The 224,321-nt window shown below is 39.6% G+C and overlaps 10 protein-coding genes and 1 pseudogene across 22 annotated transcripts; 8 read left to right on the top strand and 3 right to left on the bottom strand.

The window, feature by feature from the left end:
* Positions 1 to 7,637: 7,637 nt before the first annotated feature.
* LOC140309022 (solute carrier family 28 member 3-like) lies at positions 7,638 to 17,938 on the top strand (annotated as a pseudogene).
* A 17,471-nt stretch (positions 17,939 to 35,409) lies between these two features.
* rmi1 (RMI1, RecQ mediated genome instability 1, homolog (S. cerevisiae)) lies at positions 35,410 to 43,151 on the bottom strand. The gene is made up of 9 exons (XM_072387811.1): positions 42,863 to 43,151; positions 42,323 to 42,740; positions 40,367 to 40,477; positions 39,248 to 39,397; positions 38,222 to 38,292; positions 37,827 to 37,950; positions 37,617 to 37,701; positions 37,249 to 37,429; positions 35,410 to 36,758 (listed from the first exon to the last, which is right to left on the bottom strand). Exons 2-9 carry the CDS (start codon positions 42,482 to 42,484, stop codon positions 35,522 to 35,524), a joined length of 2,121 nt encoding a protein of 706 aa, XP_072243912.1. The 5' UTR covers positions 42,485 to 42,740; positions 42,863 to 43,151; the 3' UTR covers positions 35,410 to 35,521.
* A 98-nt stretch (positions 43,152 to 43,249) lies between these two features.
* hnrnpk (heterogeneous nuclear ribonucleoprotein K) lies at positions 43,250 to 55,022 on the top strand. Of its 7 annotated transcripts, none has more exons than XM_072387803.1 (17): positions 43,250 to 43,319; positions 44,191 to 44,264; positions 44,504 to 44,567; positions 44,915 to 45,012; positions 45,343 to 45,399; positions 46,335 to 46,378; positions 47,953 to 48,025; positions 48,291 to 48,419; positions 48,732 to 48,860; positions 49,151 to 49,482; positions 50,035 to 50,082; positions 50,965 to 51,004; positions 51,789 to 51,804; positions 52,215 to 52,247; positions 52,427 to 52,494; positions 52,688 to 52,857; positions 54,100 to 55,022. In XM_072387803.1, the coding sequence occupies exons 3-17, from the start codon at positions 44,510 to 44,512 to the stop codon at positions 54,128 to 54,130; spliced, it is 1,326 nt and encodes a 441-aa protein (XP_072243904.1). In that variant the 5' UTR covers positions 43,250 to 43,319; positions 44,191 to 44,264; positions 44,504 to 44,509; the 3' UTR covers positions 54,131 to 55,022. The 7 variants fall into 7 exon arrangements, with proteins under 7 accessions (XP_072243904.1, XP_072243905.1, XP_072243901.1 ...); XM_072387804.1 differs by having other exon boundaries at positions 44,401 to 44,567; positions 48,306 to 48,419; XM_072387800.1 differs by having other exon boundaries at positions 44,401 to 44,567.
* Positions 55,023 to 55,466: 444 nt separating this feature from the next.
* On the top strand, positions 55,467 to 61,288 carry qng1 (Q-nucleotide N-glycosylase 1). 2 transcript variants are annotated; one of them, XM_072387796.1, is made up of 7 exons: positions 55,467 to 55,577; positions 56,984 to 57,215; positions 57,939 to 58,086; positions 59,330 to 59,442; positions 59,641 to 59,784; positions 60,393 to 60,588; positions 60,675 to 61,288. In XM_072387796.1, the coding sequence occupies exons 2-7, from the start codon at positions 57,006 to 57,008 to the stop codon at positions 60,902 to 60,904; spliced, it is 1,041 nt and encodes a 346-aa protein (XP_072243897.1). In that variant the 5' UTR covers positions 55,467 to 55,577; positions 56,984 to 57,005; the 3' UTR covers positions 60,905 to 61,288. The 2 variants fall into 2 exon arrangements, with proteins under 2 accessions (XP_072243897.1, XP_072243896.1); XM_072387795.1 differs by lacking the exon at positions 56,984 to 57,215.
* Positions 61,289 to 61,759: 471 nt separating this feature from the next.
* On the top strand, positions 61,760 to 70,425 carry LOC140309795 (kinesin-like protein KIF27). Its single transcript, XM_072387794.1, has 15 exons — positions 61,760 to 62,265; positions 62,830 to 63,030; positions 63,390 to 64,390; positions 64,551 to 64,694; positions 64,815 to 64,991; positions 65,115 to 65,314; positions 65,610 to 65,722; positions 65,874 to 65,993; positions 66,300 to 66,514; positions 66,882 to 66,935; positions 67,135 to 67,305; positions 67,628 to 67,819; positions 67,974 to 68,198; positions 68,761 to 68,959; positions 69,076 to 70,425. Exons 1-15 carry the CDS (start codon positions 61,968 to 61,970, stop codon positions 69,702 to 69,704), a joined length of 3,939 nt encoding a protein of 1,312 aa, XP_072243895.1. The 5' UTR covers positions 61,760 to 61,967; the 3' UTR covers positions 69,705 to 70,425.
* Positions 70,426 to 71,151: 726 nt separating this feature from the next.
* gkap1 (G kinase anchoring protein 1) lies at positions 71,152 to 77,536 on the top strand. 3 transcript variants are annotated; one of them, XM_072387807.1, is made up of 12 exons: positions 71,152 to 71,219; positions 71,628 to 71,893; positions 72,879 to 73,037; positions 73,268 to 73,345; positions 73,704 to 73,839; positions 74,010 to 74,038; positions 74,547 to 74,708; positions 74,938 to 75,024; positions 76,375 to 76,438; positions 76,519 to 76,589; positions 76,677 to 76,754; positions 77,111 to 77,536. In XM_072387807.1, exons 2-12 carry the CDS (start codon positions 71,642 to 71,644, stop codon positions 77,150 to 77,152), a joined length of 1,158 nt encoding a protein of 385 aa, XP_072243908.1. In that variant the 5' UTR covers positions 71,152 to 71,219; positions 71,628 to 71,641; the 3' UTR covers positions 77,153 to 77,536. The 3 variants fall into 3 exon arrangements, with proteins under 3 accessions (XP_072243908.1, XP_072243909.1, XP_072243910.1); XM_072387808.1 differs by lacking the exon at positions 72,879 to 73,037; XM_072387809.1 differs by lacking the exons at positions 72,879 to 73,037; positions 73,268 to 73,345.
* Positions 77,537 to 78,147: 611 nt separating this feature from the next.
* LOC140309799 (ubiquilin-1-like) lies at positions 78,148 to 82,747 on the top strand. The gene is made up of 11 exons (XM_072387799.1): positions 78,148 to 78,437; positions 78,603 to 78,745; positions 78,965 to 79,089; positions 79,194 to 79,453; positions 79,696 to 79,848; positions 80,015 to 80,132; positions 80,369 to 80,490; positions 81,010 to 81,093; positions 81,333 to 81,448; positions 81,563 to 81,731; positions 82,277 to 82,747. The coding sequence occupies exons 1-11, from the start codon at positions 78,282 to 78,284 to the stop codon at positions 82,418 to 82,420; spliced, it is 1,590 nt and encodes a 529-aa protein (XP_072243900.1). The 5' UTR covers positions 78,148 to 78,281; the 3' UTR covers positions 82,421 to 82,747.
* A 2,024-nt stretch (positions 82,748 to 84,771) lies between these two features.
* Positions 84,772 to 91,272, bottom strand: LOC140309803 (probable gluconokinase). The gene is made up of 6 exons (XM_072387810.1): positions 91,062 to 91,272; positions 90,091 to 90,169; positions 89,392 to 89,422; positions 89,201 to 89,287; positions 86,797 to 86,840; positions 84,772 to 86,003 (listed from the first exon to the last, which is right to left on the bottom strand). The coding sequence occupies exons 2-6, from the start codon at positions 90,126 to 90,128 to the stop codon at positions 85,646 to 85,648; spliced, it is 558 nt and encodes a 185-aa protein (XP_072243911.1). The 5' UTR covers positions 90,129 to 90,169; positions 91,062 to 91,272; the 3' UTR covers positions 84,772 to 85,645.
* Positions 91,273 to 91,840: 568 nt separating this feature from the next.
* frmd3 (FERM domain containing 3) lies at positions 91,841 to 146,893 on the top strand. 2 transcript variants are annotated; one of them, XM_072387793.1, is made up of 15 exons: positions 91,841 to 92,168; positions 108,729 to 108,833; positions 110,966 to 111,008; positions 115,099 to 115,177; positions 118,647 to 118,744; positions 120,777 to 120,900; positions 122,219 to 122,306; positions 123,692 to 123,780; positions 124,532 to 124,595; positions 127,968 to 128,056; positions 131,432 to 131,506; positions 132,379 to 132,447; positions 132,649 to 132,773; positions 141,020 to 141,254; positions 141,823 to 146,893. In XM_072387793.1, exons 1-15 carry the CDS (start codon positions 92,064 to 92,066, stop codon positions 142,301 to 142,303), a joined length of 1,869 nt encoding a protein of 622 aa, XP_072243894.1. In that variant the 5' UTR covers positions 91,841 to 92,063; the 3' UTR covers positions 142,304 to 146,893. The 2 variants fall into 2 exon arrangements, with proteins under 2 accessions (XP_072243894.1, XP_072243893.1); XM_072387792.1 differs by having other exon boundaries at positions 115,096 to 115,177.
* Positions 146,894 to 157,223: 10,330 nt separating this feature from the next.
* Positions 157,224 to 174,192, top strand: rasef (RAS and EF-hand domain containing). Of its 2 annotated transcripts, none has more exons than XM_072386962.1 (17): positions 157,224 to 157,533; positions 162,194 to 162,340; positions 163,019 to 163,109; positions 165,366 to 165,461; positions 166,228 to 166,305; positions 166,403 to 166,518; positions 168,486 to 168,554; positions 168,670 to 168,736; positions 168,889 to 168,977; positions 169,205 to 169,502; positions 169,923 to 170,063; positions 171,024 to 171,174; positions 171,477 to 171,558; positions 171,744 to 171,858; positions 172,285 to 172,392; positions 172,489 to 172,565; positions 173,897 to 174,192. In XM_072386962.1, exons 1-17 carry the CDS (start codon positions 157,229 to 157,231, stop codon positions 173,997 to 173,999), a joined length of 2,133 nt encoding a protein of 710 aa, XP_072243063.1. In that variant the 5' UTR covers positions 157,224 to 157,228; the 3' UTR covers positions 174,000 to 174,192. The 2 variants fall into 2 exon arrangements, with proteins under 2 accessions (XP_072243063.1, XP_072243062.1); XM_072386961.1 differs by having other exon boundaries at positions 172,282 to 172,392.
* Positions 174,193 to 199,341: 25,149 nt separating this feature from the next.
* LOC140309797 (transducin-like enhancer protein 1) lies at positions 199,342 to 221,461 on the bottom strand. 2 transcript variants are annotated; one of them, XM_072387797.1, is made up of 20 exons: positions 220,711 to 221,461; positions 220,308 to 220,408; positions 219,525 to 219,588; positions 218,344 to 218,388; positions 214,510 to 214,572; positions 214,292 to 214,396; positions 209,217 to 209,433; positions 208,964 to 208,980; positions 206,667 to 206,780; positions 206,498 to 206,551; positions 206,135 to 206,284; positions 205,906 to 206,044; positions 205,406 to 205,605; positions 204,123 to 204,199; positions 203,714 to 203,963; positions 203,253 to 203,500; positions 202,844 to 202,991; positions 202,575 to 202,725; positions 201,707 to 201,783; positions 199,342 to 201,241 (listed from the first exon to the last, which is right to left on the bottom strand). In XM_072387797.1, the coding sequence occupies exons 1-20, from the start codon at positions 220,732 to 220,734 to the stop codon at positions 201,134 to 201,136; spliced, it is 2,352 nt and encodes a 783-aa protein (XP_072243898.1). In that variant the 5' UTR covers positions 220,735 to 221,461; the 3' UTR covers positions 199,342 to 201,133. The 2 variants fall into 2 exon arrangements, with proteins under 2 accessions (XP_072243898.1, XP_072243899.1); XM_072387798.1 differs by having other exon boundaries at positions 209,217 to 209,430.
* Positions 221,462 to 224,321: the final 2,860 nt, after the last annotated feature.

Here is a 224,321-nt window from a genome sequence, read left to right as displayed (position 1 = left end):
TCCAGCCAAACTAAACCTGAATCAATAATATGTCATCTAGAGGTATAGCTATACTGCTGGATGCCAGGCACTCCGCACTCTGCTGGCTGCATTTCTAACAAGAGTGGATCTCTCTTTAACACTACTCAGCCACTATTGGACCAATATACCTCTCCTCAATATTTCACCTTTCAACTGAGAGACAGGGGATGACAGCACATCTGCCTGTGGGCAGTAAAAACCCCAACACACCACTCTGGGAAGAGTGCTCTCCGCCCCCAATCTCCTGTCCCCATGTGTAGCTCAAATATGACGTTTGTGCTGACGCACAGGCAGTGCTGCTGAATAGAGGAACGTAATTATGGAGCCCTGTCTGTGTTTTAGCCAATCTAGTGGAAGAAACTGGGTCTACGTTTTCTGCACAAAAAAAAAAGTGTGGGTGTACTGATTAAGTCACTGTGTCACTAGCAGAATATTCCAATTACACTCCGTTCCTTTTGAGATTTGACACGTTACCGGTTTTAAATATCACCCCATTTAGAAGTATCTTCTTGACCAGAAAAAAAATGTATCAATCTGTGTTTTATCCAGCATTGTGTAACATGTACTTCCAATACCTTGGAAAGATGTTCTGTTTTATTTAGCAGCTGAATCCTCTCTTATTGTATCTGGAGTTAAACAAGGTTTTGATGAGTACCAAATGAGTATCAGCAAACAAATGAACAAATAAGCACAGCCTGTCAGATGTCAATGCATAAGTCATCATATCAGTCAAATTTTAATATGAAAATGAGTAATACTTATATCCTCTGTTGTTGTCGTGGTTGAGTCCCATTGACCTCATTTCATAACAATAACTTGTATAACCTGCATGACAACTACCTGTCTTTCTTACATCATGGGGATCTTTTCTTGTTGCATGACAGTCACAATTTGAGTTGTTTAGCATAAAATTGAATGATCTTATTGCATCACAATCAACCAGTTGAATCGCTGCAATACCATATTTTTCTTTAAGAAAACAGAGTAAGACGTGTGAGTCATGAGAGATGTAGGTAAGGAGAATTTGTCAAAAGATATCAAAGCAAACAAGTTAGTCATGAGAGGTCAAAGCACAATGAGTAATTAAGAAGCAAAAAAAGCGAGTCACGAGAGATCGACATGAACAGAGTCGATAATAAGAGATGAAAGCTAATAAAGCGAGTCGTGAGAGACGTAAACAAATAAAATTAGCAATTTTCATGCAGCAAGAGAGAGATCATTAAAATGTAAAAAGGTCATTGTGATGCAGTAAAATCGGGTCATTGTGATGGAACATCAGGTGGTTGGGATGCACCTGACAGGTCATTGTGATGCAAAAACATGCAATTGTGCCAGGTCACTAGGATTTAACTTGGTGCATAAAGGTAACTATGAGGCAACAGCATATTTGGTAGAGAATGTGATGTAAAAAAAACCACAGATGGATTGTTAGGCAACAAAAACAAGTGTGATGCACCAACACAGGTCTTTGTGACAGTACAATTGCTTTTCCCCCACATTGTTGACCTGACTGTTTGCTTTGATCTCTCAAGATTCATTTAGATAGCTTAAATATCTCATGACTTACACATTTTATTTAGGTCAGATCTCCCATCATTCACTGTTTATTTAGATCTCTCGAGATTCAATCATTGTGCCTAGATCTCTAATGAGTCAATCTGTTTGCCTTGATCTCTCATGGCTCACTCTGTAATTGATATCTTCTGAGTGAAACTATCTGCGTAGATCGCTCAAATCTGGCATGACTTGGCTTTTTGACCTAGATCTCTCATGACTCATGCTTGCTTTGATCTCTAATAACAAACCCTGTTTCCTTAGATCTCTCAGATCTCCCAAGACTCACTCTCTCATGACTTACTGTTTGTTTGCATAGATTTGTAATGAAACACTGTTTGCTCAGAGATCTTCCAGGACTCATACTATTCCGTAGATCTCTCATGACAGACCCCATTTGCTGAGATTTCTCTTTATTCAATCTGTTTGCTTTGAGACCTTATGACTCAATCTGTTTTCTTATATTTCTCATGAGTAACTCTGTTTAGATCTCTCATATCTGGCTCACTCTGTTTTCCTTAAAACTCTCCAGACTAACTCTTTTTGCTTAGATCTCTGTTGAATTACTGACTTGTTATGTTTGCTCATTGATGTCTCATGGCAAACCCTTTTTGCTCTGGTCTTTCATAACACGATCAAGGTCTGAGATGTAACAAAAATGATTGTGATTCAATAGTTCACTGTGATGAAATAACAGATGACTATCATGTTGTAAAAAGATGGGCATGCAGCAAGAAAAGTAATACAAAAGTCATACATACAATACAATTTCACAGATGATTGTGATATTGCAAAAACAGGTGATATAACAACACAGGTAGATTGTGAAGCAGCAGGAAAAAACATTGTGATGTAACAACAGGTCAATTAGATGCAACAGCAAAGGTGACTCTAATGTAAAATACAAGTCAATGTCATGCCTCAAAGCAGATCATTGTTCTGCAACAAAATCTCTTTTCTCAGATCTTTAATCAGACATGTTGCTTTGATATGCTATGACTGAGTTTGTTTGTCTTGTTCTATAATGACTGAGATCTATCGGGACTGACAATGTCTGCTGATGTCTCCCATAACTTGGTCATTGTGACGCAACAACAAGTTGTCATGCCAAAAAAAAACTGTGCTTAGGTCTCTAAAGACTTACTTTGTTCACTGAATTCCCGCGCGACTCACTCATTCTTTTATCTTAAATCTGTCACGACTCACTTCAATTGCTTGGATCTCTATTGAGTCCCATCTTTCATTTGACTCTGTCACAAGCCAACCTGATTGCTTTTATTTGTCATGACTAACTCGGCTTGATTTGCACTCTTAGATCCCCCATGGCTTACCCTGTTTGCTTAGATCTTTCATTCACTAACTCTCTTTGCTTCGATCTCTGATGATTGCCTGTGTTTGATAAGATCTCTCAGATTTATCATGAGTCAGTCTGTTTGCTCTGATCTTTTATGCCTTGATCATTTTAATTCAACAAAGGGTCAGTGTGATGCAACAACAGTTCATTGTTTTGGAAAAATCTTTTTTTTAAGACTTCTAAAGCATGAAATCCCTCATGAATAGTTTTTGCTTGATCCCTCATGACTCATTTCATTTGCTTGCATTTCTATTGACTCACTGCTGTCTCTTGGATTTGTCGTGACTCAATCTGATTGCTGTTATTTGTCGTGACTAACTCTATTTGTCCAGTTCTCTCAGATCCCTCATGACTAATTTTATTTGCTTAGATCTCTCATGACTAGCTCAATTTCCTTTGATCTGTGATGACTGTCTGGTCAGGTCTTCTAAGTCTTTTTTTATCATCTATCATAAACACTGTAGTTATTTTAATCTTATAACTAATTGTTTGCTTTGACCTCTCATATCTTTCACATTTATCAGTTTTCATATCCCTCACATGGCTTATCTATTAACTTAGATCTCTCATAATTCACATGGTTTGTTTATATCTCTTGTGACTCTCTATTTCTCCTTAGATCCAACAAAGCAGGTCATTGTTGTTTTGAAAACTATGTTTTATGTTTATGTTTATGTATTTAGCAGACGCTTTTATCCAAAGCGACTTACAAATGAATATATAACAAGCTATATAAAAAGCTAACAATAAACTGTTATGTTTAAAGGAAGGAAACAATCTAAGGAAACGGTCTAATCTACGGAAACGGAATGAGTTATTAGAGATCTCAGGAAACATACTGTTTCCTGAGATCTCTTATAACTCATTCATTTTGCTTAGGCCTAGAAACAAATCTGTCTCGTTTCAATTTTTTTATAGATCACTGAGTTCTTTGCCGCAGCAAAGCGATGTCCGGCAGAATAACAGAAGAATAGAGGTTGCAATGATATGTGTTTTAAATAAAGCATTTATCGTAAGTTGGACAACACAATGATAAAGGACATCAAGTTTCTGGAGAGTTATTTGGTTTCCTAATCAATACATAACATCACCATAGTCTGTCTTGGAAAGATGGTCATTCATACAAGAGCCAATCTGACAGAGCAAGTGAAGGTGGCTTAGGTGACTGAAAAATCCCTTAGTTAATCTGCTATAGGCCTAGATTGCTGTGGTTGCTTGGTCATGTAGAAACATACATCATGGGAGGTCCCAAGCAGTCTAGGCCCATAGCAATATAATTAAGAGATGTTTCAGGGTCACTTGAACAATCCCTAACCACCAGTTTTATCAAAAAGAAAAGTTTTAAACCTAATCTTAATAGTAGAGAGGCTTCCTGAACCCATACCGGCATCTGGTTCAACAAGGGAGGGGCCTGATAACTGAAGGCTCTGCCTCCCATTCTACTTTTAGAAACTGTAGGAACCAAAAGTAAACCTGCAGTGTAAGAAATGCTCTGTTTGGAAAATATCAAACTATGAGATCTTTAAGATATCATGGAGATTGATCATTAAGAGCTTTATATGTGAGGAGGATGCGCAGAATTTTCTATTCTGAATTCAACAGGGAGCCAAAGAAGAGAAGCTAAAAGTGGATAAATATGATCGCTCTGCAGCATTTTTGGATCAGCTGGAGGCATTTCAGAGAATTTGTGGGACAGTCCAACAATAAAGAATTAAAGTTGTCCAATCTTGAAGTAACAAATGCATGGACCAGTTGTTTCTGCATCTCTCTGAGACAGGATGTTCCTAATTTTGGCGATATTACAAAGGTGAAAGAAGGCGGTCCTAGAAACCTGATTTATATGTGTGTCAAAGAAGAGACTCTGGTCAAAAATAACTCCAAGGCCCTCACTGTGGTACTAGAATCCAAGGTAATGATATCTAGAGAAACTATATGACTAGACAGCCTCCCTTAAGTGTTCAGGTCCAAAGACAGAAGATTCAAATTGATTTGATTTTAGAAGCAGAAAATTCAGAGTCTTCCAGGTCTTTTTGTCTTGCTGGGTATCATCAACATTGTAATCGAAATTTATGCCATGTTGTCTAATAAGATTACCTAATGGAAGCATGTATAGAGTGAAAAGAACTGGTCCAATCACAGAACCCAGCGAAACTCCATGACTTACTCTGCTTTATAAGGAAGATTGTTCGTACACCTGAACAAACCGGTAACCTTCAGATCAATATGATCTAAACCAACCTAATGTATTTAATTTAATCCCGATAATATGTTCAAGCCTCTGCAATAGAATGTTGTGATTGATCGTATCAAATACCAAATAACACTTCTGTTGCCTCACTATCACTTGTATTTGTTTCATCAGAATTATATGTTATTCATCACAATTACCTGAATTTTTGCATCACAAAAAACTTTATTTTTTAAAATAACAAATACCTCTCTTGATGCACCACAATCACAAATCTTTTGTTAATTCCAATTCACCTGTGGCTGCGTGACAGTAATCTGTTGGATCAACACAATGGCCTTAATTGTGTTGCAACAGAAGTTTGTGATGAAGCAAAGCAGATAGTTGCATTGCAATATCACATGATTTTGATGAACATATGATCCTACTATTTGCATGATTGGGATGGTAGGACACTTGAATATGATGAATACATGACCCTTCGACTTAAGCAGCTGTGATGCAACAACACAAGTGATCTTTGCAAATGTAGAGATGATTAGTACACAGCAGGTTGATGCATCAAGTGTTACTGTCATAGAAGAAAGTCTTTGTCATGCAGAGACATTTGTCATTACACTTCTCTTTATTGCTGTATCACTCTCACCTGTCTCGTTAGCTGATTACAATCATCTATGTTGCTGCCTAACAACAACCAGTCTTTTTGAATCACAGTCACCTGTGCTGTTTCCTCACAATTACCTGTTTTCATCACCATCATCATCAAAATGCCATCAAAATCACATGTTGTTGAATCACCATCAGCTATTTTGTTGCATTATAGTACCACAGGATTGTGATGCAACAAGACAGGTCACCATGGGCCACCGACAAGTGACTGACAACAGAGATGTTCGCATAATACCTGCGATTGTGACGCAGCAACACTTGATTCTGAATGCACACGTGTTTTTGTACCACAATCACCATATTTGCTGCATCACATCCAACTCGCGTTTATCTGTTACGATCTATTGTCAGTTACGTGTTCCTCTATCATAATCACCTACAGTGTGTCACTGCATCACAATTGCCTTTAGAATTTAACTCATGTACCCATGCGACTCATTATTGCAACATACAGAGTATCAGAGAGGCGAGGCGAAAGTAGCGTGTAGATGCTAATACTTTTAGCAATCATCACACAGTGTATTGAATGTTGTTCTTCCTGTGCTACCTGTGAGGGTTTTGGGCACACAATCTATGGATAAACAAACCTTAGTCTGTCAGAGCTATTTCCCAGCTATGACCTTGCTTCACTGAACTTCTTAGCTTGGCTTGATTAATGGTTTTAACATATGAAAAGACTCCAGTAGGAAGCATCTTTTTTTTCAATTAAAAAAATGATTGAATGACCCTTTCTGAACTGAACAGTGACCAATACAATACAATGGAACAGAGAAAATCACATGCAACAGAAACAGAACAGAAGATGAGCTAATGTTAATAGGGGATAACATTTAAAATGTTCAAGCATTTACTTCTGCATGCAAAAAGTTACCATTAAATTCTACTTCAGATATTTGTGATGTGATATATAACTTGTGCTTCAGAACAGAGTAGAATTTGAATAAGTACTCTCTCTCTCTGTCATCCATATTGTCGCCTGGACTCATCTGAGTCTTCTCCATCTCTTTGGATCCGGTCTAATAGTTTTCCTTTTTCTTTTTGCTTAGGAACCTTCTCAACTGAATGAAATGGCCCAGATGTGTCTAAGTGGCAGCCATGATTAGAGCTGTTCAAATTCTCCAAATGCTAAGCAAAGGCCCTCCAATGCTTCTTTGATATCTACTTTAGCAGAGGATAAACAGGACTATCCTTTAGGAAAGGTGCAAGATAATCATCTGCTACTTTCATAGCATCATTATCATGCTATCATGCTCAATTATTTTAATTCAGTCGTTTTTACTGTGATTTATGTGGATTAATATGAGGACAGGAGGTGTGAGTGTGAGCAGTCTGTTACAACACTATACTGAACCTTTTCAATTTTCTGTCCTCTTTTTAATTACAAACCTAATTAACTAATGTTTCATATCATCTCTAATATTAGATCCATCCATCCGTTTTCTATACCGTCAGTCCTCTAATATTAGATATTAGAGAAAACCTTTGTGTAACAATGTGACAAAATTGCATAAGGCAAAGTTTCTGAAGCACTATTTGTATAATATTCATTGAACAACTGTAGTTTCAGTGCTGCAAGACCCGCATTGCAGTTAAGTGTATGTGTGGATGTATTTTCATTGCTGCATGATCGTCTTTTCCCAAGTCCTCAAGAATTTTACCCACCATCTTTTATCAACCCAATGACATTTTCCCACAAGGTTGAGAAAGAAAGCTTGAGTAAAGACAATGTAAGGTCTGTTTTTCTTGTTATTTGACTGGCTCTTGTGTATTGTGGTGCAAACAAATTATACACTACTGCTCTCTAGTGGCTGAAATATTTTAGCAGATTAATTTATTTGTATACAATACAACATGATTGAGTGAGTCTATGAATGTAACAAATGCACTGTCTCCCATTGCAAACAATTTCCATCATGCATGTTTTCAAAATGATTGTGTCAACACTATATTTGTGTTTGCAGTGTTTGCTGAAAAAAGAGAAACTAGAAGGAAGAATAGGAAATACAGGGACACACAGAGTCAAAGGGGACTGCTAATAAACAGGAAAGATGTAATGGAAAATTTTATTTAGCATTATGCTTGTGTGTCATCATGTTTAAAGCTCTTGTAAGACTTGATCTTCTTTCCCAGAAACTAGAGACATAAGATGTTTCCAATCAAACATTTCTGTATTTCATCGTTCATTCTGTTTTGCGCACTCCACAAGGCCGTCCGGCTCATCAAGAGATAAGAAGAAGCTAGCTTGCGTAGTCTGATACATAGACATTTTTTCCTTCTCCTGTGTTCGGGTATAATATGTCATGCACTGAAACTGTAAGTCACAGCTACACTCTGACACAGGTGCTCTGTGTTGAATGTGTTGAATGTAATGATTATCCAAGCACTGGTGCTTGGATAATCATTACATTTGACCGGTTTTTGGATATTAATCAACAGAGAGAGAGAAAGAATGGAGCTGAATGCAACAGAAAAGCATGATCAAAAACAAGGAGCAGACAACAGGACTTTTGAATTAGAGGTAAGCTTAATTTTTTTAAATTGTTTCTAAATATTTTCTTGAAAAAAAAAATAAGTAAATAAATAAATTCTAAAAAAATGGACACAGTTTGGCAAGAGACCCAAAATACTGAAATAATTTTGGGCAATGAAGTACAACACAGTTGTTTTGAGATGGAAACCTGATATCATGGGTTCATTGCCTTCTTTGAAGTTTGAATGCTGCTTCAGACCTTCTGTCGAGCATTTACCTGTATAAGCAAAGACACATGTGCCCAGAGTACAAAAAAGGTTAAATTCAGGTTCTCAGCAAATAAGTGTCATTGTCCAAGAACCATTGTGTAAATCAGTTTTCATAAGCTGAATTATCCTCAGCGTGCCTGTGTGTGTTACAGGAACAGGTTCAGATAATATCCACTGATGTGGAATGTTCTTCTGAGGTTGGAGACAATGCACAAGAAAAGACAGATGACCATGACAAAAGATTTGTGATTTTCTTTTGTCGTAATATGTTTTCATGTGTCCTAAATTGCCAGTCTGTCTTTTGTCCATTTCTTAAAAATGTATGTACTTTCTCTATGTCTAACCCGCTGTTTTTCTTCCTTTTGTGATCCCAGCGTGCTGGAAAAGAAAATGGAGGCTTTCTGGGGCTGTTTCGTTGATCATAAAGACCAGATATGCCTGATTATATACCTGCTTTTAGCAGCAGGTAAATTGTCTAGCATCTGTTAAAGTATAACTCAGGATTCTAAGTAGGTTGTTTATCTCCCTGTGGCCCTCTGCATGCTAACTGTGTTTGCATGTGCCTGTGTATCAGGAACTTTTTCATTGAGTTTGAGGTGTTTCTGCACAGATTTTCTTCTATTTCTTTATTTTTCTGTGTACGTGTAGTCAGACTGGATTCATTTGCTAAATCTGAAAACATTAGAAACTATACAAGGGATGACTTTTAAAGAAAATTGCAACAAATACAAACACTGTATTTTTAAAGGAATTTGGTTCATGGGCCAATAACCTCAAAAAGTCAACTTCTGCTGACATGTGTTATATTACTATTATGTATTATAAGGTCTGCAAACTCACAAAACCTAAACTTCACTCCGAAGGAAGTTACAGTGGTGTTTGAAAGTTTGTAAACTATTTAGAATTGTCTGAATTTCAACATGAACAAGCTCTTAAACGCCACAAGAATTGCTCACACATCAAAACATCAGATGAGGAGAACCCAGTTTAACAAATCAGTAAGTCAAAAACAGTACACTTCATTTCACCTCCAAAATAATTACTTATCCTAGAGAGTCAAACGTTTTCCAACATTTTCTGATTATGTCTTTGGGCGTATTTATGTAAAAAGAAAGAATATTTCACAAACTTTTAAGCACCGCTGTATTGTATCTCACAGAAAACTCAACTAAGACAAATACCACACTGACTTTCCAGTATCATTCCTTTTGGTCTTCATCTATTAATCTCAGCAGTCATAATAATTGTTCAAAACCAGCAAAGGGAAGGCTCATATGGTTGTCCATTTAGCCTGGCTCAGACTTGTGTTTGTTCATTTGTTCAGTGCCCAGGTGAGATTAGATTTTTGATGAGGCCAGATCAGTGTTCGCTCGGATTTAAAGTACATTTCAAACACTGAGTGACAATTTGACGAGAAGGTTGGGAAGAGCGCAGAGGATAGAGAGAGAAAAAAAGTGTGAGTTTTCAAAAAACAGTTTCCAGAGGACTTTGTTAGAGGTGCCAACCCTACTTGGATGTGCACCATGACTTCAGAGTAGAAGGGTGCTCTGCTGTTCTGACTCTGAGTCTTTATTCTCATTTTCTGCACATAAATAACTATAATGAGTGCAACAAAAACCTGAAAAAAGTGCAAACACATTTGTTAAAAAGAGCAAACAAAATGTGTGAAATGACAAAAGGAATTGTGACTTGCGTTTTTAAATCGTAGCCTTGAAATCTATTTTTCCTTCCCTGGCTAGTTCGGGGCTTCGTAGTCAAAACATAGTCACTGATAAGTCGGACTTGCTTTTCGGACTTGCTTTCTGAGCCCTCCACTGACACTTTCAGTCAGTGGAGGGCTCTTTGTGGCTCTTCATGTAATTTTCATATTACTCTCCTTCTTGTCTATTTATCTGGGAGATGTAAAGCAGAAAATTAATGAAAAGATTAAGTTAATTTGATTAGAATTATCAAAGAACATGTTTACAGTTTTTAAAAAACTATGGGATATGATTATTATTAGTAACTAGTTGTGTATTTCTTTCAGGCTTTGTTGCCGTGGTGATAGCAGCATGTGTTCTGAACTTCCACCGGCTGTGGGGCTGCTGGTCATCTCCTTGGTAACCATATTCTTCCTGGTTTGGGATTGGATGATGGAATGCTATGGTGACTGGTTATAGAGGGCTCTCACTCCTATCAGAGACCTTTTCAGCAAAAACTGGTTTGGGGTCAGATGGTGAGAAATGAGACTAATCTTTTTTTGATCAGCTGTCTTTCCACCACAATGACCCAAAAATAATCTGATGCCTCTTAAAATCCCTCTTAGCTGATGTGATGTAAATGGTGCTTTATTACAGTTCAGATAAGTTGAGTGATTTTCTATCTCCTAGCAACAACAATGTCCTCAGATGGAGGAAATCCATTGTTTGTGAAATTGGCATGAGCTCAGAGCTCAAACGGCGCAGGATAGAGGAAACAAGAGCAGGTGATGGAGAAGTTTGAGAAGAACTGCTGTGTGCTGCAGTTATGCACAGAAAGTGCAGTAATTGGGCCATAGCTCATGGGCACTTTATTGGCAGTTACATTGAGGTGAAGCAAAGGCACAATACAGGCTACAACAATATATCAAGAATATAACAAAGGTGTGTTAAACAAAAAACTGGTGGTCAGTCAGATTCTCAACATTTCTGATAACTGAAGGAGTTTGATCTCATACTTTACCTCAACAACTGTTGCTTCGAACAAAATTGTTCATAGCAATTAAAAGAGGGCACGTGGACAACTGTTTCTTATGTTTATGGCTTTTATCTTCATCTAATAGTCTGAAATTATGTGTGACATACTTGTTTGCATTGATGTAGGCTTAAAATATGTTAATAATCATCTGACCTTCATATTCAATAAATTATTTAAATTGTCTTATTGGTACTGCATAAGCAAGAACAAAAAAAATTTAATTCAATATAGTCTTATATCAGCAATTAACCAATATCTCTACGTGAAACAAAGTCTTGCCAGTGATAATCTACTGGCAAAGTTAGTCACTGGTGGATTAACTCATCAGCCATATGCATGTGATTATAAGTAGGACCTGTTTGGCAACTTGTATCTGCTAAAACAGTTTACTTCTGTTTAAGTGTAGAGAACACAAATACAAGTGTTGAAAAGGGTTCAGACCAGATCAGATCAGATCTTGTAGCTCAAAGTGAAATAGAAGCTCTTGCAAAAATTACTTACTTGGATTTACATTGAATCCAGGTGAACAAACCTTTTCCACTAATTACAATTATTTAAACACCATTTCATTCTTATCAATGGCCCAATCTCCTTTGTTAGCACAGAAAATCACAGATAGAGGCTGCGTCCATCTACACAATATAATTCTCTTACAAGCAACACATTGGCTGAAAAAACTTAATAAGAGCGAGACTGGGCCGTTTTTCATAGATAATGTAATTTTATTAAATAAACTTGTTGTTAAACGTTTTAAACACACTGTGTATGTACAGTCTCTTCCTTCATCTCTCTGCTTTCTGTATTTCTCTGCCTGCTACCTCTCCCTCTGTTAAGGATAATGTATGTGCTGGTTCTGGTGGCTGTGGTCTGCTGGATTGCTCTGGACACAGCCCAGCGGGGGACCAGACAGCTTGTGTCTGTCACTGGTTTGCTGCTGCTGCTAATCTTTTTAATGCCGCTGTTCTCCAAACACCCATTCAGGGTAAGAGATGCACACGTGTACTTCTACATGAACACAAATCAATTTTTTGACACAAACCGTGCATGTTTGTTGCATTGGTCTGGGCAAACTTTGCTTCATGGGACTGGACTGCAGTTTATATTTGGTCTGCTGATCCTCAGGACCTCGTTTGGCTTAAGAGCGCTGGAATGGCTTGGAAACCAGGCAGATGTATACATATACAAACATACACATAAATGGTTTGTTTCAGTGGCCTGTCAATTCCCCTCCACCCCTGCAGCATATAATTCTACAGGATGCAACACACAAAAAAAAAACCTTGACAATTTCCCAGTCACTGAAACTCTGACAACCATCCATGCATTTTCTATACCCACTTAATCTGTCAGTCATGTCACAGGGGGCCTGGAGTCAATCCCAGCAGTCATCAGGCAAGACTCCACACAGAAAGGCCCCAGCTGGGAGTTGAAACTGGAACCGTCTCACTGTGAGGCAACAGTGCTAATCACCACACAAGACTGAGATACTCAGACTTATATACTGTGTGAATAAGTTTTGTGACATTGGCATTAAGATTAAAACTGGGATAAAATAGATAAATTGGGATGTTTGAATTGATGTACAAATAATCAGTCATACTAAGACGGCTATGGTGCTGACTGTGGACTCTGTGCAGGTGATGCCCATATTGTTTTTTTTTAGCTCAATCATCTGCATCCTTTACTACATTGGCTTCATGCCATGGCTCATTTGCAAGGTGAGAAAGGCAGAGAAAAGCTAGAAATATTCCAAAACATTTCTCAAGAAACAAGAATACAACTAAACAAAAACATTTAAGTAAAAAGAACTGGGCTATTTTTCCCCACATCATTTTCAACATTTTTTTCTCATTGATTAACTTGTGCTAGTCTGATTTTTGATTTTTTAATTTTTTTTTATTCCCAGATTGGATTCATAATGCAGGTTACCATGGGAACATCTCCAGCAGAGTCAGTGGCCGCTGCTGGAAATATATTCCTGGGAAACATTAGGATCTGTCATTTTGAACAACAGTTGCTAATATTGCTGCAATTATATTCCACTGTTATCAATCAACCAAAACCTTGTTCTTGGCTGTTTTTCAGACAGAATCACCTCTCCTGATTCGTCCATACATCAGTGAACTAACCATCCATGCTGTGATGACTGGGGGCTTTGCCAGCATCTCTGGTACCATTTTGGAAGCTTTTATCTCCTTTGGGGTAAAAACTTATTGTTGAAGGATGAGGTTGGGTACTTGAAGAAGAAGAGTTTTCATTAGAATCAGTGAATGATAAACACTGATTTCAGTTTTATAGAATTATTTCAACACTTATCTCAATCTTATATCCATTAACACAATCTTATTTTTACCTCCACAATATCAGTAGACTATGTCAGCTAAACTGTGTATAATTTTGCAATGCTTTTTACCCAGAATGCATTCAGTCACCACTTCCTCCTGATTGTCTTAATCAATGTAAACAAATATTCTACACAACTACAATGTTTTGTTACCATCAATGCATAAGAGGTCACATGTATTTGAACACACACTGTGTTAAGTGGGCATTGTCCTGAAAAAAGTGACTGGTATTGTTAAAGACTGTGACATGGTGTGCTGTCAAATGCAGACTTGAGCAGATCAATTAAACTTCGGAGCAAAATGCACCACAGCCACCAAAACGCTTCATAATTCCCTCTAAGGAGATTCGTGCAGTCAGAGCAATGACAGATAATGTCACCAAGCAATACTTCTGGGGCACCGAATGTTCAATGAGCTACAAAAGATACTCTACCAACTCATTGTAAACTGCATGTCCAAATCGTGCTTGTATCATCCACTTTGAGACAAATTTCTCTGGTGTTACACTATATGAAGGAAAGAGTCATTTCCTGTAAAATCACAAATCATAATTATTTGTGTCAGTTCAAGTGTATAATTCCACTGACCTATCAAAAAGCTGCAAATTTCATCATGCGTCACACTTGGGCAATTTCACTAGATTCTGACCTAAAAGCTAGTTTTATTTAACTTTTAAATTTTTTATCTTTGGTTTATGTTGACCTCTAAAGGTTTTGACTAATTTTGGATGAAGTGCAGATTAAATACATTTTGTGTCAAATCAATGCAAAAGTGAATACAGTTTAGTCTTCAGATATATGGTGAAAGGGTTGAGGGTTTTGCAATCAATTGTATTGACAGTGAACTGTAACTTTGAATGTGTGGTCTTAAAGTAATCAGAATGATCTGTGTTTGTAAAACAAACCCGTTGGTAATTACTGAGGAATGAGGAAAAGAACTGAGTTGCCATGAGACTGAATTTTACCCCAATTTGACAGTTTACAAGTTATCTTAAAAGCTCTTTTAGAAGGTAAATGATTAACCACTGAATTTATGTTTTTCTGTTCTTCTCCTTTGAGGTTGACCCAACACACTTGCTGACAGCATCATTAATGTCCGCTCCAGCCTCTCTGGCTATCGCCAAAATGTTTTGGCCCGAAAAGGAGGCCTCTGTCTTAATTTCCAGTCATGACTTCAAACTGATCAAAGGGTAGGAGAGTTATATACGTTGCAGCAAATTTCACAGGTTAACTACAGTCTCAACTATTAGATCTTTTTGCTTTGTCATTGTATCCTGTGTGTATACATATGACTGATGTGAGGTCTGGTCGCTTTTGCTCAGCTCACCGATTATTGCTGCTTAAAGCAACACAAGAGAATTAGGCAGATATTTTGCTCTGTGGCTCCCCCTACAGATGTGAGATGTAACACAAACGTGATCAAAACAAATCTCCCTGTGAGCTCTGCCAATGTACAGCCAGACATGTAATTAATTTTAGTCCTGCTGAAGAGGTAAAGAAGATTCCATCAAAAGCCCACAAAAAGCGACTTCAAAGCAAAACGCTGTTGTGCAGGGCTGGCAACACAAGTCGTTAACTGTATATATACATATATATGTATATATATATATGCCAACATCATTGCCTTCTTAGCACAGCTGTGTTTTTTCGACTCTGTCCTCTCCTGGTTTGGTGGGATGTTTGATTGTCCGAACCTCAGCTTCTCAGTGAGGGCTGATGACCATACACACAAACACACATGCCAGCTTTTTCAAGACAAGACAATCCTCAATGAGTTTGTGGCCTATCAAAAGTTGTCCGAGTTAATAAAGAGGAGGAAGGCAGGCGGGCCGGAATATGTGAACAATGTAAAGCAATACATTTCTGAAAGTCTAATTTGCATTCACGTTGTTTCTTGTTGAAGGTGTTGATCTTTCTCAGTTGTCTTGTTTTGCCAGGATAGTTATCTTTGAAATCATGTTAAGAAAAAATGATCAGAAAACCAGATGACGGTCAATTATTTGAGCCCAGACAATTAGTTAGCTGGGAATTAAAACCCATTTCATGTACATATCTATTTTGAAAAATTCTGAGTTAGCCATGCAATTATTGCGTATTACAAAGCAATGCTTTGGGCTTTAAAAACTACATATGTTACAAAAAGTAATAGAGATAATAAAGTGCAAAGTATATATTTCTACCATTTAAAAGTCTTACACAGTTTCTTTGTGTCCTTCAAGGTACACTCTGAAATTATTGCAACCTATGATTTGTGTGGATTTTCCAACTTTGTTTCCCTAGGAATGTGTGTTGGAGCACTGTGTGACTGCTATCTTCATTTTGTAAAGACGGTTGAACAAACAAAGAGAAAACTCAACTCTCGATGCTGCAAAGTTCAGAATTTTATTATTCCAAGACCAAAAAAATGTAGTTGGAAGTATCGGATGCTGTCTCCACCACATGTGAAAATGTAGAGGAGTGAAAATATCAGATTCATTAATCAACTTTTTTTTTTTAAGTGTAAGAGGGTGTAAAATCAACGATGTGTGGTTCGGACGATAAACCTGAATCTGGTTTGTTCATCTTATATCTGCTTAAAATACCCAGAACAAACTTGGAAATTTTACCTATTAACCCTCAGCCGTAGTGAATGTCAGCAAATTTCCAAAACCTAATGAGTGAACTCACAACAACATGCTGACATTTGTGACAGAGGGCACGTTAATGTGTGTGTGCCAGCGCAGATGCCAATAATAAGAAGGAACCGAAAAAGAACTTCATGCTCATCAAAAATGCAACAAAATTTAGAAAGAACTACAAAATTTCCCTTGTGTGAAGAAACAACATGCCAGATTGGACTGTTTAGTTACAAGTTAAAGCCTCATAAACTCCCAAGGACATGGTGCCCCTGATAAATGCAATTTGAAATAGAATTTTCACATAACACTCCAAAAATCTTTAAGTATTGTATTAAGTATTACATGTTAGCATAAAATCATGGGAAAGCATCAACTAAAAATATGCAAATGCTAACAAAAATTTTGTGACAACAGAGCGTAATTTATTATCCATAAAACCATAAAACTACCATTTTCCTGTGCAACCCATGCAGGCGAATAGAAGCTTTCGTGTTGTTCTGCCCTGTTATCTGGCATATGAATGGATTTTTCTTTTTTGTTATATAATTGGTGTTGGAAAGGTTTTGTATCAATTCCCTTTGTTCTTAATGTGTAATTGTTGTTCTTCCAGCAGCCATGGCTCCAAATGGACAATCTGACATCTCTAGTTGTGGCCTCAGAGCTCTGATTGCAGGCAGCGTTGCCTGTTTCATGACAGCCTGTGTTGCAGGTGAGTATTTTTTTTACCTCTTTTTGATTTTCATACACATACTGTGAACTGTTCAGGGTGGCTTAGGTTAACAAGATGTATTTCTCTTCAACACTGGATGGTGTTACTAACACCTAAATGTCTATTTGTCAATAAGATGATAAGTCCTCAAGTGTTAATATACCTAATTAATCAGTAGACAGCTAAATAACAACTTGTCTTTACTGACTGCAAACATGTTCTGCCATGAAGAGTTAATCAGCGTCTATGTGTACCTGTATTCGGTTCTGATTTGCTTCCTCGTTCACTCATTTGTTGATGATTTTTCAAAAGTGTGGGAGCTGATTGTTGAGTATCATATTGAAATAGTTCAAAACACTTCACGCATTTCATAAAGCACGTAATGTATTGTCATTTCATTTTTCATTAGTACAAATTTAAACATTTACTGACAATGCACAGACATGACCAATAATGTTTTCTTCTTATTAAAGATGTAAATACGCACTAAACAGAAAGCAGATATTTTTCAAATGCTTTTTTTTAACTATAAACACAGTATCTTAACTGTGACTTTATTTTCATTGATGTGTTTGTTTCTAGGTGTATTGTACATTCCTGATTGCCCAAATTTCCTGAGCACAGAGTTCAAACCAGCAGTACATAACTGCTTACCTGCTGCACACAACTCTATAACAGGTTTGCGTATGAGTCCACTATGTTTGTCTTTTATATTTTAGATAACTTTTCCAAGTTAGCATTCACTTTATTTGTCTTGATGTGTACTTATCAAGCATCATTCATTCATCTGTGCAGATATTTGCTGCAGATATGAATACTAAATGCTTTGTAGGATGAGAGAAGCCGAAGGAAAAAAAAGACTGTGATTCTGTGTGTGTGTGTGTGAGAATGTGTGCCTTTTAATTGCAGTGTGACGATGTATGAGCCATCGAACGTGACGTCCGGGGGAGGATTCACTCAGAGCAGTTTGCGAGGCTACTGCACTCTCGCACCCCCTAAACATTTCAACTGCAGCCTGCTGTTGTGAATCACTGCCAACAAAGACACACACATCAGTGTGGGCAGCTTCCTCACAAGCAATGTGCATTTTCAAATGTATTTGTATGTAAAGTTTGAATGTCTAATGAATGCAAAATGTTTTGGGTTTTTTCTTTTATTTCGCTGCATGTACTAGGCATTTTGTAAGTTTGCATATTTTCTGAATTAAGCAACCACAACATTAAAGTTGCATCAGTGGTCCTAATCTGATAATCTAAAATGCAGATTTAAAAAAAAAATGTAAATCCATGTAATGGGTACTGATTTTGATTAGCATACTTTGATAATGAGATTTTGTACTTTAGAAGTAGAATCTTTAATGGTTGTGAAAGTAAACATGTCCAGTGTTCTTTAATGCAGGCCTTTATTTATCTAAAGGCATGAAATTACCATGCAAAACAATCATTAGGGTAGCTTACATCTGATTCCTCTGTGTGTTGTGTGTAGTATAAATGTACAGTATTCATTTCTGTCTAATTTTCACGCCATTTAAATAAGAAGTGATGGTTTAAAAAAAGTTATTTTAGATGCATTTCTTAAAAGAAAAATATAAAACTGTCAGACATGCTTGTTTAACATGAGTATTACAGTACATCGTTTTACCACTAGATGTCACTGTTGACTTTTTGTGCCCACCCAACAGCACACGTGTTGGTTTTTTCGTGCCATCAAAGACCAGTCGGGGTCACTGGTTTAACTGGCATTCCAGTATCTGTCTCATTACTACTGACCAAGGTGGCAAACTGTGGTCACAGGACAAAGAGGAGGGTTTTAGGTCTGCGCACTTGCAGCATTTGCTTGTGTGCAACAAGCATGCAGTCATAGAAACTGCAAATGACAGTCTGTTCATTAAAATCCGCACAAGCAAAAGGTCAGATGGCTCCCTTCTTGGTGGGCAGGAGGTGTGTTCACATGTGTGAATTTCACACACCCACAAAAAGGGGAAAATTAAAATCAGCCATCACAGAATGACACATAGGGCATTTTTAGGCTCTGTGTGCCCCCTATATAGAAAACTAATGTTCTTTCATGTTTACACTTGTCTGATCGAAAGAATGAAAAACTGTGTGCGTTAACATGTTATCTCCGGCGATATTAATTTGGTGGTTTTGAGTGTCTCCGTGGACTGATAAGAGATATAAACTTTGGAAAGCTGAAACAAAGTGCCGAAGATAATATTCGTAACATTTATTTGGTCTCAGTGTTTCACCGTGTTCTTCATTATGGTGATAATCAAGAAACAGTTTGTTTTCAATCTCTTCAGCCACCATATAGAAATATTTATAGTAACAACATTGTCACATTTAAAGAAAATGTGTGCAAGAGGCTGTATGTTATGTGACAATATGCAACCTGTCCACACACATTATGCTTAACAAATCTGGGCTGTTTACTGTAAAAAAAAAAAAAAAAAAAAAAAAATGGTGCAAATGTTCCATTAGTTATTTGTGTTGAGATGATTAATAAAAATTAGATGTGTTTCAAACAAAATACATATTTACAGTCAGGTTTTGTTTATCATGCCCCTTATTAATTTGAATATCCATTCAAACATGAATAATGCATCAGAGAGTTTGGCTTTTGATGGCGTTTAAGTTGAACTGAATGTGCCTTTCTGTTTAAAGAAAAGGGGCACGTAGGCAAATATCTATTGTGAAGCCATTAAAAAAAAGCCTAAAATCTTATCAAAACAGAAAAAAATATTCGCGTTAATCTTTGTAAAAATGTCTTTTGCGTTTTTCACCTGAGAGCAAGACAAACTTATTTGTACAGCACAGTTCAACAGGTAGGTGCTTTACATTGAACATAAAAACATTAGAGCAAGATGCACAGCAAAATAAAAATAAAAAGTAAAATAGTGTGCAGTAAAAGTTATTATTCAAAGTCCTTTAATTCAGTTAAAACAGTTAATGAGATACAGAATGGGAAATATTTGAAGGAATTGATTTAAAAGAAGCAAGAGTTGACAAAGACCCACAGCTATCTGGGAGTTCCACATAAATGAAGCATAAAAGCTGAAAGCAGCTTCGCCATGTTCATTAATAACTCTGGGGAAAGAAAACTAACCTCCATCTGACTACTTGAGATGTCTTGAAGGTTTACAAGGACCCAGACGATCTGAAATGTATATTTTGGCCCTAAATCACTTAAAGCTTTATAAACCACCAGCAGTCAAAATATACTCTTATGCAGACAAGAAGTCAGTGTAGAGACCTCCAGATTGAAGAGATATGATCCATTTCTCAGGTGTTAGTGAGCAGCAGCATTCTGAATCGTCTGCAGGGAGATCAGGACATTTTACCATAAAATTGTGAAAGAATAAATCGAAATTAGTCTTGTATAAGCTCTGTAAAGCACCTATGTGAACTACACTCATTGAGTGTACCTTCATGGACACACACTCGCCCAAGGTCAGACTGTTAAAAGCAAGGCAGAACACTACACACTGTCAAACAATTGTTATCTAATCTGCAGAATGACAGCTGTAAACCTGTCAAGGCTTTTGGTAAACTGTGCTCTGTGAATGTACCATTTCACCCCACTGACTTTAAGGATCTTTTTTGTTTTAGTTACTAATAATCCTGTTGTTGGACTCAATGAAGACTAAAATCACCATGAAAGTTCAAAATATATCAGTGCATGATTAGTGAAAGTGCAGTCATGCATACCTTTTGCTAGCAAAGTATAGTTGATCCAAAGATACTGATATCATTTATGCAACAAAAATAGTACTTTGATCTTGAAGCAGTCACATTTTGTACTCTTGTAACATATAATATTCATTGTGTATTTGAATTAAAGCAAGGTATAATAACTTTAATAAACTATATATAATTATTATTTTAAAACTAGGCATATATCTGAGGCATAATCAAACACATATTCATTGTACACCTTTTTTAGGGTATAGAATAAGTACATGTCTCCCATCACAAGAAAAAAATAAAGGGGATTTATTTATAATCAATTGCATGATTTAGCAAAGGCATACTTCCCAGAATTATGTAAATCAATATTTTATAGATTAATATTTTGAGAGAAAATATTCTAAAAGGCCTTTGTTTTGTCTCAGTTCCTCAAATAAAACATATTTCCTATTATTCCGACATTCGAGATGTACATTCAAACAGCATGGTTAGGCACACACAAGTGTGTCTCCTTCTAAACTGCAATCTATACGGTTGTCTCTTACAGTTGCATAGAGGAGATTCAAGAATAAATGGAAAGAGGGGAGTGGGTCGGTGCAACAACAGTAAAAAAACACAGAGGAGGTGGGTGAGTATAAAGAAGGCTGAGACTGTATATTGGATTGTCATATAGCACCACTCCAGCAGAAGGATGAAGAGGACAGAGAAGCCAAATAATGGAGATGAAGTCATCATCCACCAGCACTCCAATGAGCACACAAAGGAAGAGAAATAGAGGGTGGGAGGAAGGGAGGACGCTGAGATAGAGAAATGATACTGAGGAACGGCAGAAAACAGATTGATCGAAACTTGAATTTGGGAGGACAGAGACATTGAGTTTTCTTTTTATTCTTAGTGAAGACAGCGATAGATAGATAGATAGATAGATAGATAGATAGATAGATAGATAGATAGATAGATAGATAGATAGATAGATAGATAGATAGATAGATAGATAGATAGATAGATAGATAGATAGATAGATAGATAGATAGATAGATAGATAGATAGATAGATAGATAGATAGATAGATAGATAGAACACACACATTTCTGACTATTGTGCCTAATCACAGATCTCCATAATAGCCTCTCTGCTTAACAAACCTTAACTGATGTTTTAATTGCTCGTTGACACATAATTATGTGGACGTGTCTTTGTGCAGTGTGAGAAATTAAACAGGAGAATCCCTGACAAATGTGTGCAGACAAACAGACGATCTGATATCTTAATTGTGTTGAGTAGTGGCGAGACATGTTTCTCATCAGAGTATTATTAACAAAACCAGTGATTATATTAGTTGGATTTGCATGATTTGCACAGAAACACACTCATAAGTTTTATGAGTTAAAATTTAAAGAATAAAACTGAGTTCTGTTGATCATCCCTGCTGGTTTAGTGTATCAGTGTATTGTTATGTATATATATAAAGATATATATAAACTTGCTGATTTTCAGAAAAATAGCAAAGGTTTTAACATGATTCTATTTGATGATATATCAAATTCTGTTCTACGTTGTTCCCACATCTGAACACCAGCATTCAAGAATGTATCCATCATAGGTCAGATATATAACAAACTGAATCAAATTCCAGATGGAAAAACTGAAATCACTTTATAACAGAATTTTTTCAAAGGGTTTTCCTCACTGAACTGGACCACCATAAGTTTTGTGGTGTATCTGGATCCTTTCCTTTATGTTAACCACCTGATAGAACAATGTCAAGTGAGTAAGTCCAGCTTTCAAGATGTTGTCACGAGAACCAAACGTACCTGATGAGGATGAATGTTCCTTACAATCAGGTACTATTCAGTTGGACTTGTGGATGTGAGGGCAGCACATTTTGCTAATTGTGTTTTTGCCATTAAGTGATTTGGTCAGAAATGAACACGAACTTCCCATGTCTGTATTCAGAGAAACCAAAGACAAACCTTTAATGATACTTGTTTTGTTCAAAAAGCGATTCATACAAATGATTAGAGAATGAAAGACATTAAATCCAAGCTAAAACAAATACAGTTTGACATTTTTTGAGAAGGAAGGTCACATGGTTGAACCCATCCAGGTCAGAACCATTAATCTATAAGTCACCAAAGAAATGCAAATTGTCTTTTTTTGTTTGTTTGTTTTCTTGTGTTATTCATTTATTTTTTAGCTTTTTTGTTAAGCTCTGTTTTAGATATATGACTAGCTCATTAGTCAGCTGTAAAAATGTTTTTGTCACATTTTTATGTTATTTTTATTCTTTTTAAACAATCATCAGAAGCTTTCAGCAGCAATCACTTTTCATAATGGAAGCTTCCATTTGATTTCATTTCATTACCATTGTTTAAAGCGGTAGGTTTGTTGCTCTCTATTCCTACTCTTTAGTCTTAAGTTAACAGGCTGATTAACTGACGTCAAGCTTCTTTCAAATCCCAAAAAGTTTCTCTAAAATGAGTTATTTCCTTTTGGCAATGCAAAGTAAATGTGTCTGGATGATGTGAGTGAGTGTATTTGTCTAAACCACAGGGTAAATTCATATGATCGTTATTCCTCTTTTTGCAGAGCATTTTGAGTGGAAATAAGTTCTATCTATAAATTATTGTTTGTTAGGTTGAAACCAAGATATTTTTGTCATTAATGTGTAATCAGTGTGGATATTATTGGAATACTGGTAGTCTGTTTAAGTAATTTCACATTGAAAATGAAACGGTGCCCCTTAAATCGTTTAGATCAAGTTGCATTGAGATCTTCAGAGTGCTTCTTGTTTGCTGTTTGTTCTAAGAAATACTGCAACCTCGCACATATCTGAAACAGGTTCTGGGAAAAACCTCTGCTGAGAGTCGGTTTTGTGACTAAATGTGTGTTTAGCTGTATGTGCCCTTCATCCCATGTGCTTTCCCTCCTGCTGGGAGAGCTCGCACAGACACACAAGAGTGCACTGAAACACACGAGCGTGGGCTTTCTGACCAAAGCACACGCTTGTCAGTCACACACAGACACATACACACTCCCTGGAGGCCAGGCGGGTGGTCCGGCTGGGATAGAGATGGACACATGCTGGGATCATAGCAGCCGTGTGTGATTCAAATTTCTCCTCTCTTTCTTTCCGTCTTTCTTTCAATCTCTTGCTTCCGCCTTTCTCTTATCACTGACACCCCTCTCCCATCTCTCCCCACTCTGTTTACCCCCCTGTGTCTTTGGAAACCTGACTGTGTCAAATGTATTCTGCACACAAACTCATCAGTCAACTGTTCCTGAACCTATAGAGGCAATTAGATACTTGTGATTTAAATCTGGGGATTTTTGCCCTCTCTTGCTCTCTACCCCTCAAAGAATCTTGTGTTTCTTGTCTTGATCCCAAACTCCTCTCCTTCCTTCTGTCCTTTTTTATGTAGCTGGGTACCAAACTCCTCATTACTCTAATTTGGAGTGAACACTGCTCCCCTAATGGGCTCAGGGACCCGAAGAATATCAAGTACTGCTTAATTCTTTAACTCTATTCAGCCTTTAGATTCATGCAATCCCTCCACCAACTCCTCTGTCCCTTTTCCATCAATTCATATCCCATTTGTGTCCCTCCACAAACAGCTATTAGAAGATGGCTCCAACCTCCTTTTTTAAATGGAGTAGGGGGGACATGTGAGTTTTAAAAGCATATCAAAGCACCAAAATAAGAGTCCCTCTTCATGCCGGCTGTTGTTCCAGGCAGCCAACAAGTGTTTACATGTTGTTGCTGCTGCTCATGCTCTGCTGAATGTGTACTTATTTAACCCTATCGTTTGCTGGAATAGACAGATCTCCATGGTGACCGCAGCAGTGGAGGGCCCTTGAGGATGCATTAAGATTTTCTTGCAACGAGGAGATGCATCTTTGCTGTAAGCTGAGCTGTGCATCAGGCCTGTTTTAAGGGTCTAAATGAGGTTCATTGTGTCCGCCTGGAATTGTTGTCAGCCCACTGTGCAGCTAAGACTTAACTCAGAGCAATCTAAGTAAGATATAGAAATGTAAATGCAAAACTTTGAAATTAAGATGGACATCCTGGAGAGCTACTTTGAAAGCTGAGGTTGTATTCTTGGGACAATAATGGAAAAAAACATTAGGTTTGATTATTTCAATTTAAGTATTTTTTAAAAACCAAATCAGAGAACACAAAAATGCCTAATGTACATAATGATGAGCTACCAGAGAAAAAGAGGAAGAACTTTGGAAAACATGGTATTATATAGAAATGATAAAAGCACAAACACAAACCAAATTTGAATTTTTTTATGTACATTTTTTTTACATATATTTTTATGAAAAATAGCTGTTCAAACCATCAATGATTAAATGCATGTTTGTGAATGTTAGGAAGCAGAATTAGTCATTTTTCTCATTTAAACATTACATTTTGTACACAATTTGGGAAATTTTGATTTTTTTGTTTTGAATTAAAGTTAAAGCCTATTTTTGATTAAATGTTCATTGTTCTCTGGACAGTTGAAGTTAACTACACCCATAATCAGGCCTGTCAGCCTTTCAGTGTATACTGTAGCGCCATACTGGATTAGTCTTAATAACACACTTTCCTTCTCAAAAATAAGATTGACTTCTTTTATGTTTCAAAAAGTTAACCTCTTCCATATTTCCATGGCAGCACTCAGTTTTACCTGCTGAACAATGGCACCACATCACATAATGACAGGCTTTTTTTTTTGTGGTTTATGATAATGCAGCTGAGTTGGTGTTGTGTATGTGTTGAGGGGGAAACATTTATGAGCTCATTGTCAGTCATTTAACTTTAATCAAGGAAACAGTTTCGAGCCTGACTGACCAGAAAACAGAAGTACTGAAAGCTGCCACACATGAGGCCTGTCCACACATACAAACCACATTTGTAAAGCTCCACTGTGCTGAAACTATTAACAGAAACACATTAACATTTGTGTTTCAGCAGCAGAATCATGTGACACAAAGGATTAATGTGTTTTTGTCACCTTAGACTAGGCTGTGTATATTAATAGATGATGTATGTTCTCTCTCTCTTGCAAGCAATTTTGCAGCATACAGAACAAACCACGTGGCTACAGAAAAAATCTGTCATGAAGGTGCTGGTATCTTTAACTGCTTCTCGTCTTTTTATTTAGAGAGAGTTTGAGTCTCTTATGTGGAATGTGTCTCGGTATCGGGCATTGCTCGCTGAATTCATCTGTTGCAAAAGGTTTGTTGTAAAAGGTAGATACATTTCCTTCAATGGACGAACACACAGCTCTCCGGTGTCTCCACTGAAGTGTGGTACAACTTAAACTTCCTCTCTTTGCCCTCTTTTTTCTTCCCCACAAACCTTCATTCTGTCGGCATCCACTCTCATGTCAACAAACGCCACTCCCCTTTCTTTAGTTTCTTCACAACTTTGCATTAAGGCTTCTCAAATTGTTTCCCCTCGGCTCCTCATTCTCCCCTGCAGTCCCTCTTGGCTCGGCACGTTGGAATTCAGACTGGGAAGTATCTCAGTTTTCATCAGTAACAGATTAGTGCAAAAGCAAAAGGTTTGAAAATGAAAATGAGAACAGAAAGTGGATCAGAGTATTTATAGTCAGTAGTGACCTTTACTCAGCTGTGAGTAGACAGGAAAGGGTTAGACATGTAGCATCGAACCAACAAGTTGACCTATATGATGCCCCGTGATGCATGCTTTTTGGCTTTTTTGTTTTGGACTTGTGAACATTGAGAAGGAGGTCTCGCTCTGCTGACAATCGCTCACTGACCAACAAGCAGGAACCATCAAGCAAATATTTTTTACTTACATCCGCCTTGACGTCTGTTGTTTTAAAGGACACAGAAGCAGAAAATAGTAGGTTATGATTACCACTAATGTCAAAATTGAATTCATTATTCGGTAGACGCAAGAGAAAACTCAGAGGTGAGCTCAGTGAAATACAATTAGGCATTACTGGTGTCAGTAGAAAAACAAACATGGTTAGGAGGCAAGACATTTGCAAGAGTGTGATTATGCATTCTAATAGATGAGCATGAGTTAACAGCCAGCTGGACCATTTCTGATTGAGTCCGTTAATAAGACTTGATTATGACATCCAAGACTTATGCGCGTCTTATGTGTGTAAATGTGCATAAATTAATTACTGTTTTTGACTGTTTATAATGTATTCCTTGTTCAAACATTCCTGCTCTAGTCCACATGCAATTGTTGGTTTAGTTTTACACACGTCTTTAAATATCTGTGGATGTTAAAACCCAAACAGAAGCTTCACAACTCATTTCTAAACTCTTTTTACATCCATGGCAGCTTTCACAAATGTATATGAAAAAAAGAGAGAGACTTCAGACAAGATAATTCCTCTTGGTATATCAAACTGACTGCAACACAACTATAATGTCAATTTCTACTGAAAACTTGGTCCATGATCACAACTTGTTCATCACAACTTGCTCATAGTGATCACGGGCATGAACACAAGATGAATTCATCAAAAGAGAATTTCCAAAGTTAAAAGGAAATAAATTAGGTAGAAGTCAGAACTTTCAGTTAAGTTATTATTACATGTGCGTTACTGTAGATATCTTCACCTCTCTGTTACTGATAAGGCGTCCAAGTCTGTTTACCTTTCCAGCAACTGGCTTTAATGAAACTCTGAGAAAATATGTGAGAAACAACTTCATGGAAATACGAGAAAATAAATCAGAAAACGGTCTTTATTCATTTATTATTATTAAGGAACATCAGAAATGAATCAGTGAATACAGACAGACAAACAGACCTCAGTTAGCATGTGAGATGATAACGCTCAAAAGCATGTCATTTAAAAAAATAAAATACTTTTCAACCTAATTGAAATGCTGTGATGAGACTTTAAGAGAGCTGTGCATAAACAAAAGCCCTTAAAACCTCAGTGAGCTGAATCAACACTGTAAAAAAGAGGCTGCTAAAATTCCTCCAAAACAATTAGAGAGACAGGTAATAGCATACAGAAAGCCATGGCATCAAGTTAATGCTGCTAAATTTGTGTTAAATAATGGTTTAATGTGGCATGTGTTGTTGTTCATCTAAGGTTGTGACTGGATAACTTATTGATGTGTATTAAAATGAAAGGATGTACTTTCCTTTTCACAAGGCTATATTTACTTTTTGAGTGGGTTCTTTGGGGCGTTCTTTGTGAGGACCAGTTAGTGTTTGAGACATGGAGCGAGGCTGATTCACTTCTTAGATATATTCAAAGATTTGTTTTGACTTAAACATCCCTTTATTAAGCCCAAAACTGAAATTGTGGTGTTGCAGAATAAGTCTTTTTTTTTATTGCAGAATTAATTTTTCATTAATAATTGATAAAATAGGGATTATTTGACTGCAAGAAAGTTTGATTTGTTGCAGTGAGGAAGTGGTATAATTGTCCAGAGACTGCCATGAATGCACTGGTGTGTTGTGATTGTAGCCTGGCAACAGCTATGCTGATGACATCACACACTATGTCATCGGTGGCAGTGGGTGATATCTATGTAGCTACCAAAATGTTTTTGTTTAGTTTCAGGGGTAAGTCATGGTTTTAAGGATTTAGGTTAGAATAAGTCATAGGGGTGATGTAAGTGGATGTAGAGCCTTTTGAAATAATTATAATTATGATAATGATTTAAACAAGACATCTTAGGGTGTGTTTGTATTTTGGATTCACATTGATGGGACTTTTGTCGCTTCTACCATTGCTTCTGTCCAATTTTGAATAAAACATGTTGAGATATTCTCTCAGACACAAACCACCACATTAACTTGTTGTGTAAAGAAGCTCTTTGTTAAGTATTCAATATTTTCTCTCTTTGTTTCTGCCCGTCATATCCCCTTATTCCATCTGGTCCCAGCGGTTTCCTGACTGTGACCTTTCATTTCATATCCTGCCTCATGAATTAAAGTCATTTACTCTGCCAATAAACATTCACATAAATTAACATCCTAATAACAAATATGACTGCAAAGCCTTCACCTTAAAATCTGAGTGATAAAGAGAGAAAAAAAGGAGAAAAACAAGTTGACAAAAGCAATCTCCTGAGTGAATAAATCATAAGAGGAGTTGGGTGACAATCTACAAACCCTGAACAGCTGGCGACTGACTGATCAAAAAGCCATGCTGACCAGAGCAGAACATAGACTTGATACACTGCTGTCATCTGTTGTCTTTTCAAGGCTGTGTATTTTCCTGATATGAACTAAGGCCAAAGAACAGGGCTCCATGATGTTCAAGAGGTTTAAGGGCACAGGAAAAGCACTCAGCAGAGCTTGTCAAATTGCTCCCCTAATGGCAAGCTTGTCAGGCCGCCTCCTCTTTGTGGATAAAGAAAGGACAAGTGGGGGGAGCGAACAATTCTCTTTCTTGTCACAGCAAAATCATTCATTCATCTCTTTATATGGTACCTTTGCTTCTTTTCTTTTAAGCCCTGCATCTCAAGTACATCCTGCTCATATTCAAATGGTAGTAATGACTTGGAGATATGAGAGCAGGGGGTAGAGAAAGAAGGCAGCTGTATTGTGAGCCTGTCAATCGTTTGTCTGCACTCTTTCAGGGCTGCCTCATTAATGGGCTTTCCCATTAAGTCTAGTTAACCATCTTTCACCTGACTCATCAGGAAGAGGTCAAATACGGGATTAATTGTTTCTCTGTGATTGCAAGATGACAACCTCAAAAATCACTGATGTTTTCCATATCTTTTTATAAATTCACTGTAAGACAATTTGTAAAGTTGGTGGAATCAGCTAATCTTTCCTCACCAGCTTAAAAGAAATATCTATATTTCTATTCCTTAATATCAAGTTCAAATGTCAAGCTTTTAATCAAAGATCAACACAAAATCCTACAAACATGAATTCTTCCTGGACTTTTTAGGGCATTTATAGTTATCGTAGAGTCACTGTAAAGCCATTGACTTTAACCTTTTTTGTACATTTTCTGCAGCAACAGTTCCCTTACTCTGCATCATAACCTTAAAAGTATCCTTCCACGCAATAAAATTGACTCATAATAGTGCCGGGCAAAAGTGTAACAATAATGACTGCCTCTAAAGTGCAGACATCAAACTGTTGGTTTAATGAGTGTTCAAAGAAAAACTAGAGAGAAGGAAGCCAAATGCTACACCAGATAATAAAACAACGTCTATAAAGGCAAATTATTTGGGCATTTAAAATGACAAAGCTAGTGAACAGGAATAAGATGAAATAATTGCTATTACTCTGAAATTAAAAAAACAGTGAAGAGTAGTGAAGAGGCCACCCTCAGATGAACAGGTCATACAACTGATGACCATGTTAAATCCTGTGTTTGGATTAGAAATGTCAAAGGCACCTCAGGTATGTTTTATATGTGGAGTTAAAACATGTTTGATGTCCCCTAATAAGGAAAATGACAATCAATCCAATATGTCCTACTTGTAATGAAACTGTCAATGGGAGCTGTCTTCTGTGTTGCCTTTGTTCTGACTCTGGTTCAAAGTGGCTCCAGCTGACAGTTTTTCCACATTAAACGAAGTCTCACTTCAAACTAAAACATGTAAATGAGGAATAATCTGCTCCACTTCATTTAAGAGCATCAAACTTATTATGTGCAGGTCAGATAACTTTTACTAATGTGATTTGAACTAAATATCAGCCTGAGCTCACGTTCCTCTCATTTTTACGGCAGCAAGGAAGCATCTGCTTGATATGAATATTTTGTATCTCAGAGAAAGTATGACTCATTCAACAAAAGGCCAAAGTTTATCCAACAGTATGTCTCACTTGTATGTTTGCTATATGTGTGATTAATTTGCTGTCTTGGAGCACGTGGAATTTGGCACTCTGCAAAAGCGTACTGCATCTATTTGAGACACTTCATGCAGTTCCTCATCAATTTGCATCATATGGCTGCAGCAGATCGGAGTATTTCAAAGGTTCCATCTGGTCAGCAGTAAATTGGCAAAAATTGCTGGTTTCTTCCTATTTTTTCGGGGAAATCAAGTGTGTTGACAGTAATTTTCGATTTAAAAAAATCTTTACAAGGAATTCTGTATCCAAAAGTCTGCAGCCTCATGTCATTTCAGTTTGTTTGTTTGGGTTTTTTGAGATGTTGTGGATTTAGTTTTTTCTCTCACCACTTGCATTGAAAACACCTCAGGAAAGAAAAATAATTCAATTAACAATATGAACGGGGGAAAAAGTTTGGAAAAGTTAAAAAAAAAATCTTTTTTTGCAAACTAGTCCTTTAACATGCAGAACTCGCAGCTCCATACGTCTTGGTCGTATCCACAGCCGTCGCTGACTGACCGGAGAATAATCAGAGAAATAAAGCAGCTCCTGTTCTAAAGCATATGGGTGGAAAGAAGGAAAGTATTTTTCGAGCGAGGAGTACTAAAGTACAAATTTGAAGAATTTCTATTTTATGCTACGTTGTTGTTCCACTCAATTCCACCCATTCATCCACTTCCTGAACCCACTCAATCCAGTTCAGGGTTGCAGGGGGGCTGGAACCTTTTTCCGGCTGCCATGGGGTGAGAGGCAGGGTATGCAGTGAACAGCTCGCCAGTCTCCACTCAGTTCCTTCAGTAAAATATGTTTCACATGCTTTTCAATGTCAGAATTTTCAATTTAAAACTAAATATAAAATAAAGTCATGGATCAATAAGTAGATAAAGCAGTTACACCACTAACATGAACATGCTGCCTACACACTGAGGTCTAATGTGCACGCTTAAGTCAAGTATTTTTCCTGCCTCAGAAAATATGTCATCTCTTTCTGATGTGTTTGCAAAACTGCATCCAAACTGCACACATTCAGAATTTGTATCTGAATAATTACAATGAAATGCAATTATTATGTCTTATTTGCTGTTACATATACATTTTGACAGCTTCCTTTACTGAACTTTATGTTCTGTTACATACTACTAAAAGTATTATTTTATACTGTGCCCACAGTTCCTGTGTATTCAGAAACTTTTTATAAATGAAGCTAAAATTAAGGTATTGGCACAAATTCGATTTTCTGTTAACTCCTTTTCAAACTATAATAATTAAGCCCTGCCTCCATCCATCCGTCCATCTATCCAGCAAAACAAAGTGGAAAGGTACTTAATGATGTTTCCTAAGTCCAATTTCCTCTTAATTTTCAATTCCTTTAATGATTCACATACTCAAAGTAAAAGTAGCACACACACACTAACACACATATACACACAAAAGCACACATAAAGAGGCATGTTTTTGCCCTGTCGTGGAACCATTTGCTCATTTTGATGGAGGCCTAAAAGAGAAGTTGAGCTGTCTAAGTGGATTTTTCATTACTGAATGTAATAGGGCAAAGAAAATTACGGCTGCGAAAGCAAGAGGGGCATTAGGATTGCTCATGTACTTTTTCCATGGATATTTGTAATGACCACCGAGGTTCAGTGCAGATGAACATTAGAAAGATTATTACGGTGCTTTGTATTTCATGCAAGTGCTCGGTCCATCCTGTCTCAGTCCGGTCCACTTGTCTGCTTACAGGAATTGGGAAAGGTACATCCAAACTGACAGGCGAGTGAAAAAGCTTATTTTATCTCTGGCTGCTGCTCCAAACTGAGACAGAAGTGGGAAACTAACATAATATAGGAACTAATGTTGAAAATGGAGGGCTATTAGGGCAGGCAAGCGCTTTCTCATCCAGTCTCTGAAATATATCATTTCTATGCATGAAGAAGGCTCAAAAATTGTGATTTCCTTGTAAGGCTATGCTGTCCTGCTGTCCCCAGTAAACTCTCCCACTCACCATGCGCTTGCTTTACATTTATAAATTCCAGCAATGAATTTATGGGTTGCGCCTTGTTCCTTAATTATACATTTAGATATGTATATTTGTTCAAATATAATGAGATTCTACAGACCAAATATAAGAATTTGAATGAGTAAATGAATAAACAGATGACTGCAAAAAAAGCATTTTAATGTGGAAATATTGCCTCGGTATGTATCCTCCGTCAGAGGAGAAGAAGGAAGGCATCCATAACACACCTGTTTATTTTTCAGCTTTTTCTATCAGACATTTATTCAAGTAAGTGCATGTTTCATTTGACGGGGGCAAATTTGCTTATTCAAACACGGCATTACGAAAACTTGTATGACAAAAAAAAAGAAAAGAAATCCATCCATCCATCCATTTCCTATACCTGCTTAATCTGTCGGTGAAAAAAAATCAATTATTTACTTGAGTACTATCAATTTATTAATATTAAAAATGCTGTCCTCACATACACAACTAACTAGGAAGGTTTCATGGTGATATACTGTATGTTAGCTGTGCGTAGAAGTTTCCAATAGAAAAACTAAATCTGTGGAACATTACAATCCATGTCAGTAAAAGTGTCAAATTCATTTTTTCTCATGAGCCAGAAGCACAGACACACACACACACACACACACACACACATTTCCGACCTGCATTCTGAAGGTTTTCAGAAATAGTTTTGCTCTGCTCTGTTTTGTCAGGTTTTTCTTCATATATAACAGCCTTAAAGCACATTTTATATCCCCAAAAACACTGCAGACTGTCATAGTTTTTTCACTTCGTCATAGTCTGTTCACTGAGTTTTTCTAATTGACGAAGTGATAGAAAATAAAGAGAGAAATCTTACATTTTCCTGCAGCAAACCTTTGACTCTAGCACACAGACAAAATGAAACAGGGTTTCTGAATAGGACTTCTACTGGAAAAAGTATTTGCTTTAATATATATCTATATACATATATATCACTGGGGAGTTTTTATGCTGTATATGCTTTAACATGTATATTTTCAATCTAAAATCTCAATCTATTACTACTAATGTTGCCGGTCGAGTTCAGAAATAAAACTTCCGAGCAAACAAAGAAACAGCCACAGATTTCCTTGTGTGCTGAAGGTCTTTGATCACTGCCGGCACAGTTCATTTTAAATCGTGTACACACTTACTTTCACAGGAGGTCATACAGAGAGCAAGGTTGCTATCAACATCTGCATTGAGAGACATAATGAAACGTGTTGATGCTGGAGTGACCGTGCTCATTTCAGATATTTCACATTGTGGTCAAACTGCTCCTGTTTGATTTCAACCTATATGTTAGAGGATAAACAGGTTTGAATTGAGCTATTTCATTGGAGTTTCTTACAGTTCTCGGGTTATACTGAGAAATGATACAATGATACCAGTAACGTGATAACAAATTTGGGCCTTTGTGTTCACATCCTTGTTCCCTCTTTCCTCCACTGCAACCTGATGAAATTAAAAGAAACAACAAAGTAGGACCGTGTTTAGGCGATGTATTGCATTGTGTAATTTTGCTGTGCTTTCAACATCGAGCCATCTGAGATTCTGAGAAACTGTTCTGTACTGTACAAAGGGACGTCTGACTTCAGCGTCTCTACCACTGAGACAGAACTCTCTTGTTTAATATACTATATCCTGCAGTATTTATTCCACTTGTATCTCCCTATGAGTTGTTTCTTTCCCACCTTCTCGCCCACCCATCCACCGTACCCAGCTTCATTAGCACATAACAGGCTATCAACATGCATAGCAGGGTCCTGATTTAGATGTTCAACCTGATTAGCTGTTAATGAATTGAGAGCAGCTACCTGAATGGAAGTGCACACTGTGCCACAAGGCGATGCCATACATGTATAGACACAAAGACACACAAATGTAAACAGTAACACAGTATGTTCTAACGTACATTCCCATTAATTTAAGTAGACAGTTTTCACTCATCATCACATCCCAGCAGCCACGTAACTTTTTTATTTTGCGTTTGAACCTTTGAGATTTTTCAACTGAACAGCCTACAAAGCTAAAATATGGTTTACCACATGAATACTTTCAGTGACTGCCATGTGAGCATGTCCTAAAAGAGCATTTAGCAGAACTGTTACAAACCACATGAAGCACCAGGACAGAGGTCTGTTTCCTCAGGTTATTTGCGTAATCGTGAGGTATACAATGCCCATTTGACGAGGAAGAATAAAGGCAAGGTGTGGCAGATTGAGAAACAAGCTCACCGATGCTTCTTTAGTCGAAGAGCATGAATGACAATTATGAAACCTTCAAAGGAATTTTATTTCAATATACAGAAAATACAAACAAAGAATTAGATTCAAAGACAAAAGCATGAGTGAGGCTCTGTAATGAAGAGAAATAATCAAGCTCATGGCCTCTCCTTTATCTTCCTTTCCTCTGATTCTCCTCAGGGGAAGTTTATTAAAGACCCATGCTGCCCTTGGCTATTCAATCACTTTTCAGTCAGAAGTAATGGTTGTGCTGAATGAATGCAAAGGCTGGCAATTCATTACTGCAATCAGAATATGAAGGCCCCCATTTCCCGATGTCTCATCTCCACTCTTCCCTTCATGCAGTTTTCAATGTTGGACAGAATTTGTTTTATTCAACTCTGGGTTGTAGGAACTTATGTGCTCATAGCCAATAATGAATTTACATCAATACTTCAAATAGTAGCATTTTTGTTTCTTCAGTGTGTCTACAGAAAGTAAGGCGGTGGATTTAAAGCCTATAACAGCGCAATGAATAGATGAATGAAATCCTCTGATGACGAATGGCAGAATATCACATTCACATATAGCAGATGGGATGCATTGCAACACCGGTTTACTGATCATCAGACATCCAGTTCACACCTTCTGCTCTCTAAATCTGAAGCAGAAGGGCAGGTTGATCACCAATCCTAAAAAAAATGTTTTTAAAATACCGTTTTTTTTTTTTGTTGTTTTTTTTTACACCAAAGAAACATTTTTCTTTCTGAACCATTTGCCTCCGTTTTATTGGCAATTTTTTCGCCTCTGCTTAAGGGCAATACACTTTTCCGTTGCAGGTAATTTTCTCATTATCGCCTACTTACACTCAAACCCTCTACTGCGTTTATCTTCTCCTCTCCCTCACCCGCCGCTCCAGCTCCTGGAGCACTCTCTCATTGACAGCTTCGGCCTTCGCCACCACAGCTCTCCTGCCCTCTGGTTCGACCACAATTTTCATGATACAGCACATGTCCACCAGCTCCTCTTGACATCTCCTCATCCCAGCATCCAGCTCACTTCTCCTGGATGGGTCACGCTTCAGAGCCCCCTTTTCAGAAACCGAGAAGCCCAGGAGGCTCGTCAAAACCTCATCGGATAGCTCCACGTCCAGGTAACCGCTTCCGTCAGATATTGTAGCGCAGACACTCCAAACGCCGTTAGAGCTGCTCAATTTCCCCAAAAGAGTCACAATAAAAGCTTTGACATGGATCTCAGTGGTGTGGGGGTACGGATTAGACAACAATTCTTCTAGCAAGCATAAGTAGGTAAAAGGCGGAGAGGTCAGAGTGACATCAGGGACTGTCCTGTCACTCTGAGCATCTCGGTCTGAAATTACTCGGTTCAGTTCCGCAGTGCTAGGGTTGAACTTTTTTGCTTGAGGTGTGCCAGTTTCTGTTTTTATTAATTTGCTGACAAGTCCACAACCGGAGCCTGTGGCATCTGTTTTGCTCTCTCTGTCCCTATTAGGTCCCTCTTTGACGTGGAGCTGAGCCTTTCCGCCAGTCCTCTCAGTTTGAACCTTACTGGCATCATCCTCTTTAAACAGACAGTCCATGTCCTCATCCATAAAATTGCTCTCATCATTGGTAACAAATTCTAATTCATGTGACGGCTCTAAAGCTGTTGAGGAAAGAAAGGGGTTGGAAGATGCTGTGGTTAACGACCCCGAAGCTTCTCTTGTGCATCCTTGGTGGTCTCTTCTCTGCGAGGTGGATCTGGAGTTGGAAGGTCCGAAGTGTGAACCAAAGCCACTTATGGTGCGCATTTCAAACTGAGGGGTGTTGGGTTTTGTTGCTCTGTCCATACTGCTAGGATTTCTAATAGCTCTGTTGTCATTCTGAGGTGTGCTTCTGTGAGAGTGAGCAGAAACATTCTCGCTTTCCAGAAGAATCACACTGTCCAACTCATCCAGGGGGAGATCGTCAAAGTCTTCGTCAGGAAAGTCTTCGTCTGCCAAGTTGCCCTGTTGGGTGTGCTGATGAATCGCGTAGCTTTGTTGTTCACTGTGATGGGCTCGGACCGAACCACCTCTGTTGCTCTGGGTCAAACCTCTTCTCTGAGAGTGGCTGGAGGTTTCACTTCTGAAAGGCAAAACCAACAGGATTAATGGGATCAGTGTTCCAAGGGCAATCACAGACAAGGAGATTCAAATGCAGATTTAAAGCTCGTTGTAATCCAGAGAATCCTTTGAAACAGAGGAAATGTAGCAAGTTTTAACCATGATTTCAGATTTAGTGTGTACATTTGCAATAATCTGACCCCACTCTGCTTACTTTGCCTTGTAGATCATTATTTAGGAACAGTCTCACTCTTCCAAATCAGAGTGATCAGTTTATGCTTTACTTTATTTCTCTGCCATTTGTCTCTATGATCAGAAACACTAAGAACGATAAAAGCAGTTTATTAGGTAAGTTTGTCAATATGCTGTGGAATAAAAATGATTCACGATTCCTTTAAAACTTTCTGAAGAAAGACTAAAACGCCAATGTTGAGATACTATTCGTTTGTCTGATAATGGGAAGAGGAATCCCAGCATCAAGTCATGAAGATATCACATTGTTAGCCGCCCACCTGGATGAGACATGGCTTCTGAAAGAGGAGCTTGTTGAAGACATGGTGACGGTCTCCTGCAGCGTCCTGTAGCCACTGTCCTGGGAAGCTCCAGCATGAAGTATGTCAGCCTCCCCTTGCCCCTCCAGACTGGCCAACAGCTCTGCATCATCCACCTCCAGGTCCTCTATTTCCCGGTTATCTTAAGAGGAAAACAGCATCGTAATTACAACTAATCATATAATGGGTGTGTTTGTTAATGTGAAGCCAACATTTCCAAACACACTTGCCATGGTCTTGTGGTGTCATACTGTACAAATTTCATTTACTCTTTGAATTTTAGAGGACACAATCTAACCACAAAGATCCACAAACTCTGGTCAATGTACCTTGTTGTGGTGCTTGTGGGGCCTCCTCTTCCTGCTGCTGCTGCTGCTCTTCCGGAAGACCCAGTGTGCGACACAGCACCCTTCCCTGTCAGGGTAGCATGGGAAACAACCACTTAATCTGTAAACAATCTTATTCACACCTTTGTTTAAAACACTGAGTGACCCACAATTATTCAGATGAACAAGAAAACATGAATTGCTATAGGTTACCTGATTATTCCTGTCCACCAAGTCCTCCACCTCGCCACCCAGAATCTTGACATTGGATGGTCCCAGCAGCAGCACACCAAGCCTGCAAACCATCCGTCCTTGCAGCTGCAGCTTTGCACCAGGCCTGGAAAGTCGACATCATTTCAGAATATCATTCCGCTTTACAAAAAAAAATTGTTGTTTACTTATCTATTTATTCTGTTAGGGAGAAAATGAGAGACCAACCCATCTGTTTGTCAAAAGTACGTTTGGATGCATGTGTCACTACAAAGCTTGAACCGTTTGACACATTTTTGTAATATTTTAGGCAGGTGTGGAGATTTTTATTAACAAAAACAGCAGCCAAAACACATAAAAGTGCATTAACATCAATGCACTACAGATCAATCCTTCACCTGATCGCTGCACTGAGTGCAGGGACTGACTGATACTCCATGGCCTCCAAGCTCTGGACACCATCTGTTACCTGAACAATAAAGGGAACGTGTTTGACCAGGTAACAATGCAACGATCAAATGAGGATGACACAATTATTAAGATCGACGTTCTGGAAATGTTGTAATAACAGTATAAACTGCTAGCCTATGTATTTTTCTCTTAACTGTGCAAGGGATTCTGAAAATTAAAAATGATATATTGACTTAATGAGCAAGACAAACAAACAACATTTTACAGTTTTTCATCATTTCATTCGTCGTGACTCTTAATATCTGTGGATTAGTTCACTGCCTTTTTCAGCGCTACTGCAGCAGAGATTTCAACCCCAAAAATAGCGGAACTTGCTCAAGATGGTCGGAGAAACTACAAAGTTTGACAAGCCGCAGCTACGTTTCTAAGCAACACCAGCCATGTGACGAGTGCATTATTCCAGGTGAAAATTACAGTGTTCGTAATGTATTGCTGCAATTTATTCCATCATGTGCTCTCACTGATTGTCTTCTTTCACTCTGATTCAATTGAGAAGAGCAGCAGATGTCTTCACAACTCTACTTCACAAAATTACACAAAGATAAAGCCTGATCATAAGTGATTTGCGTTTAACAAGAAGAACATATGCAGCCTTCTGCTTGTAGCACAGAAGTGCTAAAAACTACTTAATTGTTCGTCGTAGTGAGCCTCGAACTTTTGTGAAAACACACATAATGGCTCTTAATGCTGAAGGCAGTGCTTCAAAACGCAAAACCATACTAATTAAATATAATTTCTTTTGATCTCTTAATCTTTTCCTGACTTTGTGTAAAAAGGGGGAACTATCTTTTGTCACAACAATTAGGCTGTCTCAGTTGAGAGGCAGAGGACTTATTCATCTCCAACTCGGCAGCAGCCTTCAAAGGTTAATGAAATTCTAAGTTCCGTGAACATGCTCGTTTCTACAGACCAACACTGAAATTCAGAAATCCTACAGTTCAGAAATTCCTGACCTGCAGCAGCAACATACGGGTTGATTTGGCTTCCCAGGGCCTCTGAGTGGCCTGTGTGACAGCAGACACTTCGTCATTGGTGCAGTCTGTGCCCCTCCACTTCTGCAGCTGACCATATGCAGGCTGACTGATGTCCAACAATGAGTCAACCTAAAACAGAGAGAGACCTTCAGTTATGTTTCCTTTAGATTCCTTTCGAAGTCATTTCTTAAACGTCTTCTGAGAGGTTTGATAGAGTACAGCCCCATCATGGTGATACTTATACATCGTGAATTGCTATGCTTAACTAACTATTTGTCACAAAGGTTTCCAGCTGGATTTCCAATTAGCATCTAGGAGAACTGGAACCCAGTGGTGCTTCATTATAACAGAGGACTTCAGAGTCTGCACCAATCACCTCTTTTTCTTGAATTTCACAACAGCCACATTTTTTTTTTGCTTCACCAGCTGGAAGTGTGACTTTTTGCACTGCACAAAGGAGCGCAATTATCACGAAAAATGAATGTGAAGAATCAATCAGCCATGACATTAATTAAAAATTGACTCAACGTTTAAATGCTCTAAAAATTTTTTTAAAAATGTAAAAATGACTAAATTCAACAGCACAAACAGTTTTTTTTTTGTTCAAAGTGTCAATGATACGCGAGTTATCTTTCCACGAGTTTGCGTGTTGTGGTTGATAATACATGCGGGACCGTCTTTCTCCTCCCACTTTTTCTACGTTCTGCTGCAGGTCCCAGCATACTGTTTGCTGTTGAGAGCACAGACCGTATACAAAAGATGGAAGTAGCAACCACAAAGTCAACCTTTGGTGTGCAGACCGCCGTTTTGTGTCCGCCAGTTCAACTGCTGGGTGGATTAGAGCCAGAACCTCACATCTGGTGACTTGTGTCTCGGCCACTTAAAGCAGCCCAGACCATAAAAACATATAATACGTTATAACACGTTAAAAAACGTAAATAATGACTTTGCTGACATGAAGGGTCAAATTAAGTATAGGGTTGTAAACATGTTTATTTATATATCTACTTTTTAATGAATGTGTCTTTTAATATCTGGCCAAAGTGTTCCTCGTGGAAGTCTTTCCTAACATTAGATAAATGATCAGCAAGCCAGCACCTGAACACAGAAGGTGCCCCTTAGTTCGGTCTTCTGGGCCTGAGCGAGCCCTTCAGGGAGAACAGGGTAGTCCAGGTCTCTCAGGTCCGTCAACAGCCACTGATCCAGCACCTAAATGTCACATCATTCAGAGAGATGTAGAAGTTATTAGGCTGTTGGTAATTTTGTCTCCATTTTTTGAGTCCATTTTTAGTTACTTTGATTTCACTGATATGAACGTCCATCTCATTATAATGCACCTCATTAGATTAGCAGTAGCACACTCAACCCCAACACAGGTCCAATGACGCGATTATCAAAGTCTGAATAAGTCAAAGAAATGATTCAACAAAAAGAGAGAATCATCACAGGGCATACCGACTCTTTAGTGCCAGCAAGACCCCGCAGACTCAGTGACGTGTACATGCTTATTCACATCATTGAAAAAGTACTCTGTATGACTGAGAGCTGGGGACCATGTGGCCCACTGTAATAAACTCATATCACGGTCATCTTGATATCACCAGGAGATGATATGTCCCTTGAAAAATTAAGCAATATCTCCCTCGGGTATCTGTTCGAAGAAACAGACAGACTTTGGCCACGAAAGGACACAGCTGTTCAGCAACAATATTTCGGTACACTGTGGCGTACAAAAGATGCGTCAGCGCAGGAAAACATACCCCACATGACGCCACCACCAGCTGGTACAGATGACACCAAGCATGATGGATACATGCTGTTTACTCTAGGATCCTTCCATGCTATAAACATATTGGGACAGAAACCAGGGTTTTTCAGAACAGGGGGTGTTCTTTCACTCTTCAGCCGCCCACTTTTACCGATCACTAGCTACTACGGCATGATCGTGTTGTTCTCAGCAGTACATCGTTGTTCTCTTGGCCTTTTGTTGTTGGTCTAGACAGAGGTTTGATGAGTTTTGCTTTTAGTGTGCAACAAATTTGTGAAGAACTCAACAAAGAGATGGAAATCTCCTTCCCCACCAGAGAAAAAGACATAACCACCTGCTGTATAGCAGAGACCATTCAGTTATTTCTAAGTATTTAAAGTTTTTATATTTTGGTGGAAAGAAAAAAATCTAAACCGTTGATCTAAAAATTCTTAAACATCTTGGAGTTTCTGCCAAGGGTTGATATACCTCAGATTGGATAACAAGGTAGCTCTGCCCGAAACATACCCCGATTTACTGTCTATCTGTCTGTCACTATGAATGAGAACATAATCTGCTTAATGAACAATGTGCTGGATTGAAAAACATTTGTGACAAAGGGGTCAGACCAAAAAAAAAACTCACAAGAGAAATGTTTACTTAAGCATCCTGTCAAATGATAAAGGCCATTTTCTCAGGCTTTTATACAACCAGACTCCTTTTTGAAACAGAATTGCCAACTTCTTGTCATTAGTAAGAATGTACATAAACGTCACTTCCACACTGGCTTCCTTTATCAGACCCAAAGACCACAGTGACTTTTTATGTCTTCGTTTAAAACAAAGAAAAATAGTACATGAAACCAGCAACTTACATTACTGCTAGTTTAAATGGCTTAGTTATCAAAATTCTTGGGGTTTTCCAGCTTTTCTACTTTTTTTTTTTTGACTGATCCAGCTCCAGATATTCAACAGCTGATTGTAGCTCTATACAAGCATGGACAATAAAATCATGTGCACTGTAGGTCATAATGGAAAAAAAGCTTAGACAAGAGGCTGACACATCACTGGAGACTGATGCTCACATCCAAAGCCAGACACAGAAACAAGACTAACCATAAATATCTTATGTATACGACCACCTTTGGCCACCACGCACCTAGTCATGAGAAAGAATGAACTCCAATAGCCATAGAAACATTATCAAAAACCATGACCCAACTCAGAAACAGCTCAGAAATGGATGTTAACAATGTTGTCAATGCAGTGTGATTGACTCACACTCAGCTAGACACACAGTCTGCCTACCTGTTGATTGATTTGCTGCTGCACCAGACGACCCTCTCCCCCTGCCTCTCCTTGAAGCCACTCCACGCAAGCTTCCAGCCAGGCAAAAGGCACCTGGACATGCCAGGTCGACAGCAGCCAGGCTTGGGTTGCACGTACCACTGACTGAGTATCTGGGGCCATCCTTGTCTTCTATATGTATTGGAACCTGTCTATCACTTTGAGCTATACAGGAAAACAACTCTTATTAGCTATTGAACGAAAATTCCCATGATACCTCTGCAAGGTACCCTCAATGTTTCACTGAGTTGTAAATGTCACATAGAAGTTATAATACTAAGTTTTACTGTAAATAGGGTCTCCGCTTTAAGCTGCTATTATTTTTTTCTTTTTAATATCAACATGGATAAGTATAACAGTACATGATCGCGCATGGATACTGTAGAAAAGAGAGAAATGGGATAGTGGGTGAGAAAAGCAAGCAGTGATAGAATACAGTTTGTGCAAATTTGAGAATAAAAAGGTCTTTATGATTAAGTAAATGTTTGTCGTAAACGTTACCGGAGCCACACGGGCAGCCGCTTGGATCAGGATGTAGTCTGGAAAGCAGCAAAGGCGCCAAAGTTGACAGACCCAACCTACCCAATTAGCAACAGAGATGCTATGGCATCTATGATTAATAAGACCACAGAAAGTCCTGAATACAGCCGAAGGTCTTAAACGTAACAATTGCGTCTTACATTGTTTTCTAAAAACATTTACATTTATCGTGCAGCTCACACTTTGTTCAAACGAATTACTCAAACTGCCACTGAAGTACGGATCCGCATCCGGAAACAGGGCGTATTGTGTCACCTTAGAAACGCCTCATTCCTGTGATTGACATTCACTTTAGCCAATTGTGAGTGAGATCCATTTGATTTGCCTTCAGTTCAACCAATGAGTACAGAGTCATTGGGCTTGTACATTGCTAGGTTCGGTAGAGAAGGAAGGGAACAAGCGAAGTGTTGCACTGCAGGTTTGTGTTTTGACGATATTTTCCTATTTTCTTTACCACAATTAAGCTAAGGTAGATAAAGTGAACCAGTATCATCAAAATAATAATGAATGCCTCTTTTATTGAAGTTAATGATTAATTTAAATGTTTTTTTGTCCGCTGGCACGTTACCAATGTGGCTGGCCTGGCTAGCACCATTTGTGTTCAGCCACAATTATAGCAACATGGCGAAAGGAGCTAGCTGCTAGCTGAAATAGCTCGGTCTTGTCTTTGTATTGGTCGAATTATTATTTTTTTCTCAAGCAGATCGCACTATATAAGCAATCTGTCACTAAACATCATATTGTATGCCATTGGTAAAGCGTTTAGGATAAGTATGACTGACTCAAATTATCGAAGAAACTCGAAGCTAATGCATCGCCCTCTAGGCTAATTAGCTGCGCCGGTTGCTAACGTTAACCACGATTGAGATAATGGTGGTTCGCGTCATCTGAACAATTCTGCTTTCAATTTGGTCATTGTAATAATTTAACCACTTCATTACTGGTGTTGTTTTAATTGTGTTTTTGTCGTTAAAGTGGCCTTGCTTTTTGACTAAAACGTAATGTTAATGGCATCTCACGGCAGTATTATTAATCACTGACTGATTAATCTCTTGATTTCCGGACTGTGGCAGTCGCACTTTGACCAAACAGCCCTTCAGACATTCTGTTGTGGAAGCCCATTAGAATAGTCTTCGCCTGTTGTTCATAAACTTCATTGTTCAGCACTGATAAAGACGGGTTATATCAGCACTGTGAGCACACCAATGTTTGTTTGAAGCTTTAATGCCACCGAACCTTTTCCTATGGCTTCGTTTCAGCATTCAAAGTAGCCTCTCCCTCCCCGACAGGTCGCTTGAGTTGTTTGGTCCTTCTACTTTTGGATCCGCCTATTAACACGCCCTCATCCCTGTAATAAATATCGGTGAGTCCAGGGTGCCTGGCAGTTTCTTCAATTTCGTCGCTGATTCCCTCGTAGACAGCTTGAGTTTTTTTGTTGTTGTTGTTGTTCTTCTTCTTCTTCTTCTTTATATTTTTTTTTGTTATTCTTAATATGGCAGTAGAAGACTACACGTTAAAGGGACCGCTTCTCTGTTTCGTTCCCCCTGCTCCTGCCACCTGTATCTCGGATCAAGGTGCTCACATCTTCTCGTCCTCTGTCAGAAGACCATGGACACAGAAATCGATCAGCAGGAAGATTCTTCTTTCAGCAACTCTGAGACTAACGGTATAAATGTTGCCTCCTTTAAAGTATGTGCTTTTTGAAATGCTGAGTGTTTATATGTAAAGACCAATGCAACAGCAAATACTATTACAGATCTAATTTAAATTCTTTAACTTGCTTATTTTTTAAACATCCTCCAAAAAATATGTAAGCATAACAGAAAGAATCTGTCTTTGCAAGTTTTGGAAAGGGAGAGCGATTTGCATATGGTATTATATTTAAAAAGAGTTCTGAAATATGAGACTACTTGTGACTGCAATTCACCCCCCCCCCCTCCTATTTAATTCAGTCTGTCTTCTTGATGGCTCTTTGCGCTGAGTTGTCAGTGTGTTTTTATCTCTTCTTGCCAGGTAAGCGCCCTGCTGAGGATGCAGATGAGCAGAAATCATTCAAGCGCTCCAGGAATTCGGATGAGATGGTTGAGCTTCGCATTCTCCTGCAGAGCAAAGTAAATCAGCTCCCTTTTCATGTCACATTTCATGTTCAACCCTGATGTCATTAGTTGTATTTTTGTCTCACTCTCTTTGGCTCTCTCACAGTAAGGCTGCCAAATTCTTGTCTCCTTTATTTGATAAATGGTTTTCTTTTTGTTACCCTGATCACGTTCCTGCCTTCTGAATGATTATTATCTTGACATAGTTACAGCCATTGTGCTTTGCTTTTCTTCACATTCCTCGTATTATTATCATGAAGCTTGTATATTGTCTGTTTACTGTCAGGGCTCACATGTTCTTATTACTTGTGTGTTCAGTTTTTGTAAGTGTTCTTTCTATCCTAGAATGCGGGAGCTGTAATTGGGAAGGGTGGCAAAAACATCAAAGCCCTTCGTACAGACGTGAGTAGATCCATTTTTATATATCCTGAATTTTTACTTTGTTCAGAGTTTTTCTATATTCTTCTCTTCGCTGACCTCTCAGACTCAGCCTCTTTCATAGGGCAGCAGCAGCATTTTTTTTTTTCATTTACCCTCTAGCTGAATAAAACCTACTATAGTATTTGCCGTTCTTAATTCCATTAGTGTTAACAAAGGGTGTGGTCATGGGCTCTTCTTACGGACCCACTGGGGTTGGTTTTATTTATTTATTTTTTCGCATGAACATTATGTTTTTGTATCAACTCGGCTGGCCTGAGGCACAAAAGCCCAGTAACGAGTCCATTTGTTTCTCCATAATGATTATTTATTGTAACTCTGCTGTTGTGGCAACACTGATGCTCTTGTTAGTTAAGATTTATTGGCTCAGTTCAGAGTTCATGAGGTCACCTGCAGCCCAAGCTAACTTTTATTTTATTTTTAATGTTCTGGCAAAGTGGCCAATTATTAATCCATTCAATATCATTGCCTTTTTTTTTTGTTATAGTCCTCCACAGTTTGTTCTCCCCCTCTTTTTCACTTTCTCTGGTTTGTTCCTCAACATTGAGCTCTTCATGTTCTTGATATGCCATTACCCATTTTTCCAGTGTCACGTTTCTCCTCTTCTCTCTTTGACAAGCCAATCTCTGAGAGAATCAAAGTAAAGTCACATTTCAACAGTGTAGAGCCTGTATATTAAAAATGTATTCCTCTTCCCTCTCCCTTGTTTATTATTTTACTCTTTACTTTTTTGCCCACTTCCTCCTCTGTTGCCCATGTTCTGGATGGCCCCTCCTGCGCCCGCCCACCTGACACCCTGGTTGGCCCTGCCCATAATCGTGCCCTGTCCCTAAATGGGCGCCTTACTTGATTGACATCTGTGCTCGAATGGCCCTGGCCCCTGCCCATGCCGTGCCCAGTACAATGCCAGTGTGTCAGTCCCAGACAGCAGTGGGCCTGAGCGGTATGTCCCTAAGCTCCTCCCTCTCACTGCCTGACTACAGGTCAAACAAACAAGAAGAAATGAATATTAAATAGTAATCCTGCCTCTGTCAAGTCACTGTATTTAAACTACCTGTTGAAAAAGTAAATTAACTTGAGTCAAAATGCCTAAATGCGGTTATGTCCAAATCTGCCTGTTGATCCTGTAAAAGCCATGTGAACATCCTTTCCATGCCATTTTGAAGTAACGTCAGCATTAAAACTTAAGGTGGTGTTATCAGGTTTTTCCGCAATCTGCTACTGTCTTTAAGAGTCTTTGCTATAATCTTTGCAATATGTCCATGTGTTGTTTTTTTATTTTTTATTATTCATTTACTGTTTTTTGTTTAATTGGTGGTCATCTGTCCTTCTGTCTTCCACATTTTCACCCCCCCCCCCCCACCCCTCAGAGTAGCTGTACTGTTTTTTTCTTGTTTTATGCTTTTAGTTCGTTTCATAATCCCTTTTGCTTCTCACTTCATCCCATTCTTTCCTTGTGATGCCTTTCTTACACTTTTAGAGTCAGTTTATCCATCCATTCTCAAACTTAAAAGGAAAGCTAAGATTCGAGTGTGTCTGTGTGTGCGTCCTTGTTTGTCTTGTGCTTCTCCTGAACTTGATTGACTGCTAGAGTATTTAAAAGTAAATGATACCTCTTTCTGTCCCAGTCATCTCTGCATTCTTTGTTTTGTGTTTATAAATTTTCGTCCCCGTCCCCTAAAAAAAAAAGCATCAACTTAGATGGTGGCAGACAGATGATTTGTCTGGATAGAATCTGCTTTGTGACTTTTCCTCAGCTGCCTACCACGCTGCTTCCATGTACAAACTGCCTAAATTCTTCTTAACAGTATATTCATTGTGTTCTCTTAATAGGTGGGTGCAGACAACAACATTAGAATTATTATTATTGTAAGCTTTAAAATCACTGTCCAAGGTGACATTTTAAGGCAGAACAACTTGGAGGTGATTGGGGAAAAATAAAAGAGTGATTCTATTATTTTTTTCCCATCTTTCCTCATGTTTTTGCCCCCTATTTTTGGGGTTGCAGTCAGTTTTTGTGGTATGCATCCACCAAGCTACGCTTTAGGATCTTAAGATTCTCTCTGGCACTGCTGGTGCTGATTTCTGCTAGATTCTCCTCAAACTTTACCCTCCCCGTCTTGCTCCCTCAGTGGTTGCAGTTTCTTTTCTCTTGGGTCTTTTTTTTGTCTCTTACTTCCTTTTTCTGAATCGAGTGTTTTCTTTTCATTGTACTGTTTCAGTGCCTGCTTTATTTTTTTCTTTTTTCTTTATTATTATTATTTTTTTTGCCAATTTCCATGTAAAATTATCACCAACCTAGCATGACCAGTTTACAAAACAACCTTACCATTTAATTTAGCTCAAGAATCTAAGTTTGTTACAGGGTTAATTGTTTTCTGTTTTAAAAAAGGGCTGTAATGAATTCTTTAATCTGAAATGTTGTTCCCTTCCCTTTGGGATGCCTTCTTGGCGCCCCAACCCCGTCCTCTCTATGTCGCTGTGCTCCGTTTCATCATTGGTGGATAAAATATGAAGAATCCTGAGCATCAGTGCAGACATTGAGACTGTTGGAGAAATCCTACTCAAGATCATCCCGACATTAGAGGAGGTGAGGCTTTGCTGTGTACTCTCATTATGGGCGCTTGTTGTTTTCCTCATTACTTGTGTTGTCTGTTTAGAGGCTGAGGGCAAAATCAGTTTGTACATTTTCTGTAACCATTTGGATGCGTAGCGATCATTATGTGTGAAAGTATTGCTGCTTCCTTCTGCTGCTTTAACTCTGATACTTATACGAATTTGAGGGATTGTAATGCTTAGGCAGTGTTGAGTCTTTTTGTGTGTGAATAATATAGTTCGTATCATGGTATGAATAGTTATGTGCCCAACAGTACCAGCAATACAATGGTATGGATTTTGACTGTGAGCTGCGACTGCTGATCCACCAGAGCCTGGCTGGCTCAATCATCGGGGTGAAGGGAGCAAAGATCAAGGAGCTCCGGGAGGTGTGTCATTTTGTAGTTTTTCTTTTTGCAGTTGAATACATTTTGCTGCCTTCTCTGTTGCTGTAAGTTTTTCACTTGCCAACGTAGGCTATAACATTTTTTTGTTTTTAGTTGTTGCTGTTTTATAGTTGGCTTACATTTTTAAGATAAATGTTATTTGCGCTCTTCTGTGTGATGCGTGTGGTGTCATAAATGTGATTTTTATGAGTTAGTTTTTCTACGAGTAAAGCCCCCCCGTGTCCTGTAGGATTTATTTATTTCTTCTTTTTTCTTTTTTACTGCCCACCCATGTGTGCCTTTATCTGTCTCCAGAACACAAAGACCAGCATCAAGCTGTTTCAGGAGTGTTGTCCCCAGTCGACAGACCGTGTGGTGCTGGTTGGTGGTAAAACAGAGAGGGTGGTGGAGTGCATCAAGACTATGCTGGAGCTCATTGCTGAAGTAAGAAGGTTTTATAGTATTTTTGAGGCCTTTTTGTGTTTCCCTGGGTTTGTAGCTTGAGGATTTGCCATGTTTGAAAGGTTTTACTTGAATCCTGTTCTGAATCTGTTTTTTTTTTTTTTGGGAGGTTTATGTCTGAATGTCAACATTTATTTCTCTTGAGTATTTAAAATCATATTTAGCAATAGGAATATTGGTGATACTCGTACATAACCTGCCTTCTTTTAGTAGAATGCTTTCCATCTTTTCCTGAGCAGGTGAAAACATCTTTCGCTGCCCTCATTTTTCAGGCACCCATAAAAGGTCGTACACAGCCCTATGACCCCAACTTCTATGATGAAACGTATGAATATGGTGGTTTTACCATGATGTTTGAGGAGAGGGGTAGTGGCCGAAGACTCATGGGAGGCTTCCCCATGCGAGGAGGCAGGTCCAGCGGCGGCGATCGTGGGTATGACCGAATGCCCTCTAGCAGAGGAGGGCGAGGACCACCGCCTCCGTCCCGCCGCGACTATGATGAAATGAGCCCCCGCCGAGGTCCTCCTCCACCCCATCCAAGTAGGGTCCCAAGGGGCAGTGGCCGGGCTCGCAACATGCCCATGGGACACCCACACAGAGGAGGGTAAGGGATGAGCACACACAATGTACAGTCCTTGCCTCTGTTCTGTCACTCTTTTTCTATTTTTAATGTTGAAAATGTGAGTCTTCTCAGAAGGAGTGCTCCCTTAATGGAAATCATCACAATGGGGAATATTGTTTATGCCTGTTACAGATGAAATATTGTAAATGGATGTGGTGTAACTCCACAGAACCAGATTAGCTGCATGAACCTACTTATCAGATTGAAGTTGAGCCCCTTGTATTTCTTTTTAACTGGACTTTTAAGAGTTATATTTAAGACCTCTCATTTGTAGCACAATTTTTTTTTTTTTTTTTTTTTTTTTTACTTTGCTCATCAGTTTATACAAAACTTAAGCTTCTCCATTTGCTTTCTTTCCATTCAGATAGTTTTTTTGCATTATTTTGCAATGGATAGACTGAGATCAGTATTCTGCTCATAGGCCAGAAAAGTAGTATACATGGTTATCACTTCATTAAGTGTATGTGCTCATCGGTATATGTCTGGTTGTATTTGTGTGTGTGTGTCTTCTTCCCATCTCCACCTCGCCCACAGAGATGATCGTTACTATGACTCGTACCGTGGCTCAGATGACAGGTCAAAGTAAGTTTCTGTTACTAAACCTCTAAGCTAATCTTAACAGGGATACTTTGACATTAGGATGCTGTTAACTGGCACTTATCCTTTGGTCCTCGTAAGGAATAATTTATTTTTGCTGACAGACATTCAGCATAATTTCTGGTCGTGAGGGTGACAAAATATTTAGCTGTTGTATAAAAATTTGAAGTGTTGAGGTATCCCTGAACATTCCTGACTTTCTTCCCTCACAACTCCCTTGTTTTGGTTTTCAATGTCTGGTATCTTTTTATTTTTTTTAACTTCATATCACACTATTAAAACTTTTGTCTCATCAGTAACTATCCAGACTTTGATCTTGTGGTGCATTTTCTTTTTTTTTTAATTATTATTTTGTGTTTTAAGAAATACCATTAAACATTGTATAAAGATGCTAAGACGCCCGTCTGTGGGCAATAACGGAGTGAGTCATACTGAGTTAAGCTGAGACTTTAGTTTGACATGACATTAACACCTGTGCATGATGATCCTCAGAAACAAAAAGATTAAAAAGTAAATCCATATGCATTTCTTCAGCTAATTCCATGATTTGAGCTCATTCGTTTGGGGGTGAGCCAGCAGCCCTTGGCTCTGATCAGCATCACCACCACCTGTCACTCCTCTCACCATAACACTGTCAGAGCTGTTCCTGTTACTGTGTGGGAAGATGGTTGAGAGGAAATGTGTTTATACTGTAATCTTGCTCAGCGTGTGTGCAGTTTGACCTAGACCAGAAATTTTCTGTGGAATGTTGTCAAGCATTTTTTTTCTTCTTTCTCTAAACATTTTCTATTTCTTTCCACTCCAACCCACATCTCTCTCTCTCTCTTTCTTTCTCTGCACGTCTGTGTTTCCTCTCCCCATCAACAGTGACAGAAGAGGCAGACCGGATCGCTACAGCGATAACATGGTTAGTGACCCTTTGCTAAATGCATGCATCTCTGGTAGTGGCATCTAATTTGGTGCAAGCATCCTCAGGCTAGCATGCTGGTTGGTCGTAGCACTAGACAATATGCAATAATTGTCCATTGTCCTGTGGTGACAATAGTGGTTTACTGACAGTGCAACCATGGTCACTGGAGCCCATCCTGTGCATACTCTTATCAGAGACCTGGCCATGGATCCAAGCCAGATTTTGCATGGTGTAGGCCATCTCACCAAATGACCATAATCACCACCGCCAGAGACACCCCATAATAATCGGCTATAATTGCCCTCTTACTGTGTACTTTTCATGGCCAGCCTGTTTTTCCTGCAGAGTGAGAGGATGAGAGAGAGGATGGTGGGGGTGGCCATGGTTGGTTGCTAAGCACTAATAATGCTTTGTTGACAGACTGGAAGGTCTCTTTCTCTCTCCCTCTCTGAGACCTGGCAGGCAGGATACTGCCTGCTGTTGCTCAGCAACAGCTTTTTGAATCGCTTGTTGCCCTGGTGACAGCAGCAGCTGAAAATGGAGGCTGATGGAGATGCAAGGAGAGATGGAAAAGGGGGGATGGAGGGAGGAGAGAAGGAGGAGTCAGTCTTATGGATGAAAACTGGGTGGCTTTTAGTTGAGTCTACTCCATGAACGAGGCTGCTGCATTACTTATAGGTTTATGCTTACAGTCCTGTATCCATATTGGTGGGATCTTTAAAATGAAAGGAATGGGTTGTTCTGCCTTTAACACTGCTGTGTTTTTATTTGTTTATTGCAGAGTGGCGGTGGATATGGTAAGTGCTTTTTCCCTGTTTTCCTCTGACATTGTAAGGATGTGGTCATAAGGTTCCTAAGCGTGCAGGCCTTTTTTCTAACATAGCATAGAGGCAGATAAAAAATAAAACAACAACTCTGTATTAACTGGCTGAACAGACAGTGCAGCTAACACTGTTTTTATTCTTTTTTTTTTTTATTCAAACTGCCAGGGTTGTGTTTTACTTGTTATTGATGATTACAACAAATGCTGCGTGTGGTCTGCAGAGTTAATTATTGTTACTTTTTTAACATGTATAACAAGCAATGTGTCTGTGTTTAGTCTTGAGGTGGGAGATTTGAACAGTTTTTGCTTACAAATGTGACAGGAGTAAGTTGTCTTGGTATTTACAATTGAGTCAGTGTTTTCCGTGTCTTCCCCCCCGCTTAGACAACAGTTCCTCATGGGATAGCTACCAGTCAGGTAAGTCTCCACACTCTGCCTCCAATCAATACAATTATAGGTAATTTACTGACTCGTGTGAAATGTTGTTTGACAGCAATTTGTTGATCCTGAGTGCTGCTTTTATTTTCCGACCATTTCTACACATGTTCCTGGTATGTCTACTTTGATTTTGACCAGTCCCTTCCTTCTGCCATCAGGTGGACGTGGTTCCTATAATGACATGGGTGGCCCCGTTATCACCACACAAGTAACGATTCCTAAAGATGTGAGTAAATGACAGTAACATCGATGGAGAGCTTGGTTCTCTTCAGCCACTATAAGCTCTTAATTTGAAGACATCTTAGATTTAGATAAATCTGACACCTGTAATTTCTTGAGCCCGTCCGTCATAGTGCATTTCAAGTCTCTAAAATCTCTTCTTTTTATATTTTTCTCTTCAACCTCCTCCCCTCCAACAGCTGGCTGGCTCTATCATTGGTAAGGGAGGCCAGAGAATTAAACAGATCCGCCATGAGTCTGGGGCCTCCATCAAGATCGATGAGCCCCTGGAAGGCTCTGAAGACCGAATCATTACCATTACTGGCACCCAGGATCAGATCCAGAACGCCCAGTACCTTCTACAGAATAGGCAAGTCCTTGCATCATGTTTTTCTGTTCACACTGATTTCCATCTCATGGGACATAGAGTTTCTCAAATCAACATCCTAGTTGCACTTGAACCTCCCATGTTTGCCAGTCAAACTCATTACATTGTAGTCTTAGTTTTTAACGCTACGCAGACCTTCATGAGATTGTTCTGGAGGCTCAGAATGTGGTCTGAGCTCGCATGAATATTGCTTCATTAAAAGTACTCTCATTGATGAAAGCCTCCTCCAGATTGTAGTGTAAAGTGGATCCAAATGAAACAGAACTCAAAATGCTTAAAGATTGTTATCATTGTTCAGTCTGTTGAAACGGATGATAAATTTGTTTGAGTTTGTAAATCTTTGATTATTTTCTGAAATTGCCTCCTTGTACTGAGAAGCCCACTTATTGTTGGGTTTAGTTCTATTGCCTGCTGTCTCTTCTTCACTAACCCCCTTCCTTTCCCATGCAACCTGCAACTAATTCAAACCTTCCTCTTACATGAAATGGCTGTGAAGGAGTAGGCAAATATAAATTGGATTTCTTCCTTTTTTTCTTTTTTTTTTCCTTAAGGGTTAATGTCAGCGACATGACACTCCCTTTCGTCTAATGAATATAATTTTCAAAAAGAAAAGAATGTCTATTTGCCATCAAAGCCGTTTCACTGTGAAGCAGGGAGTGGATTGATTCTTCCCCTGGCTGCTGCTGTGTGGAAGACTAGTGATTTTGTTGTTTTTAGTTAGATTAACCGACAACAAATCACAGTCTGCCAAATAGCACAGGCTCCTCCTCTTCTGTCTCCCTTGGCAACCAGTAGGCACGTATAATACACACTACTTCCTTGTTGATGCCATCTAAGCTTTGCCCGAATGCTAATACAGCTGTAGACCTGTTGCCCTGTCACATGAGTAGTGTAGTGTTGCCATGGTAACTAACCCTGCCTCCCTCTTTCTTCCTCTCCTCCTCCAGTGAACTGCACCTGCTTGGACACAAGGACTAACCACACCTCTTTTCATTCTCTTTCATGCTCTTCCTCAGCCACTTGTCAGATCCTCACCTCCCCCCTCTCTGCCCGTCTTTCTTACTCGCACTCTCTCTCTCTTCCTCCCGCTATGCATCCTTTTCTGCTCAAGTCCTCATCCTCCCACAGTTGCATAGCTATATATTTACACTGTCATTTGCTTGTGAATTGTATTTTTTTTTTGTCCTGTGTGTGTTATTCATTTTTCCACTCTTTGTATTTCAGTGTGAAGCAGTACTCGGGTCATTTGCTGTAGATCCAGGAGGTGCAGATTGAAGCAGTGTCAGATTGACACATTTCCCCTCCCTTCCTCATCCTTTCTCAACCTTTCTGCCCCTTCCCCAAAACATCCCCTTCAGACAATTACTCTGGATTGTGGGTGTTTTGTTTTTTTTCTTTATTTTGAATTTTATTTTTGTATTTTTTAATGAAATAAATGTCCAACATTCCTGTGCATCAAAGAAAATGTAGATGATCTGCATTTTAAAGTTTAGTCCAATAGTTTATCAGATATTGCTTTTTCTAACACTCGTATATCAAAATATCTCGGACTTCAACAGAATAAACAAAACAAGAATAAACATAACCTTTATTTTTTTGAGGGTTTTGTTTTTTGTTTTTTTTATAACTAAACGTGTGTTTGTGTCTCTGTGAATCTGTCCCGTATGCGCATGTCAGTGTGTGTGTGGGTTGGCATGTTTTTTGTTGTCAGTCCTTTCACACACTTGTACCCAGCTACCACTCAACATGCAGAATGTAATTTTTTTCTTTTATTATTATTATTATAATTATTTTAAAGAGCTCTAGGGGAACTTCATCTTGTAAAATGGATTTTGCTATGTTTATGTTGGGACTTGTGTACACACCATATACAGGACAGTCTAATTTGTATGAATGTTGTAGTTGTGCGATTTAAATAAACCAAAATCATTTGAATAACACCACAAATCTAAACATTTGTGTTTGTAGCTAGCAGTTGGTTATGGCATTTGTTGGAGATTTGACGAATTATACACAAAAATTTTCGATTTAAATTTTTTTTTTTGTCCTTGCATATCCCTGTGCTCTACACCCGTTTGCTCTCCATGCTATGGATTTCACATTGTCAAGTTGTAAAACAAATAAAGAGAATGCCACTTTTTACTGAACTTGGATTTTTTATTTTTTTTTTATTTTAGTGCTCTTCCTAGTTGCATTTTCAGTTTTACAAATTGATGTGCTTTCTGTCCACCTACAGGATTAGGATTAAAAGTAGTAAATGAGTCTCCTTACTTAATCACTTAAAAGTTTATAGTTATACAATAGTTTTTTGTAGTAAACAAGTTTGACTACAGAAATGTATGAAGCTCAAGGAGATATCACTGAAACAAAGAAGCTGATTTTTTTTTTTTTTTTTTTTTTTTTTTTACGCGATGCAAGTTGGACAATTTACAATGTTATTGATTAAATTTTAGTCTTTCTATTTTATTTATTTACTCGTTAATTTTTCGTTTACGACTGGTGACGGACATTCTTCCTGTTTCCTCTCCGGAGTTACAACGATTGGTTAATCAGCTGATGATGATGAACCCACGAGCGAGGATCTGATAGGTCAATTGCTGAAAACCAGGTAGTGGAAAGCATGAGCTTGTTGTCCTTGTTCTCGCCGTTGAGGGAAGCACAACGTTCATTTGTGTGGGAATAAACCACGTTGCAGCTGAAAAGTAAGTTTATATCCAGAAGCTCGAACTCATGATTTGTCTTGGTAACTGTGCAAGCTCAGAAATGTCCACACAGGAGTAACGTTAACAACAACAAAAAAAAGACATGACGCCAACGTGATTGTTCACCCAGTTCATGTGACTTGTCCGTCATTTCAGTCTCACGTTATGACGTGACATAACTGACGTGCTGACTTGGTAGAATAAATAGGTAAGTCTCAAAAACACGAAAACAAGTGCACGTATTAGAAAATTAATTTTCTCTCGAAAGGGCGCTGTGCATCACTGCTCACATTCACGCACTGCAAGGATGCAGTTATCTTACCTGATGGAGTTGGTCTAAAATGCTCCGTTCCACACAAACTTTCTTGTTCTGAATAAGGTATACGCAAAAATAAGACTAGCCCAACCCTTGAAGCCCTTTAGAGAGATTTTGTAAACCAGCTCATAACCTACATTATAACGCCTCATAAAGCTTCAATACTATTGTTGAAATGTATGTAAGCTCTGAGAGTTTCCTTATTAACTTACACGAGCTTTTCAACTTAAAAAGAGACTTATGTCTGCTCATATTGTCTGTCTTTATACACAAAATATGAATAGCTTAAAAAAAGAGCTTTGTTGTAACCTTGAACTTAAAAAGATCATTTGTGGAAAATAATTAACTGTTTCTAAAGACTTTTTGCCAGTTCAACTATGTCCAAAATCAATGACTTCTCAGTGATTTATTCCAGGCCATAAATGTTGTCAGTTTTGGGGCAAACGTAATAAAACCAGGACACATCAGATAAATAATGGACACTGCTATTAGTTGATGTTCTTCTATTGGCTTATAGGTCAGTTGCAGTCAACATGCTGAATACTGATGTTAGGCCGATTATATATTTGTGTATCCCTGTTCATCTTTTGTCAGATTTATGTCCTCTTTTGCTTGTGTTTTGTCACATTATGGTCACTTACATGTTTTCAGTTATGTCTCATTGTGTCTATGGAACTATAATTTCAGACTCGTTGTCCTCTCACAAAGACCTGGTCAGTAATCTGTGGCTTTTCACTAAGAGTTGTTTAATAAAGCAGGCAGATGATCTTTAAAATGGTGCTTCCTCAGAGACTGTAGGTTACAACAGGTTATTGGTGTTTCCCTATGAAAAGGGCACAGCCATTCATATCACTGAGCACCCACCCAGGCGTGATCATACTCGCTGCTCCGGATGTGCGTATGTTTTTGACTAACAGTGCTCTGATGCTTTATTAAACCAACAGTAATCACTTTGCAAATACCAGAAGACATATTTATTTTCACACTAAACCTCTTGGACTTACCTACACTTTAGATATTACTGGAGAATGTATTCATGATATTAAGTGCTTGTTACCCGCATGAGTTTTCTTTTGTTTTTTTTATTTAGTTGTTCCTCTTCTTCACCCATCATGGAAAAAGCCGTGTTACCGAGAGAGTCTGGGCAGTTCATAGCGGCGCGTAGTCGAGATGTGTTTGTGGAGGAAGCAGGAGTGCAGAAGGTGGCAGAGATGCTCTTCAGTCTCCGACACAGCGACGCCTTGACAGCCAGTGGCTGGAAGAAGGCAAATCCATTAGCCCCAGAACCCACCTCTGACCAGGGGAGTATCTCAACACCAGGAGTCCCACAGAGTGATAAAATATTATTTTATTATTAAATAGTGAAATGAGTGCTACATAGACTTCTTTGTTCATTGCAGTTCAACAAGGCAACGGGAGTAGTGCATTAATAAGTAGAAGCAGGGTGACCGGTGATAATCTATGGGAGATGACAACAGAACGAAATTTAAGAGGATTTAAAATTAGTTGTAGATCTTTTTTTTGTACATTTTGCACAGATGATTATGTTCAGATACTTAAAAACAGAAATAGTTTCTATCTTTATTTTGCTGAAATAATTGTGTAGGAGATGATTTGATGTAAGAATTGTCTGCTTTTCTCTGGTTTCTGATGTTATAAGCTGGAAATCTTTTCTTTTAACTACCCTGTAAGCTGGGCAGAATTGGGATAATTCAAGAGATTGTTTTAGTAATGCTCTCTTAATGAGCATTTTAGCCTCTTTTCTGACATACAGATCAGTTTTCAGAAATAAATCCTCTTTGATGAGTTATTCCTGAAAATTCACCAGGAGTTATTTAGAATATAGTGAAGGGTGATAATTTAGTAAATAATTTGTTGTAGCATTAGTTTTCAATTGTATTTTGTAGTAACTATGTTGAAGATCGGTCATTCTCAGTATTTGGTGCCACTCATTTACTATTACTGACCCAAAATAATTTTAAAAAAAGCACCAGGTAGGAAAAATAATATTTGATCACGTTTATTTGTGTATTCTAACACAGCAGGCGTTGAACTGGGTGTTTGTGGTAGACACCCTGAACTTCTCCTTTTGGCCAGAGAAAGAAAATCAACAGTGTGAGGTGACCTATAAAGGCACAACCTACACGGGCTACATGACCCTGTGTGCTTCCATCACCCGGGCCATGGAAGAAGGTGAGAGCACGTACAGTATGTCGCTAAAAAAAAAACTAGGTGTCCGCACCATAATCCAGTTTTTCCGCTGTATCAAACGGGCATAAGAGCAACGTTGTATGTTACTGCATTGAGCTCTGATGTGGCCTGAGCACTTCTGACATAATTTTCCCAGGTGCATAGTTGCATAGATAAATCAACAACAAAAAAACAACAACAATTGGATTCATTAATGAAATCTTGAATTCAATTAATTAATAAAATGACATTATGAAATTATTCTAGCTGTCATTTTCCAATCCACTGTCAGAGAAAGCCCTGCTGTTTCCCAGACTTGTATGATACCATGTGGCTAACACTCGATGACTGTTGACTGCTCTGTTCAGGTCTTTAGGAATACGATTTGACAGCTTTTTCTTCCTTCTCCTGTTAGCATGCTTAATTTAAAAGTGTATATTGATTTTATACCCTTTGAGCATTGCGATGATCTTCCATATCAAACATTCTGCCTTTTCGTTGACACTTGTGATAAATTATGAAGGTGCCTGCTCTTCACTGAAAATAAAACATTCGGAATCAACTTCACAGCTGGTGACCTTTCTAACCTGTGGATTGTGGACCTGCCAATATTATAGGCGGCAGTTTTGTTAGAATCAAGTGAAATGGTGGCATATTCTGTTTTCAATCTTAAGGTTCATCAAAGTGCTGGCTTTTATTTAGTTATTATCATGTATTTTTTCATTTAAGTACATCGGAGGCCAGATTCAGATGTCAACAGGTTGCTTCAGGCCATCAGGATGTATTTTACCCATGTGTGCTCTGTTCTGTGTGGTTTCATAATAGCCAGTTATTGTGTGTGTGCCCTTTACTTGAGCTTAGGCTGCTGGAAAATTGCTTGTAGCTCTGCATGAGCCAGAGCATAATTTATAATTACCGCGAATGACTCCGGATATTAATCAATTATGTCTCATATGGAATAGTGCTCTCAATATGTGGTCGCTCTGGCCTTTATAATTACAAGAGATTCTCTCTGAAAGGCACAGGTAGTCTTGTTCCAGAGTGTGAATCTCAAGGATTGACAGCATGACATCAGAACAAATTATCTTTTGAGTCTCTTGTGAAAAATGGCTACTGTAGCGATGTAGTCTTATCATTACAGCACATTATAACTCTATCTTTGTATTACCGAGATTCGTTCTCGTCTATATTAGTTCCTTACTAAAGATAAATCCCTCCAGCTGCTTCCCCTCTCCTCTCTCCACAGGTATACCAATTACTGACCCCAAGTACTTCTCTCAGATGAGTGTGGAGGAGTTGGGACATGTCCTTCGATCAGACAATGAAACACCCATGCCGATGCTTCAGGAGCGCCACCAGGTTCTAAGATTATCATGATGATATGCAACAGCCAGTGTGTTTGTGTGTGTGAGAAAACTTACATTGCTCAAAAAGCAATGTAAAAAGCTGTTCATCAGTCCTACATATGACACGGTCTTTTCGAGTATGAATTAAAAGTGTGCAGCTATTCACCTCTTCAGTTTATAAACGCATCACTATCTGAATATATCGAACAAGGTGCTGACTGAAGGTGGCCGCGTGCTGCTGGAACACGGTGGAAGTTTCAGAAGTTTTCTCAGCCAAGCAGGAAGCGACGCCCAAAAGATGGTGGAGCTCATTGTGGAGAAGATCCCATCCTACAGAGACGAAGCTACGTATGAGGTAAGGATTCAGCGGGCCCGCTCTAAAAATAGTTGAATAAATTGTCTGGAAATGTGCAAAAAGACATTGTCTTACAGATGTGCACTGTAATTAGTGCACTTGTTCATGCTGTCAGAAATGCTGTCTGGCTGTTGAGCTGCTGCTGCCACGACACAGGCTGAGTTATGTGTTCATTTCTTATCAAGTACTTTGTACCCGTGTACAAATTGCAATGGGCAAATATTTCAATTCCAAAAGTGGAGATGAGCTTTATATTTTCTTCCAGAATGACTGCATGCACCATGAACGCAAGTGTGTAGACATTTTGAAACATTGCCAAGTGAAAAGCCATCAAACATCTTGAAGGCGCGTGAGAAGTTTTCTGGGATCTGAAATAAGTGTTTGCATTTGGAGAATTTTAGGTGAATTTTGACACGAGAGTTCCACCTCCTGGCCAAAGTCAGTGTGGCAAATTTTCAATGCTGTTTCCATTGTGTTTAATAAGCGATGGCGTAAATTGCACTCTTTGTACTCATGTTGTTATTATTCTTATCTCAAGTTAGAAATAGACGACTCAAGAACAAATAAACATCCTTCTAAATTTGTGTTGCTCTCTTAATTCGTTTCAGGGCAAAAGGATCTCATTCTACAAGCGAGCCCAGATCCTAGTGGCAGATTTCTGGGGTGTCATGGAGGACAGAGGACAGGGAGACTCCATTAACATAGACTGGCTCACCATGTTTGCAGACTACAGGGTTCCTCAGGCGCTTGTCTACTTAGGAGCACTGCGATACTCGGACACACTGATGCAAGCACTGACGAACGGTGAGACAGGAGTGTGTGCATGCGTTTGTCTGGTCTTGACAAATAAACTACGGTACTTAAAAATCCTTGTATGCGATCTCTCTCAGGGGAGCTGTTATGTTCAGGCGACCAGAGGGAGGTTGAGATCCGAGGTTGTTCGATTTGGTCTGTGGAACTGATCAAAGAACATCTTTGCAAGCTGGTGAAGGAGAGAGATGGGCAGGCCTGCGACATCAACTCTGCGATCATTGACTTCTACCTGTGGCCATTTGCCAAGCAGCATCACAGAGAGATGGCCCACATTCCCATACACCACACACGCTGCATTTACTACTGACGAGATGGCTGGCAGCCATACATTCTGTGGCGTGCACTTCGCAGCTTGCTGCCTTGCTAGTGTCACCTGGGGTGAAGCCAAGCATATCTGTGCCATATATACTGTCTGTTCAGACAGGCTTCTTTCTGTTTGTAATGGAAACAGGTGGGATGGTATAGCACTGTTGTCAGATTACAGTCATTTAAAATGTTTACAATGTATGGTGGAACATAATCTTAAGAACCTCTAACTGTTTACAACGTATGCCGTGTGAATATATAATTTAGCAGGCAGTTGAGCTTGTGAATTCACACTCATGAACAGCAGCAAGAATGTTATATTTTTGTTAGATGCTGCTCATCTTGACTTTTAAGTGAATCTTGCTGTTTGATAATAAAGATATTTCCTCACCATCTACACTTTAATCATCTCAGGATGTTTCCAGAGCAGTTCATAAAGAGGTCATCTGTGTTATTCTGGTATAACACCTTTGAGTCCAGTATTTTTTTTATTTGTACTCAAATGGTCAGCAATGGGTTGAATTTGGTGTTAAGCAAAATCTACATGAAGCACCTTCCAAATCCCTTCACATTGTAATTTATAATTAATTTTACTTATCTTGAAATGGAGACCCACATTATTTTGTTGGGTCAAGATGTGTGCTAGAACAGTGTTAACTTATGAGGGATCAAATTACAAGTGATGGCACGAATATAAGGTTCCACTGCTGATATAGTAGTTGCAGAAACGTGGCTAATATCCCAGAATGCGTTCGCATTATACTCGGAGGATGGTGCTGTTGCCTTCAGGACACCGCTCGGAGGCGCTCTTGAACGCGTCTTCCTGCTTTCGTCGACTGCTGCGCCACAACGGGCAGCGGTTTCCCGGGAAACCGAAAAGCCAAAACAAACGTAATATGGAGAACTTCACAAACGTGACAAAGGCCGCAGATGAACGCAGACTGCCGGTGTAAGTTGTAGAGTGTTGGCTTTTCGGCACTTTTAAACACCACACCACCACAGTCGTAAGGTGTTTGGAACGAAGTCCTATTCCATTACAAGTCCGTCGGTATATTTCACCCCTCATGAGCGAGGAGTGTGTCCGGGTGGCGGTCCGCGTCCGTCCCCTTCTTCCCAAAGAAGTCCTCCACCACCACCAGGTATGTGTGCGAGTGGTGCCGGACTCCGCGCAGCTGATGCTCGGCTCGGACCGCCTCTTCTCCTTTGACCACGCGTTTGGACCGACAGCCACCCAGGACGAGGTATACCTGCCCTGCGTCCAGCCCCTGGTGGAGTCACTGGTCGACGGCTACCACGCAACCGTGTTTTGTTACGGACAAACGGGGTCAGGCAAAACGTACACACTGGGAGGGAAGAACCAAGGTAAGTTGGCACATGTGACAGTTAACCGTAACAGAAATAATAAGAGTGGGAAGATCTGAAATGAGGAGATTTAGGAGAACAGACTGAATGATGGGGAGTGTTATTTATGTGTGGAGGCTCAGGGGATTGTATGTGTCTATATGATTAAATGCTGGTGCAAAGGGGTATCTTCACCAGTATATGTGTTACATATTTCTGCTCTTTGGTGCATGTACGGTACTTAATAACTGCATCCAGACTTCTCTCAGTCGCCTTCAACTTGTGCAAAATGCTGCTGCCCTTTTAACCAACACTGACAGACGTATGCATATCACTCCTGTTCTTAACTCCCTTCATTGGCTTCCTGTCCTTTATAGAATTGATTTTAAACTTTTAATGTTTGTTTTTTAACGCCCCCCCCCCCCCCCCCAGTAGCATGGTGACACTTTTATATAATCCTATTCAATTTTGCTGTATTTTATTGCATTTACTGTTATTTTATTGTTTTGTACTTTGGTACACCGAAATGGATTGTTGTAAAGGGCTGTATAAATAAATTACATTTACATTTACATCCTTTCTCAGAAGAAGAAGGAGGAATAATTGATCGTGTCGCCCAGGATTTGTTCTTGTTGCTTGAGGAGAAGAGGAAGAACAGCGATGGTGTGGAGGCAATGGTGCGAGTCTCCTATATGGAGCTGTACAGGGAGGAACTTCGAGACCTGCTGGAGCTGCACACCATCCACAAAGAGCTTCATATCAGAGAGGATGAGAGGGGAAACACAGGTAATGCTGGTGAATGTAAGGGAGGGTGTTTATTTTTTTCAAACAAGCTATGTCCTTATTTTCAACTCAACCTAGTTCTACTTACATGAAAAAGCTTACATTCATTATGTCAAAGCTGTCCTTTCATTCCTCTCTCATGTGTGGCTTTCTCATTTGTGTGAGTTTTGAAAATGAACTGTGCTTCCACTTTTTGTTGTGTATCACAGCAAAATATTTTTATTGGACCTATTATCAATACCACTGTCTTCCAAGTCGTATTTTATACCCCAGGCTGTCTCTGATGGAAAGGCAACAGCACATTGAACATTCTTGATTTTTTTTTTTTTGCATTATTGTGTATGTTTTGTGTGTGTTTTCAGTGGTGGTGGGAGTCAAAGAGACGGTTGTCACTACAGCAGAGGAGCTGCTCAGTGTTGTAGAGATGGGAAATGCCCTGCGCCACACTGGTGCTACAGGAATGAACGAGCATTCCAGTCGTTCTCACACCATCCTCACCATTCATGTCAATATCTGTTGCCACGGAGACAACAACTCCTCGTTAAAGTCTTCTAAACTATGTCTGGTTGACCTAGCCGGTTCGGAACGTGCTGGAAAGACTGCAAACCCGGGAACACAGCTCAAAGAGTCTGCTTATATCAACACAGGCCTACTTGCCCTCGGGAATGTTATCCGTGCCCTCTCTGAACACGGCCGAAATCGTCGTGGTAACAGCAGCAACAGTGCACATATACCGTATCGAGATGCCAAGATCACCCGTCTCCTTCGAGATTCCCTTGGAGGCACCGCCCATACGCTGATGGTGGCATGTGTAAGCCCCTCTCACCACTTTGTTGCTGAAACACTGAATGTGCTACAGTTTGCATCCAAGGCTCGTCATATCCGCAACTGTCCAGGAGCAGCAGCCACTCAAACAGACGTCAAATCACGCCCTACAACCTGGCACCCCAGTGAGGCTCGATTAGAGGAGCTGGAATATGAAGTGCAGACACTCAGAGAGCTTCTGAAAGGGAAGGAGAAAGACATAGAGATGGAAAGACAGAAGACAGCAGGAGGAGGTGGAGAGGGGGACGGCTTCAAACAGTCCAGTCAGATCAGGATATCTGAACCAGAGAAGCAAGTGAGCAAAGAGGAAGCAAGGCAGTACTGCCTCCTGGCACAGGAAGCTGCAGCTCTGCTCTCAGATGTCTCCGGTCCATCTACAAGTCTTTCTTTCAGGCGGCGACTGCGAGATTGGCAGGAGAGACTGACAGCTGTGTGTCAGTCACATCAAGCTTATGATAAAGACTGTTCAGGAGGTCATAAAAACCAAACTCACCATGTAAACATTTTGAAACTTGAAGAGGAACTCTGCACATGCCAGGTAATTATTAAAAGTGAGGGTGGGGGGAAAGCAATATTTCTCTTCCAGGTTTGCAATGACTGGAAATTGGTTATACCTGAAGAGGACTCCTCTCAGATATTTTCATCCAAACTATAAAAAAAACAGTTCATATGCTTCCTGTCTGCTTCTTTAACATTAGGAGACTCTCCACATAAAAGAACAATTACTGAAGCAGAAAGATGCAGAACTGAGACAGGCCCAAGAAGAAGTTGAGAAACTCCTCCAAGAGAGAAGAAGCCACCTTGTAGCTTTAGAGGAAGAAAAGGAGCGCACTCAAAGACAGGTGGGAAGAAGATTGTTCCAAATGCTAAATCTTTAAAACTCTCCTTAAATCTGATGCAGTCCCAGCGGTGTTTTGATTTGTTGTTTACTTCTGTTTGCATCTTTGTGTGGGACTGGTCAGACAGAAGAGCTGGTGAATCAGCAGATTCTGATTGACCGCCTTCGTAGCGACCTCTTGGCCTTTCATGGGACAACCTCAGGGGCAACTGAGGAAGCAAGGGCCTCTGGGTACTTGGGTAAAAGACCCAACAGTGTCCCTCTGATCAGATACAGCTCCATGCACAGGCCTCCGAGGACGGTAGGCAGCTGCACTGTTTTCCTGTGTGTGTGTAATTGTTTCTGTGTCGATCTGTTCTACCACCCGTGCTTGACCTTTGCTTCTAACTTCTAAATTTTTATCCAAATGCGTGTGTGTTTGTAGATTCATTCCAGCCCACCAGCGTATTCACTGGAGAGGGTGATGGCTGCTTTTAAGATGCGTGGCCATCTCCTGCTGGCTGAGATTGAGGAAAAGGATGACGTTTACTGTCCATTCATTAAACAACAGGCTGAGAGCAAAGACAGGGGTCAAGAGAAGAAAGAGGGGGAGGAGGACAGTTTTATGGACGGAAATGGATTTAGGTGAGAGTGTGTATAAAACAACTCCCGGTTGCTTCTTTGAACAGGCATCAATAGTTAGCTACTGCAAGACCTCAGGCACTAGATTTTTGGAGCTTTTGTAACAAGATGCAACAAATACAAAATGAAGTCACTGAATTATTATATAATAAGATTGTAAATGTAAACCTCTATCAAAATTTTCCATGCAAGAACTAAATTGCAATCCAGTTCTTTCCAGTTGTGAAAACCCTTGCTTAGAGTTAATCAAGTGAATCTGATAATATCTTCCTAATTAAACATGGTAATCTGACCTCAGGAGGTCTTTAAACCGAACATGGACCTGCCGGCAGAAGAAAATGGAGAAGAGCAGCGGACAAGATAAAAAATATAATGGAGGCCCATTAGTACAGCAGCCTCAGCAGGCCACAGGTATGCTTTTCATGTGCTTTAGCTCCCATTCTGTCATTTTCTTCCCCTCTCATGTTGATAGGGCACGCTTTTATGTCTTAGATTTCTTCTGTGGTATAATGTATCCAGAAGCTGTTTGATTTTAAAGTCGTCAGTGGCTATTTCTTCTTAGACACCATGGAAAACCGCACGAGGACGGCAAGAAAAGTCAGTGCTACTGTGAGAAAGATCCGCGATCTGTCCGTCAACATGCGCATGAAGGAGGACCTCATCAAAGAACTGGACAAAACTGGTATGGCTACATGGTTGTGTGTTCCTACAGAGCATTGGAAATCTTTGGCTGAATTGTGTGACTATATATTGGTCAAGATATTTCTACTGACATGGAGTTACTGCAGCTTCTAAAAGCTTCATTAGGAAATTCAAGACTTGCACTGACAAGATATGTTAGCAATATACTCATTCAATTAACTTATAGTCATGTTATTATACATTTTTACACAGATGAGCTGCTTTTGAACAGTTTCTGACTATATTTTTATGATATCTCTTACACTGAGGAATATTTGCATGTCTGAATGTATTTTTTGTCTGACAGAAAAGGAATCTCAAGCAGCGGACAGACATGTCAGGCACAGCAGTGATGGCGGAGAAGCGGGTGCGCTCTCAAGGCTTTCCATGCAGAGCCAGCAGCTCCGAGCAGAAGCGTACCGCAGCCTGCAGCACATGAAGCAGCAGACAGCACAGCTTCAGAGCAGCCTCAGGCAGCTGAGAGACACCGGCGAGGGCCGCAAAGAGCTTCACCACAGTGGGGTCAGTCGTGCTGATTTTTGACAATAAACTGTATTAAACACAGCTGATCATGTCAACTTACTATAGTTTCAGTCTTGCTTAGATGTGCCATCCCAGCTGATATAAACATTTAAAACATTTCCTCAGAGTTGATGGAGAAAATTCCCCAAGAAAATAGGCGGGAGAGTTTGTTTGTTAATAGCTCCACTAGGTTCCTATCTTTAGCCAGTATTTTCTTTGTTATATTGCTTAACCTGGTTTTATCACTAGTTTGACTATCACAAATAAATCCTCAAATCTGGAATAGCCAAGAAACAAATCTTATTCTCAGTAGGAGTAGATTATCAACTGCTTTTTGAGTGAACATGAGTTATATTTGTGTTTACAGGGGCAAAGTGCAGGCAATTCAACTGTGCCTCCCCAGGAAGAGTCACACAGAATGGTAACATATTAAATACACCATCAATTCTTCATAGGTTTGATTTTCATTTCCTCTTCTCCAAAATAGCAATTTTGACAGTGTTTCCATTGTATACAGCATCTCCTTTTTCTTCTACTGCATTTTGATTTGTCTTCCCTTCTCTTGTCTTTACTCCCTTTTCCCCCTTTCACACGTTTTCTCCTGCGTGTCCTCCCCGTAGATGCAAGAATGTAGTTGGCTGGAGGACGAGGAGGAGCAGGTTCTTAAGAAGAGAGCAGAGCTGCAGGAGCTAGAGGAGGAGCTGAAGAGGAGAGAAGAGGTGCTCCTGCGCAGAGAGGCCTGTCTCCAACAGAAAAACAAACTCGAGACCAAGATGCTACGTTACAGTCAGGTTGGCCTATTTTCAGTTTAATTCAAATGCTCTCGTGGACACTTCTGTAGTCGACTAATGGGTTGGAATTTGGCATTTTCTTTAGTGAGTTTGAATAGTGGAAGAACAACTAACTTTTTAACTAACTAAATTTATGAATTTATGTCTTGCAAGAAAAGTCCATCAGTCATACAGAAAGCACGACAGTCTGCAGAGTGAGAGACATGTCTACAAAGTGTTTAATGTTAACCAGAAATAACAACTGAAGGTCACAAATAGGAGCAAAAAAAAACTTTCATAAGATGCATATATAATATTTCCATCACCATTACTAACTTTCCAGGCCAGGAGTCGGGACCTGCTGCATGTGTCGATGCAGTTGGATTCTGTGGAAGAGCAGCTTGAGAGAAGTAGAACTGTAAGAGAGACCGGAGGAGCTACCATAGTGGAGCTGGAAAAAGAGAGAGATATGCTTCTGCTGAAAAGAGACACTCTGGACGCCCAGCTCAGGGACAAAAGAGTCCTCACTGTGGAGGTCAGGAAAAAACACAACATTGTGTGTTCTGTGCACTTGTCATTTCTCTTTCAAATATTTAGATAGACTATAAAACCCTGTGTCATCATGCATTTTATTGTTCATCAACTGGATTTCTATGTGGATAGATATTTACACACGTGCCCTTGTCTAGGAGGAGCATTCCCTTCTTCAGATTCAGGAAGCTATAGAAGCTCTAGATGCAGCTCTCGAGTTTAAAAACTCCGCCATCCAGGACAAGCAGGAGCAGTTAGTCACAGGCTCATCTTTGCATCAGTCACAAAGCTCTGAGCCCGCTCAGCTCTGTGATGTCATCAGGAAGCTGAAGGAGCTCTCACCGCCTGAGACTGTAGAGCTGCTTGTCAAATATTTCAACAAGGTAGATAAAATGAATTCACACGTACTGATGTCCAAATCATTAAGCTTTACATGTAAAGGAAGCAGAGCTTCTGTTGTAATTTCTTTAGCAGTGGCTGCATGCAGGCTTTGTATCTTAACTACCTATACAGTTATACCGTATACCGTACACCTATACCGTATTATTTCAAATTCCCAAGTCAAAAATACAAGTACAATCTTATCTTTGTGTTGATTTAATTACACCTTCTGTTTATTGACCCACACAACATATATATGCTTATTTAAGCCCGATGCAAAGTGTGCCTTACAGTGTCTTTAGAGGCTGAGAAATGTATTGTTTAAGCGGACAGTTTTAAGTTCAATTTCTAAAACAAAACCTTAGGTTATAATATGGTAAAAGTCCCTTCTGTGCCTGTTTGCGCCACGTTATCCTCTTACACAACACTAAACGTCCACACTTGTTTGGTGTTTTTTTCCTCTCGAACAGCACAAAAAGAATCCGACAATGTATTTTTGTAATGATATGTCAGTGTTTTTTGTGTTTAGTCACGCTCTTGTCACGCCTTTTTCATCATCTGCAGGTTGTTTGTCTCCGAGAGTCAGAGCGCCATTTACGTTTGCGTTGTGAAGAGCTGGAGCTTCATGCCGGCGAGCAAGAGGCGGTACTAAGGGAGATGGAGGCCGCCATGCAGCGCCTGGCCCTGGATGTAGACCGCAGGCTCACACAGCAACACAGAGATCACCAGAATAACATTCAGCTACTATTAAAGGAACTTAAAGGTGAGAACCCTGGACAAGATGATGTAGTCCTGTTCTTATTAATGATATTTCAAGTAAATATTACTGTTTGACTTACGTTTGTCCACCCCGTGTGCTTGTTTATGTGTGTGTGTTAGAGGGTGTTTCAGGAGAGACACAACAGGCAATACAAGAAAGACTGCAGCATCTGGAGAAAGAGCTGTATTTCTACAAAAGCACCTGCCGGCAGCTCAAAAAGAAACTCCGAGAGCTTCTCAGCGATGCACTACACCCTGACAATCAGCCCTCTCACACGCAGGAGCACAGACAAAAGCTATGCAGCAATATGGAGACACGCACATGTGCAAAAATTTCCCAAACTAATTCTGAGGAAGTGCCCACAGGGACACACATTACAACAACTTACACAAAGATGTGCACGGAGCAAACGGAAACAAAGACACACAGAGATTCTTCTACAAACAGACTTTCACACCAAATGCAATGTCCTTCTTCTCCTGACTGCCAAACACTGCAAAAGACAAGGCTGTCTGAATGGAATCAGAAACTCAGACAGGCCCACGGAAGGAGTGCGAGAGGTGGTCAGTCTGGGGAGACTTTAGAGAGGTCACCTGTCCGACTGTGTCGCCAAGAGCTGGTACAGATTTCTGCCGCTGACCTTCAGGTCTTTGGTTCTGCCACAAGTAGGCAACAGTCTATTGTTGATACCAGCACGGAGTCAACGTTAGAAGACTCCATAGAAGTCTCCAGAAAAAAGGACACATGATGTTGTATCATTTGTAGACTCGTGTATCGGTTTTACACAGATCTCGCACTTATGTGTCACTTGGTAGCATCAGCAGGAGATTCCAGCAGGGTGACAGTAAACAAAGGAAATTGAGAGTAAATGACTGCTGGAGAAAAAAAGCACTGAACATGTTTCCTCTTATTTTAAGTGTGGTGTGAAAATTCCCACTTTTTTTTTTCGTGGGACATCATCACTTAAGAATGTGAACAGCTTAGCAATTTACCGCTGTCATTTGTTGAAGGGCCAAGGTTTATGGCAGATTTTGCCATTCATTAAGAAGGGAATCCACTGCTGGCTTGACCTGAAAAAACATGGACAAGTTTCATATCTTGACTTTATTTTTACGTTTATAATAGAAGAGAGAGATGTGATGATTGATCAGGCTGAGCAGTACTGTTCAGCACCACATATTTATTCTATTTTGTTACCCGACAATATTATCCTTGAAAAAGATTTTTAAACTATTTATATAATTCTTGAATCATTCGGATATATGTTAATATGTTATATGCTAAACTTACAATGTTATGTATGTTTTGGGTGAATGATTCAAAATTTTGCTCTTTTCTGCTGTTTTTTTTTTTGTCGTTGTTGTCTCGATACACTTCCTCATCGTACAGCAGTACCTGAGTTTATTATTCCCCTTTTTACAGCACTATTCACTAAGATTAACTCTGTGTGAAAGTATACTGTGAACTATTCTTTGACTTGGTTTAAATGTAATTTAGATATTTTTTAATATATAATTTTGAATAAACTTTTGAGTGTCTAATATATTAAAATTCCTGATAAATATATCCAAATTTTTGTCCTCATTATGCGGCTTAATTCCCTTTCCTCGTGCCACCAACCCATAGGCATCATAATCTCATGATTTAGGGGCTTTCAGTGTTTTCCGAGCTATGAAACTGCATTGCATGCTATCTATTTTCAAAATAGGAAATTACTTAACATTTTGGACACATTTTTCAGCCACATAAATTAACTAAAATCTATGCAAATTAGTTTGTGGTTATATGAGTTTACAGGACTTTAAGCTACTGGTTTGGCGATATTCAAGTATGACACGATTATAACGATAGAATATTTGTCGGGCCACTATTGTTTTCATGATTGTTTAACGGGAAACTACTTGTCCCATCGGAGTTTGCCCGGTTGTCATGGTGATAAGACAGGCAAGAGCATGTCAAGAGAATAATCATCGTAATAATCATGTTACCATGACAACTGAACAAACGCTAAAATGAGTGAATAATGTTAAATATTATGTTTTTAATCGGAAAAAACACATAATACAAACTATATGACATGCCTACAACGGATGGGATAACCTGTGAACAAATTATTTACATAAAATCGCGCATTTCAAACTAAAAGGACAAACACCAGCTGGAATCGCAGTTTCATACTATTTTTGCACCACTGAGCTTCCGTATTCAGTTAGACAATCGCTGGTAGCAAATCAACGGCAACCGACAGTTCCTTTACGAACAGGTGAAAGTATTCTTTATTACGTTTTCTTCATGATAATGTCTCACTTACAGGAGTCAGTGAGTGCATTAAAGACAAGAGAACACCCTGAACCCACGAAGGTGTTTTCGACCTGCACCTATCGCAACTTTTGCACTTGTTAAAAAGCTAACAAAACCGACTAGCTAGGTTATCTCGCTGCTATGCAATGCTAACTCCTAGCCGTGTCCACCAGCAGAGTTTTGGCAATGGCATAATTCAAATAACTTGACAATTAATTGTATTACTGTCTGTGTTTGTTAAAATAAATGAACTGCACACACTGTTAATGTGAATGAATCGGCTGACTAATAAATCTTTCAAAAAGGATTGAGACTGTGAGCTAACTTGTTGAAGTTATTCTGACAATACTGTCTGTTTTTTGTTACTTAGTTTTCCGTTTCGCTATGGCATCGTCTGCAATGATCACCGTCCCTACTACTGCCTCCCGTTTTGCCCTGCTCCAGATAGACTCAGACACGGATTCCGACGTCTCTGAGCCGGGAAAGCCGGGCAACACCAAAAGTGGACGTGACTCCTCAGGGAAGTCACGACAAGGAAAAGCAGGGGCAGCCGGGGGGAAAGCAGCTCAAGGCAATGACAAGAAGAAAGACAAGAAAAAGAAGAAGAAGGAGCAGCAGCAGAGTGAGGCAAATGAGGTGAGCGATTGAGGACATTTGCAACCAGTGACCCCCCCCCCCCCGTTTTCCCTGCATGTCTTTGTGTGATTGAGCTGTGCACCTGACTGTCTTTCTGTGACATCAGCGGTGATGGTTCTCTTTGTTTTTCATTTCACTGGAACTGAAACTGCAGACTGTGCTGCCAAGTGTTTGCCTAGCTTTTCTTGAAGCCGAAACAGAAAGAAACTTTTCAATGCTTTTGTCAAATATAGGAAATGTTCAGCTTATGGTTATTGAGATTTCTGTCAAATTATTATCGCACAAGAAAAAGACACAGCAATGGAAAGAGACACCGTCCTAAAAAAAAAAGTTCAAGCTTTACAGTCTTGCAGAGCAATTTAAACTGTAACTCCTTCCAGAAGTAAAGGTATTAGTAAAAATCAATTGGTCTTCTTAATTTCAGACTCCCATCATATTGCGTTGTGTCTCTGAGTTCAAACTAAACACGTATATTGGAAGCTTAGATCGTCCTTACAGGGAAAGACGCAAGGTATGGTAAATTCCTTTTAGATGGTGATGGATGTGATAGCTGTCTGCTGTAATGAATCACTGGTACAGTCAAAAACGATATCCTGTGGTTTAAGGGCTGTCAACAGGCAGATAAAGGATATCCATCTTTACACTTGTGAAATATAGAAAAGTAAAAAAAAAAAAAAGAGGAAAAAGCAACTGCTGAGTAGGCTACCCAAAAGGCTCCTTATTGCTTTTCTAGTTCACAGGACACCAAATTGTGTTTCTGAATGAAATGTGATTGGTCTTGTGTGGTTTTCCTGACCATGGCTGATATGCAGGGGTCTCAGCGAGGTTAAACCTTTTCTGCAGGTGCCTGTTGTGATTGACTTTCATATATTGCCGATGTTTTTTCTACCAAGATTCAAGCAGACCGGTATCTTTGTTACCACGTGGTCTTCTTGAAGTAGATTAATCCAAAGATTTTATTTCTTTTTTTTTTTTCTTCTATCAGTTGCGTAATTTGGCCTTTAAGAAGATTCCTCAAAAGTCTAGTGGCCCGCCGCCTTGTATGACCCTGTCAGGAATAGCCAGTGAACTTCTTAATCCCGAATCAGGGGACCACAACATACCCTCAGAGGGGTGGAAACAGTGGAAGCAAAGAGATGAACAGGTAAGAGAACAACCTGCCCACAGGATAGGTGTGTTTGATAATCGTGGTGTGATCTGAGTACTCTTTTAGAAGCCAGGTTACTTCCTGCGGTCTCGAGTCAAGCTGTTCAGATGTCAGCAGTATAGAGGAGTGGCTGCACTTGAAATTCTTACAAGATATTCTTACAAGGCTTGACAGCAGTGTTTCTTAAGTGTTGATCTTCCTCGTATGTTTCCGTCCTCTCTTCTTAGATAACCACTGAACTGTATGAAGCAGATTTGGAAAAGGCCTTGATTCTTAGTAAACTGGAGTATGAACAACATAAACAGGTACATCATGCACACACACACACACACACAAAAATAAAGCGAATACTCCACTCTGTCCTGTCACTGCTGCCATGTTCTGTCACACACTTGTGACACATTTACATGTGTAGGTGTTGTTAACATCTTCTTTTTCACAACAAATAGACATGCGCTTCCATTGATTCAGGCTTTGAATGCAGGATTTTTTTTCTCCTTTTTCTGACCTTCCCCTGAGTCCCCCATTAACAGTTTCTGTGAATTGAAATGAAACAGAGCGACTAAATGAATTTCTTGCACGGGATTGGAAATTTAAATCCTACCAAAAGTTCACAACCTTAATTCTAAGTTTCAGTGAAATGATCCGCTGTCCTCCCAACAGAGCCACACAAACACATCTTCGCCGAAGTCACGAGGAGGAAAAGAGGGTGGAGGGAAGAAGGAAAAAAAGAAGAATCAGCAAGCAAAAGACAAAAAGACGGTTTCTCTGCAGGACTTCCAGGCTGAAGGCAGCGCAGGTGAGGAGAAAAATGTTAAATCTGTTACATTTCTGTGCTGAGGTCCAAACAGGTGCCCCCTCAAAACACAACATCTACCTGGATTCCTTTGACTAAAGAATTTTTGTAAAGTTTTTCTTTTAAAAGTTTGTTTCAACAATTTTAATAAAAATGTCTTCTTCTCTTTGTAGAGCAATTGAATAGGAAGCAAGACAAAGAGGTGAGCAAGAAGTTATAATGCGACTCATAGAACTACTTCATACTGTAACACTCGACGCTTATGTAATCTTCACTTTTCCTGCTTAGTTGTGACATCATCATACAAAACTAATCAGTTGATACAGTTTGTAAGAATTTAAAGCGAGTTATTTTATAAGAATCATAAGAATGTGATTAAATAATGATAGAGCCTTTAATAAGAAACAACTTAAGAAAGCAGTATGCTGCCAGTTTCACAGATTTTAAGAATGAATGAATCAATGTATGTAATACCTTATTAATGCTGTCTCTCTGTCCATTACTCATAATCTGCTGTACAGTCCTTGACTCAGCTCGATTGCTTCTGAGTTGTTCTTCTCTCATTCTGTCAGTATCTGCTGTTTTTTGCTGTGCAGTGTGTTGTAAAATGAATGCTATTTAACTGCAGACATATGCTGTATAATCTGTCACTGATGAACACGTTTGATGACGCACGCCTCAGCTTCAATTCAGACCATTTTCCCCACCAGGACACCAGAGTGGCAAACCTAGCATTAGGAATCGGGCAAGAGGAACGGTTTTTTAATAAACTGGAAGATGATGTCAGTCGCATTGTCCAAAGGGAGAAAAGACGTGAACAATACACTAACAGCCAGGGACAAGAAGTCAACACCTCCACAGAGCATGAACCGGTGAGTGGACGCACACACATGCAAACAAAATACCCATCCTGCCGTCTGTAGTCTGCCTCGAGTTCTAATAGGATGGAAACTCGCACCTGCTGCTTTCATGTCTCGATCTTAAAGTAGTCCGTGTGCTCATTTTTAAGCGATTAAACCAAATATCACAAGATTTTCTTCTTTTAGCTCAATCAGGAGGAGGTGTCCTAACTTGCTCTTTTCTGCCCATTATTGCTGCTAGGACCCCCGAGCAGAACAGCTGAAGTACGAGCTGGAGAAGAAGGACCAGGAGATCGATAAGCTAAAGAAGACCATCTCACAGTGGGAGGTAAGCAGTTAGAGGAACTGACCCAATCTTTCTGTAATTAGATTTCATGCATTTTGCCTGTTGTGGAAAGGCTACAGACCAGCACACGTATCCGTTTATAGCTAATTATACACCAATCAGCCACATATGGAGGACTGAAACTTCCATTATCAGAAATGAATACAAAAATGTATAAATGGCTCAGTAAATGAATTGATATGCCAATAAATGCGATTGAAATTGATGCGATTGATTCAGCTAGACTGTGAAATATTGATTCATATATCTGCTTTAATTTTCTCCTCTATTGATTTAAGTTTAAGATAATGATCCTAACTATTTGCTCTGCCTTTTAATTTTCAATTTGATTTCTTTTTCTCATTCTCTTGTTTAATTTCTGTCTTTGTTTATTTATTTTTTATCCCTTTTATGTACATATTATTTTCTTTTCACCTTTCTTCTCTTCCCACAAATGATTTATTACATTTCGTTTTGGTTTCTATTTTTCCCCTAATGTTCTCTAAATGTTTTTTTTTTTCACCTTCATGCCTATTAGGATTTTCTCCCTCTTTATTTTCACATTCATTTCCATGTTTCCTTTTGACTTTTCTCTCTCACCATTTTTACATCCCTGCGTGCATTTTGTCATTAAAAATCAGAGGGACCGTGTGTCATGGACTCAGTGTCTCACCCGTCCAACAGGAAGTGGCGAAAACGGGACTTTTTGTCAGATGGTTACGATACATATAGCTTGCTAATTCAGTGAACTGCGACTGTCTGTGTTCTTTCAGTCAGCAACTGATCTGCTTAAAATATAGTTGTTCTTAATAGAGTTGGTACACGGCGACACGGCTGATTGCTTTCAGGTCATTCATCTTACTGCAAAGGAAGCTAGCTGCTGGGGCTGTTAGCCTTCCCTACTTCCAGTCTCTGACTATGCTGTGAGGCGGGTCTCCCATTACACACAAGGGCCGCTCCTTGTCCCTTCACTGGACCTGGTGTGAGTGCATGTAGAAGTGATGCCAAGCAGTGAGGGTGGAGCCTGTTTTAAGTGGAGGGTTATACAGATGCAAGGAGGGTTCGACGTGACCGTATTATTGTGTCATTACAATGCAGTGTGCTGCTGGGAAGCCTCGGGTCCCACATTCCTGTGACCTTTACCACTCACCTTAGCTTTTGTAGAGACCATTCAAACCCCACATTCCTACAAAGATTGCAGAGGCTGTGATTGAACGTGTAACAGTAGGTTATGGTGGACTCCATGTCATGCAGTTTCCAGCGTGTGAAACCACACATGTAGCACGATATGCTTCCCATGTGGGAAACGCGCTGTACTCCACAAATAATCCCTCTCACTTGTTAATTCTGCAGGTGAAATACAAAGAGGTGAAAGCAAGAAATGCCCAGCTGCTTAAAATGCTCCAACAGGGAGAGAGTGAGTTGAGCACTAAATTGATTTTCCTTCTGATGCTTTCACACGTTCTTTTCTGACGTTTTTTCGTCTCTTTCTTTCAGTGAAGGACAAAGCAGAAATCCTTCTACAGGTAGAAGAATTAGTGCATATTAAGGAAGAACTGTCATCACAGGTGTGTAACACTGAAAGAGGAATATGGAGCTGTTGGATAGCACAGCATGTTTGTGCATATGAGTAATGTATTTATACTTTTATTCAGGTAACATTATTACATGCTGCCCTTGAACAAGAAAGATCTAAAGTTAAAGGGCTGCAGTCGGAACAACCAAAACATCAGGTGAGAGTACAAATAATCACTCATTTTCATGCACGTCTGTGTTGTATCTTGTCAGCTTAAAAAGACAGATCTTTGGTCCGATTGTATGATTGTATTAACTAATACTTGTATATTGTTTGGTATTTTTGTGTGGACTTGTATGCATGCTGCTTTTTTTTTCCATTAATGAGACAAACGGTGGGCTGGTTTGCACCTCACGACGTGAGGGTTGTTGTTGCAAATCACTGTCACCTTGTGTGGCTAAATTAAGACATATAACCCCTAAAAATGTATATTAGGTGGTTAATGTACGTCTCAGTAAAATGCTTCCACTTATATGAATACTTGTGTTCTCTGTGTACTTTTCTCATATGCAGGGCAACAAGAAAGGGAAGAAAGGCTCCGAGATGGATTTATGAAGGTTTCAGGGGGAGGGGGGCCAGGGTGGGTGTCTGAAAAGAAAAAATTAAATAAACAAATTAACAAGCTGTAAAACACTACTGACCATAATCAGGGTTCTCTTTTCTTTTTTTCAACTTGCATGCACCCCTTAACACACACAGACACACAGGACACTCCAGACATGGCATGCAGTGTTACACAACTAAGATTTGCAAAGCCTCTAAAATGTAAATGAGTTTAAAGTCTGTTTTAAAATGGTTGCTGGCCACACTATGCTGCCCTCTGCAGGCATCAAAGTGCCACTGCATCATAAGTACTGTCAAAGACTGTGGACCTGTCTTTTCATGGGTTTTGATGCCAAAATGACTGATTTTAAAAAATGTATGTTTGTTCATTTTTTTTTTCTCACTGTGAAGTAAATAAAACAACCTTTCAGTGAAAAGAACTTCTCGCATCATTTCAACAATTTACAGAATGGTTTGTTTCTGAAATGCAGCGTGCTGCAGTGCGGGCTAAAGTATAGATAATGCCCAAACATTATCTATAATTTATATCCTCATTTTTAATGAGGATATTTCAAAACCCAGGTTACAATGCGCTTTTACACAAACAACACATTCAAACATATTTTGTTCAGAGACAATGGTAGTGATTATTAAAACTGAGAAGATAAAAGTTTGAACTCAAATGAAAACTGTCCTCGGGAGTAAAAATCTAACAGTAGTTTCAAGATCTTCTGATGTTTGCTACATGCGTGTCAAAGATTAGCGCTAAACATTTTACTTTGGATCCACTGTGCAAACTATCTCTAATAAATGTTTACTTTTTAAGGTGGAAAGGATTTAAAGTGGTAAAACTTCCAGATGTTATCTTTGAAATGCTGATAAAAATGAAGGGTGTTGTACATCTTTAAGTTGGCTCTAAGTTAAGAAAATCTAGCCCAGTGATTGCAAAGTCATTTTGTGCTGCATCGGGGTGCAATGTTCACTCAGTAATGTCATGAAGATGCAGGTTTTGGGTGTGCGCGTCACTGCGCAGTTGAGTTACAGCCGGCCCACATTTACACAACTTTCTGCAGAGTCATCCGGACACACACACACACACACCTCCGCCCAAGGACTGCGCGCTCCAGGTCTGCTCATCCTCATGATCACTCCGGACAGGACTGAGATGTCGGCCACGGTAAAAGGTGAACCGAAAGCAGCTGATGGCCGTAACAGGTCGGGAAAGATTCAGGTTGCCATCAGATGCGGCGCGAGGAGCAGAGACCTCGCTGTCAGAGGAGACTGCACCGTCAGACAGGTCAGGGGGTCCGAACTCGTCAACGGACGCTTTGAGCGTACTCGGGCTTGATTTGATGTTCCCGCATCGTATGATGTTATGGTTAAAATACCCAGACGACGATCAGTGCCGTTTCTGCTGTGTTTTTGGTTGGCAAAGTGCTGTTGTTTGTGTCTTTGTGTACAGCTGAAATGGGCTCTGTCAGAGCGACTGGGAGCCTCAGCAGAGCAGCTCGTGCTGATCCACTCAGGCCGGACCCTCAGAGAGTCAGAACTCATTAGTCACATTAAACGACAAAATGGGTCAGTCAAGCTCTGTATGATCCAAAGGTACGCAATCACACAGGATGGAGAGAAAGGTCAGATGAATATCTTTTGTTTTGTTTGTTGCTAAATCTAAGAACTGTGGTTCTTTGGTGTAGTAAACTGCTTTTTAAGTAACTAAGTAACTATGTATAAATAGGATTTGAACCATAAAACTCTACATGTATGCAGAGCTTTGAATAGAGATCTGAAACCTTGACTTTAAACTCAGTCTATCTTGCCCAGGCCTCAGCCTATATCTGCTCAGCCCCCTGATGATTCGTCATCAGAAAAAGTCAAATCAGAGGTTACAGCTGCTCTTGACCCTGATCCCACCCTAACAACGACTCCAACTTCACCACTATGCCTGGGTAAGAACAGCAATGATCCCGCACCTTCAGCTGATTTCTGCCACTCGACTCTCCGTTGCATTTCCTGTTCAAGCACCCGTTCTTTTGAACCCATCTCGTTTCAGTCGAGGGTTTAGAAAGCCTCGGCTTGGAAAACAGTGAGCCGGGATTCTTCCCTGCAATCCAACGGCAGACGGAGAGCCAACTGCTGGGTGACTGTGGCATGATGCGCCGTGTCCTGGGCAGCCCCTTGGTGCAGAGCCCCCTCTCCACCTCCGGCCCTCAACTAGCAAGACAGCTCATTCTGTCTAATCCCCAGATTCAGGAGGTCCTGCAAACAAACCCTGATGCAGAACGGATGCTGAACACAGACGTCATAAATCAGGTCTGTGAGTGTGTTTTTAAAGGATGGAATGTTGCTTAAGTGTTAAATTTAGTGGGTTATGCACATGTAGAAATGTAGTGCATTGTGCAAGTTCATCATTGTTAAGATGCCTGTGATATTTGATGGTTTACATGGGAAAAATAAACTTAATTTAGTTGTTTGTGGTGAATTGTTGTGCTCTCCTTGACTGATTTTGCCCACCAGTTCATTTGACATCTTATCCCACCTGCTTACCTCTCCAGGTGCTGGAGCTCATCAGAAACCCTGAAACGATAGAGGGAGTGATGCAGAATGAAGACAGAGCATTAAACGACCCTGAAACCATCCCAGGTTCTTCTGATATCTTTGAGAAGATGGAGGCAAAAACACACCAGCATAGTGGCAAACTATCGCAGGTATGTGCTCTGAAGGGGACATTCCATTGGGTCAAATGAATCCTGTGTGTTAAACCTGTCATTTGAGATGTCTGTATCTGTTGTGTATTTTAGAGAAAGATAAAACCAGTTGTCATTTAAACGTGCTGTAGAAATCAAATTGACATTGACATTTGGAAATACTCAGTCATCGGAGGTACACAGCAAGTCAACGCCACCCCCCTCCAGTGACTCCTCAGATCCTCTCAGAGAACTGACTGCCACTCCCACAGCTGATCCAAGATCTCAGAACACTATTACTGCAGGCAAGATGATACAGTCCACACACTTCAACTCTACAAGTTTCTAACGCCCTCATCACGCAGAAAAACTTATGTCAACAAATAAACACAGCCAGTTCATAGAAGAAGCACATTTATGTCCTTATAAATCTAAAGCGGTCCTAACTTAATGTGAGAGGCTTTAGTTTGTTTTAGAAATAACAAGGCACAGTTTTTTTTTTGGTCATTTTGTACCTGTGTCCTGCTTCCTTCTGCTCCAGGTATGCAGTCACTGCTGGAGGAGATCACAGCGAGTCCAGATCTGATGGAGAGTCTGCTGTGTGGGCCATATGTCAGCAGTCTTCTGAACTGCCTCAGCCACAACCCTGACCTGGCTGCACAGGTGAGTACACACACACACACACACACACACACACACACACACACACACACACAGACACACAGACACACACACACACACACACACACACACACACACTGTATCTGTGTATGCTAGCTTAGAAACATGGGACATTGGGTCATGTGTTTGCAGAAATAGAATACTCTGTTCTTACCTATGTTTTCATTGGTGTGTAATAGCCTTTAGCTATAAATTGTTGTGTTTTTACAGTCTTTCGGTAGCGGTAGAGTCTAACATGTTTGTAAGTCCAGGATGGGAAGAGCAAAAATTGTCTTTAGAGACAGTCTTCTACATGTTTAGGTTTCCCCACAAAGTTAAGAGGTATTCAGCTGATTGCAATTACCTGCCTCACCACTAGATGTCAGTAAAACCACAGGCTACCCATTTAAGTGTGATAGCCAACAAGACCACAAATTTTCACCAGGTGGATGCAGAATCTTTCCTTCCACTAAAGTAACAGAGATGTTTATTGCTGGTTCTTTAATTCTCATATTGTTTCAGATGCTGCTGAGCCATCCATTGTTCTCAGGAAACCCTCAGCTTCAACAACAAATGAGACAGGAAATCCCTCTGTTTTTGCAACAGGTCTGTTTCTTCACTTCAGTGTTACTCTTCAGTGTCGATAGAATATTTCTATATATCTCTTTAACAGATACCAGTGTTGACCTTTCAAATAGATGTATTTTCAGTACATTGAGAGTTGTTAGGATGATCACATAGCATCAATCTTCTCTTACTAAAATCTTGTAAGTAATTTGTTGTAATGACAGCACCCTTGTGTTTTTATTATTAAAATCTGATTATTAATTGTCAATAATGTATAGATGCAGAGTCCAGAGCTGCTGTCGGCCATGTTCAACCCCAGAGCAATGGACGCTCTGCTACAGATCCAACAGGGCCTGCAGACTCTGGCTGCAGAGGCTCCCTCCCTCCTGCCAACGTGAGAACAAGCAGACATTACACTTTAACTTTAATCTACTCTCGCTTAGTTCCTTGTGGAAATAATTGCATTTTAAAGATGTAATGAAAATACCACCACCTATCTATCCTGCAGAGCTGGACCTGGAACCAATGGTGCCAGTGTTAATGACGCTCCTGAGCTGGCATCTGACTGTGCTCTGAACAGTCAGTCAGACAGCGGGCTGCAGGTTGCCACAGTGACAGAGCAGCAGCAGAAGTTTGTACAACAGATGCTACAGGCTCTGGCTAACACCAACAATGGGGTACGTCGGTGTTTCTTTATTACCCTGCTAATGATGATCTGAAATGTTGGTGAATTTAAAATATCAGCATAGGAAGTACTGTACCTTTGCAGTACTGTTTTATCATTATTATCATCATTATTAGTAGTAGTTGTATTACTTCTAAATGTACATAAGTAAGTTTTCCACACTCTAATGTTGAGTTACTTGCCAGAGAAGAAGTCAGTGCTCCTGTTTACACTTTTTATCCCGCAGTTCTCCATTTGTCCAGTGTGATCGAAAAAGAAAACTCAGCAGGGATGATGTTGAGTAGGGCACATTTCTTGTTATGATTCAGTCTGACAGCGCAGACTGTACGGAAGGTCTCTGTACAGATGGTCTCTGAAAATGTATCCATCTGTTCGATTTTTTTTTTTTTGTATTTGTTTTCAGGGATTGAAGGACAACAGCTGAAGGATGACTTACGTGTTGCGTTTTCACTTCTAGAGGCACAAGACCTTCAAATTATTTGCCGTGCTATTGGGATAAGAAAGACTTAAAATAACTCCTGCGTCATGTCGCTTCAGGTCCGTCATGAGGAGGATGAGTTCAGAAAGGAGCTAGAGCAGCTGAGCTCAATTGGGTTCAGAGACAGACAGGCAAACCTTCAGGCTCTCATCAGCTCAGGAGGAGACCTCTCCACTGCTATCCACCACCTACTCAGTCTCTAAAACAAACACATATACAGTGTCGTCTGTCCACTAATGACTGTATGTGTACAGACATCTACATGTGAGACTCTGCACATTGTAATAAATTAATCATTATCAATGATTTATGTGATTCAGGACAAAAAAACTAAACATAATGGAGTTGCAAGCCATATTTATCTTGCTGTACTTTCAGTCACAGAACTCATACTCAATCCATAACTTCTTATATTCATTTCTATCTGTAGTGGTATATTAGCATAGTCATCCTTGGTTTGCTTTACAACCAAACTATACAAACAGCCTGAAATGCAGACATAAAAAAATACAGCTATGAATAAAAGCGTAATGAAGTGTTTAAAAAGTTGACTGCTTGCTGACATCCTGAGTCGCACTATAGAACAGAGGGAGGGAATTTTAATGACGCAAAAGCAGAGAAAACAACGAAATAGTAGTGGAAAAACTAAAAACAGAATTGCTTTCACTCTGTTTGCTCCACTCAGACATGAATAAGAAATAAATCCATCCTATATACTGTAGACTTGTAGTAGTTGCATAAATTTTCGAAAGCAGCACATGTATTATTAATTTCTACGCTGCTACACTATGACACTCGGGCCTCATTTCATGTTGCCACCTGGACATGTTTTAACACCCGGAGAGAGTCGGATGTCCCGAAAGCACTCGCAGGGCTCACGCTCCTCCGCTCAGACTGAAACCAGGTGCACAATATGTTGTAAGATGTACCCACACTCATGCTGCTCCCGTCTCAGCCACTTCAAGCTGTAAAGAAGGCAGACACACCAAACACTGATCAGGTTTCTCTGCATCAGTTCCAAATGGAGAGGTTGTTGAGTAAAAACGTGCTTGAATGTTGTCATTTGTCTTGATGCTACAGGGATTAGAAACTCATCATCACACTCTCACAGGAGAATATTCTGTCTGTCTTGGGGAAAATGCACTGAAATATGATGATAAAAGCATTACTTTGCCTTGGTGATGCCTTGTGTGTCTGACTGTACTGACCAGTGATGCCAGAAATTTGACGTTCTTCCCAAAATGTACATGCTACAAAGTCTTTGTGTCACAATGTTTGAATGGATTTGACATCCTCCTGGAAGTGACAGTCAACTCACTCTCACTTCTGACTGACCTCTGGTTCTAATTAAAAACAATTATGTTTGTTCTGTTATTTGTGTATTTTCTTCCTTTGACTTTGTACACCATGTTTAAGTATTCACTGTTCTGCGTAAGGGTTATTGTTAGTTCATCTAATGGGCTTTTAGGGCTGCTTTTTCATGACTATTTTTGACTTTTTAATTACAGAAATGGAACATTATTTATCAGAATTGAAAAAAACCCAAACACATGAATACATATTTATAAAGTGCTCCCAATGTCCAAAGAAAATGCATGTTAGGTTATTTGGTGACTCTAAATTGTCTCTAGGAGTGAGTGTGTGTCTCACTTGTCTTTGTGTGGCCCTGTGATGGACTGGTGACCCATCCAGGGCGTAACCTGCCACTCACCCAATGACAGCTGTGATTTTAGGCTCCAGCCCCCTCCCCCACGGCCCTGAACTGGATCAAGTGGGTATAGAAAATGGATGGATATATATATATATATATATATAAAGCTTGTCTCTCTAATACTAATACCTACTTGCATACTATGGTCTTTTAAACAATAGGGGGCAGTTACTTTTTTGGTGCCGTCATTTAGCTTGCCTTGTTGTTCTCATAATATTTGCATTTACTGTAAAATACCAGTCAGTATCTTCAAATTAATCTTTTCTGTGTCCCTGAGCGTCATTGAGATGGAAAACTGGAAAATACGACGTGTCACTTTTTTAAACTGACATGAATACAAATAGCGGGACTTATCATTAACTGAAGGGTAGTATGTGGGTAAGATGCTGTCCTGCAAACCTGCTTTTAGGTCCTCGCTCAGAGATCTACAACTACCTACCAAACAAGACACGTCCTCAGTCATAAAATGTATGCATATGAACTGCTGGATAACTGGTGCACATTTGTCTGTTGGTGCCAGACTGAAGGGGTTGTAATCCCCAGCTGTGTGTGTGTGTGCGTGCGACTGGATGTGTGAGATATGGGAGTAGCTGAGGGGGTTTTCTGGATTAGAGGCTCCAAAAATATTCAGGTTGAGGTTTGAAGATGAGTCACACCAGTGAAACAGATCCTCAATATGGAGTGGATGCGCATGTGTCCTCTGAAGAGGCCAAAGGATCAGGAGACATGGATCGCAAAGCTTTGACTTGTTGAATTTCTAATCATTCGACCTTATCGTATTTAGTGTGAAGACGACAGCTTTTATGTCAACACATGAAAGATGTTTAACAGATTGTATATAAATTTTCAGCTGCTTGATATTTATTGCACATGTTTTCCAATGCAGTTTGATCCAGTTTGTTCATTTAGATTATTTATTGCTTGTCTAATGCAAATGCTATCTGGAGAGGAAGCTCCAATGCATATATTCAGACTATTAAAGATCAAAGCTTGATGATCAGTTATCAGACCAGTGAATAAAACCATTAAATGTTCACAGTGCAAACTTTTAAAAGACAATTAACAAGTTCACAAAGAGCACGTATGACGTCTATATTTGCTTTTTGCTTCATACAGCTTCACGTTAATATTGCTTTCAAAGCAATCCTTATTAGGGCATGAACTTGAGCTCTAATCCAAACTCCTAAACCTACCATCAACCACTATGGGCTCATGTACTCTATTCTATTATATGTATCCTATAGTCTGCCTCATTAGGACCAGATTTTGGTCCCTATAAGAATAACTGGTCCCAGTAAGGTCAGCGATTATAATAACTACAATCTATTCTTTAGCAAGTCTCGACAGTCAGCAATCCAGCAACAGTTAAACTTTTTTTTTGTTATTAACTATTTGTGCAACAAGTATTTTTTTAGTAGCTGGTTTAAAAGTGTAAAATACAGTGAATGACAGAAAATCATTAGAATTTATTCTCTGTAAGGCCTTGAATATCTGTGGGGAATCTTATGACCATCACTGACTGAATATACAGCAGTTGTTAACGACACTTCGCCCTGGAGCAAGATGTCATTCTCTTTAAGGCACTACAGCAAAAACCAGGACCTGTTTGGACATCTGACAACTGGCATGGCTAAACATCAAAAAACACTTAAACACTGGGGAATGATAGTCTCTGTGTCAGTCTGCTGCGTCACTTTGGTTACGACTTCACGACCGATTAGGATTTCAGGCTGATAATGTGCTTTTCGACCTCCACGGCCATGTCAGCGATGCTCCTCCTGATGTCCAGGGACAGCACGTTCTCATCATCTGATGGAGGCTCTAAAACATCAAACTGGGAACGTAGCAAATCTGCTGTCATGTAATGTCCCTTTCGAGCCACCATCCTCTGGTGAATGATATTATAGTCACCATGCAGGTAGAGGAAAAAGACATCGGGAGCAGCTGAAGGCAGGAGCTCCTGTTGGGAACCAGTAGAAGAACAAAGGGCTGCGGCGCCATAGAGGAGGATCTGCCTATACTGGCGCTTCAGGGCAGAACACACCACGAGAGCATTAGAGCCTGAACTCCTCTCTCTGTGATGGGAAGACACAAACATTTGCACATATATAGGGATGCCATGAAAGAACCAGACTGACTGCTCAACTGCACCCAGATCTGTTGTGTGGATATCAAGAACATTTTTGAAAAGAATGAGGAAGAAACTAAAACTTGAAGCTAACTTTGGTCTCAAGTAGCTAAAGATATAAAGGTGAAGAGACAAAGAGTAATGCAAAAATAAGCAGACAGTAAAAAATGTACATATATATATATATATATATATATATATATATATAAGTGTATATGTGTGTGTGTGTGTGTGTGTGTGTGAGTGAGTGTGGAGGAGTTAAGGACAAGCAGCCTTTGATGTTGCCACAGACGTCTTAAGAAAAAGATGGCACACTCGTTCACATCCCCACCTCGTCTCCACATTCTCACTCACTAAATCTGCCTTTCCTCTGTACACCTCCTTTTCCCGTCTCTTCGGTTTTCGTCTCAATTTTCAAAAACTTCTTTGATATACATTTCTTTAACATCTTCAACAATTTTACGCCTGCATATTCCTCTGTCACAGCTCTGCTCCAGTTCACTCTGAACTTTCTACCATTAAAAACACTGTTGTTTTTTTTCCTGATGGTGTCTACATGTATGTGTAGTATGGAAGCAGAGGGGACAGGAAACTGTGCGGGCTATAAATCAGTATCGAGACTTGGTTTAAGTCAGGGTGACAGATTAGGTCTGCAGGACATTATTCTGTCTGGTGTCCTCTGAGGTGACAGAAACATAACAGCATGCGTGTGGTTATGTATGATGTTAGTTGATTCTCACCTCTCAATGACTTCGTGTAGTTTGAGAAGCCATGGCCATCTGTCCTGAAAAGGCAAAAAACAAAATAATAATTCTTTTAGACATATTATGGCTTTATTTGATATTTGAACAAACTGCTCAGGGTATTTGCACCTAAATGACAACAATAGATTTACAAACCCCACATACAGTTGGGACATTTTCAAAAAGAAAAACTGTCATAAGTTAAGAGAACAGATAGGACTGTGGATACGACAGAAACCACTGTTGGATGCGCAAGACCTTCAAGCGAGAAACTGCCAAGACACCATGATCTATATAGCCACATGGACTCGGGTGAACTGGAACAGCTTTTTCACTCGGATGGCTCTCATATATGTAAGGGCAACGTTGATGATGAAGAAGTGTATACTGGAATACTGGAGAGACATATTCTACCATCAAGGGGACGTCTTTGCCCAGGAAGTCTGTTTTTTTTTCAGTAGAACAATGAAAAGACCTCAAGTGTGAAGTACAGATTAAAGTTTTCAGTGCATTTTAGAAACTTTCCCAACGTGTTTGAAAAATGGGATTGTACTTTCAAAGACGTATCAGGTGACATTTTAAGCAGTGATTTGTTCAACTGCGCATTGGACTATTGTACTTTCCAGCGACTAAGTTACTCGTTTCCACTTGAACTTACTGTCGTCTAGATAATCTGTTCTTAACCTTTTTTTTAAATGTGCAGGGCGTGCCCTGGTAGCCTCAGGATCAAAGAGCCGACTGTGAACATATCTTCTCCAGTCTGCGTCAACCATTGACCTTCGCTGCACGTCATTCCTCATCTCGTTCTTTTCCTTTAACGTACCACAGTTTCTCCATATTCTCTCTACCATATTTCTCCATAAAGAGCAATATTTGTCAATTTGACAGAGATATACTTAAGATTATATAAAGGTTTAAGGTTAATCAAAGCCGAAGGAAAATAAACCACATTTACTTAGTTTGAATGGTGACAACTTTGAGCCTGCTGTCGTGATGCAGCTATGACAAAAAAGAAGAAAAAGCATGATGTTGGGGTTTTTTTTGGCTAATCAATGACAGGCGAAGGCAGTAATGAAAACATACAGTGACCCCCACCCTAAAAAAAACAAGATTACCTAACATTATAAGATGTGTCAATCAGTAGAAAATGTTATAAAGAGTACAACAACACACTGAAAAGTCCAATGTCAAGCAAATAAAACCAAGGTGGCAGAGGAGTGATGTGGGACCCGACAGCTAATAAAAGATGCTTTCATTACATTAACGTGCCTCTTCATTTCCTTCACTAGTTTGTCTTTCACGCGTCTTTAGCTCCTTGCTGTGAGGACGGAAAGATGAGGAAAAGATGAGAGGAAAGATAATCTCATCCAGAGTCCTCCTCTCTTTAAAGTCCTCATCTCCTTGAGGTGCATTTATGATCGAATGTTCAGTGGGGACCAGTTTTTGGGTACAGGAGGAGAGAATACTTCTGTTATTCTTTTATGCCGTTATTTCTTTTTAGTTACTATTTACCCTGTGCAGTGTGCCATCTTTTATTCTCTTGCTGCTGTAACATTTGGAATTTCCCTTGTGGGACTAATAACGGTCCAACCCTGACCTCACACTAATAGTGCAAGTGAGCGTAAAACGTGTGTATGTGGGTTCATATTGCCAGAATTCTCTCTTTAATGTTCTACACTCTACAACTCTGGATATCAAATAGATCCTTTAACTTTAAACTATTGTAGTCAGAGACAGAATTTATTTCAGTTCACACATTTTTGGAGAGGAGTCACTCTCTAGCATCCAGTCTGAGCACTCTCCTGTCATCTTTGGTCACACCTACCCAAACTTGCCCACTAATGCCAGCACGGCAGACACATTTTAGCCACAGTCTAATCATGAGGAGAAGACCTCTGAGTGGGAGGTTTATCATCAGCTACCAAACACAGCTACCAGCAAACTGCTGCCAAATGTTGGCAGGCGCTCCTCTGCCTGCAGGCTTGTACACTCGACTTTGGCAGGTAGCCATGCAATTGTTTGGAGGTCTCACTTCATTTAGAAAAGTCACTTAGGACAGGAAAAGAAGATAAATATTGAACAACCAGAAAAATAAATGGCTCAGCTGAACTGAAGAACTGTGGGCTGGGATCAAAAGCTAAGTATCCAGCCTTGGTGGGCTCTGGTGAAGTCTCCTCCAGCTACATATTGAGTGTTGTGCAGCTGCAAGTCTGAGAGAATAATTTACTCATGGCAGAGGAGAAATGGTGAGCTCTGTAAATGACTGACATGCAGCTGGAGCTGACAAGACAACTCTAGGAGAGTATTCACATTATGATCTTTGACATAATGCTCAATCCTCAAACCGGCGTGGTTTGACCTTAAAACTTTAATGAAACATGACACACACTCCTGGGCTGACCTGGTCTGTGAGTGGTTCACCACGAGTCATCTTCTCAATGTTCTCCAGAGGGTGGAAGTTATCGCCTTCGTGCAAAGGCCAGTCCAGCTGATGGATTACAGACACCGACAGGTGAGTATCAAGTGTAACAGTGTGCGGAGACTTAGTGGTGAGTGTGTGTGTGTAGTTAGGTTCTGCCTGTGTGGCTTTACCTTTTCAGATAGGAACTCCCCTAAACTGCTTCTGGATTTAAAAAAAAGAGCAAGACAAACCAACAGGATTAACAGATTAAAACCCTTAGGCAAAAACACACAAAAATCCACGCAAACGATTAGACTCCACGTGAAATTATTGTTTTGTAAATGGATAAAAAATTTAAACATTACATTCAAAAACCTTTCAGTTACCTTTCAAGACAAAAATGCCAAACATCAAAGCTTCCATCTCTTAGATTTGAGAAGTCACAGCTTATTTAGTTGGATGTAGAAACAAGTGGACGAGTAAACATACAGAGGAATTGTTAAGATTTTTTTTCCGAGATTTTAAAACAGGAAGAGTTGGAGTTGAAGTCCATAAATTGGGGCTATAAGAGGCCCAGCCTCCTCTGGTGTAAGAGGTCAGAATAAAACATTTTTTTAAAAACAGGAGAAAGCCCCAAAAAAAAGCCTTGTAAGACAAAAATATGACCTTACAAACTAGTCCTAAAACATTCAGGGAGCCAGATAAGAACCAAGCACCACTTTCTAGCTCGAGTTAAAAGACCTGCTGAAGCCTTCTGGACCAGCTGTAGCTGTGAGAGGGAGGCCAGGCTAATACCAACATACAAAGACATCACAATAGTCCAGTTGGAGCGTGATGAAAGCATGCATTACCAAAAGTCAATGACTCTCATAAACAGAGAGCGTACATACTTTCCAGTACCCGATACTCCCATTATGATGTAGATCATCCCGTCTGTGGGTATTCACACACCTCAAGGCTGATCCTCGGCTGAAATAAATCAAAAAAGAAAATTAAATCTGCTGAAACAGAGACGAAGGAAGTTTTCAGTAAAAATAGTAACTAATACCATACCATGAAAGTACTCCATCACAAGCAAAAGGGCATTAAAAATGTTCCACAAGTCAATGCATATAGTTATAATATTCAATGAACAAAAAAAACATTCTCTGATTGCAACGGGATGCACCGCACAAGAAGACTTGACCTGTCTGAGGTATCAGCTTCAAAATCAAACACCAGCATCAAGTCAAATATGACCTGGTTGAGTCTACAGTCAGGACAGTCTCAATGCATTCCTCATCTAAGTCTGTCACGTTTATAGAGTGCTTTGGAAATGTTAAAGCAAAAAATAGACATTTGATTTTTCTACATGTAGATTTTCCTCTTTTTTTCGTTTGGTGCCACCACAATGCAAATAGGTATGATAACACTAGACTTACTGTAAAAGCAGGTGAGTGAAGGAAAGACGCATTTAAACTGTTTGTAATGACTGCTAGTACCAATGGTTTGACCCATAAATTGACTCTATTGTCCAAATCCCAGATTTATGATTAAAACATTGTTTTTTTCATTGCGCCAATCCACAGACTAAAACCTTAGATCATTTTGTCAATAAAATCAACACTTGCTAAACCAGTTTAAGCTGAAGAGTTAGTCATTTCAGTTAGTTTTTCTCTGATTCGATTTAGAGTTATTTACAGTCAACATTAAAAAGCTCTTCAAAAGCGCGTGTGTGCCACTAAATAAAGTGCTATTTGCTAAGAGTGTCAAAGTGACAAAGTGAATGCGGTGGCATTAAAAAGTGAAATCAGTTTGTCCATTTAGCCAAATTTATATGTGCACAGTCGTTGAATACTGTTCTCCATTGGATGCAACCTACCGTTCCAGTGAACAGGTGGTGCTTCCGTGTCAGCTGTCACACCACAGCTGCAGTACATTAAAGGAAAAAAATGTTTTGCTAAAAAGCATATTCTATGAGTTACAACATGTATAAACCTCACATAACACGCAATGAGTCCGCATGGTTTGACAGTGACGCTCAAGAAAAGCACAACATCCTGCTTCCAAGACTTGGACCATGGCCGCGGGTTGTTTTTTTTTCTACGTAATGACGCACGCCGCTTACGCTCACAATTAAAGGGCCAGCGTTGTGTTTGTGTGCGTTACATCAGAGCAGTCTCTGGTCGCGTCTAAACTGTCTTTGACGTCATTATTGATGACAATTGAATAATCCCAGTCGAAATTAGTCTCAAGCAGAGCTGTTTGGTGGGTTTTCGGTTGCTCCGACAAAAAATGTGTATTTTGTTTGACAAGTTAATCAGAATCTATATCTCTTTCCAAACACATTTGATGAACATGTAAAGGCATTGTATCCAGGGCTGGTTTTCTTTATAATTGAATTAAGACTCCATTATAATAAGACAATTGAACGTTTTTACACAAAAGTTTGAAGAACATTGCTGAATTTAAAAAACGTGAACTTGTTGTCAAAGGGAAGAGCACTCCACATGTCAAGTAATTCACTTTCACTCGAATCAGCAAACACTAGAAACACTCTGAAGGGGTTGAAATTTGAGATGGAGTGGTTGAGACAAAAAGAGAGAGAGATAGGGGAGAAAGCCATCCTCCCTCCTGTACCCATCAGTGGCCAGGCAGCACACGGATGCAAGCCCTCCTCCCTCTGTCGCATCCATCCATTCTCTCATTCTTCCATCTACCTCTCAATCCACCCATTCAATTCCAAGGGCGTCTCAAGGGGTGAAAAGACCCGACGGACACCTGCTATGAGTGCGTATGCGTGACTCTCCGGTGTTTTTACGTCAACGACTCGTCTGTGTTTGCGGCCGCTGACATGAGGAGCTGAAACAGAAACGACACAAGGATGAAAATGCTCCGGTTTCGCAGCCCCAGCATCCGCTCCTTGGACCAGGAGATCCTCTGCACGATCCGGTTACTGGACGACTCTGAGATCTCCTGCAGCATTCAGGTAGAAGAAAGCCATATAAAATGTGCTTTATGATTTTTGCTCACGTGGATGCACAAGGTGGATTCCCTTCATTTTCCATAGAGGCACCGAGGATGAATTAAAACTGTTTTCGATTTAAGGCTGTTACAACCCCACTTTATTTATTGTTTATTGACCATAACGTCTTGTCTGCAGATGACAGACCATTTTAATGTATTGTTCTTCCAGTTTCCCTGGTGTTCTTATTTACTATACATGCCTCTGCTTTCCTCCATTCATGCAATGAGTTATGTAGTGAAGGGGGGAACGCATTTGTGCTGGCTGATCTAAATGTGACTGATACTGAGAGAAGTTAGGATGAACTTTGATTTATCATAACAAAGAGAATGATGAAGCTCCATGGGCGTGGTGGTGATGATAGTGATAACGAAAGGGACAGAGATACTGCTGTTTGGGCTATTGATTGCAATCACTTATATGAAGCTGGTTGAGTGGAGCAGTGAGAGGTTGGTCTTACTTGTGTGTTTTCACTGCAGTTGCCTGCCCATAAATGTGATGATGCATTTTGTTTCCACTCAGCCAGCTGCAAGTCGCCCTTACACAACCAAGAAAGTGACAGTTCCCAGATTTTAGAAGACTGCACTATTGAACATGTTCTGGGAGTTTGAAAATGCATGAATTAAACCGGAAGAGAATGATTTTTATCTTGATGCTCTCCACTGTACTGAAAAACACATTAGCCTCACAAGCTTTTAACTCCACTTGTCAGGTTCAGATATATCATCTTTTGGAGACTTAGACAATGCAGGTGTAGAGAGGGTGCAGTTGATTTATAACAGGCTCAGTCTATTTTTTGTCAGTCACAGATCCACATCTCCATCAATTTATCAGGTACACCTCAGACATCACTTCTTACCACTACTGTTTACATCAAAATCTTGATTGTGAGTAATGAAATCAGTATGATGTAACTTGTATATCAAAATACTATCAAGAAGATGATTGTTGGGTTTTTTTCCAGCATAAAAACAGACTGATGTAGATGTGGCCAATGGCAGTGTTCAGTTTTAAGGGGCTCATGTATTACACTGCAAAAAACTACTGCTTGCTTTGAACTTATCTGCTCATTAAGCCTGATTAGTAACTGGCAGCCAAGACCAATATTAAGAACAAAGATAAAACCTTGCATTTTCATTTAGGCATTAACTTAACTAAAGCAGATTAGCGACTGATGCACAAACTGCAACACAAACTGAAATACAGTTGGGAAAAAAAACAAAAAAACAAATCGGTCCTCATTTCAGATCTAACGTCAGACCTTTTTGTGTCTGATCAAAATAAAATATATTTATATCTTCATAAGCAAGTCAAACCCTGTGGCTTTTCAATCCCTTCAGAGACACACTATAAGTGAAATCCTGTCAATCTGCTTATATATGACTCTGTTCAATTATATAATTGTAGAGCACATGTCTCAAAAATAATGACAGTGTTTGACTGCTAAACAGCATTTGAACTCCAGGTCACAACATTGCAAATCTCGGTTCTCTTTAATTCTGCTGTGTTAACTCAGCATTAAATCAAAACCAGCGAGCTTGAACAGAGTTGAGAGCACAGCAACTGAACGCTGCTCTGAGCAGCACCTCATCTCATCCCCACCCACCTTCAGAAGAAGTTGTCGGCTGCCTCGGCTTCATGTTTAACCCTGAAAGACTGAGAATACTCACTGCATGTCAAACTAACTGTCTCACTGGTATTCTTCATGTACCCAATTAATGATTTACAAAATGCCATTATGTCCACAGAGAGAGAAGGACGGGGTACAGAGAGAGGAAGAGGTTGTTTCTGTTTCGTGGTGTTCGGTGCTCAAATGTGTGCTTGTGTATTTGAAAGCACAAAAGTGTGTTAAACTGTGTGCGCACGCCAGAAAACATAAAAGTGTGACTTTTCAGCCAGAGTTGCCTGAATGCAAGAGTCCACGACAGTGAAAGTGTGTTGGTGCTTTTAGCTGTGTGTCCATACTTCTCTGAACGATAAGGAAAATGGACATTTACGTTTCTAGCTGACTGCGTTTTCCCGGGCTTTCTTTAATGGCTTTGTGTTCCGGTGCTGAGATGCTCCTTCCTACATATTTCATGACATCCTGTGCTCCTCGTGCTACACTTCTGCTGCTCAACAACAGCTCATTTCCTTGTTCCATCTTTCTCCAACTCTTCCTCTACAGTTTCTGCTCATTTTTCTTCTTATTGTGTTTGTTCTGCTCTCCATTGTGCTGAATATGAAGGTCAGGATACGTTAGAACGGCAAAATATGCCTATGAGTACAAGTCATGATTGATTAATTCATTTGCCAAATGTGCGTCTATGGCACCCTTATTTCCTTTAACTTCCCTCTGAGGCACCAGATCCTGTCATGTCCCCTTGGGGTACAGTGTTTGGCACTACTCAGATAATTCTGAAGACAAAAAAATTGTGAAAAGCTACATAAGGATGGATAGAGTATGAATAGCAGTAGACAGTTCAATTCAGCATCAAACATGACAATGTATTTGACTGTAAGAGTCACTACAAATGCAAATCTTGAAAAATAATGGAAAGTGTGTTTTTTTAAGCACCTTTCAATTTTATTTAAAATGCTTCGAAGGAGACATAGCAGACATTAAGACAAAGTGTAAAGACAGAGAAGATGATGTAGACCAAGGATGTCCAAAGTTGTTCCACAAGGGCCACTCTCCTGCAGGTTTTAGATGTTTCCCTGCATCAACACACCTGATTCAGATGAAATGGATCTCTTCAAAAGATTGTTAAGTTCTGCACAAGCCTGCTGGTGATGCATTGATCTGAATCAGTTGTGCTGAAACAGGGAAACATCTAAAACCTGCAGGACAGTGTCATCAGATGTGGACATCCCTGATGTAGACAAACACATGTTAATATAATATTTGGAGGAAAATTCAACAGATGTTGAAACTAGCTAAATTCAGTAAAACAGAATATAAGAGGGCGTCAGTAGTTTAGGTGGAAGAGCAGTTGTCGGTTTGATCCCTGGCTTCCACAGACCACATGTTGAAGGGTCCTTGGGCAAAACACTGAACCCACGTTGTCTCTGATGCAACCATCAGTGCGTAAATGTGTATGCACCGCCTGTTATACTATATAGACCAAGAAGTTCCATATGGGTGTTTGTGTAAATGGGGTATTGTGGCTTGTAACGTAAAAGTGCTTTTAGTGGTCAACTCGATTAGAAAAATGCCATAAACACAGTCCATTTACCAAACGCTGTCCATTTAGTTTCATAGCAGTGTAAGTTCTAAATGGTCTCAAATGTAATCTAAAAAAAGGAATCAGATCACAAGTTTGTTTCTGTGGATTACATTTTGAAAAAAAGTGTTATGTAAATGTTTTAATCTATCAGTGTTTTGATGTCTTAATGTATATAATGTGTCTTTAGAATACACACGTTGAGGTACAGACTGGCTTGAGCTTTTGTCTTTTTACATACACAGAGAAATAACTACATAAAGGAGTGCATCATACGGTTTTCTTATGCGATACTTTAATTATCATCAGTCTTCATTCTTGCTCTCACTTATGTGTGAAAAAGGAGAAAATATCATCCATATAAACTATATTTACTGAAACTATCAGCACTCATAGATAAGTTTTGTCACAACTCTTTTTAGCTCAGCAACAACAAAATGACTCTGAGGAAAGCCAAGGGCTGAAATGTGTCCCTTCTTGTTGATGTGCGAATTAAAGCTGTTACAAAAACTCTTTTGTTGGTGCCAGTGGTTTCAACGATTGTATTGGATTTTTGAGTCGACAACCCACAACATTCCCAGAATTTTTCTATTTTAGATGAACAAGTTCATTTTCTTATTGTTGCTTAATTCCCTTAAAAAATTCCAACAGAATGTTTTTAGGTGTCTTGACACAATCAAGTTGAACAGTACTTGAGGCTGGGTTACTGATCAGTCTTGGACAACCAACTGACATTACCATTTGTCTTTTACAGTAATACTTGAAATAATAGGATAACTCTTAGCTGAAAAACAGTTACAAGAGAATTTCAGAACAAATCATATAACAGTCATTAATTTCTTCTCTTTACGCCCCTTTACCCTGTTCAGACTGTAACCTATCCCAGCTGTATTATAGGCAGAGCAAATCCTAGACTCACTCCACAGTCCCCATCCTACTGTGCGTGTTGTGGACTCTGGCTTTACACAAAACAACTGTACCCAGTGTTTGAACTGGGGATCTTATTGTTTTTAGGCAACAGTGCTAACCCCCACATTGCTGTGCCACCTAGCCATCCTTTCAAAATAATCTTCATCCCCCGTCCAGAGGTATAGAAATATTGCATTCACTGAGAAACGGTAGTCACATCGCATCAAGTTATGTGAACCAACATCTGAACCTTTTGAACGAGAGCCTGCTAACAATCATGTCGCAACAAAACTGGTCAGTTGCATGAATAGTAAGCACCCTTGTGTATTCATCACATCAACTTTATATGATTAGAATTACAATCAGGTTTTTCCATATTAGGTGTAGAGTCATCGTTTTATCGTCTTAATAGCCCACTTAGTGTTTCAGAAAAGAAATTTATGGATGTGTATGGGTCTTGTAAGGGATTCAAGAAGAACTCATAGTTATTTTAACTAATAACACTGTCATCAACATAATCAGGAAGTGGTGTAGATTTCAAACAATTCCCAGATTAATCCCCAAAGGCAAACGCTGCCAGTTAAAACAGCTACTGTATTGCAAATATTTGGGGCTGACCACTTTGCAGACTGATGAGAAATGAACTCTCGGAAGACTTCACAATTACATCACAGGATCTGCGGGTTATCCTTACAACTGTCTGTGTTAAAGTTTACAATATGGAAGATATTGGTGACCTTCACAGGAGGCTCTCAGGCAAAAACATTTTCTCTGCTAAAGAACATCAGAGTAAAACTATGTTGCCATTGAACATACAGGCAAATAGCCCACGCCTTTTGGAATAATGTGCTATGGGCAAATGATTAAGAGATAGATTTAAAGCCATGGCAACGGTATGTTTGTGCAGACCAAGACATCTTAGAAGTAGAAGAGCCAAATGTGAAGCACAGTAGTGGAAATTTTATGGTTTGGGGTTGTGTCTCTGTCTGAAGGACCAGATTGATTAAACACTGAACCCTGCATCATATAAAAAATGCTTGAAGATAATATGGGACCATCTGCCTAAAAGTTTCAATTCAAACTTAAAATGTGTCCTTTTGCATGATAATAATGCTCATGACACAAGCAAACCCTATAAGGAACGGCTTGAAAAAAAGACAAAATGAAGTCAAGGACCAGATTTAAATCACACTGAAATTATTTGAGGTGTCTGAAATTGGCAGTGCATGCAAAAAACAACTGTGTATGGAAGAGTGATGAAAGACCGTGAGAGAGACTGATGGAAAATAACCACGAGAAGTTATTTCTAAGGGGCTTAAGTTCTGAATCCACTGAGACAACCTTGAAAAAAACTAAATCTATCTTTTGGATTTTTGTTATTTTCAGTAAAAGGTTGAAAAGCCTAATTTTCCATATGGCTGAGTATCAAATGTTTGTTTCTGTACTGAAAACATATTTCAAACAAAGTCTGTACTCTGTTTTCCTTATTTCTTTAGTATATTTCTTCCAAAGGCTTAATAAGCGATAAGGAATCGAATGACGTTTCTTCTACATGGGAACAGATTTACTTCGCATTGTCAGAAGGCAGTGGGGAAGAAATTCTGCTCTCATCAGATTATGGTGTCGGAGACAAATGTGTGTGTTACGTTCAAACAGGGCTGTTTTCTTTTCACTCTTGCAGAATGTACACATTAACATGGAGATCGCCTATCTTTGAAAATATTTTGACTCTGGTTCATGAGGCATGACGGCAGCCTTCAGCTATTATTTCCACTTTTTTTTATTTTATTTTAACTCTGACACTAATAATAGCTCAACAACAGGGTGTAAGGCAGGTAGAAGAGAGGATATGTGTGCAGTGTGTTTTTGTTGGTGCACAGCCCTGCAGCGATGAATGTGTCCAGCCTGCTTCTCCTATGTTCAGTGGATATGTTAAGTTAGATCCGCTGCAAGAAACACATGTCAGGATCAATATGCTTTGACCTCCTCTGCTTTCAGATCTTCTCCAGTCATCACTTCCTCCTTCTCTTCTCATCATCCCGTCTGTCCCTCTCTCTACCACTGTCAGCTCCTTCAGCATCTTCCTCTCCTCACTCCTCCATGTTCAACCCACTTGTCCTTTGCCCCATTTTCAGCACATTTAAGCCTCTGACCACCTTTTCCCGCTCCCTATTTTAACATCACTTATCTTCATCTTCCTCTTCCTGCGCTCCCTCCCTCTTCTCTGTGACACATCATGTATAATTAAAGGAGATCACTGTTCTTCATGAGGCCAACATCAGTCAGCTGTCAGTGATGCTCAGTGTGTGAGTGCCCATGTAGATGTGTGTTTGGAGGGTGCATGAAAGATTTAAAAGCAGCCACTGGGCCAGACTTCTGCAATTAAAGTCATTAACGTACCATATCTTGTAAGAAAGTTGTTGAGTTGCTCTGTTTTATTCTGGAGTGAGTCATCTTATCAATACATTACAAGTGCCTTCTGTTTAAAGTAGCATACTGATGAAGGTATTGATTTGCACTGTATGTCCCTGCTGTTTGATCAAGGAGAGGTGTGTGTGGCTGAGGCTGTAGTGTGCCTGGTGTTTGTGTGTGTGTGTTTGTGAGAAAGGTACGACTGTGCTCTTGTTTCAGCTGGTAGGCATTCATTGATGCAAGTTATAAATAGCACCAATTTTCTATTCTTATCCTGCTTGCTGGCGCCTCTTTGATGCTCTGCCGAAGAGGACTAAAGAGAAATAATCCTTTATTTGACTTGTGCAACTAGAGATGAGACAGCAAAGAAGGAAGGATACATCAACAGAAATGCGAAGGGGACAAAAGTTTGATAGTTGATAAGAGAAGATATGGGATGTCATGGTCGGTTGACAGCGAAAATCAACAGGGTACAGGAGGGAATCTGAGAGGAAATGAGATGAGTGGCTGTGGAAAAAAGATTAAGCAGATTAAAACATGAAACAGATTTTAAATGAGACTGGCAGAGCAAGCAGATTTTTCATTAGGAAAACAGGGTGGAGAAAAGAGCGAATGATAAACAAGGAAAGGGGGAATTAGGCAAACGATAAAAAGAAAAAAATCTACAGGATGAAATGAGGATAAATTTACAAGAGGAAAGAGTGCCACAACAAAAAGCAGAAGGGGGGAATATTTAGGTAAAGGTTAGAGGTTATTCAAAGAGCAGGTCAACATGTTTCTATTCAGAATCTACATTTTGACGCCTTACTTATTCAGAACAACTGCAGGCACATTCAAACATTTTCAAGTGATGTCTTCCCAAATTTATGCAGAAAACGGTCGGTCATGTGAAAACTCTACTCTACTTTAAGAGCATATACCAGGCACAGTTATGATGAAGAAAAGATTAAGGGGTGTGAATGCAAACCTCTGATGTTTAAATGATCAAACAGAAAACTAGTTATTTTTAGAACTGAATTTTAAATAATTTCACTGTCAATTGAGAGGTTTTACAGTTCAACCTCTTCATTATTTCAGAGATTTCAGAGAGTAATTCAACAATGTGTGCCTGAAACCATGATCTTTGAGGTTAGTGTAGAGTGTTACTGCATGCAAAAGACAAGTTGTCAACTTCACATTCTCTATCGTGGCTACATATCTGATCCATATTCCATACACACTCCATGGTTCAAAACAACCAAGCCAGTTATTTATAGTAAAATGTTTGACATAATTCCATTTATTTTACATTAATTGAGTTAATGAAGATAATCCACTGAATATTGTTACCTCTGTTCATGTAGCCGTGGTAGATGAATAACAACAACAACAAAAACAGTTAAAACCCACAATGCACCAATAAACTGCATGCTTGTATTTAGGGTTCAACAGAAATGGTAAGTGTCTAGATTAATTACACTTTATTTGTAGGCACACCCTCATATTTGCAAAAGCTGATTGAAACAAACAGCAGGCTTCTGCATTTATAACATCCTCACAAGCATCAGTGCAACCTCATCTGAATTTACATAGTTAATCATGCCTTTAGAATATAAACTTTTAGAAAGAAAAAGGTAAGTATGCAACACTATCTGTGAACTGACCATCATATCTATTCTTAGTGTTTATGTGATTACATCAGCATCCTTATCATGTGAGTATACATTCTCTGTAGTGTATTAACCCTTATCCCTGAGGGAAACACACACACTTACTTATTACATGAGGAATACAGACGCATGTTTCCGCCAATTTGTGCCTAAAAAGAGAAATAGTAATAAAAAAATAACAATAACCAACAACAAACCAGTCATGTAAGTATGCATCGTTAAAAGTTTTGTCGTTTTCTATGCACAGTTTCTCCCTCCTTTTCCTTGGGGTTCTTTCTTTGACCTGTTGTGTGCAAGAGCTGCCTCACGCATCCACTCGTAACAGCAGTGCTGCTCCTGCGGTCACGCTGTTATCGTTTCACTTCTTTTAATCTCCTGCCATCCTGAGTTAGTGTCCAGCTATACAGACAGGTGAGAATGATGATGATCTATTATCACAGAAACTGCTCCTGCTCCATACGTCATCATTTATAGCTCTACTACAAAGTGAGTGAGGCTGTTTGCCCAGCCATGAAACTCAATGTGTGCAGGTGCACAAAACATGCTTTATATCAAGTGCGTTCATGTGTGCATGCCTTTGTGCTCATGTAGTGTGCGTATGTGAGCATCTCTGGAGCCTGACAGATAATGGTAAGGAAATTGGCTTCTCTCCCTCCACAAGGACAAGGTCACAGTCACCACGTTTCCACTCACACGTATGTGGAGGATTATCAAACCTCTCAGTGTTTTAGTGCTAAAAGCAGAGACGAAAGACATTAACTGAGAAAATCAGCAGTGATCACTTGTCACTAACAAACAATACAGAGTATAAGTTCAGCTGGTAAATGAGAAGTGTGTTTCTGCATTATTAAAACTGAACTAAGACTTTGTCCCGGCACTCATCTGTTGGACCATCTGCATTGCTCTCCCCCACATCCAACACATTGATTTGGCTCCGTTATATCCTCATCAAGGCTCTGAATTGATTAATTTACTGGCTCAGGCCCTGGAGTTTTGGGTGGCTATAGACAAATTGATACACAAAATAATAGGATGAGAATGTTGCTACACGTGCACACATGCTTGTTTACTCACTTTATTACTGAATAGGCAGGTATAAAATGGAAAATTGGTTCACTTACAACGTAAATTTCCATTTTCCCCAAAGAGCAGCAGTAGTGACAACAACCACAGAAAAGCCGTGATTCAGTGTTGCATTTGTCCTTTAAAGCCACTAAGAGCTGTAAACTTCTTTGTGTGGAGGTAGAGGGGGCATATCATTGTCTTTAAATCCACACTTCTGTCCTTTTTGTCTCATGTGGTTTACTTCCTTCAAGAGTGTGCAGATAGGAGTGAGTGTTGGTTTCTCCACAGGGGGATTGCAGAAATGTAGCACTTCTTCTCTTACAGCGTGTCAGTTCAGTTCAGCCAATTAGCTATGGTGTATCATGAAATAAACTGTGTAGCAGTCGATAAGGGCTTCTCATAATTGAGCTGGCATGCATAATGATTAAATAACAAGTGGTGTTTAACTGGGCCAGGGCATCCAGGGTCCTAATGCACGAATCACTGTGGCAAAAAAAATTTTAAATAAAAAATCACCTGTGACAGATTGCAACTAAAGTGTGTTACAGAAATATTAATTAATGACATAATCTATCTAAAATCTCCACAAGATAAATCTTCAAATCTTTATTTGAAGATTTTTTCCTGGATTCCCCTCAGCTCACCATGAAAAATTGTGCTGAGCACATATATAGAGCATTGTGCTCCCAGAGATAGTGGCTTATAGCTTGACCAGTAACTATATAGTTATAGTTAACTTACTTATAGTTAGCTCCCATTCAGTCAGAAGAAAGCAAGCAAGTTTTTTGTCTGGTCCCATGGCTTGCCAAGTGCTTTGGCTGCTTGCTCTTCACTGGGTCTGTTGTGTTCTCCACCTATCCTATCTTACTTCTCCTCAGCCCTCTAGCTGATATGTCTTGTGACACCTAAAATCATCTCATAGACACGTTAAAAAGATTAAAAACCTTAGTTATAAAGCCGACCCATGTCCACTTTGACTTCTGTTTTTTCCACTACAGAGTAAAGCTAAAAGACCAACAACAGCACCAACATGCCGTGCATGGCTCAGATTGCTCCACATATTTCTGCAGCAGCCCTGAAATGGCAGCAAAACGCAATAACATGTAGACATGTGTTTGCACAGCCCCAACACAACAGGCCTGCGGAAATATGTTCAGACCCTTAGCTGCTTGGATTTCTGAGAGGAGCTTCCATGTTGTGGAGACTCAAGTTATTGGCAAGTAATCTGAAGGTGTTACCCATGATCAGGCCCTTCTTAACCAGTCTGGGTGAAAACCGCTCACTCATTTGTGCAGCCATATGATCTTTGAGGACTGGATCATGCTATGTGTTTGTTGCTTTTCCTGTCCGGACATGTTAATGGATATCTGCTCTGGAGATGGTGATTGTTTCTTGTTCTGGGAGGTTGCTGTGGTTTGTTCCCAGGTCCACCGGACACTTGGAATTGGCATAGTATGATGCTTCCAGTATTGTTCAGTCTCAGGTTTTAATTGATCTCCTCATTTATTCAGTGGCTCACAACAAAAATACTTCATTACAGGTGCAAATTAGATTTGTCCATAATAATTCTAAACCAAACAGCTGTGGCGTTCAAAGCTTACTTCATTTGCAGATGTTTGTTTTTTTTGTGAATTCACCATAGATGTACAAATAAATTATTCATTGCATGTGGCTTTTTATACTCAGCTGGATGATGGTATTCTATTTTTCCTGCCTCAGATTTGATGCTTGGCCAGCTTCTGGACTGAGCCAGCTGTAAGGATGTTGGCTTATAGAGAAAAAAATGGTAGTGAATGGATATACACATGCTCAAGCACACATGTCCAAGTGCACTTTGCCTCTGTTAAACTGAAAACATTCCTTGCTGCAGTTCTATTTAAAGTGTGTGTACGCTTCTGTGTGTTCAAGCGATGCTGAGAGAGGAGCACTTTGCTGTCATTAGGTGAGATCATGTAGTGACATGATGACAGGGTTAATTTTTAATGTCCAGCCTTTGGAAATATGAAATATGTATTCAGTCCTTGTTGGACAAGACATAGACTCTTCATATCTGTCTTCCTTACTGTGCCTCTCCCTCTTTCCTGTGCTAGTCAGTCTTCCAGTTTCTCATTTATTCACTCATTTATTTTTTTTTTTGCTTGGTCTTTGCCTGTTCTCTCTTCCAGCCTCTCAGCATGCCTGGCCCTGTTTCTCTCTCTGTCTGGGCTTTTTCTTCTTGCTTGGCATCAGTCCACCTCTCTTCTCTCCATCAGCGTCTGCCCAGAGAACCAGACAGAGGAAAGGTGTCCTTTGATGATCTGGATAGAAACAGCTCAGCGTAGCTTTTTTCACTCAGTTTCTTTTATTTTTTCTTCTCTCTCCATGTCTCTATGTCTGTTTGTTCTCAGATTTAACGGCTTAGTAACACTTTTGTCGCAGATCAGCTGAAAATCTCAAAGAGATAGAGACAGATACACACCAACACACAAATGCTGGAGATATGCAGCTTTCCCAAACATAAGGCTGCCTTTTTATTGGATTTATACAAACACACACATTATTTCTCAATTTGTGAGAACACACCATTGACATGCTTGCTGATGCCTAACCATGTCAAACCAAAACAATAAAAACAAGTTTTAACACCCAAACAGTTCCACTCAAGTGTAGTAGGATCACAGATTTTGGACCAGAGGAATACAAAAGATACAAGTACACACACACAGACACTCACACCCTAAAGGCAGGTCAACATTGAGATACATGCAATCAAAGCTGCATTCTGACTGACACACACTTGGTTTACTTAGTTATGTCACTCGGATATAAGGATCAATATGAATCAGCCGATGGGGACATGTTGTCTCTGATATCACTGGCAGCTGATTGCTGCAGCAGTGATATAACAAAGATCACAGGGGACACCAGCCCAACTGCACTGTGGAGGTTTTGAATCCAATGTTCGGGAGGTTATTTATAAAAAGCCTGAAGAATATGAATGAGTCATTTCATTACTTTACATATCACAGAAATGCTTTATGTGGATATCAATTATGAACTTGAATAATGCTGAAATAATGTAGTTTTAATTAAATTGCAAATCAGGGGTTGCTAAAGGCCCAAATCAGAATTAACTTAACAAGTCAGTCGTCTTGGGCCAGATGCACACACACAAAAACTACCTTTGTGTCTTTTCCCCCCGTATAAGCCTTTATAAAGAAAGAATCTGCAGTGAAAATATTTCCACTTTACGCATTCTCAAACTTTGCACATATTTGTCTCAGTATGAGGTGGAAACGGAAAAAGATCCGATAAAATTTACCATAAAACACTGTCACGAATATTACTCAGTACGATAGTGATTGTGGTTGCTGTACATAACTGCTGTCATGTGCCGTGCATAATGGCTGTGGAAGACCTCCCTAATGAGACTTCAAAAAGATAACAAAAAATACGAGATTGTTCTGATTTTCTGGCACAAAAATGTCTCAAAGGCTTCCAGGGAGTTTTTTCTAAGTAAACAGCAGACATACCATGATACATCTGCACATCTATGTCTCCCTCCTGACCATCTCCACAGCAGGCTGTATATACAGGCTGTGCGTTCATCCGCTGCAGATAAAACAGGAGTTATCGGTCCTCTGCCGTAGCCGCAATGTGCCCGGCGAGCCTATGCAGGTTTTGGCTGCTGGTTTTATATCTGACCATTTCTTTATACCTCAGCATGGTCTTACAACTTCAGCTGGTTGCTTATAACCGTTTTAATTCAGCAGATTCTGCTCTGTTCATGATTACAGAATGGAGATCACCAATTAAAACGGATTTCCTTTTTCAGAAACTGGGCTTCTTTTCTACTTTTGCTTTCATTATGCTTATTTAGTTGTGACGCAAAGAAAGTCTTGATATGCAAATAACAAATTAGGGGAGAAATTGCATCCATTCGTGGTTAAAAATGGGAGTGGAAATTAGTGTTGTACCCATGCGAGTAGTTCCTTGCTTTATAAATCTGGCAAAAAGAATGTTTATGCACATATCTACCTTTATGCATACTCACAGCTTTATTTAGAAATCGACACTTTTATGTATCTCACCCTGGTGTCCAGAAATACAGACAAATCCAAGTGATTAACAATGTTGCTCTGCTGTCTGTTGCTTAAGAGGTGATGACAAAATGTCAGCGATGTGTTCAAAGCTTCAACAAAGGTGGCTGGTCCATCTGGCTGGTCCATCTCAGAGCTACAGAGCAGCAGTGATAGGCTTGTATGTGTGCCCACACTCATGGACAAAAATGGACCATTTTTTGTAAACAAAATTAAAAATTGTTTCTGAAAAAAAGTAATCACATGACTTCCCAGCACGAAAAGGTCCCATAAATACATCTTGCTGTTGTGTTATATGTAAATGGTTTGTGCCTGAGAGTAACTGGGAGTGGGGGTCAATTCAATATTGAAGTTGAATATGCTCCGTGCAGCATGTTTGTAGGATTATTCTACACTGTGTGAACTCTTCTGTGTGCCTTACATAATTAATCAATTCAAAATTGTTCCTTATTGTTGGAGGCAATGACCTGAAATTGTTGGCAACCTCACAGCTGTGTGCGTCTTTTATGAATATCCCAAACCTGTGTTTTGATTATTTTTCGACTTCGATTAACCTGAGTTAATCAGATGTGGTAATCTGATTAACACATACAGCCATAATTACTTCTCACTCAGCAGCTTCTGTTTCTACTCGTTATAAGGGTGCCTTACCTAATTTATCATATCACAGGAATCTATAAAACAAGATGAAAGTGAACTGTTCCGCCGCGTATGCACAACAAGATTGTGTGACTGTTCTGCCGGGAAATGAGAGCCAGTTGGGGTCAAGAGTTGAAGGAGATTAGAAAGACAGGCCCAACCTCAGATCACATTTCAATGAGGATAAGTCTACAGTGAGAAAATTATATTTATTGGCCATATTGTTTATAAGCATTTTCCCTTCTAACTGAGGGAATTGGTCTTTTAAATGCTTAAATATGTTCTTGTTGTGGCCGAGCACGTTGGACCTTTGACTATTTAACAATGTCAGCTGATGTCAGTGAATTACAATGTGATGCATTTTAGATGCAAATGTCTGCCTTTAGAGATAGGATGTAAAGCTAATGACTCACGCTAATGTTATCAGCTTGTTTGCTGACAAGGAACTGAATTTATCAAGGGCTACTGATGTGGCAGGCACCAGATAGAAAGGAAAGCAATGGATGCTTTTATGGTTGAATCACATCGTTCTCAATGATCTTCAACTCAGAGTAAATTAGAAGAAAGAGAAGTGCTGTTGGCAGAAAACATAAAGTACCTTGAGGACAAGAGCAATGTGTGAAATGTTTCAGTCGTTAAAGACAGCAAGGTTAGATGCTGATGCTGATTTTTTTGTGCAGCTCAATACATAAGAGAAGCAGTTAGTAATCAGCTACAGCCCAGTTGAAAAAAATGTGTTGCAGGTATATCCAGTTCAATTGAATTAAATAATACTTTATCAAACACCAAAGGAATATTATATAGCTACAGTATATAGTGTTATTATATTATGCTGTTGATATAGATGGATAACAAAATGAAAAAAAATATAAACAAGTTGAATGTGTGGTTGAAATCTTCAGAGATGGCCTTGAATGGATTGGGGTGTTGTTTTGGGATGCAGCTTGGCAACAACTTGCTGATGATGTCACACACTGCGTCAATAGGTAACATCGGTGAACAGAAATTCACAGCCAACACAGTTCAACATCAGGGTGTAGAAACGCTCAAACTTAGTGACATATCCAGCATTACATTATCTGTTTTAACAAGCACCTCTATGTCTGCAGTCTCTGTCTGTCCATGCAGTCTGAACGCTGAGTGGACAGGTATTAGAGTTGCTCCTGCAGCCATGTCTCAATGAAGAAAGATAATGCTGCCTTTCTGAGCTCATCCATTTTATCTGCCAGTGATTTTGCACTTTTCAAGATTATCAAAGGAAGAAATTATTTAAATTTCCTCGTCCTTTCTCTCCATTTTTAAAAGTATAAAAATGTCAAACCCAAAGATCTGTTGCATGAGGGTCTGTGAATTAGCATCTTCAGCCATTGCTGGGCCAGAGGAACAGTATCAAAACATGGAAAATGGGCATCTTCAACCTATATGAAGATGTATAATGCTTACTTGTTGAAGCGTGAAAAACTCAAGCCGCATCTGTTGAGAGCGGAGCAGTAAAACCAGTAATAGTACAATTATTTAGCCTTTATAGAAAAACTGCAACGTTTTGCTCTTTACACCAACACAGCTGTTTCACATTCTGTCAAACCAAGGGGTGCCAAGGAGACATCTTCCAGTTTCATGATATGTTGATATTGCTATTGGCGTTTTTACTCTTTTTAATGACATCCATAGGCTGGAGCCTATCCCAGCTGCCATTAAGCAAGAAGTGGGTTACGCCCTGGTCCATCACAGGGTCCATCACAGGGTCCTTTTAATGACATTATGTGGCCAAAGAGATATCTGTGACTCTGTATGTGTGTGTATGAATTTGATGATGTTTCTATGAGCGGTGAGGGAATCACAACAAGGGCAAACTCAAAGAACTGGATCAGTCAGTCCTGCTTAAATGACTACAGAATCTACCTCCATCAGCAGGTTATAGAGCTGTTATAGGACAAAAGGGAGAGACTAACTGTGATGTATGTGAGACGATAGAATGTTTGTTGAATATTGACAGCTGTGGTCGATAGGCTGAAGTTAAGAATGAGTCGTATAGTTATGTGATAATGGGATGGACGCATACACGAATGTGCACCCTTACATCAGCTAAACAGCTCCCATAAATATACTTACATTATATGAGTTTGTGTGTGAAAGTGTGTACACACAACTTACATACACAAGATATGTGAATGAGCATCTCTACAGGATGAGCTGATATTGACTGTGGAGCAGGTGATGAATGCAGAGTGATTATTGATTGCTTTGTTTCTGCTCTGTGTTTAGGAATTGTAGATATTTACTGGCATTATCGGAGGCTGAGTCAACAATATGACCACAGTAGCTATGTCATCACAAAGAGCCAGAAAGAGCTGCAGATGTAGTTCTTTCAATTAAAAATATGTACCCTGATGTAATGGTGTGTGCATCACAGGATTATTACCCAATACTGTATGAAAATGGGGCTGCGCTGTATAACGTCTACCGGACACAGCTGTTTATGGGTTATATCAAAGCTTAGATCAATGTGATGAATGCAGACAGATCCTGAAACAATTTACTCAGCTCATATGTTTCGTTGCTTTACAGAGAGACACCAAAGGCCAGTTTCTGTTGGACCATGTGTGTAATCACTACAACCTGCTGGAGAAAGACTACTTTGGCATCCGATATGTAGATCCTGAGAAACAAAGGGTAACCATGACAAACACACACACACACACACACACACACACACACACACACACACACACCTTTAATTATCCTTCTTAATCTTTAGCCATTTTCAGTAACAAGTGAAGGTAAAAAGAAAAGAAAAACCTTTCCATCACAGTTTCTCAGTGACCAAATCAAGTCTCATTTATTTAAAAGTTACTGAACTGAATAGTTCAGATAACTTTTTGCAATTTCTTTTAATTTGATCAACTAACCACTGGAATATGAGGACTAGAAATCCTGATTGAGCTTGACAGCAAGAATCAGATTTGATATTTTGTTTTGTGAATTCTTCTCTTCAATAATATTCCTAAAACATTTCCAGGAAGGAAACATCAGAATGAATCTACACTCTCACTGACTGCATGAACGTCATGCCATCATATAACAGGATGTGGAAGAATTCATAGTCCTTTCACACGATTAGTGAGACCAGGCTTCTCCCAAAGTTGACAAAGGAAAGCATGAGGGAGTGCAGCCTCTCTCAGCTCTTTACTGGAAGTAGAAAGAGAAAATATAATCTGGATGTGCTTTTTTATTCTATTGATTAGTTACTTTTCCTTTAGAGACAAAGGCAGGCTAATTTCTATTACCTTTGGTCAGACTGAAAACCACGTTTAAATGATCCATGTAGAAATCTGCTTTTTGTAGAGAGCTGCAGGGAACTCATTACGTTACAAGTCAGCTTCTTATGAGTTCATAATGATGAGAGAATCCATCTTGCCAGGCTTTGAGTGACCTGGAGCAAAATATGTGTTATTTTATTCTTCAAGCTTCAAGTGATGCATGCGTCACATCAAAATTTTCATGGCACACTCAAGACACAATTCATGGCATGTGTGGCACATTTTTCCTACACATATTGATGAACATGAGGACAAACTAAATATTTACAGAAAACACTGAAAGTTTAACTTTTCAATTTTTTTTTTAAATACATATTTGTAGTTTAATCAGAGGCTGACAAATGCAGATGGTTTATCCAATCGCCTGACAGGTAGTCCTTGAAAGAGCCGGCCCTTTTACAAATGTATCTTCCAGCTTCCTGGATGTATAACAAACCATTATTTCTGTTCACACTCTGACTATGACTAACCATAAAGAAGGTGCAGAGTACACACACACACATATATATATGGTATAAGTATGCCAGACTAAGACAGCGATCAATTCTCATTAAAGGAGTAGTGAATAAGACCCTCCAGGATTATCTCCTTGGGCAGCTTAAAACGAGTCTGCTAAAGAAATTTGCATGAAAGCGGATAAATAAAAACAGATAGAATCACACAAAAAAAAAAACAGTTTCTCTGAGTTAGCGCTGCCAAAATAGCCACTTTTAGCCAGGAAGCAGTCAGTTGATTGTATTTCCAGATCAAGTGACAAATGATAACAAGACCAGTCTCCATATTTCAAAGAGCCCACACACACAGAAGACCAGATGCTTCATCTCAGCTAGACTGCAGTTAAAATTCAATGCAATATATTTTTCAAAAGGACATAGGTACAGTATTGAAAGGCGAGACTATTTAGATTTCCCAAAAGTATAGCAAAGTAGTAAAAGAGACTACAGCTTTATCAGTGAAACGTACAGTATATTCAGTTTGTGTTGTGATACATTTGGAGAATTGTACATATGTAACAGTGAAACAGGGCAAAACTCTTGCTTACTCATTCATTCTTACTAAGAATACTACCTTAGTTAGATTAATCTATTAGACATATCAGAAGATCCTCACCCCTATAAAACTTGACCGGTTTGATGCAGCTGCTCTGTGGCATCCTTCATCAGATGTGTTTCATGTACACTTTACGCTATACAACAAATGCCAAAATGATCGCTTTGTACAAACCTTTAAGTCTTTATTACATTTTCTAATAAAGTACGTCCTGGTATGAATTCAAATTAGTTTCTAATAGAAGTGTAGCTGTTTTGCTCAAATATTTGAGTTTAAACAATGTCTTTTAACTACTCATCAAAAAACAAAGATAATGTTTATTAAATTCAAGCTTTTCTTATTTGCTCTGCTAGTTGCAACTCATTTGCTTTATTTTACATAACACTTTGTGGGTTTTTTTGATTTTCGCTTACTCTCTCTTTCCCTCTGTTTTAGCATTGGCTGGAGCCCAATAAGCCCGTAGTGAGGCAGATGAAGTGTAAGTGTCCCTTCTGCTTCTTTTATTACATTGGTGTGTGAGTTTTACACAGCATGCACATTTACTTGTGTATATTTGTGTATCAGTGTGTACTTGGAGCGTTGGCTTCCCAAGGGTTGTTTGGTATGAAAGGGTCAAGCTCGGAAAACACCACAGAGGCTATAACACTGCCACAGCATCATCCAGACAACAATCTTAAAGTCAACTGGCATACACAAAATTCAAATTCACATATCTGTTTCTATGAAAAACTGAAAAATTATTGAAATAGCTCTCAAGGGATATGTAAAACTGACTAGGTGCACCTAGTGCACCGGAGGTTTTGGTGCCTTATCATCCATTATTAAAGCTGGAACTGGTAACAAAGCCAGACAATGTCACACCTTTCCTCAGAAATGCCCCAGGGAGACAAACACAGACACAATAGATACAGACAAAGTGACAAAAGGAGGCTCTCTTCGAAGCACAAAAATGGCCTGTAGCAGAAATAAACTCACACATAACGTGCAATACACAAACAAGGCACACAAGCTCAGAGACTGTTTCTGTGGATATTTAGATATCTCAAGCTGTGTGGACAAAGTGAAGGACAGATATTTTTGCACATGTGGAAATTGTCCACATTAACAGCTGCACACAGTAACGTAGCAGACTTCATCTGACAGTCTTTGTTCTGAGCGTGGCCGGAATCAGCGTTCCTGAATCTTTCCAACAGGCACAGACATTTGTTTGTGTTTATGGGGGTTAATATGTGCAGTCTAATAAAAACTAACCAAAAAACTATTTGATAGCACCTACTCAGTACTGACTTATCACACCTCTGCTACCTCATATACTGCAACTTGTTGATATGATGAAAAGTCTTATCATCATCATTTTCATTAAAAACAATTAGATTGTGTAACTGAAAGCAATTTTTATTTCAAATAAGCAATTTTTTTAACTGACTTCAGCTTTTACTGATCCTTATTTTTACCATTTTACTATTACATTTAAGCATTTTTGTTTTATGCTTAGCTTTATTTTCATGTTTACTTTGGTAAGCTATGGACATGCTTTATTTATGCAGTACGTTTCATACAAACTTAACTTTTCTGGCTTTCCTGAGTTCTTTTACGAAACTTTTTAAAACACATGAACACAAACAATTCAACTAAGAGTGAGCTTAGTTTAAAGAAATAAACTAAACTGGTGGAGGAACTCACACCTGCATTTGTATCCCATCTGGGACCATCAATCCTGATTCTTTATGTTAAGTTCGCATTTGATTTTCACATTGATTTCCTGTTGGATTTAGGCTTAATTGGCTGATTTTAGGCTGATTTTGGGCTTAAGTTAAGCTTGATAAAATAGACTTTATTGTAATTGCACACCAGGGTACAATGAAATTGTGGGTGCTCCACATAAGCTTGTGCATTGTATAAAAAATTGGTCAGGGTTAGGAAAACTTTGTTGCATGTTTTGAATTCGACCATCTCACATAATCTACCACATTAGAAAGCCTATTTTCCTTGGTTACCATGGTGATGGGTCCCAACCCATCCGCCGATGACAAAAAATTAAATGAAACAAATCACCCCTGCTGGGTGTCACCGCCAGATTTGGACAGTTTGTATCCATCTACAGGAAAATTTGGAAGATATCTCTGGGAGGTCTGAGAACACATTTGCCAGAAGTCAATTCAACAATATTTCTGAGAAGTTTGTGGTAAATGTAGCAAAGAACTGTACTTCCAGTAATGTTTCTAACTTGAGAGAAAATAGATATGTGTTGCACATTTTTTTAGCACGATGAGCATCTCAGTTTTGTTTGTACAGGGAATTGTTGGGTATACTTTCTTTGTAAGCTACTAAAGGGAAATAGGGTCATAAATCTGGCTTTTCTTTCATGAAAATTGATTCACTTGGGGTATTTTGAAATTTTCTTCAAGGAAGACTAAACCAGGCTGCTAACAACTGAACAAAAAAGAGATTTTGTGTGATGTCAGCTTTTGTTGTCCACTTTTTCTCCATGTTCTCTCTCACGTCTCAGATGATTGCTTTAGTTTTTAATTTTTCTCTCCTCCTCCCTTTTAATGACTGTCCTGCTCTCTTTTATTAAATTAATAAAAGACTTATTAGCAGTGCATTTTGCCTCTGTGAGAAGACAGCAGAGGGAGGCTGCGGATATCATTGAAAACTGGACATGAAAGATGAAGGAATCAAGAAAAAGGGAGAAAGAGTAATAAAGGGGAAATATTCAGGGGGCTAATTCAGAATTATAATGAGACAGTGATGGATAATGTAGCTAAAGAGAGAAGTCAGATTAGTGAGCAGAAGAGAAAGGGGCAGAAAGAGGAGATTGAAGACTGTTTGATTTGAGAGAAGCTGACAGAGTGAAACAGGGAAAGGGATGAAACAGGGGTCTGGAGGAAGAGTGTTGAATAGATCTGAGATGCACTGACACATCACTTCTCCCTGTGGCAGGATTTACTCTCAAAATTAGGTTTAAGTGTATTTGCATGGCTTCAGTTTTATGTTGTCTTTGTGCAGCTCAGCTTACGTGCACTGGCATGCATCATATTTTTTTGACTGTTTGTCTCGGCACTATTGTGCCGATTCACTTCATCTAAAATGTTTTCAAAAACTGCGTCCTTGTTCCTTATGCCTGAGCAAATAAGTAGCTCAAGTTCTTTGGGAGCGGGTGGGAGGATTGCGTCTTTCATATTGCTCAGCATGTATTATATAGATGTGGGCTGTTTTTCATGGCTAGATAATACCAGAGAGGGTCCTGCCATTAAAGGCAGAGTGCTGAGAACACTGTGTAGATCTCTGGTTTGTGAATAGTCACTTTCTTCCTTAAAGATCCTCTTAAAGATGTTAACTTTAGATTACTTATCAGAGATTTTTGGCATTTGTTTTATCATTTAATTTGAAACCATTCAGGATAAAGCTATTGTGGGTTAATCAGCTGTAGGCTTAAGCTTCACTAAGGAGCACATGGAGTGAAAAAGAGTCTAATTATTCAGTTTGTACCCTTTTTCTTCAAGCTTCCTGCCCTAAAATTAGGCACCTGTTCCAGCATTGGGAAGTCCCTTTGGCATAATTTTGTGATCAAAGCTAAAAATAAAATAAAAAACCTGCACTCAGTTTATTAATAGTCCATTTTATTAGGTTAGAGTACACTCACAGTTTTTTTATAACCTATAACTTACCACTTATAAATGCATGATGTTACTTTTTCTATTTATTTCTCCTTGCTTGTTAAATATCCAGATGTTATTCCTTATCTTGTTTGTCTTTCAAACTACAACATTTACACTGTAAATCACTTACTGCATATTTTTGAGGATGGGTTGATCTTGTGATACCGCCTATGGATCAAATCAGAAGTTCATCATGGAGAGTTTGCACTGTGTCCACATTTTTTTAAAGGAAAATTCACAATATTTACTATCTGATTGGCTGAAACATATTGTATGCTTTAATCTACTCATAACGCTCCTATAAGTAAAGAGAAATGTAATTTTAGACATACGACAGGGAATAAGGGGGCGGTGTTAATCCACTGCTGCAACCCTGCAGCCTGTTATTGTCTGTGTGTTCTTATGTGTGTTTGAGCACTTACATAAGCCTGTGTATGTATGCTACTGTGCATATTTTAACACCATTCGAAGCTAAAATCCTCTCTGGCACAGTCACACTCACACACAGACACACACACAGAAATGAAACACTTCAAGACACAGATCAAAGAAAAAGAAACAGACCCAAGTAAAGCGTGTCTGCAGGTCTGTGTATAAGTAATTACTGTAATTATCAAATGACTAATCAGTATCTGAAGCATATTGTTCTTTTTTTTTTTTGTTCCCAGCTCCTTTTTCTGTTCAGTTTTATATAATCCTCATTCCTTCTCTCCCTCTTCACTCTTGCACTCATTCATTTATCTAACCACCTCTTCTCTCATCTCCCCTGTTTCTTAAAATCCCCTCATTTCTCTCACATTTAAACTGCCTTTCATGTTCCACTATTTCTTGAATAAGACCTATTTTTCTCTCTTTTTCACTTTCATCACTGCCTTCTCATTGTTGTGTTTCTCTTGTCTTCAGCAGCTCAGCAGCCATACACAATGTGTTTCCGGGTCAAGTTTTATCCCCACGAGCCAATGAAAATCAAGGAAGAGCTGACCAGGTAAAAACCACCTCAGACAGGAATTTTTCCTTTCTTTTTTTGTGAGTGATAAGAAGGGATGCATGAGAGAATATCAAAAGAGAGAGCAAAAAACACTTTTTGCCTTTGAGCTGCCAATTTTTTTGTTAAAGCACTAAAACTAATAAGTTTTATTAAATGTGAGTTTTTATTTCAGGGAATAGACAACTGAGCATGGCTGAATGAAACTGAGTGAGTGAATTGAAGATGAATATGAATAACTGCAAAAGGAAATGATAAAGACCCAATTTGAGGATTTTTTTACCTTAGTTGATCACATGAAAGTTTTGTCTTCAGCTCTTTCTGGCACTGATGGTAGTCAAGCCTGTGGCATGAGTCATGGTTGGAGGTAAAAGTGGGAAAGGACCCAAACGGAGGCTGAGGAAACATGTAGGTGAAGAAAACAGTGACTTTATAGTATTTGATTTGAAAAAAGGCTCTGCCAAGGCACGAAAAACAAAGAGCTAAACTGACAACTACCAAAAAACAAAACTCAGGAGAAACAGATGCAGGTCTGACTAAAGTGAAATCAGAATGGAAAACCAAGAACCCAAAAGACAAAGTCAAAACCACAACACTGAAACTCATAGACCATGACAAAGCCAGACTAATGTCATTTACTCATCCTATTCAGGGTCACTGGGTGCTGAAGCTTATCCCAGCTACCATCAGGAGAGAGGCAGGATACACCGTGAACAGGCCGCCAGTCCATCACAGGACTTATGAATTAGCATCAGCAATACATTTTTCGAATCTGATCATACAGGAGCTCATTAGGAATGGTTGCCCAGAATGCTTGACTGATATGGTCTTTTTAATCAAGATAGTGGTTTTGATTTAATCGAAAAATTAATACTGCTTCCCTGACACGTGATATGCAGGTTTTGCCACCACATTGTTTAATGATTCGACCTTCACTGAATTCTCTGTTTTCAGAGATAAGTTTGCTTGTCTTTCAGGCGCGTTTTCAGCCCATGACGCTCAGTCAAAGTTAAATTATTACATTATTTGTAGATATCTCAAGAAATTGGATACCTTTTTGTTTGTTTGTGCAAAAGCGTGCATTTTTCCATATCAGTGCAACAACCAAAATTCTGTCGCATATCATAAATTCATGAAGTTTTCATGAACAAACCTACTAAAAATATATCCAGCCTGAATAAACCCCCAAGATATTTCACATCATTATTACTGGGTTTCATAAACATGAGTGTTAAAGAATGCAAAAAAAAAGATTGAGCACGTTACTTTTTTTAGTGCTTAATCTTCCTTGCCAACCATTGAGCAAAATTTCTTTACACTTTTTTTTCGAGTCAAGTTGCTGTGCAAGTCCTTTTGTGACTTTGAGTTTCCTCTGCCCTCCTCCATACACCTGTCTGATTAAATGGTTGTGTCTTTCTCCTCCAAAACCAGTGATTATAAAACTTTATATTGTATTTTTCCAAAAAGGTAAGCATTAGGGAGGTAAAAGTGTGAAAATTGCAGATGATAACAGGTTTACATGGTAAAACTCTAACACACACATACAATAACACACTCTCTCTTTGCCATCGTGATAATTAGAGGTGCTCAGTCAGCAGGAACTCTATTTCATGTTCTTCGTCCCAAATGAGCTGTTAGGTCTTACAGAGTCAGCTTCTCTCTATCAGTCACAGTTTATCTCCTCCCTTTCTCCTTCACTGCATCTCACAGTAATCACCAGCTTATAGGATTTATGGGTATTTTCTATATACTTCTCTGTATCAAACTCCCCAATGTTGTATGTTGTATGTTCTTAGCTTCATCTTCTGCTCTTAAATTCAGCAGCAGTTTGAGACCATGTCTGTTTAGTAGAGTGTGTCACGTCCCAATAAGTACTGTCACAGTGGCTTCTGGTGAGCTTGGAGAGGAAGATGAAATTGAACTGAGTTTGGAGCATCAGTCAGTGAGGAAGTCTCCTGGAGAGAGGAATCTCAAATCCCAAAGCATTTTATCTAATTTGTTCCAGCTTCATGTGCTCCAGTATGCAGGGTGTTATTTGAAGTTTGCCAGTCTCCTTCTAAACTTAAATTTTCACCCAAATATCTAAACTAGATGAGAAAACATTAGTTTTGTGGATCGTATTCGTGCTAGATGATTCTGCACCTCACATTTTACCACCGGTGCCAACATAGGCATCAGCACAGAGCATGTGTGTATTTCATGATGTGTCATAGAAAGTAAGCTGGGGGAAGATGGTACGAAGCTTAGCACGTTAGATTTTCATGCAGGAAACTACAGTTCAAGTGTCTGACTTTTTCATCATGATAGTGTGTGTTTGTGTTTTTTTTCCTTTTCCTAACATGAAGCATAGTGTGGCTTTGATGCGCATATCTTACAGAAAGCTGTCCTCAATCCTTTTTTTTTCAAATCCCTTCTTCCTTTTCTTTCATCTTATTTAGTCCTTTCTGTGCTCCAATTTTGTCTTGAATAATTCCCATTCCTCGAGATGATGGTATCACCCAAAAGGTTACAAACATGTAACTCACTTTTATGATAAAACGAAGGTTGTATTGTTCAAAGATCTTATTTAACATTTGCAATTGTTATTACAGCTCTCTCTATATATATACTGAATTAGAAAAGTTAGTCTGTACTACACAGACATAAACACAGAGATTGAACTTCATGTCACATAGATTAAGAAAAGAGTCAAATATACTGTATCTGTAAGATTGAGGCATGAGCTCAGGAAAGGAAATGAGAAAAAACATTTGACATGATAAACATAATCACGAATCCTGATCAAGCTCTGTACACAAAAAAGAAGGAAAACAAAGAGGGACAAAATCAAACACAGCAGAGAAAGTCGGATAGTTTTGTTTTTAGGCTATTTGAAAAACCTCCATAAAGCTGCCGCCTCACTCTATAAATAAAATTATTTAGCTACAGCAGGCTTTTCACTTCATTCAATCTTTCATGCTCTCCCTCCGCTGCTTCTCTCTCTTCTGATCAAAAACAAGTTGAATGAGTCAGTTGACACAGTGGAGTGAGGTGCTGATAGCGTCTCATCTGGAAACTCATCTGTATCCACGGCAACACATGTTCCAAGTTTCAGCATCACTGTCATTTTCTGTCTCCATGGTAATGCCAGACAATTTAGCATGGGAGGCGAATGCATTGAAGCTGTTTCCATAGTAACCGCGGTACCACTCTCTGCTGTCTCCATAGCAGTGTCCTTGTTTCAGTAATTGCCATAGCAGCACAGTCAGATTATTATTACTTTTTTTTAATTAGTGTGATAATTAAGCTAATTTTGCAGAAACAAATATTAAAAGCACACTTAGCTGCAGTGAGAATAACCATGTGGAAGTTTTGCTGCCATTAAAAGCCTCTCTGTACACCAACTGAACCTTCAATTTGAATATCAGATGTAAAACAGACGTAAGGTGGCATTGTTTGTGTTCATAGAGCTCTGTGTGTGTTCATCCAGGTATCTGCTGTACCTCCAGCTGAAGAGAGACGTCTACCACGGTCGTCTCCTCTGTCCTTTTGCCGAGGCTGCATATCTGGGAGCCTGCATTGTACAGGGTGAGGCCTACTGTCTTCCTCCTAATTGCGGGACAGACTTAGTGACAGATGATGTATTGATGTTTCACAGTTAAATCCCAGTTGGCAAAAACCTTGTTTTTATTCTTTAAGATTTATACAAGAATATGTGGCATGTGACAAACAAGTGAAATGTTGTTGTTTGTTAGTACCACACTTTGTTTTTCCTGTGTCGTTTAACACCACCTCTTGATAAGCGACACACTCCTCTGATCCTTTCCAGAACCCCAGCAATTTTTTGTTTCATTTGATTCTTTAATCTACATTATATCGAAAAGTTTGAAATGTGTATGCATGACTTGCAAAATTAGCTTTGAAAGATGTGCTTTCTACCATAAGAATATATGCTTTAGAACATCAGCACTATACATCATCTAACCAGCCACCCCATTGAAAAAAGAGATGTTTTCTGCATTCAATTAGCAGCAACAGTCAAACATGTCAAATCACATTGCAGAGCAACTTGCTTCAGTATGGATTAAGAAACGAATTAGCTGAGCTGTATCATATAAATGAAGCCTTCTGGCTGATGAACAAACCACTCAACTGTGCGAACATCCTCTCATTGGCTCATATCCCCCGAGTACAGAGTGTGAATGGCGGAGTCATCTTAACCCAGAGCATATCTGCAGAGTATCGCAGGCTGCTCTGATTAACGAGGAGAGGTCCCTGCCCAACTTTGTCAGGGTGTTAAGAATAGAGCTGGGGAATACTTTGAGGATTATTGTTTAATTAAACTTCAGGCAGTGTTTTTTAATTGACCTTTATTATCGTTGTTAATTAAGAATGGATTTGAAAGACAAATTAGTCAGACAAGAGTTGGTACTGGACTGAGAAAAGCAGGGTGCCATCAGGGTTATCTGAATTAACTCCTGTGAGTACCTTCTTCTCACAATAGATATAGTAAAAATTCACCTTCAAGCCTTTTGATATGAGCAATGCACCAATTTGCCGATGCTTTCTTTCTATCTAATATGTAGAAGACTGCTATTATATTTCTCTGTTAATATTACAATTGTATAAATTAATGTAGAAGAAGTTGTCACAGTCAGGACACATGCCTCTGGTGTGGGAAACGTCACGAGAAGTTCAACAAGGCCGGGCTTATTTCTTCATTCATTGGCCTTTTTCCCTTGATATGATTGACAAGAGATGGAATTGTATACTGCTCTGGGCAGTACAACTTAGATCACAGTGGTTGCTGCACTGACTATTTCTGGTTTTACAGAAATATGACCACAAACCCTTTTACACCAGATTACATCATGGAGGCGCGTAATCTTGAAGCTACATTCTAACCCAAAAAAAACAAGGCCATATAGCAGATTTTTCATGGAATAAAAAGGAATGAAAATATGTATAATCCTCACATCAACTTAAACTCCACATCCCACCCCACACACTGTACAATGCACAACAAAGGTACGTCAGTATCATCTCAAAACTTTATGAAGATTTCTATAGTCTAGGCTACAAAAACAACACCCAAATCCAATCACAATGATAACTCTCTGCTACACTTCAGTTTTTAGATTAGATAGAAACTGATTTTCTATCTATTTATATTTTTTTGGTTATATGTGTTTTTTTTCAATTACTCATACTTCAGTAATGTTGTTTCCCTTCAGAGGGTAAATCATGTGTTACTGAATTAAACTAAATTGAATTGAATTGAGTAGTTGGCTCAAGAAAATTAGACGATGGTATCGGGAAACGCTTTGCATTTACCATAAGAACCTGTTTGTGGATAATAACTACCTGCATTTTTCATGCTAGGCCTGACAGCAAAGACATCTTAAATATATTGTGTTTGTTTTGGCTAGCAGAGGAACATTTGCTCACAGTAGCAGATTTACATCCATCCCTCTGGGGCCATTTTTCAGTGACAGTTTGGTTTGTTTGCTACATCTTTGAATGGAATTAGGCTACTGTTCAGATTTTCTGCCAAGCAAATCCACCTCACTGCAAGCTGTACTTACATATTGCTTTTCAATTTCCCTGGCTTTTTTTACAGCTGAGCTCGGCGACTATGATCCGGACGAGCACCCATCAGACTACATCAGAGACTTCAAGCTGTTCCCCAAACAATCCCTCAAATTGGAGAGGAAGATTATGGAAATACACAAGAATGAGCTCAGGTAATAAAAAAAAAAAGATGTTTTTCTCACTTCTAATGTCTGATGTGGTTATTTGTTGTCTGGAACAGGGTCTTTGTTATCAGTTTGATGCTGATGACAGCTGTGGATGATCACTCCTCTGATCTGTGTTTTCTGAACAGAATGCAGACTCTGCACTGCAGACAATAAATGGCTGTCTGTCATTCTGAGTGGAAAGAAAACTCTGTGATGTACCTAGATAATTATGTTTCATTGGTTTATACTGTAGATGGGCTGCATAGCACAGTGTTGATTTGAAATGTTGCCTCACATCCAGAGGGTCCCTGGCTTGAATTTCAGCTGAGGTCTTTCTGTGTGGAGTCGCATGTTTTCCCTGTCCGTGGGCGGGTTCACTCCAGATACTCCAACTTCCTGCCGCAGTCCAAAAACATTTATGTTAGGTTAGTTGGTGATTCTACATTTACCCTTAGATTGAGTGTGAGAGTGAGGTCCTGGCAACCCATCCAGGGTGTGCCCTACCTCTAGCCTGATGTCAGCTGGGATAGGCTCCAGGCCCAGTTTTATGGTATTTCAATATAGTGAATTAAAGCTAAAAACTCATTTGCAGGAGATTGAATAGTAATTATTTTTACATTGAGCTTGGTTTGGACACCTTTCCTAATACTACAGGTTTCTTAGACTGTAGGTGTACAGGCACATTTAATAACCATTGTTATTAAAGGATTGTTATCAGTCCATTGAAAACTGAACCCTTGTATAATGCAGGACATCTTCTCAGCTGTGTGGTTAACATGTCTGAACCTTGTTCATGGAGAAAAACTGCCTGTGGAATTTAATATATGCATAAAAGTCAATTAAAGCAGAGAGAAATTCTTGCACTCTTAGTTTTTTGTCCAAATATAACAGTAGAAAAATGTCCTAGTCATCTCAAGTATTCTGTTTGGACAAGGTAAGCCCCTGAATTAAAAGATTGCATTCATACATCCCTGGGGATCTTTGTGTGTCGCCACTGACCGTCACACTTACAATGAATAAAGAACATCAAAGCCAAATCCTTCATTTCCCACAACACAGAGCCAAACTATGCCAAGTGCCCTCTGTCTACTCTGATGGGTCTGAATGACATGATTAGCAGCATGTGGATTAACGCTGAACTCTAGAGACTTTAGGAGATTTCAGTTGAGACATTTTATAATGGAATATACACACGACTCTCTTTATGTAGACAGAAGTATGTGTCATCAAAATCTTTTTTAAAAAAAAGAATGAGTTTAAGAAGTGTAAAAGCAGTCAAACTCTTTTCAGTATCACCTAAATGTTCATCTGTACTTCCTTTTAGGGGTCAGTGTGCTGCATTTGCAGAGTTGAACATGCTCCAAAGGGCTCACAGTCTTGAAACGTATGGAGTCGACCCTCACCCATGTAAGGTAAACTCAGAGAAAAATATATCCTGTCTGGCTGAGAAACGTTTTCTCTGATCACAGCGAAGCAAATCTCCTTCTTAAGGCTTGGCTTTTTCTTCATACCCCTATAATTTGCCCAATACTGTTGTATTTTGTTGATATTGTTGCGCTTATATATCATGGATCCTCCTTTTGCTTACTGTCTCGTGCTCTCTGTGTACATTAACAATGAACTGTAAATGTGTATGAACTATAAAAAGGGCCTTGATATATCTTTTAACCATTTACCAGATGAGAGACCTAAATCACGTCTCTCACTGTTGTGAAACTGCTGCTCACAAATGCAATTCATAAGTAACTTAGTTTAGGATAGTAAATATTCACGATGAGCACATTTCTCTGTTATCTCTGTTAAGAAAAAAGGTTAAACTTATTGTTGACACATAAAAACATAACTTTGCCATCATTATCAATTAAAAAAATATCCTCTTCTGACTCTTTTACCCTTTTCTAATTTACCCCTTAATTTGCGTATCGGTTGATTACCCCAAGTTACTTATTACTGGGATTAGGAAGAGATTAGATGAATGAGGGAAGGTCGCTCGCTGCAGTTTAATCTAATTCACCCCCTGGTTTATATTTGTCCTTCTGGGAAAATTATCACAGTAATCTAAAAAAACCTGATCTGCGGGATACTAGCACTTTCAGGATATTTTAACCTTATTGACTGAACTGGATGTAGCTTTTATTTAGCTAAATCAATATCATATCACAATATCGTCTGTATTGTCTTAAAATTACTCTATTTTACATTCTGTTAAAGCCGTGCTTCATCTGATAGTAAGTTCTTCTTGGTGTAATTTTACATCATCAGAGCTTATGGAGTAGACTGAAAATGATGAAGAAATCAGTTACAGCTTGCTCTCACCCTTTCTGATCATCCTCAGCCCAGATAGTCACAGTGTGAAATGGGGAAACTCTTTCATAAGCAGGCGTGTCAGAATACATTTAAAATGTTTGTTTGCTCCACTCATACCAAGCTGCCAGGTATTTGTTTTGCTGTTTTTGTTGGAACTGCAGTATCACTCATATACAGATCTGTCGACTTAAGCAAAAGAATCAGCGAAGTAACAACAAGGAAAAAGGGCGATATACACTGAAATACACGGAAGCGTACCAAGAAAGAAAGATTCACGGATGATACAGATGTGGGAGAGTAAAAGGAGCACCCTGAAGTATCCACCTATTCTGTATTTTCTGTGCTTGTTCTTTATTCTGGTTAATTGAAGGGTTGAAGTTTGACACAAACATGTGATTTTGTGTAGGTGTCATTGCCATGGAGATTGACGCCCCAGCTGCCTCCCTGCTGTTAGACCACCTGTATCTCATAAAGATTTGTGTGTTTTCAGGACTTTACAGGCTCTACCGCCTTTCTCGGGTTCACGGCCACCGGCTTTGTGGTGTTCCAGGGAAACAAGAGGATTCACCTCCTTAAATGGTGAAACTCTTAAATATCATCCTTTAAACATGGAAATTACATATAAGATAAGACTCTGTCAAGGCTAATAGTGATACTCTTTATCATTTAAAAGAAGCTATTAAACAAAACAAATTTTGTTCAAGTGATTTATAAAATGATTAGCTATAACAAGCTGATTTGCTAAACCTGATTTTGTTGCGACACAAGACAGCATTTAGTGATGTTTTTATTAGCTGTACATTATACACACACTGATACATTATATAGCAAACAGTGAGATAAACCTTTCCACTTATACCTTTCCCACTATCAAACCTTTGTTTAAGAAAACAGACATACTTCTGTATTTATTGCTTTACTTGAGCTTAATCTGCTTAATCTGCTTTATCTGCGTTGTATCATTATCACTGATTTGTCAGCTGGTGCTGTTTGAGACTTTATTCAGTGTTAGTTAGTTTATAACAGTGGGTGGTATTTTAATATCTAGATGAAACTGAAATATCAGATACAGCTATCAAAAAATGATGGTACAATTGGACGGTAAGAACAGAGGAACATATTTACTTAACTGAAGAAGGAAAAGAGTAAATATGGTTAAAACTGGTCACGGTAATGTATGTCATAACTTTAGGAACCCTCAAAGTTTTGAAACTGAAATAATAGGATGCCATTTGGATTTTATCCTGGGTTATTCTCAGTTGTTTTGATCCTAGAATAGTTTTTCTTCCTCATTAAAGATCATCAACATGTGTTTGTGTGGTTTTTGCAGGGCTGATGTTAGCAAGCTGAAGTTTGAGGGCAAAACCTTTTATGTCATCGGGATCCAGAAAGAGGTGAGAGTTGTGTCCCTGAAAGGTTGAGAACGATGAGTGATGTGTATGCGTACTCTCCTCCATCATGATGATGACTTTTGTATTCTTGCACTTCAATCATCATGCTGACTTGATAATCCCTACATCAAACATTTGTAATCCTGTAAAGACGGACCGTGACTTTGATGTAGATGCACAGTTACTCTTGTGTTCATATGAAATCTGTTTTGTGCTTGTGAACTTCAATATGAACTCTACATCCCTCATTCTCTCTCCTCCTTATCTCCTCCCTTCTTCCTCTCCCTTTTTCCTTCCGCCATCTGTGTAATGGTTATGTCAGATGAATTGTACTGTTTGTAATCCTGTCCACCATCACACACACTGTATATGTGTGCCGCTGTTTCAGATCTCCTTAACAGGCAGGATTCACTGTAACAGGATGGTGGGTGTGTTACGACTAATCTCTTCGTACATTACGTGTTGACTGTGGCCCAAATAGAGACTCATGGAGGATATTTAATCCTAAACGGATTTCAATTGATAAACTGCATTCAATCAGCTGAGTTTACTTCAAAGATGTCTCACATTTGGGACACGTGCTTCATCTTTGTGCTTGATGTTTATCATCCAACAGAGCTGTGGTAGATACTGAGCAGCAGTTTTGGAGCTTCTGTAGACTTAATAAATGAAAGTTGTTATGTCTGTAACTAAACCCTGTTTGCTCTTTAATCTACCAACCAGCCAACTGGTCTCAGTCAGTCTCATAATAACTCTTCATTGCAGCTTTTTCATCCCTGCTAATCTCGTCTGTCTGTCTGCCTGTTTGTCTGTTTGGCAACTCACGACGGGCTTAAGATGCAGTTTTATCTTTGTGTTTCTGTCTCTTCTCTTTGTGTATAAACATAGTCATCACTGGTGAGTAAATATAAGTAATAATGGTGGCACAAAGCATTCTTTAATCCTCAATATGACACCTTACCCTGCAGTCCTGCTCTCACTTCAGTTAATGATTGGAGGAAGACTGTGTGTCATCGTTTTTTTGTTCATTGTTGCTTGTGTCACTTTGTTATTCAGTTTACTTTATTCAGAAGTTATTTTTGATCATCTCGTGTATTCTTCGTAGCCTCGTGATCTTATTACCCTCAGAGCTCCATCATCGTTAAACTGTAGATTTTGTAAAGTTACGACTCATAATCCATTAACATTGTCTGTGTTACATCTCATGTCAAACCCTGTGCAGAAAATGTATTCATTCATATATTTGATTGTGTCCTTACATGTTTAGGTGTGTCTGCACCTTTTCATTGCAATATATCAACATTTGTTGTGCGTTGAGTTTCCCATCTGATCACATCATGACTTCCGTCTCTGCCCTCCCCTGTGTTTACCTTTCCCACCTTGAGCTGATGGCAGCCTTTCATGGCTTTATAAACGTGACACTTTCTTGAAATCTCTTTTAACAAAAATGCCTCTATTTCAACGCTGTTTCCAATTGAATATCCATGATTATAGATTTTCCTGCTCAGGCTCAGAAGTAAATTTCAGATGTTGAATTTACAACCCTGTTTCCAAAAATATGGAGATGGCATTTAAAATGTTCTAAAAGCGAAATGCAACTATTTGCAAATAACCAAACCCTTTATCTAATTGATAGTGTTGAACCTGATGCAACCTTTGAATTGGATGCCAGCAACACACTTTGAACAGGGGTAACAAAAACTGGAAAAGTTGATGTAATGCTGAAAAAAGCTGGTGAAACAACTTCTAACTCTAGTCCACCATTTCTTAAATGCTATATATATAAACACACAGAAGCCTCTCTGTAGAAAGTAAAGAGTGTGAAAAGTTCAAAAACAACATTTTTAACTGTAAAATTTCCACTTCATGACTTCAAAGAATGAGATGATTTGGAGAAATCTCTGTAGACAAGAGATGGTGAAAATGTCTATGATCTGGCAGCATCGTTTGAAGAGCAAAAGCACAAGAACTCTCCTGAAAACCAGGGCCACTGAAATCAGTTTGCTACTGCATCTGCAAAATCAAGTTAAACTAGCAGAAAGCTACATGATGGTATAGAGATGCATTAGTGCACATGGCATGGGTAACCTACTGGCATCATCATGGAAGGCCTTGCTTATTACAGCAAGGCAATGCCAAACCAGATTCACAACATCATGCCTCTGCACTAAGATGCTCTGGATGCTAAACTGGCTGGGCTGCAGTCCAACCCTGTCCCCTGTGGAAAATATTTGGCTCATTATGAAACGAAAAACATGACAAAGGTGGCCCCTGGACTGTTCAGCTGCTGATTTTCTGTACCAGGCAAGAATTTCACTGAGAAATTACTGCAATCAGTCTTCTCTGTTCTTAATAGTGTTTATTATTGTGAAAGAAGTGGTGATGAGGATGTTAACACAATGGTAAATATGCCCCCTGCCAAGCTGTTTTGTAAGATGTTGCTGGCATCAAATTTGATTTTGGTACTTTAAAAAAAAAAAAAATCTAAACATCTTTGTGCTAGTTTCAATAAGATATAGGGAATAAATTATTTGTAAATCATTTCATTTTTAAACATCACCTCCTGTAATAAAACTGGCGTAACTCCTTCTTGTAGTGTTGGAAAGATGTATTCACTTGTTTAATTGCTGTTAATACTCCTAAATGCTCTGTGTAATAATGTATGTTAATGTCCCTTTTCAGAGTTCAGGAGATTTTAAATCAGCATCATAGAATATGGAGTCATGCTATCAAAGCACCTCTGCATGTCAGCCAAAGTGGGACCAAAGAAAAACTGTCAATAATATTTCAACATGCCATCCTGGCACTTTTGCACAAATGTATCCACACACACACACACATGACCACTGCATCACATGTGTGTAAATCACAACCACAAACCTAATATAACTGATGCATGACAAAGAGGGAGCTGTGCAATTGTGAGCGAAGGGAGCTAAAGTGCACAGCTTTGAATTGTATATCAAAGTGGTCTGCACCACTTCAGAAATTTATGGCTAATGACGTATGCCTGATACCCATATCATTGATTTCACTGGTTCCTCTGCCTCTTGCTCACCCTCTAACTTCGCCTTTCAGCAGTATTGATCTGATATCTCATGTTACCAGACACGGAGGGGCTGAAAACTAGACTTTTACAGGACTATATCCCTCCTCTTAGTCCATAAAGACCCATCCTCTGAAAGCTACAAACCCCTTTATTGCTGAACACTGAGGCCAAATCACTATATATATCTTGCTAAGCTTACAGCTTTGGATCTGTGGGTCAGCATTTTGCGCAGCTCCCTTACATGTTCAGCACTTCTCGTCATTCACACATCCTTTGGTAATCAGCCTCACTGTCTTCTCTCTCTCTGTTTATCCTTTTCTTTGCAGAAGAAACTGGTGTTGACATTTCACACCTCGACCCCTGCAGCATGTAAGCACCTATGGAAGTGCGGGGTGGAGAATCAGGCCTTTTACAAGTGCGTCTACACACACAATATTATGTTGATTTAGCTTGTGTAAAGCTATATGACTTTAAGGATTAGATTCCTCTAAAATTACACTTTAGATCTCTCTGAGTACCTCTCTTGCAGCAGTTCTTATATTTAAATGGTATATTTTGAATTAATTTCATGTTTCTCACTTTGTTGAAACAGCACTGTTGTTGAGCACCTATATGTGGTTAAACTTTGCTTCTCTGTAGTTTTCACTTTTTAGCACATTATCAATCATTCTTCTTATTTTACTGCCCTTTCTTTGTCCTTTAACAATATGCTACTAACCTTCACTGAGGAGCAGCTGATTGCTTCGAGGCTGTTGCTCAGATCTGCAAAGGCTTGTGACCCTGCTGGCACGGCAGGAATGGAAACAAGTGCAGGGAGAAGGCTTCAGTGTGAGAACAAAGACTTGTAGCAAAACTCTTTTTGTCTGTGGACAAGCTGAAAACAAAACAGTGAACACACAACATGGATAAGGGTTTTGCTTTGCTGAGGGTTTCAGTGAAAATATCAGTGTAGATTAACAAACTCAACGGAGTTCAGGATGTATGATAACATTACTGGCATTATAGCACAAAACAAGAATCCATAAGCTTCTTTCCATCTGTAAATTATTCTGCAATGTGATCTTAGGCTGTCTGCAACCAAAGAGAGATCAGGCAAACATCGCAATATGTCCCATTTTGGAAATAGATTTCATGAAGTTTATTTTTGCTTTGGCAACAGCAGCTGAAATTAAACATTTAACAACTATTTGATTAACGTAAAAAAGTCTTGAAAAAACAATCAGGCGAGAAAAGGGTGGATTTCAGCAGCATACAACAAAGGAAGAAGGAGTGGAGAGGCATGATATGCGTCTAGAGCCTGGTTACAGGTGAAAAGATTTTCCTGAGGTTTGATGTAAAAGGAAGCTGTTCATGACTGATTTCTTCATGGCGCCCTTCCTCCTCCGCAGTCATCATAAAAGTCTACCTTCATTTGTACCGCAGACATTGTTTGTTCATACTTGTTCATACATTTTTAAGATTGTTCTCGCTTTTTTTATAACATTGCTACAAATAGACTTTTTTTGTTTTATATACCTACATATAAATAAAAAATCCTAGGATTAGAGAAAGCGGTTTTGTTGTCGCAGAAGCTTCCGGTATAACCCTGGATATCGACTTCTTAATGCCAGAAGTAGAGAGAAAACAACATGGATGTCATCTCAGATGTCAGACAAGCATCAGAGCAGCTAAATCAAATCAGAGTAAATTGAGTTTGTAAATGGCAGACAAGCTGAGCTTTCGTGAGGAAGAGCAGAGATGTGCGTCTGTGCTCTACTGCCATTTCTGCTGCTCTTGAGTCAGGTTTTGAATGATAAATCAGCCCGAACTAAACTTGAGGGTTTTACCTACATGTTAAACTTTAAAAATGATTAGTTCTGACCCTGCTTGAACAACAGGAACGGACAAAAACTTCAGGTGAAGGGGAAACTAACATGGATGGTGGTTTTACCTCAGTCAGGAGAGGAACAACACAGTGGAAGATTTATGATGCTAATGATGGTGTTATTTCATGAAAATGATCCTGTTAGTTTTTCCTGAAATGTTCAAAGGGATATAAATTGCTTTTTTCACATGGAGTTGTGTGACATATTTATGAGTTGAGTATTTATAGATGTTAGTGTCTTACAGACAAATCAGCTTGCTTTCAGTTTGGAAAATCAGGAAAAATCTACTGTGTAGCTGTGGAGAGTGGGCCAAGTCGAAAAACTGACATTGTTTGGTTGAGAAAATATAATGAAACACAACTCTAATTCCAGAAAGAAGTTGGGGCTTTGTGCAAATGTTTTCATGAAAAATGTTACCTCTTTATGTTAAAAATGTTCACTGGCAGCAACACATCTCTAAAAAAAACATTGGGACAGAGTGAAAAAAAGGCTGAAAAACTAAATTGTACTAAACAGAAACAACTGGAGGAACAGGTACTAATTAGGTTAATTGTAAACAGGTCAGTAACATAACTGTGTATAAAAAGAGCACCTGAGTCTCTCAGAAGTAAAGATGGGCAGATATTCAGCAATATTCAAAGTTTCAGAGAATCTGGAGACATCTCTGCGAGCAACCAACATACATATATTAATATCAGTGATCTTTGGGCCCTCAGATAGCACTGCATTAAAAAAAAAGAAGTCATGATTTAATCATGGAAATCACTGCATGGGCTCAGCAACACCAGAAATCATTGTCTGTGAACACAGTTCACATCCACAAATGCAGGTTAAAGCTCGATAATGTAAAGAAAAGGCGATATGTGAACATGATTCAGAAAAGCCGGCTTCCTCTCTGGACCAAAGTACATTTAAAACGGATTGAGGCAAAGTGGAAAAGTGTTCTGTGGTCGGACGATATATTTGTAAATCCCCCGGACTAAAGAGGGAAGGGGCCATTCTGGTTGTTACCAGTGCTCACTTGTATCTCTGATGAGATGTGATTGCATTAGTGCCTATGGAACCACCAACTTGCACACCTGGAAAGGCACCATCATTGCTGAAAGGTATAAACAGGTTTTAGTGCAACATATGCTCTCATCCAGACAATTTTGTTTTCTGGGAAGGCCTTGCATATTTCAGCAAGACAATACTAAACCAGACGCAGCATCTTTTACAACAGCATGGCTTTGTGGTATAAGATTCCAGGTGCTGGACAGCCCTGCCTGCAGTCCAGACATTTTACCAACTTAAAACATTTGGAGCATCATGAAACACAAAATCTGATAAAGAAGACCCAGCACTGTTGTGCAGTTAGATGGGATAACATTTTTCTCCCAGAGACCCAACAGCATGTTTCCTCAGTCCACAGATGTATAAATACTGTCATTAAAAGAAGTGGCTGTTTGACGCTGTCCAAACAGCTTTGAGATGTGTTGCTGCCATCAAATTCAACATGAGCTAATATTTTTAATCAAAAAGTAAAATGTCTCAATTTCCACAGTTGATACATTTTCTAAGTCTGATTGTGAATAAGAAATCAATTGATGAGATTTGTAAATCCTTTTATTCTGTTTTTATTTGTATTTTACATAGCATCCCAACTTTTTTTGTTCTTTTTTACTTGGGTGTAAAAAAGAAAGCTGTCTGATTCAATAATAGCGTGATGTAAAAATCCACAACATCTTCACTCAAACAGCTATGAACATTAGGAAGTGTGAATCAAAATATTTCACACAACCGACCGGAAAAAAAAAAGTCCCTTTAACATTTACATGCATTACAAAAACCTGTAAAATTGTTATATTCAGTGTGTCCCATAAGTTATGTAACAATGAAGTTCTTCATGTGTTCCTTTTTCTTTCTTCCTCCCTCCTGTCTGACAGATGTGCAAAGTCAAGTCAGATAAAGACGGTTTCCAGCAGTAACATCTTCTTCAAAGGTAGCAGGTTCAGATACAGGTGAGACAGAAGTTCATATGCGTGGGTGTAGTACAGGACACAAATGACAGGATAAGATGTCTAATATGTGATGAGAAAGCAAGACGAATGTCTGCGAAGAAAGTTAAAAAAAACAGCAACAAACAAGAAAAAAAGAATGCTGAAATTTACAGAAGTAGCAAAGACCCATTTTAACTCGAGCAAATCAAGACAGTCTTTCTCTCCTTTGCACTTATGTCTCACATTCAGCTGTTTTAACATGGGCCCAACCTCACAAAGTTGTGCATTCTACTTCTAAGGGCCAATGAAGATGGTGCAGAAGTAAACGCTGCTTCTCACTGATCATCAGCACCTACAGCCCTCAGTGCTTTACTAATCTGAATATCACATGAAAGCCTGTTTCTGCAGCCATGTTAGCCTTGATTTTCCTCTTAGACTAAGCTCTCTAACAGGCTTACATTTCACTCTGCCTCATTTCATCAGCTAGCTAAAGCAGTTGGCTTAAGGGCTCAACAATGAGTAATAGAATATGGCGGAGCCTTTTTCTGAAATATGGAAGTTGGACATTTGTGCAAATGCAAAAAAGAAAATAAATTAATTTTTCACAAATGAAGGCAATTTGTGTTAACCAGGTCAGATCTGTCTCTAACTTGTTTTATCCAGCAGATTCCAGAAATTTTCAGCACACAGATGTGATTTGAAGTGCAAAGTGCTTTATTTCACTCTCTTCTTTACAACCCAATTGTCATTCTCAAAAAGGACGTAAGACTTGATCTGTAACGTGTTTATCACAAAACCTTGATAAAGTAGGAACCTGTTTGTTTTTAAGTCAAACTGACAGTGTCATTGGCTCCTAGTTCTTAATGCCACAATTATGTCTTTCAACTTGTTAGTGGGAGAGTAGCAAAGGAGGTGATAGAAGCCAGCTCTAAGATTCAGAGAGACCCACCAGAAGTGTACAGGTAAGAGCAAGAAACCAGCTGTTTTTCACTGTCATGCAAAGTCTGAAAAAAATCATTTGACACTCCACTACAGATATAATTGAATTTTTGTCATAGGGATTAAAAGAAAGAACAACAAACCCCCAAGATGCAAGTTTGTTTAAAAAAAAAGAAAAGAAAAGAAAAAACAATAAGTCAACAGACTTTTATTATTTTTTCCAGAGCCCAGTTTGGTCAGAGTCGAAGTTTTAACTCTCTGAGCCATAAAAATCTCATCATGAACATGGAGCCTCTGGTACCTGCATTGCCCTCTACCAACGAATACGAAGAGACGGCAGCAGACAGTGGTAGGAAGATACTACTTTGTCTGCACATATACAGTTCACAAAACAGATGTGCACTCATGCCATCCTATCACCAGCCTCTGGAAAGTCACATGGGGTCTCGCTTATGTAGGAAAAGGCTCATGTGAAACACTCAGACAGAAAGAGTTAATTGAGCAGCTGACTCTTGCATCTCTCCATCAGCTTTGTCTCCCTGGAGACACCAATTGCAACACGCTAAAAATACCCCTCCCATGATCCTCCCTGAGGATCCCGCCATGCCTCTGAGCATATGTGTGCCTGACTAAGAGTGTGTTTTACAGAGTCAGATGTTACAAAAACACAGCCCCATATCCAACATATGTCACTGTATCATTGAAGAAATCTCAATTAGAAATTTTCTGTTTGGCTCCTAAGTGGTCCAAAATTTCTGGTCGCATCATTCAGGCCCAGTGAAATAAACACAATTTCAAGACAATCTTTCAAGTGTTAAACAGTAAGCTTCTATATTTATCTTGTTTATTCGAGAGCCTGATTAATAATACTAAAAACACATTGGTTTATAGGATATTTCTGCGAATACCATGTTCAGAATTTCACATTTTACGGCTGGTGGGGAGTCATCTATTGATCATTAATCATTGTCAACTTATATGCTTATATTAGGACAAGTTACACATTTTTGCACACTCAGCTGACTTACTGTGCTAAAAATAAAATGTTTTAATCAGAACATAATTGTCCCTTTATTACATATTTTTCACTGCTTTCATTGCTTTACCAAGAAACTTTTTTTTGCAAAATAATAAGAAATGTTTAGCTCACAAAATATATTATTAGCTGCAGAAATTTGAAAATGATCGGCTCAAAGAGTAGGATATGTTTTCTCAAGTAGTCATGAGGAAAAGCAGAGGAAAACCAGTGGAGCTGGCTTTTTTCCCCAGACATAATCTTCCCACTGTAGATTTATGCGGTCCATAAAAGGTACTCACAACACTGTAGGTTTTGGAGATTCCCCCATGACATTGTAGCATGATGTCATTATTCTCTATCACTTTTTCTTCCTGTTGTTATTCCGGACAATCTCTGTGGTGACCTATTATCCGATTGAAGCATAAATCTTGTTGATAGGGAGAAAAAAGCAGGCAGAAAAGAACAGACTATAAGATTACGCGTGTGGAGATGGAGAAGGTGAAGGAAAAAGAAAGACAGACAAAGAACATAAGAGAGGAGAAAAGAGAAAATGAAAAAGATAAACAAGCATGTATGCCACAAGCTTTGTGTGGACGGAATGGATATGGAAGGTAAATGGAAGGTCATATTACAGAAAATGAATATGAGAGAGGTAGAAGTAGAGGAAAAAATTATGTTAATGGTTTTAGAAAGAAAGGGGAAATCAGAAGTAATAAAAAAAAAATGAATAAGCTAAATATGAATCATAATCACACACTGGCACAGAACCGGCCACAAAAGTGGAAATTAAGCCCCAGGAAAAGTTTTAAAACTTGAATTACAAAGTCAGCAAAATAAAAACACAAAATCTTAAAGCCACTTTAAATGTAGTTTAAATCCAATTCAAATCTGTGATACATTATTAATCTCCAAAGAGAAATCATATTGTTGCAGTAAGAATGATAAATTAATAGTAATAAGGACGATGAGTTGTTCTTATATAGAGTTATTGACTTATCAACAGAAATGGCATCCTGTTCCAATCTGTATTGCAGCAGATTTACAGAAACCTCTGACTAAAGACACTGATGTTCAATCATTACTGTATGTTGTTTAGAGATTCATGATATTGTTCATTATGTTTAGCAACTTTTGCAACATTTTCTTTTCACAATCAGCGTTAAGGGCTGCAGAGGCAGCCTTCTTTACATATATTTTCAAAAGTAAAGGTATAATCATTTTTTTACGATTTTTGAAAATATCTGAATTATTGTCTCAGTCCAACCTAAACCAGACTTTTAGAATGCATGTAAACGTGTTCATCTCACTGAAAATGGAATAAAATCTAAATATTCTAAATCAGACAAACACACACAGATGATGCGATTGGGAGTCAAATTGCTCCTGCAGATACAGTATACGTCCGTTTAGACTTACACTGCCCACCACCCCCTGTCCATGCTCCTCCTCCTTCTGTCTCGCACTTTGACCTCAAAGTGACCAAAGAAGCCATTAGACCGAAAAAGGAGAAGAAGAACCCCAGTAAGGGGTAACATGTTATTCATTAGCAAAATAAGCAGAGCATTCAGCACTGAATAAATGCACACAGCTGTAAAGCTGTATTACTCACCTCACTTAAAACTAATTCACCATCAGTTAAACTGTTTGTCAGCTGTCTTTATCTCATTTTGACAGGATCATTTAACTGGAAAACACCGAGTACTACAAAGAAGCTGAAAGTAGGCATATAGCCACCTATCGTAGCAGAGTCTGATATTCTTCAATAGGCAAATTAATTCCCCTTGTCTGTTTGTATTCTGGGTTTAGGAGAGTAGTCCAATTGAATTACCAAGTCAAGTTAGAGCTGTAGCTACAGCCCCAGCTTGGCTTAAATGTGGATGTAAACATACTGATCAAAGCCCACAAAAACAAAATCATGTGTTTCCTCTTTAAAGCCAACAGAAACCGATGCACCGTTATTGGAACTGACTTGGTGTCATGTTGTGCTTGTTTCAACATTATTTTCAGTGGATATCACATCACCAGTTTTTAAACTGTATAATTCTGATCGCCCTGAACATCTAGCTCGCTCATCAGGGTCATGTCATCATTACTTTTTTGTAGCCTAAGCTCAAATTGTTATTCAATGTTAGTTTAATGTTTTGATATAATGTTAAAGCTCTCAGGTTACTGTATGTATCGTCTCATTAACAACCAATGCGACCACACAGAGAACAGCAGTGTTGTATCGTCCCTCTTCACACACTGTTGACTTCTTACATCTCCCTCTCTCATGCCTTTAGTGACAGAATTTACGGCCATCCTTCAGTTTTATTCTTTCTCCTTCTCTCTTGCTCCCTGTCTTTCTCGCATCTCAAGGAAAATCAATTTTATCTTGGCCCAGGGTCAAAGATCCATCTTGTCTGGCTCAGTCAGTTAGTTTGGGTGGGGCAGGATGTAAATCAAGGGCCCTGTGCATCACTAACAGGATTCAGGCTGAGTAATAACATAACATTCTATTTGAAAATGTTTCATTTCCCTCTGCACTTACTGCCATTTATGTAACTATATGAAATATTGAATGTTTTAGTTGTTTAATTATTTAAAGTATTTTAAGTAAAACTAGCATTCCAGAGGATGCTGAGATCTGATAAATATTTTAAATTGAGACAACTTTGTTCATATTTATCAAGCTTTCTTTTGAATGCATTTAATTTAGTTTAACTCATTCAAAGCAGCATGAAGAATGTGCTTGTCAATTTGTATTGCTACCTTGTAAGATTATACACACTCAATAACTTTTCAATTGCAGGATGTGGGAAAGGCCACATTTAATGAAAAAATTACGAAAAATGTATGCTGCTGCACTCATTTGAAAGAAATCTTGTTTATGTTACATGATCCCTCTGCAGTAATCATACTGTACAAAAAAGCTCATTTCAAGCAGACTCACATCCATAAAGTGTCATATGCTGACTGTTTAAAGAAGCTCCTAGTCCTTGACTTTGGAATAAAATGTCCTTGAGATGGTCTCGGATCACCGTCTATATTCAGAGCACTAATCTGAGCCATTAGAGGGAAACAGGAAGCTGACCCAAGGTCAGTACCTTGTACTGTTTGTACAGCATGTTCCCTTCTTATCTACCTAAATCCATACACAAACACACACAGACTTGTTGTGTTTTGGGTAGGTCAATGGATGATTCTTTTGGATTAGACTTAATATTTGTGCCTCACTTTCAAGCTCTCATCCACTCCTCTGCATCTCGTCACACTGATTGGGACTGCGAGAGTGATACAACAAGAAGTGTTCTTGTCTCATCTGTAATAATGGACTCGGGGGGGGGGGTTTGAGTGGATGACTTTTGTCTTTGTCTTGGTCAGTAACTGATGCGCTAAATTAAAAAGCCATGACTGTGTCTTAGGAGAAAAGAATAAGAAATAAAGACAGACTTGCAGAAGGAAAATAAAGTGATGCCCATTCCTTCATGGGTCAGGCCTGCCCCTCTGTAATCACAGTTAGATTAGCTGCCCCTCTGCAGCTAGGACCACCAGGTTATATATAGAAACTGCAGCTTTGGGCCTGATCCTCTTCTAATGCCTCCTTCACTCTATGTTAATATCATTGACATTCACAAGAGGACCCACCATCTCTGTGTATGAGACAAGGTATGTGCCTGGTCTACATCTCGCGGCGTCTGTCTCTGTGTGTATGTATAGGTGTGTGTTTGAGCCCAGCTGGCTGCCCAGTCAGTCAGGGTGTGGGGTTCTCTCTGTCGACAGCTGGCCCGGAAGTTTGTCGCCACGCTGAATGATGGAGCTTCTTGAGCACAGAAACAGCAATGATGCTGGAGGCTGCCTTATGCAGATTAATTTCGAAATGGGAGTAAGCTCCCATCCAAATGAAGGGGGCACCCGGAGCTGTGGAGGCCAGGGCAATACAGGAGGGAGCAGTCTGGATGTGACACCAGAGGAAGTCCAGAGAGAGGCGATGGATGAAGGGCAGATCGGGCCTCTGGAAGTATTCCACCCAGGCGAGGCTGCAGATGAGCGAGCATCATCAGTAGTGGTGGCTGAGGCCTTGAGGTGCCAGGTGAAGATTACAACACGGCGGAGCCTCCATCTACGCATAGCCAATCACACGGCACGGGACGTTTATGTGCGACTGGTGGGGCATGGGGGACGCATTGCTGGAACCAGCGCTGGGAACCAGAGAAACACACTGGAACAGAGTAAGACGAGTGGAAGAACAAATAGTCTGACATATAACATAAGCACAGTCACTGCAGTCTAACTTTTTATAGTTCACTAAACTGAAATCTGTTGTGAAAGAGTTCTTATCAGCTCAGTAGTCGAGTTGTCAGGTCTGTTGTAGCAACCATGTGATGCAAACTGGGAATGTAATCTCCCAAACATCCTGAGACTCTCAAGAGACTTCTTTTCTGCCTGTGTTTGGGTTGATGTGTGTGTGTGTGTGTGTGTGTGTATGCAGCCACGTGATTAGCAAGTAAGCCAAAAATGTGCTATGTAATGATGTAGCTACAATATACACTGTGTTGCTGACTGGCAGCCATAATATCTTCAGTTCAGCACAGTGTTTTATGTGTGTTTGGTAATCGGTACTGTATGTAGTGTAGAAGCATGATGAATGATTCAGGAAAGGAGATTTAGTTGTTTGGACATGTAAATCTGTGAGTTGTAGGTCTGAATAGAGTATCTCAGAAAAAAAATGCTGAATTTGAATTGAACTGTAATTTTTCTAAAGGAAAAGGTTAAAATATTAATCCAGCTACAGTAAAAGTTGGCATTAAAATGAAATGGATAGCATTAACTCTAGAACACGAACGTACACTGCTGCAACAGCATCACTAACATTGGGTGTATTTTACCTGATATAATATACGATCCCAAAAAGTACTTTTCATCAAAATAAATCAAAATACAGCAAGACATGGCAAACTGAAGAACTCCTCTTTTATTTCCTTTTATATACAACACCTCATAAAACAAAAAAGGATACCCCTATAAAAAAATGCTATAAAATGAGTAAAAAATTAGGGAATCGTTAACGAGATTAATCATATAATAATAATAATAATAATAATAATGGATCTGGGAACTCGTCATATAACCACAACCGCATGGGTAAAAATCCCCTGACGTTAGTGTTCAAGGTTTATTAAAGATTTTTACTAATATATTTTAACTGCTTTGGCTTAATTTTAACGGTTACTTGATTTACCAAAGGTTAGTGACTGCACTCCTAATATTATGTTTGAAATGTTTGAAATGAAATTACAGGTGTCCTGTTGACATTTTCCCCTGCTGAACTGTCCTTCAGCCTGACACTGAATCTTCATCAGATGTAGGAGTGATAACAGATTTGAGCAGCAGAAAGAGGCTCCCTCTGCAGTTAAAATGTTGCCGAACAGTTCAAGTATATTAGCATTTTTAAACAAATTACATAAAACAGAGGAGGCCAGTTGACTTTTCAAAGCCATGCAATACAATTCTTTGAAGGAAGTTAAGATTTTCTAGTCTACAGCAGTAATCCTTTTCATGGAGATGAGTAGTCCAGTGTTTGAAAGAAAATTAAAGTAGACCAGAGGAAACATTTAGTGCAACAAATGGCATTTTAATTTATCTACGCGGGAATGGAAAAAATATATTTCAGACATGTTTGAGTGCTGAAAATGACGTTGCATGTCGACAGGTGCATAACAGCATAACTGTTTTTAATACATGTGTGTGTGCGTATGGTGGACACAGGAATTCAGCACCTTGTGGCGTTAATCCCGTCATCTAAAGAGAAACTTGTATGTGAGCATACAGGACAGGTCATAATGTGAACTGAACACTGCTTCTCACATCGTTTTAACAAAATCTTTTTGTTGCCATTTTTAGACAAATCTATCAGACGTCATTATTTTCCATAATAATGGGGGGGGGGTATAAAAGCTTCTTTAGTTAGTATGTTACTCACTAATTAAACCTTATGAATGTGAATTAATGTGAATCATATTAATCATGGGTCAGTTTCACAGCACTACAGTACTTCCAGCAGCTTACTTCAAGTCTTCTTTATTTTTGTCATATATTGTAGTATTATTGTCTATTTTCATCACTCCTCATCCGGCTTCCTCATATTCCTCATATTTTTTTCTCTGCTCCTGATTCCGTGTTTTCAAAATATCAAATGCGTCCTGATTATTTTCTTCCCCGAGTTCACACACTTGTTGGCTTTTTCTGACTCTGTTTCCATGGTAGCTGTCACCACTTTCTCCTCAAGCCCTCCCCTCCCTCGCTCTGTTTCTTTCCTCTGTTATTTAATTCCTCTCTATTATTATTTGAATATGTGTGCGTTCTAACAAATCTGTTGGTGTGGACGTGAGTTCATGTGTATGATTTAAGTTTTATTTTAATGGATGAAGGAACCGGGATTATGTGGCTTGTGGCAAACAAACACTTTGTCTCTCAGACATGACGATGCCACTCGTTCCCACAAACCTTAAAAAGTAATGTATGATTGCCATCAACTGCGGTTAAGATTTTCCACATGACTGAGTGTATGAGCACAAGATAGCAAGATAGATTCTGGATTAGTGGTGTTGACTTGCTGAATAATAAATCACAGGACATTTAGCCCCCCAGCTCCCACTGAGGAAGACAGCTGGTGTTATTTTTAAGAACACTCACATTTCCACACATATTCATCAGCTATGTCTCAACACTTATCATTAAGTCAACACCTCAGATGTAAGTGAATCCAGACACAGCTGATCAGTTGTCAGTCTATGTTACATCATAAAGAAAGAACCGCTTTATGTTTACTCTGATGGCGCTATAAACTTGACCTCATGCACTGGCATCATGAAGTTCACACTTATTGTCCCTGGTATCTGTTGGCCAAATGCAATGACATACAGTTGCGACATACGGAAATACGCACATACGCATATGCACCCTTTCTGGCGTCAACCAATCACATAAATGTCCTTACATTTCCAGGTTTGAAGCAAGATCGGATCTTTATTATAATACAGTTCATATTTTGTATTATTAGGTGGTTAATTTTTCAATTTATGCAGCACATGTTCCATCCATTGAGATGGTATTTATGCAGCACATGTTCTATCCAGTGAGATGGTAACGCCATCGTGTGGTTATTGTATTGAATAATACCAAGAAAGAACAGCTTAGAGGGCCCCTTGACCCAGTTGCATACAAAATTAGCATGTTTTGTAGATGTGAACAAATTCAAGCAGAGGAAGCAGTTCCTGCTGGCTCACACTGGAACACATAACAGATATTAAGAAAATAGCGTTTCCATTTTGTAAAACAAATAATGAAATTGTGGAACATCGACATGCTGAAGTAGCCGTAAACTAAAGTGTGGAATACAGAATTGGGACAGTGAAGGAATGACTAAAACAAAATTGTAGAATTTTACTAGTAACATGTCATGTTCTTCGTTTGATTCTAGGTCATTCTTTTTTCTCTGTATTTTACTTTGTGAGAACCCTGTTTGATGATGAGTCAAACATGCCATGTAAAGAGAGGTTAACCTTAAACCATGTTCTGTCATTTTCTGTCACCAGCTGTCGTATCTGTGAGGGAACCTGTGCACTTGTCTCCTCTTGAACCTTCAGCTGCACCTGCAGACACCGAGCAACAAAGTATTGAAAATGGGAACTCTTTGAGCAATGACTTGCAGCCTCCCCATGTTTCCACGGAAACCTCAAATGTCCGACCTCAAGCGCCCAAAACTGAAGATGTATTGGAGGAAGATGACGAGGCTGGTGGTGCTCTCACAATTTCTGAGCTTGCGTACAGGTCTATAATAAAATCTATATCAGCATTATTAAGTACTGTGTTACAAAGCTACTGTGTTGGTTCTCTAAACATTCTCATAACATTGCTTTGAGGCATGGCAGTCAGCTGCTCCAAGTTAAACCTAATGTGTCAACAAAGAAGACGATAAAGACATAAGTTACTAACTAACTGGTGAAAAAAAATATTAAAATCGGCATTCAGTAAGTTTTGCAGTAAGTTGAACTTATGTACTGATATGCATTTATTAGATCTGCAAACAAATCTCTGCTTTCCTAATAAGAAATATAGCACGTCTTGAAAGAAAAACTGGGTATATTTCTAAATTGACTTCAAGAAAAAAATCCTGTATTATCGTGCATCTGGTATGTAAAGTACTTTTGAGACTTTGAGGCTTTAGATTTAACACTTTTTATACAAAACAGAGCAAGAACTACAGCTGTTATTTTTGCCAGATTCCACTATGGAGGCAAATCTCAGTTGATTTCCTTGACAAAGCACCTGTGTAATTGCATTATATTTCAAGATAGGTTTCGGGAATATGTTTGAATGTCTCCTTTCCTCTCTCCAGCCCTTGTGCCAGCATGGTTCCCACCCCAGTGGACGACAGTCAGGGAGGCGTCGATGTGCTCTTCTCCTCTCCAGTCCAGAGTCCTGCCAGGCTGCTGAGGGAGCTCCATGCAGACCCAGACATCCAGGCCCAGCTGGAGGCTGAGAGGGAGCGAGATCGCGCCTATGAACGCACCCGCCTGGCAGCAAGAAGCCGAATGAGTGGGGTCCTGACAAACAGCCTGCGCCTGCTGTCCTCCAATGAGAGACTAAATGCATGTGTGCTCAGTGTGGCCCGACTCGTTGCTGTGGTAATGGGTATCCTGCTCGTCACTGTGCCCACCCTGCTGCTGCTGCTGGAGTCAGACATCGACGTGTCATTCCTTCATGAGATCCGGCAGACGCCAGAGTTTGAGCAATTCCACTACGAGTATTACTGCCCACTCCGACGCTGGATCCTTTGCAAGATCAGCATGGCTATGGAGAACCTCTGGTCAGACTGAAGAGGAAAGGATGCAGAGGGAAAATGAGAGTGAGGAGTCTCAAAAATGCAAACGAATATGCCTACACGTCTCTCTTAACATGTGATTTAATCTTATAAGTAGTCTTAATAAACGGTGTCTCTTGAGGTCTCTGCCAATGGAGTGGAAACATTTCACTTGTTTCTGAGCAATTCTGTGTTATTTTATGCAAAGCTAAAATGCATTTCCTACATTATAATAGTTTGTTGCAGAATTGTTGCATGATGTTTTATTAAGAAGGTGTATCCAAGGAGAAAATTCTGACTGAATTATACTGAATTAATTTGATTTTTTCACCTCCTTGGCAGCATGATTTAGTCTTATGAAGAAAAGAGAGACTGGGAAAGAAAAAGTTTTGGTTTTTTTTGTCCTGAGACTCAATCACCTGTTAAGAAAGACACTTTTGGCTGGCGGTAACTGAAAAGAATAAGGATAGGAAATCCTGTAAGTGTTCGATGAATGAGGGCACGTGGACAGAAGGAGACACAAAAAGAACAAAAATAGCTGGTTAAATTTTCACCAGACCTTTTTAATTGCCTGCCCACTCCTGATGCTGACAAGTTGATGCAGATATTCTTCAGTAAGTATCACAACCAGTTCTGATTGGTCCCTGTCTTCAGAGCAGATCACCTGATTGGTCATCAAGCCTGTCAGTGATGACGGAGTGTGCGGGAAAAGAAAAAGAAACAAATGATTTACCAGTATACGCGACAACACCCACAGCCAGAGCTACACTATACATACATACATATATATATATATATATATATATATATGTGTGTGTATGTATGTATGACAAACAAAACAGAGATATTTAAAATTGCTACCAATATTAAGTTGTTTTTAATATTTTGTACATTTTTATGTGATTGAGATCTTTCAGGAATTTTTCAGAGGATCTACTTTGAGCTTCTTTTAAAGATTAAGAGTTTACAAAAGATTATTTAAAAAATAAAAAAAAGCTAATTTATTGCAGTTTATCAGGGTGATGGGTGTTGAGAAACTTAAACTACTTTTTGAGACTACCATCAACTTTTGTTGACTAGGTAGTACCCTGGGTTTTTCCTACAGAGGTTATAGCACAAACATTCAAATTACAGCTGTTTCAGATTATGTGATGTCATTTTGAAAGCAGTAGAAAGGAAAGAGATAGGCTTAAACCAGTTCGGGATGATGAATTGTGTCTGTTGTTTAACTTCTAAATGCCCTCTGAACTAAATGTTATCTCATCAGTTAGGGCTACAAGTGCATCTTGAAACATGGGGGAGAGCTCTGAAAAGAAATGTATATAACAAAAAGGAAAAAAAGTGGCAGTATGGAAAACATTAACTAAAATTTTGGGCTTGAAGTTTGTCATTTGTTCATTAATGGTATATTAGATCTTGAAAAGCTCTGTGTATGTATCAGTGGAAATTAAACAGGATGCATCAAAGTGCTCAGAGGAACAGGTGGTAATATTATAACTAGACTGCTGGTAAATGACACATGGTGGAAAAAGTGAGCCTCTTAATAGTCTAATCCACTCATACAGAAGATGTCGATCAGGCTGTACAAAGTCAGAAGCAGTTGTTTCACTTGTAGAGACAGATCAGTATTTTAGTCACAGACCAAAATTAGAAATGATTTGTAGCCATTTCTAAGAGGATATGTGAAAATGTCTGCATGTTTAGGCTACCACTGTTCTGAGATTTCTAGAGGGTGTTTATTGCGGTAAACAGACAAAGAATAAGCAACAATAATTTCATGATTTAAAGCTAGAAGCCAAGTTGTATCAGAGTGTGTTGGTTCATATTTTGATGAGGAAGCTCTGATCCTTTAAAATTTCATAGATGACTTTTGGGAACATGCAGCCATTGATACAGTGGTTCAGCTTATAGAGTGCCTGTCAGTTATAGTGTAGTGGTTCTGAAAGAAAGAAAGAAAGAACAAGAAGTACAGACTTGTGAAATGACTTCAGATGAAATGAAAACAGATGTCTAAAAAAAATGTGTATTCAAAACATAGTTCACTTTGGATGAATTCTCAGGAAGGGCATTAGCAATTTATGTTCAAATTGAAAATGTGTGTGTAACAAAACATATTCTAAAACATACATCTAATAACAGCATACACCACATAGTTTATCCATAGCAGTCATAACAATCACATTATGCTTTTATGAAAATCTTAATACCGTCCGTGAAGCTACACAACAGACTGTCTGCCTAATTTTATCAACTATCTTGTATGTATGCATCCATGTCATCCTAAAAACAACATTACCTAAAAAAAAATCACTGTTGAGTGTAAAGAAATCCCAGTTTGGTCATCATAGCTCAACCTCCGTTGCTACTGCTTTATACCAATATTGGTACGATGGAGCCTATTGGCCAGCTCTCAAACATGCTCTTATAAAGAATTTAAATTCTGCTTTAAAGTATATGTTTAGATGTCACTCTCCATATCTGTGGCGACAACAGAGGCCATTGTTGTGCACGTCGCCATCAATGCCCTCTTCTCTACTGTCCGCTGCCTCATAGGATCAGCTGCGTTGTTATGTAACTTTTTAGAATTTATGTATAAACAAGCTTCACATCAGAAACATACTTATTTGAGACAAAGCATTTATTTTCCTACTACAGTACATGCACTGAGTTTCAATGGGGAAACCAAGCAAAGGGCCAAACCACTACGAACGCAATGTTTGCATTTAACTTCATACATCAAAGTTAAGAACAGTTTCTATGTAGTGGATGAAGCTGATCTGTATGCACTGCAAAATCACTATCATTTCATAACAGTGGTGGGTATATCATCCTGTCTTTATTCATAAATGTTCGTTGGTTGGTATGCACATGCACCAAAAAGCTGGCCATACTCAGCAGGTCTAATATAAAAGACTCAGTACAGGCATCATGTGCCCACACCTCAACAGTTTTTCACTGGTTCTGTCAATTGTTTCTGTGCTCCAAGTAAACTAGGAAATCTCTCACTGGGCTATTGCTGATATCTCAATGCAAACTGCATACCCTCATCTGTAAATACTGTGTTTATAGCTATGGCACAAAAAGAAAAAAGAAAAGAAAAAAGCCTGCTTTGGTCTAAGATTTTCTGTCAGTGTTTCTTGTCTATGTAAAGCAACCTAGATACAGGCTTGGCAGTCTCAACCATCTTAGATTAGTGCATGTTCTTTGTGTTTTTACCAGCAGAAAGGAGGACAAAAGACATAACTAAAATTTATGTGAAATGCTTTTATCCCAATCAAAATTAGGCTTTGACTTTCTTAGCTGTTTTCAATGTATGTTTAATTTTACTCATCAACAAGGCTGGATAGGCTAAAAGTGGTTGCTAATTCTGTTAGCTGCCTCTGAGTTGATCCAATCAGTTTATCTTGCAAAAAAAAAAAAATGTAAAAGGTTATTTTTACAATATCTCAAAGAATAGGTTGAGGATATTTGACCAGTTAATGTCATCATGCTATTGCTGTCTTTTTGTAAATCATTGAATGCTAAACGCTAGTGCTAACTTCATTGCTAACAGAGCATGCTAGCATGTTGGCTACCATAAATACGATTGGGGTTCATTCACTTTTAGTTTTAAGATTCAAAACATTTAACTGAATCTCAGTTATCACACTGTTGAATCAATATCAGAAAAATAACCAAAATGTTCAGAAGATAAGACTGTAATACAAAATATTAAACCCACTGCCTAGAGCAAGAATACACAAAAACAACTGCAAACAACAAAAAGGCGTCTTGGTTCTGTAATAACTAACAGACCATGGCTCCATATGGAACTGTAGCATTATATTAGTTTGTAGCTCATTTATCAGTTTGGTCAGCAGCCTTTAAACTTTCGGTTTTAGGTATTTATTTTTTAGCCGATTAAACTGAGTTCCTGTCTTTGATTGGCACCATATACTGTAGATGGACTGTGAGTACAGCCTTTGTTGCCTGTAATTAAACTGTGATTAAAAAGTTAATAATCATCATTTAGACCACACAACAGCTGATGATATATAATGCAAATTCAGAGTCAAGTATTTATAAACCCTAAACTGAATTGTTTGTCTTTAAAAACAAATTGAACAAAAAACACCTGGAATTCAAACATTTAAAACTAATAACTGCATTTAATTCATTTATTTAAGATTTTAAGTATTTGAACTCAGGTCTAATATATGCAAAACTGCTGGACAACACATGGTATGAGAGGAAAAATACCTGTATAGTATTTCAGAGTTGTGTGGGCATGTATAGTAGCAGATTATCTTGCACGTTCCCGTGTTGTTTTTGTCAGTCAAACTGATTGTTTTGTTGTACAGTTGATTAGCCTTTTTTTGTTTGTTTGTTTCTGCCTTTTTTTTCCTCTTGTCATTTAGTCTCTTTTAATACGATACTCTGGGAGACATCATTTTAAAAAGAAATCTGAAAAAGGAGAAAAAAAAAATCAGAAATTACCCCTTTCCTTCTGGGACAACCAAGCCTTATGAACTTTGTGAGGTGAAAATTTTGAATGTTTGTATGTTCTAAAAGAAAACAAAGGTTGTTTTATATGTTAATACTGCCACAATAAAGCTCCCTCATGAATATGTGCTGGAACGTGATCACTGTTGATTGATTTTTAGTATCTTTTGTCAGGACTTTGTCTCCCTCATGTGGTGAAAAATAGTTAAGTCCATGTTCACGTCTCAGTGATGACGTTTATTTGAGCAGTACCACACTTCCGGGAGTGCTCAGATATTTAATGTCAGAACTGGAGCTTCGTTTACATTTGATAATTATTATGTCTGGAGTAGAAAGACATGTTCTAGAAGCAACATTTTGATAATTTTCTCCTAAACTGGATCAAACTATAGTGTTTCAGAATAGTATAAAGTGTAAAAATAGTAATGATTTTTTTTTCTTTATGATTCATAGAGAGATTATATCAGTGTGCTAAAATGCATTTCATATTGTGTGAGATGAATCAATGTGACTTGTTGTTATGCTGCTTATTAACAGGACAGTGTTGCATTAATTTGTACCACCAGATAATTATTTTCTTGGAGCCAAAACATGCATCATTTTTGATGATTGTTGGACACTGAACGTTGACACTGAAAGAAAAATAATGATAAACATAAAAGGATGGATGAATCTGAAAAACAAGAGCATCAGAACATTTTGAGAATGCTAGATCCAACTAAGATGACAACTGTAAACACAAGAAAAAGATGTGTCATGTCTGAGCTCCTGGGGGAAGAAGTGGATTGTTGGCAGAGTGTCAACCATGAGGTGAGCCTTCATCTTCTTTGTGACTCTCTTTTTAGTGAGCAACAGAAGCTGAAGCCTTTGGCTCAGCTGTGCGGACAGTTTCCTCCAAAGGGGGTCAGAGTTTTACTATGAGTTTTGCACAGCTGATAATTTTATATAGGCTGATATTTATCAGACAGGGACAGTGAAATGTTCAGCTAAATACCATAAAAATGTATCATGTGTTGTAGGTAATAATATGATACCAGGAAAAAGAGAAAATGTAGTTAAAGTCAGATCATCAACTTCTGTAAATAGAGAATAAAATAATTACCTCTGAGGCTATAAACTTCCCTCCCAGGATTATCTCCATATTTGCTTCTCCTTTATTCCCAGTAAGAAGTGGAAGCTTGGTCTGAGGACAGAGAAACTGAATTTATGAATAGTAAGGATAACATGCCATCAATAAACAAACTCCTATCCAAAGCCACTGTAGAACAAACAGACTACACTTCTCTCATCAAAGGCACCACACTGAGACATCTGACAGCGGCACAAATCAAACACTTGCATCAGATGCTGCAACAAACTGGATCAAAGAATCCAAATCATCGGAGAGCATTACAACTCATGTCGTCTAGCATGTTATTTGGTGCTGTGAATTCCTTACAACTGGGACTTAAAAGCAGTGATTCCACTGACATGTTTTACAAGAGCTGCATCTCAATCAAAAGCAGAAATATCAGAAAAACAAGAGGAGGGAAGCCAAGATAAGATGCATGTCTGACAAAATCTGCAGAATCTGTTAACACACCGGTTTCAACTGCATTTTGCCCATATCAGGAAAACTACAGCGGCTATAAACTCACCTGAAGCAGTTGTTCAAACACCTGCAGAGCGCTTAAAGACCAAACCTGGAAACATTCCCCCAGTGGAGAAAATAACCCAACCCCTGTATTTAATCCCAAAAATTTAATCCCAAATTCTTATCTGTTGAAGGTGAATAAGAAGTTTTAAAGTTTTAAAATGAGTTACAGGAAAATAAAGAAGACAAACACATTTTTGAAACACATTTTTGGCAGAAATATTCATGTGATTTTTTTTTTTTTTTTGTGTTACATTTTTGTCTACAAAGTAAAAAATTCAAAATGAAATCATTTAGAAGTATAAAAAAGGCCATGTCTTAGTCTATACAGTGATAAAGGCTACACGTTTTTTGTTTCCTCACACACATTCACACACATCGGTAGGCATCATGGGGTTCAGTGTCTTGCCCGAGGACACTTCAACATGTGGCAGAAGGTTGAAGGAGATGCACACATGCGATTACATGCAAGATCAAACCACTGACCTTCCGATTGGTAGACAACCGCTCTCCCTCCTGAGCTGAAGTCGCAAGAAAAACTTGTTAAATTTGTTGTTAAATTTGCCTGGATTCAGGCATTTTCTTTATCAATCCATTCAATTTAATTCAGTTTTATTTATATTGCTCCAAATTACAACAAATATCATCTCAAGGCACTTTGAAGATACAATTCAATTCAAGTAAATTAGAATCCAATTAATTGTAATACAGTCATAATTCAATCAAATTCCAAATAAGTCCAATTCATACGTACATTTAAAAGAACAATTAGCTTAGCTAAGGAAACCAACAGATTGCATCGAAAAGTCTCTTCGATCCAGTCTCCCATCCTGAGCATGCACAAGGCGACTGTGGAAAGAAAAAACTCCCCATGAACAGGAAGAAACCTCTGGCAGAATCAGACTTAGGAGGGTGGCCATCTGTCTCGACCAGCTGGGGTTTAAGAGGGCAGAAAAGAGGGGACAACAAGCACCATAACACCAGCACAGGGATACCTGCTGAGAAAGAGAATGACTATAATAAAGTCATATGTACATAGAGAGAAAAGAGATCAGAGTGTGGAAAGGTGTATCATAAGAGGTCCCCCAGCAGTCTCGGCCTATACCAGCATAACTGTTGTATGTTTCAGGGTCACCAATGCCATCCCTAACTATAAGCTTTACCGAAAGGAGAGTTTCTTAAAGGTAGAGAGGATGTCTGCTTCCCAGACATATACTGGCAACTGGTTTCTGATAACCGAAGGTTCTGCCTCTCATTCTACTTTTAGAAACTCTAGAAACAACAAGTAAACCAGCAACCTGAGAGCGAAGTGCTCTGTTGGAAAATATTGCACTATGAGATCTTTAAGGTATGGTGGCCCTTGGTCATTAAGAGCTTTATTTGTGAGGAGAAGAATTATAAATTATATTCTGAATTTCATCATCCATCCATTTATACCTCCTTAAACTAATTCAGGGTTGTTGGCCAGAGGCAGGATATATCCTGGACAGGTCACCAGTCAGTTCCAGGGCCCACACAGAGACAAGCAACCATGCAAGCTCACTCCTATGATCAATTTAGAATAGCATATTAACCTAACGTACATGTTTTGACAGTGGGAAGCCAGAGTACCTGAAGAGAACACATTCATGCCTGGGGAGAACATGCAAATTCAACGTAGAAACGCCCCAGCCAGAATTCGAATCAAAAACCCCATTGCTGTAAAGCAGAAATGCTAACCACCATAACACCGTGCAGCCCTGCTTGGATTCATTCATTTAAATATATCCTCACTGCTGATATACTCTCAGTCTTTTATTAACTTTCAGAAACTGAAGTCCAAAAAAAGCATGCAATAACAAACCAACATTGAAACACCAGCAATACAGTGGTATGCACACACACACACACACACATCTCAACTTAAAAAGGTAGAAACACTTGATGGTCAAACCTAGAGTCAAAGTCAAACCTAAAAATAACATACAAACTTACTAATACTTTACAAAATGCTATAAAATACAACAAATCACTCAAAAGATACCAGCACCTCTTATATGACTGACTACATTTAACAGCTTCAACACAAATTTGCTTCTGTTCATTTTCAGGAACTTTGTGGAAATATGTTTTTTTCTTTATCAGACATTTCATCATTCCAGCCACAAGTCTTAAGGCCAGTTTATATAACAGTTGGGAAATAAATAAATAAATCAAATAAGGTTGGTGTTTGTGTGCCATGGGGAATGACTAAAATTTGTTTACACGGTTCCAATGTGGCAAATCATTTCTGATAGACGGAGTAAATATCTATTCATTTCAAGGCTAACACTTGGTCTTCAAGTCTGGTTTAGTCTGAGTTCTAAGTCTGAGTTCTAATGCTTTAAACAGCTGTAAACACAGTGCAAGAAATCTTAATATCAACATTTTGTTACTCTACTTGACTACGCAAAACTATTTCATACTAACCTGTGCTGTCATGTGATCATGGGATGATGTTGAAAACAATTTAAATGTTTTTTCACTTTTAATCGAATGATTCTGTGTTAAAATAATTCCATATTTTTGTTGTTCTTACACCTTTCAACCAGAAAGGTGTCCATTAGTGTCACCACTGACTGTGTTGGGCTGCTGAGATGTGGTTGTCCATCCTGTCCACGGTGGCTCATTCTGCCACCACCCACACACTCTGGCTGCTGATGACATGCTCTGTGAGCCAGCCTGCTGCCCCGAAAACACTTGAAAAAGAGGGGAAAGTGTTTTGTATTCGAATTCAGGATCTATTATTACTGTTTTTAGGGATCAGATTAAACACTCGACATACAGTAGGTAAGTGGAATGTCCCAAACTTTTCCTCGTAGCAGCACATGGTGTGTTCTCATGATGTAAGTAGTTCCAGTACATTGGTGTACTGCACCACTCCTTAGACAAACAACTGATATCCTAGAACTCTGTCACATGCAATCATATCTGCACACAAACTGCAGGTCAGAGCCAAGATTTTGATGCAGAAATAAAACAAAAGCTCTCATTTATCTTGCCTGTCTCTTTCTGAAAGGACAACTCTCAGGACTGAAGCCTCCACTTTAACCACCGGGTGGTTGCTGTGTGTGTGTGATGGTTGTCTGTCTCCTCCTGTGGGCTGGAGGTGTTCCTCTCCCTTTGTGAGGATTTTCTGGAGGTAAGCCTAAAGTAAAGTGATCATTTTGTAAAGCAAGTTCTTATTGCACAGTTATTTACTGATCATTCAGAAGAGCTTAGAAGGACTGGAAGGCAACTGTTAATAAGCTGTATGTTATGGGTGTTTGTGAGAAATTTTGCCATCACATGGTTTCACACCAAGGCCCTTGAGTTGTAGGATTCAGTCCCTCAATCAATAAGCCACTGTTCTAGCTTACAATTTAAAAAAAGAAAAGACAAAAATCTTCCACTTAGGAGGGAACAAACAGAAACGTATTAAGTAACTTTCCAATGAGGTGCATTTTGCCTAGCTGCGTTGACACAGATCTGACATACTGAACATGTCTGCCTGCTGTCTGTGTTAATCAAACACATGATAGTACACAAAGTGCTACTGGCTGCTGTTTGAACAGGTAAAAATCTCTCTTTTTCAAAGCATTCAGAAAATTCTTTCTTATGCAACAAATGTTTACGTACATATCAAAGAGATAAGGTGGATTTCCCAGAATAAATTGCATAGTTTAGATGCTGTACAATCTTTCACTAGGAGTCAGTTTGATGATTACTGGAAGTCAAAAGTTGTATTGGTCCTGGTCTCCAAGGAGACCAGATACTGTCTCTTATTGGTCAGATATGTGATCGTGTAACCAGTGGGGAGTGGAGTAATAGACACAGGAGAGAAAGCTCTGACCAATTGTGGTACAGGTCAAAGCAAATAAACACACAGAGTTAAGTTTCCATCTTTTCAGACAACGTTATACTGATTTACAATAATTTCCTTAAAAGTTACACTGAATCTGTTATCACCGCTTCAATAAAGTAAGCCTTATCCTTCTCTTTGAAAGAAATTTTCACTTACAGTTTTGATTTTTCACACAAACACAAGTTGGTCTTTCTTTGGTTTTCAGTTGACAGTTGCCATGTGTGTTCGTTTGAATCGGATCGCTTGAAGTTAATGGCTGTGTGGCAGTAACAGATGTGGGTGTTCAGTCTTTGGACTTTTGGCAGCTATGGGCTACTTAGGAGTTCAGCAGCTGACGGTATAAAGCTTGTCACATGTCACACTTGTTTGTCCGGTGGTGCAAAATGATTTGGTAGAAATCCACCATTACTTTTAAATGGATCTGATAAACTGCAACTAACTGACTGTAAAGTGTGTGTAGTGTTTTCCTCTGGTATCAGCAATGACACAAATAAGTCAAATCTTATGATAATCCACAGGAATTGCATGCATGTATAACACAGAGTTTATCTGCAGGCTATTTTTTGCAGCCAACGCCTTCATATTTCTGCCACATCACCTCAGAACAAATTATGAAGTTTTCCAGAGGCTACAACAAGTAAACACAAATTACCAAAATTAGTTCAAGATGTTTAACCTGTAATATTGGCTCTTCAGCTCTCTTAAACTGAACTGTTTTTAATTCTTCACAGTTAAGTGTCAAAAGCTCTTCACTGCTTCCATTTTAATTGTAACGTGTCCTGTAAACATGGGTCAGGGTAAACATGTCCTGTTGTGTGATGTTACTTTAAAAAAAAGACACTGAAAAGAAGCCACTCAAAAAATGAGTCCCTTCTCTCACTTTTAAAGAGCAGGTCACTCATCAAGAACAGCTTTATGAAGCCTTTATATACTGTCTTCGGCTCATTTACAGCTGAGGAACTTGTAAAATCCAGGACCATGCTTGTTATAACTAGATATTTATCACTGTTATCCTCATGATCACATTCATTTCTGCTCCCTCCACCACCATACTCCTCCTTCTGTCCTGACAGTTTTATGTTTAAGGTCAATATGTATTTATCAAAGGTCTCTCAGCAGGATCCTCCGAGTGCTCGCTGCATAGTCACGATATCTGCTTTTCAGCCAAAACCATTCACGATGACAATATCATTGGGATTTCAATGGAAAAACTTGAAAGACTATATTCCAGCACTGGTGAGACAATGTGTGACCACTGAATGCCTTATACCTTCATAGTGTGTGCAGCCGTATGGGTATTTTTGTATGTTTCTTATACTTACAATGCAGAAAACAAAAAGATGAAAATAACCTTTTGTTCATACTTGTTTGAAGGCATGTGTGACTGTTAAGAGTTGACACACTTAAGAAAACACATACTGAGATGTTTGACAGCCATGACATACAAAAAAGCTTTTGTAAGATAAAAACTGCTCGATGAGATCTTTGTAAGACCATGAAGAAGAAGCATTTCCACACTGCAACAATGAAAACAAGAACCATCTGTTTGGTGGGGTTTTTTTGGAAAATACTAAACATCAGCTGCTAGTTGTGTGATTAAATTGAATGATATGCCGAACACCAAAAAAGTAAAAGAAGGCCCATCTAAATATAAATAGTAAATACTATCAACACAAATAATCTTGTTGTTTGATAACTCTGTTCTGTAGTTACATTTTTTTTTTAAACACATACAAAGCTGTATTTGTGTGATGCTATCATGGTTTAAGGTGCTTATATTCTTTGTCCTCACTGACAGACACATCAGGAGAGTAAAAAAGTATTGTTAAAATGAACGCCACATCTGTACACAACTGCATACACAACATAGAAAAGAGCAGCAGAGTGACAGTAGATAACCTTGAAAAGATGCAAATAATAATGAACGTGTTTGGATTTCTTCACTGATATTACATTAATGGGCTCAGTGAGGTCTGCTGAGAACTGAGGAAATCATTTTAGAGTTGAATAATGTGCTTGGTTATTGATTACGTGAGGAGCTTGACCCCTTGCAGTCATTGAGTCGACCATGAACTCCTCAGTACACCAAAGTATTCTAAAGTCAAATGTGAGTCTTACAGCTAAAGCTTGGCCTAAATTGAATCAACTGGATGATCCCAAACAAAGCAGCAAATCTACAATAAAATGATGATGTTGCAATAGTCTATTAAAAGTTTGAGCTGATATAAGCTGACATATTTTGAAATTCCTCAATGACACTGTGAGAGTCTGAGAATGTCATACAGAAAATGGCTACTGAGTTATTGCTGCTAAAAGTGGATTGTCAAGCTACTCATTCTGCTTCTGCATTTCAGCATAATTTTTCTTAAATAGATACTAAAATTCAGCTAAATGTTGTGTTTTTATTCAGCAGAAGAGGATTTAGATTGAAGTTAATTTGAGATGATGTAAAACAGAGGAGGGTACGTTCTCTGTAACAGGTCTGAACAAAACATTGACACAAAGAAAACAAAAGGTCATTCCATTTGCCTGTTACCACTGCACACTTTGGCCTCGCTGTTAATACCATCTGCTATGTTTTCCTAGATGATTCTTCCATTTTTCTGGCTGTCACGGTTTTAACAGCATTTGCAACAGCATTTTTAACACTCCCAAAAATGATTTAACTGGGACTGGTTACAAAAAAGGGAAAGAGACAGGGGAGGAGGGAGGATATAAATGAGAGGTAGCAGAAAGACTGAGCATAATCTTGAAGCTGCAGTCTGGGATTTCTTTCAGACATCTTCAATGTCTCCCACCTTAAAGCTGTCTTTTAACACCTCTTTTTCTCACCTAAAATACGAACAACGAAGCTTTAAATCACTGTGGCTTTTTAGACAGTTTAACTCCTGTAGTCTCGTTTGTCAGCCATTTATCACCAACAGCTGACTGTAACCTTTCTGATTTTAAAGCCACATCATCTGAGACATTGAATAAACAAAAAAAAAACATGGCATCAAAAAAGAGAAATAGTGAGGGGGAACAAAAGCGCCTGAGCTCACTCTTTCACACTTACGATGTGGACAATTCAGGGCGGATTGAAAGAAATGAATTCTTTACTATTTGTTCGGAGCTTCAAGTCCCGTCTCAAGAAGCAGAGGGCATATTTAATCGCCTGGATGTGGACAAAGATGGCACTGTGACCTTAGAGGAGTTCATCAGCGGCTTCAAAGAACGACACGAGAAGGACGAAGACGGTGCTGGTGAAGATGAGAACTCCTCAAGTGTGGAAGAATTTTCCATCAGCAAAGAAGAGGTCACATCCAGGTGAGAGGTGAAAAGTCACATGTGATAGTTGTAGGAGGAACTCTGCACTCCTTTTCCGATATTGTGCGTACACTGTGTACTGTTGTTTTAATGTCTGATAAGATGGATTCTTCCTTTGAGATAATAAAAGGGCTGCTTTCTATATAACATTGTATTTAAAAACACACATCTGTCTCACAGGAAATTATTCTATATGGAGGAACAGATCACTTTCTGTTAAGGATTTTTGCATTATTCAAGATGATCGAACCTTTGAAATGACCAAAAAAAAAACTTATCTGAACACTATTCAAACCTAAATCAAAATGAAGTGAATTAATCTGGTCGTCAGTATATATATATATATATATATATATATACATATATCAGTAAGAATGATGCGTCAGTTTCACATAAAAGTGATTGATTTTAGGTGTGAAGGAAGCGTTTTAGGATGTGGTTCAGGAAATGAGCCATAGGTTGATAAAATTACATGCCTCTGACAAACAAAAATCTAAAAAAAAGTCTGTAATGCGCATGAAAAAATATGATTTAACTTTTTTCCTCATAGTTCAAACCATATGAACTTTAAAGTATGTAAGAAGCCTTGTTGACTTAGGCAACTATCAAAATGAATCAAAAAAACTAAGTGACCTGCTGCCCCAAGCGCACTAAGTGGCAATTAGCTTGTGGTCATTTGATTATTTAATGCACACATTGGTGAAAAGAGCCTTCATATCAGTTGCTATTCTTGTAAAATTCGCATTTCATCAATTTATAACCATGCTAAGTGAAGAAATGAGGCTGAACAAGCGCCCATGGCTAATTTCAAGATTGAGGCCTCACAGTGTGCTAATGCAGATTTTATGCTTTTGACAACTTATGTAAAGAAATATGTAGGCTACATATAGCGATAGCAGAGAACAGCTACAAATGCATGATCTGGGAGAAAGAGGGTTGAGTTTCATCCCTCGAAGTTACATTTAGGGCTCACCTATAAACCTAAATTTTCTTCTTTTTTTATTTGAGACTCATGCAATTCACTTTATGAAGCAATGTGAGAAAAGAAATACCCAAACGAAAGCATTTTTGAGCGATTAACAGTCGTGACAAAACGTTTCAGAAGGTTCGTATCACATGAGCAAGCTTCAAGTGTATTAAGTACGTTCATACGTCTTTCATACGTCTTCTCTTTTTTTGAGGGAGGGGGGGGGTAAACCTTGTAGTATCTTGTGGCTTTAATTAGCGACAGTACAAGCTTCGCCCACAGACAACCACTTGTATTTGGCCTGAGGCTCACACATCTACTCAAAAGAGAGGGAGGAGTGCAGAAACACACATACGCGCACACACGGATGGCAAGTGTATTACCCGAGTCCGACAGCAGTTTTCTCCGTCCAGCTGACTGCTAAAAACCGCAACATCAGTTGGTGAAGATAGTTTCAACGTTTGATTATTTCAATTGACTTGCGTAAACGCGCACGACAGCTGCCGGTATGTTTGGATAAGAGCGGATCCGGTCTGGAAGCTGGGAGTTATAGGTCACAGAATAAAACACTGGACATTTTGTAGGATTTCGGGAATTCCCCGACCCAGTGGATAACCTCTTATACTGAAACCCTCCCTCCCCACCCTCTCTCCCCCTCCCCTCCAGCCAGCCTCAGCCACCCATTAAGGGTATGAGCGCGGAGGAGCAAGACAGGCTGCGCAACCTCTTTCGCGCCTACGACGTTGACAACTCCGGGCGCATCGAAAGAAACGAGTTTCTCACTATTTGCTCGGAGCTGCAGGTGTCAGCGGCGGAGGCGGACCGAATATTTGACCGGCTGGACGTCGACCAGGACGGAACCGTCACCCTGCAGGAGTTCATCCACGGATTTCACGACCGCTACGGAGAGGTCATGGAGTCCGATGGAGGAGATTTGTGCATCGCATGGGAGACCTTCGAGAGCAAGCTGGGCGAGCAGGCCAAGTACATCCCCAGGTGAGTTTCGCACACCTGTCCGCGCCAGGCAGTCAGGGAAGTGCGTTAGAAATATGAAAATGTACAGGAGATAGGAGTTGAACAGGGAGCGCAGTGTCGTAAAGATGAGGAAGACTTTAGTCATCTTTATAGGGAAATTCACACAGTAAATATTACAAGAAATTGCTTTATAATAAGAGAAATACAAAAAAAGCGCTGTTTCTACACTAAGTATAAGCGGACCCATTCCGTGATGTCAAACATAAGGAATACCTTTAAAATACTGTAAATTGAAAGTAGGACGAATAAGGGTGTAAATTTATCTTAATGTGTTGTTGTTTTTCTGAACATCTTTGTTGTTTTAACGTTGGCTCCCAAATCTGCTCCCTTTGGATAGCATGCAAAAGACAGACATTGAACTAAAGATTAAGTGAAATAAGCGTTCAGTTAATCGATAAGTTGCCTGTAAAAAATGAACCTGCAACTACTTTGATGAAGTAAAAGAAAACCTTATCACCCCCCCCCACACACACACACACACACACACACACATTTTCTTAATGTTTATAGATTAAGAAAACTGTATATTTGTATCAAGAATTATTAGCTAAATTGTCTGGTTTTGTTAGGCTTATATTCTCTGGACTTGTAACATTTTGTGAAAGTAGGTCAGGGTCCTTTCATAATAGCATAACTATAACTAGCATAACTATCATAACAAAGCTATTTGAAAACATATATCCCAAGTGGAGCCACAGAGCGTACCATTAAACTAAGCTACATCTTTTACGAAAACTGATAGCAGTGAATGCTGTGACACAGTTCAGAAGAATGAGACAAGAACAGAAACTGATGTTTTCACGTTTTGCCCAAAAGAAATGAGAGCATCTTCAGGCTGTTGAGCTGAGACTGAAAGTTTACTAATGCAACTGAAATCAGCATTTGAATAAGAATGTCTTTCCAGTATCAGTAAACACAATTACGTAGTAGATGTTTCAATGAACGTATGTGTCATCAAATATAACTAAAATGAGACATTCATGGTAACCAAATTGATCCTCAGTGCTCTGAAACAGTGCCTGTCTGTCAACTGTAGCCTCTAAGCCAGGTCAAACGTTTAAGATTTTTCTAACACCTCAACAACTCAGTAAATTTAATAGATTATCACTTCAATGAATTTGCAGAGATATTATAGGTCAGTGACTGTACAATGTGTGTTGTTCACCGTTGTAACCTGCAGCAGAAAATTTAAAAAGTATAATTTCACACGGTGTGATTGTAGGGATGTGTTCAGGTTAGGGTTCTGAATGTAATAAGAATACAGGAAACCAATTATGAAACATTATCAGTTGCTGTGTGTAAATGGGATGACATAGTTACACAATATGGCTCGGTCACTATCTTATCACCAAAGATTTATAGGTTATATTTATTGACACGTTGTTCAACTGGTGTTTAACTACCTGTATGTGTGAACAAGGTGTTGACCCACCTTCCAGAATTATTGCTAATGGTGTATTTTTCATTTCAGACATATTTTATGTCTTAAAGTGTTTGCTGGTTGGATAGTTCATGTGGAAATGTTTATCTGACCAATAGGCTCAGTGACTTCATCTAAAGTGCGAGGCCATTTTGAAACTTAACCCTCATTCACATCTTGGTACAACTTAGGCTTGCTAATACTTAAAGGGACTTGAAAAGCTCTCCTTGTACACATTTGCCTTGCTGTTTTTTAATCAACCACCATGTCAGGTGAAGTCTCCTCTATCGGGCATCTTGGTTGATAATTTTTTCGAATATGTTAGTGTGAATCTTGCATCCCTCTGTTAAGTTTTCTTTTTTGAGAGTTTGCATCGTTTGACGACTCCTACTCTTAAAGATGAAGCTTCCAGGAAACACGTTTGCTACATGAGTCAAAGTTGCTCTGTATATTGGTCGTCCATCTTCTTGTTCACTTCACATCAGTTTAAACCGGGCAACCAGATCCTTTATTTCGACTGAAAAGTGTCTATGACATCAGAATGAGGAACTTTAACTGTACTCCAGTCTTTGAGTTGAAGTCAAAGTTTTTAGCGTTAGATTTGAACTGTTGGTGCTATGAAAAACAATCCTATATTTAGCTGAATGTAGAAAGTGTAGATTAGCTCTTTACTCAGATCAGTAAACTTGTGTGAAAATTGACCTGAACTTTACTGCTGGTATTGTGCACTTTGGTAACTGTGTTGCTTTAAATGTGCTTCATAAAGAGATTTTAATTGATTTTCCTTTTCAAAAACTATATGTGCTTTTCTTAATCTCTGAAAATCCACATCACGTATCGTGTCGTAGCTCCAACATTTCATTTAATGTCCTTTAGGTTTCTTACTGCAGGTGCAAACTTCCTCGACACATCTCCTCAGGATGCTACATTCTATGGTTTATGTGAAAAGGACAACACTGAACAGCAGTTTCTTAAATACAGATTACTGGCTTTCATTGAATGGTTAGCTACACGCTCAGAATAATTGAGCAGAGGTTAACTTCTGCTTCATAAACATTCTCCTGATAACCCACTCAACCAACTGCAAAATTGTAATTTCAATCAGGAACTGTTCCCAAACACAAACCATTGTCTGATCTAATTCTAACCTTTTCACCGACTCCAGATTTTTAAACTCCAGTTACTTACTGTGTTTGTCTGTGTTTCCCCACCTAATATTCAGTGTGTGTGCATGTGAGAGTGTGTGGCCTCAGGCCTGGCATGGGACTGGTCCATCAGGACATTGATTGCCACAGTGGGGCCGTCTGCTAAAAGCGCTCTCTTATCTTCAGGCATATACAGCCACTGTTCCATGTGTCAGCTGAGCGATGACAGATTGGAAAGTTTAACACACAGCGTTTTCACAGCATGGAAGACTATTTTGTATACGAAGAGCAAAAAATATCAGTTATTTAACTTTTTATGATTTCATTCCAATCAAGACTGATGTAATGGGATGAACATTGTTTTAAATGTTCATCCTATTCAGTCTCTCAGGTGACTGCGATTGCAGCTGTGTGGGTTCAGGCTGTTCACTAAAATGGTGCCTCTGGATTGAATCACTTATAAGATGCCCTGTGTGCTCTCCGTGTTTGCTTATTGGTTATTTCATGTTTGTGTTCAAACAAGTTTTCAGAAACATTTTTCACAGCAGATTCGTTTGATTAAGATCCATCAAGCAGCGATTCTAGGATCATATTTTAGACTTCTTCTTCCCATTTAGTGACAAAGGGTCAAATACCCTGTCAATTGAAATAACACTGGATTTTTTATAGGACGTCAACCAGCTGTGTACACTAACTGCAAGCAAGGGCATGTTAAGGAAAGCCTGGTAGTGCATAAGAATGTTCTGAAGCATCTTTTTCATACCTCAAGTTTTTGTTTTGGGGGAGTTTTCAGCAGCTTTGGATCATGTGAATCGTTTCCTGACAACCACTTCTGTTGATGTCAGTTTACATCTGACTTTCTCAAGTCTGACGCAGCATTGTTTGAGCTTGTTTGAGGGCATCTCTATCATCATGACTGTGTGACTGTGTCACTGGGAGCTTATGTATTGACTGATATTTAGCAGTGTCTATATGCACAAGATTACAGTCAGTCCCCTCCGTCAGGTGACAAACACACACTGCAGTCTTATATGGCCCACTTTTACCTTCCTGCTCAGGCACAGAGCAGTTTATCACTATTTTATTACAATGTCTCCCAAATGACTCGCAGTGGATACAATTCCTGATTAAATTGTAAATTCTGAGGTCAGTTTGACACATTTTTATTAGATTCATTTTAAAAATATTTTGAGAGCAGCTGTCAGCTTTCTGAAGGTGTTTCAAGTCCTGTTTGGAGAGTAAAAACACGAGTTAGATTATATATTTCATTAAGATAGAATAGAATCTTCTTCTTCTCCTCTCTCAGTGGTGATTTCTTTCATTAGCTCAACTGCCATTTCACATTGCACATTATTTAAAACAATTATTTTCAGGATTTCTGAGATACCTTTTTCTAAGCTATGATATTTTTTTTTGTTTGTTTGGTTAATTGTTGTTTAATTTCAAATGATCAGCTTTTCCTTCACCAGCCTGAGTTTGTAGATAAACCAGCAGCTCTCTTACGTCTCACTGCTACAACAACAGAAACCAGATTGTCTTTCCCTTCACATAGCCTCACATGCACCTTGTTTCATTTGTATCCAAGCTACTGCTTTATCCCAACAATGTGCTCTCACCTCTCAAGCGTGCCAGGCTGCAGTTTATGGTGCAACATAGTGGGAAGAATTCTGCCTTCATAAAACACAGAGAAACCAAAAAGCTCTCAATGGGACTGCGGTTCTGAGCTCACAGGCCCAATGACATCTGCTGTCTAATTTCTTATCAATCCAACCTGTCTCTATATGTGTTAAAGAGAGATGCTTAAACTTAAACTGTGCAATCCCATATAACAAATGTTTAGGGGCTCAATTTTTCAAATATTGGCAGTTATAAAGTTGAATTTTCACCTTTGTTTTAACCAAGTTTCACAGAGCATTTCATGTATTGTTTGTCATCGGCCGGACGTTGATGGCAGAGCTGATAGTTGAAGTGGACAGTTTTACCCTCAGCTCAGTGCAGTTAATGCTTGGAGGAAAGAGAAAAGTTGATGTCATGATAAATACTGACGTTCTTCCAGGCATGAACAGGCATCAACACTCTACCAGAACATCAGCCTGACTGAGCCCAGACTGATCCCTCAGTTTGAGAAAGTCATCGTTAACTTCACCAAAGAAATCAAACAGCAGAACTCAGAGATGGAGAACCTGGCACTTGCCATCAAGCGGTGAGTATCATGGACATGCAAAATCACACATAAGCACTGACTTCATCCAACAAGTATGATAAAAAGATAACGGTTTTCATCTGATATCAATATTGAACCATCTTTGTGGATATAATTTGATGAAAATTGATGTTAAAGTAGCTGAATTACTGATTCCCTTCTTTGTCAAACGTGAGCATGATTTATGGAAAATCATTCTCAGAGCCACTGTTACACTAACTTGAGTGACTTTTAATGGATTATTCATGAAGTGGCATTTCTCTTTGTTGCCATAGAATAACAAGAAATAGGGAAACTGTTAAAACATTGTATCATCCATATGTGCACTGTAAATGTAAGATTCACTCATTAAGTTCAATGCTGTTGTAAATATTATTTCCATATAACACCACCGGAGATTAAAATGTTAAGACTTTTGTCTTCCTGGCAGTAAATGGATTTGAAATCAGTTATAATGAATTACATATTTCTTTATCTTGATGCAGATTAAAGGGAAACACACTGCACAGATATAATTTTACTACAAAATTGTGTTTTTTTTCAGCAAGTGAGGTAAATTTAATGACTCACAGCTGGCTTTAGTTTGATGTGTCAGAGCACTAAACAAGCCAGTGTGCATGTAATAGATGTTTGTGGGTTTATGGAGTACAGAGAGATGATTATTTTTCTGTTTTTCAGAGCACAGGACCAAGCATCAATGCAGCTCAGTGAGATGGAAGAGGAGATGGACCAACGCATTCATGCGGCAGAGAGAAAAACACAGGAGCAGGTGGGACATACTCAGACCAAATGACCTGCGTGATCCTGTTTTAGTTCTGCAGAATGTTTGTGATGCTGTGCTTCTTTCTCTGGAGTTCTTGTAGGCAGAATGATCAGCAGGGAGCGTTTGTTCAGCTCTTCCCTCATGTCAAACATACACATGCAGACATATATCAGGTTACTGATCCAAACTCAGACACGCCTGCTGATCAGATGGATGTCACAACTCTGCAGATAGAAACCTGTTGGTAGACAGATGGAGAATGAAAATGATAAGGCTGTACATATTTGGCTTGATAAGATTGAGTGACATATGGATGAAAACGATAAAGTAGCAATAATAAAATCAGGCAGCACAAAGCTGATCTAAAGCTGCCGACAGGATATCACTGTGACAACAGATGACCTGCGCTACAGATAAGGGACTTAGCATAACTTCAGGTATAAACCTGAGTTTTCACTGTTATGAAGATGGTTCGCTTCTTGCTGCAGTACATTGCTTCTATAACCAGGACAGATAAAGACATCAAGACAAGTAGAAGCAGAATCCACTGACCATTCAGTTCTCTTGATAATGATACTGAAAAAAACAACAAAAATGACTCAAATGGTGCAGATTAAGAGAAGATCTCTTCCCTTTCTTATCTCTCAAAACAACATTTCAGATATTATTAGAATTCATTGATTTCCAATTATTCAAAGAGTCCTGCAGCAGTTTCAGGTTCTCATCACCAAGTTTGTCTCTACTAAATGAACAAGTATGCTGACTTGCAAATTTGTTCGCTTGTGGCAAATAAGTAGCACTGGATCGATAATTTGAGACATCACCCCGTTCATGTGAATGCAACAAAGCTTGGTTTCTCAGTTTATTCCAGCACTACGACACCAATCTTTTATGTTTTGCTGGAGTTTTCATGTTTAGATTACATGAGAAAAATAATAATGAATCTGTTAGTCAGACCAAAATCGGACTTTGAAAATCAAGTTTCATGAAATCAAATTTACACACCCAGATTCTGAGGTTAGTGAATGCATGTATTCACTCAACTAGACTCAAATGGGCCTAAACGCTCTGTGCATGCTCCAAATTTCATCTTTCAGGATCTGTAGGATCTTGTAGGATATAAACACACCAACATGGAAGCGTGAATCAATGCAACCCAATTCCCAATAAAGCTGCTTTGATTCACATATTGTTTTCTGAACGCTGTGAAACTGTGATGGAATATAAGCTCATTGAGACAATGCATCAACACAGTGGTCTCTTAAAGCATTTCCAAGCTGCCACTTTGCTATAATAAAACCCTGATTTTATGACCTTGGTCAGACAAAATTGCCATTCAGGTAACTTTTCAGACTTCTTGTTCTGAGGTTTTAAGTATCTAAGTTTAAAGGCCCAGTTTTATTAATCCTTATTCATAAAAACCTTAAAATTGTACTTTCTATGCCTCGTGACTTTAGCTTTGGTTGTGTTTTTTTTCTGTTGCAATAGACATGTTGGATCTGCAGCTGGGAGGTTCAGCATCAGGATCACAGACTCATTACGAGTCCATTATTTACTCTCATTTACACGATTCATCGAGTAGGAAACGTGTAAGATCAGAAAAACCTGGTGATAAGTTTAAGCAGAAATTTCTTATTCAGTATACCTAAGGTTGTTTAATCAGGCCTGATTCAGTCATAGGCTGAATTTGAGGGTGTTTCAGAAATGGTGTGGGGCTAAACGGTTTGTGTCTGTTATGGGAAATGAGCTTCAGTATTCAGCTTTTCACAACATTAAAATGAAAAATGGAAGAGTGTCATTCCACAGAGATCTCTTTCTGGATCAGGCATCAAATCGTCGGATTCCTTTAGGTGTTCTTTGGCCCTGATGTTATGACAAACCTTTACCGAGAACAGAAACTTATCTTTTCTTATCGCTGCACCGCCGTGTTATGTAAGTGTGCTTGAGTCTACTCAGGAGCTGCTGTTTGCTTTGCCTTAAAATAGCACACAAATTTGAAGTGCACTCACCTGTGTTCTCCCACAGTGTAAGGTTTGTGCAGACAGTCATATTCTGACACCTGCAAGAGAGGAATTTATCTCCGCAAAATGTAGACATTGAATTCCAGCTCTTTTGATCGTGGTTCAAAAATAGAACAGAGGAGACATTTTAACACAACAAACAAGAGACACATGTATACACTTTTATAAAGTATTGTCACAGCCTCTCATTTAATATAAGTAAATAATGACAATTTGTATATCTTTGTATGTGTTTTTTCAGGAAAGGAAACGAACAGAGGCTGCGCTGAATGAATTGCGGAGAAATTACGAGACTGAAGTGTGTGAGCTGCAGTGTAAGATCCAGAGGATGCAGATGGTATTTTTCACTGACATTTTATGTTTACATTTTCACTTTAACACAGCATCAACACAACAGGTCAGAGCAGCTCAGTGGTATAAACTGATTGGTCACAACATTAAACCCACTCTCACCACAGCACATCAGACACACCCTCCAATACCCGTGATAACCCACTTGGCTCAGTTTGGTTCTTGTCACATTTGCTAACATCCTTGTGTTTGTCTCTTTTCCTGCATTCAACACACCAACTTCGAGAAATGACTAATGTATACTAATGTAGCCTATTGTATCCTAAAGCCAATGTAACAAGTTAAGAAACTATTCTGTATAATGAGAGCAGATAAATACATAATTGATATATTTACCCTGCAGTAATATACTCACAGGACAGTCAGACAAAAGTCTGAAACAATAAGCACTTCAGCAAATACAATCCTACACTGTTTTTCTGCTGCATCAAAATAAAACTAAGTGTCCAAGTGAAACTTTGACCTAGTTAGATACAAACAACAGTTGCCTCTTAGAATGTAAAAGTTGCATCCCACATCTTTGGGAAAAAGATGATTGAGTTCTTTGTGAATATCACTGATTTGAGTCACAAGAAGATAAACCAGGACTAATGCATTCATTTCTGACCCCATGAAAGCACAAGTTAGCTAGACTTTAACTTTGCTGGAATTGAGACTTCACAGTTACTTTGAGTATAGTTTATACTCAGTGATTTTGAGCCTACCTGAAAGTTGAATGATCTCACTCCTGAATATGTGAACCTGTCCATCAGATAGAGGAGAAGTACAAGAACATCACTGTGAAAGACGAGAGCCCAGCTTTAAAGAAGAAGATCAATGAGCTAACATTGGTAAGACTAAAAATACTGAGCATGTTTGTATTTATTGGTTCTGGTCAGTCAGTTTTCGTATATTCTGCCATTTTACTTCTTCTCTTTTCCCCTCCAGGAGAACCAGAAGTTAAAACAGGAGCTGCTGAAGTCTCAGACCCAAATTGCCTGTCTACAGAGTGACATGGACTCATTGAAGACGGAGCTGACCGATCAAAGCATGAACTCTGAACGGTGAATTGATTGTAGTTGGGTGTGATTTTATTTTCTTGTATGTATGATATTTAAGTTCAGTTAAGATCTGGGTTAGCTGACTGAATTAATCTGTGTTGGTGTTGGTGGAGTTGAGTTTCATTCAGTGCACACTCTTCCCTTTCATTGTAAACTCTGAAAGTTTAAACCTACAATTACTGATGGCAGGAAAGCTGCAGAGCAGGTTTTCTTCCCATCATCTTCTCTCTGCATTTCGTTGATTAATATAAACTTGAGAAAATACACACTTGCACGTCGACTTTCTACTCAGGAAAATGCTAAACAAATAAACTGGTAACAAGTCTGGTTTCGAGCTGCTGATCAAATTCACCTTGTTTCTGAGGGACAGAGAAAGACAGAGATCACCCCTCCTCCCTCAGTTGGGTGGCGCGGGTTTGGCCTCTGGAGGTTTTGTTTTGTCAGAGTTGAAACAGGATATCCTGGAGTGACTTCACACATAATAACTTCTTCAGAGGGGTTACTTAGCAACAGAAGCAACACTGCCACTGTTAGGATAATAGCCCAGCTCCGCGAACCAGCACATCTTCTTCTTACCGTTGTTTGTTTCCATATCTTGGTTGACTTGTGTTACTCATAAATTGGATGTATGCAGGTAATCAAGTGATATTACTGCTATACTGAAATTGGAAAAACAGCTTCTTCCTTAAGAAATCAAAGGGAAGAAACACAAGCCAGAGAAAGGTCTGGGGTGAAAATACTCTACATGCACCTAAACTGATAGAGATCAATAAACTGATATTGATCAAATCAGCTTGGAGTCATTGTAGCCCTAAAGCAGCTGTCAGATACCTCTCTTTTTACTCTCACTTCTAAAACTTGATTTTACTCTGCAGAGCATGATATTTGTAGGTTCTTACTGTACTTTGGTGTATTAACATGTTTGTTTGGATATAAACTAAATCGTTTAGAAACAAAAAATTACAGAATAATAATCGGAAAAGGTTCTTGTGTCATTTGCCGCAGAACTACTTTCTGAGGAGAGATGTCCTGCTCTCCTGTGGTCACTCACTAAGAGCTTTGCTAGAGGTTGACAGATTGATCTGTCAGTCAATTAATCAGGGATTGTTTGAATGTACTTTGCAAATGTGCACATGTGCACATCTGTGGGCAATGTAGTGTTGTTGCTGTGGAAACACTAAACGATAGTTAAAGAAGGGTGAAACACATCATTGTCCCTTGTGTCAATTCACTAGCAATGCTACAGACAGACCCCAGTGGATGTTGACACAGATACTTGGAGAAAATGCGTAACACTAACACCATGAGGAGTAGAAATGGTTTGAACTTCCTCTTCCTTTCTCTCTGTTTTGTTACTACTCTGCATCCTAGACATCTACTCTTCAACTCACCTTGGTGCGGGATCTTATTGCAAGCATTACTTGTGCTTTAGAAGGCTCGACCAGCTGCTCACACATACAAACCATACCAGACATACCAGCAAAAATTATCCCAGAATCCAAAACCAGTACAGAAAAACATTTTAGAAATCAGTGTTTTCATAGAAAAATCCCATTAGAAAATCTCAAGAAGAATCTGTCCAGAGCTGCTGCAGCGGGCTGTTGCTAGTGCAGCACCATTCTGAAAAACTGGTCAAATAGACCAAAATCAGCCATTTAAAATCCATAGTGGTTGAGCTCTAATTGTTACTTTTACTGTTTCATTAATTTACTTATTTTCATTCAATAGAAGTTTCTAAACTAAGATAAAGATTCAGTGTACTCTAAACCAAAAATGTTTCTTCTGCAGAAAGGGAGGGTAAAACAGTAGTTTTGAGTTTTTTGAGTTTCTGTCTGAGTTTGAGTATTGTAGGTGACGCTGCAGATGATAACAATAACAAATACGGACCGGCATGTATTTCTTTGATTAATAGATCAGTTTAGGTTCTGTTCATATTCGATAACTGCATTTCTCTTCTTGTTTTGCTGCAGAGACGAGGAGCTCATGAAACACTTTTCTGACGAGCGAGACATCCTGGAGAGTCAGATCGAGATTCTGCAGTATGTCAGATAGTAGCACCCACCCTTACTGAAACAAATCCTTGTAATTACATCTCAAAGCATTTTAAACAAATTAAAAAGTTAAAACTGCATTAATTTTCCTGTGTGTGGATAGGACAGCCAACAGGAAGCTTCATGACAGTAATGACGGTCTGAGGGCGACTCTGGAGAAGATGACGAGGGTAAAGCTACACATCTGATACACGTTTTTTTTTTTTTATCAAACTATAAGATATTGAGTTACAATTTCTTCTCAAACTGAGAACTGTTTGTTCTGTTACAAAATGCAGAGGCAAACCTCAGAAAACAAAACTTCAATTGTTGTGTGTTACAGTCAGGTAACGGTGGTTCACCGGGGGAAATCAGGGAAAGATTCAGAAGTAAAAGTATCTGCTACACATCTCCATATGCATTAACAGAGAGGTAAGACAACATCACACAATCCACAGAATTTTTAGTGTCTATTTAATATTTAGACTACACATACTTTAGGTACACACAATTACTGGTACACTTTATATAGAATTTACTGGATTTTCTCAGTAGAAGAATAACGTCAAGAAAAGTTTCCTAAGATAAAATTTGCACTTTAGTTCAACAAAAGTTGGCTAAATTTATGTAGCACGCTTTTTATTTCATAACCTCCTCAGGTTTGAGCACCGTTTGGATGAGAGCCCTCTGTTCAGCCGCCGGCCCAGCTGCGATACTCTGGCTTTGGCCATTTGTGACCCCGGCCTGAGGCGCAGACACAGCAGTGAGTGCGAGGAGGACAGCCTGCCTGAGATCTACACGGACAGCGGTCTGTCGACACTCAGAGGCTCTCATGGAGGCTACGACTCAGAGCATGAAGTCAAGGGTCAAGGAGAGGAAGAAGATGAGAAGGAGGAGAAGAAGAAAGAGGAGGATGACAATAATGATAGCATGTTGGGTGAAAACTCTGACACTGAGGTGAGAGAATAAGAAGATAAAGCTCAGACAAAGACTTCATGTGTGTACAGTATGCATTGATGTTATAGAAATGTTTATGGATGTTGTTTTCTTTTTATTTATGTCTGGTAACTTGATCATAAATGTGAAACTAATAAACTGATGTGTAGAAAATAAAGTAAATTATCAGTCATGCTAACGTTTGTTAAATAACACTGAAAAACAGCAAAGACTGTCAGCTGATGATGGTGTTCGATGAAAAGTCAGAGAGTTCAGATAACACAAATCCTATCTTTTTCATTTGTATTATCTTGCTGGGGCCATGAATGATTGAACAGGACTCTAAATTCTAGTATTCAACAACTTACTCGTGCAGCGACTGTACAGGTTGTCATGTTGCGAACAGCTCCTAATGTTGACTACTGCATGTCTCCATCATAGCCAGCAGAGATGCAGGACGGGGAATCGGCATTCGGGTCGGACAGCAGCTCAGTTTTGGACTGGAAGCTAACTGATTCAATTAGTATGCCATCAACCCCCACCCCAACAACAAAAAAAGCAATCAGTGCCATCAAAATTCAGGTGAGAGCCGGAAACTCATAAAGAGGATAAGTTATAAATGGAATAAGATGGATTGGTGCAGACCTTAGTAGCTATTGAAAATGTATGGCGATCTTGACAATAAAATTATGATAATTTTATCCCATTTGAAATTGTTGTTTATGGTTTAATTAATTGTTGTTTATGATTTAAATCAATGGGGGAAAATTGGGTGAAAGGTGAATCCTAATCAGCAATGAGCTGGAAAGTCTTCAGGATTTGGGAGCTCTGAAACAAAATAAAGGAATAGATTTTCAAGGATCGCATTTCTCTGGATAAACTTGGCAAGCCTATTTAGAATATCAGTAAGTGCTCAATACATTGATTTGTAACTCATTCAGCATCATTCAAATCATCAGCCTTTGATTCAACTGAAAATACTGTAGTACAAGCACACTAAGTAAAAACTAACAAAAAAACTAAATTTTGCATAGATAACAACATGTCACTATAGTAGAAATATTCAGCAGTTGGTCTGCCTACAGCCTGGATCCATCACACACTGAAGCCAATAAGAAAGAAGACAAAAATACAACAAACGATGTTCTGAATTGCTGAGCAGCTGAAATCCTGTATTAAGATTTCACTTGCAAAGCTATATCAAGTGTTTAATGAAAGTTAAAAGAAGAGCTGATGTTATCGTTTTAGTTATTTTTACTTAACATTTGCACAGCATCCCATTTCAGAAACATGGTTGTGTTAGTTATGTACTCAAACTCTAGCAGTTGCTCTTATGGATTTAGATTGTAAATAATGTATTAAACATTGCTGAATAGAGCTGTTCATAGAGAGAGATACAAATAACAATAGCAGGTGTTTGAGAAGGTCTCCGCTGGGGACAAAACAAGTTCAACAAAAGCACTGAATGCAAATTTTCTCGTGTTATCAGCACTGCTGAAGTAGAACTGACATTCCTCTTATCTTTGCTCTGTCTCTCTGCAGAATGAGGACAAGGACAGCATTGACCTGGGCTACATGACCTCAGAGAAGGCCTACAGGATCGTGTTAGCTGGAGATGCTGCTGTGGGAAAATCCAGCTTCCTGCTTCGACTCTGCAAGAATGAATTCAAACAAAACTCCAGTGCTACTCTGGGTGAGATGGATACACAAAGAACAACATTGTCCATATTTAGGTAGCATAGCAAGCTTCATATTGTATCATTCTGTGATGCTAACCATAAAGTTTGCTTGAAATTTAATGCTTGGGGGAAGCATCAGATGACTGTTTAATGATTAAATTCTGAACTAAGTTGCATGAAGTCATCGCTGAACATGCTGTTAATCTGATCAGGCACTGTCCCTGAAGCAACTACTTCATATTGTAATACAAGAAGTACTTTCTCATCGGCTCAACAGTTTCAAAAGCTTGTTTGCGTCTCATTTGCTTTATTTTAGGAGTGGACTTTCAGATGAAGACCCTTATTGTGGACGGAGAGCCCATTTTATTACAGCTATGGGACACTGCAGGACAAGAGAGGCATGTGCTGGCATGAGCCAAATGACTGAATGTTTGACATTTCTTGAAATTGAAATTGATATACTACACACACAACATGTGGACTATCAAAGCAAACAATGTTTAATTTAGCAACTTGTGTGGAGAAGATTAGGGTTATATATATATTTGAGGGAAAATGAATCCATCCTCCGTCCTCCTCGCAGGTTTCGCAGCATTGCAAAGTCTTACTTCCGACGTGCAGACGGCGTGTTGCTGTTGTATGATGTCACCTGTGAGAAGAGCTTCCTGAATGTTAGAGAATGGGTGGACCTGATCGAGGTAATATACTGCTCTGCTTTGCTCTTCTTCGTGTTAGATGAATAAGTTATTCCAGGCATCAGCTCAATAAAGCTGATAAAATAAAATTTGAACAGGTTCATTTCCCCCAACCCTCTAAATACTGGTCAAACAATCTTTTTTTTTTCTCAAATTAAGTGATGTTGCTTGTTTTTCTTTGTCTACATGCAGCAGATATGTAAGTGCTGGATGCAAAGCATGCACATACTGTGTTGTCCTGTGTTGTAGCTTCTTATTGGTGTGTATTTGATGTATTGTGCTATGTCCACAAAGAGGTCCTTAATGATAAATCTGAGCATTTAAAAGTTTATTTTCTGTCTGATTTGTATTCTGTTCAGAACATGCAATCACCACTCTGATGCGCAACAGAATAATTGCCTGTATTGAGTTTCTTATTTTGCTCAGCAGGATGTGTCCCAGGATGATATTCCCATCATGCTCGTGGGTAATAAGTGTGATCTTAGGGAAAATGCAGTTAACTGTGTTCCTACCAGTTATGGAGAAAAACTGGCCATGGTAAATATCTTGTTTAACTCACAAGGGCATTTTAAGGCTTACAGTAAACAAAAGCTGGTGATTAGGGATGAATATATTTTTGTCTGTACCCAACAGACATACAACACACTGTTCTGTGAAACCAGCGCCAAAGATGGCTGCAACATCCTGGAGGCTGTGCTGCACCTGGCCAGGTAAGAGGCAGCTGTTTCAGTTAGCTGTTTGCATGTAAACATTTTACTTTTTGAACTTGGGTGTAATTAATCAATACTTAGGGGAATTTCTTTTAGTTTTGGTTGTTCCAGGGGACGGATGCTCAAAATGCATGCAGAGTGACACGACTTAGGCTGCGTATATACTTGCTTTTATGTGCGTGTTTGTGTGGTTTTAATGGCTACCTCATGTATCCTGCTATCATTCTCAGAAATGAATGCTGTGCACAACGATGTAGAAGACAGGGAGAGACAGTATAGGGTCAAATATGGATATTCAACGTCCGTGATTTAGGAGCCTTTAAATACCATCGACTGTATCACAGCTGTCACTTCGTCCGCTTTTATCTTCACATCAGCCAAACACCAACCTCTCTTATTTGGTACAGAGGAATAGGGAGGAAAAAACAGTATATTTTATACATTATATTTTTTTTCTTAAGCAGTTTGCCTTCATCTTGTTGGAAAACATAATTAAGTTAAGGGAAGATGGTAGGAGAACTCCTTCCATCATGGTTTTACCTACAATAATTAGCTGATAATCCCCATCAGGGTATTTTGCAAAAGCTATATTTTGTGTATCATATTGGATTAATAAGAAATAAGTTTAATTTAAAGAATAATAGTAAAGACAAAGTCAATTAAGTAAAATATGTTGTCACAGGCTGCTAACATTCACCCTTCTGTCCTCATATTTATTGACATGAATACTAGTAAGTACGCTTACATTAGAATAATTAGCGTGACTTTTAATGTTGCGGCTGCAAGGAATTGTGGGACAGAATTATTTCCTTTTCTCTCATAAAGGAATGTCATTTCCTTTGCTAAAGGAACTTATAAAGGAAGCATTGAAGCTCCTTTCCTTAACATTCAGGGAATTTCAATGGTTTCAATGGCAATGGTCATGGCTGCTATCTAAAAACTTTCCGGTTGCTTTGCTCAGTTTGGAACCAGACTGAAAGTTTCCACGTTCATTGTTAATATCCTGAAGTTCTGTACAGTTTGCTAGTGTGCTCTCTAGTGGATATCTCAGGTAACAGGTGTAGGATAATGGCGAGTATGTGAACTATTATGCCAATAATGGAGATAGTTGCCCAAATGAGCTCAAGGTTCAAAAGCAAGTATAAACACGATGCAGGAGAGTTTTTTTCATGCTGAAAAGGAAAAATATGTTCAAGTCTTTATTTGTTACTAATAGCATGGGATTAGGTGATTGGTGCGGACAAGTGACTGGTAACTAGCACCCATATGATAACAAGGTAAAATGTGATTTTCCACTTTCTCATCTGCTTTTCTTCTTTTCTACCTGGCAGACTGGTTAAAAGACATGATCGTTTTGAGGAGCAAAAACGCTATCAGTCTTTGCCCAGTTTAAATGCTCCCAAGAATATACAGAAGGTCTCCTGCTGCACCTGATCAAACTCAACACAGCTGGAACTCTGCATCTGACTGAATGTGAACTCAGGACAGTTTCAGCAAGGAACACAAATGCAGAAACCTGACAAAACAGCAGCAGGAACAAATCATCAGTGTGAGTCACTAAAGAAAAGTTATACATGTGGATGAAGTGAGCAGACAAAAGACATGAGATTACCATTCAGCCACTGGACATCAGAAGTCAGTGTAAATGTCATGTGAATGCTATTTTAATTTCTATTACAAATACTTTATTTTGTTCCTTTATGATGCTTTCAGACATACATTGCTTTCCATTAATCTGGTGGCCACGCAGATTTTCCATTACGTTTCGTGACAGCAATCATGTCTGTGTTGGACTTAGTAACATTTACAAATTCACTTTCAAAACGGCACAAGTATGAACTGCTGCAGTCACAATAACAGACACACATGCACAGGAGTGGTTGTTTGGTTTGGCTTCTGATCAGCTGTTCAAAGGAATCATGTTATCACAATGATAAATAACATAAATAACTTTTCCAAATTTTGCTCCATCATGGTTTTACGTGCAATAATTAGCTGCAACACAGAGTCGTTCTAACTCCAGCGTGTGAGCTAAAAGAACGAGAGAAATCTGCTTGCATTTAAGCGTCTGCACTTTGTCCGGTATATTTATATATTTTCAGTTCCTGCAACCCGCTGCCGTCAGCGTCATACTGACTGTTAATTAAGCTGAAAAATGTAAGAAAGTCATATTTTCAGCTGCTTCCATCCACAGTTGCTGTTTCACACAACTATTGCAGCCATGCTACTATGAAATGTTGTAGAGGTCTGACTTATATGTGAGAAAACAGACACTCTATGAGGGCTCCAGTGGCATACCTTGCTTTTCCTGTTCTCAAATGGCTCGTTCATGTCTGAATGAAGCATAAAGAAAATCAACCGAAAAGTGACCAACATCTGAATTAACGTTACATATCTTGTGTCTAAAAAGGATTTTTCACATATTTGACATCACTAACGGACTTTGCCAGACTGGCACTTGCATATTGTGAGAGTGTTACAAGCAAGGCAAAAAGGAAAGAAAATGAAGCAAAGAACAGTGAGGATTTCAAAAATGAAGTATGTATGTGAGTGATGTAAAGGGATGTTTGGATTGTATGTTGACACATGGTTGTCCAAGTTGGAGGACAGAAAGTTGGTTTAATCACATGTTTACGTTGAGAAAAGAAAGCAAAAAGATTTTTTTCTTATATGTCATGAACTTGACTGATTACTTGTGAGCTATTTTATGCTTGTTTTCTGCTTACAAATGACATCTACAGCATATTGGTGGTATGAAAGGGAGCAGGAGTCTGACTTTATTGAACGTGAAGTGCATTTATCGCTAAATTGAGGCAAAGTTTTGGCGATATGCACAGCCGAGTCTTAGTTCATGTTCAACAAATCCTGGTGCAATGTCAAAACATACTTTATGGTAATACCACAACAGTGTTATGTTTATTTGATCTGTTTTTGTTTAAAGGTTTATATATCTGAGCATTTAGCAAGTCATTTAAATCTGTAATAAATGTTACGTGTACAACAGCCTGTGATGATTGGTGAGAAAAAAGAAATGACTGCACGATTTTAACCTCCTTTTGGGATAGATTAAGTATTTTTTCATTTAATTTCATATGCATAAAGTAGAGCCCTTATTGTAATCCCTCAGATACAATGCATGACTGTAACTTTGTTAAAATGAGTATTTGAATTTAGCCAATTGTTCTGTCTAATATTATAGAGTTGTTTTATTATATTTGTCTTAAAACTGATGCTATATCATACGTATTATGTGCCTGTTGAAAGGCAGTAAAGGTGTCAGTGTGTCTCAAATAAAATGCTCGTGGGATTAAACACATTTGCTCACTTTTCAACTCAAACTCAGTCTTGGCAGTGATTGCTTTCGTTTTTGAGGTATTTGATTTTCTCTCTGAAGTTTTATCCACTCGTGGTGTTTCACAGACATGTATGTATCACAAGTGTCTTGAGCCTGTGGACACACGTCACCGGCATATTTGTGATGTTTTATCTGATACTCAGTATGAGACTCTGCATTTATCAGCATTTAACCCTGCAAGCAGCTGAGAACCTGTTTCTCAGCTCTTTATTTCCACTCACATCATCATTATTGTGTTTCTTATTGCTTGAATGTCTTTGTTATTGTCACACAAAGTAGAACTGTGAAGTTGCCAACAATAAAACTAAGAGAAGTCACCCTAAATGATAATAAACCGAAGCATTCGGTGCTATTATTTTTTTGCTAAATTGTTTTTGTTTCCCTGAAGCACCAACACGCACCGCATTTTAATTCTGTTGCTTGTAACAGACTTCAGGCTGATTTTATATATTAATCTTACAAGCCGTGTTGCAAAATTGTGAACTGCAGATCAGTTGCAGGAAACAGAGCCGTTGCTAAAGGGCCTCCAGGGAAACATAATAATTTGGCAAAAAAATTATCCATCATTGCTTTGCATTTATTTTGTCCTATTTATGCTGTAATGTTTATATTTGCACACAGGCTTTTCTTTGCCAGAAACAAGTTGCAGATTTTTTAGCAGCGTTGTAGCTCTATACTATAAAACTGTCAGACTTGTGGACCTGGTGATCGTAGATGTTTTTCAGTATGAACCCCCATTAAAGTCTCAAAGGAGACGACAAATAATTAAATCAGATACTTTCTCCTTGGATGATGCTCTGAAAGACCCTCCTGTTAGCCATACTCCCTGAGCGTCTGGATGTGTCTCTGAGCGTGGCTGTTTGAATAACTACAACATATGTCAGAGATTTTGCTGTGTGCGTGTGTTCGTGTGTGTGTTTAGAGCTGGCACAGGTTCCTGTCTACACTTCCCATCTGTTTACATTGTCATGTGTTTGATGAGGCGAGACCACTCATTTGTCAAACAACATGTGGGGTAGCGGAGGTAGGGATGGGGTGGGTGCGGAGAAGCTGCAGAGAATAATCTGTGTAGATGTGTGTGGGGTGGTAATAGGGGGATAATTAGATAAGGGGACCGTGCAGCCGAAAGGTTAATGACGGTAATGAATATATTAGTGTAGAGAAAACGCGGCAGGTTCTCTTTGCTAATTCTGCATCTGCTGGTTCAGAAAACAGACATCACCAAAAACTCAATTAATTAATTTGATAAATCATTTTGTGCCAAAAAACAAAATATGAAAAAAAACGTTCAGACTCAAATGTGTTGGAAGATGGTTGTCGGGAAAGAGAAACCAACATAATGATGTGGACCAACTTGATATAAAATCCAAGAAATGATGGAAATATTCATCGTCAAAATTCACTTATTATTTTGCATGTAAGGGTTGAATAGCTCTTAAATTAGTTTAAGTCCTCGTGGCCCATCCTTCAAAGCTCATCAGTACAGAAACACACACAGAAGGCACTCCTGGATGAGATCTCTGGTCAAGGGGAGGGGTTGTTGTCACCATCTGGAAGGGTCAGAGGTCAGACAACAGGACCAACTCTGATGACATCTGGGACAGTAGACTGTCTGTCCATGTCCGACCCCATGTCAGACAGACGCCATATCTTACACAAAGACACGCACATGCACACACACACACATACATGCAGTCTGGTGCATTCAATGCATGTCTGTCATATGGTCTAGCTTTGACTGTGTCAAAAACACCAAATGTCCAACCAAATGTACCAGCCTGGCTCATGTGTTAATGGTGTTAGCCTGTGTGTTTGTGTGTTTATGATCTTATAAGTTGAGTTAAAACAAGCACCCTTACAGTGTCACAAGAGCTTTAGTTGCCATTGTTCGTCCCTAGATAAAAGCTTTACTGTAAAATCTTTCTTTATAACAAGTGTCCTACATTCATGTCAATGCAGCTGGGGGTTATACCACTTCCACAGGCAAGAGGGCAGCAGCTCTCTATGATACAAGATCGGCCTCTTGTGTTCTGCATGTAGTTTGTTGTCTTGTAACACTATAGACTGCATTTGTTCCTGTTACAGCACACAGCCTCATTAAATGTGGCTCTTTATTTGATTTGTCTGTAACGTGTTAAAAACATGTTTGATTTTTTTCCAACACTTAGAAATTCTAAGTTGATAGCTTCTGATATACAAGCAAGTAGTTTCCTGAAAACAAATCCCATCCAATACATGTTATTAGCTCATTCTACCGTATACTTAGAAGGAAGGATGATCTGAGTTTTTAAAGAAAAGTATGAGCTGTGATGTGTTATATTGCAGTTACAAATAAAGACAGGCCTGCTTGTCCCTGTGAAAGTCAAACCTCTTGGAATGCTATAAAGATTTAATCTGTACTGAGAAACACTTTCGTTTGTGTGATGTGGGCATCAGACCACTGACAGAGGAGAGTCTGCACTTGAGCTTGTCTTTGTGACCACTCAATCAGCTCTGCAGAAGGACGGGCGGGGATTAGTGGCCATTTTATAATGTGTGCTAATCTTACAGATTAGCTTGATTAGGTTAATCTGAGAATGTTTGCATGTGTGACTGAATATCTCCGTGAAATGCAACTTGGATGCTCTGTAGAATCACGCAGACTGATATATTGTTTGAAAACATAAAGAATCTTTTTTCTTCTTTGCTGGTTTCTTTTAAAGTCAGTAAACTCCAGTTGCTCTCGATAAACTGGGTACTCTACATACATATTGTGTGAATATTCAGGTTTGACACAAACACCCCAGCTAGAATTTTGAAGTGAGATTCAAACTCATAAAATATTGTTTGTGAATTAAAAAAAAAGTGTTTTATCTGCATCAAAGTCTATAAAACAGATGATGACAAATGATATTCAACATTCAGATCCATTGGCATTCTGTTCTCATTTGTGTGTCTGCACACCAAGCAGGGACCCACTGACATAATGACCCACTCAATAAAGAGATCTCATCTAACTGTATTGATAAATTGATCAACTTCAGCACAGGCAAGTGCAACTGATATCGACAAGTGTCTCAAACAGCAATGTAACCTGGATCAGGTTCAGAGCGCCTGTCATGTTGTTTAGCTTATTCATTTTCTGATTGTGAAGAAAAATTATTTTCCTTCAAAGCTGTCTGAGAGAACATTTCTAAAATAAAACTAAATAGCTTTGTTGTTAAGAACCACTTCCAGCAGTGCGTTAAAGTTCCCATTCAAGCAGTTGTCAATCCCCTAAAAACTCCTCTGTGTTCCCCAGAATAGCACATTTTGAAACATTTCCATTTTTGTAGTCGGGCGAGCACTGAGCGAGTGGTAGGTTTAACTATGTAGTTACATTTGTTTATGCACATTGTACCTCCTGTACAACTTCTAAAGCTATTCCTAGGGTGTCACACCGCAGTTTTCTCAGTAGTGATGCCTTCCTGTTCAGAAGAAAGTTCAGTGCACGTGAAGCACAGGTATAAACTTTTACACTCTGCATTGATGTCACATTTTACTCACACAATGACAAATGCAGTGAGAATAATGGCAGCTTTATCTGTGTGAATTAGAGAGCGATTTTCAAGAATGGAAGGCCCGCAGGCTTCAGTCCCATGTACCAAGACGTATTGACTGTGAGCAGGAAAATGCACAGAAGAGCAGAGTAGAAAGAAAACACACACATAAAATCAATAAATGAAGAAACTTACTGGTTCATGAATATTCTCCCTCATATTGTGGTGTCTTCTTGATAAATGGTTGGAACAGCATCAGACTTTATTGCATTGGTTATGTGTTTTTGGGTCAAATCTTTTTAAGACTACACACGCATATCCTCTTTTTTTATGGGACACTACCAGGTCTCCAACTCAACTGAATCATCTGCTGGTGTTTGGTCATCACAGCCACAATAGCAAAATATGGTGAATAACTTCACATCCCCCTCCAATCCTCCACCAACCTTGTGCTAACTTTTGCTGTATCCTGCTTGCTTACCATCACGATTGGTTCCTCCAGTCTTCCACATGAAACATTCAAGAGTCTGACCTCATCTCTCTGAGACTGAATGTGGTGTCATTGGTTGCAAAGCACTTCTCACAGTCAAGGAAGGGTCCCTGGCAGCTACATTTAAACGATGCCATGTCATCAAATCTCACAGAGGGACTGTTACATAGCCGGTAGCTTAACAGCCATGTGGCCTTTTTCAGCTGTTGTGCATGTGGGATGTTAGTGAGACTCACTTGTTAGATCTAGTCCATTATTTGTTTTCCAAATGCAAGGAAGAAATATTTCCTAGTCTAAGAATTTGGTGACTTGGCAGGTTCTATCCTACCAAGGAAGCACCTAAAGAGTTAATGGCTGCTTTGCTCATGATATACCTTCTAAGACATACTGTAATTAATACCTTCTAGACATGCTAACAATGTTAAAACCTTGTATGTATTAATTATAATAAAAAATAATACATTTTATTTGTATTGCCCTTTACATCGCAAAATATCAAAGCAAATATCAAAACAAGGAAGCAGTTCAGTATAAAGGTAAAAAAGTTAAAAAAATTCAGTCGGGTGTTTTAAGTGCTCAGTCTTCATTAAGGCATACATTGAAAAGTGTTCATCTTGTTTTATTGTCATATCCCATGTAAATATTTATTACTTTGCAACTTAATTCACAGTCGTCTTTTAAATCTGTGAGCCATCTGTGATTCTTCCTCCTTCAGGATGAACATCGAAGCACAATAAAGTCAAAACATACTAAACAAAGTTATCATGATTAAGAATTTTCCACACATCTAGGTAGACATGTGAATGAAAAATGAGAAATTACCTCTGTTTTGTTCATGGATGAGGGGTGCTTTTAGCAAAACACAAGCTCATAGACAGGCTTGGTGGTTTGCTGCTACACTAAAAAGACAGTGGTGTATGCACACATGCATGCTAGCACACAGCGAGAAACACACAAAGAATAAAACACTTGTACTCTGAAATGCACAGAGACACAAAATACACTTATCAAGTGATTAGCTGTCAACTGCACAGTCAGAGTTCAGCAAAGGTCAGGATTGATTTACATAGACAGATGGAGAACCTTATTAGAGTGTGTGCATGTTGTCTATGTCTGTGTGTGTGTGTGTGTGTGCGTGCGTTCATGTGTGCGTCCTTCTCTAACTGGGCCCCATTATATTCACACAAACTCATGAAACACACCCACGTGCACACATGCCCACTCTCCCCTGTGGCTCTGCTCAGTGCAACTAGCTCATGTTACCATGGAGATGATGAGCTTGCTGTACATCATCATGATGGGGTCGTGGCACAGTTAATGGTCAAAGGTCACGGGTGGAATGGTGTGCACTGTGTATCACTGTATCGGTCCATCAGTATTACTGTCCTGAGGGGAAGATCTTGCAGTGTGAGAATAATTTGTGGGCAGTCAGCCTAAAAAAATCATTTAACGCCAGAGAAACTGGGATGTCATATTTACAGATATCTAATGCATCAAATTAGATTTGACCTAAACAGTGTGAGATGATGTCGATTTCTTTTTTGACTTTGGGACAAAAGCTGTCCAAAAGTGATAGAATCCTGCATTCAGCAACTAAATTGAAACACATTCACACTGAGAGTCATACAGATCACATGAACTATAAACATTTAATTTTCTTATCAGAACTACTGTAAAGAAAATGGAGGATTTTAGGTTACTACAGTTTAGATCTTATCGTTCTAGTTTTCCCATGACGTCAGTCAAGGTGGCATCATATAAGATAAGTCAAGCGGATATGAAACACAATCACAGCGACGATCAGACCACTCAAACACCGGCTAATGTTGTGAGATTATATAAGAACTCTTAGAAATGTCAGTAAGGATTAATGATTTCACAGAAAAACTATATGACATCTTTGAAAGGTGGTAGGAAAAGTTTCGTCTTTATTTTCTTTATCAATTAATATGATGAGTACATCCTACAATTCTGATGGAGGGAACTGTATTTTCAAACCCTGCCAAAATATTTTTTAGCAACACAGTTGTGTTTCCAATTTGCAACAATTAACTAATAAGACTAAGAAAATGTTACTGCTTCACATAGAAATGATAAGAGTAAAAAGTAAAAAGTGCCTTTTAAATCGTTCAATGTTAAACAAGTGTTGTGTTTTGTTACATTTTCTAATACATCTTCCTTTTGCAGTATATTGTGAACGTATGGCTGTTATTGTCATCATTCTGAATTTGTATGTTTGCCTCAGAGCCTTTACTTGAAACTTTGATGATATTGTTGATATTTTATTATTTTTCATGATCCATCGGGAGTGCTGAGAGGAAACTTCTGTGCTGCTGGTATGAACATGAAGTGATCCATCAGTTGTCCATATACACTCAGTGTTTGTTAGGGTTAGGTGGGGTGATGCCTGTGGGAAAGCGAAGCAGCGTTACTGTTGGGAGGTGAGGGGGTCAAGCTTGGCTAATCAACATCAAACCTAGCACACAACGATAACATATCATACATAAGCATGTTAACAAAGATATTTCTCAAACTTTACTCAACCTACAGTTACACACCTAATTTAAAGGAGCTCAGTGGCAAGCCAATGCTCAGTTAAAGGGACATTTTGGTTTATTGGATGCTTTTGTGAAGTTCTTATGAGTGGTCACTCAGTCAGTGGGGTTACATGGCACCGTAAAGAATCGGACTAATGGCTAAATTACAATAAAACTGAGTTATTAAATTCATGTATACATCTTAGTTTAACAAAAAATTGGACCGGATTGGGTTACTCACAGTTTGGATTAAGAGCCTGAGATAACTCGGTTGATAGTCACACTCAGTGCATGTAGACGCTGAAGCACGTGGTGAATTGGATCGCAGCTTCATCTTGCTCTTCATTCGCTATTCTTCCCGAATACCTGAGTTTGTTGTTGTTGGTGGTGGTGAAGATAAGAGGTCAACCGGAAGTGGCTCTATTAGAGATAGTTGAAATGGGTACAGCGCCACCTATCGTACCGGGGTATGACATGCTTTGTGCCAATGAGTCGATTCATTCACTGCCATATATACTTGGATAATTGCCCTTGCTCAAAAAAGGAGCATAATCCAACTATAGCTATCATCAAATTATTCTCACCATGTGGTCTACATGATGAGATTAATTAGATTATATAAATCGAATCATTGGCACAAAGCATGTCATATCAAGTCAGGTTTTTAGTTTCATGTAAACATGCTCAGTGACTACTCACAGTGGTTCACACATCCACATAATTCCCTTTAAACTATGCCTTTTCACCTCAGCTTAACTTACTTTTTTTTTTTTACAAAGGTAATGAAGCAATCAAGGTTTTCTCTGCTCCAGTTGTCACAACTCTCAGTGGACAATGGCGTCAGTCCCTGTTGTACCCTCTAGTCAGCATTCATGTATATTTGTGTTTTGTCAGAAACATCTTTATTGGTTCAAGATTAATTGACATTCATTAATTTCCCTGAAAGCTTTTTCTGCCTGTGTTATCAAAAGGTTTGATAAACATTTACTACTGCAACTTGACTGCATGCGGAGTGATGCTTCCACATGGCTGTGATCCTAGATTCTTATTGTTTTTCCTTTCTTTCCTTTTCTGATTAATTTATGTGCCCCATACAGTGAGTCTTTATGCTCTAATGAAACTGCATTACATGACTTATTACCTTTCTTTGGCACAAGCATTCTTTGCTTGTGCAGTAAATACGGTGGGGCTGATGTGATTCCCATGTGTGTGTGGTGCAGAGGGAGAGAAACGAAGAGAGAAAGAGAGATAAATGCTGCTGTCGTGCTGTGCGGTGCGCTCCGTCACTTTGATAAATCTCACAGCGAGCTGACGACACCTGCTGACAGCACACTAAAATCTGATTGGCTGGAACAGCTCCAGGTCAGGAGGATGCTAATGGATATGATGTAGACAACAAATCACACACAGTGATGCAGACATACACACACACAAACACACACGAGGAAATAGGTCATGCTTGCGTACTGTATGAAGAATATCTTCACGTGCACTATATGGGTGCACAGTCACCTCCTGTCTGACTTTGTGTATATCATTAGTGTGGCAATTATCGCTAATGATAGAGAGTCACCACTCTGACTCACCTGATAATTAAGTAGCTCATTTGCACTTATTTTACATTATCCAGCTATTTTCAGATACATGACTCTTAATAAACAATTAAGAGTGGAAGTCATAAATCCAGGAAGCAAAAGTATACACTTCAACATTAGCATTTAAGAACAATATATTGTAGAGCACTTGATGCACACATCAAGCATATCATACGAACATTTTATGTAATAACACCCTCAAACACTCAAGCACTATATTCCTCTCTGATCTCTGTTTTGATTTGTGCTTTATCTTGTAGGTCAGGAAAGCACATGCGCTCCCACTCATCTCCCTGCCTCCGCTCTCTTTACATCTCCTTTGAGCATCACAGTCTTGTCACCGAGCGTTAGAAATGATTTGACTTCTTTGTGATCTTGACGTGATTTGAGGGAAATCACTGCTGGCAGGGAGGGAGTTTGACAAGAGAGGTGAACAGAGACAATACAACGCAAGTGGAACATCAGGGAAAGTGGAGAGGCGTTGGAGAAAAACACGAGGAAGGTGGGGTGAGGGTGATGAAACGCAGTTGCAGTCTGACCTTTGAAGAGCTGGTGGAAAATGTAGGGCCAACTTCAAAAGAGCACCATGAAATATACAACACACTACTGCTGCCGTCGCCTGAAATCCTCGTACCTCCAGGTGTGCTTTTTTTTTTCAGAAGGTTGTTTACTGCCTGGGCTCACCTTTGATATTTCGGATAAGGTCGGATAAGCAGTGCTGCCTGTGAAACGTGAGCTGTTGGGATGCAGATTGTTGTTTTTTTTACTCCCACCCCCATCATCTGAACTTTGACTTTGTGGCGGCCAAAGGTTTTTTTTTTATCTGTTCAGAGTGAATCAGATGCAACTCTGCGTCCTCCTTCTTTGGGTCCATCTCTCCCTCCATCTCTGTTTACGCTTCACATCTTTCACTCGCCCTATCTGCAATTCTCTCGCTGTTGTTGTCTCCCCGCCACCGCTGTGTGTGTGTGTGTGTCTGTTTGTGTGGGTGGATGTCCTTTCTCTTGATCTTTCCAACTATCTGTCTGTCTGTCTTGCTTTCTGTGTGTATGTGCGTGTGTGTCTAGTTGATGCAGATGAGACAGTGATATACGATTTGCTGCGAGTCTTTCTGTCAGAGGACATCAGATCATCAACCACACACACAATCACTCACACACACTTGCAGGCAAACACACACATACATGTATATACACATGGCGTGTGAGGAGATAAGGGAGTCTTTGAAGGTGGAAATTAGTTTTGGCGCCTGGCTGCTCCTGTCTTGCAGGTCATGTGACTAAATCCTCCAGTCACACCAACATAAACTGATAAGACAGCCACACTGCGAGTGTGTATTTGGGATTTGAGAGTGGAAGTACGGGTCTGTCACTGTGCACATATACCTGGGTGCATGCATTCATTGTGTCTACGTGTGTGTTTATAGATTCCATTTATCCAGCATGCATCTCTTGTGGCAGGGCGAGGTAATTGGTGGCAGATAAACAACGCTTAACACAAACACACACACACACATAGAGTAATCAGAGGGGATTTACAATGTGTAGTTTGGAGCCTAATTGCTCTTCAGGTCCCTGTGCAGTGCTGCCAAAGCCATTAGCCGCTGCTGTTCTCAGAGCATTCAGTGTGTGTCACTTCAGTGTGTGTGTTTGGTCTCTTTAAAATGAGCGTGCACATCACTTCACAGTGTATTTATGCATGCATGCATGCATGTGTGTGCGTGCTTGTTCTTCTGTGTGTGCACCCTTATTTGCTTCTCATTGGTGTGCGTGTGCCCGTAGCTTTAGTGTTTTTCTCGGGGACTTGGCTTCCTTCCAAGCCTGAAGAGCTAATTGGAATTAGAATAACATTCCTCAAAGGCCGCTCGTTTAGTGGCGGAGCTGAGTGCTAACGATGGAGTGGTGGGTGAGGAAGAGGCGGGAGTGAGCACCCTAACGATCTGCGCTAACAATGTTTTATTCTGATTTTTAATGAGGGGTAATCACTCAGCTGGATAAGAAGAGCGTCAAAAAAGAGAGAGTCGAGGGAGGGATAGAGAGAGGGGTGGAGGAGGTGGAGAGGGAAGAGGTGAGGAGGAAACAGTAATTATCTCCTCTCTGAGCTGTGAATCACAGCCCATGTTGAGGTCTCTCCTGAGAAAATTAGAGATGCACACAAACTGCCTTTATTCAGAGTCAGTGCTACCTGACAACACCATGATAACAAAACAGAGACCTATCTGTTGCTGCAGCTTCAAAACAACAAATACAGCAATCCACCACTGCCTGTTCTAAATGAACCTGCTCCACCAGTTCTAATGGGATTTACTTATTGGTCTGCGCTCACCACGTAAATCCAGCTGCTTCCATAATCAATTATTAGTTCCTGTTACATGATTACAAAGACAAATTTAAATTCCAGCTGTTGAGGACAAAAATGTGGTGAGACTTTAAGCCTCGACATCAGATAGACGTAGAGCTTATGACATTGCCTTGTGCGTTACATCCTAACCTCTCTATAACCCAACGTCTACCTCGCCAGGAATGAAACAGCATGTCATGACCACATGAAAATTATTACTGGTCAATACGGTGTGTGTTTACACAGCATAACGTTCTGCTTTGATAAAGCCGGCCTGTAAATCAAACAAGTTTGCTCACAATGTGAACGCAATAACCTGTGTTCTGCCAGCAGGAATTTTTCATTTTAAAAAGTTCTGCCGGTCCGTTTGAAGACATAGTTCAGCTTGTATACAAATTGCCTCCTCCAGCATCTTTGCTGTCTGTTTTCAGTTGCCACTGTCTGAAGCAATAGCTGAAACCCAGGGTGACAGAGACACATGTGCACAGTTATAAACCGCTCACACTGACATAGGTCACTTTTTTCGCTGTGAAAAGAACCCACTGACACCTGCTAACAAATTGCTTTTGAGAACAATGTGAAAGTGTTTCACTGTCATGTCAAATGACTGTGCTGTAGTTGTGGGTTTTTTATCAGCGCCTGCTTGGCACATTATTGGTGAAAACACAACACCTGGGTGCGCACGCCTGCAGTTGGGACTCAGATAGTGAGCAAAGCTAACTCCCAGAAACAGTGTTTACCCACTTTACTGTCTCACATGAAGGCTCTGAAACTGGCAGCAACATTTTAAGGAAAAAACAAGAGGAGAATGATAAATTTTACTATCTGTAAGACATCTGGTAGCTCACTCTGTGCAACTGTGTGGAGCTGACATCCACAGCCCTGTTGAAACAAATAAACTCATTATCTCAGAAAGTCATGTTTATCAGAAACTGTGCTCCTTAGCCTATTCACACTTAGCCTGAATTATACAGTATAGTACTATCGGCTTGTTTTAGAGGTTGCACACAAGCTTAAAAAACTTGTTCAAATAAGATATAAAAGTGCCATTACAAACACTCAACCATAACATCTGGCTTTGTTTGATCTAAGAATGAAGCATGAATTTTGTTTTACAATTACTTTCTTTTTCACTGACCACAAACTGTAACAACACCAGCAATACCTCAGGAAAAAGTTGGTAAGTGTTTAAATTTATAAATTACATTGTAAAATAGTCTTGATTGGTGGAGCTTGTTTAAACACGTAGAATGACCCTTCAAATATCCCATAACCCTTGTTTCCACAAGGGGTGAGAGCACAAATCTCACTTTAAGAGATACAAACATTATGCTGAGTGAAAGTTCACACTCAAGCCACATGTGGTAGTGCTGCTGCCATCTTCTAGAAGTATTTGCTGAGATTAGCACTGATTATGGAAGGGGCTGCATCTGTGTCCTCACAGTGGCTAAATAAACAGATCTAAACCTAATTAAGTATCGATTCATCTTGACGTTGTGCTCATGATTTTCTTTTTGTTTTTTTTTGTTTTTTTTTAATCTTGTATTTAGTTTAAAAGGTATTTTAGCTCCAAAAAAGTGGCTGACTTCAAAGTCTAGCAAAGTGCAGGTTCTACTGGTGGCTGATTCTGCTGAGGATAAAGAATGACATGAAGATAAGGCTGTGTACCCATACATCTAAAATGAAAGCCTCGCCCAAAGCTTTTGTGGCTGATCGACGTTACACACTTGGGACATCAGCGCTTATGGAAAAGTTTATTTTATGTAGTTGTAAAGTAAGTAAATGCACTGATAACAGTAAGTCTGTGGAAGGTATTCATTTCTGTAGCAGACCCAGAAACCATATTAAATTAACAAGAAATAAAAAATCTGTGCATTAGGATGTTTAATTACAGCCCAATCCGGTTATATAATCTTGAGGCGCATTGTGTCAATTTTGTTGCTGAGCTTTGCCTCTGTTGTTAACGACTAAGCACAAGTATAATCAAACTGAATACATGTGACTGATAAGAAGGACATCTTAACTCCTTCATGGAAAATAAACACGGACAGTTGAATAGACTGAATGCTGCACTTGAATGCTGAAAAAGCTCTCTTAGAATTTCACATATATCTTTATATCTTAAAAGCACTGTTATTATGAGATAAAGCCTGACAACCTGAACAAAACAGCTCCTTGGGTTTTTTATTAACAGATCTGTCAAGCTATGAATGAAAAAAAACTGCATCTATATAGTGCTTTTGTTGTCTCAATAAACACTGAAAGCACCTTCCTGTACAAGCCACATGTACCCATCACTAACCAATGCAAAGAGACACAGATCCTTACAATGCACATATTTACACACTTATACATGCATCAGGAGCAATGTGGGCTTCAGGACATTATTTTCTGAATGACACAGACACGTGGACTGTGGAAGCCAAGGAACTCTTACTCCCTCTATCAAACTGCTGCTGAAACAGAAACAGCAACTGGGAGGAGAATGAGGAAAAATGAATCTTTAAGAAGACATTTCAACATTTGTTGACCACTCTCAACATATTTTTCTGTAGTTTTTTTGCATGAATTACTAAGCATTACTACATTTTACAAAGATAGCAATGACTGATTTAAAATCATTTACCATAAATCAACTAAATATACAGTAGGAGCTTACTGGGGCATGTGCATCACAGACATTTCACTGGCAGTGTATTTAATTTGCTGCCTCTACATTTTCAGCTCCTTCAATAGAGCGTTGCAGTGACTAAAGCAAATTTAAACTTTTCATGTGGTCGCATTTAAAGCCGCAGCACTGAATGGAAGAAATCAATAGTGACTACAGCTGGTGACATGGCATGATTAATGTATTAATATTCAACAGAAACCACAATCTATCCCATCTGGACAATAGAGTGGATCAGCAAGTATTAGGACCATAAACTATTTAGTGATTATGCCTTTTAAATTCATGATCCCAGCGGGACACCATCCAAATGAACAGTTAAGCCTCTCTTATCAATATATTGCAAAACATTAAAATTTTTCACTCAGTCCAAGAGTGTTAATCATTACAGCCCACAGGGGGAAAGCACAGCAAGATATCGAGCTTGAAAGAAATTAGATTTGAAAGACAGGGAGACAGTGAGAGCACGAAAAAACAAAAGCGAGAGGACAGCCAAGGCGAGACAGAGGGACGTATGAAGCCAGAGAGATGGTGTGATGGAGTGATATGGCGCACAGCAGAAGTGGAGTGTGAAACAGATGCTGCTCAGTGGAGAGTGAGAGGCCAATGGAGCTTGTAGAACGCTTAGAAAGGGCAGAGGCTGAATCGATTCACACACACAAGCACACACACATTAATCTACACGCGTGCTTGTGTGTGTTTGTGCAAAGAGGGAGGAGGGGGAGTGAGGGGGAGTGAAAAATGGAGGCGAGGGTGAGTGATAGTGGCAGGGGAGGGATAGAGGTGGAGATGGATCAGGAGAGAGATAGAGGCTGATTATCGCTGAGCACTGACAGAGTAAAGGCCCCGTGGGTCTGCTACAAATACGCACACTTTTGCACACACGCACACACACAGAGGAACTCCAAGTAAATACATGAACTCACACACTCACACACAGTGATGGAGACGGAGCTGCCAGAGTGTAATACAGTTAAGCCCCCATTTCAACCAGCATCATAACCGAATGCCTGCACTTCCCCCTGCTGATCTCCACCCTCTTTCCACCTCTTGTTCTCCGGCTGAAAGCCTTTCTGCTTCTCTTCACCACACCCTCCAGCCTTACTAAACTCCCAGGCTTATTTTCAGTCTTACACCTTAAGCATCCTTTCCTCATCTTGCTCTTCCCGAAACCTCTCCTCCTTCTCATTTTCCTTTTTCTCCTGTTTCCTTCCTCCTCCTCCCTGCTTACTTTATCATAGCTTCTCTCTACATAAGGGGATTCTCTGGACCCTCGGAGCAGAAAATGGAGGCTAGTGGAGGGAGACTGCAGGAGATAAAAAAGAAAATCACACTGGCAAATATGTGGCACAGACACACATGTATACACAGACATACAAAATGACATTTTTTCCCCCAGGAATGATATAGAATAAAACGTTAGAGCATATTTTTACAGTAATGGTACTCTCTCACCCTGATGATTAGCATGATACTACACGTAGTTAGAACTTCTCCAATGACATGATTATTCAAAACTGTTGGTCCGAGTTTCTACTCCTCAATAACGTTGCTGGCGTTGACGTGACGTCATCATTGAGCAGTCGAAGTTCTGCGTCGAGGGAACACGTTGCTCTGCAATTCACCATGCCGGTAGGGAGGCGTGGCTGTGTGTTTGTGTGGTTTCAGAGGTTATGGCCGAATCCTTGCTTTTTCTTCAGGTCACAGTTAACAACAGTAAACAATGGCAACCGAGGTTGAGCAGCTGTATTTGCTGTTGGAGTTCATCAATATTGAAGAACAAATGCTTATATTGCAAATGTTGAAGCACAGGCAACAGAGAAGACGTTCGCGGGGGTGATCTGTACGACCGGTCGAGGCAGGGAACGGGTGAATTTACAACACTGGTTGTGAATTTACAACCTCGATGAACAAATGCACTTTTGATCATTTTGAATGTCAATGAGCTTCTTCGCCGTATACAGCCATTAAAACCGGAAATTACGTTCTGAGCGGACCAATTACAGCCCTTACGGCCCGCAGCAGAGGGGTCCACGTCGACGACGTAGCTACATCGTAGGTATGACGGAGAAGCATAAACGGCCCTTTACAGACCTCATGCTTTGTGCCAAAACAAAACACAGTTTTGAGCCTAAAATGTGTCTCAGCACACAAAGATTTCAGCACATATATGAGTTTGGGTTAGGGTTAATGGAAAAGGAAATGTTTTCTAACATAACGTTTAATGCTAATTAGTAGGTGATTTTTAGTTTTAGTAGCTGACGTTATTTGACAATTTCATGCATGAATATCAGAGGGATGCTAACTGTGGTCAAACATCCTACTGAAATTAGAAGTTTGTTCAATGTTGAATCTTTAAGCATGTGAATATTACATATTTCGTTCAAATTTGAACTATGAAAAATTCCATATTAGCACATATGACAACTATATTGTGTTCGTAGCAACTAATCCAAGTATTTGTGTATTATTTGTGTACTATGGCAATATTTTAGGTAAATATGGCACAGTTATTGATAGTATGATTTGACCGACTTTACTGTACGTGTTTTTGAGGTCATTAAGTAAAAAACATGTTGATAAATGACGGTTAAGGTGTTGTTTGATGATGTTTTATGTGAATAAACACTGATGCAGTTGTCCATTGTTTGTATACAGCAGTTTGTGTGCACAGGTAAGATCTGTAAAATTAATCAGTTCAGAAGCAAAAGTTCTGGTGTTAATTAAGATGAATTCATCAGTGTGAAGCTATATAGTGACTGCACGTGTTTAACAACCAAAATCTGAGCTTTCATGAGACCTGTAGCACATTTCCTTCTCTTCTTGATGCATTTGTTCTGTCTTCTACTTCTGTAATCCAAAAATAGCAGGAAGGGATCAAAATCCAGTTTTTAATATCCATTATGATTATGATTACGATAAGGTAGAGACTACCAGGAAACGTGAACATATTTGTACTCATGTACTTTACAGTCATTTACAGTGATTTTATTTTGTATTTTGATATCAGAATGAGGCATTTGTCTGACTGAAATAAAACACCTTGACAGTAAGTCTACACAGAAACTGATGAATTGAATGGATGATGTTTTACAGTCTGACAAAGGAACGGGCTGGGGGACAAACAGAGTTTTATCAGAAGAGGAGGATTATGGAAATCAGGATGTGATCTGGGGTGTGGTAATCCTTGCAGCAGCGAGCAATCCCATAAAAAAGTGTTAGTGAGATTACCCAGCAGATTAGACACGTAGCCACGCACATATTTAACTGATTAAAATCCTTGAAAATCCAGACTCTTGGGAGGACCTACATCATTTAGGATCGGCTTTCAGTGTTCGCACTTTCCTGCAGTATAATTATAGAAAACATTGTGTTGCCCTCTCAGTGTGTGTGTCTTTGCAGTCTTAGAGCCAGAGGCTATAAAGAATAATGACTGAGGATTAGTATGACCCAGAGAGTGATAAGGAGTTTTAATTTCCTTTGTATCCGGATGATTGATGAGAAAGTTTCTTCCTTGCAGTCTATTTTTTCAATGATAAATGTAGCCGTTCAGACTGACACAGAGTGTGTTCAGTCGCGTGTGATTGGCATCAGTTTTGAGCGATTCATAGGGAATGTAATCAATACCTCTAATCAGCAGGCCCTAGTTTATAGCGATCGACCTGTTGATCAATACATGATGAGCTTTCAGTCTCTCACTCTGGAAAACGGTCTGGGTGCTGTGTGTGTCTGAAAACAGCTCTGCAATTTTAGGATCAATTCCTCTGAAACTGGGTGAGACAGGGGTGAGCATTGGAAGTTATCCCCCACTTTAAAATAAAAAACCCTCTGTGAGACACAGTAATCACAGTTTCAAAGGGGATTTACGGTAATAACTGGTATGCACTGCAAGATAAACAATGTTAATAAGCAAAATATAGATATTCTGGATGGGGACTTCTTCTAGAGGCTAATTAGCACATCATGCACCTAAAAATTATGTAACTTTAAAAGATAATGCTATGAATAGTTATTTTATTTTTTTTTTTGGGGGGGGGGGGGGGGTGAATTCACTATAAAATGAACCGATAAATTGGAAGACTGCGTCTCACCTCTCAACCGCCACTCGTATAGCACATGAGGCATCTCAGAGAGATAACCACACTTCTCCAGTGGATGAGATGTCTCAGAGTCTTGCTTCTTTTCAGGAAATCGCAGGAATAAATTAAAGTCAGTAGTTCAAGAAGGTGAGCGGCTTTTCCACATTTCAGAGGGTCGATGGATGGAGATGTCCTTGGGAAAGATATTGTATAAATTCAGGCTTGTTTAATATGAGGCGTGTGAATGTGTTGGTACAATAGGTACAGTGTGAAATTGCAAATGTGCTTGTAATGTACTGTAATCTGAGTGGTTGATAAGTCAGAAAAGCCCCATAAAAATGCAATCCATTTCCCAAATGGAATACTGGAGTGAAAGATGAGCACATTCAGTCTGACAGGTGACCTTTGCATTGGAGAAAACCTTTTTTATGATGCAAAATTATACAACGAGTGTGGTTAGCAGACGTGCACATAGGGATCGCCAGAAAGACCAGTAAATTAAACCAGTAAATTAATCCTCCTGTATCTGAAACGCCCCAAAAGAATGTTTGTGTAATCATGAACTACTAAGCAATTATTTTAGTATGGCTTATAAATAACAATACTTTTAAGAGGTTTTGAGGAGAAAAAAAACAATTAATCCCTTTAACTTTCTAACTAAGCAAAAGGGGCCAAAAAAAAGGATGTGGAAGCATGCCAACAAGCTGATCTTCAAATGAATTTGATAATGAATAATCACTGATAATTCATTAATTTGATTGCACCATTGTGACAATGCACAAAGATGTGAGGGGGCTTTTGTCTCTTGACAGGAAAATGTAACACAGTGTTGTGTGGAGTTCTTCTGACTAAATGAGACTTTATCTGGATGTAGTTCGTAGACTCACTCGCTCTACAGGGAACATTGTTTAGTGTGCTGATGTTTAGCTGCTGATGCACACATACTCTTGGGATTTTTTTTTTTTAATTTTCAATTATTCTGACTGACAGTCAGCTTCAGGTGAGGCTGCATATTAAAGATGGAAAAGCCTCACACAAACGCACACACAGACGCACACAAACGTATAGGCACCTTTATCTCTGTCCTATTGAATAACTCTCTGATGCTTTCCATATTCCATGTGAGGGATTATTACAGCTTACCCAGAATCCCCAGCAGCTGATTATCCTGTGTGTTGACAGGACAGAGTTGTGCTATCGGCCTTGTGCAGCAGTTAGCTGTGTGTGCGTGTGTGTGTGTGCGTGTGTGTGTGTGTGTGTGTGTGTGTGTGTGTGCACATGAAAAAAAATTAGTAAATTTGATGTTTGTGTGTGACAGAAAAGTGAAGATTTATTCAGCATGTATAGCTGCACGAACGAGACAGAGGAAGAGAATTCTTTTTTATGGTTGTGTGTTGGTGAGCATGTAAGTGAGAGGAAATGGAAATCACCTGTGTGTTTGTGTATATTCGTGCTTGTGGGTGTTAGGGGGGTGCACACGTATGTGCAGTAGTGCTCAACCAGGCAGGTGTTTGTGGTTGATACCTGCAGCTCCAGCAGCGTTGATCACCTCAGCATGGTACCTCACCTTGGGAGGGAGACAGCTCTAAGCTCATTAGCACACACACTTGCACGCACACACGCAAACACACACACAAAGTGAAAGGCAAACATGGTGTGCTACCAGAGGAGGATGTGTCAAAAAGGAAAAAAAGAAAAAGGCAAGGAAATCGAAAAAAAAAAGCAAATAAGCTCAGGGGAGATGGAGGAAAAAGAGGAGAGGAGATCGGTTTAACACATAAAAGACACCAAGGGACTTGTAGGAAACAAAGAGAAGGATGAGGGATGGAAGAAGCGCAGGAATTGGAAGGATTAAAAGAGGAAAGTAATAAGAAAAGCAAAAAGCATGTTCGCAGACAAAGGCTTTTGAAGAAGGTAGAACAGAGGGAGGTGGGAGACAAATGAGAAATGAGGAGAAAGCAAAAGAGGAGGAGGCGGTTTGAAGACAGCATAGTAGGATGTAATGCTTTTAAAAGCTTGGTTTTATTCACGCTGGCAGTGGCTGCACACTTGTTATCCCCTGCTCACATTTGTGTGAATTCAATTTCATCAAGGTGCATTGTAGCTTGTCTCCTTTCTGTTGCGCTACTGTGTATCCGATGTCCACAAACTCAGCCAAGAAAATTTAAGCAGTGGCAGACTGAAGGTTAAACCTGATTATCGATCTGTTCCATCACACCACACCTCTGAGTTGCTGTATAAGTCACAGTGATAAAATTGATAGGTGTAGGGGTTAATGGCCCATATGTCAGTATTTTTCATTCAATCCATTGTGTCAACTGTCATCTTAAAGCTGTGCTTATCATCAAGTACAATAAGAGATCAAATGAGTATGTGTCATGTAAATGTGGTCACTCTTACTGATAAAAATACTAAGAACTATCACCTGACTCTATGGTGTATCTGTATTTTAGCATCTTTTAAGTTGTTTTGACTTTTTTGGCCTGATCCTAGTTTCATTCACTGGGGGTTAAATAAGTCTGCCAATTGGTGCCCTTCTGCTATCTGCAAGTTTAACAAGAATTAACATTAAAAAATAAATTTGCAATGTGGAGCTAGCAGTGTACATGTTGAAAATGCTCCTTTCAGACCTCCACTCCATTTAATTAAGCTAATAACAACTGGACATGTTGGCTTTTGTTTGCATTACATCATACAGCACTGTATGCTCATGTTTTTATGTTTTTTTTAATCATATTTAGTACTACAAAACTGATACGAACTGGTCTTTTTTTTAATACTACCTCAGTTGAGATTCCAAGCAAGCAGAACCTGCTAAGACCCTGTGGACCGCTGATCTGATAGAGAAATGTCACAATAATCGAAACACAACATGTGTCAGGAAGCTAAAACATGGCACCATTTTCTACTATGACAGGACTCTTGATGGATTAATATGACCTGCTATTGCCATATGACATGATCTTGTATAGAAATGTGACCCTCTTTAAAGGCACATTTCTGAAAAGGTCTTGTGAAAGTGCAAAGGTAGCAGAGGGGGCTTGACGTTCCTCAGCTGCAGATGTGCCTCTGAGCTGACAAGGGAGGTAGCAAAAGACGTGCAGCGTATAACAAACAGGCATTGCGGAAAGCGCTGCTCTCGTCACTTAGCTGTTTCCTCGATGCCAGCTTGACATGTGTAAGCACACACTGATGCGGTGCTGAGCCTGCTCTCTCTGGCACGTGTTAATGAAACTAGGAAATCTAATCATTATGTTGAAAGGGCTGACTTGATGTGCTGTCCACTCTCATGGATATGGCAAATGTTGAGGGAGTCCTGTGACTCTCCATCACTGCTGTAGGTTTGTCTGATTGGAGCCATGAGACGTTTAAAGTGGCAGTTTGGGATAACTGAGTAACGTCACCTTAGCAAGTGTCTGAAAAGGGCCATAGAGATGGATTTTGCGATAAGGCGTGCCTGCTTTGGTCTTTCTTTGAATGAAATTGACCAAGCATGATCGGTCATCACCAGTGACTTAGCAGGAGTAAGCAAAGAGGATGACGAGAACATGCCGTGGTTTCTGCAGTGGCCCCCTTGACTGTGATATTGGTGGTGTGTCTTTGTGTGTGCTCCACTCCCAACTATGTTGGAGAGGCAAACATGACTGTGAAACATAATAGTTTCAGCCATTCTCCACCAATTTAAAGTGTGGATATTGGATTGGCTATGTTGGACTACTTAGATCTTGTTTGTGCTTTTTTTTCCCCTCTGCAACAGACAGCTGTTTTCAGGGGGGAAAAAAAACGTTGGATTATTTACTAGCTTCAGACTTTTTACTGTGGTTGTAAAAAAAACACAGAATTTCAAGGAAGGTACGTGGAATGAAAAATTGCACATACCCCTGTCAGGTGGCTCGACATTACTCAAATTTGTGAGCTAAGGGAAGCAATATGAACCCAAATCGTAGGTCTACATTAAAACTTGTCCTTAAATACTAAAACAGAGAATCTCCAGGGTGACCACAGCCTGAAATATCATTACGAACAAGTCCTCACAAATGTAGAAATGCAACACTTGACGTGCTCACACCCATACTGTACACATAAGCTGAGCAGTAGGCAGAGAGCACCTTTTTTGTGTGGCGTTGAGATAAATAGGATTAGGGATTTGGGAGATTTAGGGGGAATAATCCGTCTGTGTATCAGAGAGAGGCAGCAGCGGTGATGATCAAAAGAGAACGCTGTGATTCAGAGCTCAGAAATCTCTGGATAGACCAAAAACTTGGAGTGACATTTTCTTCATTTTTCCCTCCAAGGATCAGCTTTCATTTTGTCACTATGACTGCTGTAATTGCCACATAATCACCTCATTCTGTACAACACTGTGCAGACGTGTGTTTGTGTATGAGAGCCAGGGATAGACAGAGAATTATATATCCAGTGTAATTAATCTGATTTACAGTTTACATCAGGGGAGAAACATTGAGCCAGGCTGTTTGTTGTTGGAGTTCGTATTAAGCAGGGGATTAGATTCAGTTATTTAACACACAGTTGATTTGAACAGCTGCAGTGTTTCGCAGCTATCTACACTATACCTCCGTATTAATACAACATAGCCTTTAAAACCCACAAAAACTCTACACACCGACAACTTCTCTTTTCTGCAGACTGGTTGGTTGAGTGGGCCGTCCCACTTCTTTAAACTTCTTCTACACTTTCATATTGACACGGTGCCAAAAGTGGCCGAGCACCAACCCAGAAGCACTGGATAGAAAGCAGAACTACACTGCAGACAGGTCAGCTGTTTTCACAGGAAACACACAGTTTCACAGCATTAACTAGAACATGCAACCGCTGCAATTCCACCAAACTCTGTTTACCAGGTGACCGTTTTTAGGTCTGAGGTTTGGCTCAAACCTAAAGACGCACTGAAACCAGGAGAGATCATTGTTTCACTGGCTTGTGCTTCCTCTCTGACAAACAGGAGAGCGAGCACAAAGTCTGCAGCTAGATAAATACTCAAGGCAACAAACTAAACAACCGCTCAACAACAGATGTAGTTCTGACAGCAGGCAACCAGAAAAATGCTTTTCACGCCCTGAGATGGCCATGGAGGGAAGATAGACCATTTCACTTAGTGCAGCATCACATCACAAACTTTATGCCTCGATCCTTCCCCTGTAGCTTTTACTGTTTATGTCTCTCCGGTCTCCACTGCTGGGCACAAATGTCAAACATGTTTAGGAAGTCTTATAAAAACCGGCAGCCTGGTTGAGGGAAGGACTCGTAAATTTCTGAAAAATATCCTCGACTATTGGCCTTATAATGAATGATTAAACTGCATTTAATTATGCAAAGACAGAATGTGAGTCAATCATTGTCCCTCTTAAAGCAATTACTTTAACAAGCTCCTACGTTGACCAAAGGTGAAGCTCTCAGTCATCAGACTTCTGTCTTCTGCTCATTTAAACAACTAATGAAATGTTTCACGTCTCGTCAAATTAATCGTTGATGGATGTTCATGTTATATTCAAAGTGTTCATTCTCAACGAAAGCAAAAGCCCGCCTCAGAATGAAACTCACCTCTCATCGTTTCACATGTATTTACGGAAGGCAAAAATAAGTTGCTGGTGTCTTTTGCATACAACCCCCCCACAGTGCTGGACCCCATCCCGCTCTTCATGCTGCGACCTTCAGGAACATTTTAGATTTTGAATAACGGGGAGATATTTTGGTACGATTTGTGGCAGCGGTCCATTTTCTGTCAGAGCAAATGATCGACTTAATGAGTTTGATGGTGTGGAAAAGCCAGCAGGAGCGTGCCGGTTGAACTTTAAAGACTTTGGTCCCTCAGAAGAATAAAAGCAAATGAAGACATCGAGAGAAGACATTGATGTTTGCTTGAGGAAAATGATATTCCTCCAATATTTACCCGTATTCATCGACATATATCTGCTGTAAATAACAGCTCCCAGGTGACTTTCTTTCAGGAAGTTTCAGTAGTTTTATTGCTGAGCTTCATCCACACAGAGCCAAATGAGTTTTAACCATGTATATGGAAGGAATCCAAATCCAAATTTTATCTACACATCTGGAATTTAAGCCTCTTCCTGTTTGCATTTCAGCTGGTTCTCTAGTCTAAACTCTGCCTGATCGTCATCTTCGTGTGCAAACTGGAAAATGAAAGACTCCAATTACAAAAAAAACACATTTATTATCTAGACATTTCAATCATTTGAGTTACTACCTTAAGACCATTTAGTATTTCTCCTGATTATATGTAAAAGAAGTACAAAAACTTTATTTCTAAAGCATGTCTTATAAGAAAAAAAAGAAAAGATATATACATTTTTACAGACAAAAATAGATTAAAATGAAAAAAAAAATAAAAAAAGGTAAATACAGGTCCTGTAATTAATCAGTTAACCATGGCCGACGCTGATGGACTCCTCCTCAAACTTAAGTAATCACTGTACCTTGTTTTGTACACATCTCCAAAAGACTTAAGAATAATTTAATCTCGTAATCTCACAATATTCTTTTTAAAGAGGGAAAAACATTGTGACGGTATTCTCCTTCCCAATGAGTTACAGCTGATGTCCCAGTCCAAGAGTTCAAGTTAAAACAAGTGGCAACACGTGGTGAAAAGTCATGTCATTTGTTTTAACGTTTAATGTCATGAGGTCATCATTTTCACTATTCAACACGTACAAGAAGATTGAACTGCAGCTGGTTCCTGTTCAGTGAGGAAATACCGCCGCTCGTATAAGACATGAAGTGTTTCACAGACCGATGAGGGCTTACAACAGGGCACGCCTGTTGATTCTGTTCTGGAAAGGCTACGAAACGAACAAAAGAAATCGCAGTCTGAAGGCTTACGTAAGCCTGTCCCAAGTTAGGATCCGGGACGCTTCAGGATTTATTTAATGCAAACGTGGGAAAATTGGCAAATGATCAGTTAAAGTGGGTATATTGGGAAAAGTAAGGTGAATTTAATCTCTTTTATGCCAGGTTTTCACCAATTGTTCTTTCAACCACCATCAGAAGGGGGAAAAAAAAATACAAAGCAGATTTTTCCAGAACAAACCAGGTTTAAGCCATTTGTAGGTAAACTTTTCAAACACTATTTTTGAAGCTTAAATGTCACTGTAAGCTAATAATTCTCCACATATGTAGTTTTCTCTCTTGGTTTGAATGAGTTTACAGTAGCATAAGGTCAGACAGGTCAGCATAGCCTTTAGCATGTTGAAAACGTCCCACTTGGGTATTTAAGTAAAGCATGTAGGTGGACAGCTACCACTACAGTGCAGTTAGTATGAATAGGACTTACTGTTAAGACAGAGGGAGTACTTTTCAGACAGTGTAGGCGTATCAGAAAAGCAGGCTGAGGTTCTAAGGTCAAACACTCCAGGCTGAGAGATCAACAGGTCGTGAGCATTGTCTAAAGCAAAATACAAACCAATAAATTCAGCATTCATGGTCTGTAAAATGTTCATCCGTCTGCTGTTCCTCTAAACTTCAGATCGTCTCTGTCCACCATTTTCTCTTTCTGTTTGCCACTTAAATATAGTCTGCTAGTTTGTTGTAGAGTCTCTACTACGGGTTGAGACACCAAATTGAATGCGCTTCAACATCTGTAGTTGGGTACACCATCATCAAGAGACCTGGTTCCAGTCAAAGAATCCCCTTTTGGCCACAAAACTTGGGCTGGTCCAATGCAGAAAGCAGTAGACTCCAACATCCACACAGGTTCTTTACCTCCATACATCATCCAACTGCTCCATTTAATTCCCGGCTGATAAGGAGTCAACTTCACAGGCACAATAAATATGCCCAGATAAAATGTTTCTTTGTCTCCTTTCTTGGTCTATGCAGCAGATGTGACGGCGAAGAAGAGTATGCCAGAAAAGTCTCTCGTCTGTGAATTCTGGCTCCATGGGAAAATCTCTAGAAATGTAATAAAGATTTATGGAAAAGAGTGAAAGTCCCTGCTTTCCTTCTGTATTTTCAGTAGATGACCTCATAAACGGTGGCCTTCTTGTCCCCTGAACCAGTAACGATGTACTTGTCATCCACAGATATGTCACAGCTTAGCACCGAAGACGATTCTTTAGACTGAGGAGGAGAAAAGAAGAGGAATAAATGCGAGTCAGCGGGAAAGAAGTTTCTGATAAAATCTAGAAAAACGGCTTCTGTCTGTGAAATAATATTTAGGTGCACAAATGAAAACATCACGATGCCTGGTGCTGTCATTCCTTTCAGCATTGCTGTAAGGTGTAGAAGTTGCAGCAGCTATCACAACATGCTTGATAAAATTGTCCATAAGGTGCTGATTCAGCACATGAGATTAAACATGTTACAAACCAAAAATGAATATTTCATCACATATTTCAACAGCAGACATGTAGAAATGTGCAAACATGCAACTAAATGTACAGCAGAGAGGACTTTAAGGACCGCATTGTGGCCGTTTAGTATCCATCCTCTCGTGGCAGTGAAAAAAAACAGTTCTGCCTACTCGGATCGGTCATTTTACATCTTTAGTCATAGATTATATGTTGAATGTTGTGCAGTCCCAACCTGGAATATGCTGGCTCCGTAGGGTGTTCTCCATGCATTCAGTAAGTTGTCCTTTCCTGTACTCACAAACCATTTGCCTGGAGAAGCGCACAAAAAAAACACCACAATAAGAAAGTTAAGTGGAAGCTAAAAAGAACAGACAATCACAACTGTTCCACGCTCAGAAATAAATCTGATCTCACACTATGTTGATCGTTTTTAAAGTTGTTTTGACCACTCAGAGCCACCACACATACATGTAATTTTCCAAACTGATATCTGACAAACAATACCAAGCATTTCATGACGTTTTAAAGTCTGTAGTTTAAATTTGTGGTCTTTTGTTACTGCCAGCAGGATATCAAAACTTGACTACTGACGTGCTGACATGCACCTGGAAACAATCAAGAGAATTCTGCAGCTTTTGCATCGGTTGGTTAAATTGTTCTTGTTCTTGTGATCAAGAGCATGATGGATCCAGTTACTTTGTCAACTGTGAAAAACAGAGACGACCACAAAAGAAAAAATCATCTTCACTGCTTGACGGCTCCAATTTTTGCCTTATACTGCAAATACAGAAAGATCAATAACACAAATTGGACTGAACATCCAAGCTTTCTTTGCGAAATGATTTTTGTCAGATGCAGGATTAAAAAATACCACTTGGGGAAAAGGGAAAAGTTCTTTAAAACCACGATGATAGGCTTTCTTGCTCTAACCACAACACACCACAGCTCAAGCCAAAGAGCTGTGGTGTGTTTCCTGGCTACCTCTAGACACCAATGTAATCGCAAATTAAACAAAATCTATTTGAAAAAAAAAATAGAATAGACGTCATGTAATGAAGGAAATAGTAAATCGGCAGAAATGTACACAGCAAGTTGCTTACCACAGTACGCAAACTGCAGGGAGAGAACACAGCTCTCATGCAGGTGAAGTTGGTACTTGTCGGGTTTGGTGACATGAAGGACCTCAACATTGCTGCTCTCCATTCCAACAGCGAGCCATTCTCCTGTCGGACAGTAGCCAAGTGAGAAGATCTGGACAGAGGATAAAAGAATTATTACTGAAGTTATGTCAGCACTGTCAGAGTATTTGACCAGCTGTCAAAACGGAATGGCTTTTCCCTGGGGATAACGCCTCAATACGAGTGTGTACCTGTGACGTGAAGTCGTGTTGCTGCAGCTGCCGTCCCTCCCTCAGATCCCAGGAACGGACAGTGTTGTCCAGGCCTCCAGTCCACAGCTTGGTGCCATCGTTGGAGATGTCGATACAGCTGGCTCCATCTGTGTGGCCCTGGAACTGCCTGCAGGATACACATACAAGTTCTTAGTAAAATAAAGAGAGAAATGTTTCAACAGAGACGCAATAGACCTTGTGTTGCATGGGCAGTTAGTGTCCACCGCAGGCTATTAAACTCAAAGAGCAGGCACACTTTCACATCAGCAGCCACTCTTGTAGTACAAATGCTAACTATTTGGTCTCATCTACAAAAACAAAACTAAAAAGGAGCTCACTATCCATGCTGCCTGTCATGGTACAATAAAATCAGACAGTGATCTCTTACCTAACGAGTGTCTGGTTGTGTAAATCCCAGACTGCAATGTTTCCATCACTGCAGCAAGAGAAGCAGACCTTGGAGTCCGGGCTGATGGCCAGAGCGTAGCACGCTGGTGCTGATGATGTTAACTCTGCTTTAATCCTGGGAGTGGGTGTGGCCAAGTCCCAGATTGACAATGTGCTCGCCTCGCCGCCCACGATAAGCGTTCGGCCATCAGGGAGGAGACGGCAGGAGCGGATGTAGTTGTCTCGGTTCTGGTGGAACGGGCATAAAAGTTGTTTTTTTTTGTAAATAATTCAATCAAGTAATTACAATTCTATGTGAAAAAGACCTTTCAGGTCTGTACAAACATGCTCTATGACCACAAAAGTTGTGGTTTGAACAGTTTTGACAGTTAGTAAAACAGATCTGCTGCTCCAGTGATTATTTATACTGTGTTACTATCCAACACCAACCACCTCACTCACCAGGCAATCCAGCTGGGACACAGGGCTCTTGTTTCCTGGGTGACTAATGTCCCAGACCTTGACACATCCCTTTCCTCCTGTGTAAACGTGTCGGGTGGGGTTACTGATGGTGACAGCACACACCACCTCTCCGTGGTTCAGTGTGTTGATCTGACGAGCATGACGAGGAATTCCTGGTCCCACTAAAGCGTCTGGGGGGAATGGAACTGGCTGCATCTGCCCGTCGGCGGCAACGTGAAAGGAATAGGCGCTGATGGCACAGAGAAGAAGGATATGAGATCACATATGGAAAAGGAGATTGTAAGAGGATATAAGAGGAAGTGGAAGAAGGGAGAAAAAGGTATGAAGTAGAGGAAAGGGTTAGAAATAGATTTAATTGCCAACTAACAATCAAAACAAAAACACTTACGGTTTGCCACCAGGTATTCCTGTGAGACTAGGAGGCATTCCAGGGACTCGCATGTGAGGATGAGGATCAAAACCAACCTTCAAAAGAGAAAACATATTTTATGAGCGCTGTGTAAGCACACGGCCATGGGAATTGGCAAAATGCACACAGGTCAGTACTAACCTGTGGAAGAGAACACAAACACTCATGAGCACAAAGCAAACAGACACTCTCAAGCACTCACACACACACACACTGAATTCAAATGACAAGTGCAAGAGACTGCAAACACACAGGGAGAGCTGTCAGTGCTTGGGCTGCTCTCCTTCCAGCCCTGGTCCAATAAACACACTCATGCTGCTGGTGAGTACACAACCTGAGTTGCTATCAAGTGTTGCCCAGACACAGCTGTATGTCCTCTAAACATATTTGAACAGTGTAATGAACACTATGCAAATAACCAATTGATGAGGTGACTGAACGTAACGCTCACTAGCATACCCACAGTATAAATAAGCAAGGCCTGCGAGATACAGCTGTGCAACTATTAACATTACATACACTTTGCAATATAAAATGGAAAGTATGGAAAAAAACAGTATGGAAAAGTAGTCAAAGTAAGTATTTGCACCTCTTTATTAGCAAAGAATGGATCACAATGAATGTATTGTGAAACTGATGCAGTAAAACTAAATGTAAAGTGAGCAAAACTGAAGTGAATTTAACAGAATTCAGTTGTTGAGGTCGCTAATGTCTTGAGTGATCAAGTTTAATCAAGATGTGACATTAGTGGACATATGTTAGAAATTAAAATCAGCCTGGAGCGGGCTACAGGGAATCTGACAATTCATTGTTCCGTTTACTATTCATCATGAAACTCAACGAGGCTGAACAGGGTTTACAAAGAAGAATGGCGTTAAAAGAAACTCAAACACAGAGATGCATCCTGATACCAGACTAGAGACGTACTGTCAGGGCGCAGATTCCTTCAAGAGGAGACTTTACCGAATATGGACCTGAGGGAAGTTAATTATGTAATGATGAAGGTTGTATTTAGACTCATTTGAGGAGATTTGTTGAAACGTTTCACTTTAGTAACAAGGTCAAAGAGTTCAATGTCCATTGGGCACAAACTCTTAACACCCATTTGATATCAGTTAAACATTTCTGAAATTCAATGTCTTAAACAACAGTTCTGTTGATCTGATGGGGTTCCTTTATTTTGTGCATGCAAAAAATTTACATACTCAATAAAAAGTCCCATCTCGTCACCAAAGAACCATTCACCCGAATTTTGCACTCACCATAGGAGAGCGGCCATAAGCAGCCACAGCGGCTGCTGCTGCAGCACTCATCTGAGGCGACATGTTGTGCAGACCAGCGGCATAGGCTGCAGCGCCGGCTGCACCAGCCAGCTCTCCGTTCATCCCTGCTGCATGGGGCAGCATACCAAATGCACCTGGATATGGACCCGGAACAGCCAGGGGAGTTCGTAACCCCGCAGCTGAAGAGAAGAGGGGAAAAAAAAAACATTGTTTTGCTCAGAGTCGTCGGACACTGCTGATTATCCTCGATTACAATTCTCTCCATGATCGCTAAGCAAAAGCAAGGAAATTTGTCAGTTACAGAAGCAAAGCTCTGAACCACCACAGCACTTAAGTAAGCCTGGGCCACGAAACAAAAGTTTTACAGAATTTATACAAAGTCATTCGACCATTAATGGTGAGGGTGAGTCTTCATGGCATCTTGGAAAATGACACAAGTTGTAATACATTTCATTTTTAAATGTTTATACTGGACTTACTCGGTGGATGTGGTATCTCCATGGACGGGGGTTTTGACAGACTTGGCCGGATTCCAGGTGTGGAACTTGGCCCAGGGGTGGAGTCCCCTCTTGGTGTAGGCGTGCTTGACTTAAGCCCCGGAGTACCTGCCTTATCTCGCTGCCACACACAGAGAGACACTATAAATATGGAACTACTATCTATTCAAAATCAAACCGACTTCAAGCTGAAACAAATGACAATCCCTACCATCGCCATCTCTTTGGACTTGAGGGAGGAGGAGCTGGCTGATGAAGCAGTAGAAGCTGGACTACAGGGGTCTTTCTTGAGAAGACGTGTTTTATCCATCCCATTTTCTCTGGGAGATGGAATAGGTGTGCCACGAGGGGAGGCTGGATCCTGGTGGGGGGGACATAAATTTATCAACACAGAGCATTCGTTTTTTAAAAAAAGAAAGAAAAAAAAAGGAGCCATCTCTCATACAAACACACACTAACTGAAGTGTTGCACTATGTTTGACTTTAGTTTAAGCATCATTTTTTACAGCAAAGAAACATGTTCATCGCAGTAACAACAACAAAATTGAGAGAAAAATACCAAAAACATACTGACCTCATTTGAAACATCCACCACTAAATTGTCATCACTTTTCTCTCCATCACTATCCTGAAAATTAAGTCAATCAGATCGATAAGCATGCCAATTAGAGACACGTTAACACATATTATTCATTTCTTTGGGGAAAAAAAAGAAAAGAAGAGAAAGCAGAACAATTTCTTACATAGTGGCTGGAGTCCTTGTCATCCACCTTGCGTTTCTTAGTGTCATTTGAAAAGTCAGGTCCGTTGCGTCGCTTATCTGAGTTCCTGAGACTTTCTGGCAACACTGAGTTACTCTTCAGACAGAAGCAGAGAAGGAGGGGGGGGGCAGAAAGGCAGAGCAAAGTGGAACAGGATGAGAAGAGATCAAAAACAAAAGACAGGAGTGTAAATAGAAAATTTAAAGGATTTTGGAGGAAAAAAGACAGGAGAGAAAAGGGGATTTTCAGGTGGTGAGACAATCTTGCCATTTACAGTTAAGGTTGTGCTTGGATGTTTGTGCGTTCTGCACCAGCTAAACGGGCAGATCCATCTACCACTAATTACAAGAGCTATTCAGCCATGTGTAGAGGTTAGAAAAACAGACTCTTGCTTGCAAATAGGTTAACAGTTCACAGAAGCATGAATTAAGCAGCACTAACACTTTAACAGCAACCTCTTTTCTCACTTGACCAAAGCCAGTCACAACCAAACACAAACACATGCCTCTGAAGTTGATGATTACATTAAGTGGCCCTCAAAATCTATCAGTGCTCCCTCTCCTGGCTCTGACAAGTTGCACTGGCTGCTGTTTGTGTGTCAGTGTGTGTGTGTGTGTGCAGGGTGTAATTGACTGTGAAAGCCTGTGTGTATGAACAAGTGTGTAACAGACTGCAAGTGTGTATTGCTTGCGTAACACTTTGGTGTCCCTGTGTCCCAAGACCGGGTACACGCACACACACACACACACACACACAGACGGAGCAGGCTACCCCTGGCCTCCTGACCAACGGATCCTATTGTTAATGGATTAAAGCTTCATGTAGAGTCCATTATAGTCTCAGCCTGTCAATGAAATGTGCATCCAACATACACAAACACATGCGCATGCACACATCTAGCAAGGGAGCGAGCACTTTGAGGAGGGAAAGGGTAAATGAAGGAGGAACAGCTAAGACGAGGGGGGGGGGGGGGGGGGTGAGAAAAAAGGGGAAAGGGAGGAGATGAGATTAGAGGAGAAAGAAGATGGAGGGAGGGTGTGAGTGTGGAGGAAAAGAAAGGGTGACAAGAGACGAGGGAGGGAAAGAGGCATGGGGGGAGGGGGGGGGGTTTAAAATCTGTATACTGACAAAGGCCCCTTCCTTCAGCCCCCTCCCTCACCTCCTCCCCCCTTCACTGAAAGGTTTTAGTGAGCTGAGCACAGAAGCACTGACCCGCAAAACATAAGCGGCAACCCCCCCCCCCCCTTCGCTTTTAGCATGGTGTCTCTCACTCACACACACAAGCTCAGTGTCATATGACTGCTGCTCCCTCCCTCCCTCCCTCCCACCCTTTCCCAAGCCCCCCCCCCCCCCCCCCCCCCCCCCCCCCTCCTCCTCTCAGTGGTGGTGGCATTAAACACAATGAGAGTCTTTAAGCGCGGGATCAGGGGCGGCGTGAGGGGGTGGGTGGGGGTGGAAGGGGGTAATCTGCTCACTGAGGTGTTAAATAGGCACAACAATGCAGGCCAGGTTGGAGAAGTGCGTGTGTGCGTGTGTGTGTGTGTGTGTGTGCGTGTGCTTGTGATCATGCTAAAAAGCTCATTTGGAGAAAGGAAGCCTAAAAGTTCAGAATAGGGCAGAACTAAACTAAATCCAAGAGATCGCCAAACGCACACTCGCTTTGAAAATAGCAATCACATAAATAAAACCGTGAGGGATGAAAGCTGTTTGGGTGTGAAACAGTGGGTGAAAACTACAAGGTGCTTTTATTCATAATGACACGGTGAGATGAATTTTATTGATCTCTGAGGGGAAACTGGGTCACTGCAGCAACAAAGAATTTGATAACAAAAGCAAGAATATCCAAATGAACAAAAAGAGAAAGGCTGAAGTCTCCTGTACTATAGGTTTCACATCTTAGTTCGAATATAACTGAGGATAAACTTGTTGGGACAGTTTAGATGATCTTATTTCAGTAAAATACAGAAAAATGCATCATCAAATAGTAAGACCTTGTTCAAAAGCACAAACTATCAGTTACATGGCATTGATCTATGTGATGTAAATGCAAATTACTCACAGCAGCCTATTTAAATGCGTTTCTGGCTCTGTTAAAGTGGAGTTTACTGACCCACAGATATGCACTAACAGCGCAATGACAAACTAATTGTAATCAAAATACATTTAATAACAAAGTCAAATCTCCCAAATCCAAACTGTACCCTTAGAGTTAAACAAGAAACTAAACTGAGTTGTTTGTTAGAACAGTATGCATTGCTGTAGAAAGAGGAAGTACTTACTGTGCCAGGCTCTCGCTCTGTTGCCATTGGAAAAACACACATGTGGTTGAGGTTACAGGGTTGGGTGTTCAGCAGAGAGAAAAACAGAAAAATAAGAGAGGAAAGAGAATGAGTTCAATGTGTCTTTACCTAAGAATTCAAAAGTCACAGACAAATCAGACTCAGAGAAAGCCAAAACGAGTTGTGTCTCTATTAGCAAAATCAAAGGATGCAACACACAAAAAAAAAATATACAACACAAGCATGTCTTCACCTCTAAGGTGGTCAGGTCCTGCAGGGTGTGAGTCTGCTCCAGACAAGTGAGATTTTTTATCACCATCTTTTCCTGCCAGGTGGGGAGGAATCGCACCGAGTGCTCCAGACAGAGCTAACAGGCCAGCTGAACCACCTAGCTGAGAAGGGTGGAGGCCAGCGGGATGAGGGGTGAGGGGAACAGGGGCACCGCCGTGGTTATGGGATAGATGCTGCTGCTATGAGAGAGGAACAGAAAGAGAAATAGATGACGAGTTAAAAAAACTGAAGTCGTGTCGCAACCCTACTAGTCTTTTCACAATCAAATGAATTTTCACTGACGATCACTTATCATACAAATGATGGCAGTAAATGATTCAACTGTCCTTTTCTGCTCATTTAAAAGGCCGTCTTAAAGCACATGTTCTTGTCATCCACAGCCAATCATCTCCAGGTGAACAACTCCAGGTGCCACTAAACTACAGCAGCGGAAGTGAATGCAACACGACACGTAATCAAGAAACCATCAGTCGACCCTCAAAGAGTGGGAAGCACAGGAGAAACGGATTGTTTAGGTTTCATTCATTTTCTTTTTATATCAAATTTTACTTTTACATCAACGGATCAATAATGATCAAGATAATCCCAATAAACATGAAGACATGAGTTTAGCTCGCAGCACGATTATGGTCCAATCAAACTAACCTGAGACGCAGAACACAATGTTACAATATTGTTAAGCAGAGTTCTCCAGCTGCAGCTTGCGATGATGCAGCATAGCTGCCACAATGTGCAAAACAACACGAGACACCAAAAACTTAAAGAGTCTGAATGAAACATCACCACCAATATGTGAAAATCAATAGCACTCTAACTTAATCAATAGAGACTTCAACAGCTGGGACAGTTTCTTTAGTGTCTGGGGTTTACATCACCTCAACAAGCTGCTGCTCTCTACGAGAGGATGAACACATCCTCTCCCCCTACACACTGCGTCACACACACACACACACATCCTCCACCCTCCGAGGTCAAACACTGAACAATACTGACAGCTGGGATCACAGCCCAAAGCCTGAGGATGTGGAGGGAGGAGAGGAGGGGGAGGGACACAAGGAGGAAAGGGAGGAATGACAGAGAAGGAGCAGGAGGGGAGAGAGTCGAGAGCCCCAGCTGCTGCTCGCACTGTCAGGTCTTGTGAGGGAGCGAGGCGGCTGAAGAGAGAGGAGAGGAGGGAAGGAGGGAAGAGGGTCAGAGAGAGAGAGGGAGGGAGGGCAAGTTTGGCTGGCAGCCCTGCTCTCTCTTTCACACCAAATCAGGCGCTCGTCTGAGCGTGAAATGCCTTTGTGTTCCAAAACATCATTATTGCCTCCTCAGACAGCAGCCGCGGGAATCCAAGCTCACTGATTCGCCGCAAGGAGGGGTGGAGGAAGGAGGGAGAGAAGAGGAGAAGAGGGGGGCACAGGAGGCGACTCAGCAGGGGTGGAAGGAGTGCTGAAGGTCAAACCGACTTTTATCTCACCTAATTGACTAACCCACCTCCCCTCCTGAGCCACCGCCTTTTTTTTCTCCTCTCCATCCATCCCTCACTCCCAATATCCACCCCCATGAATGAAAGCAAAACAGCAAAATGGTCTTTTAGCCTCGACCCCCATGCCTGCCTGACACACAGAAAGTACAGTGTTGGCTCGCAAATCAAGCAATCAAACATAAACACACCCACACGTCACACTTGATCACACTAACATGCATACACGGAGTCTAGATAAACAAGGCAGGCGCACACACACACCCTCACTGAGCCATCCAAACCCTGCCCGTTGTTTTCTGGGGAAAACAGAAATGTACGCTCTGCTACACACAGACGCATGCAAAAACAGATACAAAAACATTCACACACATGGATACACAAACAGCACCCCCAGATGGGAGTAAATGGAGGGGAAGTATTGGTGGAGGCTCGGGGAGCCCGGGTTGTCATGGGAGGTTAGTGTGAGCTGGTGTGTACGAAAGTGTGTTGTGTGTGCATAAATGAGAGCAGAGGTAGGGGCAACATGCTTCATTACACTCATTTAACTCACAAACGGGGTGAATGACAGGCTGGCGTGGGAGACGGGAGGAGATGGACAAGGAGGGGGGGTTATAAGAGCAACCGCCTGACCCCCCCCTTTTTACAAACACTAAAATCCTGCAATTAAGACTCAAACAGAAACTGCCAAATCCACCTCTCACCCCATCCCACACAAACAGAGACCCCCATCAGTCCACGCCAACTAACAACCCACCACGCATCAAACCATCTACCCTCTGATCCCACTGCCTTACTCTTAGCTAAACTAAAGCTACACCCCCACCCTCCCCGAATCCTTCCCACATTTCCCTCAAACTCAAGCTTATAGCTTCTTCTCCTGCCAGTTAAACCCTTATGGCTCCTATAAGGCTGATTAAGACCAATTCTTCTAATCCCATCCCAAAGAAAAATCATTCCTAAAGAAAGAGTCCCGATCGCAACAACCAGCACACCAGGCTTGTGGTTTATGATCGTACAAAATTTTTGGTGAGTTTTTAAAATATAGTTTCTTTTCAGAAGAACATCACTGCCAAACAGCAGGTAAAAACCCTTCTCTCACAGCTGGTCATTTCAAATCCATCATCTCTTGTTATAGCTAAATTATATCCTGTCCAAAAAAACCCGAACATTTTTAGGTGAAGGTCATATTTCTATTTCTTGACGCATAAAAAGTTCTTTCAGTTCAAATTAAGCCTCTCATACGTCCCACACACGACTCTACAATCCAACTACTGTGTTGTGATCTTTAGTATAGTTTGATGCTGTGGTTCCGTTGCCAAGTCTGTAAAGAACTCAAGCACACAAAATAACATGAAATTTCACACCTCTCTCCAGAGTAATGGTTTTTTTTTTTTTTTTTTATATCAAGAAACAAAGCGAACGGCCACTTTAAGTTCTCACACTTCCGTCCTAGGATGAGATACAGGTGTGACGTTTGTGACTTTTGTTCATTTTCTTACAAAATAAAGGTCTGCCACAGGCACTGTACATAGTTCTGAGAGAACAGCCCAGTCTAGGAGCCAGCGTGTCCTTTAACAACCATCTTGGACAGTCATCTTGGACGAGCCCATCATCACAGCAGAAGTATTCCACGCGCTCAGGATCATTTCTTCGATAAGTACAGGTCAAGAACAGGTTAAACTACATTTTAATTTCCTTCCAGAAAGAGTGGCTGCTTTGTATGATGGTTTCAAAATAGGATTGTGCAGTATAGCAACATTTTTACTAATATTAATACATATTTCTATTTTTTTCCCAAACAAGATGCAAAACCCTACACCTTGCACATGCATAGATGCACATGCACGGCAGAGATTTGACCCAGGAACCTTCTTGCTGTGAGGCCACAGCACTAACCACCACATCACTGTGCAGCATGCAAAATGAGACAGTTGTAGTCTCACTTTGCATTAAACATGAAACAGTCTGCTTCCACTGCAGAGCCACGCCAGAATGTGCATTTCCCTTGCTTACAACGTACCGTAAATTCCGGACTATAGAGTGCACCTGAATATCCGCCGCACCCTCTAATCCATTTTGTACTTGTATAAGCCGCACCGGATTATCCACATTGTAATATGAGATATTTACACAGAAAGATGTTACATGTGAGGACTTTTAAACTTTTAATTAAGTGCGTATGGTAACATTCCCAAACAGTGCCTGTAACACCGATGGTTTTAACTTAAATACCTATCGGTAACGCACAAATACGTGTCTTTTTTTGGCTTTCTCTGCCCCTCGAACCATGCCTGCAACACGGCTGGTAGTCATTGACTATGGGAGTCATTGATCGCTATCTTCATCTTCCTCATGCGCACTAAAACCATCAAAGTCATCTTCTTCAGTGTCCGAATTGAACAGCATCAGAACTTCGTCACTCACTTCAGTCTCTTTGTTGTCGCTCCTACAATCTCATCTCAGATTGACCGCCTTTAATTGAAAAGCTGCATCATATGCATTTCTGCATTTGTTTTCCATGTTGAGGCTGAGTGCAAACGACAGATTTACAATAATTTAGCAGTGTGAGTGTGTTTGATTTGTCGTACAATTTCATTGGACAATTTCATGTGAACTATTCGTTAAGTTTTATTGGTCTAATGTTACGAGGCAAAAGTTTTTGGCGGCATGAAAAAAAAAGAAGAAAAAAAACATATTAGCCGCACTGTATTATCAGCCGCGGTGCTCAAAGCCTGGGAGAAAAGTAGCAGCTTATAGTCCAGAATTTACAGTAGTCACATCCCAGATTGTGTCCTGTGTTTGTCGGTGAGTCGAAGACTCTGCATAATTTTCCTTAACTATTCTTAAACGTCGTGTCGAAGCCCTCACTAGATGGATCACATATAAAAGCAAAGTTTAGATTCATATGTGATCTATATATCACTGATCTATCTGATCTATTACAGGCCCTTTTTTAACAACAGAGACAGTGCATTACTCAGAAAACATACCTTAACAATAATAACAATAAAAAGATCACTACTATTATTAGTAGTATCACCATCATAGCCATGTTGCCCAGCTCCAAGTCAAAGCAAATTACATTAGCAGATGCTTAACTTCTAACAGAAGCATAAATAACAGCTTCAATAGTGATGCTGCAGGTTTCAGATCAGACCAGGCAAAAAAAAAAAAAACATCTCAAATAAATCACCTTGAGCCATTTGTATTATGTCTCCGTGCTATGTAGTCATGGCCATGTAAACTCTAGCTTTTTTCCCCAAACAGACGGCTTTTGTTATGATTCTTTAAAGGATTACAGAAAGGTGGACACTTCATGTTCTATTTTCTCTCAAAATGAAAGAATAATGTGTATTTTGTAACAGCAGTGCAAAAAGGAATGCTGGACTCTTCCAAAGCTCTAAACACAGCCATAATGACAATAGTGGCCACTGGAAGACAAAGAAGAAGTGCACCTTTTCCTCTGAGATCGACACTACACAATCGCCAGAAAAGCAAATGTATCTTTAAAGGAATAAACACTGAGACAGTTTGTGTGAGTAGAGAGAAATTAGAAGAATACACACTGTAGGTGGAAGACCTGGCAGTCCACGTACCCCGATGACAGCATTAAGCTCGGCCATAGTCACCTGTTTAGCTCGCTCCACAGCTTGAACCACCTGCTGCTGATGCTGTAAAACACACAGACACACAGAATGATGTAAAGCAAAGCTGGAAAAACAACTAGAGTGCATAAAGGGCAACCAAAATGCAGTCTGTGGCCCAAAGTCACACACATACTTACCTCCTGTGAGAGGAAGGGAATGACTTGTGCACAGATGGTGTTTAGTCTCTTGGCAATCTCAGTCTGATGAAAGCAGAGACACAAAATAGCGAGAGACTCAATTGTTGATAACATAATTGCATTCATTTAGAAAAGACAGCTGTTCAGTTACACCAATAAAGTAATACAACTATGTACACACACTCGCATTAAGACACTGGAAACTGCTGCCTCCTCAGGAACAAACACACACACACACAGCTCCTCATCAGACTATGATGCAATAACAACCCTCATCTACTTCCATCTACACACAAATTCAGTGTGGGGCCATTTTCAACATTAGTCACACTAATGCACACACACATAATACAATAAGACTTTAGTCTCTAATTACTATTGTGGTCTCAGGTTTCTCTCTTGCCCGTTTCATTTTTTTTTTGTTCTCTCGGTCCTTCTTGTCCCTCTTCCCATCAGCACTTCAACATAATCTAATCAGCTGCTAACTTAGTTTGCTCTCCCCCAGTATCCATGCCAACACATCCGCCTGCCCCCTATAGCCCCGGAGGTGGCTACAATTGGCTGAAACCAGATACCCCCACAGTGGCATCAAATCAGATGAGAGGACTCATATTACATATCATCCAATCAAACAGAGACAACCGCGTCCAAGATAAAGAGGGAACGAGAGGAACCATGAAACCTGGTGATCGCTCAGCACACACTCCTCATAAACAGAAACACAGACACACATGCTGGATGTGAACTATCTAAATGCCCTTTGTGGTTGTGTGAATGTCAAAGAAATGCAGGATAAATTCAATTGGAAACTTTTCAAAACTCAGGACTAAAAACAAGTCAGAATGTTTTCATCAAGCAAGAAATGCATTTGGAGTCCCAACGGGACAAAAAACCCCACCTGACCAAACATTATTTCTTTGTGAAGAAAAAAAACTGATTAAGATGACAAGTTTTCCCTATTCACACCAATCATATAGAGAACTACATAGAAAAGACCGTTTTCAGACAGTGTTGCAGTTTACTACCTGCCTTAACACATTAGTTGAGCTTATTCATATGCTAACATTCACTAAATAGCATTTCACCTAAATTGCAACACAGGATGATGGAAACAGGCAATTGGTCCCAAAGTTGTGCAACATTAAACTTATTCAAACTCAAACCTTGTGGAGATATTAAAGGCAATGCCATCTTTCACTACACGTCTCTACGACTTTCCATCCGAGTTGAACATCTCAACTCAACAAGTAGTCAGTGGTTGGGCAGCTACTACAAACACTTCAATCCTTGACACCACGCCTCTCGCACTCGGAATCGTTCAATCGGTTTTAAGGTGTCTGACAATTCCTGAAAAGCTAAGGACGAGATTTCCTCTTTACCAGAAACATAGCTGCTCTGATCAGAAAGCTCTGACACGCATACACCTGGCACCTCACCAAACTACTGACCCTGCCGCGGATCAGCCAATTATGTACTTGGAATAGGCTTAAACAAATACTAGTGTATTCTCAATGAGTCTTGAACTAAACAAGTAGCTGCTTAACTTATAATAGAACTTGGACAAAGTTAAAAAACCAAAAAAAAACTAAGATAATCCTTGGATAATGCTTGGCAAGATTACAAATTATAATACCCAGAAGACAATCAATTGTGTTTTCGTAGAAACAAGAGCAGGGAACAGAATAAAAACACACAAAAAAAGGATCATTTAGTTGCAAGAAGAAACACAACGGACCAGAAAGGCGAGTCAATTTATTAATCTGAGCCAAAGCAGAGCCTCTGGTTAGATTGGACACTTTTCTAGCAGAGATATGAAGCTGCCACATCTCTGCTTTTGATAGTGTTCCTCCTCTCAGCCGGGACCACCTTAGACACCAATTGTAATGCCATCTAGTTCTACAGTACCAGCTTGGACACACAAACTCATTCAAAATGAGAGGATAATTGTGTGTAATGCATGGTTAAGTCTTTTAGGGATCTCAAAAACATACAATACTTCAATCCTTAAGAAACCAGCATCCCAACAAGCTAAAGACCTTCTGGCTTCCACGATCCAAGACCCAGGCTCATGCTGGCCAACTTTTGCCAAGAGAGCTTTAAATAAAGATTTTCATCAGGTAGACCATACCTGTACATCTATTTGCAGAATCCTGTTGTAAGCCTATAATTAGCTTTGTATGAAGGCTCACTGATTAGGCTGTCTGAGAATAGTTTGACCAGCTACTATAAGGTGAAGCCAGCAAATCCAAACCAACAAGACAAAGTCACAAACATCCAGAGCTGTGTGATATGAAAGGTTTCATTAGAAACTGTGGCTCAAGAAAATAAATAAAAGGAACAAAGATGCGTCACTCATGTTCTCAATCAAAGCACTTCTGAAAAGCAAAACTAGAGAGTTGCTGTGGTGCAGAAATCCTCATGATGACTCTCTAATTGAGACTGTGTATAAACAAAAGTTGAGGATACAGAGGAAAGTTTTAAGCATATACGCACACACAATGTCCTAAGAGGGAACAGGCTTCCCATTACAAATATAATTGGAGCATTACTGCCAAACTATACCCCCCCTCACCCCTTTAGTTCCCCAGCAGGAGGTGTGTTGTTAGTCTGTATCCCCCTTACCCCCCCGCCCACAGAAGCTTGTTGCTCTGACAACTGCAGCCCCAAGCTAATGACCTCCCCTGGAGCTTTAGTGTGTGTCTGTTTATGTGTGTGTGGACAATAGGAAGAGATGCATCTCCGTCACAATGAAAGAACAGCAGCTTCACATGGACATAAAACGAAAGAGGAGCCAAGTAAAAAGGGGATGTGGGTGAGGGTGTGGGTGAAACAAGAAAGAAGGGATCCCATAACTGTTACTGAACAGTGAGGAAGCCAGAGAGACCAGGACAGAAACATGGGAGTAGAAAAAGAAGAAAATATCAGAGGAGGAGATGAGAGAACATGAGAAAAACACCACAGCAGAGGAGAGTAAAAGAGGCAGGGAAGTGTCCCTATATCTCAAAGAAGTAGCCAAGCCAATCCACCTCCAATTTCCTCTGGTCTGACTGGTCGATAGCTGTGGTAATTACTGGTTAGCGCTCGGAGCCCTGCACCACTCCCGTGGGGAAATGTGTGTATGAGAAAGGGCGCGTTTTAACTTCTTATCCATATGTCTGCACACTTAAACATGGAAGAATGTTCACCTTTCACTGTGTCTGAATGTATTTATGCACATACATGTTTAACCTTTTGTATTTGTGTGTTACTATGTTACTATGAACACCATAAAAAATGGCCCTGACCTCATTAGCATACATCTCTTATGGTTAAAGAGAAGTGCCCTTCCCAGTCTGTACACATGTGCACATTAAAGCAGATAAGTGCCTGCTATTCTGTATTCCATGTTTGCGTCTTGCTTTAACCTCCCAGCTTCTAAAAAGGGGAGCTACACTGTATCTCCTCTGTCGGCTTCACGTTGATCGATTCCTCTGCCCTCCCCAGCCCTGCCCCTCTAATGTAATAAAGCAGGCCGCTCCCCTAGACAGCACCAATCAATCTACAGAGCCATTCATTCTGCCTCTGGGCTCAGCCGGCCAGCCCTAACTGGGGAAATGGAGACAGAGCCCCATCGATCACAAATAAACACACATCCGCACAGAGTAAAACACACATACACACACAGAAATGAAAGAACACACAAATATGTTTGTGCGCAAACTGACACACACGAGCACATATTAACAGGCACACACACCAGAATCTTGCCATGAGGAAACGGGAGAGAAAGAAAGGAAGAGCCACAAACAGGGGGAATGGAGGGTGGAAAAGAGGCAGAGAGATAACCAGCCATACCTGTTTGTGCATTTCAATGTTGAGGCCGTATGACATCTCATAGTACTGAGGGGAACAGAGAGTCAGATGGTTAGCAGAGAGAAAGGAATCTGGATCCTTGAAAATGAAAAAGCTGGATCAACTAAAAGATTATGCAACTTCACAAGTCGTCATCACAGAGCAATCAAACTACCTGTACAAGGCACTCCATGCTAATCTAATCAGGAGTGTCAATATAGCAGGAAAGTAGATAAATGTGTCTACATATAGCGCAGAAATAGCTCTGTTCCTGTGTCAAATAAAAGCACAGTGTCCTGTGTAATCCTGTTGTCTCAAGAGACACAGCAATCACTCCATTTCAATGTTTCCAGAAACATTTCTGAAATGTTAATGTGCGATGTCATGTTTTCTGCCACCGATACACTTAACACGAACAATGTCCCCGATGGGAAACAGCTAGTTGGTCTGCAGCCTGACTAACAGCAGCTACGTTGTTTGTGCTTTGCATGTGCATCTCAGCAGCATGCGTGTTCACACCGCAGACCTTTGTGTTGTGGTGCTGCTGCAACACAGCTACTGCCTACACATGTTTTTTTAGACTAGCGATGCCTCGGGTAATGTACATAAAAAAACAACAACATACTTTTGTGTAATCCATATTTGGTAGCGAAAAGCGAAAGGGTCATCCTGTCACATTGAAACTAAAGTGAACGGTACATTGTTTCTGATATTAAGTCAATATGATTGTAAAACATATACTTTACATGTGTATTTTCCTGAGGACAGCTTCCCCAATGCTTACCTCCCACATTAAAATCAAACACTATGCCAAAACATTTAATAGGACCGTTTAAACTATACATTCCTTCATCTGTTAGCATAGAAGTTGGGGGAACAATTGTGGTGTGAAGTCGGCTTAACGCTCAACCTCCTTCCTGGCATGTCGGAATAAACAGGCTGAACACCTTTGCGCAATCTAAACAGGTGTTACTTTCATGTTGCTGTGCAATGGCTTCCTTTCATTCCAGTAATAACAACGTATCCAGATTATTCATTCATCGGCCTTTGAAAAGATAAAAGTTCACATATACAGCTGGTAAGGGCACAGAATGATCTTCCTCAAGGACGCTTCGGCAGCCCGACTCCAGCATGTCATGTGGGGGCACATTGCAGGGGCGATGAATGGAGTGCACATATCTTACCATGACGTAGTGTCTCTGCATCTCTGTTTTTTCACTGGCCAGCTTTTCACACTCCAGCTTGAGACTGAAAAACAAAACAATCCACCACTTACTTTAGAGGGAAACTCAAAACATGCAAAGTTAAGCAAGTTTTCTTTCGCTTGAACCCAAAATCATTTAAGTGGTGTGCCCATATAGACGATTACTCTCTCTGTTGAATAAAACATCCCTCTCATTTGCTCACCGATTTAAGATACATCAGACACAGATTCTGGCTGCCAAATGATGACAACAACTTGTGTACTGGATGCGTGAGATTTCCTTAAACCCAGCTCTTTTTTTTTTTTTTTTTTTTAAATCAGGAAGTGAATTAGAAATACATCCTGTCTGTAGGTCAGCGGTATTCACCTGTTTGTGTCTAATACAAAGAAAAACAACACAAAAAGCTGTCCCGGGCCAGTACACAACTACACATGCAAGGGAAAATAAGGAGTGATTTATGAAACCCTGAACCCACACACCACCCTCTGGCTCTCACCCATCACTGAGACTTCGACCTACCGCAGTGTGAGCGCCAACACTGAAACCTGCTTCATATGTGTGAGCTTTTATGTGCGTGTATGTGAAGCTCATCCAGGTTTATGGGTTAGTCTGAGGCCAGACTTGGGGTTTTGTTCATTATGGCAGGAGTGGATGACTGTGGTTAGGGTGAGGTTTAGAGTTAGGGGGCAAATGACAATGGGGAAAATTTGCCCATAATAACAACAGAACCCTCTATGTGAAGGGTGCGTTTGTGTTATCCACCTGTGGTACTGTGCCTGGAGAAACTGGAACTCCTCCTTGATGCGGTCCAGTGACTCTGGGATGGTGAACTTAAAGGGCTGGCCTGGAGCCTGATGGGGCGTCTAACACACAAACACACACGGGATTATCAACATTACGCCGCTTCATTATGTGGCCCACAATATGCACTTAATCCTCTTGAGACCCACATGTAATGTCAACAACTTTCAACTATATGTTCTTATTGAAGAAACAATATTATCAACCCCACTCTGCTGCTGCTCTGGCCAGATGCAGAGCCCAATTAACAAGTGGAGAGGAGATTGTATTAGCAAGTAGATGGCTGAAAGTACAAGAAACAAAGAGGTTACATCTAGTTCTCAGGCAAGTGAATTACTGATGCAAAAGAGGGGAAGTAACTTACCGGGTGTCGCCCCTGAGGAAACATTGTTATCTCGGGGGGGGAAGCAACCGTGTCCTTCTTAAAACCCCGCTAACGAGGAATCAAACAGAGCACAAAGAGGACGTGTGAAGCTCCCGATCACGGAGACGAATCCATCCGCCTCTTTTCGTAAGTCCAACTGTCGTTAATTTCAAACGGAAACCAACCGCCCGCCTGCTCAAACCGGGTTCACCGACCGTTGAACGTGATTCCCCGCTCCTCGCTGTCTCTCGGTTGTTGTGTCTCCCGAGCTCCAGCGACAGTACGATCGCAAATCAACCGGAAAAGCACGGCAAACGGCTCATTAGCCGGAGGCAGTTGAAGAGGAAGGAGGGTAAGAACCAAGTGAGGATGAAGACTGAAGCCACTTCAGTCTGTTGTGTGTACAATCTGATGTATTCCGAGAAGAGAGCCGACCGAACTCGCAGACGAAAGGACAACAATCCGTAGACCGTCAACACACAGCCTCAAATTGTCGGCTCTCAGCTCATGCCTCAGAAACAAATCCACAAAAGTTAATTGCAGTGAAGAGTTCCCACTTGACTCGCCGTGGTCTCGAGTTGGCGGTTAAACATTTAATAAAAACAAAAATATTTATTTCCACGTTAAGTTTGTATGGAAACCTGCGTCCGAAATAGATTTCACAAAAAAAGGAAGAAATATGACGTTAGTTTTGATAACAAAAACTCCCACAGTGGCGCGAACGCTCCGCCGTCTGGCTCTGCTTTACCTCAATGGCAACTTTCTCACGCGGTTTCACGCTCTCCATCTAACCGAAACTCTGGGCCAGCCCTCAAAACGGCATCGGACCAATCAGAGCCACCGTTCCACGTGGGGATCATAATGGGGCTTCAATAAGTGACCAATAGCTGTTCTGTAAACTTCCTCTAGTCCGTTGACCTCGCTGAGAAACGCTAATTCTGTCCAATCAGCGTGTCGCAAGAAGCTGACACTTCTCAGACTCGCAGGGCGGGCGTTGCGGTGTGTAAAGGCAAGCCTGACCTGTCAATCAAAGTAACGTGGGCTCAGCAGGCGCAGGGTTGAAGATGTGCGCGTGCACACACGTACACAAACACACTCATGAACACGCACATACAAGTGAACACAAACAGAATCAGCGCACACACACATACACAAACAGAAAACACAAATTTTGTTTATTTTAGCTGATGTAAACCTTCCCAACAAGTGTCAAGGCAATTCAGCTTAAAATGTTCTTCTCTATCTTTGTGTGTGTGTGTGATTATCTCCTACATGAGCATTTAGCCAGTAGGACTTGCTTTATGTTTCACTTCTCTTAAAAAAGTATCTGTTGCAGTTTATTTCTGTTTTGTTCTACAGTCAGTACACAGATTGAGCTGCAAGTATAGCCCAGTTTTCCCCAGTGACAAAAGCAGTCCAGGCACAAATCCAGTATAATGAGATTTTTTTTTGAGGTCCTGGTACCAATTTCATTGCTTCATAAATGTGTCTTGGTCTGGTATGAAAACCATCTCCAGCCGAAGAAAAGAAATACGCCAGTGGAAATTCTGTTTTGTATTGATAAACCTTTCAGAATATGATGTGAGTGCTTGGAGGTAGGGAGAAACAGGAGGTAGATATGTGGAAACATTCTGATGTGCTCAGTTTGAGCACCCTCATCTTACTCAACTTGCAGTATCAAAAGACAATGATTTCACACAATTTAGCTCTTTCATTGGAAAAAAATGTTAAAACTTCAGCCGGGAGTACAATTTAATTTGTTTGCCATGTTGCACTCTCAAATGAATAAATTCTAACCCCATGACTATACTGATACCATTATTAATGTGATTTCTTTTTCTTCCCTCTAACTTAATATTTAAGTATAGTACAAGAAAACAGATGACTGTGTTTGTGTCTGCAGGCACTGTCAGTAGTTTTATAGGGACCCGAAACACCCTCTTAAATCAAGACCAAATTCCTCACACATAACAGTCATGAATGATGCTGTTAAAAGTTGTCAGCGTTGTCCTCATTTATCTCCTCTGAGCTGCCTTCAGCTATACTATAACACCACAAGTTTCAACAACATGTGCAAGTCACAGCTAAGTGGTGACACATGAGTAACTTGCACTCATCCTGTACTTATTACTATTGTGTTTTTTTGTGTGTGTTATATATCTCACAACCAGATCGGCTTCTTAACAAGGGGTCTGACTAACAACAGAAGGGATGAAGTGACCACGTCACGATTGGTGAGGTGGCTAAAACAGGGGCTTAAGGCAGGCTAAGAGTTTTCTCCCCTCCACTTATCCCATCTAAGCACTCCTCACTTCACATAAAGCTTCCGAGCCCGGCCCTGACCTGTGATTGGTTTACAGGGCTCAACCCCTTACCCTGTGACCTCTGACATCTGCAGCGGCTGATCCAGTCCATATGAGAGACTCCTGACTGTGACCAACCGCCGCCTTTTTTCCCAGATCTCACGCTCATGCACATGCACACAGGTGCTCATCAGTGGGTGGCACTGGTATTGGGTCTTTGATGGGAAAAAATGATGCTTTTTTTTGTTGTTGTGTTTGTGCTTTTGATCCCATTTCGTCTTTAACAAGTGTTTAACTTTTGCCTCGACCTTCTTCCTCCTTCAGGTCATACCTGCAGAATTTGAGCTGAACAATCAGATTACCTTGTAATGTAAGCCAATTAAAGTGTTAAGCTTTCCGTTGCGTTCACAGCTGGTGAAAATTAAAAGTCCTGTGCGAGCACCTCTTCTTTGTGAGCTGCACACATCCTCGTTAATTCAGTTGAATTATTTCGGACAGTACGTTGTTCTCTTTGACAGTTCACACGAGGGGGACAAACATAGATAACACAGCTTACAAATATTCATAAACCTATTCAACAACAACCCAAGAAATAAAGGCATAATGGTACAGAGAAAACTATGAAATGTACATTTTATTAAAAATGTTGTTGCATAAGCATAGATGTGTGATTATAAGGGTCTTTGTGGAAAAAAACTCCAACTTGAAACTTTCCAAAGCCTGAACGTCTGAGAACATGTGAGGCCTGTGGGTGTTATTTATTACATTTCCTCTGTATCTTTGCAGTCCAGAGTGGAACAATAAGGCAGCTGCTGATCTAGAATATAGCTCAAAAACATACAACTACTTAGCTGATTGACATTTAGAATAATATGTAATAGAATTTTGTACAAATATAACTGTTTCTCTATACTGCACTTCATGATGCATCCTGAATTCTCCGGTGGATTCCTGGTGTTACACTGTTGATTTGAGCCTCTTGAATGTGCCTGAAACTTGAACCCATCATCTTGTCAAAGAACATCTCCCCGGAGTGTGGCAACGGACAGTGAAGCAGAACCCGAGACAATGGCTACATGGTACATTACATCTCCAGAGAAGTATCACCTTAATACTTGCTATTAGTTCAAGGATTTTCTGGTAGCATCACCAGAAAGCAGGTTCTCACACACCAAGGTAAAGTTAGCCGTGGACCCATCACGTTTCAGTCTCAAATAATCCTTTCAAAAGTAGCGTCTTGCTCAAGAATGTCGCCCCCGACCATTTCAATTACAAGCAAAGTCAATGGAAGATTGACTGCTGTCGTAA

Source organism: Leuresthes tenuis, unplaced genomic scaffold (genome assembly GCF_036924035.1).
Source record: "Leuresthes tenuis unplaced genomic scaffold, fLeuTen1.0.hap1 SCAF_6, whole genome shotgun sequence".
NCBI lineage: Eukaryota > Metazoa > Chordata > Actinopteri > Atheriniformes > Atherinopsidae > Leuresthes > Leuresthes tenuis.
This window is presented reverse-complemented; position numbering and strand designations above follow the sequence as displayed.

Excerpts from the sequence above, each read along its gene's own strand:
- rmi1 (XM_072387811.1), bottom strand. The coding sequence starts at position 42,484 with ATGGCCCCAGATACTCAGTCAGTGGTACGTGCAACCCAAGCCTGGCTG. Across the intron at positions 39,398-40,366 it reads GGGGCACCTTCTGTGTTCAG|GTTGACTCATTGTTGGACAT; the intron begins GTGCTGGCTTGC and ends TCTCTGTTTTAG. Across the intron at positions 37,951-38,221 it reads GCACTCAGTGCAGCGATCAG|GCCTGGTGCAAAGCTGCAGC; the intron begins GTGAAGGATTGA and ends TCGACTTTCCAG.
- hnrnpk (XM_072387803.1), top strand. The coding sequence starts at position 44,510 with ATGGACACAGAAATCGATCAGCAGGAAGATTCTTCTTTCAGCAACTCT. Across the intron at positions 48,861-49,150 it reads TGCTGGAGCTCATTGCTGAA|GCACCCATAAAAGGTCGTAC; the intron begins GTAAGAAGGTTT and ends CTCATTTTTCAG. Across the intron at positions 50,083-50,964 it reads GGCTCAGATGACAGGTCAAA|TGACAGAAGAGGCAGACCGG; the intron begins GTAAGTTTCTGT and ends CCCCATCAACAG.
- qng1 (XM_072387796.1), top strand. The coding sequence starts at position 57,006 with ATGGAAAAAGCCGTGTTACCGAGAGAGTCTGGGCAGTTCATAGCGGCG. Across the intron at positions 57,216-57,938 it reads GGAGTATCTCAACACCAGGA|GCGTTGAACTGGGTGTTTGT; the intron begins GTCCCACAGAGT and ends CTAACACAGCAG. Across the intron at positions 59,443-59,640 it reads TGCTTCAGGAGCGCCACCAG|GTGCTGACTGAAGGTGGCCG; the intron begins GTTCTAAGATTA and ends ATATCGAACAAG.
- LOC140309795 (XM_072387794.1), top strand. The coding sequence starts at position 61,968 with ATGAGCGAGGAGTGTGTCCGGGTGGCGGTCCGCGTCCGTCCCCTTCTT. Across the intron at positions 66,936-67,134 it reads AGGAAGAGTCACACAGAATG|ATGCAAGAATGTAGTTGGCT; the intron begins GTAACATATTAA and ends TCCTCCCCGTAG. Across the intron at positions 67,820-67,973 it reads AAAGAGTCCTCACTGTGGAG|GAGGAGCATTCCCTTCTTCA; the intron begins GTCAGGAAAAAA and ends GCCCTTGTCTAG.
- gkap1 (XM_072387807.1), top strand. The coding sequence starts at position 71,642 with ATGGCATCGTCTGCAATGATCACCGTCCCTACTACTGCCTCCCGTTTT. Across the intron at positions 73,346-73,703 it reads AGTATGAACAACATAAACAG|AGCCACACAAACACATCTTC; the intron begins GTACATCATGCA and ends TCCTCCCAACAG. Across the intron at positions 73,840-74,009 it reads CCAGGCTGAAGGCAGCGCAG|AGCAATTGAATAGGAAGCAA; the intron begins GTGAGGAGAAAA and ends TTCTCTTTGTAG.
- LOC140309799 (XM_072387799.1), top strand. The coding sequence starts at position 78,282 with ATGATCACTCCGGACAGGACTGAGATGTCGGCCACGGTAAAAGGTGAA. Across the intron at positions 79,090-79,193 it reads AACTTCACCACTATGCCTGG|TCGAGGGTTTAGAAAGCCTC; the intron begins GTAAGAACAGCA and ends ATCTCGTTTCAG. Across the intron at positions 80,491-81,009 it reads ACCCTGACCTGGCTGCACAG|ATGCTGCTGAGCCATCCATT; the intron begins GTGAGTACACAC and ends ATATTGTTTCAG.
- LOC140309803 (XM_072387810.1), bottom strand. The coding sequence starts at position 90,128 with ATGATCTACATCATAATGGGAGTATCGGGTACTGGAAA. Across the intron at positions 89,423-90,090 it reads GGAGTATCGGGTACTGGAAA|AAGCAGTTTAGGGGAGTTCC; the intron begins GTATGTACGCTC and ends TTTTAAATCCAG. Across the intron at positions 86,841-89,200 it reads GTGAACCACTCACAGACCAG|GACAGATGGCCATGGCTTCT; the intron begins GTCAGCCCAGGA and ends TTGCCTTTTCAG.
- frmd3 (XM_072387792.1), top strand. The coding sequence starts at position 92,064 with ATGAAAATGCTCCGGTTTCGCAGCCCCAGCATCCGCTCCTTGGACCAG. Across the intron at positions 120,901-122,218 it reads ATACACAAGAATGAGCTCAG|GGGTCAGTGTGCTGCATTTG; the intron begins GTAATAAAAAAA and ends ACTTCCTTTTAG. Across the intron at positions 131,507-132,378 it reads GGTAGCAGGTTCAGATACAG|TGGGAGAGTAGCAAAGGAGG; the intron begins GTGAGACAGAAG and ends TCAACTTGTTAG.
- rasef (XM_072386961.1), top strand. The coding sequence starts at position 157,229 with ATGAGCGCGGAGGAGCAAGACAGGCTGCGCAACCTCTTTCGCGCCTAC. Across the intron at positions 166,519-168,485 it reads CAAAGCATGAACTCTGAACG|AGACGAGGAGCTCATGAAAC; the intron begins GTGAATTGATTG and ends GTTTTGCTGCAG. Across the intron at positions 170,064-171,023 it reads TCAGTGCCATCAAAATTCAG|AATGAGGACAAGGACAGCAT; the intron begins GTGAGAGCCGGA and ends GTCTCTCTGCAG.
- LOC140309797 (XM_072387797.1), bottom strand. The coding sequence starts at position 220,734 with ATGTTTCCTCAGGGGCGACACCCG. Across the intron at positions 203,501-203,713 it reads TGTCCCAGCTGGATTGCCTG|AACCGAGACAACTACATCCG; the intron begins GTGAGTGAGGTG and ends CCGTTCCACCAG. Across the intron at positions 201,242-201,706 it reads ACGGAGCCAGCATATTCCAG|TCTAAAGAATCGTCTTCGGT; the intron begins GTTGGGACTGCA and ends TCTCCTCCTCAG.